Genomic DNA, 270,200 nt, shown 5'->3' with positions numbered 1-270,200 from the left:
GACCCACCGAGTCCGCACCTACCAACGATCACCAGTACACTGGTTCTGTTATCAAAGTTTTGCATCCTACGCACTCGAGGCAATTTACAGAAGCCAATTAACCTAAAACAATAGACAATAGACAATAGGTGCAGGAGTAGGCCATTCAGCCCTTCGAGCCAGCACCACCATTCAATGCGATCATGGCTGATCACTCTCAATCAGTACCCCATTCCTGCCTTCTCCCCATACCCCCTCACTCCGCTATCCTTAAGAGCTCTATCCAGCTCTCTCTTGAAAGCATCCAACGAACTGGCCTCCACTGCCTTCTGAGGCAGAGAATTCCACACCTTCACCACTCTCTGAATGAAAAAGTTCTTCCTCATCTCCGTTCTAAATGGCCTACCCCTTATTCTTAAACTGTGGCCCCTTGTTCTGGACTCCCCCAACATTGGGAACATGTTTCCTGCCTCTAATGTGTCCAATCCCCTAATTATCTTATATGTTTCAATAAGATCCCCCCTCATCCTTCTAAATTCCAGTGTATACAAGCCTAATTGCTCCAGCCTTTCAACATACGACAGTCCCGCCATTCCGGGAATTAACCTAGTGAACCTACGCTGCACGCCCTCAATAGCAAGAATATCCTTCCTCAAATTTGGAGACCAAAACTGCACACAGTACTCCAGGTGCGGTCTCACCAGGGCCCGGTACAACTGTAGAAGGACCTCTTTGCTCCTATACTCAACTCCTCTTGTTATGAAGGCCAACATTCCATTGGCTTTCTTCACTGCCTGCTGTACCTGCATGCTTCCTTTCAGTGACTGATGCACTAGGACACCCAGATCTCGTTGAACATCCCCTCTTCCTAACTTGACACCATTCAGATAATAATCTGCCTTTCTATTCTTACTTCCAAAGTGAATAACCTCACACTTATCTACATTAAACTGCATCTGCCATGTATCCGCCCACTCACACAACCTGTCCAAGTCACCCTGCAGCCTTATTGCATCTTCCTCACAATTCACACTACCCCCCAGCTTAGTATCATCTGCAAATTTGCTAATGGTACTTTTAATCCCTTCGTCTAAGTCATTAATGTATATCGTAAATAGCTGGGGTCCCAGCACCGAACCTTGCGGTACCCCACTGGTCACTGCCTGCCATTCCGAAAGGGACCCATTTATCCCCACTCTTTGCTTTCTGTCTGTCAACCAATTTTCTATCCATGTCAGCACCCTACCCCCAATACCATGTGCTCTAATTTTACCCACTAATCTCCTATGTGGGACCTTGTCGAAGGCTTTCTGAAAGTCGAGGTACACCACATCCACTGACTCTCCCCTGTCAATTTTCCTAGTTACATCCTCAAAAAATTCCAGTAGATTTGTCAATCCATGCTGACTCGGAATGATTCGGAAACCTGCACGTCTTTGGAATCTGAGAGGAAGCCGGAGCACCCGGAGAAAATCCTCATGGTCACAGGGAGAACATATAAACTCCGTAGACAGCACCCATAGTCAGGATCGAACCCGAATCTCTGGCACAGTAAGGCAGCAACTCTACGGCTGCATTACTGTGCCACCCTAAGTGTAAGTTAATTGGCCACTGTAACTCACCCAAGAACTCATCTGGGCACCATGTTATAGAAAATATGTCAAGAGTCAAGAGTATTTTATGTCCCAGATAGAATAATGAAATTCTTGCTTGCTGCGGCCCAACAGAATATGTACAGTATACTGTAAACAATATGATAAACTAAAGAAAAAAAATCAGTGTGTATATATACACATACTCACAAATACACACACACATATATATATATATATATATATATATATATATATATATATATATATATATATATATATGATATATACATGTACATACATATATACATATATATATATATATATATATATATATTAAAAAAAAAAAATATATATATATATATATATATATATATATATATATATATATAAGACCAAGTGGACCTGTTGGGCCCAAACCTTTCCTCCATTGGTGCAGCACCCTCTCCTACCCCCCTCCCTCCCCACTTCCCCTTCCCCCTCAACCCCCGTTATCCACCATCATCCCCCTCCCTCCCTCCCCCCCACCTCCCTCCCCCTCCCTCCCTCCCCCTCCCTCCCGAGGAGATAGATTTAAACTTTAAAATGTGAATAACTTTAAAAATATAACACCGATTTCAATAAAACTACTTGCTTTACCATTAAAGTGACAACGGTGAGTAAGGTGGGCCTAAAATTGTCACACTATCGTGTACCGTTTTGGCTGTAGTTCGATCACAAATAAACAAACAAATTAGAGTTTTAGTATATAGACTAGAAAAGAGGGCCCGTTGGGCCCGTCCCCACACCCCCCATTCTCTCCTCCCCCAGCCCCACTCTTACTCTCCAAGTGTGCCCGTTGGGGAGGGCCCGTTGGGCCCGTCCCCACACCCCCCATTCTCTCCTTCCCCAGCCCCACTCTTACTCTCCAAGTGTGCCCGTTTTTTTTTTTTTCCTAATCAGATGTTTTGTTTTTTTTTCCTAATCAGATGTGCAGTACTTTGGTCAACGTGGGTTGTTTTTAAATGTGGTATACAAATAAAAGTGACTTGACTTGACTTGACTTGACTTGCAATAACAAAAAAGACTTCTTGGAAGCTTTTCGAAACAATGTAGCCGTCACAAGCTGAAAACTAAATCCTTGCTGAAAACTAAATCCTTTTCTGGAAACTTTTGGAAACAAATGTAGCCCCTTGAAGAAAAGGGTTAGAAATGAAAATTTATCTCTCTAGCTTTAAAAAGGTAGCTTCAATTTGAACGAAAGTACTTACAATAGTTGCCCAGGTTAATTGTGAATACGGCGGTACAAAAATCGTAGCGCTTTGGTGTACCGTCTTGGAGGAGTAGGGTTTGTAAGTTAAACTTCCGTACATACACACATACATCCCTACATACGAACGCAGAGTTTTAGTATTATACTAGACCGAGTGGGCCCGTGTGCACTTGCCCCGGTGGCCCACGAGCATAGAGGCCCCATGTTGATCTGTGTATGTTAAGTGACTTGCAATAAAAAAGACTACTTGAAAACAGTGGTTTAAAGTGGTTTAAAGTGCTGTTTTTGCTACATTCGCGGTCATTTAGTGCTTCTCACGACCACGGTTATTTAGTGCTTCTCACTGCGATCTGTTAGTGGTGCTTTTCGAAACAATGTAGCACCCATCTCAAACAAGCATTGGGAGGATGGGAGGGAGGGAAGGGGAGGGAGGGAGGAGAGAGGTGTGGAGGGAGGAGGGGAGGGAGGGGGAAGGGGAGGGGGGAACGGGGGAAGGGGGAGGGAGAGGGGAGGGAGGGGGATGGGATGGGGGAAGGGGGGAGGGAGGGGGACCCTCCCCTTTTCCCAGTACCCCTCTTTCCCCGTTGGGCCCGTCCTCGTAGGGTTTCCATTGTAACCGGGAGGAGGGGAGGGAGGGAGGAGGGGAGGGGGGAGGGGAGGGGGGAAGGGGGAGGGAGAGGGTTAGGGGGGAGGGGGATAGGGGAGGGGGGAAGGGGAGGGGGGAAGGGGAGGGAGGGGGACCTCCCCTTTTCCCAGTACCCCTCTTTCCCCGTTGGGCCCGTCCCCGTAGGGTTTCCTTTGTAACCAGAAGGGGGGGAGGGAGGGTTGAAGGAGGGGGAGGGGGAGAGGGATGGAAGGGTGGAGGGAGGGGGGGAGGGATGGAGGGAAGGAGGGAGGGGGGGGAGTTAGGGGAGGAGGGGTGAGGGAGGTGGGGAGGGAGTTGGGGAGGAGGGGGGGAGGGAGTGGGGATGGAGGTGGGAAGGAGTGGGGAGGAAGGGGTTGAGGGGTGAAGGGGGGGGAGGGAGGGAATAGGGGCCCCATGCTGATCTGTGTATGTTAAGTGACTTGCACAACTTTAAAAAACTGGCAGTTGCCTTTCGCAACAATGTTGCAACAATCTCACACAAGCATTGTGACGTCACAAGCTGAAGATGTAAATTTAAAACCGAGCTGATCTCTGATTGGTGCACGGGTGCCATTGTGACATCACGCGCTGAAGCCCCTTCAAGAAAAGGGTTAGAAATGAAAATTTAAACTTTAATATCTCTCTAGCTTTAAAAAAGGTTGCTTCAATTTGAACGAAAGTACTTACAATAGTTGCCCACGTTAATGGTGAATATGGCGGTACAAAAATCGTAGCGCTTTGGTGTACCGTCAGGGAGGAGTAGGGTTTGTAAGTTATGGACAGAAACTCTTCGGAATCTTCCGTACATACACATATACATACATACATACGGAATGTTGGACCGCAGAGTTTTAGTAGTATACTAGACCGAGTGGGCCCGTTGGGCCCGTCCTCGTAGGGTTTCCATTGTAACCGGGAGGGGAGGAAAGGGGGAGGGTTGGGGGAGGGAAGGGGGGAGGGAGGAGGGAGGGGAGGGGGGGAGGGGGGAGGGAGAGGGGAGGGAGGGGGGTAGGGGGGAGGGAGGGGGGAATGGGAGGGGGAGGGGGGAAGGGAGGAGGGAAGGGGGGGAGGGAGAGGGGAGGGGGGAGGGAGGGAGGGGGACCTCCCCTTTTCCCAGTACCCCTCTTTCCCCGTTGGGCCCGTCCTCGTAGGGTTTCCATTGTAACCGGGAGGGGAGGGCGGGGAAGGGGGAGGGAGGGAGGAGGGAGGTGTGGAGGGAGGAGGGGAGGGGAGGGAGGGGGGAGGGGAGGGAGGGGGGTAGGGGGGAGGGGGAGGGAGAGGGGAGGGGGGAGGGGAGGGGGAAGGGGGGAGGGAGGGGACCTCCCCTTTTCCCAGTACTCCTCTTTCCCCGTTGGGCCCGTCCTCGTAGGGTTTCAATTGTAACCGGGAGGGGGGAGGGAGGGTGGAAGGAGGGGGGAGAGGGATGGAAGGGTGGAGGGAGGGGGGGAGGGATTGGGGAGGGAGGGAAGGAGGGAGGGGGGAGTTAGGGGGGAGGGGGAGGGAGTTGGGGAGGGAGGGGGAGGAGGGGGGGAGGGAGTGGGGATGGAGGTGGGAAGGAGGGGGGATGAAGGGGTTGAGGGGGAAGGGGGACCTCCCCTTTTCCCAGTACCCCTCTTTCCCCGTTGGGCCTGTCCTCATAGGGTTTCCATTGTAACCGGGAGGGGGGGGGGGAGGGAGGAGGGAGGTGTGAAGGGAGGAGGGGAGGGGGAGGGAGGGGGGAGGGGAGGGGGAAGGGGAGGGGGGAAGGGGGTAGGGGGAGGGGAGGGAGGGGGATCTCCCCTTTTCCCAGTACCCCTCTTTCCCCGTTGGGCTCGTCCCCGTAGGGTTTCCATTGTAACCGGGAGGGGGGGAGGGAGGGTGGAAGGAGGTGGGAGGGGGAGAGGGATGGAAGGGTGGAGGGAGGGGGCAGGGAGTGGGGGAGGGTGGGATGGAGGGAAGGAGGGAGGGGGGAGTTAGGGGCTGTGTGATGATGGAGGTTGGGATTGAGGGGGAGGGAGGGGGGGAGCGAGTGGGGATGGAGGTGGGAAGGAGGGGGAGGAAGGGGTTGAGGGGGGAAGTGGAACCTCCCCTTTTCCCAGTACCCCTCTTTCCCCCACCACCAAGCCCCCTCCGCAACGACCCCTGTTGTCCCCCTCCCCAGTCCCCATTCTCAGACCCCCCCCATTCTCTCTCTCCCCCAGACACACTCTCAGTGCTTTTTTCGAAACACTTGCCCCGGTGGCCCACGAGCATAGGGGCCCAATGCTGATTTCTGTATGTTAAGTGACTTGCAATAAAAAAAAATACTTTAAAAAAAGATAAGTGCTTTTTAAGTGCTTGGTTTTGAAACATTCGCGGTCACATAGTGCTTCTCACTGCGATCTGTTAGTGGTGCTTTTCGAAACAATGTAGCACCCATCTCAAACAAGCATTGGGAGGATGGGAGGGAGGGAAGGGGAGGGAGGGAGGAGAGAGGTGTGGAGGGAGGGGGGAAGGGGAGGGGGGGAACGGGGGAAGGGGGAGGGAGAGGGGAGGGAGGGGGGATGGGATGGGGGAAGGGGGAGGGAGGGGGGACCTCCCCTTTTCCCAGTACCCCTCTTTCCCCGTTGGGCCCGTCCTCGTAGGGTTTCCATTGTAACCGGGAGGAGGGGAGGGAGGGAGGAGGGAGGTGTGGAGGGAGGAGGGGAGGGGGGGAGGGGAGGGGGGAAGGGGGAGGGAGAGGGTTAGGGGGGAGGGGGAGGGGGGAAGGGGAGGGAGGGGGACCTCCCCTTTTCCCAGTACCCCTCTTTCCCCGTTGGGCCCGTCCCCGTAGGGTTTCCTTTGTAACCAGAAGGGGGGAGGGAGGGTGGAAGGAGGGGGGAGGGGGAGAGGGATGGAAGGGTGGAGGGAGGGGGGGGAGGATGGAGGGAAGGAGGGAGGGGGGGGAGTTAGGGGAGGAGGGGTGAGGGAGGTGGGGAGGGAGTTGGGGAGGAGGGGGGAGGAGTGGGGATGGAGGTGGGAAGGAGTGGGGAGGAAGGGGTTGAGGGGGGAAGGGGGGGAGGGAGGGAATAGGGGCCCCATGCTGACCTGTGTATGTTAAGTGACTTGCACAACTTTAAAAACTGGCAGTTGCTTTTCGCAACAATGTTGCAACAATCTCACACAAGCATTGTGACGTCACAAGCTGAAGATGTAAATTTAAAACCGAGCTGATCTCTCATTGGTGCACGGGTGCCATTGTGACATCACGCGCTGAAGCCCCTTCAAGAAAAGGGTTAGAAATGAAAATTTAAACTTTAATATCTCTCTAGCTTTAAAAAGGTAGCTTCAATTTGAACGAAAGTACTTACAATAGTTGCCCACGTTAATGGTGAATATGGCGGTACAAAAATCGTAGCGCTTTGGTGTAACTTCAGGGAGGAGTAGGGTTTGTAAGTTATGGACAGAAATTCTTCGGAATCTTCCGTACATACACATATACATACATACATACGGAATGTTGGACCGCAGAGTTTTAGTAGTATATAGATAGATAGACTAGACCGAGTGGGCCCGTTGGGGCCCGTCCTCGTAGGGTTTCCATTGTAACCGGGAGGGGAGGAAAGGGGGAGGGTTGGGGGAGGGGAGGGAGGAGGGGAGGGAGGGGGGGAGGGGAGGGGGAGGGAGAGGGGAGGGAGGGGGGTAGGGGGAGGGAGAGGGGGGGATGGGAGGGGGGAGGGGAGGGGGAGGGAGGAGGGAAGGGGGGGAGGGAGAGGGAGGTGGGTAGGGGGGAGGGAGGGAGGGGGACCTCCCCTTTTCCCAGTACCCCTCTTTCCCCGTTGGGCCCGTCCTCGTAGGGTTTCCATTGTAACCGGGAGGAGGGGAGGGCGGGAAGGGGGGAGGGAGGGAGGAGGGAGGTGTGGAGGGAGGAGGGGAGGGGAGGGAGGGGGGGAGGGGGGGAAGGGGAGGGGGGAAGGGGGAGGGAGAGGGAGAGGGGAGGGAGGGGGGATGGGATGGGGGAAGGGGGGAGGGAGGGGGACCTCCCCTTTTCCCAGTACTCCTCTTTCCCCGTTGGGCCCGTCCTCGTAGGGTTTCAATTGTAACCGGGAGGGGGGGAGGGAAGGTGGGAGAGGGATGGAAGGGTGGAGGGAGGGGGGGAGGGATTGGGGAGGGAGGGATGGAAGGAGGGGGGAGTTAGGGGGGAGGGGGGAGGGAGTTGGGGAGGGAGGGGGAGGAGGGGGGGAGGGAGTGGGGATGGAGGTGGGAAGGAGGGGGATGAAGGGGTTGAGGGGGGAAGGGGGACCTCCCTTTTCCCAGTACCCCTCTTTCCCCGTTGGGCCCGTCCCCGTAGGGTTTCTATTGTAACCGGGAGGGGGGAGGGAGGATGGAAGGAGGGGGGAGGGGGAGAGGGATGGAAGGGTGGATTGATTGGGGGAGGGAGGGATGGAGGGAAGGAGGGAGGGGGGGGAGATAGGGGGGAGATTTGAGGGAGGTGGGGAGGGGAGGGGGAGGGAGTTGGGGAGGGAGGGGGAGGAGGGGGGGAGGGAGTGGGGATGGAGGTGGGAAGGAAGGGGTTGAGGGGTGAAGGGGGACCTCCCATTTTCCCAGTACCCCTCTTTCCCCCACCACCAAGCCCCCTCCGCAACGACCCCTGTTGTCCCCCTCCCCAGTCCCCATTCTCAGACCCCCCCCCCATTCTCTCTCTCCCCCAGACACACTCCAAGTGCTGTTTCGCAACACTTGCCCCGGTGGCCCATGAGCATAGAGGCCCCATGTTGATCTGTGTATGTTAAGTGACTTGCAATACAAAAAGACTACTTGAAAACAGTGGTTTAAAGTGGTTTAAAGTGCTGTTTTTGCTACATTCGCGGTCATTTAGTGCTTCTCACGACCACGGTCATTTAGTGCTTCTCACTGCGATCTGTTAGTGGTGCTTTTCGAAACAATGTAGCACCCATCTCAAACAAGCATTGGGAGGATGGGAGGGAGGAAGGGGAGGGAGGGAGGAGAGAGGTGTGGAGGGAGGAGGGGAGGGAGGGGGAAGGGAGGGGGGAACGGGGGGAAGGGGGAGGGAGAGGGGAGGGAGGGGGGATGGGATGGGGGAAGGGGGGAGGGAGGGGGACCTCCCCTTTTCCCAGTACCCCTCTTTCCCCGTTGGGCCCGTCCTCGTAGGGTTTCCATTGTAACCGGGAGGAGGGGAGGGAGGAGGAGGGAGGTGTGGAGGGAGGAGGGGAGGGGGGGAGGGGAGGGGGGAAGGGGGAGGGAGAGGGTTAGGGGGGAGGGGGATGGGGAGGGGGTAAGGGGAGGGAGGGGGACCTCCCCTTTTCCCAGTACCCCTCTTTCCCCGTTGGGCCCGTCCCCGTAGGGTTTCCTTTGTAACCAGAAGGGGGGGAGGGAGGGTGGAAGGAGGGGGGAGGGGGAGAGGGATGGAAGGGTGGAGGGAGTGGGGGAGGGATGGAGGGAAGGAGGGAGGGGGGGGGGAGTTAGGGGAGGAGGGGTGAGGGAGGTGGGGAGGGAGTTGGGGAGGAGGGGGGGAGGGAGTGGGGATGGAGGTGGGAAGGAGTGGGGAGGAAGGGGTTGAGGGGGGAAGGGGGGGGGAGGGAGGGAATAGGGGCCCCATGCTGATCTGTGTATGTTAAGTGACTCGCACAACTTTAAAAAACTGGCAGTTGCTTTTTGCAACAATGTTGCAAACCATCTCACACAAGCATTGTGACGTCACAAGCTGAAGACCTTGAAAAAAAAGTCAGAAAAAAAAATTATGTAAATTTAAAACCGAGCTGATCTCTCATTGGTGCACGGGTGCCATTGTGACATCACGCGCTGAAGCCCCTTCAAGAAAAGGGTTAGAAATGAGAAATTTTAACTTTAATATCTCTCTAGCTTTAAAAAGGTAGCTTCAATTTGAACGAAAGTACTTACAATAGTTGCCCATTTTAATGGTGAATATGGCGGTACAAAAATCGTAGCGCTTTGGTGTACCGTCTGGGAGGAGTAGGGTTTGTAAGTTATGGACAGAAATCTTCGGAATCTTCCGTACAAACATACGGAATCTTCCGTATATACATACGGAATGTTGGACCGCAGAGTTTTAGTAGTATACTAGACCGAGTGGGCCCGTTGGGCCCGTCCTCGTAGGGTTTCCATTGTAACCGGGAGGGGAGGAAAGGGGGAGGGTTGGGGGAGGGAAGGGGGAGGGAGGAGGGGAGGGAGGGGGGGAGGGGAGGGGGAGGGAGAGGGGAGGGAGGGGGTTAGGGGGGAGGGAGGGGGGAGAGGGGGGGATGGGAGGGGGGAGGGGAGGGGGGGAGGGAGGAGGGAAGGGGGGAGGGAGAGGGGGGGAGGTGGGTAGGGGGGAGGGAGGGAGGGGGACCTCCCCTTTTCCCAGTACCCCTCTTTCCCCGTTGGGCCCGTCCTCGTAGGGTTTCCATTGTAACCGGGAGGAGGGGAGGGCGGGAAGGGGGAGGGAGGGAGGAGGGAGGTGTGGAGGGAGGAGGGGAGGGGAGGGAGGGGGGAGGGGGGGAAGGGGAGGGGGGAAGGCGGGAAGGGGGAGGGAGAGGGAGAGGGGAGGGAGGGGGGATGGGATGGGGGAAGGGGGGAGGGAGGGGGACCTCCCCTTTTCCCAGTACTCCTCTTTCCCCGTTGGGCCCGTCCTCGTAGGGTTTCAATTGTAACCGGGAGGGGGGGAGGGAGGGTGGAAGGAGGGGGGAGAGGGATGGAAGGGTGGAGGGAGGGGGGGAGGGATTGGGGAGGGAGGGATGGAGGGAGGGGGGAGTTAGGGGGGAGGGAGTTGGGGAGGGAGGGGGAGGAGGGGGGGAGGGAGTGGGGATGGAGGTGGGAAGGAGGGGGGATGAAGGTGTTGAGGGGGGAAGGGGGACCTCCCCTTTTCCCAGTACCCCTCTTTCCCCGTTGGGCCCGTCCTCATAGGGTTTCCATTGTAACCGGGAGGGGGGGAGGGAGGTGTGGAGGGAGGTGTGGAGGGAGGAGGGGAGGGGGAGGGAGGGGGGGAGGGGAGGGGGGAAGGGGAGGGGGAAGGGGGGAGGGGGTAGGGGGGAGGGGAGGGAGGGGGGACCTCCCCTTTTCCCAGTACCCCTCTTTCCCCGTTGGGCACGTCCCCGTAGGGTTTCTATTGTAACCGGGAGGGGGGAGGGAGGATGGAAGGAGGGGGGAGGGGGAGAGGGATGGAAGGGTGGATTGATTGGGGGAGGGAGGGATGGAGGGAAGGAGGGAGGGGGGGAGTTAGGGGGGAGGTTTGAGGGAGGTGGGGAGGGAGGGGGAGGGAGTTGGGGAGGGAGGGGGAGGAGGGGGGGAGGGAGTGGGGATGGAGGTGGGAAGGAAGGGGTTGAGGGGTGAAGGGGGACCTCCCATTTTCCCCAGTACCCCTCTTTCCCCCACCACCAAGCCCCCTCCGCAACGACCCCTGTTGTCCCCCTCCCCAGTCCCCATTCTCAGACCCCCCCCCCATTCTCTCTCTCCCCCAGACACACTCCAAGTGCTGTTTCGCAACACTTGCCCCGGTGGCCCACGAGCATAGAGGCCCCATGTTGATCTGTGTATGTTAAGTGACTTGCAATAAAAAAGACTACTTGAAAACAGTGGTTTAAAGTGGTTTAAAGTGCTGTTTTTGCTACATCGCGGTCATTTAGTGCTTCTCACGACCACGGTCATTTAGTGCTTCTCACTGCGATCTGTTAGTGGTGCTTTTCGAAACAATGTAGCACCCATCTCAAACAAGCATTGGGAGGATGGGAGGGAGGGAAGGGGAGGGAGGGAGGAGAGAGGTGTGGAGGGAGGAGGGGAGGGAGGGGGAAGGGGAGGGGGGAACGGGGGGAAGGGGGAGGGAGAGGGGAGGGAGAGGGGAGGGAGGGGGGATGGGATGGGGGAAGGGGGGAGGGAGGGGGACCTCCCCTTTTCCCAGTACCCCTCTTTCCCCGTTGGGCCCGTCCTCGTAGGGTTTCCATTGTAACCGGGAGGAGGGGAGGGAGGGAGGAGGGAGGTGTGGAGGGAGGAGGGGAGGGGGGGAGGGGAGGGGGGAAGGGGGAGGGAGAGGGTTAGGGGGGAGGGGGATGGGGGAGGGGGTAAGGGGAGGGAGGGGGACCTCCCCTTTTCCCAGTACCCCTCTTTCCCCGTTGGGCCCGTCCCCGTAGGGTTTCCTTTGTAACCAGAAGGGGGGGAGGGAGGGTGGAAGGAGGGGGGAGGGGGAGAGGGATGGAAGGGTGGAGGGAGGGGGGGAGGGATGGAGGGAAGGAGGGAGGGGGGGGAGTTAGGGGAGGAGGGGTGAGGGAGGTGGGGAGGGAGTTGGGGAGGAGGGGGGGAGGGAGTGGGGATGGAGGTGGGAAGGAGTGGGGAGGAAGGGGTTGAGGGGGGAAGGGGGGGGAGGGAGGGAATAGGGGCCCCATGCTGATCTGTGTATGTTAAGTGACTCGCACAACTTTAAAAAACTGGCAGTTGCTTTTCGCAACAATGTTGCAAACCATCTCACACAAGCATTGTGACGTCACAAGCTGAAGACCTTGAAAAAAAAGGTCAGAAAAAAAATTATGTAAATTTAAAACCGAGCTGATCTCTCATTGGTGCACGGGTGCCATTGTGACATCACGCGCTGAAGCCCCTTCAAGAAAAGGGTTAGAAATGAGAAATTTTAACTTTAATATCTCTCTAGCTTTAAAAAGGTAGCTTCAATTTGAACGAAAGTACTTACAATAGTTGCCCATGTTAATGGTGAATATGGCGGTACAAAAATCGTAGCGCTTTGGTGTACCGTCTGGGAGGAGTAGGGTTTGTAAGTTATGGACAGAAATCTTCGGAATCTTCCGTACAAACATACGGAATCTTCCGTATATACATACGGAATGTTGGACATCTGAGTTTTAGTAGTATACTAGACCGAGTGGGCCCGTTGGGCCCGTCCTCGTAGGGTTTCCATTGTAACCGGGAGGGGAGGAAAGGGGGAGGGTTGGGGGAGGGAAGGGGGAGGGAGGAGGGGAGGGGAGGGGGGGAGGGGAGGGGGGAGGGAGAGGGGAGGGAGGGGGTAGGGGGGAGGGAGGGGGAGAGGGGGGGATGGGAGGGGGAGGGGAGGGGGGAAGGGAGGAGGGAAAGGGGGGAGGGAGAGGGGAGGGAGGTGGGTAGGGGGGAGGGAGGGGGACCTCCCCTTTTCCCAGTACCCCTCTTTCCCCGTTGGGCACGTCCTCGTAGGGTTTCCATTGTAACCGGGAGGAGGGGAGGGCGGGAAGGGGGAGGGAGGGAGGAGGGAGGTGTGGAGGGAGGAGGGGAGGGGAGGGAGGGGGGAGGGGAGGGAGGGGGGTAGGGGGGAGGGGAAGGGGGGAGGGAGGGGGACCTCCCCTTTTCCCAGTACTCCTCTTTCCCCGTTGGGCCGGTCCTCGTAGGGTTTCAATTGTAACCGGGAGGGGGGGAGGGAGGGTGGAAGGAGGGGGGAGAGGGATGGAAGGGTGGAGGGAGGGGGGGAGGGATTGGGGAGGGAGGGAAGGAGGGAGGGGGGAGTTAGGGGGGAGGGGGGAGGGAGTTGGGGAGGGAGGGGGAGGAGGGGGGGAGGGAGTGGGGATGGAGGTGGGAAGGAGGGGGGATGAAGGGGTTGAGGGGGGAAGGGGGACCTCCCCTTTTCCCAGTACCCCTCTTTCCCCATTGGGCCCGTCCTCATAGGGTTTCCATTGTAACCGGGAGGGGGGAGGGAGGGAGGTGTGGAGGGAGGAGGGGAGGGGGAGGGAGGGGGGAGGGGAGGGGGGAAGGGGAGGGGGGAAGGGGGGAGGGAGTAGGGGGGAGGGGAGGGAGGGGGATCTCCCCTTTTCCCAGTACCCCTCTTTCCCCGTTGGGCCCGTCCCCGTAGGGTTTCCATTGTAACCGGGAAACACTTGCCCCGGTGGCCCACGAGCATAGGGGCCCAATGCTGATCTGTGTATGTTAAGTGACTTGCAATTAAAAAAAATACTTTAAAAAAAGATAAGTGCTTTTTAAGTGCTTGTTTTGAAACATTCGCGGTCACATAGTGCTTCTCACTGCGATCTGTTAGTGGTGCTTTTCGAAACAATGTAGCACCCATCTCAAACAAGCATTGGGAGGATGGGAGGGAGGGAAGGGGAGGGAGGGAGGAGAGAGGTGTGGAGGGATGGGGGAAGGGGAGGGGGGAACGGGGGGAAGGGGGAGGGAGAGGAGAGGGAGGGGGGATGGGATGGGGGAAGGGGGGAGGGAGGGGGACCTCCCCTTTTCCCAGTACCCCTCTTTCCCCGTTGGGCCCGTCCTCGTAGGGTTTCCATTGTAACCGGGAGGAGGGGAGGGAGGGAGGAGGGAGGTGTGGAGGGAGGAGGGGAGGGGGAAGGGGGAGGGAGAGGGTTAGGGGGGAGGGGGAGGGGAGGGGAGGGAGGGGGACCTCCCCTTTTCCCAGTACCCCTCTTTCCCCGTTGGGCCCGTCCCCGTAGGGTTTCCTTTGTAACCAGAAGGGGGGAGGGAGGGTGGAAGGAGGGGGGAGGGGGAGAGGGATGGAAGGGTGGAGGGAGGGGGGGAGGGATGGAGGGAAGGAGGGAGGGGGGGGAGTTAGGGGAGGAGGGGTGAGGGAGGTGGGGAGGGAGTTGGGGAGGAGGGGTGGAGGGAGTGGGGATGGAGGTGGGAAGGAGTGGGGAGGAAGGGGTTGAGGGGGGAAGGGGGGGGAGGGAGGGAATAGGGGCCCCATGCTGATCTGTGTATGTTAAGTGACTTGCACAACTTTAAAAAACTGGCAGTTGCCTTTCGCAACAATGTTGCAACAATCTCACACAAGCATTGTGACGTCACAAGCTGAAGATGTAAATTTAAAACCGAGCTGATCTCTCATTGGTGCACGGGTGCCATTGTGACATCACGCGCTGAAGCCCCTTCAAGAAAAGGGTTAGAAATGAAAATTAAACTTTAATATCTCTCTAGCTTTAAAAAGGTAGCTTCAATTTGAACGAAAGTACTTACAATAGTTGCCCATGTTAATGGTGAATATGGCGGTACAAAAATCGTAGCGCTTTGGTGTACCGTCAGGGAGGAGTAGGGTTTGTAAGTTATGGACAGAAACTCTTCGGAATCTTTGCGTACATACACATATACATACGGAATGTTGGACCGCAGAGTTTTAGTAGTATACTAGACCGAGTGGGCCCGTTGGGCCCGTCCTCGTAGGGTTTCCATTGTAACCGGGAGGGGAGGAAAGGGGGAGGGTTGGGGGAGGGAAGGGGGAGGGAGGAGGGAGGGGAGGGGGGGAGGGGGAGGGAGAGGGGAGGGAGGGGGGTAGGGGGGAGGGAGGGGGGAATGGGAGGGGGAGGGGGGAAGGGAGGAGGGAAGGGGGGGAGGGAGAGGGGAGGGGGGAGGGAGGGAGGGGGACCTCCCCTTTTCCCAGTACCCCTCTTTCCCCGTTGGGCCCGTCCTCGTAGGGTTTCCATTGTAACCGGGAGGGGAGGGCGGGAAGGGGGAGGGAGGGAGGAGGGAGGTGTGGAGGGAGGAGGGGAGGGGAGGGAGGGGGGAGGGGAGGGAGGGGGGTAGGGGGGAGGGGGAGGGAGAGGGGAGGGGGGAGGGGAGGGGGAAGGGGGGAGGGAGGGGACCTCCCCTTTTCCCAGTACTCCTCTTTCCCCGTTGGGCCCGTCCTCGTAGGGTTTCAATTGTAACCGGGAGGGGGGAGGGAGGGTGGAAGGAGGGGGGAGAGGGATGGAAGGGTGGAGGGAGGGGGGGAGGGATTGGGGAGGGAGGGAAGGAGGGAGGGGGGAGTTAGGGGGGAGGGGGGAGGGAGTTGGGGAGGGAGGGGGAGGAGGGGGGGAGGGAGTGGGGATGGAGGTGGGAAGGAGGGGGGATGAAGGGGTTGAGGGGGAAGGGGGACCTCCCCTTTTCCCAGTACCCCTCTTTCCCCGTTGGGCCTGTCCTCATAGGGTTTCCATTGTAACCGGGGAGGGGGGGGGAGGGAGGAGGGAGGTGTGAAGGGAGGAGGGGAGGGGGAGGGAGGGGGGAGGGGAGGGGGAAGGGGAGGGGGGAAGGGGGTAGGGGGAGGGGAGGGAGGGGGATCTCCCCTTTTCCCAGTACCCCTCTTTCCCCGTTGGGCTCGTCCCCGTAGGGTTTCCATTGTAACCGGGAGGGGGGGAGGGAGGGTGGAAGGAGGTGGGAGGGGGAGAGGGATGGAAGGGTGGAGGGAGGGGGCAGGGAGTGGGGGAGGGTGGGATGGAGGGAAGGAGGGAGGGGGGGAGTTAGGGGCTGTGTGATGATGGAGGTTGGGATTGAGGGGGGAGGGAGGGGGGGAGCGAGTGGGGATGGAGGTGGGAAGGAGGGGGGAGGAAGGGGTTGAGGGGGGAAGTGGAACCTCCCCTTTTCCCAGTACCCCTCTTTCCCCCACCACCAAGCCCCCTCCGCAACGACCCCTGTTGTCCCCCTCCCCAGTCCCCATTCTCAGACCCCCCCCATTCTCTCTCTCCCCCAGACACACTCTCAGTGCTTTTTTCGAAACACTTGCCCCGGTGGCCCACGAGCATAGGGGCCCAATGCTGATTTCTGTATGTTAAGTGACTTGCAATAAAAAAAAATACTTTAAAAAAAGATAAGTGCTTTTTAAGTGCTTGTTTTGAAACATTCGCGGTCACATAGTGCTTCTCACTGCGATCTGTTAGTGGTGCTTTTCGAAACAATGTAGCACCCATCTCAAACAAGCATTGGGAGGATGGGAGGGAGGGAAGGGGAGGGAGGGAGGAGAGAGGTGTGGAGGGAGGGGGGAAGGGGAGGGGGGAACGGGGGAAGGGGGAGGGAGAGGGGAGGGAGGGGGGATGGGATGGGGGAAGGGGGAGGGAGGGGGACCTCCCCTTTTCCCAGTACCCCTCTTTCCCCGTTGGGCCCGTCCTCGTAGGGTTTCCATTGTAACCGGGAGGAGGGGAGGGAGGGAGGAGGGAGGTGTGGAGGGAGGAGGGGAGGGGGGGAGGGGAGGGGGGAAGGGGGAGGGAGAGGGTTAGGGGGGAGGGGGAGGGGGGAAGGGGAGGGAGGGGGACCTCCCCTTTTCCCAGTACCCCTCTTTCCCCGTTGGGCCCGTCCCCGTAGGGTTTCCTTTGTAACCAGAAGGGGGGGAGGGAGGGTGGAAGGAGGGGGGAGGGGGAGAGGGATGGAAGGGTGGAGGGAGGGGGGGGAGGATGGAGGGAAGGAGGGAGGGGGGGGAGTTAGGGGAGGAGGGGTGAGGGAGGTGGGGAGGGAGTTGGGGAGGAGGGGGGAGGGAGTGGGGATGGAGGTGGGAAGGAGTGGGGAGGAAGGGGTTGAGGGGGGAAGGGGGGGAGGGAGGGAATAGGGGCCCCATGCTGACCTGTGTATGTTAAGTGACTTGCACAACTTTAAAAAACTGGCAGTTGCTTTTCGCAACAATGTTGCAACAATCTCACACAAGCATTGTGACGTCACAAGCTGAAGATGTAAATTTAAAACCGAGCTGATCTCTCATTGGTGCACGGGTGCCATTGTGACATCACGCGCTGAAGCCCCTTCAAGAAAAGGGTTAGAAATGAAAATTTAAACTTTAATATCTCTCTAGCTTTAAAAAGGTAGCTTCAATTTGAACGAAAGTACTTACAATAGTTGCCCACGTTAATGGTGAATATGGCGGTACAAAAATCGTAGCGCTTTGGTGTAACTTCAGGGAGGAGTAGGGTTTGTAAGTTATGGACAGAAATTCTTCGGAATCTTCCGTACATACACATATACATACATACATACGGAATGTTGGACCGCAGAGTTTTAGTAGTATACTAGAAAAGAGGGCCCGTTGGGCCCGTCCCCACACCCCCCATTCTCACTCCCCCAGCCCCACTCTTACTCTCCAAGTGTGCCCGTTGGGCCCGGAAAAGAGGGCCCGTTGGGCCCGTCCCCACACCCCCCATTCTCTCCTCCCCCAGCCCCACTCTTACTCTCCAAGTGTGCCCGTTGGGGAGGGCCCGTTGGGCCCGTCCCCACACCCCCCATTCTCTCCTCCCCCAGCCCCACTCTTACTCTGTCCTCCTGATCTGTGTATGTCAAGTGACCACTATAGCCTTCTTTTTTTTTTTTTTTTCCTAATCAGATGTTTTGGGTTTTTTTCCTAATCAGATGTGCAGTACTTTGGTCAACGTGGGTTGTTTTTAAATGTGCTATACAAATAAAAGTGACTTGACTTGACTTGACTTGACTTGCAATAACAAAAAAGACTTCTTGGAAGCTTTTCGAAACAATGTAGCCGTCACAAGCTGAAAACTAAATCCTTGCTGAAAACTAAATCCTTTTCTGGAAACTTTTGGAAACAAATGTAGCCCCTTGAAGAAAAGGGTTAGAAATGAAAAATTTAAACTTTAATATCTCTCTAGCTTTAAAAAGGTAGCTTCAATTTGAACGAAAGTACTTACAATAGTTGCCCAGGTTAATGGTGACACAAAATCGTAGCGCTTTGGTGTACCGTCTAGGAGGAGTAGGGTTTGTAAGTAATCTTCCGTACATACACATATACATACATACATACGGAATGTTGGACCGCAGAGTTTTAGTATTATATAGATAGATAGATAGATAGATAGATAGATAGATAGATATAGATAGATAGATAGATAGATATAGAAGATAGATATAGATAGATAGATATAGATATATAGATATATATATATATATATATACACACATGTACACAGACACATATTCTCAAAAAACAAACAATAGTAGTGCAATAATAATAATAATAATAATAATAATAATAATAATAATAATAATAATGATAATAATAATAATAATAATAATAATAATAATGTCTCTTGTAGTTCAGAGCTTATTTAAGCTTGTGGTCTTTAATAGCCTGATGGCTGTAAGGAAGAAGCTGTTCCTGAACCTGGACGTTACAGTTTTCAGGCTCCTGTACCTTCTTCCCGATGGCCGGGGTAAAATGAGTGTGTGGCCAGGATGGTGTGGCTCTCTGATGATGCTGGCTGTCTTTTTGAGGCAGCGACCGATAAATCCCTTCGATGGTGGGCAGATCAGAGCCGGTGATGAACTGGGCAGTGTTCACAACCTTTTGCAGTCTTTTCCGCTCCTGGACGTTCAAGTTGCCGAACCAGGCCATGATGCAACCAGTCAATATGCTCTCAACTTTACACCTGTAGAATTTCAAGAGAATCCTCTTAGACATACTGAATCTCCTCAGGAAGCAGAGGCGTTGATGTGCTTTATTCATAATTGCATCAGTGTGCTGGGTCCAGGAAAGATCTTCGGAAATGTGCACGCCCTAGAATATTTTGACCCTCTCCACCATGATTGTGGGGTCCTCATCCTTCCTCTTCCAAAGTCCACAATCTTGAGAGCCAGGTTGTTGTGCTGGCACCATTTGGTCAATCGGTCGATCTCACTTCTATACTCTGACTAATCACCATCTGTAATCCGTCCAACAACGGTGGTGTCGTCAGCAAACGTGAAGATGGAGTTTGCACTATGTCCGGCTACACTGTCATGAGTAGAGAGTTGTCAAGAATCTGAGATGTTGTCAAGCTGGAAAGGATACAGAGAAGATTTATAAGGATGTTGCCAGGGCTAAAGGTCTGAGCTATAGGGATAGGTCGAGTAGGCTGGGACTCTATTCCGTGGAGCACAGGATGATGAGGAGTGTTTTTATTGAGGTGCATAAAATCATGAGGAATAGATCGGGTAGATACACAGAGTCTCTTGTCCAGAGTAGGTCAATTGAGGACCAAAGGACATAGGTTTAAGGTGAAGGGGGAAAGATTTAATAGGAATCTGATGGGTAACTTTTTCACACAAAGCCTGGTGAGTGTATGCAACGAGCTGCCAAAGGAGGTAGTTAAGGCAGGGACTATCCCAACATTTAAGAAACAGTTAGACAGATACATGGGAGGACAGGTTTGGAGGGATATGGATCAAATGCAGGCAGGTGGGACTAGTGTAGCTGGGACATGTTAGCCGATGTGGGCAAGTTGGGCCGAATGGCCTGTTTCCACACAGTATCACTCTATGACTCTATGTCAATTTCTGCTGGGTGGATGACAGTGTTAACCTGGATGGGATGATTATGGGGTCAAAATCCAGGGAGACATTCCCTGAAAGAGTTGTTCACTATCTCAAATATCAACAGATAAACCAAGGTCCTGTGTACCTTCTGAGGTATTATTTTGATGAAGAATATGAGTTTTTCTCGGTATCCCTGAGCCAATATTCTTCAAATAATAACTAATATATGTAGACTCAAGGAACTGCAGATCATGGTTTACAAAAATAAAATCACAAAGTGCTGGAGCAACTCAGCGGGTCATAATATTTATGTGGCAATTTTAATACAGCAAAATATTCCCAAACCACATGACAAGAATGTTACTAACATAGATCATGTCCTTTATCTCCTCGCTTGAGGGAGCTGTTGTGGCATAGTTGGCTGCAGCATTTCCAAATTACAACAGTGATTACAATTCAAAATTAGTTACAAAGCCTGGGATATCCTGAGGCATTGTAAAAATGCAAGTCTCTTGGTTATTTTTACTGATTTCAGCTTCAGAATCTGAAGACTTGTAGGTGCTGCGATATTGAGGTCCACCTAAAATGACCACTCTCTTCAGTAACCACTTTTGACCCTATCTCTTCGGAATTGCAATGCGATACAAGTTTATAGCATTGAAGGAACTGAGGAGCAATTAAGGAAAAGCAATGCATAAGAGGAATGCATCCACTGTGAAGATATAGGCACCATCCAATTAATATGAGAGCATTTCTAAGCTGATTTCAAGCACTAATTGTTTGTCTCAGAACATTGAGCTTTAGTCAATCATAGTCTGCCATAACAGTGTAGTCACAACTGGTTGCATTCACAACAATTATCATTCCCTTGTTAATTTGCAATTTAAGCATGATTTTCAATGTAATCTGCAGCAATTGCTGGGTGTGTAACAATCCCATTGGTGAGTCAGGTTGGCACGTGCTCAAGGGCCATTTCATAGAACAGTATAGCACAAAAATAGGCCCTTCGGCCCACATTGGCTGTGCCAAACATGATGCCAAGACCAACTCTTATCTGTCTCCATATCCCTCCATTCCCTGAATATCCAGATGCCTATCCAAAAGTCTCTTAAATGCCACTATCATATCTGCCTTAACCACCCTTGGCAGCACATTCCAGGTACTTACCACCCTCTGTGTAAAAAACTTGCTCCACACATCTACTTGAAACTTTGCTTCTCTCACCTTAAAGCTACACCCTCTAGTATTTGAGTTTTTCACCCTGGGAAAATGTTCTGACTGTCCACTGTATCTCTGTTATAATCTTAGATACTCCCATCAGGTCTCCCCGCAACCTCCAGCATTCCAGAAATTAATCCAAGCATGTCCAACCTCTCCACGGAGCTCCCGGTACCCCATGATCAAGACTTAATTCCGGTAAAACTTCTCTGCACCATTTTCAAAGCGTCCACATTCTTCCTGCAACATGGCAACCAGAACTGGACGCAATACTCCAAATGCCGCCTAACCAAAGTCCTCTCAAGCTGCATCATGACATCCTGACTCTTATACTTAATGCCCCAACCTTTGAAAGTAAGCATACCATATGCCTTCTTTACCACTTAACTTGGGTCGCCACTTTCTGGGAGTAATGGATGGTCCCCAAGATCCCTCTGTACATCCGACGTTAAAGCCTGGGCAGCCGCAGCATAATACTGAGGATGTACTGCCCTGACAGAGGTGCCGTCTTTAGGATGAGATCTTAAACATTGGCCCCATCTACGATTTATGGATAGGATTTGACTGGATAGCATGCAACCAAAGTTTTTCACCTCACCTTGGTACAGATGCAAATAATAAACCAGTACTAATCTACCTTATGCAAGTGGTTCTGAGGGTCAATGGCACCACTCCAGTGAGAGTACGAGATTTTCTCTACACCATCTCCAAAGAACCTTTCTCAACCAAAGTGCCCACAAGCACCCTGGTGAGGCCGAATCAATGTCTTAAGTTAGGGCAACAAAAATACGAGGAGGAGAGAGATAGAGAGAGAGGGGAAGAGGGGAGAGAGAGGGGAAGAGGGGAGAGAGAGAGAGGGGAAGACAGAGAGAGAGGAGAGAGAAGAGAGGGAGAGAGAGGGGAAGGAAGAGAGAGGGGAAGAGAGAGAGAGAGGGGGGGAGAGAGAGGGGGGGGGGAAGAGAGAGAGAGAGAGAAAGAGAGAGAGAGAGAGAGAGAGAGAGAGGGGGAGAGGGAGAGGGAGAGGGAGAGGGAGAGGGAGAGGGAGAGGGAGAGGGAGAGGGAGAGGGAGAGGGAGAGGGAGAGGGAGAGGGAGAGGGAGAGGGAGAGGGAGAGGGAGAGGGAGAGGGAGAGGGAGAGGGAGAGGGAGAGGGAGAGGGAGAGGGAGAGGGAGAGGGAGAGGGAGAGGGAGAGGGAGAGGGAGAGGGAGAGGGAGAGGGAGAGGGAGAGGGAGAGGGAGAGGGAGAGGGAGAGGGAGAGGGAGAGGGAGAGGGAGAGGGAGAGGGAGAGGGAGAGGGAGAGGGAGAGGGAGAGGGAGAGGGAGAGGGAGAGGGAGAGGGAGAGGGAGAGGGAGAACAAAATACAAAATACAAAATTCATTATCAAGTCAATTTGAGTTTATTATAGTATGGTGAGGTACAAGTACAATGAAAAACATGCTTGCAGCATCACAGGCACATGGACTCCGACAATACAGAAAAATATGAATTATATATAAATGCACATAAATTCCAACAAATGCCAAAACAAAAGACTGCCAAATAAAAGATATCAGTGCAAAGATACATAATTAGAAAATAAGTCCATGACAGAGCGAGAGGTGGCCCATAGTGTCCTGTTGCCATGGTACGATTAGGGGTCAGTTCAACAACCTGATGGTTGTTGTTCAGGTCAGGAAAATAGCTGTTCCTGAACCTGGTGTTGTGGGACTTTGACCTTCTGTACCAGCTGCCGACGGTAGCAGTGCAGATAGCCTAAGGTGATCTTTTGGCATGATAAGGAAGCTAAAGTCTCCGGTTCACATTGCAAAGCGAATCTGACTCTGACAATTGGGCAGATCCAGACCATATCTAAGCTACAGAATGCTCTTAAACACAGCAGAAGCCCTCACTGTAAAAAAAGCTTGGGCTTTCACCAAGTCCACCCAGACCACTATGGTATTCCACTTTCTCATCCACTTCCTATTCACAAAGCGTGATTCCAGAGACCAATTAACATACAAACCTACACGTCTTTTGAGTGCGGGTCGATTCCGGAGAAGCCAGAAGAAACCCACGTGGTCACATGGAGAACGTGCAAACTCCACACTGACAGCATCAGAGGTCAGGTAGGAACCGCACTGCTGGTGCTGTGAGGGAGAGGCTCTATTACCTGCTTATTTTGCAGCAAAATAATTCACTCTACGTATCCATTATGAAGCATTGGGATCAGCTCTCAATGTTCAGAGTGGAGCAGTGGGATTAGGTCCCAGAGCTACCATGCAGATATTCCTGTATAAAGCAGCAGTTTCTATATCCCAATATATCACGGATAAAATTCATTCAGTCATCTGTGTCTTGATCTCTACCCACCAATATAGGCCTTATGTTCCTTACAATTAACAATAAGGAAGGATACACTTCCTTATCATTAGTTGTGTCTCAGCTGGTGACATTCGGTCCCACCGCTGTGAGGTCCAACTCCATACCAGAATCCGGAGCATTAAGATTTTCTACTGACAAACTAAGCATGGCTGAGTAGGTGCCACACCATCAGAGGTGCAGCTTTTTGGACACGATTTTAAGCTGAGGCCTAGTCCGAATCTCTGGTTGAATGTAAAAATCCAATGATACTGTTTTAATGGAGAGCAAGATCCCTCTTCCTGCGTTCTGGACAATATTTATCCTTCATATTATGTCAGTGGTGCAGCGGGTTTAATCCCGATTCTGGTGTTGTCCATGTGACGTTCGCACCTGTGACCAAGTGGGCTTCCCACGTGTGCTCCGGTTTCTACCCACACTCCAAAAATGTGCCTCTAGCGCTGGGGACTTCAAACTTTTCAGCATGAGGGCCACATATTTGGCACATTTTTGCGAACCGTAGGAAAAAATAAAGAAATGTCAATTACACTAGTAACACATGCAACACGTACGTTCTTACCTTGAAAAAAATGCCAAAATGGTCAATTTTTGTGCTGTAAAAAATGGGCAAATGCTGGAGGATCCGGCGGAGGAAAAGGAACTGGGAGAATGGCTGCAAAGTCCGCGGACGCATGAAGCAGCTGGGAAGACGTCTGGCCAGCCGACGGGAGAAGGGGAAACGCGGCCGGGAAGGAAGGCAGGAGAGCAAGGCCGAGAAGAAGAGCGCCGCCGACCGGCCGGTGGGGGGAGAAGAAGAGGAGGAGGAGGATAGGACCGGGTTGAGCGAGCTGGGAGAGGAGCAGCGGGAAGAACCTGAGCCGAGGGGCCTGGAGGGTCTGTAGGGGCAGAAGCAGCGAGCGCTGGAGGTCGGCAACCCACTGGGGCCTGAGGGCGAAGGACCCTGGGAGCCCTGCTCGAAGGCCGAGGAGGAGGAGACGGTGGAAGAGGAGGATGAACAGAGTGTCGAGCCCGAAGAGGGGGAGGAAGAGGAGCCGGGGAGAGGCCGATCGGCAGCGGAGGCCGAGCAGCAGCAAGACCTGGGCTGGGAGCCGAGGCAGACCAGGCCATGGTTCTGCTCGGCAGCCTCAGCCTCGAGGTGTTGAGCGCTGGCCAAGTTGAAACGGAGCCCGGCTGACGAGCGGGGAGAAGGGCTGGAGGGCGAGGGGCCAAAGAGCCACAGGAAGCGAGGCGCAGAGCAGGGGAACCGAGCCTGGAGGAGCGAGGAGCGCAGGAACAGGGAGAGGTGTCGGGACACTCGGAGCGCCTAGAGGGAGCCGGAAATGGCTGATGGGAGAAGACGGGGAAGCCGAGCTGCAGCAAAGTGCAGCCGCAACATTCAACTGCAACACCCTCTCAAATTAGGATTGACGAATTGTTCCACAACAGAAGTCATTCCAAACATAAAATAGAAGAAAAAGACTAAGCAAATATCCCAACTCTTCAATGGCAGCCATAGAAAGTGCTTACCTGAAGTTCATCGCTTGCACTCCAGAAGGCGTTGCATGGACGGGTCAGGGGTCGTGACCTCACCTGCCGTGCAATCCCCCTACAGCCCGCCACACGGAACGTGTTAAGAGCTTGCTGCGGGCCGGAGAAAATCTCGTGGCGGGCCGGATGTGGCTGCAGGCCATAGTTTAGAGACCCCCGTTCTAGTGTGAGGAGGAGTGATAGAATCTGTTGGGGAGTTGATGGGAATGTGGGGAGGAAAAAATAGGATTAGTCTAAAATGAGTGCAAGAATGGCACGGACTCGGTTGAGGAAAGTGCCTGTTTCTGTACTGTTTCTCTAGGATTTTCTACAGATATCATCTGTAGTGCCCACAATGTCAGATGGCACAGATGGACTGAATAGAAGTCCGAGGAGTAAACTGAGGCTTTTAGAAACTGTTATATAAACTGAATGCAGCTTCTCAGCTGGTCTTTGCTGAAATCTTTCCCTGCCTGCAGATATCAAAAATGCTTCCCAGCTGGTGGCTAATAAACTCACCCAGATGTAGGTATCATACATCAGTGATTGAGCTCCGGAGGACATGAGTCAGATGCTTTGTAGGAGACTTTCATTGCGTGTGCACTGTTATAGGGGAAATGTGAGGAAACAAGGCTGCCTGTTTCACCTGTCAGGTTTGATATTTCTTGGCTTCTGCAGCCACGAGATGTGCAGTTGAAACCAAGACAACAGGCAAGATGTGGCTACAATCTCATGAACTTAGCCCAAGGACGAGAGTTGATGTTGACATTTCTGCTCACTGGACCCCTTACCCTTGCCGCTCAAAGTTTATCTTCAGATCTGCTTTTTGCCAAAAGGTGGCAGCCTTTTAGCCTAGGGCTAAAAGCCCTAAATGCCTCAAACCAAACGTGGCTTAAATACATAACTGCTGGTGTAGTCATACTCTTCCAAAAATATGATAAAGGACTGTGCTGTTCTAACCCATGCTGGTCAAAGCAGTCAAATCCTCCCGAGATGCTTCACAGGTTGGTTTGGCGATAGTTCAAGATTCAAGATAGCTTTATTTGTCATCCAATATTGGACGAAATTCAGTCACCCACAGTCCAACAATAAACGCATTAAATAGGCATTAAAATTACACAACCCCAAAAACACACAAAAAAAGAAACATCCATCAAAGAAACATCCATCACAGTGAGTCTCCTCCAGTCCTCTCCTCACTGTGATGGAAGGCCACAATGTCTTTTCCCTTCTCCTGCCGTCCTCTCCTGCAGTCAGGTTGTTGTGGTTGCAGGCCGCGCCGGACGGTCCGCAGCGGCCCGAGCCTAAGGCGAGTCGCAGCCGCTCCCACAGCCTCCGAAGACGGCCGGCTCCGCCGATGATAAGTCCGATCCGGGGCGGACGAACACGCTGCCGCTGTTGCTGCACGTCGGGGCGGTCGTGGCTCCCGACATTGAAGCCCCCGCCCAGCAGAGAAAAATCCCGCGGCCTATCTTAGGCCGCGCCGGACGGTGAAATGTCCGCGACCCAAGCCCCGCGATCCGGGGCGGGCGAACCCGCTGCCGCTGCCGGAGCTCCCGATGTCGGCATCCACGCGGCCCGAGCCTAAGGCAGAGCCCTGGAGGCCGCCAGCTCCAGGAGTTGGGCCGATGGTAGGCCGCAGCAGGAACGGAGACAACACCCAGAAAACAAAGGTCGGGTCTCCGTTCGGAAGGGACACATATTTACAATTTTACAGTTCCCCCCTCCCCCCCACATACACACATAGTACACAAACACAAAAACACCACATCACAACTACAATTAAGACCAAAAAAACCAACAAAAACACAAAGACAAATGGACCGCAGGTAAGCCGCAGCTGCTATGGCAGCGCCGCCATTTTGGCTTAGGCAGCAAGAAATTTCAAAGAGTTGTGGCACAGCCAAGTCCATCGCACAAACCAACATCACCCCACCATTGACTTCATCTACACTTCACACTGCAGATTCTTCCATGCTGTTATCGGACTCTTAAATGGACCTCTCAGAAGTGAAGGATGTATTCTTGATGATAAGGCTTGAGTTAAAAGCATCTGCTGGAGGAAGTCAGCGGGACAGGCAGCATTTGTGTATAAAAATGGACAGGCAACGTTTTGGGTCAGGACCCTTCTTCAGATTGATGCAGTAGAGGGAAGACAGCTGGTAAAAAAAAAGATGAGGAAAAGGGGCAGGGGCAGGAACATGATAGGTGGATCTGGGGAAGGAGGGGTTGATTGACCGATGAGCCACGTGAGAGAGGCAGGAGTGGAGATAGTAGCCAAGTATGGAGGTGATAAGTAGAGAGGTCAAAAGGGAGCAGATGGTGGAATCTAATAAGAATGGAAGAGAGTGAAATGTGGAACCAGAGGGAGAGATGGTAGGTAGGAGGAAATTGGGGGGGAATGAGGAAGAAAAATGAGGTACCGAGAGTAGCTAAGTGTAGGAGATGAGCAGATGAAGGAGAGGAAACGAACTGGACGACTGGAATGGGTGGGATATGAATGACACAACAGTCTGAAGAAGGGTCCCAATACCAAACATCGCCTATCCATTTCCTCCAGAGATGCTGTCTGGGCTGAGTTATTCCAGCATTTTGTGTTTACCTTCAATGATGAGTGTGGTAGAGGCCGTGGACATGCTTCCAGGGGTGGTGGTAGCAGGTACAACAGTGATGTTTAAGAGGCATTTCGACCAGCGTGCAGGGAATGGAGGGGTATTGATCACACGCAGGTGATATGGGGAGGGGAGGGGGGTAGGGGGGTTAAAATGATAGGGCATCAGTCAACAAAGTCTGGAGACACAAGGAAATGCAGATCCTGGAGCCTTGCATAGAACAAATAGTAGTGGAGCAATTCTGTGGGTCAGGCAGCAGGTCTTCAGACTCCAAAGAAGGGTCCCGACCCAAAACATTGCCTATTCATGTCCTCCAGTAGACACAAAATGCTGCGGTAACTCAGCCAGTCAGGCAGCATCTCTGGAGAAGAATAGGTGGCATTTCGGGTTGGAACCCTTCTTCAGGCATGTCCAATGGTGCTGCCTAACCCTGCCTGGGTTACTCCAGCACTGTTGGGTTACTCCAGCGGCCTGTTACTGTGCTGTACAGTTTTATGGGGTAAAGAATGTCACTGAGATGAGATCAACCTTCACACAGAGGATGTTGAGGGTCAGGAACTCGCGGCTTGAAGGGGTGGGAAGGTTTAGTTTTGGTTTTAGTTAGGTTTGGTTCAGTTTAGTTAATTAGTTAATTGTCACGTATACCAAGGCGCAGTGAAAAGCTTTTTTGTTGTATGCCATCCAGTCAGCGGAAAGACTACACTTGATTACAATCAGACTGTCCACAGTGATCAGATACAGGATAAAGAGAATAACGTTTAGTGCAGGATATAATTATGAAAAGTCCGATTAAAGATAGTCCGAGGATCTCCAATGAGGTTAAAAGTCATCTTAACATTTAAACAGCATTTGGATGTGACATGTGACAATGAAACACTCTTGACACTGGACTCTCATGACCTGCAGGGCAACAGGCCCAGGCAGTGCTGTGAGTTGCATTAGGCTGGACAGCTCATTTTTCTACTAGCACGGACAAGATGGGCCGAACGACCGCGTTCCCAGACGGACCTTTTCAACAATTAATTTGTTATCCCAGCCATTGATAGCAAAGTCTAAAAATGAATTTTAAAAATCAATGAGCAATCTCACCGTCCGCAGCCTCCAGGCGCGAACGGTCGAGGACAAGGACTGGTGCGCGCTCCCGCCGCCGTCTCGGTGCGCGCTCCCGCAGCCGGCCCAGGGCACGAGCCCGGCGCGGACGGGGCCGCGGACGCGTGTTGGACGCCATGGCGGGCCTGGAGCTGCTCTACCACTCGGTGTCCCGCGACCTGGTCTCTCCTCAGGACGCGCTGGTCTGTTTCGTGCACTGGGAGCTCGTCAGGGCCGGCTTCAAGTGCCTGGGGACCGGGGACCAGGTGAGGGGAGAGGCTGAGGCTGAGGCCTGGCGGCGGGTCTAGGCCCCGGGCCGCCGTTACCTGGGAGATGGGAGGCGAGAGGGGAAACGAAAACGAAAGTGCTGCGCTGGCGTCTTCCCTCTCCCTGCCCTTCAGCTGCAACCGGACCCTCTTCCCCCTCCCTAACCCCGACAGGTGTGTGACCCTCACCAGGGCCGAACAGGTGCATCAGGCCCCTCCCCCTAGGCACAGAACTGCCCGAGGGGGTCAAATGGCAGAGGGTGAGGGGTCTGTGTGTCAAGAGAGTTTCTTGTCAATTGGCCTCTGGGTTAAGGGTGGTCACCCCCCCAGCCCTGGGAGTCTTCAAACTGCCTTTGGGGATCAGAAGTGTGTAGGAAGGAACTGCAGATGCTGGCTTACACCAAAAATAGATACAAAATGTTGGAGTAACTCAATGGGGTCAGGCAGCATCTTTGGAGACGCTGGGATCACGGGATCAGAATGTCTGCCCCAGACTGAGGCTCTGCACCTTTGGTATTCTCAACCAAGGTGAGCATTGATCCCAGGTTGGTGTTGAACAGCAGCCCCTGGATCATAGAGCTGCTTGGTGCAGTGGGACCAGGTAACTTAGCTCTGTGGGTGAGGGGGTCAGTGTGGTGCAGTGGTCTCTGGATTGACGGGACTATAACTGGCCCAGGGGTCTTCAAGCTGCTTTGGGAATCACAAGGTCTGCCATTGGAATTCTCATCCTCCCTAGGTAGATGTTAAACCACTCCCTCTTCTCCCCTTTCCCATCAAGCAAGAGGTACAAAAGTTTGAAAACACATGCATCCAGATTCAGGACCAGTTTCTTCCCAGCTGTTATCAGGCAACTGAACTATACTCTCACCAACTAGAGAGTGGTCCTGACCACCATCTACTTCATTGAGACCTTCAAACTATCTTTAATTGGACTTTACTGCACTTTATCTTGCACTCAATGTTATATCCTGTATCTGTACACTGTGGACGGCTTCATTTTAATCATGTATATTTTTTTGGTGACTGCATAGCACATAACAAAATGCTTTTTGCTGTACCTTGGTACATGAGACTCTAATAAATTAAACTAATACTTACCTGGGGAAGTTGGCAGTATGCTCTGGGAATTGTTGAATTGCTGGGGATCAGAAGTCTGTTCCAGGGATTGAAAATCTGTTCCCAAGTTATTTTTAATCCTAAATAAATTAAAGCATCTGCATTGTTTTATACTTACTTTAAATTATACCTGTTGAGACAGTGCCCTGTACATAACTTTCGAAGTGTCGCTAATACTTTCCATCAGATATGACTTGCCATTTTGAATACCTTTTATACAGTACATCCAGGCAGCTGTTAAACCAGTTTAACATTTATCTGGGCATATCCTGGGTATTGCTGAGCTGCTGGGAATCAGAACTCTGTCCCAGGGATTGAGGATCTGCTTGCAAGCTGCCCGGTATACTCAAGCACTTCAGATAGGTGCAAAACCAGGTCGATGCCCAACAAGGTGGGTTGAATGCCTATCTAGGGAGGTAGCATTGTGCCCTGGGTATTGCCAAGCTGCCTTAGGTGATCTTCCCTGCTGGTTGTCAAGCTGACCTCAAGATTGGCGGTCTCCCTGGGTCATAAGAGCTCCACTCTGGGTGTCGTCACGCAAAACTGTTGAAAAATATACTTTAATGCTCCCATCTGCACTAGAATGATGGTCATACAGCACGGAAACCGGACCTTCATCTCAACTTGTACATGCCGACCAAGATCCCCCATCTTAGCACGTTTACCTGTATGTGGCCCATATCCATTCCTATCCATGTACTTTAAATGCTGTTCTTGTACCTGCCTCAACCACTTGCTCTGGCAGCTCGTCACTTATATCCACCACCCTGTGTGTGGGGGCAGGGGTACTCACGATGCCATCCACCTTGGCGCTATCAGCAAATTTCATCCCATCATTTTATGTCTTTTAATAAATATTCTGAACAGTTGCATTTCCAGCACAAATTCTTGCTGAACACCAATGATCACATCCTCTAATTTTTCTTTATTTCTACCTCTGATCACTGATCCAATTTCCCTGCCAAGTCAATAACCTGCCTTCCAATCTTCAAGCTGCAATTCCAGCTGCCTTTTTTATGACGTGCTTTTCTATTAAATACCAAGCTTAAAAGGTGCTTCCTGAGGACTTTATTGTGGAGCAACAAATGCAATTTTCATATCATATCTAATATTTCCCAAGTCAAAATAATTTTGGAAGATTATAGTTAAAGCATCTGCAATGTATTCACCAACTTCCTTTAAATAACACCTGTTGAGACAATCCCCTGAGACATTGCTCTACTTTCAAAGTGTGGAAATATCTGTGTTTCCATCAGATTTGACTTGCCTTTTTAAATCCATTTTACACGGCACACTCTGCATCTGCTGATGGAGGAGGGAATGAATGTTTAATGGGATACCAATGAAGATGTCTGTTTTTTCCTAGGATGTTGTCAGACTTCTTGAGTGTTTTTATATCAAAAAATACTTTATTCAAGTAATAAATATCATTTACAAAACATATTTTTTAAACAAACCGAGTGTTGTTGACTCAAATGGCAAATGGGCAATATACCATCATACTTGTGACTTTTGCTTCATAGATTATGGAAAGTCCTTAGGCCTTTCAGCCCACTGAGTCCACATTGACCATCGATCACTGGTTCCCACTCGTTCTATATTATCCCACCTTCTCATCCATTTTTTACATCCCATTTACAAAGATCGATTATCCTACAAACCTGCACGTCTTTGCAATGTTCTGTTCCATTTTCTTATCCATTGAAATCTGAAGTGCAAACAAAAGTGCAACGGTTAGTTATCACTTCCTAGCCTACATGTCAAAATCTCAACATTTGCTGAGGAGTTATGAATGGAATTAACATTGCACACCCATCAGTAAACATCTTCAGTGTGACTTTGTGGTGGAAGTAAGGTAATTGATGTAGAACTACAAACTGCCTTGATTGCACTAAGGACTTTAGGCTGTCTTGTTTTTGCACTATACAGTGTTTTTATATTAACTTAACTTTTTTAAATTTCTTTATTATATTGTCTATTGAGTACTGTGTTCATAAACCTGTTATGATGTTGCAATAAAGAATTTTGTTGTTCTGTTTTGGTAATATGACAATAAAACACTCGACTTGGTTGGGTCCAGGACATTGCCCTGAGGAACTCCTGTAGTGATGTAGGAGAACTGTGCTGATTTATGTTCAACATCAAATTATTGCTATAGGATCTGCAAAATTCTAATGCTTAATAAAACTATGTCAAGTCAACTCACAACACTCCATGGTGTCATAGCTGAAACACTGACCATTCATCCCAATAAATCTATTCCATTCCTTTACTACTTCTCATCCTTGCCCATGCACCATTTTGTTTATTTCTCCATCTTAAATATATGTTCATAAGTCATAGGAGCAGAATTAGGCCATTTGGCCCATCGAATGTAGTCCTCCATTCAATCATGGCTTCTCATATCTTTCTCAACCCCATTCTCCTGCCTTCTATAATATTTGACACCTTTACTAATCAAGAATCTGTCAATCTGCTTTAAAAATACCCAATGACAGCCTCTACAGCTGTCTGGCAATGAATTCAACAGATTCACTACCCTCTGACTAAATAAATTCTTCCTCATCTTTCTAAAGATACGTTCTTTTATTCTGAGAAAACGGTGCAGACACACAATTAAAAGCAATCTTTTAATGGGAGAATGTTTTGCAGTAGGATGTGGATGACTTGTCATCATTACGTGTGGCACTCCTCTGCAGGGCTCGACTGATGAGAAGAAGAAGGAGCTGTTACCAAATGGCTGGAATGCCAATCAAGAGCTGTACACGTTACGTTATCGTTCAGACAACGATCAGAAAGAAATTCTGCTGAAGGCAATCTCTGTTGATGCCAGTGTGATCATTAATGTTATGGTATGTATATAATTAATCCAGTAACTGATTGGAACCTTATTTCACAACATGCAAATAACTTAGCAGGGTGATCAGGGTGGTAGAGCTGCTCTCCCACAGTGCCAAAGACCCTGGTTCGATCCTGACTGCGAATTCTCCCTGTGACTGTGGGTTATTTCTGGGTGCTCTTCTGGGTGCTTTCTTCCCACACTCCAAAGATGTACAGGTTTGTAGAGTTGGCTTCTGTAAATGGTCCCTAATGTGTAGGAGGTTGCTAGTGTATGGGGTGATCACTGGTCGGCACGGACCCAGTGGGCTGAAGAAGCAGAGTTGGATTTTGTCTGATATTCCTCCTATGTAACATTAATTTTAGGTAATTAACCTACAAATAAACCCCCACCCCCCATTGGCTTCACCTTTCACACCTCTTCATTCCTTATCTCAGTAATTTTGTCTTTTCATCTCTGGCCTTTGTTCACCCATCTCTCGATCAAAACACCCCTCACGCTTTGTCCTGTCCCCACCTGTCTTCCAGCTTCTCCCCTACCACAATCAGTCTGAAGAAGGGTCTTGATCAAAAATGTTGCATATCCATGTTCTCTAGCGATGCTGCCTGACCCCCATGACTTACTCTAGCACATTATGTGTTTTTGGTAGCCCCTTAGCATGTTTTGCTATGTTAACGGCAATTACAGAAATGCAAGTTATTGTTGTGTCAAGTGCCCAATTTATGAAGAAAGATATGAGTTTTTCATCTTTCTGCTTGAGGTGGGGTTTAAATTGCAGATATAAAATGATCAATTCAAACAACACTAAATTGGTGTGGTGGTCAAGGTAGCCCAGAACAAATTTAAAGGATCAAATAAAAACATTTAGCATGGATGTCAGTAAATTCTTCACAGGAGGAGTGATGAATACTTATCTTGAAGATCCGCTGATGTAATGAAGATGGTTAGATGTGTTTGGAGGCTGTATGAATGAATAGGAATAGATCAAACGGTCTTTCTCACATGTATGTAATGGTCTCATGATCTATTCATTTTATTGCTAATTTTTTTTCTCGCTTTACAGAATTGCCAATCTGAACAGGTTGTAGATTTAACCGTGAATTTAAATGACTATATCAACTTAGAACACCTGCAGCAATATGACAGGTAAATATATAAGAAGAGCTTGGTTCTGATGTAAATGTAACACATGGAATATTGATGTGTTGAATAGTCAATGAAAACCAGGCTCTTCAAACAAGTGCTGTGATCAGTTTTACTCAAAATCTACTGTTCTTTGCTGCTCTAAATTCCAATTATCTGAGACCTTCCAATTGTAATATTTAAGTTGAGTTCTAACCCTAATGTAAAATGTGAGACTACTAATGTGGCTGGAGACCACTTTTTAATAAATGAAATTCACTTTGATCAAAAATACACAAGGTTTAGTTAGTAAACAGGAGCATAGTTAGCAAAGGTAGTGCAAGGTGTGCAAACCCATGCAGAGCTGCAGTGATGGTTTAATTCTCAATCCGTTCTTTGAAGGTTGATCAACGGTAGGCTGACATTTAGAAGTCTGAAATCTACATATTCCCTTTTCTCAGGAACCTGACCCTTGCACAGAAATTATGCGCAGATATTAAGATTGGCTGCTGACGTAGGTTTGCTCATCCAAAACGGATTATAAACAGTCAACATTCTTCAGAGGGGATGGTGATAATTTGGAAAAGGGATCTGACAAAACATTTTATGTAGGTACAAGGAACTGCAGATGCTTCTGTAGAACAAAGTGCTGGAGTAACTTAGTGGGTCAGGCAGCATCTCTGGAGGATATTGATAGACATTTTGGGTCTGGACACTTCTTCAAACTCGGGTGAGATTTTGGGTCTGGGCTCATTGAGCCAAAGGGCCTGATACCATGTTGTATCTCTAAACTAAGAAACTGCCTCACCTGGTGAATGTTTTCCATATTATTTATCTCTATTCTGAGGTAAATCAGCTTTTATAAAATGTTGCTATTTTGTTCTGCATTGTAAGAGGTATGTAAAATCCAGGAGAAACAAAATATTCGATAACCTGCTCTGGGAAAGTGGAGCCCAGGGGTTACCATAGCTTCTGAGAAATGCAGATTGGATGACAAAATTGTGTTCTCAGCAAATCTCCTCATCTATTTTGTGTAACTGTGCTTGGCTGATTGTGTTAGTCATTCAATGCTGATGGTGAGAACAATTCCACTCCCAATGCAGACTTTCTAGCTCTCACACTGCCATTACAGCTCAGGTTACTAAACAGGCTCAGAACACTGCATTTCTCAGGAAGAATCAATATTGTGCTGACTCTGACATCAGTTCAGTGACTGGGCAAAATGCTTTGACTTTCATCGAACAAGAATAAGATCACATAGTCATGATCAGCACTGAAGAACAGATCAATAAATTTCAGTGTTGGGGAAGGGAGGGGTGGGGGGGCAGGATTAAACAAAATGTTTCATAGCCAGTCCTCTTGTAGTCACTATTTTTCGATGTTAACCTTTAGAGGTACAGGAAACAAGCCCTTCGGCCCAGTGAATCCGCGCCGAAAAGCGATCATCCCATACACTAGAACAATCTTACATACTAAGGACAATTTACATTTTTTACCAAAGACAATTAACCTACAAACTTATACGTCTTTGGAGTGTTGGAGGAAACCTGAGCACCCGGAGAAAACCCATGTGGTCACAGGGAGAATGTACAAACTCTATAGATCAGCACCGGTAGTCAGGATCGATCCCAGGTCACTGGAGCAGTAAGGCAGCAGCAACTCTACCGTTGTGCCACTGTGCTGCCCATTTCTATGGAGTAAATCCAAGGTTTTAATGTAATAAACATTGCCTTCAAACTAAGGCATAGTCTCATCAGTCTGAAGAAGGGTCCCGACTTGAAACATTGTCTTTCCATGTTCTCCAGAGATATAGCTTGACCCGCTGAGTTATGCCAGCACTTTGTCTTTTTTTTATAAGGCATAGTATAAATTCACAAACTACAGTGAGGTGAAAATTGGCCAGGATAACTGAGAGAACTATCTTGCTTCAAATAATGCAACAGTTTTTTACATTCACATGAGAGAACAGATGGTGCCTCAGCCTAACATCTTATTTAAAATATAGCAACTTCAAGAAAGCAGCAGTACCTTGGTCTCCAACGTGGGGCCTGATTCTGATATGACAGTGTTGAGTAGCAGCTGGTACCTTTTTGGCATAGTTATCACACTTTTCACTGCTTCAAAAGGATGGTACACAACAGGTCCTCAAACTCAGCGAGCAGCAGTTCCTCGAGTCGCACACCTCCACGTCCTCCCTCTCTGGTTCCTCATCCCAAACAGCTGCAAATCTAGACTGTAGATCAATCCGTTTTATTGACCTCTGAAAGCACCAGATTGAAACCCAGTCCACTGCTCACCATGTGGTGCTCATCTTCTCTTTCTGGCAGGTGCGACAGGGGTCCCAAGCATTTCTCCTCATCCTTCCTTAGTTCAGGAGTTTCAAAGCTTGTTTTGATCTCAGCACCGCCCACGTGGCCAAGAATGATCAATATGCGGTTAGGTTTCTTGTGCACTTCACCTCTCACAACATGGTTTTCTAAAAGCCCTGGATCATAGTCGTATGAACAATATTAAAAATAGTTGGTAAAGGCAGTAACAGGTAGAGCTGCTGGCTCACAGTGCCAGAGACTTGGATTTGATCCTGACTACAGGTGCTGTCTGTACAGCGTTTGTACATTCTTCCTGAGACCTGTGCGGGTTTTATCCAGGTGCTCCGGTTTCCTCCCACATTCCAAAGACATACACACGTAGGTTAGTGCACGGGATGATCGCTGGTCGGACTAGGTGGGCCAAAGGGCCTGTGTCTGCGCTGTATCCCTGAAGTCTAAAGACTAAACTGTCAGAATAACAAATATCCTATTTGAATTGATCTCAAATTCTGGATTTTGATTATATTGCTAAGAACTGTTTAAGAATCGATTAATGAACTACATTTGCTAAATTAGCAGAAAAAAACATCCTCTAGTGGCCAAGTAACTCGATAAACGACATGTAGAATAAATAGGTGAGGGTGCAAAAGGACAAAGAAATATGTCTCTATTGAACAGACAAGAAATGGATCCATATTCCAAAAGCTTAGAAAGAGTTCAAACATTTGAGGAATCGTGCAACTTGACTAGTCCCTTGAGTTCCTCAAGTGCATCAAAGATTGTGAGCTCAGCGAATAGTTTGCATCTTTTAGTATTGACAAGAACTTGCAATTCATCTTTCAGGGTATTGGGCTTGAGACTGCAGAGAATTTAGAATTAATTTGGAGCTCCTGCACTCCCTGACATGTATAAAAGTGTGTGTGAGCGGTTAGCATCATAATACAGCAGACTATTTGGCCCATTAAGCTTGTACAAGCACGCCACAACCGACCTTGCCTCCTATTTTTACCACATATCTCTCAGAATATTTCCTTTTGAAGTACAGACCTTATTTCCTTTTGAAAGCTGATATTGAGTTTTCTTCCACTGTCCTTTCAGGCCGCTCATTCCAGGTTGTGGCAATCTGCAGTATAAGGAAAATGCTTTCCTCGGGTTGCCTCTGGGCCTAAATTTGCAGTTGATATCAAACTATTGGGTGAATTGTCACTGCCGAGCATTGGATTACATGAACACATCAATAGATTTACCAAATGATTGCATAAATGGCAAATGAAGTTCGATATAAATAAATGCGAAATATCACATTTTTATCGAAAGAATGCCTGGAAGATGCAAGTCTGAGAATGGTTCAGGGAGCTCAGACCACAAAGTGAAAGAGCCCCTTCATTCCAATTTGCCCTTGCAGATCAAGGTGCCCATCTGCATTAGTCCCACCTGTCTGTATTTAACCCCTATCCCTCTAAACCTTTCCTATCCATGTATCAGTCTAAATTGTTTTAAATGGTGTTTTAGGTTCTGCCTCAACTACCTACCTCCTTTGGCAGCTCATTCCATATACCAACCATCCTCTGAGTGATAAAGACCGCAGTCTAAAAAAGTGTCCCGACCCAAAACGTCGCTTATTCATATTCTCCAGAGATGTTGTCTGACCCGTTGAGTTACTCCAGCACTTTGTGTCTTTTTTTCCATCTGAGCAAAGGTTGAACACGCAGGGTCTATTTCCTCTTGAGAAAACATAAAAATCATAATATTAATAAGTTAAAAAGGTTATTAAAAAGGCATATGGAATCCTCAGTGTTATAAGCTGAGGCATAGAGTACAAAAGCAAGGATTGAGCTACAGATAGAACAATGTGTCCAGTGCTGGTGATCACTCTTCACAAAGGATGGAGAGGGCACTGGGGAATGCAGTGCTTCTGTAATGTGTAGGGACTGGAGAAGCTGGGATCTTTCCCCATAAAGCAAAGATGATATGGGGTGAGTTCTGAACAGAATTTGCAATTGTGAAGTATTTTGATGTGATAGATAGGGAAGAACTTTATCCACCGATAGAAGGTTCGGTTTCCATCGAACACAGGTTTGAGGGAATCAGAGAGGCAAACAGGGATTTTTTAATGAATGTTAGTTGATTTGATTTGTAACGTGCTTCCTGAAAGCAAGGTAAATACCTTAAGGGGGAAAGAGGAGGAGACTGAAACTAGAGTAGAAACTAGGAACTGCAGATGCTGATGTAAATTGCGAGAGGAACAGCAGGTCAGGCAGCATCCCTGGAGAACATGGATAAATGATATTTTCGGTCGGGATTGGAACTATTTGGGTAACTGTACAAATAACGTACACAGGGTCAGTGGTCTGAGACCCACATCCATTACACGTTTTCATGGATTTAGGAGGATATTCACTTTTATCATTTATCCAGAGTTTTTACAAATTCTAATGTGTGCATTTTCTGACCTTCCGTCCCCAGAGTTTTCAAGAAGAAAGATGAGTTACGGCATCGTGTTGAATCGGTGATTATTTCTCCTTTGGTCGGAACGAAACAGAGGAAGGAAGGAGGATTTCTGAGAGAAAATAAGGCAGTTCGGCCTCCTCCTGGTGCTCAACCACACACAGACCCCAGCCCACTCTACATACCTCCCAGTCACCCACAGAGGCAGTCTCCCTGGTGAGTGACGAGTCCGTAATTCAATTTAAAAGGCTGCTCGCTTTGACTTAACCCTTTACCCTGGCTGAGTACGTTGGGGAGGTGGGGTTGGGGGATAAGGCTAATACAGTATCAGTCTGAGGAGTGACCCAAGCCAAAATGTCATCTACCCATGTTCTCCAGAGATGCTACCTGACTCGCTGAGATACTCCAGCACTTTGTGTCCTTTTTTGTAAACCAGCATCTGCAATTCCGTTCTGTACTAATACAGTGCTTTCCCTGAACTCCGATGAGCAAAATACACCTTACAGACCTTGAAGTATCTTTGCAGAGCAGTCTCTATTGTAATGTAGGAGAACATGTAGGAGTGGTCTAGTGATCCATGAGGAACAACTACCCTGCATCATCAAATCTTTTTTACCCAGATGGGCAAGTTCCACCTGTCTGCATGTGATCCCTATCCCTCTCAACCTTTCCTATCCATTTCATTGTGTCTTACAGCATGGAAACAGGACCTTCGGTCCAACTTGCCCACACCAGCCAACATGTCTCATCTACACTCGACCTACCTGCCTGCGTTTGACTCATATCCATCTAAACCTGTCCTATCCATGTACCTGTCTAAATGTTTCTTAAACATTGTGATGGAACCTGCCTCAACTACCTCCTCTGGCAGCTTGTTCCATACACCTACCACCCATTTAAGCCTCAATCAGATTCCTCAAAAAACTCAATCAGATTTGTGAGGCACGACCTCCCACCTACAAAACCTTGTTGACTTGGATGAAGGGATTAAAAGTACCATTAGCAAATTTGCAGATGATACAAAGCTGGGTGGTAGTGTGAACTGTGAGGAAGATGTTATGAGGTTGTAGGGTGACTTGGACAGGTTGTGTGAGTGGGCGGATGCATGGCAGATGCAGTTTAATGTGGATAAGTGTGAGGTTATCCACTTTGGTGGTAAGAATAGGAAGGCAGAGTATTATCTGAATGGTGTCAAGTTAGGAACAGGGGACGTACAACGAGATCTGGGTGTCCTAGTGCATCAGTCACTGAAAGGAAGCATGCAGGTACAGCAGGCAGTGAAGAAAGCCAATGGAATGTTGGCCTTCATAACAAGAGGAGTTGAGTATAGGAGCAAAGAGGTCCTTCTGCAGTTGTACAGGGCCCTAGTGAGACCGCACCTGGAATACTGTGTGCAGTTTTGGTTTCCAAATTTGAGGAAGGATATTCTTGCTATTGAGGGCGTGCAGCGTAAGTTTACTAGGTTAATTCCCGGAATGGCGGGACTTTCATATGTTGAAAGACTGGAGCGACTAGGCTTGTATACACTGGAATTTAGAAGGATGAGAGGAGATCTTATCGAAACGTATAAGATTATTAAAGGGTTGGACACGTTAGAGGCAGGAAACATGTTCCCAATGTTGGGGGAGTCCTGAACCAGGGGCCACAGTTTAAGAATAAGGGGTAGGCCATTTAGAACTGAGATGAGGAAAAACTTTTTCAGTCAGAGAGTTGTGAATCTGTGGAATTCTCTGCCTCAGAAGGCAGTGGAGGCCAATTCTCTGAATGCATTCAAGAGAGAGCTGGATAGAGCTCTTAAGGATAGCGGAGTCAGGGGGTATGGGGACAAGGCAGGAACGGGATACTGATTGAGAATGATTAGCCATGATCACATTGAATGGCGGTGCTGGCTCGAAGGGCCGAATGGCCTCCTCCTGCACCTATTGTCTATTGTCTATCCCTAATCAACCCTTGTCCATCTAAGTGCATGAAAATCCTATCCCTCAGAGTACTCTCTAGTAACATTCTGATTGACTTCGGAAGTTGTAAAATTTTCCTTTGTGCGTAGGAAAGTATTAGTGTATGGGGTGATCGCTGGTTTATGCAGACTTGGTGGGCCAAAGGGCTTGTTGCTGCACTGTATCACTAAAGTCATTTATGTAGGCAAACATGGTCTTGGATTATAATATGATTAGAAAGATTGGCTCTGCCGTGTAGCATCATCCTAGAATTTGTGCTCAAGTTGCTGGACTGAGACATAATGTCTTGCCCTTCTGACAGAAATGAGAACACTATAAGCACAGTTGAACAATGAAAGGAGATGCATTCGTACAGTGTCTTTTGCAAGAAGTTCAGTGAAGCATGATACCCACTGGGACCATCCATCTCTGGAGTCTGATTAAAAATAAGACAATGCTGGAAGCAATACATAGTTTGTAACCATACATCATAGTCCATGGCACTTGATTGATTGATTGAAAGATACAGCATGGAAACAGGCCCTCAGTCCACCGAGTCCACGCTAACCTTCGATCACCCGTTCACATAGTTCCATGTTATTCCACTTTCTCATCCACTCTCTACAAACATGGGGCAATTTACAGAGACCAATTAGCCTACAAACCCGCACATCTTTGGAATGTGGGGGAACCCGGAGCACCAGGAGAAAATCCACGTGGTCACAGGGAGAACATGCAAACTCCACACAGACAGCATCCGACATCAGGATCGAACCCAAGTGTCAGGCAGCAGCTCTACCAACTATCACAATATTGAGAAGGGGAGAAATGTCCACAGAGTTGATATTCAGGATATGTAGGAAAATAACTGCAGATGCTGGTTCAAATCGAAGGTAGACACAAAATTCTGGAGTAACTCAGCGGGTCAGGCAGCATCTCAGAAGAGAAGGAATGGGTGACGTTCTTCAGGCTGATGTCAGGGGAGGGAGCGGGATAAAGAGAGGATGTAGTAGGAGACAGGAAGACAGTGGGAGAATGAATGAATGAATGTTTATTGGCCATGTATGTGCATATACAAGTAATGTGCCTTGGTGCTCTGCTCACAAATGACAACGCAAACATACAGTTAACAATTAGGAATAAAGCATAAACACATCAAAACAATAAGGATACAACATTATGGTCTAAACATGTGGGTGAAAATAAACCCGAGCAAAAAAGAGACTACAGACTTTGGTTATTGAGTAGAAGTACTACTCGTGGAAAAAAAGCTGTTTTTATGTCTGGCTGTGGCTGCTTTGACAATCCGGAGTTGCCTTCCAGAGGGAAGTGCTTCAAAGAGTTTGTGGCCAGGGTGAGAGGGGTCAGAGATGATCTTGCCCGCTCGCTTCCTGGCCCTTGCAGTCGACAGTTCGTCAATGGGAGGAAGGTTGCAGCCGACAACCTTCTCAGCTGATCGAACGATCCGTTGCAGCCTCCGGATGTCATGCTTGGTGGCTGAGCCAAACCAGACCATGATGGCGAAGGTGAGGATGGACTCAATGATAGCAGTATAGAATTGGACCATCATTGCCTATGGCAGATTGTGTTTCTTCAGTTGCCGCAGGAAGTACATCCTATGTTGGGCCTTTTTGACTGGAGTCGATAGTGGCCCCCCCATTTAAAGTCCCTGGAGATGATGGTTCCAAGGAACTTAAATGACTCCACAGATGTTACTGTGATGTTGTTGATGGTGAGTGGGGGGAGGGGAGGGGGAGCTTTTCGAAAGTCTACAATTCGTTTCACTGTCTTGGGAGCATTGAGCTCCAGGTTGTTGCGATGGGACCAGGACACCAGCTGTGTCACTTCCCGTCTGTAGGTAGATTCCTCCCCATCCTGGATCAGTCCAATCAGGGTTGTATCATCCGCAAACTTGAGGAGCTTGACAGAGGATACAGTTGGTGTAGAGAGAATAAAGGAGAGGGGAGAGTACGCAGGCTTGCGGTGCTCCTATGCTGAGGGTCTGCGGCTCTGAGATGTGCTTTCCCAGCTTTCCCGCTGTTCCAGAACTGGGCAGGGGGAGGGGAAAGAGAGGGACAGAGGAACTATCTGCAGTTAGAGAAGTCAATGTTCATACCGCTGGGGTGTAAACTGCCCAAGCAAAATATGAGATGCTGTTCCTCCAATTTGCGCTTTCCCCTGCAACTACAGGAGATGCAACACCTGTCCCTTTACCTCCCCCCTCGACTCCATCCAAGGACCCAAACAGTCTTTCCAGGTGGCAGAGGTTCACCTGCACCTCCTCCAATCTCATCTATTGTATCCGCTGTTCCAGATGTCAACTTCTCTACATCGGTGAGACCAAACGCAGGCTCGGCGATCGTCCCACTCAACACCTTCGCTCAGTCTGCCTTAACCAACCTGATCTCCCGGTGGCTCAGCACTTCAACTCCCCCTCCCACTCCCAGTCTGACCTTTCTGTCATGGGCCTCCTCCATTGTCATAGTGAGGCCCAGCGCAAATTGGAGGAACAGCATCTCATATTTCGCTTAGGCAGTTTACACCCCAGCGGTATGAACATTGACTTCTCTAACTTCAGATAGTTCCTCTGTCCCTCTCTTTCCCCTCCCCCTTCCCAGTTCTCCCACTGTTTTCCTGTCTCCTATTACATCCTATCTTTGTCCCGCCCCTTCCCCTGACATCAGTCTGAAGAAGGGTCTCAATAGACAATAGGTGCAGGAGTAAGCCATTCGGCCCATTCAATGTGATCATGGCTGATCATTCTCAATCAGTACCCCGTTCCTGCCTTCTCCCCATACCCCCTGACTCCGCTATCCTTAAGAGTATCTAGCTCTCTCTTGAATGCATTCAGAGAATTGGCCTCCACTGCCTTCTGAGGCAGAGAATTCCACAGATTCACAACTCTCTGACTGAAAAAGTTTTTCCTCATCTCCATTCTAAATGGCCTACCCCTTATTCTTAAACTGTAGCCCCTGGTTCTGGACTCCCCCAACTTTGGGAACATGTTTCCTGCCTCTAACGTGTCCAACCCCTTAATAATCTTATACGTTTCGATAAGATCCCCTCTCGACCCGAAACGTCAACCATTCCTTCTCTCCTGAGATGCTGCCTGACTTGCTGAGTTACTCCAGCATTTTGTGTCTACCTTCGAGTTGATATTCATGTCTACGCTGCATACATCCACTGCTGCCAACAAAAGGTTCATTATCTTTTGTTGGGTTCTTCGTGGACTGACAGCTTTGCTGAAAATTTGGTGCCTAGTGACATTAATGAGACAAAAGTGTGACTGAGGAGAGCCTCAGTAAGTGGAACAACTTGACTGCAGGCAAAGGAAGGACTGGCAGGGGGTGTGATACTGTTTTAGTAAGTGATGCAAAATCGAATTAGGTGGGTGAGAATGTGCAGGTTGCTTACAATAAACCCAAGGACATTAATGACAAAACTGAGAGAGCCTCGAGCACAATTTGAAATGAGCAGCAGCTAGATAAGGGATATAACTGAGTACCAGAGCAAGCAGCCAATCCTGGGTGAGTTAGTCTGTAGAAAAGTTCCGGATTCATTCTTGGGAGTTAACTGGAAGAGTACAGAAGGAAGGAGTCTAAGCGACAATAACTGGATACACTTGGAGAAGAAACGTTAATGATAGACAACTGGCGTTTCCTGGCACTGCTAATGATGACCTTCTGCTGATCACTGTGTGAGCTGTTACTCCACATCATCACAACTCTTTTCCTACTTTAACCCCTAAGCACCAAAGCTGTGACTTTAATGTTTTTTTATCCTTATCCTTATAATCAAATTCCACCCTCTCTTACCTCTTTACCATACCTCTTTAAACTTCCTGCACCGTACACACCTCTGAAATCTCTGCTCTCCTCTGATTCTTGTCTTTTAAGAATTTCTGAAAGTTACCCAGGTTCTGAACTCTAGAATTGCCAACCTAAACCTTTATCTGCCCCACCTTTCCCAACATCTTCGGCAAGACCTTTGCAAAAAGTGACCTCTGACTAAGTTTTCTCTAATATTCTTTTGGGCTGCTCGGTATGGTATTTATAAAACTGTCTGAGAAACTAACCTACGGAAACTGGATCTCGCCCTGAAACATCACCTCTCTATGTTCTCCACAAATGCTGCTTGACCTGCTGAGTTGCTCCAGCAATTGTGCCTTTTTTTGTAAACCAGCATCCAAAGTTACTCGTGTCTACGGTTACAGGTCATTTTACAATGCTGACATTGTTAATGTAAAATACAAGTTGGGTTGTATGGATTGAATGTAGGAAATGTTGTTGAGGGAAGTGTGGAATGGAGCCATAAGTCATAGTGTCATACAGTTCAAAAACAGGATCTTGGGTCATCCCAACCATTGTACTTGGCTAATCAAGTCAGGTTTCTTGCTATGGTGAGGTACAGGTACAATGAAAATCATGCTTGCAGCAGCATCACAAGCACATAGACTGCAACAAAACACAAAACATGAATTACACTTAATTATACAAGATTGAACAGAAAAAAAGACTGTAATAAAACATTGTATTAATAACACATCCAATTTGCCCACATTGAGTATAAAGAACAAACATCCTTGGTCCTTAAAATTCTATTGCGGATATGATTTATGATGGGCCTTTTCAAAGCACTAGCTGCCAGGTGACAGATACCTGAATAGAAATAACATGAGCAAACCACAAAGTGCTGGAGTAACTCAGCAGGTCAGGCAGCATCTGTGGAGAGAATGGGTAGGCAATGTTGTGGATCGTGACCCTTCATCAGACTGTCTGACCCTGCAACGTCACCTATGCATTCCTTCCACAGATGCTGCCTGACCCGTTGAGTTACTCCAGCACTTACTCATGATTCCAGCATCTGCAATTTCTCATTTCGTTTGATTGTGTCTCGAGAGATAACATGAACTTTGCAGCCAGTTTAATAATTGCACTGGTGCGCAACATCGAGTATTTTTTAAAATTTAAGCTGATTAACTACTGCACTTGTATAATTAATTAATCTCCCTCTTTGCTTTCGTTCATCTTCACCTGGAGACAGACGTAATGTCACCACCTGCCCACTGCAGTAAATCATTGTCTGTGCATCGAGGCCTGCATAGTTGACAGTCTGTATGCTGGTTGTAATGCTCTGTTTTTGCCACAGGGTGGGGCTGCCTTTGGTGGGTCCAAATCTTGCACAATTTAAAACATTTCCAGCAAAAAACACCAATACATGCAGAAACTAAATCAGAGCCAGACACAAAAAAAGGACTTTGCAAACCATTTTTCCAGCCAATATGATATTGTGCAAAGCTAAGCAGCTGAAATGTGGACAATAAGCCCCCATGTATATCAGTCAAATAACTGGCCTTGGGAGCAGAGATCTATTTATATGTATGTACACTTAAACCTGTCCCCCCTATGACTAGTCTGAGCATGACTGAGGTTTGAGGTCTTGCAAGTTACACAGACCAGACTCCCTGCCATCTGCATTTTACCCTGCCTTTGCAAAGCAGCCAACATAATCAAAGGCCTTTCCCACCCCAGTCATTCCTCCTTCTGTCCTCTCCTGTCCAGCAGAAGGTATAGAAGCTTGAAAACTTTTTAACCTATTTAAACAACAAGAAAGCATGTGAAGTTATGACCATTAAGGTGCAGTTTGTTTACAGTATTTTAATGCGGCTTATGTCTGGGCAGAGATGCATTTTGTGGGAGTAATAGTGAAAGCCTGTCCTCTTGACCTGACCTGCAATAACCATAGACCTGTGACCAAGTTGTCTTCTCCAATCTACTGTTTGCATTGTGCCTTCAACTTCCCTAAGATCAATAGGCAGAGGGGAAGGCAGCAAATAAGGATGGATAGGGGCAGAGATTCTAATTTAGAGCCATCTAGGGAAGAACAATTAAATGCTTGCTTAGCCTGTGAACCCACATCCCTTGAATGAATGTTTAAAAAAAGGATGAGGATAATAAAATTGAACAGATCAATAGAAACGATTCGAAACTGGAACTGCAGATACAATTTTACAAAAAAGACCAAGTGCTGGAGTAACTCAGTGGGTCAGACAGCATCTTTGGAAGACATGGATATGTGATGTTTCAGGTCAAGACCTTCTAAACACCCAACGTAGGAGGTAGAACCAGGAGAATTGAACCACGGGTCTAGAAAAAGGAAGTTGACAAGGGATTGAATCTCAAGGTGAATCGGAAGGGACATAAGGAATTGCAGATGCTGGTTTACAAAAAAAAGGCACAAAGTGCTGGAGTAACTCAGTGGGTCAGGCAGCATCTCTGGAGAACATGGATAGGTGATGTTTTGAGTCGAGACCCTTCTTTAGACCATTCTTCAAATACAATTTTCTTTTAATTCATTCCTTTCCTAAATTGGCACTTATTGAGTTTAACTGTGATTGTTCCGTAACATCTTTCCCTACACATGTATGTTTTCCTCACCTAATGTGAAGAACAGCAAATACCTGATGTGATGTGAGTGAAAGTGCTTTAAATAGGTTGCCAAAGATGAGACATTTGTGACTGTACACACTGTTATGGAACTTGTTTCATTTAAATCTTTTATTTAAAGATGCTGCTCCCTCCAAGCGGTGTCAAACTTTTTCATCTGTTCAAATAACTTTGCGTTACAGAGGATTTGTGAAGAATCATTTTCACAGTGTAAATTGTGATCTAGCATGTACTGGTGGAAAGCTGGAGCTAGATTCAGATTTTACTGTCATTTTTCTGTGATGAAATGGAAAGTAAAACTGTTCAGGAAACATCAGCTTTGGGGAGTTAGTTTGTTATTGGGGGAAGTAAGAGGAATTTTCCAACTCTTTAAAAAGGCATCACTGCATCATTGAACCAAATGCTTCCTATTTGTTGTAAGATTTAATGTTGCATTGGACTAAAGTCTGAAATTTGCAAAAGCAAATCCTCACCCTCCCATCTTGGGTCTTTGTTGAAGGACATTAAACAAAGCAGAATTTGTTACAGGAATATTGGGCGGCACAGTGGACCATCTGGTAGAGCTGCTGCCTCACAGCACCGCAGACCTGGGATAGATTCTGACCTCTTGCACATTCTCCATGTGACCGTATGGGTTTCCTCCGGGTGCTGCAGTTTCCTCCTACATCCCAAAGATGTGCGGGTTCGTAGGTTAATTGGCCTCTGTAAAATTGCCCCTAGTGTGTAGGGAGTGGTTGAGAAAGTGGGGTAACATTGAACTGGTGACCGATGGTCGACGTGGACTCGGTGGGCCAAAGAGCCTGTTTCTATGCTGTTTTTCTAAACTAACATAAATCAAGGATTTGATCTTTTTCTGGGTTTCAAAAAATGAGGTTTGTCCGCTTAGTGAGGGGGTGTTACAATAAGGGATGAGATAGGAAAGGTTTAGAGGGTTATGGGCCAAATGCAGGTAGGTGGGAGTAGTGTAGATGGGGCATCTGCAAGTTGACATGTGCAAGTTGGGCCAAAGGGCCTGTTTCCATGTTGTATAACTCTACAACTCTATGTTAGGTTGTCCTGCCACCTTTTCAGATGGACGCAGTTTAGAGCCCATGGCTCTATGCATGTGATGTATCAGAGCCCTTAACCACTCATAGTAAAAGTCAACAACTGAGTGAGGGAATGTGCAGAAACTACTCTAATAAACATTCTCACTATCATGGCTCTTGATGCGTACCATCACTCAACTTCTACCTTATTTACTACTGGCAGCTTAGTGCCTGATCTGATCTTAGACTAAGTGAGTCTTCTGCAGATAGCTAATGATAGTGCGTAACTCTTGTGGACAGTAGCAAATTGTATTTTTCGTAGTATTTAAATCACACCTATGAAGATTAAACAAACCAGTTTTCGTTTTTATTGGAATTGATGCGATTTAAATTCAATGGACCGTGCTTCAGAGAATTGATTTCTTTTTAATAGCCTTCTGCGACATTTCTTGGGCAATACAGCCTCTGCTGTTTAATAAAGGTAAGTTTATGTATAGTCCTAATTAATTAGATTCATTGGATAAGCTCAAATATGTTTAGTGCTTGGCCTTTGGTGTGATGAATTGTACACCACAGCTGGCCTTGGGCTGCTACTTGAACATTATCGCCTGCATCCTTATTTAAATTTATTTTGCAGAGCGTTCTTTTAAACTCTGCATTCTTTAATTGTTCTAATACCTCATTTTCAATTCAGTGCTTTGACTTATACCTGAAGCTGTCTCCAAAGATTCTTTCTGAACAAGCTTCATAAATTCTCTGAATGGAAGCCGAAAGGCAGGTGACTGATTAGTTGCCACTGTAGTTTAGTGGTTAGCATGCTGAGGTGCTGTGTTGCAGTGTGTGCAGTCTACAAAATATACTCTGCTTTCTTTGGAGACCAAGGAAATTCGGCACTTTTCCAATGGTCACGGGTACTTTATTGTCACATGTGTATGCACAGTGAAATGTTTTTAAAAAATACAGTTCAGTCAAATATTGCCATACCCAAGTACAATCCCCAGTTAGCAAAATGTACAGAAATGGTGCACTGAGACTGCATGCGAGAGGTGCCAGGTTTTGGAGCCATTCCGGTCCGTTCTCTAGGTCTTATGGAGCGGAGCCGATGCAGACGAGCCCAGGCCGCTATGGGCCTCCAGCCGTCTCCTTCGTCCGGTTCGTCCAGCGATCCAACGTCCCTCTCCTCGCCCGTCCACCTTTGTGCCCCGGGGGCACCTCTCGCAGCTGACCTTGAGTGCATGGAAGGCCAGATCCGGGTTCATACTCCTATCAGCCTGGCTCCTCGCAACCACCATCGTTAGCTCTCACTTCTCCGGTCTCTGGTCTTTGGGGGAGGAGCAGGGGCGGTTTGGTTTGGTTTGGAAGACTGCAAGAAATTGAAAAAAGTTGTAGATGTAGCCCAGTTTATCACACAGACCAGTGACTCCATTTACTTTTCATGCTGCCTCGGAAAGGCAACCGACACAATCAAAGACTCCTCCCCGCTCCCAACTGGCAGAAGGTACAAAAGCTTGAAACTACACACCAGATTCAGGAACAGCTTCCTCACTGTTATCAAGTTTCTGAACAGTTCTTCCATAAGCTAGGATTCTGTCCAATTCACCTCTACCCCATTGCAGACATTGGACTTTGTCCATGGAACTGGTGCAATTACATTGCTGAAAACTATATTCTGTATCCTCCCCTTTGCTCTACCAATTGTACTTGAGTTAGATGTGATTGTATTTGTGCACAGTAATATCTGATCTGATTGGATTGCATGCACAACAAAGTTTTTCACTGTATCTCAGTACACAAAAATGGACCTAAACCATCCTTACTGCAGTTACTCACTCTGGCAATTCTGACCGCACCTCACATACCTGCAACCAGCAGGACATTAAAGAGGCAGCCGGGAAGTGGAACCCAACATGGTCCCCTGCAAGTCGGCTCCACCCAGACTTGGAAATATGGCAATTTCTTCATCACTGCTGGATCTAAATCCTGGAACACTCTACACAACAGCTGGGTTACTGATTGGAGTACTGATTGAGAATAATCAGCCATGATCGCATTGAATGGCGGTGCTGGCACGAAGGGCCGAATGGCCTACTCCTGCACCTATTGTCTAACCCCATCAGAATGATTGTAGTCATTCAAAAAAGAGGTTCCGGTAATAAATTTCATGCTCCTAACAAAGTCCAGATCAAAATGTGTAAATTACAATTTTTAAATGCTCGTGAGGAAGTAGAGAGGCAGTAATTATGTAAGGATAATCTCTTGAAGGATTGTTCCTTTTGTGTTCTCTGCTCTCCAGAGTGTGCCTGAGGGAATATTTTGCAAAGAGGCAGTTATTACCTTGACTAAAATGCTGCTCTGTAGAAGCTGGATTCAGTAACATGTATAATTGGTTTGAGGTATCACTGCAATTTTTTGGGCTGTTTATCAATTTAATAGTTTGTGTTCTAGAGATCGGAGTGTTAGATTTATTAGCAACTATTACCGATGGTCGACCAATGTCATTGTGCATCAAGATACACAGTCTTATACACTGCGCGAGTCTTCCATGCCCCACACACAGTCTACTCCAAACACAAGACAACACCCTCTCCCATCAGGCAAAGAGGTACAGAAGTTTGAAAACGTATATCTCCATATTCAGGGACAGCTCCTTCCCAGTTGTTATCAGGCGACTGAACCGTCCTCTTATCAGCGTGAGTGCAGCCTGACTTCCCATCTCCCACATTGGAGACCTATGAACTATCTTTAATTGGACTTTATCTGACCTTAATGTTATAACTTGCACTAAATATTGTACCCTTAATCCTTTAGGGCTGTGGACGGCTTGATTTTATTCATGTATTGTCTTTTCTGTGACTCGATAGCACACAAACAAAAGCTTTTCACTGTACTTCGGTACATGTGACAACATAAACTAAACTGGATACTCCAATGCAGAATTAACACTGTGCATCAATGTTTTTTAAATGAGATATTAAACTGAGGGCTCATCTGCTCTCACAGGTTAGTATCACCAAATCATATAGCATTGATTGATGAAGCTGCTGGAGCCTTCTCCAGAATCCTGACCATCTTTTTCATTAAATCGTCACTGAATGTGTGACTTTGCTGTGTACAAAACAGGTAATTTACAAGGTCAACTGCACTTCCAAAATTAATTAATTGGCAGTAAAGCACATTAATAAATCCGGGGATTGAAATTTAAGAACACAGAACAGTACAGCACAGGAACAGGCCCTTCAGCCCACAATGTCTACCACACATGATGCCAAGACTAATATTTATCTTTAGTTTAGTTTCGTTTAGAGATAGAGGGGCAACAGTGGCCCAGCGAGTCCGCGTCGACCAACGATCACCCCATGCACTAGTTCTATCCTACACACTAGGGACAATTTACAGAAGCCAATTAACCTACAAACCTGGATGTCTTTGGAATGTGGGAGGAAGCGAGCATCCAGAGAAAACATACACGGTCACAGGGAGAACATAAAAACGCTATACAGACAGCACCCGTAGTCAGGATTGAACATAGGCTCTGGCACTACAAGACAGCAACTCTACCATTGCACCACTTTGCTGCCCTGCCTGCACATAATCCATATCATGTATTGCATGATAGTAGATCCTTCTCTGGGAAGAGCATGCAAAGAGTTGCCACACTCCGGCGCCATCTCTCAGCTCCAGCAAAGGCGGAATAGGCGACCTATACCTTTTCCTCATTATTTAGCAATATTGGGATAAGTTTTATCTTGGATTGGTAAAGTTTGTCCTTTATTTATTGTTCAGTGTTTGGCCCGATTATAAAGCACATTCTAAAATATTCACCATGCCTTTATGGAGATACAAGGAACTGCAGATGCTGGCATCTTGAGCCTTTAGCCTTCCATAACTGTTATTATAGTTAATTAGTCTTACCCAATCAAGGCATCTGCAATTTCTAAATGTCCCAGTGTTTAGTATAGAGTGGGATGTTCATGAAAACAATATTTCAGACCCGTAACATTGCCTATCCATGTTTTCCAGAGATGCTGTCTGACCCACTGAGTTAGTCTAGCATCTTATGCCTAACTTTAATGCCTTGTTGCCTAATCTGGATATTTACTTTTTCACCTTGTTGATGGTAACCCAAGAAAATACTCCGAGGGACTTCACGTCGAGCAGCAGTTAGCTTCATGTCTTTGTAATCATATAAAACCAAGAATATGCTAGGCTTCTCTCCATTAGTGACTTATTTAACTTGGTTTAAATGCATGTTTGGAGTTGAGTATGAGTTTGAAAGCTACCGAATGCACGTGATATCCACCACGTGGTCAGTGCATAGGAAAATTCAACATGAAGTATAACAGGCAGCTGATGTACTGCCCATTTTTGTCTTCTGATGATTTCTAATGTACTTTATCTCCAACCTTTTTTACTTTTTAAATGAAAACCTGTGAAATCATATTTATTAAATCCTCATTCTCCTTGCAGTCTGTCTTTGAAAAAAAGCCTAATTATTTCCCTTGGCAAACAGACTGGAGTAAAAGAGCTTTTTACACAATAGCTGTGAAATATTCTGTAATTTCCCCAGAGAGCTTAAAGGCAGCTTACTGTTCAAATTCTCGGAAAATAACTACTTTATAACATATGAGGTTTTATCTACTTGCATTCTTTTAAACTTTAGGAAAGTTTTTTCCCCAAGAAATAACTTTCTTTATTTCATCCATTCAGAATATGTCAGTAAATTGTGTACCTGTAACTATTTAAATATTAGTTTGTTTTGATTCACTTTCATATTGCAATTCACATTTTCCTATGACATAGAAGATGGCTATTTTGCCCAGTGCATCTACACTAGTTCTCAGAATAATCCTATCAATCCCATTCTCCCTGTCTATTTCCTTTCATTGCCTCCATCAGTACTAACTTCTCACTAAATTTTTGAAGATAATCGTACATAACTTGCTCCCCTTCTGTGGAGTCTAAAGAAGGGTGCCACCCCGAAAGTCACCTGCCCATTCACTCCACAGATGTTGCCTGACTCGCTGAGTTTTAATTTAGTTAGAGATACTGAGGCAAACAGGCCCTTCGGCCCACACGGCCACGCCAACCATCAATCACCCGTTCACACAAGTTCTATGTTATCCTCTTTTCCATCCACTCCCTACACACTAGGAGCAATTTACAAAGGCCAATTAACCTATAAATGCACAGAATGTGGGATGAAACCAGAGCACCCGGAGGAAACCCAAGCTGTCACCAGGAGAACATGCAATTCTACACAGACAGGTCAGGATTGAATCCAGATCTCTGGCACCGTGAGATAACAACTCTACCAGCTGCACCACTGTGCCTTTCCTTCAGCACTTTATGTTATGCCCTACGTAAGTTAACACAGATAGAAAATAGACCGCCTACGTTTTCATCCAAGTCATTTGCAATTGCCAATTAACCTTTGGAACATGGAAAAGACTAGGGCACCTGGGGGGAAACCTGCACGGTTACAAGAAGAACATGAAAGTATCACAAAGGCAGCTCTGGATGTAGAGATCAAACCCAGATCATTGAAGCTGTGAGGCAGAAGCACAACCTACTTTACCACTTATCTGTACCTATTTATCTCATTGCCCTGGATTTACAATCCTGTAAATTTACCCAATCACCTTTCAAAAGCTTCACCATACCATCAGAGAGTATATTCCTGTGATAATAACAATGTTGATTAAATTAAACCACCTCATTTCCCCAGGCAGTCATCTAAATTCTGGTTGCTATCTCTCCTGCCAAATGAAACAGCTTCTCATTTCTCACCTCATCAAAGCATCTCAAAATATTTTGAATTCATAAGAATACTTTTTTTAACTGTTCCTTTCTTTTAAAAAAATGATATTATAATTAGAGGCTTCGGAGAGAAGAAGCAACATTAATTAATGTGTTGAAATTGCCATTTTTACAGATTGTAAATCTTGTCTTATACCCATGCTGTGCTCATCAATGATAGCTTTTAGCATCTAATTTGGCTAGCATTTAAAATCATTATGCTTTGAATCTGTAAAGATGTTTGCCTTTGAGCAGGCAGCAAATGTCAGATGCGAATAATGTTCTCCGTAGATTATTATCTTGCTGTCATTGAAAATGAAACAGGCGATGACTCTCCTGCATTAACTGCATGGTGGACAAGTGTTTGGTAGAGAATAGCTTAAGGACGTGCACTGGGTGAGAGTCAATCTGATTTATTCTATTCACTTTTTTGAGCAACCCTTACAAGTACAGTTACCCTGGAAAATAATCTTTTAAAACCGATGTTGTCAGAAATGTTTCTCTCTGACCATACACAGCCTCCACCAAAGAATAATCTGCGTGTAATCATAGAACGATACAGCACAAAAATAGGCCATCGGTCTTTCGTGTGTTTCCAAGCTTCTTGAAAGCTCTCCAATTAGTCCCACCTTTTATCCTGTCCTCAGCCTTGCAATTTTTTCCCCTTCAAATCCAATTCCTCTTTGGAAACCCTGATTGAAACAGCTTTCCTCACCCTCTCAGGCAGCAGCTCACTGAATAACTACAGCAACCGCCTTAAAGAAAAATCAGGTCTCCTCCCTTCTGTTTTTGGTTACTGACCTTTTTGCCACTGAAAGCAGTCTTTCCATACCAAAACCTTTCATGAATATGAAAAATTAAAAATCTCCCCATGGGTATTTTTGCTGAGGGGGAAGAATCTCAGATTCTGCCGCCAGTGAAATATTTCTCTGGTGTGCAAACCGACACTCAATCGCCTTGTTAGATTCTGCTACTGAGCAGCAATCTACTGAAGGGTGGGTATAGAGTTTCAGCATGTGTGTGGATGCAAGTGGGTGAATAGGCACTAATGCTGCTGTCAATTTGAGGCAAGTGTATGATGGGCAACTCCGATTCGAGTGTTAGAGTGTTAGCAGTCATTCCGTGTGTGAAGGCTGATGAAATAATAATGAAACACTTTTTAGTAAAAAGAATGAAAATCTTTCAAATAGTGTCATTGATTGAAAGATACAGCATGGAAACAGGCAATTCAGCTCACCAAGTCCTCGCCGACCATTGATCGATCACCTGTTTATAAGTTCTATGTTATCCCAGTTTCTCATCTAATCCCGACAGACTAGGGGGAAATTTACAGAAGCCAATTGACCTCCAAACCCGCACATCTTTGGGATATGGGAAGAAACCGGAGCACCCGGAGGAAACCCATGCGGTCACAGATGGAACGTGCAAACACCACACAGACAGCATCCAACATCAGGATCAAACCCGGATCTCTGGGGCAGAATCAGAGAGGGATGCAGTGCAGGAACAGGCCCTTCCTCACACTGAGTACATGCTGACCATCAGCCACCCAGCTATTCTAATCCTACAATAATCACATTTTCATTCTCCCCGCATTCTTATCAACTCAACCCAGATTACCTACTCACTAGGAGCAATTTACAATCGCCAATTAAAAAACCATCCTGACCATACAGAAGCTTGAAAGCGTGCACACCCGACTCAGGAACAGCCTCTTCCTCTCTGTTATCTGGCTTTCTGGGTTTCACTGGTCTGAATCCGTGTCTACACGTCCAGAGGTGGTAGGATACAGGATTTTGCCCAGCGAGCAAAGTGGATCCAGACCAGCCAAACCCACAAACCCAGTTTGTACGTTCTCTCTGTGACTACGTGTGTTTTCTCTGGATGCTTGGGTTTCCTCCCATATTCCAAAAGACATGTAGATTGTGGGTTAATTGGTTTCTGTAAATTGTCCCTAATGTGCAGGATAAAACTAGTGTGCAGGTGATCATTGATCAATATGGATTTGGTGGGCTGAAGGGCCTGTTTCCATGCTGTATATATTAAAAACAAAGAAAAACTATTCTGCAACATATTCCATTAACCCAGCAAGTAAACTGACACAAGTCAATCTCGGTCATATTTCAATATACAGGAGCTTGCACTTCCATGAACCTGTTTGCTCGTGGATTAAAGATTCCATGCATTGTGTGTGTTGGGGAGTGGCAGGAGACAATTTGAACAACTGGTGCATTTGGGAGAATGTTTATAGGCTGTTTCATTACTTGAAAAGTTTGCCACAGTTGACACTATGTTGTTTGGGATTTAGTTTAGTTCGGATTAGAGATACAGCATGGAAACAGTATATTCTGCCCACCGACTTTACACCCACCATTGATCACCTATTCACGCAGGTTCTACGATATCCCACTCTCATATCCACTCTCATATCCACTCTCATATCCACACATTAGGGGCAATTTACAGAGGCTGATTAGCCTACAGACCTGAACGTCTTTTGGATGTGAGATGAAACCACAGCACCCGGAGTAAACTCACACAGTCACAGGGAGAACATACAAACTCTGCACAGACAGCACCCGAAATCAAGGTCGACCTCAGGTCTCTGGCACTGTGAGGCAGCAGCTCTACTAGCTGCTCCACTGTGTCACCCCGGATGTTGAAGCTTTGTGTCGTTTGTGCAGCTAACAATTGTCTTTTTCTCTCCACCACTCCCAACCTCTAGGTCTGGCCCTATGGCACCGTTTGCAACGGGGGGAGATGATCTTGACCCATTTAGGTAGGTGTTTATATCATGTTGTTTCTCCTTTGAATGTTGAAAATAGGAAAATTTGTGCACTTGCATTTTCTACACTGGTTTCTCGACCCAAATATAGGATAAAAATTTACGAATCTCATTCGTAAATCAAAGTTATTGAATTCACCTTTGAACCTACGTTAGATGTGTTTGAGTTCGACCAGCCTGTAACATTGGGTACCTGACGTAACATTGAAGGTTATACAAGGTTTGTGAAATTGTCATCCTTATTTTCAGATCCTGCCTTGGCTTTGGCACTCCCTCCCTTTCTAGTCATTGCATGGAAGCAGGCCCTTTGGTCCAACTGTTCCTGTGTTGTACAGTTCTATGTTCTGTTTTTGCTGCTAGTTTTGATACGTAGCATCTACCTTTTGTTTTCTTTACCAAAGAGTAGTTTGCCCTGTACAGTACCTTTAATATGGTAAAATATCCTGAGGTGTTTTACGGATGCCTCGAATTTAACAAGAATTATCTGTACAACAATTTGTCGGGAAACCTGTGACCTTGGATATTAGTGATTCTGTTGGAGGGTTTTACAGTTCCTGCTTGAGTTTTCAGTTACAATTGCCCTGAATATTCCAAATCAGAGTAAATTCCCTCTGAAGAAGCTTCCCGACACAAAACATCACCAAGCCATGTTCTCTGGAGATGCTGCCTGACCTGCGGAGTTACTCCAGCACTTTGCGTTTTTAGATGCCCTGTCTTGTTCCTCTCCATCATCTTCATGCTTATTATGCCACATGCTCCAAAACAAAAAGAAAAATCTGTACGTAATGCGTTCCTGGACTGAAATATTTAAGGTTGTGTTTATTATATCTGAAAGCCTCATATGAGCTGCACTGTTCCCTCCATGGGGGATGGATAGGTAAGGTTTTGTTTTGATCTCTCTAAAACTGCTTTCATAGTCCATTTGGTTTAAGTGTATTCCTGGCTGTTCCTTGTGTAAGCTCTTATCTTGTGTCTGTCAGCCCCACTTTCCCATCGGTAAGGACTTTTCCACGGTGCTTTTCTGAACATCATGTTTTATGTCCAAGTTGCTCTGAAAAATATCACAGTGATGATACAGTAAATTTGACAGCTAATGTCCATGCAAACTGCACTGTGATAATGACCAGATAAATTTGAAAGACATGTATTGAACAAGACATCAGGGATATCTCCAATATCGCTGCACGTCTAAGGAGCTGTCAGAGTGACTAGAGTGACCCTTGTTTTGTCCCATCTGAAAGACAGCAACTCTGACAGTGTTGCACTCCTTGCTAATTGCTGGATATTTTACTTGCTTTAAAATTCCATCTTTTAAAACCTATACGTTTGACTGTGCAGTTCGGGCTTGCATATATCATTTCACAGGCCTTGCTTAATTAGCCAGTGCAGGTCAGAACAACTGTATAAAATGTATTGAACAGCTCTGTATTAGCGATTTTGATGAAATTAGATATAAACATCTCCCTGAATTATCCTATCCAACTGTACCATTAAAGTAACAGTTTAAAATGGCTGTCACAAGCCTTTGTCTCTACTCTTGGCAGTTTACCATTTTGTGTTAAAGTTGAAATGTCTCCTGTGTTCTTTCTGGTTGCACATGTTAAACCACAATTTAGCATCAGTGACCAGTTTGTTGGATGAACAGCATTTCCTAATGGAATGCACACCACAAGATAGAAACTGCAATTCCTCACTTTCAGTCGTTCTGCTGTACAGCAGCAAGGCCTGGTATATTCCTGAGACTCCATTATTGTCAGTAATTTAAGAAAGTCAAGAGCAATAAATCACCTCCCCTTTTCATCAAGACCATTGCAGCTGCAGTCTTTAACTGTGCACTGCCAAAAATTATTTTCCATTTTTTCTGGACAGTAAACACCAGCATTGATTGTGACTTGCACATCCCGCAGATAAAAAAACATTCAGAAAAATTAAGTAGTGATTATTTTTAGCAGCTGGATTAATGCATCAGTATATGTTTATTATCTTTGCATTTTTGCATAAAATTATACTTTCACCTGCGTTTCTTCAAAACTAGCAGTACTCTAACTCATTAATTCCTTCACTTCCTCGAGGTTGTGTTGCATAAAATGTCTGCTGACAATAGTTATCCTTGGATTTTCACCATGCATTTCATACTCATTTGTGTCAAAGCATGTAATACGATGCATTACTGATCTAAAGTGCATGGGGCAGTTGCAACCGGTCACAGCGATAGATCAGTACAATGTTTAGACTTCAGAGATACATCGTTGAAACTAGCCTCTACGGCCCACCGAGTCCGCGCCAACCATACACTAGCACTATCCTGCACACCAAAGACAATTTACAGAAGTCAACTAACCTGCTCTCCTCCTTATGTTGCTCTTGCCATCACTATGATATAAGTTAATCTTCATCTCATCTGTTCACAAGACCTTTTTCCAGAACTGTAGTTGATCTTTTAAGTATTTCTTGGAAAACTAACATGGCCATCCTATTTTTGCAGCTAACCAGTGGTTTGCATCTTGCAGCATAGCCTCTGTATTTCTGTTCATGAAGTCATCTGCGGACAGTGGTCAATGACAAATCTACTCCTGAAGAGTGTTTCTGGTCTGTCGGACAGGTGTTTGGGGATTTTTCTTTATTAGAGCGAGAATTCTTCTGTCATCAGCTGTGGAGGTCTTCCTTGGCCTGCCAGTCCCTTTGCGATTAGTAAGCTCACCAGTGCTCTCTTTCTTCTTAATGATGTTCCAAACAATTGATTTTGGTAAGCCTAAGGTTTGGCTGATGTCGCTAATAGTTTTATTCTTGTTCCTCAGTTTCATAATGGCTTCTTTGACTTTCATTGGCACATTGGTCCTCATGTTGATAAACATCAATAAAAGTTTCCAAAGGTGATGGAAAGACTGAAGGAAAGACTAGGTGCTAAGCGCTCTCTTATACCTGCATCAAGGGGGCAATTAAACACACCTGAGCAATTACAAACACCTGTGAAGCCATGTGTCCCAAACAATTTGGTGCCCTGAAATGGGGGACTATGTGTAAACACAGCTGTAATTTCTACATGGTGAAACCAAAATGTATAAAAAGGTCCTTTAATAAAATCTGACAATGTGCACTTTAACCACATGTGATTTTTTTTCTATTACAAATCTCAAATTGTGGAGTACAGAGGTAAATAAATAAATGATGGGTCTTTGTCCCAAACATCATGGAGGGCACTATATCAATGCTCTCCAGCTTCTGCCTGCCCTGTTCAATTACTCCAGCACTTTGTGCTTTGTTAAAAAATTAACCTAATTCTCAGTAATGGCACCAATCGATTAGTTGAAAAGCAAATGAATTAGAAATTGCCTCAAAATCTTTGATCAGGTTTCTAATTAGAGCAGTGTGATTGGATCACACTTTGTGTTTTCCCCATCCCACTCACTTCTGCTTGATGGCATGTTCATTCTGAGAGGTGTAAGCAAAGGAAAATTGCCAGTTACATTTCTAGGTTTTGTTTAGGTTTATTATTATCATGTGTGCCAAGGTACAGTGAAAAGCCTTATCTTGCATGCTATCTAAACAGATCAAATATGCTGTACATAAATACAATCAAGTCCAATTCAAGTAAAATAAGTAGACCAAAGGGGAAGATACATAGTGCAGAATATAGTTCTCAGCTGCGTAGCGCATCAGCTCCATCGAATGTCTAACGTCCGTATTGGGGTAGAGGTGAATCAGACAGTACCCTGGCTTTTGAGAGGACTATTCAGAAGGGAACAGAGGGGAAGACATATTTTCAGAGTCTGGTGGTGCACGCGTTCAAGCTACTGTACCTTCTGCCAGACAGGAGCAGTGAGATGAAGGAATGACCGGTGTGGGGCAGTGTGAAGTATAGATGGAGTCAATGGTGGGAAGTCTGGTCTGGGATGCACTTGGCTGCATCTACAACTTTTGGCAATTTCTTGCAGTCTTGGCCAGAACTGTTCCCAAACCAAGCTATGACCCAACCTGCCAGTGTGCTTTCTAGGCAGCATCTTTCAATAAGATTTGTGAGATTAATTGGAGATATGCTGAATTTCCCCGAGTCTCCTGAGGAAGTAGATGCGTTAGTGTGCCTTCTTGGCTGTCGCATCGGTGTGGGCAATTATTGGACCAGTCTCCATGTGACTTCAATTAGGAAACACACTAAATTATGTTTTTGAGGTTTTTGAACACTGTTACTAATGTGCTTCTCTGTTTCTTCTTTGCTCACTAGTGATCGAAGAGGTGGAATGATTGTAGATCCATTAAGGTCTGGAGTACCGATCTCTGGCTTTGACCCGTCATCGGGAATACCAGGACAACTTCCCCCAGGAGCCGTGCCGCCCGGGGCCAGGTTTGATCCATTCGGACCAATTGGACGTGGCCGTTCTGAGTACGTGTGCAGTTTTTATCTCAATACATATTCAGCAAAACCTTTACAGATACAACACCAATTGTCCAATTGTAGGTGTGTCTGTACACTAGTAGAACACTCATTTCTGAATCAGTATTCGTCAGTGTGGAATATTCTTCTGCATTCGCAATTCAAAATCGTTTTTGCCACGATCAGATACACAACTTAAAATGTTCTTTTCAGACACAGAATAAATTATAGGACAATTTTCCAAAGGTCCTTGATAAATTACCCAAAATAGACAAATAGATAAGGTCAGGGAATCAATGGTCAGAGACAATTCGTAGAATTTACTGTTGCAAGACAGAAAGCAGAGAATGGAAGTGATTCGCATTGGGGAAATACTGATGGTGATATTTCAAAAGGATCGAAGCCTGGACCTCTGCTGTTGGTAATTAACATTAAGAATGTTAACTCTAGAATCGGGACCACACTGTCTAAATTCGCAGAGTTCACCAATCTGTGTGTGGGAGAAAGGGATTGTCATTATTGAAGATTCCCCTTCCCTCCGCCCCCCCCCCCCCCCCAAAAATGATACGAATAAACTTGCAGAAGAAATAAATAGACAAAGTTTAACATGGATCAATTCAAAGCGATGTATTCTGGTGGGAAGAATAGAGGTCGTTCATTAAATGGAAAGTGCAAATCTGGCTGAGTTAGAGGAATTTCAAAGTACAAATACATCAATCATTAAAGGTTATGTCACAAATTAGCAAAACTTTTTTTTAAAAACTAAGCACTATCATTTATGTCAAAAGGGACAAAATAAATTATGCTAAGCCCATATGAATTTTGGTTAGACCAATTTGAAACTGTGCATAGCTCGACACTAAGTGTAGAAGGAACAAAGCGGGTCAGGCAGCATCTGGAGGGAATGGATGGACAATGTTTTGGGTCGGGACCATTCTTCAGTCTCTGACCCATCTGAACAAAGGTCCTGACACGAAACATCGTCCATTCCCTCCAAAGATGCTGCCTGACCCGCTGAGTTCCTCCAGCTCTTTGTGTTTTGCTCAAGATTCTAGTATCTTCAGTTTCTTATGTCTTTAGTTTAGTTTAGAGATACAGCATGAAAACAGGCCCTTCAGCCCACCGAGTTCACGCCGACCAATAATCATCCCATACACTAGTTCTATCCTACACCCTAGGGGCAATTTACAGAAGCCAATAAACCAACAAACCTGCATGTCTTTGGAATGTGGGAGGAAACCGGAACACCCGGAGAAAATCCACGTGGTCACAGGGTGAACGTACAAACTCCATTCAGACACCACCCGTAGTCGGGATCGAACTCCGGTCTCTGGCACTACAAGGCAGCACTCTACCATTGCTTCACTGTGCTGCCTGCCAGTGCAGGTTTATTAATTGTACAGTTCTGTATTATTTGCAGTGTGAAGAAGGGTTCCAACGCAAAATATCACCCATCATTCCAGAGAAGCTGCCTGTCCCGCTGAGTTATTTCTGCACTTTGTGTCTATCTTGGGTATAATTCTGGTTGCTTTACTATAAAGGAAGTAAATAAGTCAGGAGAGAAGTCCTTGACAAGGTTAACAAACATGATAACAAAACGTCTTTCTCTTTCAGCCCTGATCCAGATCACCTCCCTCCCCCTGGATACGACGACTTATTCATGTGATCCCCCACCTTGCCACTCAGACGTTTGGTTTCAAGAAACCTCGATCATCAATCACAGTTTGTGGAGTATTGTGGCCTTTCCTACCTTTGATTAAATGGATATCATACAACTGCTACCTGCTCTTGTGTATCTCTTTCTGAAGACTAACAGCTCCAGCTGAACCACTATGGTTGATGAACTCGACGAGTAAAACTCTTAAGCACAGCCAACTACTTGGTCAGGTACGTGGCATGTGGCCCAAGTGTTGACTTGCTGCTGTTCACTTGAGCAGTTGTCACTGTGATTTTCTTTCGGAAGGCAGGTGATGTTAAATGCATAAATATTTGGGTTTTGGTGACCCTGTTAAACTTAATAAACTGATGGAGAAACAAGAGAGTAGTTTGATTCCTAGTCTTTTGTGTTGATGTACTTGATTCTTATTTTGTACAGAGCCGTACAGTACAGTACGACCATGCAGCCTGGCGGCCTGTTTGATGCAGCTTTCCAACTCATCCCAATTTCTTATTCCTTTCCTGTCACTTTTTTAAATTCTCTTTCGGGCATTCAATCATTACCATTCAAAGATCCAAAGGTTCAACAATTACCAATTAGGGTGGCACAATGGTGCAGCAGTAGAGTTGTTGCCTTACAGTCCCCGAGACCCAGGTTCGATCCTGACCTCGGAGTGTGGACATTTTCCCTGTGTTTTCTCCGGGTGCTCTGGTTTCCACCCACATCCCAAAAACGTGTGGGTTTGTAGGTTAATTGGCTTCAGTAAAAAAATTGTAAATTGTCCCTAGTGTGTAGATAGTGCTAGTGTACGGGATGATCACCGGTCGGCTCGGTGCGACACTTCGGCTTGGTGGGCTGAAGTGCCTGTTTCTACGTTGTATCTCTAAAGTCTAAAGCAATTGGCGGCACAGTGGTGCAGCTGCTGGACCTGCTGCCTCACAGTGCCGGAGACTCGGGTTCGATCTTGACCTTGTGTACTGTCTGTGTGGAGTTTGCACGTTCTCCTTGCGATGTGCCTGTGCTGTTTTAATCTGACTCCAAGAGCACTTTCCCCATCAAAATTCTGCTCATCTTCTCATATCGTTTGCAAACTGCTTGGAACCTGTGTCCTCTGGTAGTTGACCCTTCTGCCACTGAAATACAGTGTCTCGTTGCTTCATGTGTCAAATCCACTAATGAATCAATTGACCTCCTGTGTCAAAGGCCCTGGGTGATGATGTTTATCTGCTATTCAGGGAAGTGAGTTTTTTCAATTTAATTTTCTGCAATAAAATATATTTTAATACTTCATTATTTATTGTGATGCTTTTCGGAAAAGACAGATTAAGGCTTTGAGTAAGAAATTATCGATAAGTACAACATTCTGGATATAACTGCAAGCTTAATTGGATTTAAAATCTGAATGCTCCATAATTTCAGTAATGTACCCATTAATAGTAAATTCTCACAGTTCCTCTGGATTTCCACTGACATGCAGCTAACTAAAAACAACCGGGAAATTGCTTTTGTAAAAATGATTGGTTACAAGCAAAATGTTTTGCAAATCTTCTGTCACATTTCTGGGATAATTGTATTAGTGTTCAGAGAATGGTTCCTTAGAAAACAAAACTAAAATAATTTTAACCAGCGGCAAGGTTATGAGCAAAGTGAACTTGAGAAATGTCGGATCAGTATAGCACAAGAACAGGCCCTTCGGCCCACAATGACTATGCCGAACATAATCCCAAGACCAATTTTTATTTGCCTACACATAAGCCATACCCTCCATTCCCTGCATAATCTTGTGCCATCCTGCTGTTGGTAATATTGTTGCTTTTCACATTTTTATGTCTTTTAGATCTCTTTTTATTTCATTATCATCCTTTCTTGCTTTGGACAATTCTTCTTGTCACTAACTTTCAACTGGCTTCTGCTCTTGTTATTTCCTCCGCTCTAACTTTCCCTGCCTTTACACTTGCTTAAAACCTGTAAGGTCTCCAATCTTTTCTCCTGTTTTGAAACAAAGTAATTGTCTTGAAATGTAAACACATTTCCTGTCTGCACAGCTACTGCCAGAGATGCTGAGTATTCATAGTATTCTTTATATTTATTTGTCCTATGAGAGTAATCGCTAAGACATCCTAAGGTTATTATAGTTATTAAAACATGAGCATAGTTCTCTTGGGATTATATCTCCATGGTGATTGTAGCTTGATGGCTGATTCTACAGATGTTTGATTTGATGGGTAACGTCCATAACCAGCTGCCATTAACGCAAGTAGGAGACTTTGAAACAATGTATATTGGGACATCACGATCCATAGTTGTAATTAGAATTTCAGATCCAATTTATTATTGGGGTGGGAGGTCTGCACCTAACATTCTCTAACTATGCATTTTAATTCATGTATAATTTAAGACCATCCTCAATTGCAAAGAAGTAAATCCCAATATTCTTTAATGAATACACTATTTTAAAGTCAGTATTTCTTCATTCGTTTTTCAGTTCACATAATGGGTAACGAGCATAATTGACATTAAAGTTTTAATGTTTATGAATTCCACACACGCATGGACAACAGAGTAATGACCCTTAGCTGGTTCTGATCATTTATAGGCCACGCACTGCTCATTTAAATGTATTTAACATTGCCGATAAGACAGTGCAGATATTTTTATAGTTATATATCTTGGCAGTGGCAACATTGTTACATTTGTACATTAAAAACAATGTTTTACCAGAAAAAATTGTTTGTATGGATAGGTATATTCTCGGATTAAACTGTTCAATTGGCCCTGTGTTCGTAACTTTGCCTGTGAGATAGAGGGAGGTGAGTTAGTTTAGTTTATTATCACATGAGCCAAAGTACAGTGTAAAGCTTTTTATTGCGTGCTAACCAGTCGGTGGAAAGTTCTAGTTTGGGTTAAAGCCCATTTCATAGAGATGGAACGCATAATTGAGGTTAGGACGTAATGTAATACCAAGGGAGACCCGAGAGAGGTGCTGCTTGGGTTAAACTGCTCCCTCCATCAAATAGATGCAAACAATCCCAAAGGGTGAAAGGGATTGGGGGGGGGTTTAGATGGATGTGGTCAAAATGCAGGCAAATGGGACTAGCCCAGAATGCCAACTTGGTCAGCATGGACAGGGTGTGTCGAAGGGCCTGTTTCCAGCTATGTCTCTTCCATAGTCCCTACTTTTAACATTTAATTCAACTCTCCTTTCAAAAATGTCTCCCTGCAGCATTCCACCCAACTACTCTCCACGATAAAAGGTTCCAGGCTGCAAAGCAATCCTCTGTGTGTAACACACACTCTTTGCATTTGTGACATTTTGAATGAATGCGGACCCAGCCTTTGGCTGCTAATCCACTGATGCAATGGCAGTTGTCTGGATTTAAGAATATGTTGCCTTTTGACTTGTTCCTTCAACAATGAATTTAAAATTTACTGCTTTGACCTTATTAAATATACATAATTTTAATGCCTTCATAAGCCACTAGAACTGAAGCAGGCTCCCTCAATGAGATATGTATCGACACAGCTCAAGGAGGTGAGAGACTGCATTACGATTTTTAATCTTTCACACGTGGTTATGTTTTAAAATTCAATGACGATTGGTGTAGTGACTTTTTAATTAGGATTCAGGTAGGAAAAGATTTGGGTCAATCATATCCTATTGGAGTTATGGGTCAATTAGAGTGGGTTGAAATGATTCTGCATTTGCTCCCGGGTAATAATTATTCAGCAGCTGTCGATGCAACAGAAGTGTTCACCGCTACAGACTGTAAGCTTGGCCTAACCCCCACTCGGCCTTAACTATCAAGCCCTGGGGTCGAGCCCAGTGCAGGGAAAAGGGCAGAAGAGCTGTGCCACGATGGTTCCCCTGCTGGATGACTGAGGGCAGAAATTATCTGAGGGGCATCTGAGGATGGTGGGTATATGGAACAAGCTGCTGAAGGAGATAGTAGAGGCAGGTACTATTACAACATTTATAAGACATTTATGTCCATATCAGTCTGAAGAAGGGTCTCGACCCGAAACATCACCCATTCCTTCTCTCCAGAGATGCTGCCTGACCCGCTGAGTTACTCCAACATTTTGTGATACCTTCGATTTGTACCAGCATCTACAGTTATTTTCCTGCTTTAAAAGACATTTGGACATGTACATGGATAGGAAATGTTTAGAGGAATATGGGCCAAACATGGGCAGGTAGGATCAATGTAGAAGGAGCATCTTGATTGGTATGGGCAAGTTGGGCTGAAGGGCCTCTTTACATGCTTTATTACAATGACTATGATAAAAAATAAAATTCTCCAAGCAAATCATGACCCCCAAGCCAGATCATGTCTTTACCCTCTCTATCTGCTAATATACAGTATATTGCTCCTTCCAATCTCACACAACCCCTATGGTTAAACTCCACCAATGCCTACAATGCATCCTCAGGATCTGTGTAGTACAACACAGAAGGAGACCATTCAGCCCATCAAGCTGCATGTGCGTAACTGATATTTCCACCGATTATGTTTTAATGTTCAAGAACAACAATAATGACAATTAATATTTATCCTACAAGGTTGACAGCCAATCTCCTTCTGTGACAAGGGAATCTGAACACCTACCCTTGACAATCCAAAGCAATATTCTCTACCATCAATATTGGGGTTTAGGAGGGGTTACTGAGGGTTCGATCGTGACTACGGTATGGAGTTTGTACATTCTCCCCGTGACCTGCATGGGTATTCTCCGGTTTCCTCCCACACTCCAAAGATTCATAGGGTTATAGGTTCATTGGCTTTGGTAAAATTGTAACTTGTCCTTAGTGTGCAGGATAGTGCTAATGCAGGGGGTGATCGCTGATGGGCGTGGACTCGGTGGGCCGAAAGGCCTGTTTACGTGCTATATCTCAAAATACTAAAAGTCTACAAATAAGGGGGGCTATGGAATCTCTTCCGTTGGCTGTAGAAGTCCAGTCCCAAATACCCACTAGAAACTCAACATCATCCACACAAGGAATCCAGTTTGACTGGCATTCCATCCACCACTGTTACCATTCACCCCCTCTACCAGTGAACCTACAGGAAAAGTTGAGGGGGGAAAGATTTAATAGGAACCCGAGGGGATTTTATTTTTATACAAGGGGTGGTGGGTATATGGAACGTGCTGCCAGAGGAAGTAGTTGAGGCAGGTTCTATCATAACATTTAAGAGACAATTGGACAGGTACAAGGATAGGACAGGTTTAGAGGGTTACTGACTAAGCGCGGGGTAGGTGGGATTCGTGTATATGTGACATGTTGGTCGGCGTGGGCAAGTTGAGCCAAAGGGCCTGTTTCCTATATGACTCTAATGATTATGACTATGAAAAGATTAAGAAAGTAGTTATGAAGGCAAACACAATCGAGGCAACGACTCTAAAAGCAGGGAAACCTTGCTGAGTATTGATCCGTTCTCAGCTGGAGTATTGTGTTGAATTCTGGTTTCATCCTCGGGCAGTTGTGAAAGGATTACAGAGAGTCCAGGAAAGACATGAGAATGGTTCCTGGTATGAGGGATTACAGCTAGAATAGGTCAGCAAGGTTGGTCTGCTCCATTTGAAGAAGAGAAGGCTGAGGGAAGATTGATGGAAGTGTATAAAATGACGAGGGGTCTGGACTGAGTGAGTGGTGGGAAGATTTTCCTGTTGGTGCAGGGAGCAAGGACTCGAGTCCAGAGAGGGAGAACAAAGATGACGAGAATTCGCAGACGTGATGAACATTTTCCTGACCAGGTGGTTGCATGCTTTGCTGCAAGAGTCACTGCTTTGCTGAATACATTGTTACATGCATTGATGAATACATTCTTGCAAGTATTGCTGAATGTATTGTTCAATGCATTGCTGAATACATTGTCGCATGTATTGCTGAAAACATTCTTGCATACATGAATGCATGCAACAATGCATTGTACATTCTGAATACATTGTAGCTGAATCCATTCTTGCATGCCGGAGAATGCGGTTGAGAGGAAAAAATAAATCAGCCATGATTGAATGGTGGAGTAGGCTTGATGGGCCCAATGGCCTAATTCTGCTCTGATACGTCTGAACTTATGAAATTCAGGGTCGCAGAAATGAAAAACGTCGTTTAATTTGGTTTAGAGTTCAGAGATACGATATGGCAACAGGTCATTCGATCAACCGGGTCCACGCCGACCATCCATCATCCATTCACACTATTCAATGTTATCCCACTTCCGCATCTGCTCCCTGCACACAAGGGGCAATTTACAGAGGGCCAATTAATCTACAAACCCACACATCTTTTGGAATTGCAGGATGTCATTAGAAAAGACTATCCCCGCAAAGGCATTTACAAAAACAAACAAGCACTGAGAATAACATGAACAATGAGGAACAGTCAGCCTGTGTTTGGTTTCTGGTTTAGTTTTACAGGTAGAGTGAAAAGACAAAGTGTTGGAGTTACTCATCAGGTCATGCAGCATCTATGGACAACATAGAACAGGTGACGTTTTGTATCGGCATCCTTCAGACTGAAAAGCTTTCTTTTGCATGCAATCCAATCAAATCAGATAATACCATTCATAAGCCTTTTGCAACATTGCAAATAACTTGCTCTTCTAATGATATCTGATAATATTTTAGAAATAATTCAGAAATATTTTAGCAGGTTTACAATCAATCACCTTATTCATAACTAAATAAAACACAAAGTGCGGGAGTAACTAGCAGCTCAGAGAACATCGATGGGTGACGTTTCGGATCAGGAGCCTTCAGATGAGGGGAGTGATTGGCAGATTTCATTGGTGTGTGTGTTTGTGTCCCATCCTACTTAACTCCACCCCCAAATGTCGAAGGCTTCTTTAAGTGTCTACACTCTTGTTAAGTGTGGGCGACACTGGTGCAGCAGTAGAGTTGCTGCCATACAGCACCAGAGACCCGTGTTCGATCCTCACTACGGGTTTTGTCTGTACGGAGTTTGTACGTTCTCCCTGTGGCTGCGTGGGTTTTCTCAGATTGATCCTGTTTCCACCCATACTCCAAATACGTACATGTTTCTAAGTTAATTGGCTTCCGTCAGTGCGGACTCAGTGGGCAGAAGGGCCTATTTCCTCACTGTATCTCTAAAGTCTAAAGTCTACTGAACATAGGACATAGAACAAACAGCACAGAAACAAGCTCTTCAGCCCACAATGATGCTAAATTAAGTGAAACTTCTCTGCCTGCGCCTGATCCATATCTGTTCGCTATGGATATCCATGTGCCCTTCTAAAAGCCTCCTAAATGTACCTCCACCACCACCCTCGGCAATGCCTTTCAGGTACCCACCATCCTCTGTGCCCTGCACATCTGCCTTAAACTTTGCCCCTCTCACCTGAAAGCAATGCCCTCTAGCCTTCTGAGAAACTGCAGAAGTCCATCAGTATTTTAAGCCACTGTAGAGAAGGCTGAGGGGCAAATCAATAGAAAATTTCAAAATTATTTTGATAGAGGGAAAATTAAAATTAATTTTTTTATAATCTGGAGAGAGGCTGGGATCAGTAACACGGACGATTAAACAGAAGAGACACAAAATGCTGGTGTAATTCAACGGGTCAGGCAGCATCTCTGGAGAAAACGAATAGGTGATGTTACCGGGTCGGAACCCTTCTTTAGACTGCAGTAGAAGTGGGGGAGGGAGGGAATGTAGGAGTTACTGGAAATTAGAGAAATCAACATTCATATTGCTGGGCTGACAATTAAGCAGTCAGATTGTCTCCCATTCTCTAGTTGGGGTGGGGTGAGTTGGGACGTTTCAGTTTACACAGGGCAGGGATGGTGGACTCTCACCTTCACTCCATGCAATGGATCACTCTCAGTTACTGCAGTCTTGAGTGAGAGGCCACTCACTCTCAATTGCCATTCACCTTCAGAAATACTGAAAAGGAGGTTAACTGGAATGACACCTGGATTAGAGAGTAATAGCTTCAGGGAGAGGTTGGACAGACTTGGATTTAAGGGCGGCACAGCGATGCAGCTGGTAGAGCTGCTGCTTCACAGCGCCAGAGACCCAGGTTCGATCCTGACCTCGGGTACTGTCTGTGTGGAGTTTGCATGTTCTCCCTGTGACCTCTGGGCGCTCTCGTTTCTTCCCATGGCCCGAAGACTTGTGGATTTGTAGATTAATTGGCCTCTGTAAATTGCTCCTAGTGCACAGGAAGTGGATGAGAAAGTGGGATAACATAGAACTAGTGTGAATGGGTGATTGATGGCCGATGTGGACTCGGCGGGCCGAAGGGCTGATTTCCATGTTGTATCTCTCAACTAACCTAAATATGTATAGTTTTCAATGGACCGCCGGAAGTTGAGTGGAGGCCTGTCGGAAGTATATAAAATTATGAGGCATTTCAAAGATGAAAGGGGCAACGTTCAAAGGAGATGCGCGGGGCAAGTTTTAACGTAGAAGGTGCTAGGTGCCTGGAATGTGCTGCCAGGGGTGGTGGTGGAGGCAGATATAATAGTGTCGTTTGAGAGATTTTTGGATAAGCACATAGACATGCAGGGAATGGAAGGATCTGGATTTTGTGCAGACAGATAAGAGTTGGTCTTGGCATCATGTTCGGCACAGACATTGTGGGCCGAAAGGCCTGTTCCTGTACTGTACAGTTCTATGTTGTACAAGAAAATAACTGCAGATGCTGGTACAAATCGAAGGTATTTATTCACAAAATGCTGGAGTAACTCAGCAGTCAGGCAGCATCTCAGGAGAGAAGGAATGGGTGATGTTTCGGGTCGAGACCCTTATCATATCATATCATATATATACAGCCGGAAACAGGCCTTTTCGGCCCTCCAAGTCCGTGCCGCCCAGCGATCCCCGTACATTAACACTATCCTACACCCACTAGGGACAATTTTTTTACATTTACCCAGCCAATTAACCTACATACCTGTACGTCTTTGGAGTGTGGGAGAAAACCGAAGATCTCGGAGAAAACCCACGCAGGTCACGGGGAGAACGTACAAACTCCTTACAGTGCAGCACCCGTAGTCAGGATCGAACCTGAGTCTCCGGCGCTGCATTCGCTGTAAAGCAGCAACTCTACCGCTGCGCTACCGTGCCGCCCAACAGTTCTTCAGACTGATGTCAGGGGGGCGGGACAAAGGAAGGATATAGGTGGAGACAGGAAGATAGAGGGAGATCTGGGAAGGGGGAGGGGAAGAGGGGGACAGAGGAACTATCTAAAGTTGGAGAAGTCGATGTTCATACCACTGGGCTGCAAGCTGCCCAGGTGAAATATGAGGTGCTGATCCTCCAATTTCCGGTGGGCCTCACTATGGCACTGGAGGAGGCCCATGACAGAAAGGTCAGACTGGGAATGGGAGGGGGAGTTGAAGTGCTCAGCCACCGGGTGATCAGTTTGGCCAACGCGGACCGAGCGCAGGTGTTGAGCGAAGCGATCGCCGAGCCTGCGTTTGGTTTCGCCGATGTAAATAAGTTGACATCTAGAGCAGCAGATACAATAGATGAGGTTGGAGGAGGTGCAGGTGAACCCGTTCTATGTTGTATGTTCAGTCAGAGGCGCTGTGCATGTGCAAGGTAAATCGTTTTTACAGACAGGTTGTCCTGTTGTTTGCAGAATCTAAAGCTTGGATAAACCTTGCTTAAGTGGAACCATTTAGAGTCAGAGTAATAGAGTCATACAGCGTGGAAACATGCCCATTGGCCCAGCTTGCCCACACACGACCAACATGTCCCATCTACACTAGTCTCACTTGCCTGTGTTTGGCCCATATCCCTGTAAACCTGTCCTATCCATGTACCTGTCTAAATATTTCTTAAATATTGTGATAGTACCTGCCTCAACTACCTCCTCCGGCAGCTCGTTCCATATGCCCACCATCCTTTGTGTAAATTTGTTCAGATTCAACTCATTCTATTGCAATGCCTCGCAGCTAACTGCAGAACACACGAGTGGTTATAAAATCCACAAATATTACTTTAATGCACTTGATTTATCTGTGAGAAATAGGAGCCTGGTAAATGGCAATGCTTAAACTGTAAAGAATTGGCTTACATTTTACAGTTACTCATGCCAACTAGAGTATAACTAAAAGAGGCAGTTTGACTGACTGAAGTAACTGAGACAAATTCACTGCATGGGGCTAAAATCAACTCGCTCCACCTGTCAGGGTGTATTACAGTCGTCTTTCAATAAGCTGATGGGGTAGAACATAGAACTGTACAGCCCAGAAACAGGCCCTTCAGCCCACAATGCCTGTGCTGAACATGATGCCAAATTAAACTAATCTCCTCTGCCTGCACATACTGTAATCCATATCCCCCCCTTCCCTGCATATCCATGTCCTAATGTGTAGGAAAAGAGGTTTACCAGGATGTTGCCTGGATTGGAAGGTATTAGCAATAAAGATAATTGTTTTCTCTCAATCACCAGAGGCTGAGGTGTGAGCTGTTAGAAGTATATAAAATTATGAGAGACAGTGATAGGTAGACAGTCAAAACCTTTTTCCCAGGGTGTAAATAACCAATACTAGAAGGTATAGGTTTAAGGTCAAAAGATGGGAATTTTAATAGAGATTCGAGGCATATTTTTTAAAGCAGAGAGTTGTATGTGCCTGCAATAGGCTGAAAGAAACAAAAGAAACCCTTCTCCGTTATGTCTAGTTTTGTTTAGTTTAGAGATACAGCATAGGAACGGGCCCTTCGGCCCATCAAGTCCACGCTGACCATCAATCACCCGTTCACACTAATTCTATTTTATCCCACTTTCTCATCCACTCTCTACACATGAAAGATTATTTACAGAGGGCCATTTAATCAACAAACCTGCAAGTCTGTGAGAGGAAACAGGAACATCTGGAGGAAACTCATGTGGTCACAGGGAGAACGGGCAAACTCCACATCCAAGGTCAGTATCGAACCAGGGTCTCTGGCGCGATGGGGCAGCAGCTCTACCAGCTCTACCAGCTGTGCCACTGTGCCATGCATATGCATTTACAATTCTAAATCCTACCGCAGTCAGGCGAATATCCAATGTGTATTCTGGACCATATTAAATACAAATTATTGTGTGGGGGTTGAGTTGGGAATATTTAAAGTCCTATTTTATGGTAAAATATTCTGAACATTTCTGAAAAATAAATGAATGAGAGGGACTGGGTTTGTTTCACTGTTGAGTAGCACTGTTGATTCTGCACTGACAGAAATAGCCATTAATCTGCCAGCTCGACTGAATCAGATCTAATCATTCGTCGTGTGATAATGTGGTAATCTCATGCATTGCAGCCAGTGCAACTCGTCCTGGCCAAATAGACTATTATTGATTACAAGTCCATCTGTGGAGAGAGATATTTGTAACACTGATAATCAGTGCAAGTATCTGAATCCCGGAAATGTCACTCTGATGGGGAGATAAGATGGATTTTAACTAATTCACCCTTGACTACTGCGAGAGACTGGGAAGTGAACCTAACTTACTCTTATTGCCTCAACACCTGAGTTCATAATTTAGCTGATAACTCAGTTGAAGTTAGTGGTTGTTCTCATTTTTTCCCATTTGTCTCATTTTAACCTATCACTATTTCATTCTATCTACCTCTTCTTCTCTCATGTATTCTGGATTTCTGAAAAAGAGTCCCGACCCGAAACACCATCTGTCCATTCTGTCCACGGATGATGCCTGACCCACTGAATTCCTCCAGCACTTTGTGTTTTGCTCTGGATTTATTAGTCACTTTTTTTGCACTAAAGAGGCATCAGAATCCCACATTCCCCTCATTTATAGCCACATAAAATTTCCACTTTAATTTGAATGGTCCAAAATCATGTTCAGAATACTGGATCAACAAACAATTGATTGATTGAAAGATACAGCATGGAAACAGGCCCTTCGGCCCACCAAGTCCATGCCGACCATCGATCACCCGTTCTCATTAGTTTTATGTTAACCCATTTACACACCCACTCTCTATACACTAGAGGTAATTATTTGAGGTCTAATTATCCTATAATCCCACACAACTTTGGAATGTGGGAGGAAACCATGATCACATTGAATGGTGGTGCTGGCTCGAAGGGCCGAATGGCCTACTCCTGCACCTATTGTCTATTGAAACCGGAGCACCAGGAGGAAACCCACACGGACTCAGGGAGAATGCACAAACTCCACATAAACAGCACTCAAGGTCTCTGGCCTCTGTCCAACCATCTGCCTATCAAAAGCCTCCTCACCTGTATCACTTACCAGGCTTTGTAGCGCCCTCTTTTACATGGCTTACCTCTCTTCTAGCTTTCTCCCCCCACTACAATCTCCATCTGAAGAAGGATCCCGAAATTAAAGCGCGCCTATCCATATTTCCCTGAAATGCTACGTGATCCACTGCTTTCCTCTAGCACTTTGTGTCTTGTTTTGTGTAGCAGCATCTGCAGTTCCTTGTTCAAAGGATTTGTTTGGCTCAGCATTCTGCAATTATTATTGTTCTTATCTTCATCTAAATTACTTTCAGCCCCTTCTCCACTCTGATAACGTGTGTTTGGCTGTTAAGATAATCCAACCGATCCCACTATTTATAATGAGATTTTCTTACAGCTGGGTGGTGTACAGCTGGCTGTGATATTCATCTCAGACTTGGCACTGCAGCTCAGAAATAGATCTCTCACTCACGTAATAATTGTGTTAAAGTTAAGAAGCCATTCCACTTAGTTGGTAATTTGATTAATATTTTGACACATGAGCCTTTCACCCCGGTCAGGGGAAAGGTGAATAAAGCTTGTATTCTGGTCTTGGTTCAGTTTCAATAACATCAATTTCAAAGATGCCTCATGCCGGCCATTCCATTTTCTCCCAGCTCCCATCTGGCAGAAGGTACGGAGGCTTGAAAGCACGCACCACCAGACTCAGGAACAGCTTCTTCCCCTCTCTTTCATAAGCTATGGTACTGTCCGATTCCTCCCAAACCCATTGCGGACATTGGACTTTGTGTGTGGAACTGATGCTCTATAATGCTGAGAACCATATTATGCACTCTGTTATCTTCCCCTATGCTCTACTTATTGTCTATTTAAAACACTTGGACAGGTACATGGATAGGAAATATATAGAGAGATGTATGTTTGGTCCATAGAGGGATATGGGGCTAGTGTAGATGGGGCACCTTGGTTAGCATGGGCAAGGTAGGCCAAATGGTCTATTTGCATGCTGTATGATTCTATGGTTTCAGTTTCAGAGATACAGTGCGGAATCAGACCCTTCAGCCCATCGAGTCCACACCGACCAGTGATCCCCGCACACTAACAATATCCTATGCACAATAGGGAGAATTTTACATTTATACCAAGCCAATTAAGCTACAAACCTTTACGTCTTTGGAGTGTGGGGAAAAAAACGGAGATCACGGAGAAAACCCACACAGTCACGGGGAGAACGTACAAACTCCGTACAGACAGTACTCGTTGTCGGGATCGAACCAGGGTCTCTGGTGCTGTAAGCGCTTTAAGGCAGCAACTCTACCGCTGCAGCCTCTATGAATCTATGACTATGAGTTTGACTTGATTATATTTATGTATAGTATATCTGATCTGTTTGGATAACATGCAAAACAAAGCTTTTCAGTGTAACTCGGTTCACAACAGTTCATTAAACTACATGCTAATGTGTCAGTGAACTTTGCCACCTCATCCTCAATCAATTTAAGAGTGCAATGCAGCAAGTTGTTGCAGTCCTTTGCTAATCGACTTGCTGCCTCATGCCAGATGCTAAGGGAGCCTTTCTGAATTGCCACAACTTGCCTTGAAAGGATATGAAGGCACGATATCTACAGATAATCCCAGCACTGCAATCACAACTGTCAGGAAAGCCTGTTTAAACTATCTTTTCAAAATAGTGTTGTTTAAGAGATTTTAGGATAGCCATATGGATATGCGGGAAGTGGAGAGATATGAGTTACATGCAGGCAGATAAGAGTAAGCCTCGACATCATGTTCAGCACAGACATTATGAGCCAAATGGCCTGTTCCTATGCTGTACTGTTCGATGTTCTATGTCAAAGTACCAAGAAAGAGAATGCTCAATGCAACTTATATATCGATCTTCAAAATGATGAAGATTGGTTGAATTGATTGATTGAAAGATACAGGCCCACAGAGTCCATGGTTACTCCCACAGAGTAGGTTAATTGTCCCACTGTAAATTGCCCCATGTGTGTAGGGAGTGTATGAGAAAGTGGGACAACAGAACTAGTGTGAACAGGTGTAGGAAAATAACTGCAGATGCTGGTACAAATCGACGGTATCACAAAATGCTGGAGTAACTCAGCCGGTCAGGCAGCATCTAGGAGAGAAGGAATGGGTGACGTTTCAGGTCGAGACCCTTCTTCAGACCTTCTAGGAGAGAAGGAATGGGTGACGTTTCGGGTCGAGACCCTTCTTCAGACTGAAGAAGGGTCCGAAGAAGGGTCTCGACCCGAAACGTCACCCATTCCTTCTCTCCTAGATGCTGCCTGACCTGCTGAGTTACTCAGCATTTTGTGATACTTAGTGTGAACAGGTGATCGATGGTTAGCATGGACTCAGTGGGCTGAAGGGCCTGTTTCCATGCTGTATCTCGAAACAAAAATAAACGAACAACAAAGAGCCATAGAAAGCCAAAATTTGGGAGAAATGTCCTATCCAGAAAGTGACCACACCTGGAGCACTGTGTGCAGTTTTGGTCTCCTAATTTGAGGAAGGACATTCTTGCTATTGAGGGTGTGCAGCGTAGGTTCACGAGGTTAATTCCCGGGATGGCAGGACCGTGGTATGATGAAAGAATGGAGCAACTGGGCTTGTATTCACTGGAATTTAGGATGAGAGGGGATCTTATAGAAACATATAAAATTCTTAAGGGATTGGACACATTAGATGCAGGAAACATGTTCCCGATGTTGGGGGAGTCCAGAACCAGGAACCACAGTTTAAGAATAAGGGGTAGGCCATTTAGAACTGAGATGAGGAATAACTTTTTCACACAGAGAGTTGTGAATTTGTGGAATTCTCTGCCTCAGGAAGGAGTGGAGGCCAATTCACTGGATGCATTCAAAAGAGAGTTAGATAGAGCTCTTAGGGCTAGCGGAATGAAGGGGTATGGGGAGAAGGCAGGAACGGGGTACTGATTGTGGATGATCAGCCATGATCACAGTGAATGGCAGTGCTGGCTCAAAGCGCCGAATGGCCTACTCCTGCACCTGTTGTCTACGTATCTATGTATCTAAATGGAACTGATCTTTTCCATGTTCTATGCAAGAGAAAGAAAAGGAAGTTGCTTCAAAGTACTCTTTCATTCATATTTTTATTATGTCTGATATTTATGGGCATAACAGAACAGTGATTATATTATGATTTTAAAAAATGCTTAAAAAAAGATTACACTGAGAAATGTCACAAACTTATGAATACATTTTAAAACATCCTATTAATTTCCCGAGCTTCATAGTGAAACCCGCAGATCAGGGGCTGTAGTGTTTTATTAAAATCTTTACTGTCTCTTACGAGAAAACAACACATTCCCAGTCAGCAAAATGTGCGTGAGAAATTAATTTACACATTTGAAATATTGCGCCATTAAAAAAGTTTTTTAAAAACTCAGTTTCCTACCTGCTAACAGTCAGTTTTATATAATAGTAAATGTAATGGATTGTAGAATACAGCAATATGATTTGGTACAACGTCAATGTATTGTCAAGTATACAGTGAAATTCATCACATCAAGGGGGCCTCAGACTCATTGCATAATTTTGAGACAATATATCCTGACCCAAAAATTAATGAACATATTAAAACTAATATGTGCACAGGGCATCTTTTGAAATATTTTGAACTTGTGAGTATTTGTATATTTTATTAAATTGGGACAAGACACAGTTGGGTGAATATTGCAAATGCCGCCCACTATCTATGTGAAATAACCAATCTTATCCACACATGTTTGAATATTCCAATGTTTTTTTTTCCTTCTGCAAACCTCTGCCTGTCTAACAAAGTATTTCATCACGAGCTTCCTCAGGTGGACATGAAAGGATATGCAATAGCCTAATGCAATAATCAAGTTATCTACGGTACTAGCAGTTGGGTACAGGGGCTACACCTTCGGTCAGAGACAATTGATTGAAAGATACAGCATGGAAACAGGACCTTCGGCCCACTGAGTCCATGGTGACCATTGATCACCCATTCACACGAGTTGTATGTTTTCCCACTTTTTCATTCACTCCCTACACACAAGGGACAATTTACAGAGAGCCAATTAACTTACAAATCTGCACGTCTGGAATGTAGGAAGAAACTGGAGCACCTAGATGAAACACACAGGGTCACAGGGAGAACGTACAAATTCCACACACAGACAGCACCTGAGATCAGGATCAAACCCAGTTCCCTGGTGCTGTGAGGCAGTGGCTCTACCCGCTGTACCACTGTGCCGACAATGATTGTTGGCTTGAGATCATCACTGTCTTTTCAGGCAATGGGGGTAGTAATTGGATGTTCCTCTCTTACCCAAGAACAAACAAACCATTTTAAGGCCTTCTACAAGGAAGAGGCATCCTTAAGTCTGTCTTCTAAGCCAGGAGATGCCTGAAACATGGCCTTGTAAAAAGTAGAGCAAAGGTAAATTAAGCATCATAATGCAAGCATAGTGATCAGTTATAACTAGCAAACTCCACACAAGCTGCTTCATTAATACATTAAATGAATTCCATGTTTAATGACAGAGACAAAATATTTAGCATTGTTTAATTAATTGATGGATTTCCAGTTAGACATATGGAATTGCAACTGCTGGTTTACAAACAAAAAACACAAGGTGTCGGAACAACTTGATTTGAACACTGCAGTGAATAGTTCATGGGATATGAATTTTCCGGTTGATGATTGGAGGGCTGTAGGGATTTTGCAGTTCATTGTTAGTGCAACATAGAACATAGGAGCACAGAGCAGTACAGCACAAGAATAGGCCTCTTGGCCAACAATGTCTGCGCCAAACATGATGCCAAGACCAATCTTATCTGCCTCCATATCCCTCCATGTCTTACATATCCATGTACCTATACAAAAGTCTCTTAAACTGCGCTATCATATTTGCCTCCATCACCACCCCAGGCAGTGTGTTCCAGCTCTCACCATGCTCTGTGTAAAAAACCTGCCCCGCATATCTCCTTTAAACTTTGCCTCTCTCACCTTAAAGGTTAGAGTGGTAAAGAAGGCAAATGATAGAAGGAACGGACTCGACCCAAAATGTCACCCATTCCTTCTCTCCAGAGATGCTGCCTGTCCCACTGAGTTTCTCCAGCATTTTATCTATCAATGGCATATTTCCTTTCTTAGGTTAAATAATGTTAAATAAAAAGTTAAAAAAGGAAATTCTTCTGGAATTTTTGAGGATGTGACATTTTTTGTGGATGAAGGCGAGCCAGTGGATGTACTGTATCTGGACTTTCAGAAAGCCTTTGATAAGGTCCCATGCAGGAGATTAGTGGGCAAAATTAGAGCAAATGGTATTGGGGGTAGGTTATTGACATGGATAGAGAATTGGTTGGCAGACAGGAAACAATGAGTAGGAATAAACGGGTCCCTGTCAGAATGGCAGGCAGTGACAAGTGGAGTGCAACAAGGCTCGGTGCTGGGGACGCAACTATTTACAATATATATTAATGATTTAAATGATGGGATTAAAAGTAACAATAGCAAATTTGCAGATGACACAAAGCTGGGTGGCAGTGCAAACTTCGAAGAGGATGCTAGGAGGCTGCAGGGTGACTCGGACAGGTTGAGCGAGTGGGCAGATGTATAGCAGATGCTGTATAATGTAGATAAATGTGAGGTTATCCACTTTGGAGGCAAGAACAAGGAGGCAGATTATTATCTCAATGGTGTCAGATTAGGAAAAGGGGAAGTGCAGCAAGACCTAGGCGTCCTTGTACACCAGTCACTGCAAGTAAACATGCAAGTACAGCAGGCAGTGAAGAAAGCTAATGGCATGTTGCCCTTCATAACGCGAGGATTTGAGTATAGGTCCTTCTGTAGTTGTACAGGGCCCTGGTGAGACCACACCTGGAGTATTGTGTGCAGTTTTGGTCTCCTAATTTGAGGAAGGACATCCTTGCTGTTGAGGCAGTGCAGCTTAGGTTCATGAGGTTAATCCCTGGGATGGCAGGACTGTCACTGAGGAAAGATTGGAAAGACTGGGCTTGTATTCACTGGAATTTAGAAGGGTGAGAGGGGATCTTATAGAAACATATAACATTATAAAAGGACTGGATAAGCTAGATGCAGGAAAAATGTTCCCAATGTTGGGGGAGTCCAGAACTAGGGGCCACAGTCTAAGAATAAAGGAGAGGCAAAACTGAGATGAGAAAAAAACTTTTTCACCCAGAGTGTTGTGAATTTGTGGAATTCTCTGCCACAGAAGGCAGGAGAGGCCAATTCACTGGATGAATTTAAAAGAGATTTAGTTAGAGTTCTAGGGGCTAGCAGAATCAAGGGATATGGGGAGAAGGCAGGCACAGGTTAATGATTGTGGATGATCAGCCATGATCACAATGAATGGTGGTGCTGGCTCGAAGGGCCAAATGGCCTCCTCCTGCACCTATTTTCTATGTTTCTATGTTTCTAATAAGTCATGATGCAGCTTTGTAAGACTTTAGTTTGGCCATATTTGGAGTATTTCATGCAGTTTTGGTCACCCCATTACAAGAAAGATGTGGAGGCATTGAAGAGGTTGCAGAGGAGGTTTACCAGAATGATGTCTGGATTAGGGAGTATTAGCTACAGAGGAAGGTTGGACAGACTTGGGTAAGTCTCTCAGGAACACCGGGGGTTGCAGGGATCTGCTGGAAGTATGTAAAATTTTGAGGGACATGGATAGGGTAGACAGTTAGAATCTTTCTCCCAGGATGGAAAAATCAAATACTAGAGTATATAGCAAGGTGAGAGGGGCGAAATTTAAGGAGATGTGCAAGGCATGTTTTTTACACAGAGGATGGTGGTTGCCTGGAATACACTGCCATGGTTGAAGCAGATATCTTAGTGGCATTTAAAAGACTTTTGCATAGGCACATGGATATGCAGGGAATAAAGAGATATGGGTTTTGTGCAGGTAGTTCAGTGATGGTCTTGGCATCATGTTTGGCACAGACATTATGGGCCAAAGGGCCTGTTTTTGTCCTGTACTGTTCTATGTTCTATGTCCTCTACTGTTTGATTTTTGACTATAGATTTTCCATTTGGTGGTTTGTGGACTGCAAGGATTTTCCAGGGAGATATACAAAGATGTATCAAATGACCATCATTGTTCCTTTTTTATTGCTTTTCTAAAATTCTTCCAACCGTGCAGCAACATGGGAGCACCTTCCTCCTGCAAACCTCTGGCTGTATAAGGAGGCATTTCACCATGAGCTTCCTCAAGGGCAAATAGGGACAATAAAACACTGAAATTGCCAAGAAAATACTAATCCAGCGCACCATTGAATTATTTTCACTCTAGCAACAGAGAGGCTGGAAATCAAACCTGATCGGAATGACTGAGTAGACATGAATTTCCTTGGAAGTTCTCCCGCTCTTCACTGCAACTTTGGCAGGGGACCAACATAATCCCTAGAAATACACCATTAGTGCCTTTAATGCACTGTTCCTTGGGTCTCTGTGACTCTTCTGCCAGTCATGCAGGACTAACAAGTAAACTCCTGAAGAAATCCACCTCTGTTATATCACTGGAGTTTATTTTGAACCACATTGCTGTTGGAAAGGCTGTCCTTAATAATACTGTAAAATGATATGTAATATTGTTGTACTGTAAAAGTTACATGTAACATACTTTGTAAAAGCCGTTGTACTAGTCCACATTAAAAAATCTGCTGAGCTGGGGTTAGAATGCAGATTATTTAGCTTTTAAATGTAGGTATCAGATAATGGATTTGTGCTGCAATGTAACGTAATACACCCTGCCATATTCGCATTTGGGCCACCAACAATACTGTGCTGAAGCCTCAGGAAGGGATGACTGACTGGGTGTGGTATTCAATTTCTTTAGCCAGAGGGCAGTGAATCTGTGGAATTCACTGCCCAGTCATTAGGTATTTTTAAAGCAGAGATTGATAGGTTTGCATTAGTAAGGGTGTCAAAGGTTATGAGGGAAAGGCAGGAGAATGGGCTTGAGAGGGGAAAATAGATCAGCCACGATTGAATGGTAGAGTGGACTCAATGGGCTGAATGGCCAATTCTGCTCCAATGACTCACAAACCTATGAACTCTAGCGCTGTGAGGCAGTGGCTGCCCACTGTGGGTCAAATAGTGTAAGGCTTGGGGAGAGTGGATGTGGAGAGGATGTTTCCAGTAATAGGAGAGTCTAGGACCAGAGGGCACAGTCTCAAAATAAAGGGCTGCATCTTTACAATGGAGATGAGGAGGAATTTCTTTAGCCAAAGGGGAGTGAATCTAGTAGAATCCATTGCCACAGACGTCTGTGGAGGCCATGTCATTAAGTATTTTTAAAGTGGAGATTGATAGGTTCTTGATTAGTAAAGGCATCAAAGGTTATGGGGAGAAGGCAGGAGAATGGGGTTCAGAGGGAATAATAGATCGACCTTGATTAAATAGCAGAACAAACTCGATGGGCTGAATGGCCTAATTCTGCCCCAATATCTTATTGCAGGTATTGAAGGGAACTATGGGAAGCTCTGCCTCAAAAAGGCAGCTAATATCATTAAAGACCCAGACCACCATAGCCACACTCTCATTAAACTTAACTTGACTTGAATTTATTTTATATTACTGTTTTTTTGTTTGCTTTTTAGTGTTGTTGCAAAAATGTGCCTGTAAAGCTGCATCCTATGCCTCATGTACTCATGTATTAAGTCCTGATGATGTTGGATCCTGTTTGTTGGAAAAGTTGCTGTAGAAACAATTAGCACAGAATGCCACTGCTGTAGAGTCCATTCTGTGTGAAATCTGGATTGTATGGGATGTAGCTGGAATGTATGGGATTGTATGGGATGAAGATATTGTTGGTCAATGCATGGTGCATGGGCAAGTTGTGACCCACTCCAGAAACTTGAGCACAAACCAAAGGGATGCAGTGGGGAACTGACGGACTGTCAAAATGTTTGAGGTGCCCTTTATGGCTAAGGTGAGGCTCATTCTTATCTCAGTCTCAAGAACAGCAAGGGAGTGATTTCTGGTGACCTGGACAATTAGAATAGAGTAATTATTATAACATTGTCATTTGTGGGAGCATAATTTGTGTACAAGATGCCGATGTGCTATAATGGTCACTAGAGTTCAGTGACGTTCTTGGTTATGTTACAGAACAACTCAAATCCATTATTAGATATCCATATTTAAAAGTTAAATAATCAGCATTCCAACCTCAGTGAAATTCTCCGAGACATCCTAAGGTCGCCAAAGGAACTACAGAAACATTTGTGTTTAGAAAGGAGATGAGGGGGGATTTCTTTAGTCAGAGAGCGGTGAATCAGTGGAATACATTGCCACAGATAGCTGTGGAGGCCAAGTCAATGGACATTTTTAAGGCAGAGATTGATAGATTCTTGATTAGTAAGGATGTCAGGGGTCATGGGGCGAAGGCAGGAGAATGGGTTTGAGAGGGAAAGATAAATCAGCCATGATTGAATGGCGGACTAGACCTGATGGCCAAATGGCCTACTTCTGCTCCTATAACTTATGAACATGAACTTATTTACCTGGAGCGATCTGCATGTGCTCCAGGATCTGGAGATCAATCTGTATGCGTTCAATTTAGTGTAGGACCAAATCTTCCTGGTAACTGTCTTTAGACATTGTTGGCTTAATCTTACTGCCTCTTGTGCGCTGACAATTCGGTGAATATGTGTGGGACCCAACAGATGAAGCAATATGTGGCAATGTATTACATTATTTAGACAGCAGACCCATTGACAACTGCACACAATGACTCCAATTTAAAGGGTGGTTCCCACCCAACGACCTATCCGTCTCCCACTCCCTCCCCATCTACCGTCCTCCTTAAATTCCACGGAGGTAACCCCAATCTCCCCCTGACCAAAGTTTGGATCCGTGGGATTGAAATGGCATCTATGGTTCAGCTGACTTGCCACGAGGTTTAAAGGGTAGGTTCCGAGTATGTTGTATGGCATTGCCTCACCAAAAGAAACTGTATAATAAATACATGCATTTAAATACTCTCTTCATGAGGGAACTCCCACGGATGAAGGAACTAGACGAAGACTAGAGGGAGCGGCAGTTTTCCCTCAGGATCCGGTCTGGCCGAGATTCTCGCATATCTGTACCACCTCCGACTCTACCAAGGATTGATGCCCTTCGCCGTCTAACGGCTTCATTCTCAGATTGATGGACCCGTAGGTCTTCCTGGCCCTGCCAGTCACCATGAAGTTTCTCCTGGCATATAGGTCACCCTTGCAGATGGAGACCATGAGCAGCAAGGAGAGCAGCATACCTCCCAAAGTCAGCAGGCCAAGGCCGGCGATGATGCACTTGTCCAGGTGCGAGCCCAAGAGAGCGTAGTGTAACTCCAACCTCTCCATCTCCCGGGCCGTCACCGTGTCCGGATCCACCCTGGACTTTCTCGGGATGGCATAAGCTATAACGACCAAGGAGATGCCGGCCACCAGAAATACCAGCGCCACCATGAACCCATAGTCAACCGACTGCCCATTGGCCTCGGGTTCAGGCTCCTCCTCGGAGCGAGGTGACGATTCCTGGGGCTTGTCCCGGTTGCAATGGGAGGACACGACCTCTGCCCGGCCCAGACTCCCGCGGATGGTGGACAGACCAGACGGCTCAGAGTGAGAAGTGAAGGAAGTCTCCTGCACTTGTTCCGGAGCAGGCGGCGCTATCCTTGGTGCTGAAAGCTGGCGCTTGCAGGGAGCGCCGTTCACCGCCAGCTGAGGTCGGGAGCCGAGGCCGCTAAGTTCTAGGTCTTGGTCGCTCACTTCTAGTGGGTGGTAACATTCCGCACACGCCATTGGTGATGGTTTGCTCTGCACATCCCAGCGATGCTTGGCAAGAACCCTGCAAAACCGGAGACAAGAACAGAAAGGGTGAATGCAGAGTTTTGTTCAGTTTTGTTAAGAGATACAACAGGCCCTTCAACCCGCCGAGTCCACGCCGACCATCCATCACCCGTTCACACTAGTTATATGTTATCCCATATTCCCATCCACTCCCCACACTTTAGGAGCAATTTGGAGATGATATCTAATCTACAAACCTGGGTATCTGACCTGGGTAACCGGAGCTCCCGGGGAAACCAACGCGGTCACAGGGAGAACGTGCAAACTCCAGACAAACAGCACCCTAGGCGAGCTAATGAGTCCCCGGAGTCTTTTTTCCCCCAGGGTAGGGAAATCAAAAATCAAAGAACATAGGTTTAAGGTGAGGGGGGGGGGGGGGATCATAGAAATCCGAGAGGCAACTTTTTCACTGAGGGTGGTGTGCATATGAAACGGGCTTTACACGTCCTTCACATGTGAAGCTTTAAAAAGCCCAGATCCACCCGAGAACCCCCCACCATTAGAAAGGAAATATACAACTCATGCAGAGTTGGGTCCCATCAACTGAACAAGCTCCTCGGTAAAGTTCAGTGTTGAAGATGCTGTGTTCCCAACTGGTTGAGCGGCGCCGCGATTCGCTCCCCTTGGACGTGCAGTCAGCACTGACTTGTCTACAAGGAGCGAACAGAGCTTTGCTAACTTGCCTCCTTAACTCTTTGATCCGCAAACCGTTTTCCTTTCACAATGACACCGCTCCACTTTGCAGTAAAGCGCTGCCGCGCTCCTCCCACCCATCCTCTCTTTCGTTTTAATTTTAAATCTTATATCCTCATTTGGGAGCAGTTTTTTTTTGGCATCAGATCGCCCGAATCAACTCCGAGACGATGCAACAAAAGGGGACAAAGGCAGAGGTGAAATATTTTAACCCTCGGCGCCCTTCATGAGTTAAAGACTGAACCACGGGCAAGATCAGTTCAGGGGCTGCGGGAGAGGGCGGGTGCTAATAACAAGTCATCCCCGGTCACACCCGTTTCTCTTTGTTCTCCTCGTTCTCCTAAATGCACTAAGTTTCATTCCCTCCGTTATTCCATCAACTGCAGAAATATATTGGCGAGATCCGATGAGTACCGACTGTGACAGCTGAATAATGGGAATCCTGTCCGATTTTCTACCGGTTCCAATTGAACGCTCGGGGTTTCGGGGCGCGTCGTCCAGGCATTGAGAGAGAGGACGGAGGTTGTACAATGGCGTCTTATCACCAGCAGTGAGACAGGGTTCGTCTGGAACCGAGCCATGAATCTGTTCACAGGGCGGTGTCGCCTGCATCCATCGCCCTCGGGCCCCGGAGTCGCCGCCGCTTTAAAGGTCTCACTCCCCCGGCTCTTTATCCCAACCCATGCAGTCGCAGCCTCGGGTGTGCGGGATGTGAAATATCCACAGCAACTTCATTCGCACCTCTAATTTACCTCTAAATACGATGGCTCGCCCTTTAATCTGTCATCGCTGCAGGGTAACTCGCCGGCGCTGCCTGCCCGCGATCTAAGTCACATTTAGCAGTAGTCTGCTGACTCTTGCTCCAAGAGTCCTTCTCCTCCCCGATTATCCTTTAAACTCCTTCGCTCTCCGGATTACATCTTCCGACCGGGAACTGAATCGCCATCCACCTGCCGAGACTAAGGCTGGGAATGAGGGTGGAAGAAACGGCGTGAGATCCCTGGGGATTGTCCTGAACATTTCACGTTCTCTGCAGCTCCCGCCTCCCAGCCAGCCTGCCCGGAGTTTGCGTGCCATGTACCGCCGATTTGTTCGGCGTCTGGTTTTCCCCTCCCCGAGCTTCCCGCGGTCAGTGTGAATTTGGGGTCATACGTTCTGACGTTGAACAAAACATCGGCGAGGCAGCAGTTGGAGTACTGTGCTGTGCTCAGTTTTGGTCACCCTGCAATAGGAAGGATGTCATTAAGCTGGAAAGAGTGCGGAGAAGATTCTGGCATCTATAAGGAGAAGTTGGGCAGGATAGGATTTTATTCCTTGGAGTGCAGGCGGTTGAGGGGTAATCTTCCAGAGGTGTATAAAATTATGAGGGGAATGGATAAGGTGAATGCACAGAATCTTTTACCCAGAGTAGGGGAATCAAGAGCCAGGGGCATAGGTTTAAGGTGAGCTGGGAAGGATTTAATAGGAACCTGAGGGGCATTCTTTTCATGCAGAGGGCGATGGGTATGTGGAATCATCTGCCAGAGGAAGTAGTTGAAGCAAGACACAAAATGCTGCAGTTACTCAGCGGGACAGGCAGCATCTCTAGAGAGAAGGAATGGGTGACGTTTCGGGTTAAGACTGAAATGTTACCCATCCCTTCTCTCCAGAGATGCTGCCTGGCCCGCTGAGTTACTCCAGCATTTTGTGTCTATCTTTGGTGTAAACCAGCATCTGCAGTTCCTTCCTATAGAAGTTGTTGAGGCAGGTACTATAAGAACATTTAAAAGACAATTGGACAGGTACATGGATAGAAAAGTTTTAGGGAGATAAGGGCCAAGCCCCAGCAAATGGGGCTATCTTAGATAGTGGTTAGTAATGGGGTTAGGAGGGAGAGATAGATCAGCCATGATTGCATGGGGAAGACTTCATGGGCTATTGTCTAATTCTGCTCCTATCACTTATGACCTCATGGTGGGTATTTTGGTCGGCATGGACGTTGGGCCAAAGGGCCCGTTTCCGAGGTGTATGATTCTGTGACTATGACTTAATGATGTTCCTCTGAGTTCTTTATTCATAGTCACTGGCAGGACGTTGGGATAGTTGGGATGACTGGTGCTCGCAGAGATGCCTCCCTGCAAAGAGACTCTGACCACCCTCACACACACACTGTAGACACATCACCCCAACGCCAGTGTTTAATCCAAATGAAGCTCAATGAAAGATAACTCCTGCAATTCTGCAAGTAGCAAACAAACTGTGCAGAAATGTCCCCTCGCTACAGGAGACACTGTTACTAAAATATTTCTTTTTGCCAATAGACTTCGTCTCCCTTTACAGAGCTCACTCCTACAGGAAGGGCATTCCTTAAACTTTATATATAAAGCGCAGAAACAGCCTCCTCGGCCCACTGAATCCGTGCCGACCAGCGATCACCCTGAACACTAGCACTATCCTACACACTGGGGACAATTTACAATTTACAGAAGTCAATTAACCTACAAACTTACTCGTCTTTGGGGTGAAGGAGGAAACCCGGGGAAAGCCCATGTGGGCACAAGGAGAACGTACAAACTCCACCCGTAGTCAGGATCGAACCCGGGTCTGTGGAGCTGTGAAGCAGCAGCTCTATCCGCTGCGCCACTGTGCGACTCGCGGGGCCAGAGAATGGATGGGGAACGAGGGCTGGAGATCCGCTCTGGGGCCTGTGGGGAGAGCGGGGGTGGGGTGGGAGGCAAGTGGGAGGGGTAGCGAGGATGCCCGGGACCCCCGCCCCGAAGAGGTGAGCTGTTGCTGTGGTACACTGTCTCGGAGCCCCACACCGAAGCCGAGAGCCTGGGGCTGTTCTGGCCGAATGTCCAGTCTGGAGACCGAGGGTGAAGTAACGCAAGCCGCCACATCCCAGCAGCTGCCGTCAGTCAGATTGCAAGGGCTGCAATCGATAGAATGAATGATTCAATGACTCAATTACACTTGATTGGCACTTGTAGTGAGATGCTTGGTTTCGCAAACAATCATGCAGCTTACCTCACCGAGGCAGTACACGTGTCGCCACGTTTTGGAGCCGATAAAGTTGTGACGGGTTATCTACTGCCTGCCGCTGCACATGGCAACATGCCCCCCCCTTCCCCCCCCCCGCCGGTTGTCCCCCCCCCCCCCCCCCACCGGTTGTCTCCCCCCACCGGTTGTCCCCCCACCGGTTGTCCCCCCTGTTCTCGGCGACCCCAATGCACCCTCCCCACCGCCGGGTCCCCCTTCGTTCTCGGCAACCCCACCGGGTCCCCCATCGTGGCGTAACGTAGATGTCCTTTATCCTATCTTTTTCATTGAACACCACAAACAAGTAAGTCTTGCCTTCGGTACAAAAGCGTCTAAGAAGTCACACAGTGAGTAAGTGTCCAGATCACCTCTGACAGCGGTTTACAATCCACGGGCTACAGCAATTATTGCAATATAGTTGTAGCACTTAATCTATATGTGATGTACAAAAAACCATTGTAGGAATGTCCATCTTATATTCTGATTTTTCATACAAGATCTTACATTTACAGGTTGCCTATTTAGTGTCCATCTTTGGTATAAAGCAACATCTGCAGTTCCTTCCTACACATCTAACATTTATATATGCCTCTCGTAGTTTTATAAATCTATGCCTCACAATGTTATTTAAAATGATGAGAAGCATAGATTGGGTAGTCAGCCAGATCCATTATCCCAGGGTGAAAATGTCAAATACTAGATTTAAGGTGAAAGGGGCAAAGGATTAAAGGATATGTGCAATGCAAGTTTTTTTACACAGAGGGCGGTGGGTGCCCGGAACGCGTTGCCATGGGTATTGGTGGAGGTAGATACGATAGTGGCATTTAAGAGGCCTCTGGATAGGCACACAGATATGTTGGGAATGGAGGAATGTGGATTACAAGCAGGCAAATGAAATTAGTTTAACTTGGCATCATGTTGGGCACAGACATTATGGTCCGAAGGGCCTGTTCCTGTGCTGTACTGCGCAATGTTCTATGTTGAATGTTCTTAACATGTACATTATGAGTACATTTGCTTAAAATATAATGGTAGTTAACCAGGAATATAAAAGTCTTCTTTTGCATTGTAAATAATAAGTGTATTGTAAGACCGGTGTACTAATTAGGCAGTGGACACCACTAGAATGCTGAATGTGCAATTTGTATTAGTTTTCACCATGGAAGAGGTCATTGTTGAAATTTCAGTGAATGGGGCAACGGCAAAGATGAGGGATGAGGTGGGAATTGATTGGGAGATGATACAACAAACCTGGTTACATTTAAACCGGTCTGGATGGGCTGTATTCTTGGTTGTTGAGGGAAACGAGTGTAAGGATTGTAGGACATAGCAAACAGGAAAAGAAATCTATGAGAAAGACTCAAAGTACTGGAGTAACTCAGAGGGTCAGGCAGCATCTCTGAAGAAAAAAAATAGGTGATGTTTTGGGTCGGAATTCTTCTTCAAAGTCTGAAGAAGGGTTCCGACCTGAAACATTATCTATTATTTTTCTCCAGAGATGTTGCCTGACCTGCTGAGTTACTCCAAAATGTTGTGTCTATCTCCAGCATAAACCAGCATCTGCAGTCCTTTCCTGCACATAAATCTTGGAGTGCAGGTACACAGTTCCCTGAAAGTGGGTTTACAGGTAGAAATGGTGGTCAAGAAAACTTTTGGTCATCAGCCAGAATATTGAGTATGGAGATTCGGAGGTCATGTTACAGTTGTACAAGACATTGGTGAGCTCACATTTGGAGTATTGTGTTCAGTTTTGGCCACCCTGCTATAGGAAATATGTTGTCAAGCTGGAAAGGATGCAGAGAAGATTTACGAGGATGTTGCCAGTACATGAGGGTCTGAGCTATAGGGAATGGTTGGGCAAACTAAGACTTCATTTCACGGAGCGCAGGAGGATGAGGGTGATTTAATAGAGGTGTATAAAATTATGCGGGGGATTGTTGGGGTGAATGCAGTCTTTTACTCAGAGTAGGGGAATCAAGGATTAAAGGGCATAGATTTGTCCTGTCCCTCCTTGCTTCCAGCTTTTTACCCGCACACCCCCCCCCCCAATCAGCCTGAAGAAGGGTCCCTACCTGAAAGACCACCTATCCATGTTCTCCAGAGATTTTGCCTGACCCGCTGAGTTACTCCAGTGCTTTGCGTCTTTTTTTTGTAACAAGATCATTGAAATAGATTAGACCACAGATGGTGCACAGAACACCGTGTAGCAAAAATAATTCTACGTGTTGCTCTTTTCTCACTTATGTGCACTAAACTATTAGACAGCACTCAAACTTTAGGATGTAACATTCAACATATCATTCCCATATTAAGGTAGACACACATTACTGTGGTGCTCATGATATCCCAGACCACTTACAGCGAATTAATTATTTTTGAAGCGTCTTAGTGTAAAATATATGCTTAAGAGCCATTAACAATAGAACCATTGAAACAATATATCCAGAAAATTGAGGTTATAAATGAAAAGTTATCGAGTCAAGGAAGTATGGTCCAGAAAACAAAATTCAAGGATTACTTATTTTTAAAAGTGGATTTAGGTATATAAATTGAAGATTTAATCTAATGGCGATTAATGTTTCCTGAAGTTTGCTGTTAATGTGAAGTGGAGAGTAGAGAGGAAGCAAAAAAAGCAAGTAGAATATTCACAAATAAAGAGATATTTATGCAAATAAATCTGTCAAAAGATCTCAGTTCAATTTAGCAGGAGCTAACAACTATTATGACAAGTTCATCCAGGAGCATATGTTCTTGAAATACAAAGTAACAGTTAAATAGAACAGAGCAGACACTAATGAAACTGGAATGAAAGGCAACTGCAAAATACTACTGAAAACATAAGCTTTATGTCACCGGGAACATTGTATGCAGAGCGAGAGACAGACAAAGAGAGAGGAGGGGACCAAGTCACCAAAGAGCAAGATTATATGGTGCAGCTATTTCTGATTACAAAGGCCATAGATAATAACTGTGTTGATAATATCTAGTTAAATACAAATTCTACCAATTTTGTCGATACAAGCACTATAAAATATAACATTTAGTGCAATCGTTTAAACTGAGAGCTGTACTGAATGAAAATGAACTAAGCCACAGCTGTATTGTTCCACTGAATTGGAATGTATCCGACTGAGCACAGTTAATGCAACACTACTGTGTCGCAACACACCATTATTACATTACCTGTGACAATTACCTTGACAATCACCATCTTTTCAGGCGCTGCCGATAAAAATAAAAAAAAGCAGTGTAGAAGTAGAGTTATTAAGTCATAGAATCATACTGTGTGGAACAGGCCTTTCGGCCCATAGCCCACACTGACCAACATTTGAGTTTAGTTTATTGACATGTGTACCAAGATACAGTGAAAAGCTTTTGTTGTGTGCTAACCAGTCAGCAGAAAGACAATATATGATTACAATCGAGCCATCCACAGTGTCAATAGAGCCATCCACAATGTCCCATCTACACCAGTCCCACCTGCCTGCGTTTGACCCATATCCCTCTAAATCGGGTCCTATTCATGTACCTGTCAAAATGTTTTTAGTTGTAGATTTAAGGAACATCTAAAAGGAGAAAGAGGGGAGGACATGCAGAGGGGTTTGCACAGAGCTGACGGTCTAAGCCACTAAAGGCACAGCCACCTATGCCTGGGCTAAGGGAATTAGAGATGCACAAAAAGCCTGGACTTGGAGGATCACAGTTTCTTAAGGATCAAATGGTAGGCAGAGGGTATGGTATTATCAGCCAAGGCATTTGAGAGACTTGAAGAACACACATTATCCCAAAATGGTGCAACACCATTTCCTCCACACCCCAGGCAGGCCTCCCGATTCTTTGCACTTTCTTTGCAAGCGCGCCATTTAGCTAATATTGACCTTCCTCAAACTTTGCACCAATATTAATTACTTCACATTTGTCTCTATTTCATTGCATTTAATTTAGTTTAGTTTTATTATTATTACGTGTACCAAGGAACAGTGAAAAACTTTTGTTCGCATGCTATCCAGTCAAAGCAAATAACATATAAGATTACAATCAAGCCATACACAGTGCACAGAAAAACCATAAAGGGTACAAGATTTAGTGTAAGATATCTTGGCATTTGAGGCTGATATCCATGACATTGGCCTTGTATCTACCTATTTCAGTTATCTGTCTACCGGAACCTTGTTTGTATTCCTCTTCATGTTCTGTTCATTTCTGGGTTGAAGAGATTGGTCTACAAACCTTCAACTCTTGACTGTTTAAATCAATGAAAATGCAGCTTAAAGCTACAGGTTAACACAGATTACAAGCACACCTTCAATTTTAAGTAACCAAAAACACTCTTGTCTCAGATGCCATCATGTTCTGTGACGTCTTTGAGGTTCTGTGATAGTTAATGTTCTAAACGTGATATTTAAAAATCTATCACATGTGATAATTTAGTACATCAAGGATAAAACATAGAATAGTACAAATGAGGATTAGGCCCTTCAGTCCACAAATGTCTGTGGTGAACATAATGTCAAAATAAATTAATCTCATCTGCCTGCACATGATCCATAGCCCTCCATTCCCTGCATATCTATGTGTCTATCTAAACACCTCTTAGATGACACTATCACATCTGCCTTCACCACTACACCCCTCAGCGTGTTCCAGGCACCCACAGCCGTCTGTCCCTTGTACCAGCTGCACCACTGTGCAATGGATTTCAGCTGCTTGACCATAACCATGATTATGTATATTTGTCTTTAATATGGGATTAAACATCTCAACACAATGGCGTAACGGTAGAGCAGCTGCCTCACAGTGCCAGGACCCGGGTTTGATCCTGACCTTGGCTGCGTCTGTGTGGAGTTTGCACGTTCTCCCTGTGAACACGTAGGTTTTTGCTGGGTGCTCCGGTTACCTCCCATATCCTAAAGACGTGCAGGTTTGTAGGTGAATTGGTTTCTGTTCATTGCCCTTAGTGTGTAGGATGCGAAGGTGGGATAACATAGAGCTAGTGTACGGGGTGATCAATGGTGGGCAAAGGGCCTGTTCCCACACTGTATCTCTGAACTAAACTAAACAGTCACCAGTCATGGTGGTAACACCAGTTGCTACAAGACGAATTGACTAAATAAATATATGGAAACCATGAATAGTTATTAATTTCCATCTGTGGGTTACTATCATAAAAGGAGAGATAGGGAGTGCAAATCCATAGAAGCAAGATGACGGAACATTTTAACAGAGAAACTGATGTCATTGTCGAGCTATGATCTAGATTATACAAAGCTTTTTCCCTTCTCATGGCACACTTAAAAGGATTTAAAATATCCTACATTATCAGAACCTACCACAGAGGGTAACATCTTACTTACAACAAACAATCCTTTGTTTAGATTTTTCCAGGAGCTTGCCAAACATTTCCTGAGCATATAAGGAGTGAGGAATGAATCTCAGACAGAAGTCGAGTAAGTTTAGAAGATATTATGAATCATGTGAGTGTTCTGGGTGCAATCCAGATTCAGGAGTTAAAGGAAAAAAACACAAAGTGCTGAAAAAATGCAGTGGGTCAGGGAGCTGCCCTGGAGAACATGGATAGATCAGTTCAGTTTAGTTTATCATCACGTGTACAGAAGGACAGTGAAAAGCTTTTGTTGCGTGCTAACCAGTCAGCAGAAAGACAAAACATGATTACAATTGAGCCATGTACAGTTTTTAGATACACGATAAGGGAATAATATTTGGTGCAAGGTAAAGCCAGCAATGTCTGATCAAGGATAGTCCGAGGGTCACCAATGAGGTAGATAGTAGTTCAGCTTGTGTTAGGATGATTCAGTGGCCTGATAACAGCAGGGAAGAAACTGTCCCTGAATCTGGTAGTGTGCATTTTCATACTTCAAAGCCTTTTGCCTGATGGGAGATGGGAGAAGAGGGAGTACCCAGGGTGCAACTCATCCTTGATTATGCTGGTGGCTTTGCCTGAGGTATAAACGGAGTCAATAGAAGGGAGGTTGGTTTGTGTGATAGTCTGGGCTGTGTCCATAATTCGCTACAATTTCTTGCAGTTTTGGATGGAGCTGTTCCCAAACCAAGCTGTGATGCATCCTGATAAAATGCTTTCTATGGCGCATCTGTAGAAGTTGCTGAGAGTTGTTGGGGACATGCCAAACTTCCTAAGCCTTCTAAGGATATATAGGTTTCCTCCAAGTGCTCTGGTTTCCTCCCACATCCCAAAGATGCCAAACTTCCTAAGCCTTCTAAGGATATATAGGTGTTGGTGTGCTTTCTTGGCCATTGCTTCAATATTGGTGGTTTAGGGGCAAATTGGGGTATGTGTGGCACTTTGTTTCCTGAAGTCAATCACTAAGTCTTACTGACATTGAGAGAAATGTTGTTGTCTCGACACCAGGACACAAGGTTCTCAATCTCCTTCCTGTACTCCGTCTCATCATTATTTGATATCTGGCCCGATGGTGTCATCTGCAAATTTGAAAATTGAATTAGATTTGTACATGGCTGCACAGTCATGGATGTACAAGGAGTAAAGAAGGGGTCTGAGAACGCATAATTGCAGAGCACCAGTGTTGAGGATTATCGAAGAAGATGATTTGTCTTCTAACCTCACTGATTGGGGTCTGTTGGTCAGGAAAACGAGGATCCAGTTGTAGAGATGAGTGCTGACACTAAGTCCCGTGAGTTTGGTGATAAGCTTAGATGGTAGAACTATAGTCTATGAATACGAGTCTGACATAGATGTCTCTCTTATCCAGGTGTTTCAGGGATGATTGGAGGGCTAGGGCGATGGCATCGTCCGTGCACTTGTTGGAGTGGTAGGCAAACTGCAGTGAGTCAACACCGCTGGGTAGACTAGATTTAATGCATTACACACGTCACGTTTCGGGTCAGGTCAGGTCCCTTCCTCAGGCAAAGAAGTTAAAGATATCTGCCTATTTGTTTAATGCAAATAGATTTAGTTTAGTTTCGAGATACAGCATCAAGTCCATTGGAACAATTGTTCACCTAGTTCTATGTTATCCCACTTTCTCATCCACACCCTACACACTAAGGACAATTTAGAGGGCCAATTAACCTACAAACCCGCACGTCTTTGGGATGTGGGAGGAAACCAGAGCACTTGGAGGAAACCACGTGGTCACAGGGAGAACATGCAAACTCCACACACGGACAGCACCCGAGGTCAGGATCGAACCCGGGTCTCTGGGGCTATGTGGCAGCAGCTCCAGAACTGTGCCATTGTGATCTAGAACTACTGTCATAAGAATTACTGTCCATAAGACCACGAGAAGTAGGAATTGGAGCAGGCCATTCAGCGCATTATACTTGCTTCATCATTCAATAGGATCGTGGTTGATCCAACATTTCTCAAGATCACTTTGCCCATAACCTTGATTCCTTGATTAAAACTCCATCGACCTCAGCTTGAATATACTCAAGGGCTCTGTTCCTAGTCCCTGCTCTCTGTGGCAAAGTTTTAAAGACTCACAACCTTTTGAGCAGAAATTATTCCTGACTTCAGTATTAAATAAGTGTCTCTTTATTAGAACATAGAACAGTGCAGCAGTGGAACGGGCCCTTCGGTGAGAGGAATGAGATTTTTGAAGGGAATCTTAGAGGTACCATTCAGGGCAGTTGATATCCAGAATAAGCGGCCAAAGAAGGTGGTGGAATCAGAAACAACTACTGGGTTTAAGTTATTTCGATAGACATGTAACCAGGCAAGGCATAGGATGATCCATTCACATTGAGTGCAAATGGAATAACTGTAGATGGACAAAAAGGTTTGCATGGATGGAAAAGCCCATGTCTTTGCTGTACAATTCTAAAATTATGTGAAATAAAAACATTAAATTCCAGAAGATGTAGTTGAGGCGGGTTGTAGAACGCAAAGTGCTGGGGTAATTCAGTGGGTCAGACAGCACCTGTGGAGGGAATGAACATGTGATGTTTTGGGTTTCACCCATAGTTAAGATTGAACCTGGGTCTCTGGCTCTGTAAGATAGCAACTCTACCGCTGCAGCACTATGCTGCCTCAGTTGCACATGCTGGTTTACATAAAAAGACACTAAGTGCTGGAGTAACTCAGCAGGCCAGGCAGCATCAATGGAGAACATGGATAGGTGACCTTCAGGTCAGGATACTTCTTCAGACTGATTGTAGTTGCGGGTGGGGGAGAAAGTTGGAAGAGGGATGGGGTTGGGGAATGCAGTTGGATCGGCAGATGGTTGGACAAATACCAGAGATGAAATGACAGAAGTTGTGAGATAAGGATAGAGGTTTTTGAATAAGAATACGACCCGAAATGTTGCCTATCCATGTTCTCCACAGATGCTGCCTGACCCGCTGTTATTCCAGCACTGTGGGGGGTTTTTTGCGAATTGTGAAGCCAGAGGATGGAATATTGGTGGAAGGGGATAGGGAGTTTAAACCAGCATCTGCAGTTTCTTCCTACACAGGGAGGGGAGAAATAGGTGCGAGGCCAGGCGGGGCACAGGGAAAAGAGGGGAGGGGGATATAGCGAGGGGAGGGGGATATAGCGAGGGGAGGGTTTGTCGGTTAGTTATGGAAAGGTAGTGATGCAGCGCTCTCTCTGCGGTTTACACGGGGTTCCTGCGCATGGTCTGGAAGTACTCGATGCTCTGGCGCTGACAGCGATGGATTTGGCAGTGAGACAGGGAGCAGCGCCTTGCTGACAGAACCGTTCCTACCTCCGTCTCTCTGTCCGTCTCTACCCGTGAGCCGCTGGCGGGGCGCTGGCGGGGGAACGGCAGGACTTTGCCCCGGCACCGCCGGAGCAGAATGGCTCCGACATGGAACTGGTGCTGAGCAAGCTGAAGGATTTCTCCTCCAAATCCACCCGCTTCGCCAGTCGAGCCGGGACTGACAGTCCGCCCGGGCTGTGTCAACGGTGGAGGTGTTCTTTCATCGATTGGGACCCGCAAAGCAAAAAGCAGAGGGTAGATCTGGAAAAGGCCCTAAACCAGCTGAAAGCAGAATTGGTGAGCGACGGACTGAGTCTGGGATAGATAACTATGTGGGTTGTAAGGGAACGGGTGGAGCGGAAGGGGGGGGGGGGGGGGATACTGGGCTCAACCAAGAGTGGGGTTTGGGTTAGAGGTAAGTGACTTGCTATGCCTGGCCCATCACTTTGTGTTCTGCTGAGGATTCCACCACCTGCAATTCCTTCACCCTCGATACCACAGAGACACAATGAACTACAGGCCGGCACAGTGGCGCAGTGCTAGAGTTGCTGCCTCACAGCGCCAGAGACCCGGGTTCGATCCTGACTATGGTGCTGTCTGTACGGACTTAGTAAGTTCTCCCTGGAACCGCGTGGGTTTTCTCTGTGTCCTCCAATTTCCTCCCACACTCCAACGTTTGTAGGTTAATTGGCTTCAGTAAAAATAGTAAAAATTGTCGCGTACTAGCCAAATACCTGTGGATGAACAGCCAAAATACCACGCCGTATCCATAAACTAAAACAGAAATCAAGTGCTGGAGTAACTCAGCGGTTAGGCAGCAACTATGGAATCCACGGATGGGTGGAGTTTGGGGTTGACATTCTTCTTCAAAAAAACGATGGTATCCATCAGCAATAATTGGTGAGAGAAGACATAGAATAGCACATCACAAGAATAGGCCCTTCGGACCATAGTGTCCCTGCCGAACATGATGCTCAGTTAAACTAATCTTGTCTACCTTCATGATGGCAAGTTTAGCGAATCTCCTTTGTCTGCACGTGATTCATATCCATTCCCTACATATCCATATGCCTCTCTAAAAGCCTCTTAAACACCTGCCTTCACCATTACCCCTGACAGCGCGTTCCAGGAATCCATAACTTTTAATAACTTGCCCTGCACATCTCTAAATTTGCTCCCTTCACCTGAACACTTTGCTCTGTAATCTTTGACATTTCCACCTTGGGGAAAAAGGTTCTGACTGTTTACCCTATCTATGCCTCATAATATTTTAAAATTTTATCCGGTTACCCCTTGGCCTCTGCAGCTCCAGAGAAACAATCCAAACTTGTCATCAAGTTCCATAGGGTCATTGTGGGCCAAAAGGCCTCTACAGTGCTGTACTGTTCTATATTTTATGTTTCAGGTTTGTCCAACCTCTACTAATACTAATACCTTCTAATCCAGGCAGCATCCTGGTAAACCTCTTCTGCACCCTCTCCAAATCCTCCACATCCTTTGTGTAATGGGCCGATCAGACTGCACGCAATATTCCAAATGCAGCAAAGTTCTATAAAGCTGCAACAAGAGTTCCTGACTGTAACACTCAATGCTCCGTCCGATGAAGGCAAGCAAAACATACATCTATATACCACTCTTTTCACAGATACTCCTTGAGCCATTGAATATTTCCAAGACTTTAGTTGTTAATATTAATTTCTCACAGTTTAGTCGCTGGTATCATAGAAAGCTTTGAGATTCTTTGTGTCAGTGAAATATTCTTCCAATCTTTAGGAGTTTTTGTAGACCTTCTTCAGTTAATTTATGAATGTTATGCACTATTGAAGCGACACTGTTAAGCTCCTTAATATTTAACTGTGGAGGAAGTAATTTTGCCCATAACTTGAAACAGTTGTCAGGAAGAAAAAGAAAAAAAATACATTGTTAATATCTCTTTAGGTAAGAACTTTGTTGTTCTAAGCCAGTCTGATTCTTGTTCCACTTTCATATCAACTTAGCTACTCTCTGAAGTTTCCCAGCAAACTACTCAATTGAACATAAATATTCAGTTCTTCTCACATTTTTAGGGATTCCTGAATTGTTCAATAGCCAATGAAATATTTTAAAATCAAACTCACTGTGACCTAAGAAACACAACAGATAATTTATAGAAATACAAGGAATTGCAGATGCTGGATCATCAGCAAAACACATAGTACTGGAGGAACTCAGCGGGTCAAGCAGCATCTGTAGAGGGAATGGATATATGACGTTTCGTGTTGGGACCTTTCTTCAGACTAATTGTAGTAGTGGGAGAAAGCTGAAAGAGAGGTAGGGGTGGAACAAACCCTGGCAAGTGATAGGTGGATACAGGTGGGGGGAGGGGGTTGATTGACAAATGGGTTTTGTAAGTGACAGATGGCGGTGAAAAGGAGACAAAAGGATGTCAGATAAGGGTGGGAGTGAAATATAAAGCCAGAGGGAGGGATATAAGTGGAAGGAGATGAGTTTGCGCATTGAGTTGATGAAAAGAATTAATGGCATTGAAAATGAATACTTAGAGTGGCACAGCAGTAGAGCTGCCAGAGACCCAGGTTCGATCCTGACCATGGGTGCTGTCATGGGTGCAGAGTTTGTACATTCTCCCTGTGACCATGTGGGTTTCCTCCGGGTGCTCCGGTTTCCTCCCACATTCCAAAGTCGTGCTGGTTTGTAGGTTAAATGGCGCCTGTATAAATTGCCCCTATTGTGTAAGACATAGAACTAGTGTATGATCAATGGGCGGCATGGACTCGGTGAGCTGAAGGGCCTGTTTCCACGCTATATCCCTAAACTTAAACTTAAAACTAAACTTAAGAGCAGGTTGGAGCCAAACTACCTAGCTCTGTTTTAGTTTTTTTTTAATTCTTTGATAATGTGAGGCTGTGGCGCCTAAGTTCTTTGAGTGCAGTTGTCTCTGCTAAAATAATCCCTAATCTGCCCTTCACAACTGACAGGTGGAAATGCGCTGCCAGAATCAGTCCTTGGTGCAACAACTGATGGAGCTTCACAAGGGGATAAAGGATCTGAAGCTGGAGTGTGAGAGTGACAGAGAGGCGGACGGCTCAGAGAATGACAGCAATCATTCTGAAGACGACAGCTGGCTTAACCATTCATGCCCAAGACTCAGCTTACAAGTGGAAACCTCCCAGAAACAGAAACGCAGGAACTCACTACCCTAGTGTCGGTTGCAGGAGGGATGGGATAATGCAGAGATGGAAAGTTTAATACATGATTGCAACAAAGTCACTGCAAGGCTGATAAGTGCCGCATGGCCACTTCAAAACTGTCTGGAATACTGCATATTTTGCACAGCCCTGTGCATTGAAGATGCAAAGAACTGCAGATGCTGGTTTAAAAAACAAAAGCACATAGTGCTGGTGTAACTGCGGGTCAGGCAGCATCTCTGGAGAACATGGATAGGTGGCGTTTCAGTTCGAAAACCTTCTTCAGCTTTTTCAAACCCAGTCTCAAGAAAGGTCCTCCAAAGATGCTGCCTGACCCATAGAGTTACTCCAGCACTTTGTGTTTGTTTTATGCATTGTTTAACGTATAAAGGAATCATTCAGCACACCATGAGTGAATATAACAACAAGCTGTTAGTTTTGGCAAAATTAAAAATAGCATAATAGACCATTCATTCCTATTTAGCTTGATTCTTGGTTACTATGACCATGGGCGGCACAGTGGCGCAGTGGTAGAGTTGCTGCCTTACAACGCTAGAGACTCAGGTTTGATCCTGACTATGGGTGCTGTTTGTACAGAGTTTGTACGTTCTTCTGTGACCCATATTCCAAAGACTTGTAGGTTTGTAGGTTAATTGGCTTATCTAAATTGTCCCTATTGGGCAGGAATGATCGCCGGTCGGTGGGATCATGGTGGGCCGAAGGGACTGTTTCCATGCTATGTCTCTAAACTAAACTAAACTCTTAAAAGTGAATGAAAGAGCACCAGTGAATATACCACTACTTGTTAAAGTTATTAATTGCGAGATGTAATTTTCTGAGGATGCATATTAATTTTACTGCGGGTTAGTGTAGTTGATCATCTGCAACCTCTAGTTGGGGTCTTCTAATCTACCACTAGTGTCAAAGCCTGCCAGAGTGTTTCCAGAGTTTCCATTGATATTACGGCAACCAATTGGGGACCCATGTGTTAGTAAGTTCAACATTTCACAGTATCACCAAAGCAATTATAGTAGTGAAGAGTACAAATGAGTGGTGGAAGTTGATTTAACATTACCTTTTTGAAAAGAAAATATAAATATTTGCAAAAGAAAAACATTTGAGGGGCCTAAAAGAGTGGGAATGGAAATTGAAAAATTGCAGATTTGAAATAAAATCAGGAAATGTTTGAAACACTCAGCATGTCAGGTAGCAATTAGAGTCATACAACATGGAACCAGGCTCTTCGGCCCAACTCCCCCATGTCGACCAAGTTGTTCCATTTCCAGTTGCTCTGCGTTTGGCACAAATCCCTCCAAGCTTTTATATCCACGGCTTTTAGATTTTTTTTTGTGGAAAGATATAATGTTTGCTAACATTGATGATCAACGATCCATTAAAATTGGGAAAGGGAACAACCAAGTTAGCTCAAAGAGGTGAAGAAGGGATGCATAGGGAACATCTTTGATAGGTTTGGATCAGGTTTGCCATGGTGATAAACTGTTGATGAAGCTTTATAGACAAATGAGAAGCAGTTAGAAAGAGAGAATAAAAATATGTGTAAAAACTGTGCAATGCTTAAATGGAGGAGTTAACTACCAGATCAGGCAGAGTCAAGAGAGAAAAAATGTGTAAATATTACAGAGTGATGAGCTGCCAATTCTGATAGAGTTCTAAGGTCACATGAATTCTCCAATTTTAGGTAACTAACCTAGTGGGTGCCACAGTGGCTCAGCAACAGAATTGCTGCCTTACAGTTCCAGAGACCCAGGTTCGATCCTGACTATGGGTGCTGTCTGGACGGAGTTTGTCCATTCTCCCCATGACCACGTGCTCTGGTTTAATTCCACACTTCAAAGACGTACAGGTTTGTGCATTAAGTGGCTTCGGTAAAATAGTAAATTGTTCCTAGTGTGCAGGATAGTGGAAGTGTATGGGGTGATCGCTGGTTGGCGCAGATTCGATGGGTCGAATGGCCTGTTTCTGCACTGTATCTCTAAAGTCTAAACCTACAAATACCTGTTCCTTCCCCCCCCCCCTTCCTTGTTCCCCACCCATTTCTCATTTTTCCTTTCCCCCCCTTTCCCATCCCCTTCCACCAAAATACCTTCCCCAGGCTTCTCAATTTGTGCATCTTTTATCTTTATCTCCTTATCTCACACTTTTCGTCTTTTCATCTCTGGCCTTTGTCCACCCATCTGCCAATCATAAATCCCCCTCACTTGCATCCACCTATTACTTGCCAAACTTTGTCACGCTCCCGCCTCCCTTCAGCTTTCTCACCCCAACTACAATCAGTCTGAAGAAGCATCCCGACTGAAACGTCACCTATCCATGTTCCCCAGAGATGCTGCCTAACCCACTGAGTTACTCCAGCACTCTGTGATGGGAGACTTGATAGTAGGATATAAAGCTATGATGAGCATAGATGGGGTAGATAGACATTCTCAGCATGGAGGCATTTAACAGGCTTTTAGATAGGCACATGAATGTGCAGAGAATGTAAGGATATGGATCATGTGCAGGCAGAGGAGATTAATTTAACTTGGCATCATGTTCGGCACCAACATTGTGGGCAACACCCGTTCTTGCGCTTTATTGTTCTACTAGACCAAGTGGACCCGTTGGGCCCAACCCTCTCCTGCATTGGTGCAGCACCCTCTCCTCCCCCCCCATCCCCCCTCCCCTTCCCTCCCCCTCCCTCCACCCCTCCCCCCCTCCCTCCATCCCCCTCCCCCCACTCCATCCCCCTCAACCCCCCTTATCCTCCCCCCATTCCTCCCTAGGAGATTAAACTTTAAAATGTGAATAACTTTAAAAATATAACACCGATTTCAATGAAACTTCTTCCATTAGCACCAAAGGGACGACGGTGAGTAAGGTGGGCCTAAAATTGTCGCGCTATCGTGTACTGTTTTGGCTGTAGTTCAGGAACAAACAAACAAACAAACGAAAGTTTTAGTATATAGATGTTAGGAAAGCCAGCATCTCCTCAGGTACTATAAGATGCACCATTATACTTTACACAACTACTTTAAAAAAATATTAATTTTTCATAATGGTTTTGAATAAATTTATCACAAACTCAGCTTGTTTCTTAATATTTATTTTCCATTAATGCCTTTGTATTTACTATTATAATACTTAATATAAAGATAAACATTGTCCATTATAACTGGAATGAAATGTTAAGTGAGATGAGGCTTAATCGTTGACACCAAAACCAATTTTATTAAATAAGCTGGGATCTCGGTTTAGTAAATTTTATAAATCTACCTGAGCTCATGTTTCTAAAATGTTGCTGAAGAATCTCAGCGGTAGGTCATTATTTTAAGGTGCTGCAAAAACACTTGTCAAGTCAAGTCAAGTCAATTTATTTGTATAGCACAATTAAAAACAACCCACGTTGACCAAAGTGCTGCACATCTGACTAGGAAAAAAAAGAAACATACAGTGGCAGGCAGCCAAACACAACGGCGCGGCCATCTTGAACAAAATGTTAATTCAATCACCCACAGTCCAACAATAAAAGCACTAAACAGGCACCCAAATTACCCAACCCCAAAAACCCCCCAAAACACAGTCCAACAATAGAAGCATTAAATAGGCATTCAAATCACACACCCTAAAACCCTGTCTGTTCAAAAAAAATGTTTAAACAGAGACTGAAAGCAGGACAAAAAAAGTAGTCAGTTCTCTGTGGGATCCAGACTGTTTTGCTATGGAACAATTCTGATGTTGCAACTTACGCAGCAGGTCAATTACTGAAAGTGAAATAATGCTCCATGTTTTAACTGTGATCCTGTACTTGCTGTGTTGTGTTTCAGATTCTGAAACTGAAATGATTTTGGATCATTAATCGTATGTTTTCTCTCCAGTAATTTTGATGATTTTCAAAGGTTTTTCTAGGATTAAGAAATGATTTATCAGACACCTTATCCGTCAATTCTATTGATTGTCACTTAATCCATCAGTTATATAAAGAATGATGTCATCATTCTTTTGGGAACGGGGGTTCCCCTCTTCCATCATAGATGAGGCTCTCACTAGCGTCTCCTCGATATCCCGCAGCTCCACTGTTGCTCACTCTCCCCCCAGACCAACAGGGACAGTCCCCCCCTAGTTCTCACCTTCCACATCATCAGCGGTCGCATACAGCACATAATCCTCTAACATTTTTGCCGCCTCCAACGGGATCCCACTCCTAGCCACATCTTCCCATCTCCACCCCTTTTCGCAGAGACCGTTCCCTCCGCAACTCACTGGTCAACTCGAGCCTTCCCACCCAAACCACCCCTTCCCCAGATATTTTCCCCTGCAACCGCAGGAGATGCAACACCTTCCCCCTTGACTCCGTCCAAGAACCCCGACAGTCTTTTCAGATGAGGCAGAGGTTCACTTGCACCTCCTCCAACATCATCTACTGTATCCGCTGTTCCAGGTGTGGACTCCTACATATCGGCGAGACCAACCGCATGCTTGGCGATCGTTTTGCTGAACACCTCCACTTAGTCTGCCTAAACCTACCTGATCTCCCAGTTGCTAAACACTTTAACTCCTCCTCCCATTCCTACACTGACCTTTCTGTCTTGGGCCTCCTCCATTGTCAGAGTAAGGCCCAGCGCAAATTGGAGGAACAGCACCTCATATTTCGCTTGGGCGGCTTACACCCCAGCGGTATGAACATTGACATCTCCAAGTAAACCTTGCTTTCCCTCTCTCTCCATCCCTCCCCCTTCCCCTTCCCAGTTCTTCGACCAGTCGGACTATCTCCGACTACATTTTATCTCTGTTTGCTTTGTTGCTACCTTTTTGCAGCAAACAATGATCTTTGCTACATTTTCAGTGATCTCCAGCCCCGTTGTCCTGTTTTCACACCTTACACTTCTTTATCTATGTATCTCCCTGAAGAAGGGTCTCAATCCGAAACATCACCCATTCCTTCTCACCAGAGATGCTGCCTGTCCCGATGAGTTACTCCAGCATTTTGTGTCTATCTTCAGTTCTATTTATTAAACTGAGTAGTCTAATATTTTAAATCTTGACATGTACCAGGTGATTGATGATGCCAGAGGTTTTTTCTTGGCAAAGCTGAAAAGTATTTTGAATAATCCTGAAATATTTTGAAAGTATCAGTAATTGTAAAAAAAAAATGCACGAAGCAAGATCCTGCACCAGTCAGTAAAAATTCTACATGCTTTTAGATAATAATGTGCAATCCTTACCATCTGAGTAGCAATTCTGACAGATAATTTACGATTAACCTTTCTTTTCTATATCATGAAAATTACATTTCTCCAACTCACCATAAGTGAATTACAATCACGTTAATTTGTGTTCAGATGATGTTAAAAGCACACAAGACAAATAAACAATTCCCAACATTCTTCCACTTCATAATTAAAAACTTGGGGTTATCTTTCGATTAATAAAAAGATGTACCTTTAGAATGGAGATGAGGAGGAATTTCTTTAGCCAGAGTGTGGTGAATCTGTGGAATTTATTGCCACAGCCAGCTGTGGAGGACGTCATTGGGTATTTTTAAAGCAGAGATTGATAGAATCTTGATTAGCAAAGGTATCAAAGGTTATAGGGAAGGCATGAGTATGGAGTTGAGAGGGAAAAATAGATCAGCCACGATGGAATGCTGGAGCCAATTCGATGGGCGGAATAGCCTAATTCCGCTTCTATATCTTATGAACATGCGAAATGAACAAAGGTGAGCTGAATAGCCTGCTGCATCCTTATTAATCCAGCCACAAGGAACTTCAGATGCTGGTTTGCAAAAAAAGACATAAAGTGCTGGAGTAACTCAGCAGGTCAGGCAGCATCTCTTGAGAACATGGATAAGTGACATTTCGTGTCGGGACCCTTCAGACTGATTGTGATTCTATATTTTCAGCAAGGTAACCTACAGATACTCCCCTCCCCCCCCAACCCCCCCACCCCCCACTCTTCCATGTGCCCCACCTGAATTTGAACCCATTTCTGCCTCCCCCCTTCCACCTATATTCCTTCCTCTGGGTTCACAAATTTCACTTCTTCCATCCTTATCTCGCACTTTTTGTCTTATCATCTCTGGCCTCTGCCTAACCATCTGCCTACAATCCCCCACCCCCACCTCACCTGCATCCTATCATCACCACATTTCCTCCAGATTTCTCCCCATGCCTTTCCCACCACAATCAGTCAGAAGAAGAGTCCTAACCCAAAACATCACCTATCCATGTTTTCCAAAGATGCTGCCTGTCTCGCTGAGTTATTCCAGCACTTTGTCTTTTTCTCCTCATCAATCCAGTATTTGGAACCACTTTAGGAAAGCAAATGTTATTTATATTTGTTCCATTTCCAGACATGAAGGTAACAGATCTGATATCATTGCACTCATTTTTTATTCGGCATGTGAATGAGTGATATGCTGCTATAATGGTCCATTAGCATTGTCATCCAGTTGCTCTGTAAATCAATTTCAAACACTTTTTTTCATGCATGCCATGTATAACTCTGTTATGGAAAATAAAACTGCAAAGCATTCATCTACCTTTGCTACTGAATGTGTCATGTTCAAGATATTTCCTTTAAAAACGGAAAACATATTTTGTACAGAGGAAGTGAAGCTGCATGGCATTTGCAGTGCGCATTTTTAATCAAAAACTAGATTTGGCTGAATTTCTGCATTATTAATAAGGAAAACAAATAAACGTTATTCTGGGAATAATATTATATTTCCACTGTTTATACATTATTATATGTTGCAATGATGAATGTGATTTTCTGACAATGACATGCATCGCTGAATTGGAAAACATATATTTCTGGGGAGAGCAATTATCTATCAGAGGAAATGGAACCTTGCACTGTTAGACCATAGAATATAGAACAATGCAGCACAGGAACATGCCTTTTGGCCCACAATGTCTGTGCCAAACAAGATGCCAAGACCAACTCTTATCTGCCTACACATAATCCATTTCCCTCCAATTCCATGTGCCTATCCAAATGTCTCTTAAATGCCCCTATAGCATCCGCCTCCACCAACACCCCTGGCCGTGTGTTCCAGGCACTCATCACTCTGTGTAAAAAAACTTGTCCTGAGCATTTCTCTTAAACGTTGTCTCTCTCACCCTAAAGCTAAGTCCTCTGGTATTTGATATTTTTATCCTGGAAAAAGTTCTGATTGTCTGCCCTATCCATGCTTCTCATAATATTATATACTTTTATCAGGTCTCCCCTCAACCTTTGGCATTCCAGAGAAAACAATTCAAGTTTGTCCAACCTCTCCCTGTATGCTAATACCCTCTAGTCTATGCATAATTTTGGCAAACCTCATCAGCACCCTCTCAAAGCCTCCAAATCCTTCCTGTGTTGGGGTGACTAGAACTGCAAGCAATACTCCGAATGTGGCCTGAACAAAACCCTATAAAGCTGCATCATGACTTATACTCAATGCCCTGACCAATGAAAGCAAGCATACCAAATGCCTACCTTACCACTCTATCTACTTGTGTTGCCACTTCCCATGTTCTATAATACCCATTATACAAGTATACCTGCTGAAAATTTGACTATTGTTCCCAGAATTCAGAACTCCTACTGAGATTAGATAGTAGTGGCATCAGTGTCAAGTTTCTCTGTTATTATTTTATGTGGAATCTTATTATTTGCGTAAATATTTTCTCACTGAAAATAGCACTGAAAATATGTTTTAATGCTCTCTCTTTTGGCATTTCTATTTCTCAAAATAAATGTAATAAAGCAGAACACATCAGAGTTCTTATAAAACAAGTAAAAATTGACATTATTTTCCAATTCTATTCTCAGCACAGCCATAAAATTAAAACAAATACTGACAGAGCAATAAACTGTCAGGAGTTGAAGGGTTTAGTGGTCATTTGTACTGAGACCAGGACAGTGAAATTTTTACTTGCTGCAGCTATACACATTAATATGACAACACATTAATATGACAACACAACAAAAATATAAAAACATAGCACAAAAAGTAAGGAAATTTGTGTTTGGTAGATTATTTCTTTGTTGTAACAATACTTCTTGGCAATAAATCTTATACCGTTGGAAAGCCTGTTTATTTCCCTTTTAAATGGTGCCACATTTGTAAGGAACATGCATTTGTGGGATGAGCAGCAGAGCTGAGTATATGGGTTGCGCCCATGAAAAATTTGCCAAATCTTCTCTGCCAATGCCAAACAGCTTATTCTGCTGTTGCTATTGACTCTTGTTTTGAGCTTCTGGTACCCCCAGGTGCTGACAAGAATGGGATGCCATCCCACAACAGTGTGTGACCAAGCTGGTGACCAGCATGAGGAGGAGGTGCCAGGCTGTTATGGCTGTGTATGGTTCTTCCACACGCTACTGTGGCTCCTGTTTATTAAATGAATAAATTGTTAAATTGCCAATATGTCTTGTTTCTTCAGACTTCAATCATCCAATCCACCAAACAACACCGAACAAGAGTCAATGGCAGAATAAGCTGTTTGGCATTGGCAGAGAAGATTTGGCAAATTTTTCATGGGCGCAACCCATATACTCAGCTCTGCTGCTCATCCCACAAATGCATGTTCCTTACAAATGTGGCACCATTTAAAAGGGAAATAAACAGGCTTTCCAACGGTATAAGATTTATTGCCAAGAAGCATTGTTACAACAAAGAAATAATCTACCAAACACAAATTTCCTTACTTTTTGTGCTATGTTTATATAATAAACAATAATACAATAAATTCAAGTCAAGTTGAGTTTACCGTCATATGCAGATAAGAGCGTGGTGAGGGTGGTCTGGGTCTTTGATGATATTAGCTGTTGAGGCAACACTTTCCAGAGATCCCTTCAATACCTATAAGACATAGGAGCAGAATTACGCCATTAGACCCATCGAATTTGCTCCACCAAGATCATGGCTAATCTATTTTTCCTTCTCAATCTGATTCTTTTGCCTTCTCCCCATAATCTTGGACACCCTTACTAATCAAGAACCTATCGACATCCGCTTTAAAAATACCCAATGACTTGGCCTCCATTGCCGTCTGTGGCAATGAATCACATAGATACAGCATCCTCTGGCTAAAGAAATTCTACCTCATCTCCATTGTAAAGGTACGACCTTTTATTTTGAGGCTGTGCCCTCTGGTCCTAAACTCTCCCACTAGTGGAAACAACCTCTCCACATCCACTCTATCTTGGCTTTTCCTCATCCACTCTATTCTATTATTCAATGAGATTTCCCTCATCCTTCAAAACTCCAGCGAGTATATGCCCAGAGCCTTCAAACAATCCTCATATGTTAACCCAATCATTCCCAGGGTCATTCTCGTAAACCTACTCTGGGCCCTCTCCAACACCAGCACATCCCTCCTCAGATATGGGACCCCAAGCTACTCACAATATTCCAAATGTGGCCTGACCAGCGCCTTATAAAGCCTCGGGTGATGGACCAGGCAATGTCCCACACTTTCTTTCCCAACAAGAAACAAGACCACATATTGAATGTTATTAGCATTTGCAGATCATTAGTAATATCTTTAGGGATGATATTAATTAGCATCACTTGGCTGAATACTAATTGACCTGTTATCACAGCATGGATTCCTTGATCACAACTGTAGTACTGTTTCAAGATGACACTGGTCGAACACAGGAGCAAATTAGATTCGATGTCCAAAATTTTGGATTGTGTCCAATCCTACAAATCAGACTTACATGTTCTCAATAAACCTCAACAAGCTACATGGCAACTTTAAGATTGTGACTACCGCAGAAGCCAACAAATAGAAGCAGAAAACGACTACAGGGGCTAATAGCCTTTCTAATAAGAGGATTTGATTATAGGAGTAAGGAAGTCTGATTGCAAATGTACAGGGTCTAGGTGGGACCACATTTGTGATATTGTGTATAGTTTTGATCTTATCTGGAAAAGGACATACTTGCCTTAAAGGAAGTGGAGTGAATTGACGCATTCCAGGGATTGCAATCTGGCCACATGAGGGAAAGATTGAGTAGACTAGGATTCTATAGAGTTTGGAAGAATCAGAGATCTCATTGACACTTACAAAGTTGCTCACTGGCCTTCAGGCTAGATGCATGTTGGAGGAATCCATGACCAGTGGGTCTTGTTTAACAATGAGAATAAGCTATTTAGGACTTACCTGTATGGGAGGATTTGAAAATAATGTCTGAACTTTAAGAATGACTGTTGTTTAGGCACGAACTGAAGCAGGAACAAACAACCTGAACTAATGTTTATGTCAGTCAAAGTTTTAAAGATGGAAATAAGTGGACTTTACTGATGATATTGGTATGTGATCAGAAGTTCAGCTCAGTATTTAATATTACAGAGCAGATGAGATTAATCTGAATCAATTTCAAACATTTGCAAAGAAGAGGGATGTAGTCGGAAGCTAGAATTTATGTTGGAGTCAATGACTAATGGCTTGGCCTTCTCCAAATGAGTTGGACAAAATCTTTGCTCTTGCTGGAGGGAAAGGCAGGAAGGGACTCTGTCAATTTTTAGGTTTAGGTTTACTATTGTCACGTGCACCAAGGTACAGAAGAAAGCTTTGCAAACACAAGGAAGTGCAGATGCTGGTTTTCCAAACATGAAGATGTGTTATTTTGAGTTGGGACCTTTCTTCAGACTGAACCAAAACATAACCTATCCATGATTTCTAGAGATGCTATCTGACCGGTTGAGTTGCTCCAGCAATTTATGTCTTTTACAGTAAATAGCTTTGTTTTGCATGCTATCCAACCAAATAAGATAATACTTAACATAAATACAATCAAGCCAACTCAAGTACAATAGGTAGTGCGAAGAAAAAGATACAGAGTACTGAAGGAGCCACAGGAGGTGGTGAGGTACAAATACATCTTTATAAAAATTACTTTAAACTGATTTGATCTCTAAATACTTCCTGCACTTGTCAGAAATATATCCCTTGTACATTGAGATTATTGTCTTTCTTGTAACCTTGGTATAATAATAATAATAATAATAATAATAATACATTACATTTATATAGCGCTTTTCTAACACTCAAAGACGCTTTACAAGGTTTACTAAGACATAAAAGAAAATAAGTAGATAAATGAGTTAACGAAGAGAAAAGGAAAAAGAAGGAGAGGGTAACGGTCAGTGATTGAAGGCAGTGCTGAACAGATGAGACTTCAGTGATGTTTTGAATGTGGTGAGTGAGGAGGAGTCTCTGACGGTTTGGGGTAGTGAGTTCCAGAGGGTGGGAGCAGCGATGGAGAAAGCCCTGTCCCCCCAGGATATACCGACTGCTCTCACCACTTCACCAGCTCATAGAACATAGAACAGTATAGCACAGGATCAGGTCCTTCAACCCACAATGCCCGTGCCGAACATGATGCCAAGATAAACTAATCTCCCCTGCCTACACATGATCCATATCCCTCAATTTTCTGCAAATCCGCCTATCTAAAACCCTTGCAGTTTTTTTAACTATCCAAGTTCTTTCATGCCTTCCACTATTGCAAGACCTAAAAATGTCTGCCAATTAATTTTGAGTGAGCCAATCCATTGTCATTACAGGCTGCAACGATGGACTACTGACTATATTCTAAAACCCACATTCTGCCTTCTGGGATAATTTTTGCCTTGTGCGATGGTGTGAAATAGATCATAATGACTTAACAGCCACTATATCTCTCTCCTGATTTTTATTCCAAGGATGTTAGAAATGTCAAGAAATGTAAAACACTCTGCTGATTTTACATCATCACATAAAGTCAAAATTATCTGTCGTCTCTTGCTAAGCAATAAACGTCAAAGTTTAAAAATTAAAAGCTTATGTACTTTAATGCCTACATAGCTTACTCGTGGAATTTTAGCAAACTCATAAGGTATTACACTTTCTGCCACGGGCGACACTGTTCCCTACTTTCTTGTTTTCAAAGTCAATTTCTACGCCTTTGGCTAATCACAATCTGACTATTACAAATTAGCACGGTAATTTTAGTAAAGCTAGCTACATGTTTTATAACTATTTATTCAAGAAAAGTCATTTAGAACCATACAGCACAGACAAAGGCCCTTCAGCCCAATTTGCCCATGCCGACCAAGATGCCCTATTAGATTAACAGGATGGAAACAGGCCCTTTGGCCCACCGAGTCCACACTGGCCATTGATCACCTATTCACACGTTCTATATTATCCCATTTTCTCATCCAATCCCTACACATTAGGGGCAATTTACTTTTGCTAACACAAATGCAAAGCTCTTACACCAACGGAGCGTTGTTATGGAACTTGTAGTTGGAGTTTTAAGAAAACACATTTATGTTGCAACTTTATTGGTCGTCCCAAAGCACTTCACCTCAATTAATTACATGTGGGATGTGCTTATTGGTTGTAGATTATGAATTTGCATAGTGCCAAGGTTTCACAACAATCAATGATCTATCAAATTGTTTAGGTGGAGGGATATCTAGGATACCTGCATTCTTGCATTAGTAAAATACTGCAGTGCATTAAGTGTGTACTGTTCTGTGTTCTATGTTCTATTTTCTGTTGATATGGGTTCTTAGGCATCCACCATCAATGGCAGACAAATTCTTGTTTATATCCATTCCCTCCACAGATGCTGCCTGACAGTGAGTTTTTCCAGCGTTTTGTGTTTTGCTCAAGACTCCAGCACAGCAGTTCCTTGTATACCAATATAAACGGTCGCCAATGATGCCTCAGATCATTTCCATGCCCTTTCCTTGCTCCAATATTTCAGATGGTGGAGTGTCTTGGCTGCGTCAAGTAACACTCCTGCAAATATTTTCTCCCGCTACACTTTTTTTACTAATATCGTACTCAATGGATGTTCAATCATAAGAGCATACCAGATGGATCTTAGAGACACAAGGAACTGCAGATGCTAAAATCTTGCAAGGAGCACAATGTGCTGGAGTAAAATCAGTGGGTCGGGCAACATCTCCAAAGGACATGGATAGGTGACGTTTTGGGTCAGGAATCCTCTTCATACTGATGTATTAATGGGGAAGAAAGAAATGAGGACTGGACAAAACCTGGCAAGTGATAGGTGGGGAAAAGTGTTAGTGCAATATAGCACAGAAACAACCCCTTTGGCCCAACTTGCCCATGCCGACCAAGATACCATATTAGAGGACAATGGGCCTTTAAGGCCAAGATACTACAGTGCATTCAGAAAGTATTCAGACCCCTTAACTTTTTCTACATTTTGGTACGTTTCAGCCATATTTTAAAATGGATGAAATATTTTTTTTATCATCAATCTACACACAATACCCCAGAATGAAGAAGCGAAAACAGGTGTTTAGAAATTTTTGTAAAGTAATTAAAAAGAAATAACTGAAATATCACATATACATAAATCTTCAGACCCTTTGTGTGTTGGTGGCACGAACCACAGGGTGTTCCATTTGTCTAGTGCCCTGGTATAAATCCAGATGCCACTGGCTAGCAAAGTTTGCGAAAAAAGGAGCCGAGTGCGTAAACTTCCTTCTGCCAATAAATAACCTCTGCATCATCAAGACTCTCGCAATGCCTCCTCGTGGCAACACATGGTAACTGGTGCCATCTTCAGTCCCAGGCTAAATTACGCCTGCCCCCAGAGATGCGACTTGCAACACCACCGGCGTGTGGACACGTCCTGACATCCATCAACCAGGTCCCAACTGTGGGTTAAATAGCACCCTGCTGCCTTGTGGGTATGGCTCAGGAGAGCCAAAGGCACTGGAGCTGGAGTCCCTAGAGACGGTCGGCTGATCCCTCGTGCGTCCACCTTCTGGCAACTCCTGCAACCGAGTAGGCCCCAGATGTAGCAGCCACGCCGTTCCTCTGGAATTAGCCTATTAGGTCGAGAGGGGAATGTAGTTGCTGGGCAAGTTTGTATTCCCATTTACCTGCCCAGGCTCAGCGGCCAAATCAAATGGAGAGGACACTGAAAAATCCCCCTCTCCAAGCAGGACAAAGCCATGCCGCACCATCATCACCTGTAGACGGGCGGATGCCAGAAACTCAGACCCTTTGATATGACACTCACAATTGAGCTTATGTTCATCCTGTTTCCATTGATTATCCTTGAGATGTTTCTACAACTTGATTGGAGTCCACCAGTAGTAAATTAAATTGGTTGGACATAATTTAGAAAGGCACACACCTGTCTATATAAGCTCCCACAGTTGACAGCGCGTCAGAGCAAAAACCAAGTCTTGAAGATGAAGGAATTGTCTGTAGACCTCCGAGACAGGATTGTGTCGAGACACAGATATGGGGAAGGGTATAAAACAATTTCTGCAGCATTGCATGTCCCGAAGAACACAGTGGCCTCCATCATTCCTAAATGGAAGAACTTTGGAACCACCAGGACTCTTCATAGAGCTGGTCGCCCGGCCAAACTGAGGAATCGGGGGAGAAGGGCCTTGGTCAGGGAGTTGACCAAGAACCCGATGGTCACTCTGACAGAGCGCCAGAGTTTCTCTGTGAAGATGGGAGAACCTTCCAGAAGAACAACTATATCTGCAGCATTCCACCAATCAGGCCTTTATGGCTAGACGGAAGCCACTCCTCAGTAAAAGGCACATGACAGCCTACTTGGAGATTGCCAAAAGGCACCTAAAGGACTCTCAGGCCATGAGAAACACGATTCTCTGGTCTGATGAAACCAAGATTGAACTCTTTGGCCTGAATGCCAAGTGGCACCGCTCATCACCTGGCCAATACCATACCTACGGTGAAGCATGGTGGTGGCAGCATCATGCTGTGAGGATGTTATTTCAGCGGCAGGAACTGGGAGACTAGTCAGGATCGAGGGAAAGATGAACGGAGCAAAGTACAGTGAGATCCTTGATGAAAACCTGCTCCAGAACGTTCTGGACCTCAGACTGGGGTGGAGGTTCGCCTTCCAACAGGACAATGACCCTAAGCACAGCCAAGACAACGCAGGAGTGACTTCGTGACAAGTCTGTGAATGTCCTTGAGTGGCCCAGACAGAGCCCGGACCTGAACTCGATCGAACGTCTCTGGAGGGACCTGAAAATAGCTGTGCATCGATGCTCCCCATCCAACCTGACAGAGCTTGAGAGAATCTGCAGAGAAGAATGGGAGAAATTCCCCAAATACAGGTGTGCCAAGCTTGTAGCGTCATACCCAAGAAGACTTTAGGCTGTAATCGCTGCCAAAGGTGCCTCAACATAGCACTGAGTAAAGGGTCTGAATACTTATGTAAATGTGACATTTCAGTTATTTCCTTTTAATTACTTTGCAAAAATTTCCAAACACCCGTTTTCGCTTTTTTATTATGGGGTATTGTGTGTAGATTGACGATTAAAAAAAAGAATTTAATCCATTTTAAAATAAGGCTGTAACGTAACAAAATGTAGAAAAAGTGAAGGGGTCTGAATACTTTCTGGATGCACTTTATGTACAATTAAGAACTTTGAAACTTGAAGGGCATAAGTTGGCACCAGAAACGTGGTGACTCTTTGTGTACTGTCCCGGTGACCTCTACTATTCTTACACTACAATTGTTGCACTTTTGTACTTATCCATGATTGTACTTATCTATAGTGTGAAACAAAGACTTTCACTGTATTTCACTGTACAATTTCACTGTACCTAGGTACATGTGACAATAAAGTATCAGTGAATCATTGAATCATTGAATGGGTCTTATTTGCTTTGAGTCTTTTATATTTCCATCATTCGTGTTTTTCTCCCATAAGCAGGTTGTGCTGATGAAAACTATAAATCATCTACTTCTTCATGTGTTTACTCACCAAGATATAGGCTCTGAAGTATTCTGATTCCTAATAGTAAAAATGAGTAACAGCCAAAATATTGAACATTTTCCCGCATATTTTGATTAACTAATAATTCTATTCCTCTGGTGTATGTCTACATGCTTGGATAGTTTAAATATATCTGCAACAAATTCTAGTTATACATAAACATGTCACTATAGTAACATGTCACTATAGTAACCTTTTCTTTGTGAGTCAACATTGTCTATTAAGATGCCAGAGGAGCAAACTCAGCCACAAGCACTGTATCGTACAGCTGTTGCCACAACAAATGATCAAATGCTGCCTGTTATCTGAACAGGCTTTTATTACATGTGTTGGTATTGGCATTGTTAACCGATTTTTATGGATTGGCACAAAAATTAAGATATCTTAGAAGATAGAACAGGAATGAGCTCTTCAGCTCACAATGTCCGTGTCAAATGTGATGCCAAATTAAACTCAATTCAATTAAATTAAATTCAGTCCGAAGAAGGGTCTCGACCCGAACCATTACCCATTCCTTCTCTCCTGAGATGCTGCCTGACCTGCTGAGTTACTCCAGCATTTTGTGAATAAATACCTTCGATTTGTACCAGCATCTGCAGTTATTTTCTTACACTGCCAAATTAAACTAATCTCCTCGGGCTGCACATGATCCATATCCCTCCATTCCCTACATATACATATGTCTATCTAAAAGCTTCTTAAGCAGCCCTACCGTATCTGCCTCCACCACCATCTGCCAGCGCATTCCAGGCATCCACCACTCATGTATAAAAAATTTGATCCTTTAAAGTTTGGCCCTCTCTCCTTAAAGCTATGCCCTCTAGTCTGACATTTCCATCCTGGTTCTGACCTATCTACCCTATTGATGCTTCTTATAATTTCACATAATGCCCCCTAGTCTTTAACAAACTAAGGTTTTTATTACCGGTGTGGTGTAGGCATTGCCAACAGTTTTATATGGGTTAGCACAAAAATTAAAGTATCTTGTTCTTTTTCATTAATAATGAATTATACAGCATTAGAATTTATGGTACAGGATACTATCATTTGACCTATTGTATCTGTGCCAGTCAATGGAGTGGTTGCCAACATGATCCTGAGGGAACGTATTTTTTAAAAGAAGATTTTGGGTTCTGTCACCGCCAACATTTTAGGGAATGAGCTCCCGATATTCATTACATAGATCGTAAGACAGTACAACACAGGAACAGGCCCTTCAGCCCAAATTGTCCATGCAGAACATGATGCAAGTTAAACTCATCCCCTCAGCCTGTACGGAATACATATTGCTCCATTCCCTGCATATCTATGTACCTATCCAAAAGCCTCTTAAATGCCACTATTGTATATGCCCTCTGTCATGGCCCTCTGTCATGGCACTCTGTGTCAAAAGAAATCATGAAATCATCAACAACCACTGTAATCTTTCTGCAGTACTTTAAATCTTCACTTTTTGCAAATACATTTTATTTTTAAGCTGGAGATTGATAGATTCTTGATTAGTTCAGGTGTCAAGGGTTATGGGAAGAAGCCAGGAGAATGGGGTTGAGAGGGAAAGATGGATCAGCCATGATTGAATGGCAGAGAAGACCATGGGCCGAATGGCCTAATTCTGCTCCTATAACTTAAAGATCCTTTCTTTTATTTTGTCTAGCCCCACTTGCCCTCAGTGTGCCAAGGCCTTCCGGATCTTCCGGTTGCTAACCATTTTAACTCCCTTACCATTCCCAGAGCTACCTTTCTGTCCTGGGCCTCCTCCATTGCCAGAGTAAGGTTAGGGGAAAAATGGAGAAACAACACCTCATATTCTTCTTGGGTACCTTACATCCCAACAGTATGAACATTGGAACACCTTTCTGCTTCTACCCATCCCCTTCCACCTTCATCTGTCCCTTTGGCTTGACATTACACTCCACTTCTCTCCTTATCTGAATCCCTTTTGTCTTCTTTTCATCTCTAGCCTTTGTCCACCCATCTGCCAATCACCCCCAACCCCCCACCTATCACTTACCAGGCTTTGCCAGCCCCATCTCTTTTTTCCAGCTTTCCCCCTACAATCTGTTTGAAGAAGGGTCCCAACCCGAATTTTCACCTGTCCAGTTCTCCAGAGATGTAGTCTGATCCACTGAGTTCCTCTGGCGCTTCTTTTTTTGGTAAACAAGCATCCGCAGTTCTTTGTGCCTCCCTCATAATTATCCTCGCTCCATTAAATCTCCAAAAACAACGAGCAGGTACAGAATATCTGAAATAAATCAAAGTGCTCAAAGTCAGCATACGCAACAAAATAGGATTAAAAGTTAGGATACATGATTAAAAGTTAGGATACATGATTAATTCAAACTGAAACGTCCAAGTCTGTTTCTCAACAAACCTTGCTCAATATTTACAGCATCTTTTTGTGTTGTTTTAATTTTGATGTAATCTCTTCTCAGCTGTCTGTATTCTGTACTAAACAAGCCCAGTGCACACAATCTTCCTTTATAGCTACAATACTCTTGTCCTGGTAATATCCTCATAAATATCTGTTGCATCGTTTTGGTTGTAACACGTTCTTAATGTAATGTGGTGACCAGAAATGGACACACTGTATATCTAACGCTGTTTAGCATAAAATCTTGTGAAGAAATAACATTGATGTTCAGTCAGCTGAACCAAACATTAGGTGCACCTAATGATTTATTAATACTCCTTCCTCCACTTAAGCCACTGCCAAATGATTGTACATTGTTAATGCATTAATTTATCTTCCCAATCCATCACACAGAGCAGACTCCCCACCACTGACTCCGCCACATCATGCTGCCAAAGCAGCAAAAAGCAGCCAACATAACGACACCGGTCATTCCTTCTGCTCCCTGCTCGTCCTGCAGAAGGTACAGAAGCTTGAAAGCATGCATCGCCACAGACTCAAGAACAGCTTCTTCCCTTTTGTTATCAGGCTTCTGAACAGTCCTTCCATAAGATAGGGTACTGTCCAATTTACCTCTAGTCCATTGCACTTCGTCTATGGAACTGATGCGCTGCAATGCTGAAAACTATATTCTGCACTCTATATCTTTCGCTTTGGTCTATCTATTGTACTTGTGTATGAGCTGGTTGTGTGTATGTATGGTATATCTGACTTGTTTGGGTAGGGTTTTCACTGTATCTCAGTTCATGTGACAATAATAAACCTAAAGCTAGTTCTATAGAACTGTTACATAGACTGATGGGGACCAACTATTTGTCCAATAAGCTTAATCTATGATTTATGCACGCTCCATAAGAACTTTCTACCACTGTTTTCATCTAAAACTAAAAGTATGATCTTCTAATTCTTCCAAAAATCATCCATTGCTATTTCCCTCCATTACTTCTTGTAAAGATGTGTTCCACTGCCTCGGAGTATTTATTCTGGAATTATTCATTTTGCGGTCACTGGATTTTGACTTTCGCATTGCAAGCAAAACAATTTTCTCTATCCTCACTTCACATCCCACCCTGGTAGCACACAATTCTCCCAAGATCTCTCTCCTTTCTTTTCCTCCGTAGGTTCATCGCCCATCCCCAAGTCACTTATTTCCCTTTTATTCCCCCCCTCCGTCCCCTTCCACCCGTATCCCTCCAGCATTACATTTTCACTCCCTATCTTCTCTCCTTATCTGCCACTCCTTTTCATCTCTCGTCTTTCTCACTTCATCATCTGCCAATCAATCCCCCCCCCCCCCAACTCATCTGTATCCATCTATTATTGCCAGGCCTGTTCTAGACCAAAGATTAAACTAACCACCTCCAGCACATTTAGCCTCCTGACCCAGCTGTCTTCCTTATCGTGTCCACACATGCTAGATATTGTGTTTCAGCCAAAACTGAACACAACTCTTAGCAATATCATTGTTTTCTGCGAGGCCCTCAGCTTTGCATTCGTGCTCCAAAAGAGGACATCTCAATAGGTGCTCCATAGTTTGCGGTTTAGTGCCACATATGCAGATGACGTCTTCAGTGTCTATATAACCCCACTTCTTGAGAGTCGCTTTACAACGACCAGTACCAGCTCTCAGTCTGTTGAGGCATTTCTATGCAGCTCAGCTTGATTTGGCACAAGGAGGAAGTTCTTCTTTGGCACTTATGGACATGGATGTTGTTGATGGGAGATTGGCTAGTCTCTCTTCCCATAATGCAACTCTAGTACCTTCAGTTTCAGCATTTGGTTCAACTTCGTTGAGGAAGCTTTTCCTGGACTTTAGCCGAATCTTTGCGGGTTCATGGCCGAATAAGGGAAGTCGTACATCTGTGGTCTGGCGATGGCATTCTCTACTGCTTGCTGCACTGTGACGAATCTCTGGTGGCTCTATACCAGACAATATGTATAGGCTGTCAGTTGATGTCTAAAACATCCAGTGATAAGGCGGCAGGTTGTATTGATGGCTGGATCAATCTTCTTAGCATGGGCTGATCTTTCCCAGACTGGGCATGCATACTCTGCTGTTGAGTAGCAAAGGGCCAAGGCAGGTGATCGTAGAGTGTCAGGAATTGCGCCCCATCTTGTTCCAGTAAGTTTGCTGACAATGTTGTTTCTAGCACAGACTTTAGCTTTTGTCTTCTCAACATGGGTCTTGAAGGAGAGCAAATACCGATTGAATATCACCTGCTCTGGTACCCCTCTTGAAAATTGCGATCACCCAGTATATCTAGGAGTCACCTTAGATCATTGCTTCTCGGTTGCGCAAATGGAATGCACACACCTGTGTCTTTGATGGATTTGCACGGAGGTGGTTCTCTTCGGAATAAGGTGTTCGTTTTTTGAGGGCATTTAAGTCGTTCTTCAACAGCACTGAATTCACTGTCTTGGGCAGCTACACCAAGGTCGTCTGCATAGATAAAGCGACATGTACCTTCACTTCTAAGTTGGTCGTTAGTGTAGATGTTGAAGAGTATTGGTGCAAGCACACTTTCCTGTGGTAGTCTGTTCTTGAGTTTCTGCCATCTGCTCTTCTTACTACCCAGTTCGACAAAGAAGTACCTGTTCTTGAGCATCCTTTCAATCAATTCTGTTAGACGGATGTCCTTGGTAAACTTCAGGATCTTGTGGAGAAGGCATCTATGGTTAAGTGTCTTAAGCAGCTGAGAGATCGACAAACACAGCACTGGTTATTTTCCCTTCCTCGAAACCATCTTCAATGTGCTGAGTGAGGTTGAATACTTGGCTCGTCGTAGACTTGCCGGGCGGAAACCAACTTGCTCTGGGATGAGGAAATCATCAACAGGTCCACCTCTGTCAAGTACCAGGCATTCAGAGCTTGTATGTATGACTCAGAAGTGAGATTGGCCTATAACTCTTAGGAATTGATGGATCTTTCCTGGGTTTCAGGAGTGCCAGTACATGTGCTTTCTTCCAGATCTTAGGAAGCTTGTGGGTAGACAAGCAGTGGTTGTACAGCTGTAACAGCCATTTCTTAGCAACAGGTCCAAAGTTCTTAATCTGCTCTGTTGAGATTTTATCCCAGCCAATTGCTTTTCCTGGTTTCAGTGAAGAGAAGTCCTTTTCCAGCTCTTCCATAGTCATGGGTCGAGTGTGACCAGAGTCTTTGCTGTACTTCTTGCGGTCGTTTGATCCTGTTCTTCATCGTTCCACTTTTGCCGACTGTAGTCGGTTATAGACTCAAACAGCATGGAAACAGATCTTTGGCCCAACTCGTCCATCTCGAACACGATGTTCCATCAAAGGTAATCCTATTTGCATATATGTGGCCCATATTTCCCTAAATCTTTTCTATCTATGTATCTGTTCAAATGTCTTTTAAATGTTGTTATGGTACATGCCTCAACTACCTCTTTGGCAGCTCGTTCCATATACCCACCGCCCTCTGTGAGAAAAGGTTGCCCGATAGGTTCTTAATAAATATTTCCTTTCACCTTAAACATTAAAGGTTGATTTTTGGATGAAAGGAGATCTGGTTTGTACTGGGATGGTGCTTGCAGAAGATAGGGATCTCGATTGGAGGACTAGTTTTGGCAGGAGGGATAGATCTGGTTTGGAGGACTGGTTTGGGGGGTAAGAGTTGATTTTGGCAGGAACCTGGGGCAATTGTGATGTGAGAGGCTGTATTGGTGGGAGTGGTGTTTTTAACAGGAGGGACTGTTTGGTGCGAAGAAGGGATGTTTTTGGGAGAGGGGGTTCAATTTTGACGGGGGTTGTGGTTTTGGCAGGGGGGACGACCAGTTTTGACGGGAGGGATGTTTTTTGGCGAGAGGAGGCCGTTTTGACGGGAGTGGTTTTGACGGGAGTGGTGGGTTTGGTGAGAAGGACGACCAGTTGTAAGGGAAGGAGGGATGGCTTGGGCGGGATTGAGCAGTTTTGGCGGGAAGCGCCTCGCGCCGTCTCTCCAACCGTCACCTCGCGTGCTCGCCCCGCGCCCCCCCCCCCCCTCGCGACCAGGCCGACGTTGGCGCGCGCTGCGGCGGGCGTTGCCTCAGGGTGGAGGGAGCGCCAGCGAGTAAGTGATCGGCTGCTGTCATCGCTCGATGCGGCCGGCCATCGCATCGCTCTGGCATCGTGTGCGCGGGCGGGCGGGTGTGCATCCGAGAGCGCGGCGTCTCCTCCTTCCTCCCTCCTCCCTTCACCGGGCACCGATATCCCGGTAACGGACGCTACGCGTCAATCAATGCTACTGGGTGGATATGCATTGTGTTCAATGCACCCGGGCGCCTGTGTATCGCGTTAAATGCAACGGGTGTGAACACCCGAGTGAACCTCCATGAGCCGTCAAACGTGGCGCAGGGAGCCCGCAGGCTGGGTGCAATCTTTCACTTCGGCCGTTTTGTCTCATGTATTTTCAGGGAAAGCTCGTATCAGTTCCCTTGTTCTCTTTCCTGCAAAGATGCACGTTTGCTGCCGCTTTTTGCATTCCGGCTGACGATGTAAAATGAATCTGCCCCCACCCCGATCTCGGGGGTGGGCTCCCACCAGATGCAAATGCGAAAAAAAAATCCAAACCCCAAATATTTTGCGTTGTAAACCATTGCAAATAAATATAAGTGTACCATGCATGCTGCAAAAGTGATGCTCCACGCACTGCTTCATTATGTTCAATAGGAGGCAAATAACAAATGGCCTATTATCTCGGCATCAGCAGACACAAAAACTCTCAGAGCTTTGGACCAAGAATTATTTTGGAAATGCACCACTTAGGCAAATAGACAATTGTGCACCAACCACACTTGATGTGTATTGCGCACCAACCACACTTGATGTCAATGTATCCAGTAATGTAGGTTGGTGCTTTTAACTGGTACAGGATGGAGCTGTACAGCACAGAAACAAGCCTTTCCCACACCTCGTTCAAGGCATAGGAAAATAGGTGCAAGAGTAGGCCATTCGGCCCTTCGAGTCATTCAATATATGATCATGGCTGATCATCTAAAATCAGTACCCCGTTCCTGCTTTTTCCCCTGATTCCTTTCGCCTTAAGAGCTAAATCTAACTCACTTGAAAACATCCAGTGAATTGGCCTCCACTGCCTTCTGTGGCAGAGAATTTCACAGATTCACAACTCTGGGTGAATTTTTTTTTCCTCATCTCAATCCTAAATGGCCTACCCCTTATTCTTAAACTGTGACCCCTGGTTCTAGACTCCCCCAACATCGGGAACATTTTTCTTGCATTTAGCCAGTCCAATCCCTTAAGATTCTTTAAAGTTTCTATAAGATCCTCTCTCATCCATCTAAATTCCAGGGAATAGAAGCCCAGTCGACCCATTCTTTCATCATATGTCAGACCCGCCATTGTGGGAATTAACCTGGTGAACCTACGCTGCAATCCCTCAAATAGTAATAATGTCCGTCCTCAAATTAGGAGACCAAAATTGCACACAATACTCCAGGTGCAGTCTCACCAGGGCCCTGTCCAACTGCAGTTGGACTTCCTTGCTTCTAAACTCAAATCCTCTCGCAATGAAAGCCAACAAGCCATTAGCTTTCTTCACTGCCTGCTGTACCTGCATGCTTACTTTCAGTGACTGATGTACAAGCACACCAGGTCTCGTTGCACCTCCCCTTTTCCTAATCTGACACCATTCAGATAATAATCTGCCTTCTTGTTCTTACCATCAAAGTGGATAACCTCACATTTATCCACATTATACTGCATCTGCCTTGCACCTGCCCACTGACCCAACCTATCCAAGTCACCCTGCAGCCTCATAGCATCCTCGCCGCAGCTCATACTGCCACCCAGCTTTGTGTCATCCGCAAACTTGGAGATGTCACATTTAATTCCCTTGTCTAAATCGTTAATATATATTGTAAATAATTGGGATCCCAGCACCGAGCCTTGCGGCACCCCATTAGTCACTGCCTGCCATTCTGAAAAGGACCTGTTAATTCCTATTCTTTGCTTCCTGTCTGCCAACCAGTTCTCTATCCATGTCAATACCCTACCCCCAATACCATGTGCTCTAATTTTGCACACTAATCTCTTGTGTGAGACCTTGTCAAAGGCTTTTTGACAGTCCAGACACACCACATCCACTGGCTCACTCATATCCATTCTACTTGTTACATCCTCAAAATATTCCGGAAGATTGGTCAAGCATGATTTCCCCTTAATAAATCCATGCTAAATTTGTCCGATCCTGTCACTGGTTTCCAAATGCACTGCTATAACATCTTTAACAATCGACTCAAGCATCTTCCCCACTACCGATGTAAGGCTAACTAGTCTATAATTCCCCCATTTCTCTCTCCCTCCTTTCTTAAAAAGTGGAGTTACATTGGCTACCCTCTAGTCCACAGGAACTGATCCAGAGTCGAGAGAACATTGGAAAATGATCACCAATGCATCCATGATTTCTGGGGCCACTTCCTTGAGTACTCTGGGATGCACCACCATCAGGCCCTGAGAATTTATCTGCCTTCAGACCCAACAGTTTACCTAACACCATTTCCTGACTAATGTGGATTTCTTTCAGTTCCTCCCTCCCACTAAATCCTCAGACCCCTAGTATTTCTGGGAGATTGTTTGTGTCTTCCTTAGTGAAGACAGAACCAAAGTACTCATTTAACTGTTCTGCCATTTCCTTGTTTCCCATTATAAATTCACCTTTCTCTGATTGTAAGAGGCCTATATTTGTCTTCCAGGCATTCTAAGCTGGTCCCGTTTGGCCCAAATCCCTTTAAATCCTCCGATCCATATATATGTCCAAATTATAATTGTATCCCCTACTATAGCTTCCTCTGGCAACTTGTTCCAGATATAGGTGACCGGAAAAGTTGCCCCTGAGGTCCTTCTTAAATCAACTTTCACCTTTAAGGGCTCTTTCATTTGCTCTGAGATTTTAGTCTAACGTTGGCATAGAAAGACAGTTACAATGAGTCTGATAACCTACAATCCCATGTTGGATTATCATCATCTGCTGCTTCCTACAGTTGCTGGTACCCTTCTTGCTCCCTCTGATTAACTAGACCCAGTACCCTTCCATCCTTGATATAAATGTATCCTGCTCCCTCCAATACATCAGGTCCGCTGTTCTCTTTATCTGACCCAGTGGGTCCTGGTACCTCACTGGCTCTGGCACATATGTGCCACAGTTGTTTTGCTGCCTCTGACATACTGGAAACCCTATTCCCATGCTCTCTCTGTCAAAATCTTTATAACTTTGGGAACAAGGGTACCAGGGCTCAGTGTATCGAGATTTCAGCACCTTCTCAGGACATTCACGTCTTCTGTAATCTCGTGATCAAACTGAATGCAGTACTCAAACTGGAGTCCCACTGACATCACGCATGTTTCTCACATTAGTTCCCCTCATATATACCATGCCTCAGCAAAGTAAAGATCCCATATACCTTTGCAACCATCAATTTTTTTTTGCTAACCTTAACAATCTATGGGCATACACAGCAAGTCTACTTGTTCCTTAGTGCTCCCCATATATCTTAATTTGTTGTGTTTTCTCTTGTCTTTATACCTTCCCAAGAGCAATTTTAGAGTTATACAGCACAGAAACAGACCTTTCAGCCCATCCTGTCCATGCCGATCATACCTATCTAAACAAATCCCATTGAGTATCCTTCCATGCATTAGCATTTCATATACACATCTTAATACTTTTTAAATGTGAGAATCATTGCCTTTACACCCTCTCAGACAGTGCATTTTAAATTCCAAGCACATTGCATGTAAAAGAAATTCTGAAATCTGCTCCATATTCCTTACCTTAAATCTATGGCCTCTGGTTATTGGTGCTTCTGGATTACATTCCGCTTGCCCTATTTCTGTCTGAATGACCAGGAGGGGAGATGCAACGAGACCTGGGTGTCGTGGTACACCAGTCATTGAAAGTAGGCATGCAGGTGCAGCAGGCAGTGAAGAAAGCGAATGGTATGTTGGCATTCATAGCGAGGGGATTTGAGTATAGGAGCAGGGAGGTTCTGCTGCAGTTGTACAGGGCATTGGTGAGACCACACCTGGAGTATTGCGTACAGTTTTGGTCTCCTAATCTGAGGAAAGACATTCTTGCCATAGAGGGAGTACAGAGAAGGTTCACCAGATTGATTCCTGGGATGGCAGGACTTTCATATGAAGAAAGACTGGATAGACTCGGTTTGTACTCGCTGGAATTTAGAAGATTGAGGGGGGATCTTATAGAAACTTACAAAATTCTTAAGGGGTTGGACAGGCTAGATGCAGGAAGATTGTTCCCGATGTTGGGGAAGTCCAGAACAAGGGGTCACAGTTTAAGGATAAGGGGGAAGTCTTTTAGGACCGAGATGAGAACGTTTTTTTTCAATAGACAATAGACAATAGGTGCAGGAGTAGGCCATTCAGCCCTTCGAGCCAGCACCGCCATTCAATGCGATCATGGCTGATCACTCTCAATCAGTACCCCGTTCCTGCCTTCTCCCCATACCCCCTCACTCCGCTATCCTTAAGAGCTCTATCCAGCTCTCTCTTGAAAGCATCCAACGAACTGGCCTCCACTGCCTTCTGAGGCAGAGAATTCCACACCTTCACCACTCTCTGACTGAAAAAGTTCTTCCTCATCTCCGTTCTAAATGGCCTACCCCTTATTCTTAAACTGTGGCCCCTTGTTCTGGACTCCCCCAACACCCCGCTATCCTTAAGAGCTCTATCCAGCTCTCTTCACACAGAGAGCGGTGAATCTGTGGAATTCTCTGCCACAGAAGGTAGTTGAGGCCAGTTCATTGGCTATATTTAAGAGGGAGTTAGATGTGGCCCTTGTGGCTAAAGGGATCAGGGGGTATGGAGAGAAAGCAGGTACAGGATACTGAGTTGGATGATCAGCCATGATCATATTGAATGGCGGTGCAGGCTCGAAGGGCCGAATGGCCTACTCCTGCACCTATTTTCTATGTCTATGTTTCTAAATCCCGCAGTCTATTAGCTTTCATCCTTGCTGTTAACTATATAACCATTTTTTCAGACAGAATTTTTCAGGAATAACATTTTACTCAGAGGCTTATTTATGCCATGGAATATCAACACCTAGGAAAAGTTTAAGCAACTTTTAAACTCTAAGCAAGGATACATTTCTAAACATTGCAAACAATTTGGGATTTGAATTGTTTCTGAGTTTATATAGCATGCATGCCAATGGTTAAAAAAAAATTAAGGAGCTAAACTTACGATATGATATGACTGTTTGCCAACACGTTTGCACCTTGCTATCTTGTTACAAATGTGATCCATTATTCTTCAATGGTTGATTCTAATTTTTCTTCTTCAGCAACATTTTCTCTTGCTCGTGATCCTTGTAGCTGCAGCAATGTTCTATGCCACCTTATTTCTGAGCAAGCGTGGGCCACTGGCAAAAATTTGGCTGGCTGCCCATTGGGATAAAAAGCTAACAAAAGCTCATGTTTTTGAGTGCAACCTGGAGGCTACTGTTGAAAGCATTATTTCGCCCAAGGTAAAGCAACTAAATATTTATTTAACAAGATGGTTCTAATATTTGTACAACACAACAAATCAGTACAAATTACTTATTATTTTGAATGTAATTATAATTGAACATTACTTTTAACAAAGCACAATGTAATAAATATGTGATCTGCAGTACTTTGTAGATTACAATTCACACTTGACTTTTCAAAATCATTGCACCTTGGACAGATCATATCTGAATGAAAAATTGGAAATGCTCATACTTGGTGGTTTAATCTTCACATCTAAATTGGAATATTTCTATTCATAATTGAATGAAATATTTAAAGAATAAATTGCTTTGACCATCTACACTAATTATTCAGAGGCACACAGCATCGATCCATAGTTTAGATTAGAGATACAGCGCAGAAACAGGCCCTTCGGCCCACCACGTCCGCACCGACCAGTGATCCCCGCACATTAACACATAGTCTAAGCTCATCTGATATATCAATGAGGCTCATTGCATTAAAGTAAATGCGGTTGAACCTGCCAGCCCTGCTATGCTCCCTAACCTGCCTCTGTCGGCTCCGTCCGCTGAACTTGCTTGATTTAGCCTCGACCTTCAGGTGCTGACTTGGATGAAGGGATTAAAAGTAACATTAGCAAATTTGCAGATGATACAAAGCTGGGTGGTAGTGTGAGCTGTGAGGAAGATGCTATGAGGTTGCAGGGTGACTTGGACAGGTTGTGTGAGTGGGCGGATGCATGGCAGATGCAGTTTAATATGGATAAGTGTGAGGTTATCCACTTTGATGGTAAGAATAGGAAGGCAGAGTATTATCTGAATGGTGTCAAGTTAGGAAAAGGGGACGTACAACGAGATCTGGGTGTCCTAGTGCACCGGTCACTGAAAGGAAGCATGCAGGTGCAGCAGGCAGTGAAGAAAGCCAATGGAATGTTGACCTTCATAACAAGAGGAGTTGAGTATAGGAGCAAAGAGGTCCTTCTGCAGTTGTACAGGGCCCTAATGAGACCGCACCTGGAGTACTGTGTGCAGTTTTGTTCTCCAAATTTGAGGAAGGATATTCTTGCTATTGAGGGCGTGCAGCGTAGGTTTACTAGGTTAATTCCCGGAATGGCGGGACTGTCATATGTTGAATGACTGGAGCGACTAGACTTGTATACACTGGAATTTAGAAGGATGAGAGGGGATCTTATCGAAACGTATAAGATTATTAAGTGGTTGAACACGTTAGAGGCAGGAAACATGTTCCCAATGTTGGGGGAGTCCAGAACAAGGGGCCACAGTTTAAGAATAAGGAGTAGGCCATTTAGAACGGAGATGAGGAAAAAAAAATTCAGTCAGAGAGTTGTGAATCTGTGGAATTCTCTGCCTCAGAAGGCAGTGGAGGCCAATTCTCTGAATGCATTCAAGAGAGAGCTAGATAGAGCTCTTAAGGATAGCGGAGTCAGGGGGTATGGGGTGAAGGCAGGAACGGGGTACTGATTGAGAATGATCAGCCATGATCACATTGAATGGCGGTGCTGGCTGGAAGGGCCGAATGGCCTCCTCCTGCACCTATTGTCTATTGCTGCTGTTTCGCACCCACATGCTAAAACCCCTCCTAGTTTCACAAGCAAACCCCCCTGAATATTGATATTGATTCATTATTGTCTTGGGTACTGAAATACAATCAAAAACTTTGTTTTGCATAATATGCAATTAAAACATACCATACATGAGAACAATCAAGTCACACATAAGGAAACGTAAGAGGAAAACATCAGCAGAATATAGTGTTACAGCTGCAGATAAAAATGTGCATGACACAAAACGAGGTAGATTTGGAGACGGAGAATACATCCTAAGCTTATGAGAGGCTCATTCAAGAGTCTGATAACAGCGGGGAAAGGAGTTGTTCCTAAATCTGGCGGTACGTGCTTACAAACCTTTATATCTTTTGCCCAATGGGGAGGAAAGAAGAGGAAATGATTGGGGAGTGAGTGGTCATTGTTTATGTTGGTTGCTTTCCCGAGGCACTGAGGTGCAGAGTCGATGGGCGAGGGGCTGGTTTGCATAATGGACTGGACTGCATCCACATCTTTCTGCATTTTCTTGTGGTCTGGATACAATAGTTGCTAAACCAAGTTGTGATGCATCCTGATAGGATGCTTTCTATGATGCACCTGTAGAAATTAATGTAATTGGAGACATTACAAATTTCCTTAGTCTTCTGAGGAAGAGATAAACATTGCTGTGCTTTCTTGACTAGCTTCAATGTGGATGGATCAAGACAAATTGCTTTGATATTTACACCATGGAATGTGAAGCTCTTGGCCATCTCCACTTTAGCACAATTGATGCTGACTGGGATGTGCACACCACCCCTTTCTACTAAAGGTGATGCCTAGCTCCTTTGATATTCTGACATTGAGGGAGAGATTGTTGACTTGACATCGTCCCCTTTCTATTTAGATCTAACCCAGCCTTCTTCTACAGGTTCCTGCCTTCCCCAAACGCAATACCAATGATCCAAGTACCAAAAGCCCTCCCTTATGCACCAGTACTTTGGCCACAGATTAATCTATGCTTTACCTTATTGTCCTCTGCAGCCCACCCCAAATACACGGTTCAATGCCCTTCCACTGTCTGCACTTAGAGAAAATTATGGAGGAAAGATCTTTATGTGTGCTAAAGCCATTCTAATCCACATTGTACCTTATTCTACATGGTGGAATATTGAAACTTCAGGTTTTCACATGTTGGAAGAAATGCTTAGTTACTCATGGGAAAAACATATACAAAAATCCCTTTTCACTTGCTAACACCAAGTTTGTACTGCAACATGATGAAATTTTGGAAGGTGTAAATCATGCTTGTATTTAATTGACTGAATTCAGTAAGACTGAATTTTAACTTGCACAATGATCAAGTTTTTGTCTTGTCAGAGATTATATGGAAAATATCTGAAACAGGAATTTAATCTGGTCCCAACAAAAATGAGCTGAGGATCAAGGAGCTCATCCACTTGCAGGAGTTTAGTGTTTTATATATTAGTAGTTTTTAATCTACTTTATGCCAAGTCCCCACTGACTATCATGCACCCATTTACACATCCTATTTTTATTCATCCCACTTTCATATCAACTCCCCATAAATTCTACAGCTCACCTAACTGCTAGGGGCAATTTATAATGGACAACGCACCTGCGCATTTTTATTGTGGGTAGAAACGGGAGCCCCTGGTGGAAATCCATACAGTGGCAGAAAGGACATGCAAATTTCATGCAGACAACACTGGAGGTCAGGACTGAACCTGGGTCACAAAAGATGTGAACCAGCAGCTCCACTAGCTGTGCTATTGTGTCACAGCTAGTTAAAATTCTACTGTGAGAAGTCTTTTTGGAGAGGAGCTATGCTAAAAGATTAGACAAATCATTTGATTTTGTTTATCATCAGGGGAGTTGATGGACCATAAAGATAAGTTAGGTCTCAATTATATTCTGAAATGATTTATCACAGTTAGGTTTAATGATAGGGACTCTACCATAGGCATCAATTCCCTTGGTATTGAATGGACCATTTAAAAGAAAATATTGTTAATATTTAGTACACTTTTATTTGGACACAAAGAGGACTAACGTTTCTTTAAACATTGATGGAGACTTACTTTGTGCCATTACTAGCTAATATATATATATATGAAGCCATTGGCCCACTAGGCTAATTCTAGTTACAAGGTGAGCGATATTTTAGTTTCAATACTCTCTTTATTTTCCTGTACACCAGCAACATTCTCTTCCGCACATGCCCACCAACTCCCCCTTCATTACCGTTTGCCATTAACCTACACAAAGCCAACATTTACAGTCTTCAAATTACCACCATGTGTTTGGAATGAGGGGGCATATCAGAGATAACCCATGCAGTTAGAAAAAACTAATCTTTGTAAAGCTGGCACCTAGGATCAGGACTGAACCCGGATCCCTTGAGCTATTGAGGCAGCAGCACAAACTAGATCAAAATTACTCTCAAATATGGAAAGACATTTATGATACATGAGTCCAGGTAGGATAATAATTTAGAACTTTATTCACGACACAGGACAACAAGTTTCATATTTATGCTCCCTCTTAGGTTAAAATTGCATTGAGAACTTCAGGCCACCTGCTTCTAGGAGTGGTGCGGATTTACAATCGAAAGGCTAAGTATCTCCTGGCAGACTGCAATGAGGCATTCACAAAAATTAGGATTACTTTTCGTCCAGGTATAGTACAGTCACTGGAACTTTGGACAAATGTTTTGATTCATATAAATTACTTATCTTTTGATTATTGCAAGATTTCATGGATACAGATATGGCCACAGGACGTTATCTATCTTTCACAGTTATATTCCTTATCCTTGTTTTGGGTCATCCTTGTAATATCTTTATAGATTTAGTTATCATTTAAACTAAGAAGTTTTCATAATTCCCTTCGACCATTAATTTATTCTGTTGGGCATTGTGTCAATGTCACTGATCTTTAGAACATACCAAAATGTTTGCGTACTTGGAGAGTTTTTTTATTACAATTTTTCTAACTATGATTAATTCAGTTATTGCAGTAGTTTTTTTTCCATTCTGTTTTCATTGCCATAAGTTGTCATGCCATTATCTTTTTGTTATCTAGGTTACATACTTGTGTAATTTAATTTTACCGGATAAATTTGGAAATAATGTAGAATTGCAGTGGATCAAGGGTATCTGGGAGGATGTTGATGTGCACCATGACCAGCCTCTCAAAGCATTTCACGATGGTGGATACCAGAGTCACTGGAAGGCACACTACCTTGTTTTTCTTTGGCACTGGTTTTCAAAGTAGGTGAGAACCTCAGGTTGGAGTAAGAGGAGGTTGAAGATGTCCACAAATACTTCAGCTGCCTAGTCCACAGGTTTTGAGCACACGGAGGGGGCTCCATCTGGGTCAGTCATTTTCCACGGGTTCACACTCAGGAAGGCCGATCAGATGTCTGCGATGGTGGCCATGGATACAGGCACATCTGATGCTGTAAGGGCAGTTGATGTCATTCCACCAACCTTTGCTTTGTTGCCAGTAATAGCATGAAGGCCTTTCCACAATCAACAGGTGTCCATGTAGTTAATATGGGACAATAACTTGGTCTGGAATTGTCTCTTGGTAGCTCTGAAGGCTCTGCAAGGGTTGTATGCAGATTTCCTGAACAGGTCATGATCACCTATGTAGAACACCTCAGACTTCACTAGGAAGTGGATCTCGTGGTTCATTCAGTGAAAACCCTCAGATTGACTTCTTTGGCATGCAATTCTCTTCACAATTACTGGTGACGTCTGTGACAGCAGTGTCATACTCACTTAGGTTGGCCTATAAATCCTCGAATATGGATCAGTCCACCAACTTGAAGCAGTATGGCATTGGGGATTAAAAGGAAAATTACCATTCTGCATAAATCATGAAGTGCCAATACAACTTTCCTGTGAGTGCTGGATACAGGTAGTTCTGCTCGAAACCATGTTTCCATAACATGAATTGGGTATAAAGCGAGTGATGGATGTCTACAACATCAGTAGGTCGACAACTGTAGAACTCTCGTACTGCGTAAACCCTTATTTTATGAAATAATGACTGATGTGTCTTGTAAAGGATTCTGTGCCAGAAGCAGCCAGTCATTTCTGAAGGTTCTGTATGTTTATATGTGTCTTAGTCTCAATTAAATGAAACCACTCCTTGCTTTGGACAGAACCCGTCCTGTCCATACACCAGCAATTATTGTTGGAATTTGAGCTATTCCAGGACTAGTTCCATTGGTTCTGATTGGCGAAAGCTCCCATCCTTGAGACTATGGTCAAGTCAAGTCAAGTCAAGTCAAATTTATTTGTCACATACACATACACGATGTGCAGTGAAATGAAAGTGGCAATGCCTGCGGGTTGTGCACAAAAAAGAATTACAGTTACAGCATATAAATAAGTTAATAAGTTATCCAAGATTCATATCCATCTCTTCTGTTAAGAGTATGCAAAAGGTTGAACATAATACAGGCTTCGGATTGAAAGCCGTGAGGAGGGGGTAAGAAGATCTTATAGAAGCAGTGTAATATTACAAATAGAAACAGATTCCATCGGTGGAAAGTTCAAGAGCATCAGGGTGATAGTTAATAGGACCAACTGTGCCATGAAGAGAAAGTTATTTTGTAAACAAAGGTTTGGATCTGGAATGCACTTTGACTGATAATAATGAAGATAGATTCACTTAAATCATTCAAAGAGGATGCATTTGCAGGGCAAGGGAGGATGGGCAGGGGAGAAGCACCGGCCAGATTACTCTTGCATTTAAGCAGTCAATGGGTTTAATGCTCTCCTGTGCAGTAGTCATTTTCTCTTTCTGCTAATAATCTTGGGAAAAATACAATCCCAGATTGATATTCTGAAGCAGTAAAATCACTATAACTAATAGAATTTTTCAATTTGCAGTCACCATTGATGGTGAGGAATCAAATTGCTGTTTTTGTTGCTGTAATTTTCTTGATCATTGTTTGGAATTGAGGTAAAGTAAATAACATTAACCTATAAGCTCTGTAACATCGTAAAATAGTAATTGGTTGTGATTTCGTTGTTGCAGATATTGTGGATCTTGCTGAAGAAAACCTTGAAGCCACATATAATGCCATTACTTTGCCTGAGGAGTTTCATGATTTTTCTATTCAGCTGCCAGATGTGGAGTGAGTCCCTGAACTTTGTACATTGATGGGCAAAATTGTGTTTCCGCTCTGCTTACATGCTGCTCTTCTGCTCATCTAAATACGTGCCCCTAATGGGCTTGGTTTTTGGTTATAAACATTGTTTTAACAAAGTAACAATTTGTTACAGCTTCTGACAATGTGTTTCACAGTTGTGTTTGCAATACAAGAAAATATTTGAAGTTTAACTATTTTGTTATTTAAATCATGTTTGTAACATTCAGTTTTACAAAATAATAACGTGCATAGGGAAGCGAAGAAGCATGTTACTTTTCTCTTGTTACAATAGAATGTCTTGATCTGATTCTTTATTGAAGTCTTGGAATAATTCCTGGCCCTTTTTATCTTATTGATAATATTTTTGCCACCATGCAGCTCAATTAAGATTAAAACCATTTCTAACCCCTTTAAAATTATTCAGCAACCTGCCTCTAGTGCTGTGAATATTTTTCTACTTGTTAGGTGAACTTTCTACATTGAAGAAATTGTCTGCTTGTTTCTTTATTTATTCTCATTAAGTTCTTAAGGTGAAATGCTGCCAATATTGTCGGCCATTGTTTGATTGTTTTACCTTTGCTGTTTGGTACCCAACATGCTTATCTCATTTCATTACTTAATTTAATTATCTGCATATATTGTGTTATATAGTTGTATACCAGGGAAACAGGCCCTTTGGAACAACTTGTCCTTGCCAACCAAGATCCCCATCCAGGCTGGTTCCATTTGCACTTTCCTATTCATGTACAGTACATGTCCAAATGTCTTTAAAAGTCATTAAAGTATCTGCCTTTGTCTTCCTCTGGCATACACATATTTCCCTCCCTTTGTGTAGAAATAGCTGCCCCTCATGTTTGTTTTAAATCTTCCCCCTCTCACATAAAACCTATGCCCACGTTTTTGATTCCCCAACCCTAGGAAAAAGGGTGTGTACATTCACCCTATGATTTTATACACTTTTAGAATTTCACCACTCAGTCTCTGATAACCCAAGGAACAAAGTCTCAGCCTGCCCTCACCCTACAATTCAGACATGAAAATGTTCAAAGCTAACAATATTTTAGCAGTGATATTACAAGCTTTCTTTAACATTTTAAATATAATTGCAATTGAGATATTTTTACTGTCAAAGTTGGCACTAAAACATTTTTCAATCTCTCAACCTCTTACTGAAACCCTGATCTGTGCTTGCTCTGACCTCATCTAGCTGATCCATTTTCATCCAATCACAAGGAGGTTGACCATCTCGCTTAATCAAAAGTGATTTATTTCTTCCCTGACTCTTCCCCTCCAAAGGAAAAAAAGCTGTTCTGGAGCACTGTTGACTCCAATAAGTACCTGATTCAAGGGTCTCATTGACCCCCCAACTGCCACATGTCATTGTTGGATCTCTGGCTCACCATCAGAGCCCACCATTAGGGAAGATGGCAACTATGCAAGAGGTGATAGGACAACAACCAAAATATTCATTGCCTACTTCAGGGGTATCAAACTACCGGCCTGCGGGCCACATCGGGCCCGCGAAGGGGTCCAATCCGGCCCGCGGGATGATTTGGGGAAAAGCCAGCGCTGTTAGATTATACACAGAAAGTGAGCTACATGACCGCTTAAACTCGCAGGAAATATGAATTTTGTGCAGTAGGAAAATGCAAGTCCGATCTGCAGCTGTCACCTCCACACTCCCCGGCTCCGGGGGGTGAGTAGAAGCTACGCCCATATCCAGCCATGCAGTACCGTGGGTGGGAAGGGGCCGGCGCTGGGGAAGGTGAGGAGACTCAGCGTTGTTGTGGACACCGGGAAGTGCCTGGGCTGCCACCACAGAGACCGCCACCAAGTATCTGAGACCCAGGTGAGTGCATGGATAAAGGCAGTCGCACTGTGAATGGGGCCGCAGACAGCGATCCAAAATCTATTCCCCAGGGTGGGGGCTCTGTGTTTGGGGTGTAAGGTTAGGTGCAATGTGAAGGTGTGCTGGTAGTTATGGTGGAATAGGGAAGCGAAGGGAGAGAAGGTGGTGGTAAAGGAAGGGGAGGGGGAGCAGATGAGGAAAGGGAGTGATTTGAGGGATGAGTAAGGGAAGAGAGGGTGTCGAGGGAGGGGAGAGGGAGAGGGGGTGAGGAAGGGAGCAGATGAAAGAAAGACATGAGAGGTGAGGGGAGAAGGTGTGAGGGGAAGGAAGAAAGACATAAGGAGAAGGATGGGGAGCGGGGCCTTCAGGTGAGATAATGGACAGACCATCTTTCACCATGCCAGAGAGCTGCTGTTTGGCTGTTCACCACCCAGTCAGCCCATTGTGGGCAAAACATAAACATTGTAGGAAGACTATAAGACAGGGGAACAGAATTAGGCCATTTAGCCCATCAAGTCTATTTTGCCATTCAACCATGGCTGATTTATTTTCTCCCTCGACCACATTCTATTGCCTTTCCCCCTGTAACCTAATCAAGACCTATCAATTTCTGCCTAAAAAATACCTAATATCTTGGCCTCCACCACAATCTGTAGCAATGAATTCCACAGATTTACCACCTGTTCCTCCTCATCTCCATTTTGAATGTATGTCCTTTTATTGTGATGCTGTGACCTCTGGTCCCAGACTCTCTTATTACTGGAAACATTATTTCTACATCCACTCTATCTAGGGCCTATATACCAATCATAAAAGTAATGCTTGCTAGGCAATCTTATTCATAAGAAATGAAATTCATAAAGTGAAACACTTTGTAGTTATAGCAGAGACTGAGACACATGAGAGCAGGTTGAGAAAACAAAGGCAACGAAAGCTGTGGGAGCAAGCGCGGGTGTGTTCGCGCGTGCACAACTGATCCGGCCCGCATGAAGTCGCATTTTGCCCATTCTGGCCCGTGATCTAAAATGAGTTTGACATCCCTGACCTGCCTCATCTGTGCTATTCAAGTGCGCCTCCAGGGAAATATTGGAATTTCTGGCTATGGGACATTAACTTTTTCTGCTGAAAAAGTAGCAATATGCTCAGAACTGCAAGGATGACTGAGTCATTGTATTACCCTTCTGAATGAAGAGTGATTGATTCTCAGGCATCGATGCAGGACACACATTCAGCATTTTTCTGTGAAATGAAAATTATGCAAATAGCATCTATAATATTACTAAAAGGGAATGAGTCTGTTTACTGCAGTCCCTTTGATGCCTTCCTTCAGTGATCTGGTTCAGATAGGGAGCTCATTGTGTGTGGAAATCTTAGGTACAAATCCACAGCCCAAGGCTGAAGTTTCATCCTTCTTATTACTTCTGCTGAAGCTGATTCCATCCAATTTATTTCTTAATTATGATGCTATCGCACATGGGATAAATGTAAAAGAAAATAATGAATTTTAGTAAAGAATTACTAGGTTAGCTTTGGTTCTACAAACAACATGACTCAAGTGACTTAAAAGAAAGAAAATATATATGTATTCATTTTGAATAACGATTGTACATTTATGTATTAGAGCATGGAAACAGTGATTATTAATCATTTAATTAAATTTAACTTTGTCTCTAGTGCAATTGACGTTGCTGAGCACTTTACACTGAACCAGAGTACATCTGAGGCCATCACACTTAAAGAAGATATGTGCAGTATTCTCCAGGATGATGGATTTGGTGAGAAGAAAGCTCTTTATAGTCATTACTTGATAAATCCATAATGTTTTCAAATACACAGGATGTGATGTTAAAATCCAAAGTGCCACCTCTTAACTTGCTCCCGGTGGTGATGGAAGGCTTAAGCACTCACCTATGCTCCTCCGATGTTGAGAAAGGCTGGGCAGACACGTCATTGGGGTTATCAAGGAGGCTCCTACTTTCATCAACATTTCTCTGACTGGGCCCACGACGTCTCCAGTAGGCTCAGCGGTGCGTTCTGGCGTCCCAGAACCATCCCCCTCTGCATCTGCCTAGCCGGCTTATGTGGGAGACCAGATGGGGTCTTTCCTCTTCAGCCAGAGCCACTGGCTACTCCTCTCTGCCATCCCTGATGTTTCCTTGATGGCCTGGCATAGAGCTTATCCGCTGATCTCCAGGTCCTTCATCAGTGTTACAGTTGATGTTGCCACGAAGCCCCGACATCCAACTTCTACTGGGTAGATCTTTGCTCTCCAGCCCCGCTGTTGTGCCTCCACTGCAAACTCATAATATACTGTCATGGCTCAAAATTCCTTGCTGCATTACATGTGATTCAGTAACAACCCATAGTATAAGAAATTATTTATAACCATTGGAGACAGACATATACAGGAGATAGCTGGTAGACGAGAAAAGGAGTATCAACGAGATTTTATGAGTATATTAAGGAAAAAAGGGAAGGCAGAAAAGAAAGGGCCCTCAGCAACCAAAGTGGTCCTCTGTGTGGAGCCGCAGGACTTGGGCAAGGTCTTCAATAAATATTTTTCCTCTGTGTTTACTGCAGAGAGAGACATGAAGACTGGGAACTTATGAAAGTTAATGGTGATATCTTAAGGACAGTCCTTATTACACTCAGGGAGATGCTGGACGACCTAAAATGTATGAAGTTGGATAAATCTCCAGGGCCTTATCAGGTATATCCTGTGAGAAGCTAGAGAAGAAATTGCACAAGCCCTTGCTGCAATATATGAATCATTGTTAGGTGCCTGAAAACTGGAGGGTGACTAATATATGCCTCTACTTAAGAAGGCTGCAAAAAAAAGTAACCATACACCAGTAAGCCTTACAAATGTGATCAAAGGTTTGATTAAAGAGAAAAGGGATGGATAATTGACTTCTTCCTGCGTTGGTGGCTCTGATTCAAAATCTTTAATAGTCATTCCTTTTGAAGGAGATCTCATAATTGAGGAGAGTGATATTTCTTGTTCCATTTAACACCATTTAAATTATGCTGTTAGCCCTTGCAAATTGAATGGTAATGCTCTGGATATTGGCACTGTTAATGCCCTGGCAGGCTTACTTTGTATCTTGGATGTCCTTGAATGAAGCTTTGCTCACCTAATTGCTCTCGAGCTGCCCTGCAGCCATCATAGCCATTTGGAATTGATTAGACTCTATTGTTGGAACTGAGGTGTCCCAACAAAGTGGAAACCACAAGTTTGTGTTCTTGAAACAATCCTTAGTCTGTTTTATAAAGACCTTTGAAAATTGAATTAAATTCATCTTATTTCTTACGGGGTAGATTTTCATCACTCTTGCAAATAAGCAGGCACTAGGGATTTCCCATCCATTTTAGAATACATTTGATTTCCAATGTCATTAATTTCAATGTGACATTAATGGGATATGTACTGTCCACATAGTGGAATAAAAATGTACCTATGCATCATAGTATAGACATTAAGTCTTTGTTGGTGCATCTTTCATTTCTGTGTTAATATTTCTTGGATCCCATCGCCATAACAGTAGTGGTCTCAGGCTAAGTAGCTAGTTAAATAGATCATAATGGCATGGATGATTTGAGACCTTATCCCTAAAGTCCTGTTCACGTTTTCTATGCTTCACACTCTGTGGTCATTGGGAACAGGCTCTTGGCCACAATAATTCATTCCCTGGACCTCAAACAAAATAGGTACCTTGGGGATATATTGCCACGCTGATGCAGTCATCTGGCTTAAAAAATTAAATGTAAATTTATAGTGGCAACCACATAACTACACCAAGTTTACGAAAGAATAAATATGCCATATGTTGGAAGAAACTTTTTAGAAAGATTAATCTCGTCTCATATTTCTAGTAAGGTGTTAACAAAATAACAGCAACATGGTAATATGACCTGCTTTGTTGCTGGGCAACGAGAATTTTTTTTTAAGAATCATTCCGCTTAGTCTTCCACCTCAGGGCACACTAGAGAGGATCTGAAAATCTGCCTTTGCACATTAATTTATTCTGTGTTTGCATACATAATAGTCCGGAGATTCTTGTTTATGTGAAATACCTCAGCTGCTTTGAGCATTAAGCTTTGCCTGCAAAAAATGCTTTTCTTTGAACTCAACCCTGTATGATCAGCCCTTTGAAATGATTGTAATTGGCAAAATATTAAACAAGCAGCCAAGGAGCTACTTGCTCCAAAAAAAAGTTGTTTTTTTGTGCCTCCCTTTTAGATGTATTAAGAACATATACAATAGAAGAGGAGCAGGCCATTTGGCCTCTTGTGCCTGTTCACTATTCAGTAAGATTATGATGATCTACCTCAGCTCTACTTCCCTATCTAAACTCCATGCTCTTGATTCCCTTCATATATAAAAACATACTGATTCTGTATTGAATATACTCAGTTAATGAGGTTCCACAGGCCTCTTGGGTGGAGGATTCAAAAGATTTGCCATCTTCTGGGTGCAGACATTTTTTCTCGTCTCTGTCCTGAAAAGACTGATCTCTGGTTCTATGTACCATAGCCAGAACTCAATGTCTATTGTGTATTATCTGCCATGTCAGAAATATATGTTTCAACCAAATCATATCCTTTTCTTCTGAACTCAAGAAAACATAGGCCCTATCTGCTTAATGTTTCCCAAGGGAACAGCCCCCTCATAATAGTGGTAGAATTGGTGAAGATGTGACCAATGATGGAATCTTGTTAAAGGTGGTGGAAATTGTGAAAGCCAGTCCATTGAATACGGAAGTTGGTGGGGGAGAAAAGTGTGTAAGGGTATCCTATCCTTGTTCTGGCATGGAGGAGAGTGGGTGAGAACAGAAGTATGAGAAATAGGTGAGACACGATCCAGGGCTCTGTCGGTTATGACAGAGGGGAATGCACTATCTTGGAAAATGGAATGAATTCTTTCCAGGAAGCAGGATGGAGGGAAGTTATTGAGAGAGTTGGTGGTGTCGGTGAGCTTCTAATGGAAAGTAATCACAAACCTATCTCCTGAGATGGGAACAAAGAAATACAGAAAGGGAAAAGTAAGAGATGGACCGTATAAAAGTGAGTGTAGGATACGGACACACAGCAAAAGTACAGTGCATGATTATTTATCCAGTAGTCATACCATCAGAATTGTCATGCAACTGGCAAAAAAAAAATAATCTGAAAATTTGTTCAAACAGTGAATTTTATTTAAGTGCTTTGCTAATTAGCTGCAATATCCTCTGAAGATTTGGCACCCGAGGTGATGGTAAGTACAGTAATTCATCTGATTTATTTTTGCTTCATTAATACTTTGCTCTAAAATATATCAGTGTAAATGTTACTTAAAAGTTAAGGAGATGACATATAGTTTGTCAAGTTGTTTAAAAATTTATGCATGGTACATGGGTGTGTGATAAAAAGTATTTTTTTTAATCAGTTCTCATGCAAGTGGCATAATCTTGCCACTGGCAGCCCCTATTCTCCCTGGATGCTGGATGGTTGAGATTTCTCAAACTGCCACTTATTTTGAAGGTAATTAGCAATCAGTAATAAAAGGTTGCTCAGTCAGTAATATCTCCATTCAGTAAAAAGAAATTGGGAGCAGAAAACTGCAAGATAGAAAACACCATGGTATCAACCATATAATTTGTTGCATGATGATGGTGGAAAAATTAATATTGACCAAAACATATTGAGATATCTTTTCTTTAAAATTCTGCCCCCAAATAATTTGTATCTACCTGAGATGCCAGATGTTGCCTTGATTTGTGTATTATTTGAAAGACTGCACCCTGAATAATGCACGTTCTTTCATCGATGAACTACTGCTCCATTATCTGCTCAAGATGTGATGTACAACTTTAACCTCACAGGACATTCATGAAGAAGGGTCCCAACACGAAATGTCACCTATCCCTTTTTTCCAGAGGTGCTGTTTGACCCGCTGAGTTACTCCAGCATTTTGTACATATCTTTGGTATAAACCAGCCTCTGCACTTAAATTTTATTACAGGAATTTCATCTTTTATATCCTTAAAAATTCAAGTTGTGCTGTGCTGATCTTTGCTATCTTGCATAAATAGATACTTTATATTCAGGGTAAAATGTTGGGCTGAGACTAGCTATTATTTAAGGATTGCTGTGACATGTGTGATGGTGAAAAAGAAACCTGTCAGAAAAAAATGTGTAACATTTTCCTGATGTCCATAAATAAATTGTAAATATCTACATTTGATTGTGAATGTCTATCCAGCTGTCTATTTTACTATGAATTCCTTGCCTTCATCATTAAACCACCCACTTGTTCACTTGTGCCTAGTCAAATAAAGAAAATCTCCATGTTCTCCTCAGAATTGACAGTGGTTTCACTGTGATATGGCTGGACAATTTTTTGTGCAAAAATAACTTTGTGTGTACTTACTTTCTTTGGCAGGTCATGGTTATAAGATATTAGGGAATAGTAGTATCCTGGATGATAATCTAATGAGCACAAGTGAGTCGTTACTTCCTCAAACACCAATAAATAATTCTAGTACTACCTTGAGAGAAGGATTCACATTAAGCTATCATAAAAATAGCTTTCAGAACGATGGATTTGGAGATGAGGGAGCAGCCTGTATGTTCGGTATGCTTCATGTAATTTTAGACATTTTTTACTAGACAATGTCTTACTACTTTCATCTGTTTCCTAGTTAGCACTTTGATATAATTTCTGAAACAAATGCAAAGAGGTAATGTGCTAATGACCAATGTAAAACATGGGTAATTGGGGTTATTACTTCATTATCTTGCTAAAATATGAGTGAAAACAAACCAGCAGCCTATTATATGTCTCATCTACATTTTCCTTATTTAAGAAAAAATATTACTGGAAACAAATCTAGCCTTGATTATTCAGAAGGTTTATTTGTAGTCTCCATGGCTAGCCAGCTATATGGCAGCCTGTTGTAAGCATTGGAATTAGATGTTCAGAAATCATTTCTACAAGAAAACACTTGAATGATTTGTAATTCATTTGTGAGTATGTATTTGACACCTAAGCAACTGGTGAAGAAATCATTGAATTATAGGTTGTATAACAAGAATTGGCCTATTTGCAAATTGCTAAGCTGTGTATTGGTCATTTGTTCAATTACTACAGTGCAGATTCATAACTTATATATAAGCAAGTCAAAAATGTACATTGAGAACCCAGCAAGCAAATGTTATTTCGATTTCCATGGCTATAAGCAATCTGCTGGAGGAATTCAGTTGGTCGAGCAGCATCTGTGAATGGAAAGCGTTTAGATTTCTCCAGAGCACCTACACATTTTAAACAGTCATTTATATGAAATATACGGGATAAATGCAGCCCCCTCCCCACACAACTTTGCACTGCATTGCCCAAGCAATGTATAATACATTCACATAAATCAAAGGCTATGTGAATATAAGATCCATATTAGGAAAGTATGTACACCAATAGTTGTAATCCTTTTTTTCAATAAAGGCTTGGAAGTGTATCCCTGGTTAGTATAGCTAAATGGCTTTCCAAAAGCAACAGAATAAAAATTGGAGGCAGAGTATAATGACTATATACACTTATTAGCATTGTTGACTGTTGTTGAATGTGAAGCCAAGAGATAATTGTGTTTCAAATTAAGGACGAGTATATGTGCAGTTCATTTTGGATGGATGTATTGCATAAATCCAATAAATTTAGCACCTATTGTAGACAAAGTGGAGGCTGGCTATTCTCTTGTTCCAGTTCAAAAAGCTACTTCTAATCGATTGTAATCTAGTAAATGGAGACTCCACCAATATTATTTATGTTTTAATAATAAGCTTAATAAGTGGTTTCCACAAGAAACCAAAAAAGTTACTTGAAGAAGGCAGGCAACTGAAAAGAGTTGGATAAAAGAACAGCAAGATAGATGGAAAATGTACTGATAGATTTTTATCAGTAAATCAAATTTGTAGAATTAACATACAATACCACTATCTGGTTCACAGTTTCCTTGTCACATTCTATTGTTAAATATAGCAAGAGTTGAAACATGGAAGGGTTTAACCTCTATTAAAGAAGCAGAGTTTTGATTAGTCACCTATACCTGTGGTCTTTATCTTACATTTTGTCTGATTTGAACCATAATTTGGGAAGCTGAGGTGTACAAATAACCCCATAAGTAAGTTTATAAATTATAAAGGTTCTTTGTATTTTCAGAGGAGCTTCTCAGTGGCGAAGCTGAAGATGCTTTTGTGGATTTTAAAGATATTAATAATGACAGTAATAAAGACATACCAAATCAGAAGCTACAGACAGTTCAGGCTGGTATGGTTGTCTTATGCATTTGTGTTCTCTGTTTCTTTTTCTGTTACTTTGAAATCTAAGTACCAACCCAATCACTGCTATCAATGAAATCTTTTCACAAGTTCGATGAAATCTTTCTTTATCGGAACGAGGAGACCATTCAGCTGCTTGAGCTGTTCTGTTCACTTAGATCTTTGATGATCTGTTCCTCAATTCCATTAACTCTGTTAATACATTTTGCCTATTAATAATTCCATAAATCAATTTTTATTTAATGCATGAAATTGTAGATTTTAAACAGAGGCCAAGAAATTTTTATATTCTATATACCTCACCCATGAATTGTATTTTTGAGCCAGTTGTTGAAATCTTCCATACTACGGGAAACACATTGGACTGAATACCCGCTATGTCAAACATTGTAATTTCTTCTCCATTATCTGTATTTATTTAGATTAATTGTTAGGGAATCATGAGAATTGGACCTTTGATTTTTCTATTATGTTCCCATTGGCAGCTTTGAACTTATTAAATATGGAGAAGTAATGCTGGGAATAACTGGCTATATAGCTATAACACTATATAGCTATCTGCTGGAGTTCTTGTCATTAGTGTATTTAAACAAAACTTTCTATTTAGTTCATTGCCATGTTTTGTTGTTTATATTATAAGGTCATAAGTAATAGGAGCAGAATTAGGCCATTCGGCCCATGAAGTCTACTCTGCATTCAATCTTGGCTAATCAGCCTATCCCTCCTAATCCCATTCTCCTGCCCTCTCCCCATACGTTTCAATGAGGTCCCCCCTCATTCTTCTAAACTCCAGCGAGTACAGGTCCAGTGCCGTCAAACGCTCATCATCAGTTAACCCACTCATTCCTAGGATCATTCTTGTAAACCTCCTCTAGACCCTCTCCAGGGCCAGCACATCCTTCCTCAGATATAGTGCCCACAATTGCTCACAATACTCAAAATGTGGTCTGACCAGCGCCTTACAGAGCCTCTGCACTACATTCCTGTTTTTGAATTCTATCCCTGTTGAAATAAAGGGTAGCACTGCATTTGCCTTCTTTGCTACCTATTTGACTTGCAGATGAACTTTTTGGGAATCCTGCACCAGCACTTCCAAGTTCCTTTGCACCTCTGATTTCTGGATCTCTCCCCATTTTGAAAATAGTCTACGCCTTTATTCCTACTACCAAAATGCATGACGTCACACTTTGCTACACTATATTCCATCTGTCACTTCTCTGCCCATTCTCCCAACCTGTCCAGGTCCTTCCGCTGAGTCCCTGCTTTCTCTGCACTACCTGCCCTTCCACCTATTTTCAGATCATCCGCAAACTTGGCCACAAAGCCTTCAAACCCTCATCCAAATCATTAATATACAACGGAAAGAGTAGTGGCCCCAGCACCGACCCCTGCGAAACTCAACTAGTCTCCCTTTATTGCCACTCTTTGCCTTATGCTGACACTTTCCAAATGATGCATCTTTTTTTGTTTGGATGGATAAAGAAAGGACAAAGAATGGTGGGTGGCATTGAGAAAGGACAGGTAACACCTGCTGCTAATCTCCAGGTTTAAGTAGACTAACTTGAATTTGTCCGTGGAATTCTATCTTGGCATACTGAAATTTTATGATAGAAACAGTTAGTGAATTGTATAATGTTGAAATCAAACCTTCAGCCAAACATTCACACGCGCAGGATTGCTAGTCATCAACAATGCCTGAGATGTAACAATAACCATGCCTATGTTTTAAGACATTCGTCCTATTTGCCAGCAGCTCAGGTGAAAAACTTACATGCAACATTGGCTTCTTGTGGAGACCTAAAGATCTTTTTGGGTCAGGGTTATACAATCTGATTTAAACATCAAAATAAGACTTATATAATAGCTTCTGAGCACAGATGCAGGGAGTTCCATGCAACTATCCTAATCCTCATTAACTAATCCATTACTCTTTTTTTCAAGGGCACATCTGCTGAAAGCTAAGCGGAATTTAAAGATGTGTTAAAATTATTTTCACATTTGATCATTTTAATAGATAATTCAGATGTTCCTGGTCCATTACTTCAGGCAGAGAGTGCTATAGATGATCAAACAACTCTTCTATCCAATGAAGAGGAATGCTTTGCCTTGCAGCCAGTTGATGCTACTGGTTAGTTATATACCTCTCTATAAATTTCTTTACTGTTACAACTAATGTTATTCCTGTTATAAACCTAATTATATTGTGTCAGGATTATTGATAAATACAGTAGTCACCTTCCTATATTTTGAATAAATTCCATGGACTCTGTAATCCCTTTCTAATTTTTAAAGAAACTTCAATGATAACTTATTGTCAAGTGTACCTAAGTACAGTGATTTTTTTTTTGCATACAGTTCGGTGACAATCCTACTGGATAGGCACAAACATACTAAACACAAGGGTAGTCTAGTCCAAGAAGAAACCAATTATTTTTCCTTTTTTGATTTTAAATACTCAAAATTTACAAACATTGGTGGCAGAATTTCTCCCACCATAGTTGATTTTTTAGTACAGAATCTAAGTGCATGTCTTGCATTCATGATTACAGGTAATTGATGTGAAATTGCCTCTTGGATTAAGATTTGATGAGTTGAATTGTATAATGCATGTCTTTAATATTCATAAATAGTGACCCGGATAATTTCAATAGCATCCTAACCTTGCAGCTTCATGGTAGATGAATAGTTTTGCTTATAGTTTCTCAGTACAACTGAATGATAAGTTATCTTTAGGTGAATAGGCTAAACTGCGAATAAACAGAAAGATGGCAATTTTTCAGTGTTGAGCCTTTAATAAATCTTTTTGTTTTTCTTGGTTTGGGTAAAAATACACTAATAATTGATAACTAGTTGTGGCCAACACAACCTTTCAAAGAAGCTTAGATTTTGTAGGATTTTAAAACAAAGTCTTACATATATTCATCAAATCCTTTTGCACATTGACTTTTGTATTCAAAATCCACTGTAGCTGGTGCTGGGAAATTGAAGTTTACACCACATCTGACATAGTGAGAATAAAGATACAGCTGAGCCTTGATGCAAATCAGTGGTTCAGCCCCGTTATTCAGACTGCTACCAAATATTGGTTTTCATTTAATAATAATAAATTGGTTATGTAAATCATCACAACTCATTGCTAAATCTAAATGGAGTGTAAGGTATGCAATATTTTTTAGTGAATTCTGGTTTGAAATGACTTGCTTTGTGCAAAGTCTTGACATGACCTTAATTCTACTAAAGCACCTCAAAGACATGTTTATCTGAAAATTCAGCACGATAAGTGGTTGCATGCAGCAAAAACACTTGGAGTCGAGTCTGCTCAGCATACCAAACTTGAGACTTCTACCAAATTAGTCACCTGTGTTCTAAAGATTACTTAAACAGAGATATTAGGGCATGATTGTAATTTTCAATGAATTGTGACATTGGATGTGTTTAATGAATTATTCCATATTGTGAAGCATTGCTATCAAATGTAAAGGATTTTATAAGTCTCAGGTAATCTATTATCAAAATAAAGAGTCACACATTGGTGAAGGTAGAAAATTTATTCTATGAGGATTGTGAATCTTTGAAATTCTTTATCCCAGAGAGCTGTGGAGGCTGAAGCCTTGAATGCATCAGTGCTGAGAAAGAATATTTTTTGGTCTATAAAATAATTATGGTTTGGAGGCAATTGGAGGGACTTTGAACTAAGCCAGGATCAGATCAGCTTGATCTTACAGGAACATATGGCTTATCCCATTTGCTTGCACCTGACCCATATTTCTCCACTCCTTTCGCATCCATGTGCCTGTGCAAATATCTTTTAAAAGTTGTAAATGTCTCTGGCAGTTCATTACATATACACACCATCCTCAGTGTGAAATTCCTGCCTCTCAGATTTGCTTTAGGTTTCTTCCCTCTCTAATTCTTTGCTCTCTAGTTTTAGTTTTGGTCCTGTGAGAATAAACCCAGCCTATCTCTCCTAATAAGTAACACCATTTCTGGCAACATTCTGGTGAATCTCTTCTGCACTCTTTCTCACGCTAGCACATCCTTCCTGTAATGGGAGGTCTAATGTGGGTGGCATAGTGGTGCAGCGGTAGAGTTGCTGTCTTACAACAATTGAGACCCGGGTTTGACCATGCCTATGGGTGCTGACTGTATGGAGTTTGTACATTCTCCCTGGGGTTTTCTCTGGGTTTCCTCCCACATTCCAAACTGGCTTATCCCATTTGCTTTGTAGGTTAATTGGCTTGTGTAAATTGTCCCTAGTGTGTAGGATAGAACAAGTGTACAGGCTATTGGTGGTCGACATGGACTCAGTGGGCCGAAGGGCCTGCTTCCACACTGTATCTCTAAAGTAAACTGTACACAACCTTCCAAATGTGACCTGACCTATGTTTTGTACAGCTGCAACATGACTTCCAAATTGCTAGACATAATGTCTTGGCATCTGAAATCAAGGATATTGAATGCTTTCTTCATTACCTATCCACTCGGTCAATGAACTATGAACTTGAACCCTAAAGTCCCTCTGTACATTAATACCCCTGAGGTTCCTGCCATTTATTGTATATGGCCTACTGGAGAATCTCAGCACTCCTGGAGAACATGGATAGGTGATGTTTCAGGTCAGGAATTTGGGTCATTTTTTTACCTTCAGTGCTTTCACTAAAACCAAGACAAATAACTGATGCAAACTGCAAAGTAACTATTATTTATATTGCTTCTGAGCATAGTAAGCATCTCTTTTTATATTTTAAAAGAACATTTAAGAATGATAATCTCATAGTGAGAATGTGATTTTAGTCTGTGTCCTTTCAATGGTAGTTGTTTTTACGGCATGGTGTCAAAAGGGTTGTAAGTGAAAATCATACTCATTAAAGTATGTTAAAGGTAAATTGTTAAATTGTAGATTGTTAAAGGTAAATCACTTTGTAATGCTGAAACTTGAGTAAGGTTCCAAGTTAAAAAAAATTGTTAATATTCTTGTTAGTATTTTCAGAAAGAAAACGAGGTAAAAGGAGGAGGAAGCTTATTGTGGATTGTGTTAAGGAACTTGATAGTAAAACAATTCGTGATCAGATTGAGGATGTTTCAGATATAATCACAACAATAGAACTGGCTCCACCAACCAAGAAGTTAATGAAATGGAAAGAGACAGGTGGAGTTGAAAAACTCAACTCGCTGCCTGCCCAACACCTAATAAATTACAGATTGTTAAAGGTAAATCACTTTGTAATGCTGAAACTTGAGTAAGGTTCCAAGTTTAAAAAAATTGTTTCACGTTTCCTTTTTAATCAAAACCTTTTTTATCAAAATGTAAGCATTTCACCTCTCTAAAAACAAATTCTGAATATTGTATGTCCAAATACTGCGGATCAGAAAAATATTGAAATGATTTAGCTTTATTAAAGTTCCATATTTGATTTGCAGTATAATAAGTTGAAAATCTAGCAAAATAATGCAATAACTACCATATGGTCTAAGAAATGGATGGTGCCAGAGCTTCCTGATAATATAGAACCATAGAAAATAGGTGCAGGAGGAGGCCATTTGGCCCTTTGAGCCAGCACCACCATTCATTGTGATCATGGCTGATCATCCACAATCATTAACCCATGCCTGCCTTCTCCCTATATCCCTTGATTCTGCTAGCCCCTAGACAATAGACAATAGGTGCAGGAGTAGGCAATTCGGCCCTTCAAGCCAGCACGCCATTCACCGCGATCATGGCTGATCATGCACAATCAGTACCCCGTTCCTGCTTTCTCCCCAAATCCCCTGACTCTGCTATCATTAATAATAATAATAATAATAATTCATTTATTTTATATAGCGCCTTATCGCATGCTCAAAGCGCTTTACAAAAACAATTAACATAGAAACAAACAGACAAACTATCCTGACGGAAAAGCGGCGAATACTCAACGCCAGCGTCCTCTCACGTCAGGGTCCGGCAGTAGACATTAAAAAGCACAAGACACACAGATATATTTTTTACACAAACAGCCATCACAGTGATTGCTCTAGGCATACCCTCACTATGATGGAAGGCAAAGTCTTATCTCCTCCTCGTTCTTCTCCCGTGGTGCCACGAGGTGATCGAGGCTCCCAACTTTTTGAAGCCCCCACCGGGCGATGGAAAGTCCCAGGGCCGAGCCGAGCAGGCCGATGAAAGTCCTGAGCCCCCACCGGGCGATGGAAAGTCCCAGGGCCGAGCCGAGCAGGCCGATGAAAGTCCTGAGCCCCCACTGGGCGATGGAAAGTCCCAGGGCCGGGCCGAGCCAAGCAGGCCGATGAAAGTCCTGAGCCCCCACCGGGCGATGGAAAGTGCTGCGGCCGAGCCACGCAGGGCGATGAAGGGCCTGCGGGCGGGTCGATCGTACCTTGCGCTTCGGGGCGGTCGAAGCTGCTACGGCTGGAGCTCCCAAAAGCCGGTCGCCAGCCAGGGACCTGCGAACTCCCGATGTTGCGGTCTGCAGGGCCCACGGCCAAAGCCTCCGAGATGGTAAGTCCAGGCCATGCGACCGGAGTCTTTGAGGTCGATCCCAGCTGGAGGCCGCCGACTCCACGATGTTAGGCCGTAGCGCGAACGGAGATACGACACGGTAAAGGTCGCATCTCCGTTGAGGAGGAGATTTGAAAAAAGGTTTCCCCCAACCCCCCCACCACCCCCCCCACATACACAGAGTTAAAAATAAAACAAAACGTACATTTAACGACGACAATGACAAAAAACAACAAAAAAACCAGAGAGACTGCCGGTGAGCCGCAGCTGCAGAACACAGCCACGCCCCCAATTAAGAGCTCTATCTAACTCTCTTGAAAGCATCCAGTGAATTGGCCATTACTGCCTTCTGTGGCAGAGAATTCCACAGCTTCACAACTCTCTGAGTGAAAAAGTTCTTCCTCATCTCCGTTCTAAATGGCCTACCCCTTATTCTTAAACTGTGGCCCCTGGTTCTGGACTCTCCCAACATTGGGAACATTTTTCCTGCATCTAGCGTGTCCAATCCCTTAATAATCTTAAATGTTTCAATAAGATCCCCTCTCATCCTTCTAAATTCCAGTGAATACAAGCCCAGTCTTTCCAATCTTTCCTCATATGACAGTCCCGCTATTCCGGGGATTAACTTTGTGAACCTACGCTGCACTGCCTCAATAGCAAGGATGTCCTTCCTCAAATTAGGGTGGCATTCATTTATTTGACCAGTGACAGTATTTTTTTGAATACAGGCAAACCCCTATCAGGGATCGGGACCGTTCCTAGAAAACAGTCCACAATGCAGAGCCACATCTGCATGTGTGTCCAGAAAAGCGAGTAGAAAATAATGGTATTTAAGTTTGTTCATATAACTTCCATGGGAGCAAGTTTCTCAAAATTTCATAATGATTTATAAATTTGATGGGTGAATTTGGGCTATCTGAAAGACAGTAACACGCAGGTTGCTTATAATATTCACCTGAATGGACAGGGACTACAAAGATGTTAAATGATTTGTCCACAGATTTAAAAAATAGATTTAGAAATGCTTGTACATCCAAATGGCTGCATTACATGCTTGTAGTGGTATTGTGCTGCAGGCAGTTGTAGTTTTTAGACCTACCACTTCAAATTTCAGTGCAACTTAGGAGCACACCTGGAATAGCCTGGTGAAATTTCCAGAGTGAAAGGAAATGTCAGGATAATGGTTATCACTGTATTTCACTCCAAAAAAAATCGATTTCCAATCAAGTAGTACTGAAGGAAAAGCATAATGCATTTGAATTTCCAGGCAGCTGTTCATTCTCATGGCCACGAGATACAGACTTTATTTTGCAGCATCATTGTAATTCAATTAATTCTATAAATTAGGAGCAAAAAACAAACTCGTTATTTGCTCCAAATTCCAGCATCTGCAGTTTTGTGTATCTGTAAATTAGGAATTCCATCAGTATAAATTGATAACGGCGAGAGCAGGAGTCAAATTTTCTAGTGTTTATTACTATCGTAACTTAATAACAAACCTTGTTAGGATTGGGCACACTGATGTCAATTTTTACAGTACTTTACAAAGAAAAATGTGAATCTAAATCTAACAGATAAATAAATAGCAACAAAATCAACAATGAAGAAACATCCAAAATCTACCTAAGAATAAAATACAATGTAATCTAATGTAAGGTAATCTAATATGATTAGCATTCAGGGTAGATAGTTTTTTTTCCAGAGTAGAGTGAAATAAAAGGCATAGCTTTGAGGTTAGAGGGGCAAAGTTTAGAGGAGAGGCAGGTTTTACACAGAGAATGGTAGGTGCCTGTAACGCACAACTGGGGAGATCATAGAAGCAGATAATATAGTAATGTTTAAAAGGCATTTCGCCAGACATGAACATGCAGGGAATGGTATGATATGGGTCATGTGCAGGCAGATGGGGGTAATTTTAATAAATATGGTCGGTGTAGACATCGTGGGCAAAAGGGCCAATTCCTGTGCTGTTTACTGTTCTATTTTGTAAAATGGTTCACAGCAGGAAACAATTATTCCAGTTAGTACAATCGAGTTCTCTCCACATTGAGAGAAGGTTTTGCCAATTCGCCTCAAGTAGCAAAACAATGTCTTGAGGTAAGAAACCTCAGTTGGAGAGCTCAGCCACCATCATATTTTTGCGAAGTTCTAGATCTGCAATATGATGGAAAGAAAGGTCAGTATGGGAAGAAGAGTTAAAACCAGATGATCCAGCAGGCATTGGCAGACTTGGATAGGCCTTGCCGAACACTTGCGCTCGCTTCATCAAGGTCTACTGGATCTCCCGTTTGCTAACCATTTTAGCTCGTCTTCCCATTCCCATACGAGCCTTTTTGTCTTGGAAGTGCCAGAGTGAAGCCACACTCAAACTGCAGGAAAAGCACCTCATATTCTGCTTGGCTAGCTTACAGTCCAACGGTATGAACATTGAATTTTCCAATTTTAGGTAAGTAACCAAACGCTCTCCCGTGAGCCCCACCTGGACTCATATGCATTTCTCCCATTTCATCTACATTCCTTCCTCTGACTTCACAATTCACAACTCTTCTATCCTAATCTCACACCTTTTGCCGTTTCATCTCTGGCATATGTCTAACTGTTTGCTTATCAACCCCACCCCACCCCCCCCTCACCTGTGTCCACCTATCACTTGCTTTGTCCTGACCTCTCCTCTCTTCTAACTTTCTTCCTCAACCTCGCCCCTCTCCGCCACAATCAGTCTGAAGAAGGGCCCAACCCGAAATGTCTCTTATCTATGTTCTCCAATTATACTGCCTGACCTGAGTTATTCCAGACTGTGTCTTTTTTTAAGGAAAACCATATTGTTGCATCTTCATTTTGGGCAATTCCTCCCAGAAATACATCAAAGTACTCAGATAGTCACAACTCTGAGCTGTTTTTATGTTAGAATTGGAGAGTATGCCAACAATTAATTAGTTTTGCAAACTAAACTACTTCAGATTGGCTTTTCTTTAGTAAATCTATGCATGAGATAATATGCAACTCTATAAAGCCCAGCAGAACTCCTTCCAATGTACCAGCAAATTACCTCTCTCTGCTGATCATGTTCCTTGTGTCCATTTTCTCCAGTATCATTTAAACATTATCGAGTTATTTTCTCATTATGTTATGGCTGTGATATTTCTTTCATTACAATAATGACAACCACTGCAAAGTACTTCAGAAGTCATGGAAGCTGCTTGGGAAGTGAATGCCTGCTTTTTGTTAAAATTGAAAGGCAGAATTGGCCTCAGAAAAATCAACAAAGCACCTATCAAGTCACTTTTGGTTTCCCTCGGTTAAAGGGTAGTATAATTCCGATTTTCTTGCTTTTGTAATGTCAGACCTTTCAGAAATTGTTGCTTCTTCCCAACAATGTTTGAACACTACAAACACCAACTAAACCACAAACTGTCTTGATTGCACTAGGGACTTAGGGCTTCTGTTTTGCACTGGTATTGTTTTGTTTTAATTTATTGAATTTAGTATTGTGTTATCTATGAGTACTGTTTTTACTGATTTGTTATGCTGTCGCAAGTAAGAATATCATTGTTTCGTTTTTGGTATACATGACAATTAAACACTTTTGACTTGAATATCGCCGGGTTTAAAATTGTCTTGTTGGAAAGCAGTTTGTGCAACAACCAATGCTTCCATTGCAAACTTTATTGCATACTTAATTACAAATTATTGTGTTCATCAGTTGTTCAGACATTGTCTTAGAAAAGGTCTACCTTGGGAGAAAAATAATGAGAGTGATGCTCTGGAGAGAAGAAGTGATTTTGAACAAATGAGAAGTGAGGGACATAATGTAATTGGTGAGTAATTGAAAATTTTATTTGGCAGATTACAAGTAGATTTGTTTTCTAATAGTTCATTGTTGAGAACTGAAGAATGTGCAGGAAATATTACTTAATCTTTAACTTGAGGTGGGATATGCTTTATATTTACATGAGTCCCATGGAAGGAATGAACAGACAACATTTTGGGTCAGGATCCTTGTACTTTCCTCAGACTAATTGTAGTAAGGGGGGGGGGGGGGGGGCAGGGGGCAGGGGTGGGTGGAGAAAATTGGAAAAGAGGTGGGGCCAGTACAAAGCCTGGAGAGGAAATGGGGGGTCTGCATGAGTCATTTTGTTGTAAGGCGTTTATCTTTTGAATATATACTGGGAAAAATACAGATTTTCTACCTTTATAATAAAATCTCTTCTCTGGCAGATGCAGACTTGACAGGTGCAGTTTAATCAAATGTTGTTCTAATCAAGAATTATATTTCACATAGTACAAGCAATCTGATTATATGGAAACCAAGAAGGAATACCACTAAAAAAGGAACAAAACGCTGGAGTAACTCAGTGGGTCAGGCAGCATCCCTGGAGAACATGGATAGGTGACGTTTGGGGCCAGGACCTTCTTTAAGAAAGAGAAAAAGACCCGGAACTGAGGAAGAGTCCAAGCGGGAGAGCCTCCCTTTGTAAATCACATGATTAGTGTTGACACCAGTGGGAATTTTACCACATCAAACTGAGGAAGCATATATTCTGCTTAAAACCTTCTTGCAAATCCTACCGAGAGACACACCCTTCAAGCCAGCAGCAGTCTTTTTTAGAACCATTAATAGCATTTAAAATCTTATCTACTGTAAAATCATAGATAATAATATTATTATTAGCTAAGTTGGCATGATGGGTTTTTAATCTGAACTTTTAGCTTAATATGTACTTCCAGCTATGCAGTTTATTAACAAAACCATTAACCCCCGCCCCCCCATGGCTCTCGATAATGTTATGATATAACAGCATAAAAGAAGATTTTTCAGTTGAGTGGTGCAACGGTAGAGTTGTTGCCTTGCAAAGCCAGAGACCTGGGTTCGATCCTGACTACAGGTCATAACTGTACGGAATTTATACATTCTCCCTGTGTCCTGCGTGGGTTTTCTCCGGGTGCTCCGTTTCTTCCCACACTCCAAAGACATACAGGTTTGTAGGCTAATCGGCTTGGTAAAATTGTAAATTGTCCCCAGTGTGTGTTGGATTGTGTTAGTGCGCGAGGAATGCTGGTTGGTATGGACTTGGTGGGCTGAAGGGCCAGTTTTTGTGCTGTATCTCTAAACTAAACTAAATGCATGATGTTGTAAAATTTTGAATTGATTAATATATTCCAAAATATATATGGTCTGTCGAAGCAAGTTCTGTTTTAAAACATCCTGTGTCTAACATACTTTTATGGGGTTTTTTCTTTCTCTTTTGGTGGGGTGTGATAAAGATTTGCCTATTATAGAGGAACTTTGTGTTATGCAAGAATCTATAAATGAATCCAGAAGGAGCAGCATTGAACATGGACCAATATCTGTACAGAAAATATACCAAGGCCAGGACAGTGCATCTGAAAAAAAAATCCATGAATTGGTAAGTGTCTGTAATGGCGGTTATTCCATTCCGTCAATTGTGCCATTCCACTTAATATTAGAGATCTTTTATTACTTCAAAAAGGGAGAACCTCTTAATGTTTTTATTATGGAGGTGTCATAATGTTCCAGCACAGTAACTGAAAGGAAACAAGTTGAGACAGTAGGTTAAAAATTTGGAAGTATTGAGTTGCTTGCAAAAGACTAGTGCAGAGGGATTTGAATTATAGCTTTTTCGAAAAACAATGCTTAAAAATCGTGATTCAGAAATTCTTTGTTGTTCTCAGTTACCTATTTTAAGATGTGCTCAAAACATTCTTTAAACATATTTCTGCCACAATTTGTGCAAATTGGTCAATGCACGAAAACCAACTGTGAGGAGTTTCCTAGAACCTAGTTTGCAGAAAGATTAAGAGTGGCGTGTTTGGATTGAGTAACATTAACCTTAAGAGGTATGAGATCAGCATTTCCCCATGCAAATCTTGAAATCGTAGTGTGAAAATCTCAGTCTTTCCTCCTTTTAAAGAAATATCACTGCAAGCATAGTCATGCCCAACTCATGTAATCTCTAAAGATTGTCAAAAGTAGTTTTCTGCTCAGCCCTGAACGTCAAGAAGTGCTTTCTCATCGTTTTGAAATCTCTCAGTTCTTGGGATGTGGTTCGCATTGATAATTGCCCATCACTGTGTGACTTCAAAAGGGAATTATGAAACTGTTTTAAGACTAGGGTGTGAGTATTTTATTATATTCAGTTGTTACAGATTCTCAAAGGTGTCCAATGCTGAGATTCTGACAGATTTTGCCAAAAGGTTACTATCTGATGTTTGATCTGATCTTCAGATAAATTTGGGACTTAAGTTAATTTTTTTAGGATGCCCTACGAAGTAAACCACATTCAACTCTGTTAAATAAGACTTTTTCTTCTGTAAATGGATGTTTTAGCAGAATGTTTTAGCAGACTAGGTTACTTGTGATGTATTGTGGAGGTGCTTATGCAATCCCCCACACAGTGAACCCAGTCTCGAACCGACCTCTTAGAATTTAATGAAGTAATCACTGAAGCATTTAGAAGCATATCTTTTGGATAACATGGAAAATTTTAACAGATGTTTTTTATTTTACTTTTAAACAGGAAAAATCAGATTCTGACTTAATGCAAGTGGATCTTCCTCTTGAGGAGTCATTAATTGTTCACCTTTCTGCCGGAGAAGAGAGAGGAAGTGAAGAAACTGAAATCGCAGAAGTGAGGAAAATGGAAATACATAAATAACAATAAAGAACCAATGTTTAAATTAGAAGGAAAATACGTAAATATTTAGAAAATACTCGTAGTTAAATGAAAATGCATGAAAGGAGAGCAGATACTTCAGATGGAAAGGACATTAGTTAGAAAGTACAAAGAAAGTCCAAATGTTGAAACATATTCAGGTTGGCAAGGTATTGCAAATGGTCTCCTTGAGACATTGGCAATGGAATCAGTCTGCATAAGAGTGATTTGAGAAAGAATGGAGAAATACTAAATTTGTAAATGATATTTAACCTGGAATTTTAAAAACACATTCAATAAAATTTGGGCAATGGCACAATGTGCACATGTAGTCTTTTGCCTAAGTCTCCAATGTGCATTCATCAAAATTGATTTATACAACCAAAGCATAGTTGTGCCAATGTAATCTTTAGTGAATTACACAGAATTAAAAATTACGCAAAAAAAGGTAAATGGGAAAAAGTTTTTCAGAGAATTGTTTTACCCAGAAAATGGGTGGAACCTGCAATGCAATGAAGGGTTAGTAGAGTCAGAGACTCTCACAACATTTCAGATGTATTATGTTCAGGCGGCAGGAATCAGATTAATTTAGCATCATGGACCAAAAACCTGATACTGTTCTGTATTGTTCTCTGCATCTAGATGTATCTTGAATCGCAAGGCATAGAAAGCTCTGGACCAAGTGCTCGTAAAGTTAGTAGTAGTTAGTGGTAAAGCTGATTAGCATGGACATGATGGGCCAAACGGACTGCTTCTTTGTGTATGACTCGATGATTCTAGAACATTATTCTTCAAGGATTTGATCCTGCAATGGGAAGGGCATGAATTTGTTGAATCTTCCTTATCTGTAATTGTTCTTTTAAATTAACTCAATAGATGTTGACAAGTTTGTCATTTAAAGCCCATCCCCATTTGCGTCAACAATATGTTGGGGGGCTTTTTTTAAAATTGTACATGGTTATTTTGACATAAAGTAGTAGCTTCCTTAGATGGTTGCGATGTAGGGCCAGACCTCATAAGGAAGGCAATATTATTAAAACATGTCTTGTAACATTCTAACATTTTAACAATTACATTCCATAATAAACCAAAAACCTATTTTTAATTCCAGAATACTGAATATGTTCCGGCTGCCGATAACTTGTTCTACATACGCCAGTAGATTAGTCAGTGGCCTTGCAATGATGGGTAGTGAAATTAGAGAAGGTGGTGAATTACAATGCTGCTGTTGGTGCTGAGGGCTCATAACATTTCATGGATGTCTAATTATTAACAACTGGATATGTTCTGAAATTATCCCACTTAGCATGACCATAGTCCCTCACAGTACAAGGAAGACAATCTCGGCGAGAAGACCTACAAGAAATATGTGATGGTCACTCCTACCAATACTCATCTGGAATGGATACATTGAGTGAAATCAAATATATGTAACCTTCCTATTGGTTCTCTTACCTCTAATCTTTCATTTGTTACCTTCTGGACTTAGCCACTAATGGTCTTATGGAGTCAATCTTGATAATAGACTTCGAATTTGCCCATCCAGAGCTCTTATTGTGGCTTCACTGCTCTTAATTTTTCTTCAAAAAACCTTAGTAAATGAGAGTGGGGGAAACAATATTTGGCTTGATGCCATGAGACTTACTGGAATCCAGTCTTTGTTTTACTGGAGTCCAGTCTTTGTTAAGGTTACTGCCTTCTAAATATATCACAACCCAGCTCCTTTGGTGCATTTGTCCTGCCATTGGGAAGGATATATTTGAGATCATGACAGAAGAATCGGGGATATTGGCTGAAATGTGTAATTTAATGAGGCTAGTTTGTGAGACATCAGTCCCAGATGTTAGTGAATAAGATGTTGGGCGTATTAACTACAAGGAGAGGTTGGACAGACATGGATTGTTTTCTCTGGAGCACCAGAGGTTGAGGAGAGAGATCTGATAGAAGTATATATGGGTAGAAATGTCAAAGACTGGAGGGTATAATTTTGAGATGATAGGGACAAAGTTTAAAGGAGGTCTGTGAGGCAAGTTTATTTTACACAGAGGTTGGTGAGTGCCTGGAACTCACCGGTGGTGGTGGTGGAAGCAGATACGACAGTGGTATTTAAGAGGCTTTTAGATAGGCGCATAGATATACAGCGAATGGAAGGATATGGATCATGTGCAGGCAGATGAGATTAGTTTACTTTGGCATCATGTTCGGCACAAACATTGTGGACCAGCAGGCCTGTTTCTGTGCAGTTCTGTTCTATACTCTAATTCTGCACACTCAAATGGACTGTGCCAACTTTGACAATTGACACTGCCAAATTATTTGTATTTGTTATAATGAATTGTGATTAATGGATTAAAATGTTAACGTTTTCTTTGATTTATTAAGCAGAAACAAAGTGGAGGAAGAGATCATGATTTTGAAGAGACTCGTAGCAACCAAAGAACCCAGCATCTTTGGCACAGCCTGCAGGTATATATTTATAGATAAAGTAATCTATCTTCTACTCTACATAATTAATTGAAACAATCCTGCTTTTCATGAGTGCTTTGTGACACTGACAGTAGTGAGGGAGTGAAGGAAAGTGTGTGATAAATATCCTATTTAGTGCAAATCCGGGAATGTCCTGCCCTGCAGAATCGATTGACATAAACTCCATTTTAAAATGGATCGTAAGACTTGCAACACCAAATTTGCAGATGACACAAAACTTGGCAGCATTGTGAACTGTGAAGTGGATAGTGATAAAATTACAACAGGATATAAAAAAAGGCTGATACAATAACCAAATGCATGGCAGATGAATTCAGTGCAGAAAAAAATGTAATGTTGGCCATTTTGGTAGGATGAATGAGAAGAAACAATATAGAATAAAGGATAGGCACAAAGTGCTGCAGTATCTAGTGGGTCGGGCAGCATCACTGGAGAGAAAGAATAGATGACATTTCAGGGTCGGAGCACTTCTTCAGACTGAAAGTAAGTAGTGGGGGGGAGGAAGAACTGGAGACGCAGAAAGACCAGGACATATCAGGGCCGGTAACAGATGACCTCAGGCAGGGTGATTCCCTGTCAGGCCAATTGCTGGAAAATTAATTGTCAACAAATCAACTGGACCAGCCACATAAAGCTGTGGCAAAAGAACAGGGCAGAAGCTGGATATTCTGTGCTGAGTGACTCAACTCCTAAAACCTCAAGAACCTGATGATTCTCACCATCTGCAAGGTACAATTCAAGAGTGCAATGAAATATTCTCCATCTGCCTGGATTAATTCAGCAACAACTTTCAAGAAACTCAACAGATCTAAATATATTGAATGTTCCTAAGGCCAGATATCAAGGCTTCCAGATGTCATCCTTAAGAATTTCTAGAGCACTCCTGCACATTTTTTTAAGTCCTATTTATCTGTTCCATGACAAACATAGACCTTATCCCCCTTTCAATCAGCCCCCGAACCGGCTTATGCATCATTTGTACCTTGTTACTTTTCATAATTTCACCATACTGGAAATTCAATTTAAATAGGTACTGATGCCTTTTGGAGCTTTTAATTTTAGACCATAAAAAGTTAGAGATATAAGTGAAGGAACAAGTATAAGTGTAATTTAGACTGATGAAGCCTGGTATGGGAAATAGTTTTAAGAAGCTTTGAGCAAAAAGAAATCAAAGTAGACCAACGTTCATTAAAATAAATATGAAGAATAAAAAACTGAAGGGGTCTGAAAAAATATTAGGAAAAACAAAGTGAAACAATTCTTAGAGATAAATTTGTATTGCCATTTTCCATCAAGAAGAAAACACAGGAATGGGTTTTGTATTGTTGACGTGATACATGGAATATTACGTATGTGGTAACAACACAGTAAGTCATGGTCCAAAATTTCCGTTTTTTGAAACAGAAAAAAAATAGCTTTGTTCAAACTATGTTTATGTTTATACTCTTCCAGACATAAGAAATATTCAGAATGGCGTTACAGGTTAGTAAGCTGGAATATTACATTGTCATTTATACTTATTCTCAGCTTCTACTTTTTTCATATTTGAAGAACGAGTTTTTGAAATTAAGACCATCAATCTGCGTTGACCCAGTTGTTCATTTTGATCCTATGACAGAATTGCCTGTTCCTGCACTTGTGAATTTACAGTGCTGTTCCAATTCCTGCAACTGGGCAAGGGAGGAGTGACACATGCTGGGTTCACTGAGAACACAGCCATTCAGTAGTGTAAGAAAATAACTGCAGATGCTGGTACAAATCGATTTATTCACAAAATGCTGGAGTAACTCAGCAGGTCGGGCAGCATCTCGGGAGAGAAGGAATGGGTGACGTTTCGGGTCAAGACCCTTCTTCAGACTGACATTCAGTAGTGTGACATTGCCACCAGCAGGAAACGTAATAACACTGCAGTTATTGTGATATTTGATGTGATTGGATATGTTGTAATTCTGTGATCCTTTTTGATCTATCAGATCAACAAAAAGCGTACTCATAAACTCAAAATTCACACAAAATCTCAGGCATTTACATAGTATTACGTTACAACAGTATACTCACTAAAATTTATTTTATATACTTTATCTTATCTATGGATAACATGCTGTCCTAACAACCTCACATTTAATCTTTGACTATTTCTAACCAGGTAATAGTTCTGAATAACAGAGGCCATCTGGCATCCTCCTGTGAAATTAAAAAATTTGAAGACCAAGTTTATTCCATGACAAGATGGAGGCAGACACACTCGGGGATGGTTGATGCATTGTCAGGCCCGCCTATCCATTTAGGGAGTGGAAACTTTTTCCATTGATGGAAAGGTGTGAGTTAATAATTAGAACCATCTTGCATACATGATTGCAGTGGCTCCGGGGAGATAAACAATAGTGCCAAATGTCAGTGATGGAGATGTCACTTTTCCATCAATGGAATCAAACTGGAACCAACTAAGTATTTCCATAATTTTCTGTTTTTATTTCAGTTTGACTAGGAGCAATTCTGTACTAGTGCACCCTAACTTCTTATGTTGCAGGGTTATTTCTAAAAGTGATTTTTAAGATACTTAGTTTCCAACAAAGTTAACAGATTCCAAGTTATAGTGTGTTGCACTTAAACAGCAGGAATCTGCAAATCCTCTTGGCATCCAACCTGTACTAAAGTCGCTTCAGTTTTCTGTGTCACAGCCTCAGGACAATCTGTTCTCCCCTTCTTTATTTCTTCCTCTGACAACCTTTAGGCAATTAAAATTCAACATATATTGTCACATCTTGAATTATGTTTGCAACCTGCTTCATTGCTGCATCCCTGGCCATTTGGGATGCAGCAATGGGATGTCAAATGGGATAGGCAAGGATGGAGTTAAAGGGAAAGAGAGTATAGGAAAAGTTAAGAAAGACTACAGAAATAACGGGACAGAAAGCTCACGAAGGGATAGGAGAGTATGGCCAAGTGTAATCGGTATCGATGTGAAAGGTGAGATGAGTAATGGATTAAAAGTATTACATATGAATGCGCGAAGTATAAGAAGTAAAGTGGATGAACTTGAGGCTCAGTTAGAGATTGGTAGATATGACATTGTGGGGATTACAGAGATGTGGCTGCATGAGGATCGGGACTGGGAACTGAACGTTCAGGGTTATAGGTCCTATAGCTCAGGGGTGACCGCGCTTTTGCGGTTGCAGCTCCTAGACTGTGGAACAGCATCCCTCTCCCCATCAGAACTGCCCCCTCCATCGACTCCTTTAAGTCCAGGCTCAAAACCTATATCTACTCCCTAGCGTTTGAGGCTCATTGAGGAGGCGTGCATCAACTGTTTGCGTGCTACTGTATGTTTCATTTTTTTCCTTAGTACCTAATCAGATGTACAGCACTTTGGTCAACGTGGGTTGTTTTTAAATGTGCTATACAAATAAAATTGACTTGACTTGACTTGACTATAGAAAGGACAGGCAGGTGGGCAGAGGAGGTGGGGTAGCGCTGTTGGAGAGGGATGAAATTCAGTCCCTTGCAAGGGGTGACATAGGGATTGATGATGTAGAGTCACTGTGGATAGCGTTGAAGAATTGTAAAGATAAGAAGACACTAATGGGAGTTATCTACCGGCCCCCAAACAGTAGCCCGGAAATAGGGTGTAAGTTGCAGCAAGAGTTAAAACTGGCATGTAACAAAGGTAATGCCACTATGGTTATGGGGGATTTCAATATGCAGGTAGACTGGGAAAATCAGGTTGGTTCTGGACCCCAAGAAAGGCAGTCTGTAGAGTGCCTACGAGATGGATTCTTAGAGCAGCTTGCACTGGAGCCTACCAGAGAGAAGGCAATTCTGGATTTAGTGTTGTACAATGAACCAGATTTAATAACTGATGGTCTGCATCCCAGGGTACTCAAGGAGGTGGCTCTAGAAATCGTGGACGGATTGGTGATCATTTTCTAATGTTCAATAGATTCAGGATCAATTCCTGTGGATTGGAGGGTAGCTAATGTTATCCCACGTTTCAAGAAAGGAGCGAGAGAGAAAACGGGGAATTACGGACCAGTTAGCCTGACATTTGTGGTGGGGAAGATGCTGGAATCAATTATTAAAGAGGTAGCAACGGCGCATTTGGATAGCAGTAAAAGGATTGGTCCAAGTCAGCATGGATTTATGAAGGGGAAATCCTGCTTGACTAATCTTCTGGAATTTTTTGAGGATGTGATAAGTAAAATGGATGAAAGAGAGCTAGTGGATGTAGTGTATCTAGACTTTCAGAAAGCCTTTGATAAGGTCCCACACGGGAGATTGGTGAGCAAAATTAGAGCACATGGTATTGGGGGTAGGGTATTCAACCCTTCCGAATTTGGCGGAAAGTTTCCCCTTATTTCATTTCTGCCATTCTGATTTCGCCTCACATTTTTCCGCAAAACAATCGGTAATTGCAATTTGTCAATTCGGCTGCTAGAGATCACTAGGGGTTCTGCGAGAAATCCCCCCACTCTGGAAGTCTCCCCGAAAATGTGGCACCTAGGCTGTGCAAGGCAGCCAATCTCGAACTCATCGGGACTTCCACGGCCGATCGGTGGGTTGAATTTGCAACCTGCGGCCGGGGTTCTGGAACTCCAGCCCAACTGGAGCCAGCACATCTTTCCCCATAGCCGAGTTCCTTGGCTGGCTGGATAAACCAGCAAAGCTCTGGAAATATTAAATTTAAGTGCAAGATTATATAACTAAATTAGTTAAAATAATAAAAATGTTATTAGTATACAGTGACATATTCACATTATTTTGTAATGTTCGTTTTTACTTTGAAATGCACTAAAAGAGGCTTGAAACGGGTAATGTTCCAATTTTTTGACCCCCCGCTGTACGCATCGCGCAAGTGCTCGGCTCTTTTCCTCTTTTTTTTACCTCACTCACATGCCTGAAAAGTATACTAATCATAGGGAATATATTTAGCGACGTCTATATGGCGCCAGTGTGAAACGGCCTTTAGTGGTCAGTGGAGAGGAGCTGTAAATGACAAATTTTTATGTAGGGGTTGCCTGAGACATGAAAATTATTTCAAGGGTTCCGCAAGGTTAAAAAGGTTGAGAAACGCTGTGCCAGATGGTATAGGAGTGATTGAAATTACCGACTGTTTTCGGATGGTCATTATCGATGCATTGTATTGCGATCCTTGTTAGCACGGTTACAGACTCGCCCTATGAAATCCTTCAAGTCGCATATATCAACTCTTTCTTCATAACTTAGTCATACATTTCATGACCATTGTTCTTTTATTCGATACCAAGAGAATTGGGATGTGTAAGGAAAAAGCAACATAGAAAAGACAAAACAAAACAATTTTTTCTTTGTGTTGCAGAAAGTATCCCTTTTCAATAATCTTTCTAAAAAAAGCAGAATATACTCATGATAGGCCTGACATTGTACATGTAGTCCAAGAACTACAGATTGTTGGAAATAATAGTCATTTTTCACACATGAATGGGTGCAATGCGTATGCTGAAAAGTTGCATTACACACGCCATATTATGAATTTTGAAGTGAAATTGTGAATTTTGGACATCAAAATTATGAATTTGTAAAATCAGATGTTGGGAGGTCTGGGTATTGACATGGATAGAGAATTGGTTGGCAGACAGGAAGCAAAGAGTAGAAATTAACGGGTCATTTTCAGAATGGCAGGCAGTGGCAGGTTGAGTGCCGCAAGGCTCAGTGCTGGGGCTGCAACTATTTACAATATATATTAATGATTTGGATGATGGAATTAGAAGTAACACTTAACAAGTTTGCAGATGACACAAAGCTGGGTGGCAGTGTGAACTGCGAAGAGGATGTTAGGAGGTTGCAGGATGACTTGGACAAGTTGAGTGAGTGGGCAGATGCATGGCAGATGCAGTATAATGTAGATAAATGTGAGGTTATCCACTTTGGCGGCAAAAACAAGGAGGCAGATTATTATCTCAATGGTGTCAGATTAGGTAAAGGGGAAGTGCAACGAAACCTGGGTGTCCTTGTACACCAGTCACTGAAAGTAAGCGTGCAGGTACAGCAAGCAGTGAAGAAAGCTAATGGCTTGTTGGCCTTCATAACGAGAGGATTTGCGTTTCGGAGCAAAGAGGGCCTTCTGCCGTTTTATAGGGCCCTAGTGAGACCACATCTGGAGTATTGTGTGCAGTTTTGGTCTCCTAATTTGAGGAAGGACATCCTTGCTATTGAGGCAGTGTAGCGAGGTTAATCCCTGGGATGGCGGGACGGTCATATGAGGAAAGATTGGAAAGACTGGGCTTGTATTCACTGGAGTTTAGAAGGATGAGAGAGGATCTTATAGAGATGTATAAAATTATAAAAGGACTGGACAAGCTAGATGCAGGAAAAATGTTCCCAATGTTGGGGGAGTCCAGAATCAGGGGCCACAGTCTAAGAATAATGGGGAGGCCATTTAAAACTGAGGCGAGAAGAAACATTTTCACCCAGAGAGTTGTGAATTTGTGGAATTCTCTGCCACAGAAGGCAGTGGAGGCCAATTCACTGGATGAATTTAAAAGAGAGTTAGGTAGAGCTCTATGGGCTAGTGGGATCAAGGGATATGGGGAGAAGACAGGCACAGGTTACTAATTGTGGATGATCAGCCACGATCATAATGAATGGTGGTGCTGGCTCAAAGGGCCAAATAGGCTCCTCCTGCACCGATTTTCTATGTTTCTCTGTTTCTATTTCCGTTTGGGTGTCTACATAAAAAGGTTGCAATCTGGCTTGTGTGGGTGGAATCATAATTCTCCACACACCATTTCAGATGCTATTCCAATACCACAAAATCCTTCAATGTATCAGTGTAACCTGAAGCTGATAGAATGTTGTTTGCTGGCAGATTCCCAACAATATGTGTGCTGCGTGAGAATTAGTCACACCTTATTAGGTTTACTTTGTCCTATATTGCAGTAGGAGTCATTTTGAGTGCACTAGCTGCTTACAGTTGTAATATATGAATAGTTGGCTGTTTAAATTAAACTGAGCCACATTTCTGACTTATTTTGCTTTCTTCTTCATTTGTTAGCCATTAGCTCATTATGGTAAGCCTAGAACTGAGGGATACTAATGCCATTTTCTGAAACCAATATACTATGCCCTATTTGTTGTAATGTGAGAATAACCTGCTACACATCAAGGCATTTCCATATCTACATTTGTCAGCCTTTCTTTGGTCATGGCTTGATGAACATTCTCAGATATAAAATCAATAAAGTTCAACTACGACAGGAAGCTGATAGGATGCCAGATTCACAAACTCACCACAGTGAAACAGAAATGGCCAAAAATGTTACTAAGTATACAGTAATAATTGCATTTAATGTAAACTTAAACAGAAAAATATCCCAAAAGGTAGTTTATACAAGTGTTATCCATATAAAATTTGGCACCAAATTACATATTGAGAATATTACAATGGATTGTCAAAAAGATAATTGAGGAGCATCTTAAAAGAGGAAGAAGAGGTTCAGGGAAGGAAAGAGCTCAAAACCTCAGCAGCTGAAGACAATGGTGGAACAATATAATTTGAGGGCGCAGGGCAGAATTGGCGCACCAGGATCTGAGTATTAGAGGGCTAAAGATGTTACAGAAAAAGGGGGAGATGAGCCCATGGGGGAAGAATTTAAAAATGGGTATAGTTCAGCCATTGTATATTAGCTAGTACATGTGTGTTTGGTGACTGAGACTGCAAGTTAAAGTGTAGGCATATGAATTTTAGGTGAACTGAAATTGAGAGAATAAAGATGGGATCTTGGTCAGGACAACAATGCAAGTACACTTCATTCTAGTTGACTTGTTCCACAAAACCCTTGTGTCATAATGTTACACTCTTGTACAGTCATAGCGATACAGTATGGAAACAAGCCCTTGGTTCAATTTGTCCATGCCGACCAAGATGCCCCATCTAAGGTAGTGCTATTTGCTTGTGTTGGACCATCTCCCTCCAAATCTTTCCGATCCATGTATCTGTCCAAGTGTCTTTTAAATGCTGTTCTAGTACCTGCCTCAAATACCTCTTCCGACAGCTAATTCCATATACCCACCCATCTAAGTGAATAAGTTGCCACTCAGATTTCTATTAAATCTTGCCCCTCTCATCTTAAACCTAGGTCCTCTGGTTTTTGATTCTGTTACCCTGGGTAAAAGACTCCTATTATTCCTTTAATTTTGTACACCTCTATAGGTTCTCAGCCTTCTGTGCTCCAACGAATAAAGTCCTAGCCTGCCCAACCTCTCCCTAAAGCTCAAGCCCTCGTGTCCAAGCAGCATCCTTGTAAATCCTCTCAGCCCCCTCCCTTTTGATTGTATCTTGCACTTTTAGTGTTACCCCTTTACTTATGATTTCAGAGCTGTCATTAACAAATTGTTTTTCTTGTTTGTAGCGGATCCATCTCAGAACAGGTGAAAGGACCTTCAGTATTCTGGAGCTGTGTCGGAATAACAATCGTAAACAGGCTGCTACAAAATTCTATAGCCTCTTGATGCTCAAGAAGCAGCTAGTGCTTAAACTCACCCAAAGTGAACCCTTCAGTGACATCATTGCAACCACTGGAGAATTGTTTAACCTCTGATTACTCAATAATACTTCTTTCTCTTCTAAAATATTCTTAATTGCAAGTATTTTTTTACCTTCCAATGCTGAATAATTAATGTTGAATAATTACAGTATATCATTTATCCACATCCCCAGTCAAATGTTGTACAATAAATTATTTTTTATATTTCTCATATCAGACACTTCAGTAATCTTCTTGAGGGCTCCTTCCAGGACTAAAGGAAAGTTTAACATTGCTACAAGGAAAATTTAAACAATCCACATAATTGTTTAAAAACACGTTTAAATTTTCATTGAATTCTGCTGACATGCAAAAGATTCCATGTTCATTCACTGGTTCAGTAATTCATTAGCAACATTCACTTTTAATTACCTAAATGTAGCTTAACATGAGAAATTAATTTACAAGTTGGGCTTTGAAATCAGATCAGCCTGAAACATAAGAGTGCCCCCTGGGTTAGTGGCAATGATGTTAGCAATTAAACAAAATGGGTATTTTGATCCAGGAATGTCCTGTTTGCTTCATTTGACCATCTTCATCAAGTCATCTCTACGACTGTTGGAACAGAATTGGCCTGCGCCAATTCAAGAAAATTAGGCCAAGTGTGCAGACACAATTCAGTCTTCCCTGTTTACCTGTGACCCAGTAATCCCAAAGCAAGATTTAGTTGATCCACCTACTTTGTTGGCTGCAGAAAATGCTAGAAATGGAAACAGGATAAAGCCTTATGACCTTTCAACTACTGTATGTTCCACCACTGAATAAAAATGGCCAAACTTGTACCTCAGCCTGAGTATTCAACCCAATCTTACATCCCTTGATTTCCTGAATGGCTAAAAGTCTAAACAATTTCCATTTTAAATAAAGGCAATGATAAGATGGAGCCTTAAGGGATAGAGAATTCCAGTTTCACAACAGTTTAAGTACATTTAAATTCATCTTATTCTTAAATGGCTGATCCACTCATACAGCTTGATACATGGTAAATGATTAATTTCAACCACAAACATTATAAAGGTTTGTTTTAAAGTTTTATATCTCGACTGCATTTTTTTTCTAAACTATAGTGGTTGTATTTTTTACAAGAGGTTAATTTACTACACATTGTTTTTCTGCTTGTCACAATCAATTATTTTGACTGGGTTCTCTTTGAAAGAACATCATTATCTTTTGGCAAGAAATACTACAAATGTATCTGTATTTGCTTCTATTGTTGAATGGTGAGCAATTGTTTCAAGCTCTTTGGAGCTGTGTTTTTTGCTGTACTAATTTAGCCTTTTCATGTAAATAAACACATTTGAAGACATTTGAAAACCGTGGGCTGGCAAGCATTGCATTATGCAGCTGTCTTAATTGGAGTAATTACTTTTTTGACAAGCCAAGAAATGTGCTTTGATTCAGAAAACATAGTAATAGTTAGACTCGCAGAGAATGTTGGAACTGGACAGCAAGTCAGGCCATATCAGCAGGGAGAGAACCAGAGTTGATGCTGTGGAGCAAGGACTTCACCAGAACTAGAAAAATGAGAAAAGCATGGTTCAAGTTGCAGAGGAGGAGGTGGAGAAGATATATCTGTGAAGGTGCAGACCCAAGTTGTCAAGGTGACAATTACTTTTAACAATTGGAACAAAATAGTCCAGAAACACATTGAAACAAAGATACAGCCATATCTGGGGAAATAAATGGGTTTATGTGACATGGTTAAATTCATTATTAAGTTCTTGAGGGTTGTAATGTGCCAAGTCAGAAGATGAGACGGTTTCCAGAGTTTACACTGGACTTCATTGAAGTAATATAGGAGGCTGGAGATGCGTCTGCGAGGGATTGAGAATTAAAGTGACAGGTGACTGGATTCTTGGACGCCCCTGAGAGTTGTATGGAAGTGTTCTGCAAATAGGTAATTCCATCTGCACTTGGTTTCTGAAATGTAAAGGAGACCCTACTGTGAGCACTAAACGCATTAAACTAAATTTGAGGAATTACTGAGAGATAAAAGGGCAAGTGGTGCTTTACCCTTGGTTGCATAGGACTTAATACTGAGTTAAAAAATGCATCTACAGTAAAAAAAAATTTTTAAAGATAGACAAAGTACGGAGCAACTCAGCGGATCAGGCAGCATCTCTGGAGAAAAAGGATGGGATCCTTCTTCAGACTGAGTTTTTTTTTACAGATATGACAGCATCTTTGATTCAATATCTTATGCTTCAATTTGTTACGGCATTATTTGTTCCAATTGCCATTTTTTAAAGTGTGACCTTGACATCAATGGTCTGTAGCCTAGCACAGACATCTCTGTTCTCTCTCCCTCCCTCTGCAACTCAGCCCACTTGGCTTATCACTTATCCACCTCTGATGAAGCATCGGCAAACCTGAGTCATTGTCTCTGTTTCTCTGCATGGATGTTCCAAGAGTCCTTCAGAATTCTCTGCTTTTAATTTAGATTTTCAGTCTACAAGTTTTTTCCTGGTTCTGGAAAAAATGCACATGCACAATTTTGTCAAACACTAATTTTATTTCCTGCTATAAAAAAATTAAACAGTTGAAATATTTTTATATTCAGTATCAGAATCTAAACATATTGAACGGTATAGAAACTATAGCTACTGTGCATCAGCAGAGGAGGACATGAAATTTTGGGTGATTGATGGAGTGGCAGTTAATTGAGCTACTTTGCCCTGGAAGGGTATGAGAATTCTTAGTTTTGCATTTATCCAGGGAAGTAGAGAATATTCCACTGCATTCTTGATTTGTGCCTTGCAAATGATGGAAAGATATTGAGGTGACTGGGGGCTAATCACTTGTCAACAGAGTACCTAGCCTCTAACCTGATTTTGACATCACAGTATTTAGGTGGCTGGTCTATTTAAATTTCTAATCAATGGTGACCCCATGGATATTGATGGGAGGTTGTTGGAGATGAAAATATAAACGGTAGATGGTTAGATTCTCTCATAATGGGAATGGCTGCAAAGTTTAACTAACTTGTTCCAACTCAAAGCATTTCCAATAGCTTTGTCCCCCCATGGAATCCTGATTCTCATTGTGGGGCGATTATTTGAGGAAATATTGAACTTTGCACATTCTAGAATGAGTGAAAATAGTGCAGATTTCTTGATCTCTCCATATCAATGAAAAATACTTGCTAACATCATATCTGACAGTTCCAATGCATCAGAATAATAGATCAGCACAATAGAAAGGATATGTTATTTAAGTTTGACTTTTTCACCTACACCTTTTCCAGACCTGATATGTGGGAGCTAAGCATATTATCAACACACTGCCGTTGGCAAAGAAGCTATTACTCTCACATATCTGACTGAAACTCAGAGAGGAGACATGTTCCATGCAACAATTTGATTATCTACTGTTCACCCAAGTTTAGATGTTGCCTTCCCCTAAAGTACTTTGATGAGATATAATAGGATTAAATTTAGAAACGGCTCTCAAAATTGCAGAACTAATAATTGGACTTTAACCCCGACAGGTCTGGCATCACTAATAGGGATTTTCTCAATATGGACTAGTCACTAAATAAATCACAGTAGGCTCTGTTAGTGGCAATTAAAGGTTATTAATATATTTATTCTATATGCTCATTTTGATAATCAGGAGTAATAGAAATGAAGTGAAACAAAAATCAAATTCTGCCATACATGCTTGAACGGCATCATGCTGCCTCACATTTTTATCTTTGTAATTATCAATATACTTAAGATCATTGGAGATCAATTATCAATATACTTAAGATCATCAAGAGACTTAAGATGCTAAAATCTTGAACAAAAAACAAACTGCAGGAGGAACTCAGTGGGTCTGATAGCATCTGTGGAGGGAAATAGACAATGTAGCAATGTATCTTGAGACTGATGTAGCATAGAGGAGATAGCTGGTAGAAAAATGGGAAGCGGAATTGAAGTGGCTTACAACCAGGCAATGCAGTTGCTATTGTGGACAGTGCAAGTCTGCACTTGGTTTCACCAATGTGGAGGAGGCCACATCAGGAGCACCAAATGCAATGCACAAGGTTGGAGGTGGTGCTCTGTCTCACCTGTAAAGACTGTTTGGGTTACTAAATGAAAGTGAGAGAGGAGGTGCAAGGACTGTTGTTGCATCTCCTGCAGTTGCAGGGGGAAGTGCCTGGAGAGAAGGAGGGATGGTGGGTGATGTGGAATAAGTGAACCAAAGAATCAAACTGGATGCTGCAGAAGGAGATGGAGAACGGTGGTGGGATCACATTGAAGCTGACAGATATGTCGGTGAATGACGTGTTTGATGCGGAGGCTGATTAAGTGACCAGGGGAAAGACAGGGAACTATATCCGTCCCATCTGGGTGTAGGGGGGAGCTCCTTCCCTTGTCTAGTCCATTCCCACCAACCTCCAAGACCACCACACACACACTGAACCACTTCAATAATTTACAATTCCTTGGCCACCACCACCTCATCTTTGCCATGGACGCCCAGTCCCTTTTTACTTCCATTCCCAGACCAGGAAGGCATCAGGGTTCTCCACTTCTACCTAGAACAGTTCCAATGAGTTCCCCTCCACTGACACTCTCTTCTTCTGGCAGAACATCCACACCCACAAAACCTTTTTTTTGATTCATGTAAATTTCAAGTCAAAGGTGTAGCCAAGGCTATCTCTTTGTTGAATGGTAAACTGACACTGGTAAAAGATCAGCCATGAATGGTGAAGCAGGGATGAAAGCCCTACTGGTCATGTCATAGAGTGTGGAAACAGGCCCTTCGGCCCACCTTGCCCACACGAACCAACCTTTCCCATCTACACTAGTCCCACCTGCCTGCGTTTGGCCCTTATCCCTCTAAACCTGTTCAATCCATGTATCTGTCTAAATGTTTCTTAAACGTGAAAGTACCTGCCACAACAACCTCCTCCGGCAGCTCGTTACATACACCCGTCACCCTTTGTGTGAAAACATACCCCTCAGGTTCCTATTAAATCTTTCCTTCCTCACCTTGAACCTATGTCCTCTGGTTCTCGATTCCCCTACTCTAGAAATCTGGTCTACCCTTGATTTCAGTTTTTTAAATATTCTTAAGATAGATTGGTGTGTCATTCGAAAGGAAATCTGCAGCTTCCTTTAAAGTGGCTATCAAATTTGGCAAGCAATTCTTGAAGGCAGACACTGAACTGGTAAGAGGGTTACTGGTGCTCTCTACAATTGTATAAGAGAATGACTTAACTGGTTACAAATTACACTTTAAACAGACATGTTGTTATAAAACATTCATGATCTCAATGAATAGCAGAACAAGTTCAAGGTACAAAACCTACCTTGGTACAAGTGACAATAATAAACCTAAACCTAAAATGGTCTACTCCTGCTTATGTATAACAGTCAATCCAGTTGCAAGTTACTGCAGCCAAATTCTATTGAACAACCTATCTGATGAAGAGTTGTTGCCCAGAAACATTACCAGTTTCTTCCTCCACAGACTTGCTGAGTGTTTCCAGCATTCTCTGCTGTTTCTAACATACAAACTTCACATCCAGTAGCACTAAAACATGCTTCCTCTCACTAAATGTGACTGCACCTGTTTGGCAAGCCAGCCATGGCTTCCCAGTGATAACGTCTGTGTTCCACTTTAAAAGTGCTTTGGTAATGAAGTCCACCTCCAGAACACCTCATAGCTGAATACAAACTTTCAGCAATAATGTTGACTTTGAAACTGCACAACAAACTATTCAGTTTTAAGAACTGCTGAAGGAATACTTTCACCACAAGGCTCAGGGAAGTGGTTTGCTTTGAATTGAACAGCTTTGAATTTCTAAACAAGTTTCCATCCCTCCCTTGCCATTCCTAACTTGTAAATGAAATAAGAAGAGTAGTTGTTAATTCAACCTCTTGAGCGTGATCTGCCATTAAATGAGATCATGGCTGATGTATATTCTAACTCCATTAATCTGCCTTGGCTCAATGCCCCTAATGTGGTACTTAGTGGAACTACTAATGTCATTTAAAATGATGAATTATGATTAATATTTTAACATGTATGTGCTATTTCTTTTAATGGTAAAGAACTCATTCAACTCCCACCCTGGTTGGATGAAATGTTTTCTAACATGTCTCTTGAGTCACCTCCTCTGAGGATGAAACTCACAGTGCTTGACCGACCCCCCTCTCCTCGCCATCTGACAAAGCTGCCAATCAACCCCTTCAACTGGATTCACCTTTCATTTGCCAGCTCTTGCCCTATTTCTTTCCTTCACCTCTCCTCACTCTACATATTCTCCCCTCAACTCCATCAGTTCGAAGAAATAGCTTCTTAAATGTCACTATCGTATCTGCCTCCACCACCACCCCTGCCACAGACGGCTGTGGAGACCGTCAATGGATATTTTTAAGGCCGAGATTGACAGATTCTTGATTACTAAGTGGCTTCAGGAGTTATGGGGAGAAGGCAGGAGAATGGGGTTGAGAGGGAAAGATAGTTCAGCCATGATTGAATGGCGGAGTTGACTTGATGGGCCAAATGGCCAAATTCTGCTCCTAGAACCTATGAACCACTCCTGGCAGTGTATTCCAGGCACCCACCACTCTGTGTAAAAAACTTGTCCCGCATATCTCCTTTAAGCTTTGCCCCTCTCACCTTAAAACTATGCACTCTAGTCTTTGACATTTCCAACCTGGGACATAAAGGTTCTGACTGTCTAGCCGATCTATGTCTACCTGAATTGACATCTGCCTATTTCCTTCCATAGATGTTGCCTGACCCACCGAGTTCTTCCAGCACTTTGTTTTGCTCCAGATTTCAGCATCTGCAGTTTCTGCAGTGCTTTGTCACTTTTGTCCTCAACATGCTTTGTTAACCACATTATCCTTCTCTAAATCTTCAGTTGATTCTCCAACCAAATAGAGATTGCTCAATTGCTTCCTCTCTTGTTTATCAGATCACTTTGGCAATGGCTTCTGCCCCTCTCCTGAATGTTCAGATGACTCACTCACCTATGTGCTGTATTTTATCAGTATTATCTACAGGCTTAATTCTAGGGGCTGGTGTAACACGTTTCCACTGGCCCCGGAGTCCGCAACTCTGTGTGTGCTTTTAGAAACCTGTCTACGAGATCTCTAATAAACTAACAGGTAAAGTCTGTGCCGTCTCTGATTATTGTCAACCAACTGACCGCGAACGTGAACTCGACACGTACATGCCATCTATCACCCTATCTTCGCATTATCTCCCTCAATCTTTTTTGTTGGAAAATTTGGAAAATATCCTGTCATGGTTGACCCACGGTTTCTTCAAACGTTTGATATTGGGATGCCAATATTCTCAGCCACTCCCACGCTTTCCCTCCACATCAGTTCCGCCATGTTCTTCAACTAATAATCCCTGACTGAAGCAAACTCATAACATAAAACAGTGCAGCACAAGAATAGGCTCTTTGGCCTACAATGTCCACATTGAACATGATGCCAATTTAAATCTCCTCTGCCTGCATGCGATTAATATCCCTTCATTCCATGCTATCCATGTGTCAATCTAATAGCCTCTTCAATGCTACTATCGTATTTTCCTCCATCACCACCTCTGGAGTGTGTTCCAGGCACCCGCCACTCTCAGTGTGAAAAGAAACGCCCTTTAAACTTTGCTGCTCTCACCTTAAAGCTATGCCCTCTAGTCTGATATTTCCACCCAGCGGGAAAAAATCACGTTCTACCCTATCTATGTCTCTGTCTACCTATCTATGCTCGTGACTGCTATGGTCCTTTTAGTTAATACAAACAGAGTTGGGGGGTGGACAAAGCCTATCTTCCCCCTTCACTCTACCTATTGTTTTGAGTGTGACCTGATTGTATTGGTATACTATTATAAAATTTGATTGGATAGTATACAAATAAAGTTTGTTACTGTAACTCAGTACACATGAAAAAATAAACTGAAAGTGATGTGGATGGAGGTGAGGGGGTTGAATGGCAGATGGGTGAAGTAAATGACAAAGGCTAACAGTGAAAAGGGGACAGAAGGGTGTCAGATAATGAGAGAAGAGTTAGAGTGAAATGTAACGATGGAGGGAGGGAGGGATATGGGTGCAAGGGGCCAAAATGTGGGATGAAAGGGATTTGGGGGAAGAGTAGGAAGTAGAGGAAAGGAGCAAGTGAAATGTTCAAGAAATCTAGTCTGTGGAAACAGAAACTCCAGATGCTGGTTTACAAAAAAAAAAAAAATTGTTGGAGTAACTCAGCGGGTCAGGCAACATCTCTGGAGAACGTGGATAGGTGATGTTCCGGGTTAGGACCTTTTTTCAGACTAATCTGGTTTATAGATTAGAACTCAACAGAGGAGGACATATGAGTTAATTAAGGGGGGGGGGGAGAATGAAAGAAAGCTTGCGGGGAATATAAAAACTGACTGCAAAAGTTTCTTTAGGTATGTAAAAAGGAAAAGATTAGTGAAGCCGAATGTAGGTCCCTTATAGTCAGAGACAGGTGAATTTATAATGGGAAACTGGGAAATGGCAGAACAGTTAAACGAGTACTTTGGTTCTGTCTTCACTAAGGAAGACACAAACAATCTTCCGGAAATACTAGGGGACCGAGGATCTAGTGGGAGGGAGGAACTGAAAGGAATCCACATTAGTTAGAAAATGGTGTTAGGTAAACTGTTGGGGCTGAAGGCAGATAAATCCCCAGGGCCTGATGGTCTGCATCCCAGAGTACTCAAGGAGGTGGCCCTAGAAATCATGGATGCATTGGTGATCATTTTACAATGTTCGCTCGACTCTGGGTCAGTTCCTGTGGACTGGAGTGTCGCCAATGTAACTCCACTTTTTAAGAAAGGAGGGAGAGAGAAAACGGGGAATTATAGACCAGTTAGCCTTGCATCGGGAATGGGGAAGATGCTGGAGTCAATTATTAAAGATGTTATAGCAGTGCATTTGGAAAGCAGTGACTGGATCGGTCAAAGTCAGCATGGATTTATGCTTGACTAATCTTGACTAATCTTCTGGAATTTTTTGAGGATGTAACAGGTAGAATGGATGTGGATGTGGTGTACCTGTGGACTTTCAAAAAGCCTTTGACAAGGTCCCACACAAGAGATCAGTGTGCAAAATTAGAGCACATGGTATTGGGGGTAGGGTATTGACATGGATAGAGAACTGGTTGGCAGACAGGAAGCAAGGAGTAGGGATTAACGGGTCCCTTTCAGAAAGGCAGGCAGTGACTAGTGGGATGCCGCAAGGCTCGGTGCTGGTACCCCAGTTGTTTACAATATATATTAACAATTTAGATGAGGGAATTAAATGTAACATCTCTAAGTTTGCAGATGACACAAAGCTGAGCTGTGAGGAGGATGCTATGAGGTTGCAGAGTGACGTGGATAGGTTGGGTTAGTGGGCAGATGCATGGCAGGTGCAGCATAATGTGGGTAAATGTAAGGTTATCCACTTTGATGGCAAGAACAGGAAGGCAGATTATTATCTGAATGGTGTCAGATTAGGAGAAGGGGAGGTGCAACAAGACCTGGTGTGCTTGTACATCAGTCACTGAAAGTAAGCATGCAGGTACAGGAGGCAGTGAAGAAAGCTAATGGCATGTTGGCTTTCATTGCGAGAGGATTTGAGTTTGGGAGCAAGGAGGTCCTACTGCAGTTGTACAGGGCCCTGGTGAGACTGCATCTGGAGTATTGTGTACAATTATTGTCTCCTAATTTGAGGAAGGACATTATTGCTATTGAGTGAGTGCAACGAAGGTTCACAAGGTTAATTCCTGGGATAACGGGACTAGGATTGCCCACTGTCCCGTATTAGCTTGGACATCCCGTATATTGGGCTAAATTAGTTTGTCCCGTACAGGACCGCCCTTGTCCCGTGGTAGTAGGGTTGCCAAATTCCTCACTCCCAAATAACGGACAATGGGTGACGTCACCACCCCACGCCCCACGTGACCTCACCCAGCCAGTGGCCACGTGCTCCACCAATGGCGGCCACCCGAGCTGGGAGGCAGGATGCTATGCAACCTCCATAAGGCGGCGCCCGGGCCTCCTTACCTAGACTGTCCAGAGCTAAAATGTCGGAAACCTAGAGTGTCGGGACCTACTGCGTTGCGGCCCACAGTGTCGGGGCCGACAGTGTCCGGGCCTACACGCCCCCTGTGCTTAATACGGTATTATGCCGCTGGCTGGGTGAGGTCACGTGGGACGCAGCTGGGTGAGATCACGTGGGGGGGGGGGGGGTGGGCAGTGACGTCACCTTGTCCCGTATTTGGGAGTGAGGAAGTTGGCAACCCTAGGTGGGATTGACATATGATGAAAGAAAGGGTTGACAGGGCTTGTATTCGCTAGAACTTAAAAGGGTGAGAGGGGATTTTGTAGAAACATTTAAAATTCTTAAAGGATTGGACAGGGTAGATGCAGGAAAAATGTTCCTGATGTTGGGGAGTCCAGAACCAGGGGTCACAGTTTAAGAATAAGGGGTAGGCCATTTAGGACTGAGATGAGGAAAAACATTTTCACCCAGAGAGTTGTGAATCTGTGGAATTCTCTGCCACATAAGGCAGTGGGGTCCAATTCACTGAATGTTTTCAATAGAGAGTTAGAGTTAGCTCTTAGGGCTAAGGGAATTGAGGGATATGGGGAAAAGAGCCGGAACGGGGTACTGATTTTGGATGATCAGCCATGATCATGTTGAATGGCGGTGCTGGCTCGAAGGGCCGAATGGCCTACTCCTGCCCCTATTTTCTATGTTTCTATTTTTCTAATCAGTCCCGAATAGAGTTACCAGCCCAGTCCCCACCCACCATTGTCTCATCTTGAATTTCTCCTCTCAGTTCTCTTCTCCCATCCCCCCTCCTGTCCCTAATCTCCCCCTCCCCTTCTAATTTACTTCCCACGCTTTGACCATCCCTCACAGCACCCCTCCTCCCTCTCTCCTACCCTCACAGGGCCAAGGCTGGTGGTGACTCTCCGGTTGTGTACTGACGGGGTCTCTCTCACTCTCACTCTCTCTCTCCCCCTTTTTATATCTGTGCCTCCCTCCCACCGGCGGCAGCGCACGCAGAGGCGGCGAGACGCACCTCCCCGGCTCCATACTGGGGTTATTGGTGGTGGAAGAGGAGAGGAGTCGTTCCGACCAGAGCAAAGCCCATCGAAGCGGGGCTCCCCCCCAGCACCGTCCTCAGACCAGTCGGTAAGTGACCTACCGCGGTGAAAGGTGGAGTTACACTGACCCACACACTCACCCCAGAGACAGAATGCTAATGGTTTGGGGCGGGGACGATGAACGAGGTCTCACCTGCTACAGAAATATTAAATGCATTTAAATGCTAGCGGCAGCGATGATCGAGGTGGGTTGGGAGTTGCAGAGAGTGCATGTGGGCTGAAGGGAGCTTCCCTGAGGTTATCTAGGGTGAGGAACAGCAACCAGCTAGCGTTCAACCAGCTTCCGATACCGCAGTGCCTCTGCACCACTCCATTCGCTTGTTGAAACCTGCAGTTTCGCTCTAAAACCCAGGCCCAGAGCACTCGACAACATCACATCTGCCGCTGCCACTCTCTCTCCCCCTCTCCCTCTCCCTCCCTCTCTCCTCCAACAGCCTGCATTTAATTATACAATACTATTTGTCCGGTCTTCGATACACCTTTTTGTAAATTCTTAAACTTCCCCTTGCATTATTTGAACTGGCAGATATATAAATCCCTCCAGCAAATTTTCCAGACACTTATCAAATTGCTGCTTGTGGTACCTTGTGTGGGAATTGATTGCTATATATTCTAGCATTGACTGCACTCAGAGGTTGTTCATTGGCTGTTAAACCCCTTGGGATGTCTGGAGGTTACGGTATTCACAGGAGATTTGTTTTTCCCTGCTGTAAACGCTGGACCTGCGTAAAGGATCCCTCGGACGTATCTTCAGTGGACTGTATTTGGTTGCACTACAGACCTTGTTTTGATTCACACTATTGTTGTTATCTAGTATTGTCTGAAGAAGGGTTCTGACCTGAAATGTCACCTATTCTTTTTCTCCAGAGATTGATCTTCTGTCTGTCTTTGGTGTAAACCAGCCTCTGCAGTTCCTTCCTGCACAATAATTTAATAAAATATATTATTATATTTTAATTTGGTTCAGAGATACAGCATGGAAACAGGCACTTTAGCCCACAGTCCATGCTAACCATCGATCACCCGTTCACATTAGTTCTGTGTTATTCCACTTTCTCATTCACTCCGTACCCGCTGGGGGCAATTTCACAGGGGCCAATTGGACTCTACAGACCCGCATGCCATTTGAACCTGCACGCCATTTTGTGAGGAAACTGGAGCGCCCTGAGGAAACCCACACAGTCATAGGGAGAACGTGCAAACTCCACACAGACAGGATCGATCAGTGATCTCTGGCGTTGTGAGGCAGCAACTCTACCAGCTGCAACTCGACGCTGCCCTCATTATTACTAACCAGAAAGGAGTTTAGTTCAGTTTAGCGATACAGCGCGGAAACAGGCCCTTCGGCCCACCGGGTCCGCACCGACCAGCGATCCTTGCATATTAACATTATCCTACACACACTAGGGACAATTTTTACATTTACCAAGCCAATTAACCTACAAACCTGTACGTCTTTGGAGTGTGGGAGGAAACCGATCTCCAGAATTATGCTGGAGAAGGTAGTTGAGGCAGGTACAGTAACAATATTTAAAAGACATTTGGTCAGGTACATGAATGGGAAAGGTTTAAAGGGAAATGGACCAAATGCAGGCAAATGGGACTAGTGTAGTTGGGGCATCTTGGTCAGCATTATTGAGTTGGGCCGAAGGGTCTTCTTCCCTGCTGTATGATCCGATAACTATTTGTCTGTCTGTTATTGCATTTAGGAGCCTGTGTCGGTACATATGACAATTAAACACTCTGGACTCTCACTATAGAATAAAAGCCCAAGCCCACCTGAGTCAAACTGGACCCAGGCCCAAAGATTTAGGGGCAGCACAGTGGCCCAGTAGTAGAGTTGCTGCCTTATGGCACCAGAGACCTGGGGTCGAGCCTGACTACAGGTGCTGGCTGTACAGAGATTGTATGTTCTCCCTTTGACCCCATGGGCTTTCTCTGGGTGCTCCGGTTTCCTCCCACACTCCAAAGACATAAAGGCTTGTCTATTAATTGGCTATGGTAACATTGTAAATTGTCCTTGGTGTGCAGGATAATGCTAGTGTACGGGGTGATCGCTGGTCGGTGTGGACTTAGTGGGTCGAAGGGCCTGTTTCTGCGCTCTATCTCTAAAGCAAAGCATTTGAGCTCACAGCCTGATGAGAAAGACCCTCTGGTGTTACCTGAGGAAGTATAAAGGAAGGATTGCATCCTGAAACATCTATCCACTCCCTCCACAGATGCTGCTTACTCTGCAAAGTTCCTCCATCACTTTGTGTTTTGCACCTGGTTGTTTATCTCTCAAACAATGGTGAGAAAAAAAAGATTATCTGTTAATTTCTCTTATTGCTGTTTATAGTTAATTACAGTCCCACGTTACATTGGCCACTCATCAAACATGCAGTGAGGTGTTTAGGAATGGTCTAAGGTCACAAAAGGTTCTACATCAACTCTCATGAATGCTGCATTTGTCTGATACCCTGGTGCATTCCAGTCCATTGTCTGTGGCAACGCACAAACTGCTGTGCTCTGTAACTGCAGCCATGAGCGTCGGCTTTGAACAGGAGGCTGCATTCTCTCCTTTGAGAGACATTTATGTTGCTTGGCTTATCTGCAACAGCTATATTAGTCGTGAAACCAAAACCTTCTCAGTCTTAGCTCTTTGCTGATCTATGCCTCAAACAGGGAGCCAGTATCATCAAGGACTCACACCATCCTGGCCACGCTCTCATTTCACTCTTGCTATTGGGATGATGTTCCAGGAGTCTGAAAACGGTGACCACATTTTCTAAAATACCTTCTTCCCAGCGGCTGTCAGGCTCTTGAAGACTATGAACAATGGACTGTCTTTAGTTGCACTAAGGACTTCAGACTCTTGCACTAGTTTACTTTAGTTTAGTTCAGAAATAGAGCATGGAAATAGATCCTTCAGCCCACCAAGCCCTAGCTGACCATCGATCACCTGCTCACACCAGTTCTATGTTATCCCACTTTCTCATCCACTCCCTTCACACTAGGGGCAATTTATAGAGTGCCAATTAACCTACAAACCTTCACGTTTTCGGGATGTGGAAGGAAACCCAAGCGATATTAAGGGGTTGGACACATTAGAGGCAGGAAACATGTTCCCAATGTTGGGGTAGTCCAGAACCAGGGGCCACAGTTTAAGAATAAGGGGTAGGCCATTTAGAATGGAGATGAGGAAAAACGTTTTCAGTCAGAGAGTTGTGAATCTGTGGAATTCTCTGCCTCAGAAGGCAGTGGAGGCCAATTCTCTGAATGCATTCAAGAGAGAGCTAGATAGGGCTCTTAAGGATAGCAGAGTCAGGGGTTATGGGGAGAAGGCAGGAACGGGTACTGATTGAGAATGATCAGCCATGATCACATTGAATGGCGGTGCTGGCTCGAAGGGCCGAATAGCCTACTCCTGCACCTATTGTCTATTGTCTATCACAGGGAGAACATGCAAACTCCACACAGACAGTACCCGAGGTCAGGATTGAACCCGTGTCTCTGGTGCTGTGAGTCAGCAGCTGCACGACTGTATTAATATTGGGGGGGTTTTAGTTGATTGAATTATTTTTTTGTTTTGTTATCTGCGGTACTGTTTTTGCAAACTGTTATGCTACTGCAAGTAAGAATTTAATTGGTCTTTTTTGTACATGTGACAATTAAACACTCTTTGACTCTTGTTAGTGTTGTCAGCACTGTATATCTGCAACGACTGTATTCTGACGCATTTGCTCCATTTTCTGCATGTCCTTTCCGAGACCTCTTATGTGCGGACATAAACATAGCATTGGAGCACAGTGACTGACGCTTTGTGTGCTGGTCCCAGAAGAAGATGGAATATCATTCAATACAATTGTTCCCCTTTTCTAAATCTCTATCCACTATCTGTTGTGCTTGTGCATGACTTGTCAAAAGCTTTTCTCTGGATGTCAGTACCCGTGACAATAATAAGCCAATACCAATTCCAATTGTGACACTGAAGCAGGCTTTTGATCCAGCTATTGGTCTATGCTATTGTTTATGCTCCTGCTTCCCCCACATCAACAGTAGACTTTAGACAAGCAAAATCATTTCAGCTATAACAATGTAAATAATTAGTGAACTTAAAAGTAGTGGTCACAGATTAGTCTAAAGGTCTGGCAATTTAAACTGAGAGGAGCAGCTTCTTGCAGAAACAAGGAACTGCAGATGCTGGTTTACAAAAAAAAAGTGCTAGAGTAACTCGGTGGATCTGGCAGCATCTCTGGAGGAATGAACAGGTGACATTTTGGGCCAAGACCCTTATTCATTGGAGTGTCTTCACTGCTGTGAATGTTCATGGATGTGGACAGATGTCTACACTTGAGTTAATTGAATAGATTTTTGGATGCTAAGGTGATCAGGGATGTGTGGTGCGACGAGAAAAGGGAATTAAGGTAAAAGCTATTATGTGATTAAATGGTGAAGAAGGGTCACCATCACATGAATATCCATCTCTGGAGTGTCGGAGGTTGAGGGGTGACCTGATAGAAATTTAGAAGTTTATAAAATTATGAGAGACATAGATAGGGTAGACAATCAGAACTTTTTTTTCTGGGGTGGAAATGTCAAAGACTAGAGGGCATAGCTTTAAGGTGAGAGGGGCAAAGTTTAAAGAAGATGTGCGGGGTTGTTTTTTTACACAGAGGGTGGTGAGTGACTGGAACATGCTGCCATGGGTGGTGGTGGAGGCAGATACGATACTGGCATTTAAGAGGCCTGTGGATAGGCACATGGATATGCAGGGAATGGAAGAATATGGATGACATTGGTCATGGTGTGCGGTTCTGGTCTCCAAACTTGAAGAAGAACATTCTTGCTATTGAAGCAGTGCCGCGTAGGTTCACAAGGTTAATTCCCGGAATGGCGGGACTGTCGTACGTTGAAAGACTGGAGCGACTGGGCTTGTATACTCTGGAATTTAGGATGGGAGGGGATCTTATTGAAACATATAAGATTATTAAGGGATTGGACACGCTAGAGGCAGGAAACATTTTCCCGATGTTGGGGGAGTCCCGAACCTGTGGCCACAGTTTAAGAATAAGGGGTAGGCCATTTAGAACGGAGATGTGGACGAACTTTTTCACTCAGAGTTGTGAAGCTGTGGAATCTCTGCCTCAGAAGGCAGTGGAGCCCAGTTCTCTGGATGCTTTCATGAGAAAGTTAGATAGAGCTCTTAATGATAGCGGAGTCAGGGGATATGGGGAGAAGGCAGGAACGGGGTACTGATTGTGCATGATCAGCCATGATCACGATGAATGGCGGTGCTGGCTCGAAGGGCCGAATGGCCTACTCCTGCACCTATTGTCTATTGTCTATTGACATGCAAACAGAGGAGATTAGTTTATTTGGCACAGATATTGTGAGCCGCAATGCATTTTCCCCAGCTTTACTGTTTAGTTTAGTTCAGAGATACAGCACGGAAACAGGCCCTTCGACCCACCAAGTCCTCGCCGACCAGCGATCCCTGCACATTAACACTTTCCTACACACTAGGATTTACAAAACCTGTACATCTTTGGAGTGTGGGAGGAAACCGGAGCTCCTGGAGAAAACCCATGCAGGTCATGGGGAAAACGTACAAATTCTGTACAGATAGCCCCCGTAGTCAGGATGGAACCTGAGTCTCTCGCACTGTAAGGCAGCAACTCTACCACTGTGCCGCCCTCTGTTCTATGATCTAATTATTGTGTGTTCTAATTCCTACACATCGTAATTGTTCGGTTTCTGGGAATCAAACACTTTCTTCGTTGAAAGGGCTTTGGGTTTTTGAATATTTGAATGCTGAAGGTGGAGATTAATTTCCCCTGTTGCTCAGTTGCTGTGAACTACCTAAATGATTAGCTCTAAACTATGCCACTCTTTGAGAAAATAGACGTTTAGAACAAGGTGAAGGAAGCCAAACTGCATTATAGGTTGAATCTGGGTCAACCTGAAAGACTGATTTTTGCATCACTGCATTTTTCATTCTTTCTCTAAATTGTATCAAAGCTTATTTCCTGCAGCTTCTATTATTCATCTCTTTCAAATTCTATTCATTTTTAGAATAATCTTTGTTCTATCTTTTCCCCTACTCTGGGTAATTGAGAGTCCGAAGACATGTTTAAGGTGAGGGGGGGGGGGAAGATTTCATGGGAACCTAAGGGGCAACATTTTTACACAAAGGGTGGTGAGTGTATGGAACGAGCTGCCGGAGGTGGTCGTTGAGGCAGGTACCATCAAAACGTTTAAGAAACATTTAGACAGGTACATGGATAGGATAGGCTTCGAGGGATATGGGCCAAACACAGGCAGGTGGGACTAGTGTAAAGGGGGCATGTTGGTTGGCGAGGGCCAGATGGGCTGAAGGGCCTGTTTTCACGCTGTATGACTCTATGACACTATAACAATGCAATGAAGACGAGTATTCCAATTGGCTTTGTGCTGGACCTGCACGCTAACTTTATGTTTCACCTGCTTGGAATAACTCCCCATTTTTGTATCTCTTTTTATTTAGTCGTAGAGTTATGCAGTATGGAAACAAGCCCTTCGGACCAAGTTGCCCAACCTGACCAAGATCCCCCATGCACGCTAGCCTCGCCTGTCGGTGTCTGGCTCATATCCCTCTAAACCTTTCCTATCCTTGTACCTGTCCAAATGTCTTTTAAATGGTGTTATAATACCTGGGCTCAACTATCTCTTCTGGCAACTCATTCCATTTACTCACCACCTTATGTGTGGAAAAAGTTGCCCCTCAGGTTCCTATTAAATCTTTCTACTGTTACTTTAAACAATATATGTTCTGTTATTGATTCCCCTACTCGGGGTAAAAGACTGTATGATCATCTTGTCTGTTCCCCTCGTGATTTTATACACCTCTAGAAGATCACCCCTCTGCTTCCTGCACTCCAAGGAATAAAGTCCTAGCCTGCCCAACCTCTCCCTATAGCTCAGACCCTCGAGTTCATCGCTTTTAATGTTTCCATTTATTCTCAGGGTTGGGAGTCTGATTATATTGGGAGTTTGGTTATATGTCTGATATGTCTCACTGACCTACGCATTTCTTTTGAGTCGTTTATTGGTATTACTAATAATTGGATTGTTCGCCTAGTAAAATAAAAACTACAGAACATTATTCAGGCCATAACTCAATTGATTTGTATTTTCTCAAATCCTTTATGTACGTACACATCATTGATGGTCTGCAAAGGTTTCTCTCTAAGATGGTCTCGACTGCCAGTCCTGTCTGACGACTAACCCAGGTTAGCTCTATGCCAACTTGTTTAACTAAGTCTCATTTCACACCGCTTTGAAATTAACTGGCAAAGACCCAGTGACCATTAAACTCTTGAAGCACCATGCACAACCCTAACTATAAGCTATAGAGTACTGTCCATAAGCTAGGGTACTGTCTGATTCATCTCTACCCCATTGAAGACATTGGACTTTGTCTCTGGAACTGATTTGCTACAATGCTGAAAACTATTCTCTATCTTCCTCTTTCTCTTACCTATTGTACTTGAGTTTTACTTTTGAAGATGCAGTATGGAAACAGGCCCTTCGGCCCACTGAGTCCATGTTGACCGTTAATCACCCATTCACATTAGTTCTATATTGTCCCACTTTGTCACCCACTCCCTACGCACAAGGCAATGTACAGAAGCCAATCAACCTACGAACCTGCATGCCTTGTGGGAGGAAACCAGAGCACCCAGAGGAAACCCTAGTGGTCACGGGTAGAACATGCAAACTCCACGCAGGCAGGACTCGAGATCAGGATCGAACCTGGCTCTCTGGCGCTGTGGGGCAGTGGCTCTACCAGCTACGCCGCTGTGCCGCCCAAACTAATTGATTGTATCTTTTGTATGGTGTATCTGATCTGATTGAATCTAACCCTAACCCTATGTTAATATGCATGAAACATAAAACTAAACCACAACCCTATCTATGCTTTGAACATCCATGGGTTTTGAGCTATGAGGGTTACTCTATGTATTTTGGCTTGTACTATCATGGTCTGGTTCACCTGGAGTAATTGATAATTAATTGTATATTTATTTGTTGTAACGTGCATGTAAAGCTGCAGCAAGTATGAATTTATTGTTCCGGTCCAGCTACATAGGACAATTAAACATTCTTGACTCTTGACATTGTTTAGAGGCATTTTGATACATCTGTGTCATTCAATATATTCAATATAGCTTAGTCAAGTCAAGTCAAGTCAAGTCAATTTATTTGTATAGCACATTTAAAAACAACCCACGTTGACCAAAGTGCTGCACATCTGACTAGGGAAAAAAAAAGAAACATACAGTGGCAGGCAGCCAAACACAACGGCGCGGCCATCTTGAACAAAATGTTAATTCAATCACCCACAGTCCAACAATAAAAGCACTAAACAGGCACCCAAATTACCCAACCCCAAAAACCCCCCAAAACACAGTCCAACAATAAAAGCATTAAATAGGCATTCAAATCACACACCCCAAAAACCCCCAAAAACACAGTCCAACAATAAAAGCATTAAATAGGCACTCAAACCACCCAACATTATTAACAAAGGGGCAGGGAATAAAGACATTTCATAACAATTTTTTTTTAAAGTCGATGAGAAAAAAATGTGATAAGTCCACGCGGAAATTTTTTTTTTGAATCGTCCAATGATGATAATTTTCAAATCTAGCCTGGCTATGCCAACGTTAAGAGTGTTTTATTGTCATACTAGACCAAGTGGACCCGATGGGCCCAAACCTCTCTTGCATTGGTGCAGCACCCTCTCCTCGCCCCCTCCCCACTCCCCCATCCCCCCTCCCCCTCCCCCTCCCCCTCCCCCCCACTCCATCCCCCTAATCCTCCCTCCACCACCCTCCCTCCCGAGGAGTTAGATTTAAACTTAAAAATATGAATAACGTAAAAAATATAACACCGATCTCAATGAAACTTCGTCCATTAGCGCCAAAGGGACGATGGTGAGTAAGGTGGACCTAAAATTTGATGCGCTATCGTGTATTGTTTTGGCTGTAGTTCAGGAACAAACAAACAAACGAGAGTTTTAGTATATAGATGTCCCAAACAGAACAATTAAGTTCTTTCTTGCAGCAGCACAACAGAATATTTAAACAAAGTACTCTGTAAATAATAAAATAAGTGAGAAAAGTTTTTATATATATATACACAATCCAAGCAGTCCCTCACCATCCTTTCTCCATAGAAACTCAACAGTAACTGCAAAGACCAGAGACTGGTCTTACCTTGTCCTACGCCATTTGAAAGCCAAGCTTGGCACCCTCCATTGAAAGACACAAGTAAAATGTTGGCTTTCACCAGTGGTGGGACACTATAATGGAATATCCCTTTTTTCCCCTAAAATAAGTGAAATAATGTCAAACTACCGTGTTTCGATTTGGCGATTTTGGTTGATAATCCAGGCAAATCGATGATGTATTCAGTTACACATTGCCACAGGCTGTTATCTTTGCTCTGAACCTCCCCCTTGTAAATCACTCTTATAAATGTAGGCATCTTTCTATTGCATTTCCTTTATTAATGGCTGTTATTTATAGATAAGTATTTTATTAGGCTGATCTTGCTTCTGGGAGCTCCCAAGTTAGCTTCTCTTTCTCCAAATTCGTCTATGGCACCTTGCCAGCAACTGCAAAGTGACCTCCTTATCCTTCAGGGATGTGAGATGTTCATGTATCTTCTGCCAATTCCAATAGTATGCTTCTCTTAATCTACTTCTTTATGTATCACGTTGGGATGTTACGTTACAGTTGTACAAGACCTTGGTAAGGCCACATTTGGAGTGTTATGTTCAGTTTTGGTCAACGTGCTGTAGGAAAGATGTTGTTAAGCAGGAAAGAGTGCAGAAAAGATTTACGCGGATGTTGGCAAGAAAGTGATGTTTAAGAGGCCCTCGCGTCCTGATCGAGGTCCTGAGCTATAGGGAGAGGTTGGGCAGGCTAGGGCAACAAAAAAGCTTGAAATGAAGCTGAACTAAACTGGGGAAATTACAAGAGATGATGTACGGCCCAATGGCAGTGACTAACTGAGCAAACAGGTTTTTTGTTGTTTCCAAGTGTAATCTCTCCTTCTCTCCTTCTCTCCACAACCCAGGATGTCCATTTTGGCTGCTGAGACCCCCGTTTCAAATTAATCACCATGATGGGATGAGTGAAGTTCATTATTCTGTGCCCCACAGCCAGTGACTTGGGGACAGAGGAAAGCAGCACCACATTCTCCAGTACAAGGTCAGAGACATCCTATTCCCACTCTCTCAGTGCAAGCTCAGGAGTCATTGAGTTGGGAAAGAGTGAAGACTGGGGTTTACGAGGATGTTGCCAGGACTCTAGGGCCTGAGCTACAAGGAGTGGTTGGGCAGGCTAGGACTTTATCCCTTGGAGCGCAGGAGGCTGAGGGGTGATCTTACAGAGGTGTATAAAATCATGTTCAGTTTGGTTTATTGTCATGTGTTCCGAGGTAGTCAAAAGCTTTTGTTGCGTGCTAACCAGTCAGCGGAAAGACAATCCATAATTTCAATCGAGCCATTCACAGTGTGCAGATATGTAAGGGAATAAAGTTCAGTGCGAGATAAAGCCAGTAAAGTCTGATCAAAGATAGTCCGAGAGTCACCGATGGGGTAGATAGTAGTTCAGGACTGCGGTTGGTGATGGCATGGTTCAGTTGCTTGATAACAGCTGGGAAGAAACAGTCCCTGAATTTGGAGGTGTGTGTTTTCACACTTCATTCAGTACCTAGTGCCTGATGGGGGGGGGGGGGGGGGGGGGTGGAAGAGGGAAGAGGGGGAACACCTCTGTGACTAAACCTAAATGGGCCCTGGTGGTGATTGTAAGATGTTAATAATCAGACCAGTGCAGAGCTTGCACTCTGTAAATGTATGAGGCGCTCGCTGTGAGTTTTAGGATGCTAACTCGACAAGTACGAAGCTGTACCAAGTGTGCTAAGAGAGTTCAATTACATTAAGATTTTAAATTTACAACTTTAAATACTAGAACTGGAGAGTGGTGGGTGGTGTGTTAATATTTAATTGTGGTCCTGAGTCACAGATAACAGAGCAAACCATTTCCAATGTGGCACAGTGGCTGGTCGAGCCGCTGACTCGCATCGCCAGAGACCCAGGTTCGATCCTGATCTCAGGTGCTGTCCGTGTGGAGTTTGCAAGTTCTCCCTGTGACCGCATTGGTTTCCTCTGGGATACTCCAATTTTCCCCACATCCCATATGTTTAGTGAGTGGATGTGAAAGTGGGAAAACATAAAACTAGTGTGAATGGGTGATCGATGGTTGGCATGGACTCGGTGGGCCGAAGGGCCTGTTTCCATGTTGCTTCTTTCAATCAATTCAATCATGGAGTGTCTAAAATACATCTGTGATTGTGATTAATTTGAATCCTGAGACATTGCACCACGATCAGGATGTGTGGATTGAAGACTGCAATACTTATCACTCTGCTAGTTCTCTTAAGTTCATAAGTTATAGAAGCATAATTATGCCATTCGAGTCAACTCTGCCATTCATTCACAGCTGATTTGTATTTCCCTCTCATCTCAATTCGACTGCCTTCTCCCCATAACCCTTGACACCCTTGCTAATCAAGTACCTGTCAATCTCCGCCTTAAAAATACCAATGACTTGGCTTCCACCACTGTCTGTGACAATGAATTCCACAGATTCACCACCCTTTGGCTACAGAAATTCCTTCTCATATCCTTTCAAAATGTTCGTCCTTTTATTCTGAGTCTATGCCCTCTGGTTCTAGACTCTCCCACTAGTGGAAATATTCTCTACATCCACACACTTCAGGTCTAATAGAAGGGACCCCCTCTTTCCAACATCATACAAATCACCCAGGGAGCAAACACAGCACTGAATCAACATGCTCAATCTTTTCATCTCCCATGGGTGCTGAAAGCAGACAACTCCATCTCAGCTGAGGCCTGTTTTAACATGTACATTACTATTGGGTATGTCTGGTAGCAGCCAACTTCCTGAGGGACTGTGGTTATATTTCCTTAACAGGAGGGCCGTTTTAGAACTCCGGGCTGCAATCGGCGACCGGACAACATGAGGACGATGGATTGTCTTTGTCAGCCCAACACCAGGGGCTAAAGTCGGGAGAAAAGCACGAGCCTTGGTAAGGTGAATTAACATGGCAGCGCTCAGCAGCAAATGGTTGACAGATATGACCAGGTGCAGTTCCTTCTCGTCTAATGATACAGCTTAGAGGAAGGCCATTCAGCCCATTGAACCTCTGCCAGCTGCATGAAAAAGTGACCCAATAGCATCAACACCCTCCATTGAGCCAGAAAAAATCATATCCAAGTTTGTCCAACCTTATAACTAGTAATCGCTAATCTAGGCAGCATCCTAGCGAACCTCTTCTGCATCCTCTCAAAAGCCTCCACATCCTTCCTGTAATGGGATGACCAAGCATTTCAGACTTTTGGATATTGCAGGAAATGGAGGGATATAGATTATATGTAGGCGATAAGGATTAGTCTTTGCATCATGTATAGGAAGCAAGTGCAGATGCTAGTTTATACCAAAGTTAGACACAAAATGCTGGAGTAACTCAGCAGGTCGAGCAGCATCTCTGGAGAAAAGGGCGGCACGGTAGCGCAGCGGTAGAGTTGCTGCTTTACAGCGAATGCAGCGCCGGAGACACAGGTTCGATCCTGACTACGGGTGCTGCACTGTAAGGAGTTTGTACGTTCTCCCCGTGACCTGCGTGGGTTTTCTCCGAGATCTTCGGTTTCCTCCCACACTCCAAAGACGTACAGGTATGTAGGTTAATTGGCTGGGTAAATGTAAAAATTGTCCCTAGTGGGTGTAGGATAGTGTTAAAATGTACGGGGATCACTGGGCGGCACGGACTTGGAGGGCCGAAAAGGCCTGTTTCCGGCTGTAGATATATGATGATATGATGATGAATAGGCGATGTTTCGGGTCTGAAGAAGGGCTCCGACCCGAAACATCGCCTATTCCATTTCTCCAGAGATGCTGCCTGACTCGCTGAGGTACTCCAGCATTTTGTGTTTATACGGTCTTGGCATTATGTTCAGAACTGACGTTGTGGGCTGATGGGGCTGTTCCTGAGCTGTACTGTTCTATGTTTTAGCTGAAAACAGTACTCCAAATGCAGCCTAACCAGAGTCCAGTAAAGCTGCAACATGACTTCCTGACTATTATACTCAAAGCTCTGATTGATGAAGACAGGCATAGTACCTGCCTTTTTGCCATCCTATCTACTTGTGTCACCACGTTCGGGAAATATATAAAATTATGAGAGGCTTGCAGGGTAGGAAGCTAGAGTCCTTTCCCCAGGATGGATATATCAAATACAAGCGGGCATATCTTTAAGGTGAGAGGGGCAACGTTTAAAGGAGACGTGTGGGACAGGTTTTTTTTACACTGAGGGAGGTGAGTGCCTGCAATGCACTGCCAGGGGCAAATACGATAATGGAATTTAAGAGGCTTTTGGTTGGGCACATGGATATGCAAGGAATGGTGGGTTATGGGTCATGTACAGGCAATGTACCAGATGAGGTTAGTTTAACTTGGCATAATGTTCGGCACAAACGTTGTGGCCCGAGGGGCTTGTTGCTATGCTGTACTGTTCTATGTTGTAAGAGAAAGTGATAGGGTCGAGGAGAGAATATCTGGTAACACAAGAAGGTATTTATTCACAAAATGCTGGAGTAATTCAGCAGGTCTGGCAGCATCTTAGGAGAGAAGGAATGGGTGACGTTTCGGGTCGAGACCCTTCTTCAGACTGATGTCAGGGGGGCGGGACAAAGGAAGGATATAGGTGGAGACAGGAAAAACAGAGGGAGATCTGGGAAGGGGGAGGGGAAGAGAGGGACAGAGGAACTATCTAAAGTTGGAGAAGTCGATGTTCATACCACTGGGCTGCAAGCTGCCCAGGCGAAATATGAGGTGCTGTTCCTCCAATTTCCGGTGGGCCTCACTATGGCATTGGAGGAGGCCCATGACAGAAAGGTCAGACTGGGAGTGGGAAGACTCTCAAGCAAGGGCAATAACTGAGCTGAATGCAAATTGTCTAATCTTTTTGCTGCATGTCAAAGGATTTTTAAAAATGTAGAACACAAAGTGCAGGAGTAACTCAGCGGGTCAGGCAACATTTGTGGAAGATGTGGATATGCGACATTTTGGGTCGGGATCCTTCTTCTGGCACATAGTTATTTTATATTTTCAAGGGCGGCACAGTGGCACAGCTGATAGAGCTGCTGCCTCACAGTGACAGAGACCTGGGTTTGATTCTGCCTATGGATGCTGTCTGCGTGGAGTTTGTATATTTTCCATTACCACGTGGGTTTCCTCCTGGCACTCCAATTTCCTCCTACATCCCAAAGACAAGCGGGTTTGTAGTTTAAATAGCTTCTGTAAATTGCCCCTCGTGTGTAGGAAGCGGCTGAGAAAGTTGGATAACATAGAACTAGAGTGAACAGTTGATCGATGGTCGGTGTAGGCCGAAGGGCCTGTTTCCATGCTGTATCTTTAAACTAAACTACATTTTCACAATTGGGATCTGTTGTCATTATTAGTGCCAACATTGTTTGAGAGGGATACCTCTAGTTTCCCCCTCCCATGACTCTCGGTCTGAAGTTAGATCTCAACCCGAAATGTTACCTATTCCGTTTGTCCAAAGATACTGCCTGACCCACTGAGTTGCTCTAGCAGTTTGTGTCTATCTTCGGTGTAAACCAGCATCTGCAGTTCCTTCCTACACACTTGACTGTCCATTCACAGTTACCCCAGAGTATGGTTAGTGGCTTCCTGTCCTATAATATTTATTCTGCAAAGGAATTTATTGCAAAGTGGACTGATGTGTAAGGATGTGATGTTGGTAAGCCAAATGCAGGCAGGTGGGACTAGTGTAGATGGGAACATGTTGGTCGGTATGGTAAAGTTGGGCCACTGGGGTACTGATTGAGAGTGATCAGCCATGATCGCATTGAATGGCGGTGCTGGCTCGAAGGGCTGAATGGCCTACTCCTGCACCTATTGTCTATTGTCTATTGTCTATTGTCTAAAGGGCCTGTTTCCATGCTGTGTGACGCTATGATTATCTTACTGAACCAGACTCTGCATTATTCTGGACCACTTTAACTCGATCTGGCCTAAAGGGAGAAGGGAAAGAGATTTATCGCTGCAGGAATTATGTGTTCTGGCTTGGGTGATTCTGGTCTGAGTGATTGGGTGTTTCTGTTGCCTGGAAACAAGAGGCTGTTGACTGTGTTTTTACCTCCTGCCAGTCACTCAGCACTGGGGTAGATGTTTGGAATTCTAAAGGGGAGTTGGCTGCGTTCCTGCTGCTTTTCCACTTGCACTAAAGCGATTGCAGTCGGTTCAATTCAGAACGGTGTCAAACCTTTGTAGATATGTAACTTCTTTTAAACATTGGAAATAAATACATTCCAAAGCAGCTGAATTGTAAATGGACACTGAGCTTGGAACTGCTGAATCATTGAAGCTTCCAGCTCGGGAGAAGGTGATGTGGTCTCTGGTTTACTTTAGAGATACAGAACGGAATCAGGCCCCTCAGCCCACCGAGTCCACACTGACCGGCGATCATCCCGTACACTAGCACTATCCCGCACACTAGGGACAAGTTACAATTTTACAGAAGCCAATTAACCTACAAACCTGTATGTCTTTGGAATGTGGGAGCACTCGGAGATTGTGGTCTATGGGTGAAGTCTTTTCAACGTGGATCTTCTGCTTTTCCAGGTTGCCTGGAGGTTCCCAGCAGTGAGCCCCATGTCAGGATCAGGAAGAAGACCACCAGCTCGGAGGTACGCCACTCCATCACGACTGCTCATCACCCATGCCTCAATGAAGTGGGCAGTCCAGGGCTGACTTGATGGAGATCATGAAAGAATTTGGCAGAGTAGATGTTGAGACAACATGTTTAATTGCAAGAGATGCCAGGCGGAACAGTGATGCAGTGGGTAGTGCTACTGTCCAACTGCCCCAGAGACCCGGGTTCAATCCTGACCTTGGGTGTAGGCTTTAGACTTTACAGCGATACAGCGTGAAAACGCCCACCCGAGTCTGCGCCAACCAGCGATGGCCAGCGGACATTAGCACTATCCTACACACTTGGTACAATGTACAGAAGCGGATTAACCCACAAACCTGCAGGTCTTCGGAGTGTGGGAGGAAACCAAAGCACCCGGAGAAAACACATGCGGTCACAGGGAGAACGTACAAATTCTGTACAGACAGCACCCATGGTCATGATTGAACCAGGGTCTCTGGCGCTGAAAAGGCAGCAACTTTACCGCTGCGCTACTGTGCCACCCTGAATGATACTTTATCATATCGGAGTTCAATGGTACTTTATTGTCACGTGTACCAAGGTACACTGAAATATCTTTTTTGCATACAATTCAGTAAAAATGTAGACGATCTGATCAGTGAGTTTGCAGATGACATGAACGTTGGCAGGATTGTAGATGGCGAGAAGTATGTGAAAGGGATATAGATCAGTTACAGATATTGGCAGAGAATCGGCAGATGGAGTTTAATCCAATCAAGTTTGAGGTGTCGGGTGGGGACATGACAGATGCGTGTCGAGTGATCCCATGAACAGTCACTTGTCAGTGTGGATGGGAAAAGATTGTGGTGGTAGCTTCAAGAGTCAAGTGTTTAATTGTCATTCGTACCAAAATAAAATAAATAAAGTGTTACTTGCTGCAGCACGACAGGTAAGTAAACATAGAACTCAGTAGATAACATTAAAACAACAAAAATTAAAAATTAAAAAAATTAGTGCAAAGACAAAAACAAAGCCTGAAGTCTTTAGCTTCTTGGGGTGAAATAGCTATTTGAACAAGGAACTAACTGCACATGCTGGAATCTTAAGCAAAATACAAAGTGCTGGCCGAACAGCGGGTCAGGCAGCATCTGTGCAGGGAATGATCAGATGATTTATCTTCAATTTGAAGTGGAGTCCCGACCTGAAATGTTGACTGTCCATTTCCCTCCAGAGATGCTGCCTGACCCACAGTTGCTGAAGGAACTCGGCGGGTCAGGCAGCATCTGTGGAGGGAAATGTAGAAGGAACTTGCTCTCGAATAGCTACAGCTTGAAATTCCACCCAACCTCCCTACATCCAGGAGACACAAGAGATTGCAGATGCTGGAATCGTGACTCGGCCTACCGAGTCTAGGCCGACTATTGATCACCTGTTCACACTAGTTCTATGTTGCCCCACTTTCTCATCCGCTCCTACAAATCAAGTGCAATTTACAGAGGGCTAATTAAACTGCAAACCCGCACGTTTTTGGGATGTAGAATGAAACTGGAGCACCCAGGGGGAGAATGTGCAAACTCCACATGGACAGCAGCTGAGGTGAGGACCTAGACTGGAGTGTAGGTTGGGTTTGGTGTCCGTGCAGAAACCGGATGATCTGTGTGGACGGCGAGCGGTTTTGACAGTTTCTGACGCCTTCTCTTCCCTGAATGCAGTCGGGGCGTCCATGGAAGGACTGGCTTCTCCTCCCTGTTCAAGTCGGCGCTGAGCCCGAGCGCGGGGCGGCAGGAGATGCAGCCGCTGCTGATGCGGCCCAGACGGACCTCCCCGCCGGTCGGACGGCTTGATGCCTGCGCCAACTCCTCGCTCAGCAGCAGCAGCAACTCTGGCTCCTACAAGGGGAGTGACAGCAGCCCCACGCCCAGGTAACCCAGGGAGATGACAGCCCGCCCACCCATCCATCCACCCATCCGACCACCTAGCCCAGCCACCCACCCACCCATCGCTTGGCCAGGTGGAATGGTTGATGGAATTTAATTCAGAGAAATGCGAGGTGTTGCATTTTTGGGAATCTAATATGAGCATGACCTACACAGTGAATGGTAGGGCTCTGAGAAGTGGTGTAGAGCAAAGGGATCTAGGAGTGCAGGTACATATTTCCTTGAAAGTTGTGTCACAGGTAGATAGGGTGATCAAAATGGCTTTTGGCACTTTGGCCTTCATCGGTCAGAGTATTGAGTTGGGATGTTATGTTGCAGTTGTACAACATGTTGGTGAGACTGCACTTGGAATATTGTGTTTAGATTTGGTAACACTGCTAATGGAAGGATGTTCTTAAGATGGAAAGAGTGCAGAGAAGATTTCCGTGGATGTTGCCAGGACTTGAGGGCCTGAGCTACAGGGAGAGGTTGAGCAGGCTAGGACTTTATTCCTTGGAGAGCAGAGGTTGAGGGAGATCATGAGGAGAGTAAATAGGGTGAATGCACAGAGTCTTTTACCCAGGGTAGGGGAATCGCAAACCAAAGGAAATGGGTTTGCAAGAGGCGGGAAGATTTAACCTGAGGGGCAACCTTTTTCACACATCATAGGTATATGGAATGAGCTGCCAGAGGAGGTAGTTGAAGCAGGTACTATAACAGCATTTAAAAGAAATTTGAACTGGTGGATGGAAAGAAAAGGTTTAGAAAAATATGGGCCATAAGCAGACAAATGGGATGAGCTTAGATGGGGCATTTTGGTTAACATGGATGAGTTGGGGTGAAGTGCCTGTTTCCATGTTGTATGATTCTATGACTATTTTACTCTCAAACAACCTCAACGAAAAATAATCTATCCGGCCCTTACTCTGTTAACCTTAATAGAATCTTTCAGGGCATGGATAAGGCTTCCATTCAGAAGTACTTCTGTGGCTGTGAAGTATTTAGTCACAGTGGCACTGCCACACAGCTCCAACGCTGCAGGTTCACGCCTGACCCCGGATGCTGACTGTGCAGAGTTTGCACATTCTCCCTGTGACTGCAAGGATTTCTTCTAGGTGCTTCGGTTTCCTCCCACGTCCCGAAGACATGAGGATATAGGATAATTGGCTGCTGTAAGTTGCCCCCAGTGTTTTGGTGAGGGGGAGTCGATGGGAATGTGGAGAGAATGGGTGAGAGGGAAAATTAGGGCCAGGGAGATAGCATTGACTTGTTTGTCCAAAATTACTTCCTTCTCTGCTTGAGATAGAGAAGCGATCTGCGGAAATGGTAGACATTCAGAACTTTCATCCCAGGCTGGAAATGTCAAATACTAGCTGTATGGTGAGAGGGGCAAAGTTGTGTGCGGGCAAGTTTTTTACACAGAGGTGCTGGTGCCTGGAATGCACTGTCGGCTGGTGGTGGAGGTAGACAAAATAGTGGCATTTAAGAGGCTTTTGAATAGGCACAAGGATATGCAGGGAATGGAGGGAGATGGGTCACGTGCAGGCATTGTGTGCCGAAGGGCCTATACCTGTGCTGTGCTGTTGTGTGTGTTATGCATGACTTCTCCATTCTGCCTTCCGTCCTCTAAGGCGTTTGGTTGTGAATCCCCTCTGCAGACGTTCCAGCAAGTATTCCTCGTGCAGCGAGAACCATGGCATCAAGCCCCCGACCCCTGAGCAGTACCTGACCCCACTGCAGCAGAAGGAGGTATGCATCCGACACCTGAGGGCAAAGCTGAAGGAGACAGAGGAGAGGCTGGACGAGAGGTAGGGTTGTGTGTGGGAGGAGAGAGATGGGTGGTACAGGGGACAGCCAAGGGCTGGTCATTACTTACTCATGGTTGGTCAATTTAGGTTTAGGTTTATTATTGTCACATGTACCGAGTTACAAGGAAAAGCTTTGTTTGCATGCTGTCCAAACAGATCAGATAATACTATCCATACCACTTCCTATAACTCGAGCCCATGAGCCTTGGTAATATTCTGGTGAATCTCTTTTGCACCCTTTCCAGCTTAATAACATCCTCCATATAGTGGAGCGACCAGAACTACACTCGGTACTCCAAGTGTGGTCTAATCTACGACTTGTACAGCTGCATCATGACTTCCCAACTTTTGTACTCGAGTGCCAGACACTCGGGCTGGATCCTGACTGTGTGTGCTGTCAGTCCAGAGTTTGTACGTTCTCTCTGTGAACCATGGGTTTTCTCTGGGTGCTCCAGTTTCCTCCCACATTCCAAAAACGTACAGGTTTGTAGGTTAATTTGCTTTGGTAAAAATTATAAATTGCTCCTAGTCATAAGGTCAGAAGTGATAGAAGCAGAATTAGGTCATTTATGGCCCATCAAATTTACTGTTATTCAATCATGGCTGATCTATCTCCCCCTCCTAACCCCATTCTCCTGCCTTCTCCCTATAAACCCTGACACCCATACTAATCAAGAATCTGTCTATCTCTGCCTTAAAAATATCCATTGACTTGGCCTCCATAGCATTCTGTGGCAAAGAATTCCACAGATTCACCACTCTCTGCCTAAAGAAACTCCTCCTCATCTCCTTCCTAAAGGAACATCCTTTCATTCTGAGGCTACGACCTCTAGTCCTAGACTCTCCCACTAGTGGAAACATTCTCTCCACATCCACTCTTTATCAGTGTGTAGGATAGAGCTAGTGTACGGGGATCACTGGTCAGCATAGACTTGGTGGGCCGAAGGGCCTATTTCCGCATTGTATCTCTAAACTAAAAAATAAAACATCCTAATGAAGCTCGGCATGCCAATTGACTTCTTCATGTTCATAAATCATAGGTGCAGAAGCAGGCCATTTGGCCCATCGAGTCTACTCCGCCATTCAATAATGGCTGATCGACCTTTCCCTCTCAACCTCATTCTCCTGCCTTCTCCCCGTAATCCTTGACTCTTACTAATCTAGAATGTGTCAATCTAGAATGTGCTGTAAAAATACCGAATGATTTTGCCTCCACAGCCGTCTCTGGCAATGAATCCCAATCAATTGGAGCCCAAGCACCAATGAATTCCACAGATTCACCACCCTCTGACTAAAGAAATTCTTCCGTATCTCCTTTCTAAAGGTGTGTCCTTTTATTCTGAGACTGTGCTCTCTGTCCTAGATTCTCCCACTAGTGGAAATATCCTCCCCACGTCCATTCTATCCAGGCCTTTCACTATTCGGTGTTTCAATGAGGTCCCCCCCTCTTCCCTCTAAACTCCAATGAGTGCATGCTCAGTGCCGTCTAACAGTCAACATATGTTAACCCAATCATCCCCAGGCTTATTCTCCATAACCTCCTCTGGAACCTTCTCCAATGCCAGCATATCCTTCCTCAGATATGGGGCCCAAATCTGCTCACAATACTCCAAATGCGGCCTGAAGAGTGCCTTATAAAACCTTGGAATTACATCCCTGTTTTTATATCCGAGTCCTCTCGAAATAAATGCTAACATAGCATTTGCCTTCCTTAATACCGGACGGTAAGGAGGCGCAGCGGGAAAGCTGCTGCCTTACAGTGCCAGAGACCTGGGTTCGATCCTGACCTCGGGTGTTGTCTTTATGGGGTGTGTACGTTCTCCCATGACCTGCATGGGTTTTCTCCTAAGACGTACAGGTTTGTAGGTTAATTGACTTCTGTAAATTGTAACTCAAATTTCACTGTACCTTAATTGGTACATGCGACAATAATCTACCTTGACCTTGGAACCTTGAAATTGTCCCTAGTGTATAGGGTCGTGTCGGTGTGTGGGGATCGCTGGTCGGCGGGGACAAGCCGTTGAAGGGCTCCGACCCAAAACATCACCTATTCCTTTTCTGCAGAGAAGCTGCCTGATGTGCTGAGTTACTCCAGCATTTTGTGTCTATCTTCGCTGCATACCAGCATCTGCAGTTCCTTCTTGCAAATGAACCTATTGGGGATTCTGTTTGCACAGGGCGACTGAGGTGGAGGACCTGAAACTACAGCTGTCCAGGATGCAGGAGGACTGGATTGAGGAGGAATGCCACCGGGTGGAGGCTCAGCTCTCACTGAAAGAGGCCAGGAAGGAGATCAAGCAGCTGAAGCAGGTGATCGACACGGTAAAGAACAACCTGGTGGAGAAGGACAAGGGCATCCAGAAGTACTTCATCGACATCAACGGCCAGAACCGTAAGCTGGAGACCTTGCTGCAGAGCATGGAGTTGGCTCAGGATGGGACGTCGCGGTCCGCCTCTGCCTCCCCGGCCAGGTCGCTTACCCGAAGCTCCACCTACACCAAGCTGAGCGACCCTGCGGCCATCTTGCAGGGCGCCCAGGGGAGTCCCGTCCCCCACCACAGCTCCCTCGCGTCCGGGATTGACCGGGCCATCGAGGGACCCAGCTTCACCGCAAGGCCAAGGCCGTTGCTGGGCCTCAAGGCCGAGGGGGGGGGTTCCCAAGCTGGGACCCCCAAGGCCAACATTCAGGACCAGAGCGTTCAGACGGACCACCCTCCCCACAGTCCAAAGCCAGAAACCGCGGCGGAGAAGGCATTGGGATCTGGTGCTTGCAGCCCCAGTGGTGTCGGACCAGAAGGGGAGCCGCCATGGTCATTTCTCGACCTACAGACTTGCTCAATGCTCAGCAGCGACCCAAATGAGGGGAGCACCGATGGCCGGTCAGTTGCGGAGATGTTGTTCGAGACCGCCAGTCAGGGAGAGGTGGAGGAAGCCCCAGACCAGTTGAGTCACTGGAGCCGTTACTACATGGTGGACCTGCTGGCAGTGATAGTGCCAGCTTTGCCCACCCTGGCCTGGATCATCCACACCCAGCGAGGCCGCTCACAGCCCCTCTACAACCTGGGCGTGCTGCTGCGCAGTTGCTGCGTCATCGCCCTGCATTCCCTGCGCCGGCTGAACACCAATGCATCTTCGCCGCACTCTCCCGATCTCCCATCCTAGCCTCCACTCCATCTCCATCCAAACATTGTCCATCTCAGTCGCTTAACACATCCCTCATATCCCCACTGCATCGTAGGGCGTTCACCCATTCCATCCATCCCATGATCGATGGGCTGAATTGCCTAATTCTGCTTCTATGTCTTATGGTCCCCATCCCTACCCTCTTCCCATTGTTCATCGTTGATACCAAACTCACCCTTTGCGTTCATTCTCCATCATAGACCACCAACCTATTCCATCACATCCCCTCCTTTCCACCCATCCCTACCTTCTTCCTCCAGTGTCCATCTCAGATCCTCGTGTCCCTTCTCCCACATAGACTGCCCACCATTCCATCCTGGCCCAAACCCACCCCACCCTTCATCCAACATTCACCATCCTACCTTCTCCACCAACCTTTGTCCAAGTCCCTCGATGATCCACCACAATCCTGGACCCAAGCCCAATCCAAAAACTCATCCTTGCCTCCATCCACCACCAACATGAACCCCCCTCCCCAACACCATCCTGCCCTCTCCCACTCTCCCTTCAATTATCTCCCAGTAAGATGCAAAGTCGTATCATTCTCGCCCATTGATCAGGCGCTTTGTATCAATGTCAACAAATCATCGATACACCTAAATATATAATATATATAAATAAATATATATATATATAAATTATAGACAGAGATTAATAAATAATCTAAGTGAATGTTTAAAAGCCAGGACTTTATAAATGCATTGCATGCCTGTGCAGTGCGTCAGAAGACTCTGTCGATCATTTCCATCACAGTTCAAAGACTTTATATTTGTGTTATTATTTAAAGACAAAGTATTGCAGCGAGTTTTATTGTACTCTGGTCAGTAGCAGCTAGGAAGCACAGCCTTCACTCCATTGATGCAGTTCATCATTTGCTGTTCTGGTTCACACTCAGCTAGTACAGATCTTCAACAGTCGCTTGTAACCATGGCCCTGATTGATATATAATTGCAGTAAGAAGTCTACTAGCATGTCCACCTCCCTCCTCTTTATGCGGTGATAGCCTTATTTATTGTATTCAAGTCAAGTCAAGTCAAGTCAAATTTATTTGTCACATACACATACACGATGTGCAGTGAAATGAAAGTGGCAATGCCTGCGGGTTGTGCACAAAAAGAATTACAGTTACAGCATATAAATAAAGTTAATAAGTTACTATTAGTGTCGACAAAAATTTAGTCTCTGGGGTTATAAAAGTTGACAGTCCTGATGGCCTGTGGGAAGAAGCTCCGTCTCATCCTCTCCGTTTTCACAGCGTGACAGCGGAGGCGTTTGCCTGATCGTAGCATCTGGAACAGTCCGTTACTGGGGTGGCAGGGGTCCCTCATGATCTTGCTTGCTCCTGCAGGGGGACGAGTGTAGTTCCCATGGTGCGTTCTGCCGAACGCACTACTCTCTGCAGGGCCATCCTGTCCTGGGCAGAGCTGTTCCGAAACCAGACTGTAATGTTGCCGGACAGGATGCTCTCTACAGCCCCAGAGTAGAAGCAATGAAGGATCCTCAGAGACACTCTGAATTTCCTCAGTTGTCTAAGGTGGTAAAGGCGCTGCTTAGCCTTACCCACCAGTGCGGCAATGTGCGTTGCCCACGTCAGATCCTCTGCGATGCGGACTCCCAAGTATTTAAAACTGCTCACCCTATCCACAATAGACCCATTTATCTCCAGTGGCGTGTACGTCCTTGGATGTTTAGCCCTTCTGAAGTCCACAATCAGCTCCTTTGTTTTAGTGACATTCAAGAGGAGGCTATTGTCCTGACACCAGAGTGCCAGATCAGCCACCTCCTCCCGGTAGGCCTTCTCATCGTTGTTGGAGATCCGGCCCACCACCACAGTGTCATCAGCAAACTTGATGATGGAGTTTGAGCTGAACATGGCCCCACAGTCGTGTGTGTACAGGGAGTACAGTAGGGGGCTAAGGACGCAGCCCTGGGGGGATCCTATGTTCAGGGTGAGGGAGCTAGATGAGTGTTCCCCCATCCTGACCACTTGGGGCCTGGCAGTGAGAAAGTCCAGGACCCAGGCACACAGAGGGGTGCTAAGCCCCAGTTCCAGCAGCTTCTCAACCAGTCTGCTGGGGACTATTGTGTTGAATGCTGAACTAAAGTCAATGAACAGCATCCTCACATAGCTCCCCTGGCTGTCCAGATGAGAGAGAGCGGTGTGTAGAACCTGGGAGACCGCATCATCCGTGGACCTGTTCGGACGGTATGCGAACTGTAGTGGGTCCATGTTGCGAGGAAGGAGGGCGCAGATGTGCTTCTTGACTAGCCTCTCAAAGCATTTCATGACAACCGAGGTGAGGGCCACCGGTCGGTAGTCATTTAAACACGCTGGAGAGGCATTCTTTGGCACCGGTACAATGATGGATCTTTTGAAGCATGCAGGGACCACGGACTTTGCCAAGGAGAGGTTGAATATTGTGGTGAGCACTGGAGCAAGCTGAGTAGCACAAGACTTTAGTACTCGCCCAGATATACCATCTGGGCCTCCAGCTTTCCTCGTGTTCACAAGCGTCAGAGCCCATCTCACCTCACGCTCGGACACCGATAATGTGTGCACATCCCCGGCGGTGGATCCCCCTCCAGCCTCGCTAGCCAGCGCCCCTTCGGTGCTGTTTTTAGACGGCGAGCTGGTGGTGTTACCCGTCTCAAACCGTGCATAAAAAGAGTTCAGGTCATCAGCTAAGGAGGAGCCGGCACTTCCGGTTGAGGGGGTGCTGGACCTGTAGCTAGTTATAGTCCATAGCCCCTGCCAAAGGCGCCTGGTGTCCTGCTGCTCCATCTGTGACTCCATCTTATCCCGGTACCTCCTTTTTGCATCCTTCACTGCCCTTCGCAGTCGGTAGGACTCTCCCTTGTAGTCGTCCATGTTGCCGGATGCCAGACCGGAGTTGTAAGCAGCGGTGCGAGCATTCAAGGCCATGCGAATAGACCTGTCCACCCAGGGTTTTTGGTTAGGGAAGATACCGACCCTTACCGTGGGGATGATGGTATCGGCAATGAAGTCCATAACCGCTTCCGCAAACTCATTTACGTCTCTGGAACTTGCTTGGAACATGTTCCAGTCGACTTCGCTCAGTGCATCCTGCAGCATGGCCTCTGAATGGTCAGCCCACCGCTTTACATCCCTCGTCACTGTCGCTTCCCGTACTATCCGTTGTTTGTACTCCGGCAGCAGGAAAATGGCAGCATGGTCAGATTTCCTAAAAGGAGGGAGAGAAACGGCCTTGTAGCCTTTCCTGAACGGCGTGTAGCAGTGGTCCAAAGTTCTTTCCCCCCTGGTGACACACGTGATGTGTTGGTAGAAGTTGGGCATGACCTTTTTGAGATTTCCCCTATTGAAGTCTCCAGCCACCAGCACAGCCGCATCAGGGTTCTTGTTTTGGTGTTGACACAACACATCGTGTAGGGTGGACAGTGCCACGTCGGTGTCCGCATGCGGTGGGATATAGACGGCTGTGATGATCACCGAGCTGAACTCCCGGGGTAGGTAGAATGGTCGGCATGAGATAGTTAGATGTTCCAGGTCCGGCGAGCAGGAACGAGAAAGCGTCTTAATATTTCCAGGATTACACCAGTTATTATTGGTCAAGAAGCAGACTCCTCCGCCCTTGGATTTCCCGGATTCTTCCATTCTGTCCGCCCGGAAAACAGTGAAGGACTTGGATGGGCAGATCACCTGGTCAGGCACCCCTTATCTATTTATCTATTTATTCATCTATTTATTTATCTATTTATTTATTTATTTACTCATCCACCGACCCACCCATCTGTTTATTTGTCTGTCTGTCTGTCTGTCTGATTAATTCCAGGTCTGTTTTTTAACCATTACCTATGAGATACGATTGCACTGATCAAAGCTTGCTGTTTCATTTCTTGAAAACGGAAATGGAGGTTATTGCTCCCAGATTAGTATAGTTTAGAGATACAGTCCGGAAATGGGCCCTTCGGCCCACCAAGGCTGTGCTGACCAGTGATCCCCGTACATTAGCACTATCCTCATCAAAAGACGGGCAAAAAAATAATAAATAGTCAGGACAGTGAATGAATTTTAAGTAGATTCAGGGTGTCTTCACCAAAGGATTCAGGGTTCAGGGAAGGAAAAATATTTCAAATATACAAGAACATATACTGTTTTTACAGTGACTTGTTTGTGCAGTGAGTCCTCTTATTTAGGTATAGAAATTTCCAAAATGTTCTTTATAAATGATCAGAGAGAAATCAATGCACTACGGTTTAAAATTTGTGCATTTTCTACATTTTAACGACTACAGGGTCACGTTTTTAATACTTCCTGGAGGATGTGTGCACCTTGTTGGGGGGGGATGGGTGGACTCCAAGGTGCCCCTGGCTGGTGGTAATGATAATGGACCACTCTGGTCCATTGGCAGTCCAAGTGGCAAAGTTGCCAACTGATTGGGTGTTGACCTAGGTCATCGTGATGGAGCATTGGTACACGTCCAGCTCGGGGGCAAGTGGATGGGAGTGGACGACCGGGTCCATCGATGTTTAATGTTTCCTTCTAGAGGAATCTCGTGACTTGTCTCCTGTGGGACCTCTTCCCAAGTGCGTACTTTGCTAGGACCTCCCTTCAACTTTGTGTCAGATTTACTCTGTGTTCATGCACAGAGTACAGGCCAGAAAAGAACAGTGGTTATCTCACTCAATTATGTCTTTGTTCTGTGTGGCTGTTTGGGTTTTGTGTGGTGTGTGCGTGTGCCTGCGTGTTTCTATGTCTGTGCACACAAAGCACAGGTAACACTGAGCACCTTGCTCCATGACTGGTGGTTGAGGGGCTTTGGCACTGTTTTGGTTTATCACTTGTACCACTCACTCTGTAGCACTGAACTGTTCATGAAATAAACACATGAAACCTCTGGCCACATGTCTAAATGAAAAATCACTAGAACATGTGAAACGTTGTCAGCAAAGATTAGAATCATCAGTTCATAAGTTGTAGGAGCAGAATTAGGCTATTCAAGCCATCAAGTCTACTCTGCCATTCAATCATGGCTGATCTATCTTCCCTTCTCAACCCCATTCTCCTGCCTTCCCCCCGTAACCCTGACACCTGTACTAATGAAGACTCTATCAATCTCCACCTTAAAAATATCCATTGACTTGCCTCCACAGCTGTCTTTGGCAATGAATTCCACATTTTCACCACCCTCTAACTAGAGTGGTCAGGATGAACCTGGATCTCTGGCGCTGTAAAGCAGCAACTCTACCGCTACGCCACTCTGCTTGCATGTGATCCATACCCCTCCTTTCCCTGCAGAGAATCAGTTAATCCTTGTTAACTAATAATGGACTCACTATTAGGATAAAAAATGACAGCCAATTTACACATAGCTCCCACAAATAACTGTTTTGTTGATGTTGGTGGAGTGATTAGCCCCTGGAGAAGCTTGCTGGCTTTGCAGAATAGGCATGGAACTATCAGCCAGATATGGGAGATTCATTTAACCTCCTCAGAGCTGCTACCTTGACAGAATCAGCTGAGATCAGTTCGAGATGAGTGTAATTTCCAAGATAGACAAAAAATGCTGGAGTAACAGGCCGCATCTCTGGAGACAAGGAATGGGTGAGGTTTTGGGTTGAGACCCTTCTTCAGCCTGATGTCAGGGGCGTGGGTGGTACAGGGACAGTAAGACTGGGGGGTAAGCCACCCAAGTGAAATATGAGGTGCTGTTCCTCCAATTTGCACTGGGCCTCACTCTGACAATGGAGAAGGCCCAGGACAGAAAAGTCAGTATGGTAAAGGGAGGGGTGGTTAAAGTGTTGGTCAGTGTGGGAATGGGAGGGGGAGTTAAATTGTTGGATCAGTAAATCCCCTTGCTTGTGTCCACCTATTAACTAATGTAATAAAAAGGAACTACAGATGTCGGTTTATGCCAAAGATATATTGCTGGAGTAACTCAAAGGGTCAGGCAGCATCTCTGGAGAATGTGGAAAGGTGATGTTTCAGATGGGGAAATCTGAAGGGTCCCGACCTGAAATGTCACCTATCCATTTTCTCCAAAGATGCTGCCTGAGCCACTCCAGCATTTTGTGTCTATCCATCTATTACCTGCTCGGCTTTGTCCTGCCTTTCCTCTCTCCCAGCTTTCTTCCTCCCCCCAACCCCCCCCCCCCCCCCCCCCGCCCACATCAGTCTGAAGAAGGGTCCAGACCCAAAACATCATCTATCCATGTTCGCCTGCGATGCTGCCTAACCTGTTGAGTTACTCTAACACTTTGTGTTCTTTCCAAATCTCATCTATCTCAGCTTGACCAGTGTGTCAATAGGTGTGTCATCTGCTTCCCACAGACCCACAAAGGTGGTGGATCAAAGGAAAGGCAAATTGTTGCAGCACTTTTCTCTACAGCAGCTTATAGTTTGACCCTGGATCACCATGCTGAAAATAATGATGCAACCACCTCGGGGTTTGTAGGACGTAAGGTAATTTTTATGGTTAACATTCGTGCTTTTATTAGTTACATTTCAAAAGATGGTGACAAGAAAATGGAAGCAGTATTTCACACATTGAGAACCTTTGTCCAGAGCAGGAAAGGATCAGGAACCATGGGCAGGTGGTGGACAATGCTACTGCTCAGTTGGTGCTGGATGAGGTGAGCAATTTCACCCTGACTTGATGCGATCACAGGCAAATTTATAACTTGGTTAGATCCCTCTCCAGTGATCCCAACATTTGAATATTAGGGAGCATCTCTTAGATTACCAGGTGGGAATCCCAAAAAATCACTTTAATTTTAGATTAGATTAGAGATACAATGTGGACACAGGCCCTACAGCCACCGCATCTGCACCAACCAACAATCACCCGTACACTAAGTTCTATCCTACACACTAGGGACAATTCACATAAGCCAATTAACCAACAAACCTGCATGTCTTTGGATTGTGGGAGGAAACCAAAGCACCCGGAGGAACCCCACCTGATCACCGGAAGAACGTACAAACTCCATACAGACAGCACCAAAGGTCAGGATCAAACCTGGGTCTCTAGCGTTGTGAGGCAGCAGTTCCTTTGCTGAGCCACTGTGCTCCCATAATTGGCCAATTGCTTGGCTCCAACTACTGGGCAGTTTGAGTGACTAATTGTCATGCAATGTCCTATTTAAGCTAATGTTGAGGGTCTTTGGTTTACAATGTGCTGCATTGCACTTTCACTGCACACAATTCCAATTGCTAATGATTATTATTGTTTATTGATCCACAATTATGCTTTTAAACACCTGCTCCTGATTTTAGGTTTAGCTTTATTATTGTTACATGTACCAAGGTACAGTGAAAAGCTTTGTTTTTGCATGCTATTCAAACAGATCAGATATACTATACATAGATACAATCACCTCAAACTCAAGTACAATAGATAGGACAAAGGGGAAGCTACAGAGTGCAGAATATAGTTCTCAACATTGTAGCGCATCAGTTCCATATACAAAGTCCAATGTCCACAATGGGGTAGAGGTGAATTGGACACTACCATAGCTAATGGAAGGACTGTTCAGGCCTGATAAGAGGGGAAGAAGCTGTTCCTGAGTCTGGTGGTGCGCACTTTCAGGGTTCTGTACTTTGCCAGATGGGAGCAGAGAAGATGGTAAAGTTTATCCTTGATTACATTAGCTAATACAACGCATTGGAAGTGCTACCGTGAATTCAATGATTGATTTCAAAGATGCAGCATAGAAACCAGCCCTTCAGCCCACTGAGTGCACAACGACTATTGATCACCCATTCACTAGTTTTGTGTTATCCCACTTTCACATCCACTCCCTACACGTCAGGGGCAATTTACAGAGGCCAATTAATCTACAAACCCGCACATCTTTGGGATGTGGGAGGAAACCGGAGCACCTGGAGGAAACCCACGTGGTCACAGTGGTTTAACCACAAATGGTTAAAAGTGACAAGAGATTTACGGGAGAGAAGGCGAGGCCAGCATGAAGCACGGATTGCTGCAAACCCTCGTCACTTCTAAACAACATACAGATGAGAAGAGAGTTGAGGAGAGGTCAGGTGACAGAAGATGAGTCCACACTCGATCGTCACTGAAGAAGAACCGGAGTGAGTCCAAAGCCAAGCAGCCTTATACCTCTGGGGTAGAGTGATCCATCTGAGAGACAAGACCAAAGGACATCCTGGAAGAAAAACAACACACCGTTATTTGAACAACATCCCAAAAGTCGTACATTCCAAAAAGCACGAATATCCTGGAGCAGAGAAGACTGAGGGAGACACAAGAGACTGCAGATGCTGTAATTGTGAGCAAAACACAAAGTGCTAGGTTATGAAAGTGTGGGTTGTGAAAGACAAGACTACAAAGGGTTTGGATGAGAGGCAGGCGGATTAGTGGGGGATCTTTGGGGGACATGGCTGTCACAGAGATGGAATTGCTTGGAGTGGTGAAAGTGACGATATGCTCATGATACTGAAGCAGCACATAGACATTACTCAAATCAAGGCATAGTGTACACACCCAATGTTGGTAAATCAAATTAGCGGTTAGGTACAAAAGGGGTAGCAGGGACATGGTGGGCTAAAGGGCCAGTTTTTGTGCTACGTGAACCTATGAAAATAATTGAAACTTATTCATAGGACCAAAAATCAAAAATTAACAGAGAGCACATAAAAATAGAGGGATTGACCAAAACGATGTTGCTTTCAGTTAGTTAGTTTAGATTATTGTCATGTGCACAGAGGTACAGTGAAAAGCTTTTTGTTGCATGCTAACCAGTCAGCAGAAAGACTATACATAATTACAATCGAGCTGTCCACAGATACAGGACGTTTAGTGCGAGGTAAAGTCCATTATAGATAGTCCGACGGTCTCCAAAGACATAGATGGTAGGTGAGGATCACTCTCCATTTGGTAATAGGATGGTTCAGTAACAACTGGAAAGAAACTGTCCCTGAATCTGAAGGTATAGTCTTAAAAAGAAGGCGAGGGACAATAAGGTTGGCATCGACAAGGTGGGCTGAATGGCCTCTTTCTATGTTGCATAACTCTGTAGATACAAGGAACTGAAGATGCTAGTTTATACCAAAGAACACAAAGTGTTGTAATAACTCAGCGGGTCAGGCAGCATCTCTGGAGAACGTGGATAGTTGATGTTTTGGGTCGGGACCATTCTTCAGATTTTTTTGTAAACCCGCAACCAGTTGCTTGGTTGCTTGTTTCTACAAGAAGGTGAGGAAGCTGGAGAGATCTACAGTTAAAGTATCAGAGTGGAAGACCCAGTCAGAACTCTGATTGTGTGGTCTCACCAACCACTTGTACAGCTGCATCGTGATGTTCCTGCTGGGCGTACTCACCGTTTAACCATGTGCTCATAGACAACTTTTGGCATGACCGTGAGAGTAACCGTGGCCCCCGCCGTGGCTAAAATGTCCGTGATCTGAGGGTCCTGAGAAACAGATAACTAATGTGAATATCCTGCAGATATAACATAAGCAGCAACTTCACTGTGGGCACAGCAGTAGCACAGCAGTAGAGTTGCTGCCTCACAGTGACAGAGACCTGGGTTTGATCCTGACTAAGGGTGCTGTCTGTACAGAATTTATATGTTCTCCCTGTGGCAGCACCTCCATGAAGGGATGTGAAAGAGATGGATGGTTTAGGAGTTGGATAGCAGTGGAGAGGAAGTCATGGCTAATTGGTCTTTTGCTTTCAACAACATTCTCCTGCCTTCTCCCCATAACCTTTGAAACCTTTACTAATCAAGAACCTTTCAATCTCCGCTTTAAAAATACCCAATGACTTGGCGTCCACCACCGTCTGTGGCAATGAATTCCATATTCTAAAGCTACACTCTTTTATTCTGAGGCTGCACCCTCTGGTCCTAAACTCTCCCACTAATGGAAATATCCTCTCCACGTCCATTCTATCCAGGCCATTCATTATTCGGTAGGTTTCAATGAGGTCCGCCTTCATCCTTCTAAAGCTCAGTGTGTACAGGCCCAGAGCCATCAAACACATAATGCTGCAGATTATGTGCAAATGCAATCATAAACTCTGATCTGCCACTATTCCAAACACTGCATTATAATTACTAGGGATACCAGGCAGCACAGTGGCACAGTGGTAGCTTTGTTGCCTTACAGCGCCAGAGACCTGGGTTTGATCCTGACTACAGAGGGGCTGTTTGTACAGAGTTTGTACATTCTCCCTGTGACCGTGTGGGTTCTCTCCAGTGCTCCAGTTCCTCCCGCATTCCACAGATGCACAGGTTTGTAGATTAATTGGCTTTGGTAAAAAATTATAAATTCTCCCTAGTGTGCAGGATAGAGCTAGTCTAAGGGTAAGCACTGGTCGGCACAGACTTGGTAGGCTGAAGGGCCTGTTTCCATGCTGCATCTCAAAAAGTCTAAGACAATACTGCAAATATAAAGCACAATTTCCGATTGATGCCTTCACTGGGGATCACAGGCCTACTTAGTGACAGACACACAAATTGCAGCTTCATACCTAACAGCAGACACTGCAAACATGGAGGTTGGAGGAGGTGCGCATGAACATCTGTATCACCTGGAAGGGCAACTGGCATCCCTGGATGGATGTGAGGAAGGAGGTGTAGGGGCAGCTGCTACATTTCTTACAGCTGCAGGTGAAATATCCATCCACCATTGATTTTCCGGAAGCTGGTGGTCCGGCAACTGCTTTAATCCGGACAAAATTATGAGAAATCCCACCCAGGAAGTCCCCCTGAAAATGTGGCATCTAGGTCTGGTGAGGCGGCTGACCTCGACCTCATAGGTACTTCCACGGCTGATCAGCGGGTCGAATCTGCCCCCTGTGGCCAGGGCTCTGGAACTCTGGCCCGGCCAGAGCTGGCAAATCCATTCCCATGGACGACTTCTGATGCTGAATTTGCTGGCTGGTATCTCGGCTCCTCGGCGGCCTAGGTGGACCGTTCCAATACCGTTGGACTCCTCTTGGAGACCCTGACCTCTATTGGTCTGACAAAACAGATAATCCAGAAAGGCTCTGGAATCAAGGGAGCTGGTAAAAATAAAACAGTGGTGGTCCTGTACCTGGGGCGGAGGTAGTTTGGGTGGGAAGGGATAAGAGAACCAAGGAGTTGCAGAGAGTGCGGTCTCTACAGACGGTGGAAAGGGGCGTCCACTGGCAGTGCACACTAACTAGCTTGGCCAAAAACTTGAAGACACAAACTGCTGCGATAACAGACTGCAACAATCACAATACAACTGGATATCTGAACATTTTAGAAAGAACTGAGACAGATTACAAAGACTTTGTGGAAATTCACTCCGTGAATGTAAAGCACAAAGTGCTGGAGTAACTCAGTGGGTTAGGCAGCATCTGTGGAAGGAATGGACAGACAATGTTTCGGGTTGGGATCCTTCTTGCATGCAGTTCTGGTCGCCCCATTACAGGAAGGACGTGGAGGCTTTGGACAGGATACAGAGAAGGTTTACCGTAACGATGCCTGGATTAGGGGGTATTAGCTACTGGGCGAGGCTGAACAGACTCGGATTGTTTTCCCTGAAATGCTGGATGTTGCGGGGAGACCTGATAGAAGTGTATAAAATTATGAGAGGCATGGATAGGGTAGACAGTCAGAACCTTTTTCCCAGGATGGAAAAAATCAAATAGTCGAGGGAATAGCTGTAAGTTTAAATGAGGTGTGCGGGGTTTTAGACAATGGTGAGTATCTGGGTGGCTTTGACAGGGGCGGAGACAGATATGATGGTGGTGTTTAAGGGACCTTTGGATAGGCACATGGATATGGAGGGATATGGGTTATGTGCAGGCAGATAAGAGGTAGTCTTGGCATTGTGTTCAGCACAGGCATTGTGGACCAAAGGGCCTGTTCCTGTGCTGTACTGTTCTATGTTCTATACTCAGACCAATTGCGAGGAGAGGTTACTGACCAGGAATATTGGCGATTGCTCCACTCTCCGCAGATGCTGCCTGACCTGGAATAGATCAGGTAGACAAACAGAGTATCTTGCCCAGAGTAGGGGAATCAAAAACCAGAGGACATAGGTTTAAGGTGAGGCGGGGAAAGATTTAATAGGAACACGAGAGGTAACTTTTTCGACGTGCTAGTCAGAGTAGGAATAGGAGGATATTTCATACGAATACGTGGCTTGAAAAATGGTGCAAGGGGGAGGGATTCAAATTTTTAGGACATTGGAACTAGTTCTGGGAGAGGTGGGACCAGTACAAACAGGACGGTCTGCACCTGAGCTGGAATGGAACCAATGTCCTAGGGGGAGTGTTTGCTAGTGCTGTCGGGGAGGATTTAAACTAATGTGGCAGGGGGATGGGAGCTGGAGCAGAGAGACAGAGGGGTGTAAAATGAGGGTAGAAGCAACAGGTAGCAAGGTGAAAAGTAAAAGTGGCAGGCAGACAAATCCAGGGCAAAAATCAAAAAGGGCCACTTTTCAACATAATCGTACAAGGGGTAAGAGAGTTGTAAAAACAAGCCTGAAGGCTTTGTGTCTCAATGCAAGGAGTATACGTAATAAGGTGGATGAATTAAATGTGGAGATAGTTATTAATGATTATGATATAGTTGGGATTACGGAGACATGGCTCCAGGGTGACCAAGGCTGGGAGCTCAACATCCAGGGATATTCTATATTCAGGCGGGATAGACAGAAAGGAAAAGGAGGTGGGGTAGCGTTACTGGTTAGAGAGGAGATTAAAGCAGTGGAAAGGAAGGACATTAGCTTGGAGGAAGTGGAATCGATATGGGTAGAGCTACGAAACACTAAGGGGCAGAAAACGCTAGTGGGAGTTGTGTACAGGCCACCTAACAGCAGTAGGGAGGTTGGGGATGGCATCAAGCAGGAAATTAGAAATGCATGCACTAAAGGCGCAGCAGTTATAATGGGTGACTTTAATCTACATATAGATTGGGTGAACCAAACTGGCAGGGGTGCTGAGGAAGAGGATTTCTTGGAATGTTTGAGAGATGGTTTTCTAAACCAACATGTCGAGGAACCAACGAGAGAACAGGTCATTCTAGACTGGGTATTGAGTAATGAGGAAGGGTTAGTTAGCAGTCTTGTTGTGCGAGGCCCCTTGGGCAAGAGTGATCATAATATGGTAGAGTTCTTCATTAGGATGGAGAGTGACAAAGTCGATACTGAAACAAGTGTTCTGAACTTAAAGAAAGGTAACTTTGAGGGTATGAGGCGTGAATTGTCCAAGATAGACTGGCGATTGATGCTGAAAGGGTTGACGGTGGACATGCAATGGAAGGCATTTAAAGGTCGCATGGATGAACTACAACAAGTGTTCATCCCACTTTGGCAAAAGAACAAACCAGAAAAGGTAGTGCATACCTGGCTAACAAGGGAAATCAAGGATAGTATTAAAACAAAAGATGAAGCATACAGATTAGCCAGAAAAAGTAGCATACCAGAGGACTGGGAGAAATTCAGAGTCCAGCAGAGGAGGACAAAGAGCTTAATTAGGAAAGGGAAAATAGATTATGAGGGAAAACTGGCAAGGAACATAAAAACAGACTGCAAAAGCTTTTATAGATATGTCAAGAGAAAAAGATTAGTTAAGGCAAATGTAGGTCCCTTGCAGTCGGAAACAGGTGAATTGATCATAGGGAACAAGGAGATGGCAGACCAATTGAACAAATACTTTGGTTCTGTCTTCACTAAGGAAGACATAAACCGTCTGCCGGAAATAGCGGGGGACCGGAGGTCTAAAGAGATGGAGGAACTGAGGGAAATACAGGTTAGTCGGGAAGTGGTGTTAGGTAAATTAAATGGATTAAAGGCAGATAAATCCCCAGGGCCAGATAGGCTGCATCCCAGAGTGCTTAAGGAAGTAGCCTCAGAAATAGTGGATGCATTAGTGATAATTTTTCAAAACTCTTTAGATTCTGGAGTAGTTCCTGAGGACTGGAGGGTAGCTAATGTAACCCCACTTTTTAAAAAGGGAGGGAGAGAGAAAACGGGGAATTATAGACCAGTTAGCCTAACATCGGTAGTGGGGAAAATGCTAGAGTCAGTTATTAAAGATGTGATAGCATTACATTTGGAAAGTGGTGAAATCATCGGACAAAGTCAGCATGGATTTACCAAAGGCAAATCATGTCTGACGAATCTTATAGAATTTTTCGAGGATGTAACTAGTAGAGTGGATAAGGGAGAACCAGTCGATGTGTTATATCTGGACTTTCAGAAGACCTTCGACAAGGTCCCACATAGGAGATTGGTGTACAAACTTAAAGCACACGGTATTGGGGGTTCAGTGTTGAGGTGGATAGAGAATTGGTTGGCGGACAGGAAGCAAAGAGTAGGAATAAACGGGTCCTTTTCGGAATGGCAGGCAGTGACTAGTGGGGTACCGCAAGGCTCAGTGCTGGGACCCCAGTTATTTACAGTGTATATTAATGATTTGGACGAGGGAATTGAATGCAACATCTCTAAGTTTGCGGATGACACGAAGCTGGGTGGCAGTGTTAGCTGCGAGGAGGATGCTAGGAGGCTGCAGAGTGACTTGGATAGATTAGGCGAGTGGGCAAATGCATGGCAGATGCAATATAATGTGGATAAATGTGAGGTTATCCACTTTGGCGGCAAGAACAGGAAAGCAGAGTATTACCTGAATGGTGACCGATTGGGAGAAGGGGAGATGCAACGTGACCTGGGTGTCATGGTGCACCAGTCATTGAAAGCAAACGTGCAGGTGCAGCAGGCAGTGAAGAAAGCGAATGGTATGTTGGCATTCATAGCAAGAGGATTTGAGTTTAGGAGCAGGGAGGTTCTGCTGCAGTTGTACAGGGCCTTGGTGAGACCGCACCTGGAGTATTGTGTGCAGTTTTGGTCTCCTAACCTGAGGAAAGACGTTCTTGCCTTAGAGGGAGTACAGAGAAGGTTCACCAGATTGATCCCTGGGATGGCGGGACTTACATATGAGGAAAGACTAGATAGACTGGGCTTGTACTCGCTGGAATTTAGAAGACTGAGGGGGGATCTTATAGAAACATATTAAATTCTTAAGGGGTTGGAGAGGCTAGATGCGGGAAGATTGTCTGGGGGAGTCCAGAACCAGGGGTCACAGCTTAAGGATAAGGGGGAAGTCTTTTAGGACCGAGATGAGAAAACATTTCTTCACACAGAGAGTGGTGAGTCTGTGGAATTCTCTGCCACAGAAGGTAGTTGAGGCCAGTTCATTGGCTATATTTAAGAGGGAGTTAGATGTGGCCCTTTTTGCTAAAGGGATCAGGGGGTATGGAGAGAAGGCAGGTACAGGTTACTGAGCTGAATGATCAGCCATGATCATATTGAATGGCGGTGCAGGCTCGAAGGGCCGAATGGCCTACTCCTGCACCTATTTTCTATGTTTCTGTGTTTCTATGTTTCACACAAAGAGTGGTGGGTATATAGACCGAGCTGCTGGAGGAGGTAGTTGAGGCAGGTACTGTCAGAACATTTAAGAAACATTTCGACAGGTGCTTGGATAGGACAGGTTTAGAGGGATAAAGGCCAAACGCAGGCAGGTGGGACTAGTGTAGATGGGGCATGTTAGCTAGTGTGGGCAAGTTGTGCCAAAGGCCTTGTTGCCACGCTGTATGACTATGATGGGCCAAGTATTTCCAGCATTGTAGTTTCTGGTTTCCAGCATCTGCTACATTTTTGCCTGTGGATCATTGAAGCTTTGTGGATCACTCCTCACCTTCAGTCCAATGATATTCTGGCCGTTCACCTCACAGATGTTGTGACCGGTCAGAAGCCCATTCCTGGCGGCCGAACTATCCTTCACAATGGAGGTGATCTTCCCACGTTTCTGGATGAAGCCAATGTGCCCGTTGCTATTCTTGTGCATCGTGATCGTTCTCTGGAATGGCCTTGAGAGAGAGAAATCATGAGAACGATAAGTTTGATCTGGGACTGCAACACAAGTCATTCCCAAAGATAAAGACCAATGTCGGCAATGGGGTGGAGTTGAATGGATAGTACCCTAACTTATGTAAGGACTGTTCAGAGGCCTGATAACAGAGGGGAAGTAGTTCTATGGTCTAATGCGTAGAATGGATGGGCTGTCTCATGTGGACTGGCTAAGCCTGTACCTGCTGGTGTGTAGAAGGGAAAAAGGGGTCTTTATGGGGACAAGAATCTGGGGGGTATCGACAGGGAGGATGTTTCCTCTTGTGGGAAAATCTAGAACTAGGGTTCATTGTTTAACAGTACACTTCACCCACTTCACCAATGAGGTGAATTTGTTTTCCCCTGAGATTTTAGACTCTAGATACAGCCCTTCAGCGCACAGTGTCCAGCGATCACCTCATGCATTAGCACTATCCTACATACTAGGAATAATTAACAGTTTCTAACTGAAGCCAATTAACCTACAAAACTGGAGGAAGGAACTGCAGATGCTGATTTACACTGAAGATAGACACAAAATGCTGGAGTATCTCGGCAGGACAGGCAGCATCTCTGGAAAGAAGGAATGGGTGACGTTTTGGGTCGAGATCCTTCTCGATCCAAAACGCTACCCATTCCTTCTCTCCAGAGGTGCAGCCTGTCCCGCTGAATTACTCCACATTTTGTGTCAACCTACAAACCTGTACATCATTGGAGTGTGGGAGGAAACCGGAGCACCAAGAGAAAACCCACACAGTCACAGGGAGGACGTGCAAACTCTGGACAGACACCATCCCGAGGTCAGGATCAAACCTGGGTATCTGGCAGTGTAAGGCAGCAACTCTATCGCTGTGCCACTGCCTCCCACAGATCTTTGCAACTCTTTTCCTTAAAAGAGTGTTGGACATGGAGTCTTTGAGCATTAGCAGGACAGGAACATTGTTGAAGAGCAGTGGGGTGAAAGGCTACCACAGGCAGATGGGAACAGATCTGTCATGTTCACATTGAACAACAGAGCAGGCACGAGGGGCTGAGGGAGTATACCTGCTTGATATCAAGAGTTATGAAGCAGGTATCTCGAGCCAAACACAAAGTGCTGGAGGAACTCAGTGGGTCAGGCAGCATCTGTGGAGGGAATTAACAGGTGATGTTTTGAGTCGGTTCCAACAAATAAAGAAATTCAACGGCTTGTAGTCCAATGAAGTGTCCCAACTCAAACCATCTTCTGTCTGTTCCCTCCACAGATGCTGCCTGGCCCGCTGAGTTACACCAGCACTTTACGTTCTACCTCAGTTTTGGTTAGTTTAGAGATACAGCATGAAAACAGGCCCCTCTGCCCATGCCGACCATCAATCACCCGTTTGCACCAGTTCTATGTTGTCCCACTTTCTCATCCACTCCATACATACTAGGGGCAATTTAGAGGCAAATTAACCTACAAATCTGCACGATTTGTGGGAGGAACGTGGGAGGAAACCAGAGCACCCAGAGGAGATCCACGTGGTCAAAGGGAGAATGCGCAAACTCCACACAGACAGCACCCAACGTCAGGTTAGAACCTGGGTCTCTGGTTCTGAGATAGCGGCTCTACACGCTGTACTCATTATTTAGCTTTCAGAAGTCTCCAGTACAGTCAGAGAGTTGTTTCTTAGAGATTTATGAGGATGAGGGGTGATCTTATAGATGTGCATTTGCCCTGAGTAGAGGAGTGAAGAACCAAAGGACCTAGTTGAGGGGGGGGGGGGGGGGGACTTAATAGAAACCTGAATGAAAACATTATTTTACACAAAGGGTGGTGGATATATAGATCGAGCTGCCAGAGGAGGTTGGAGAGGCAGGTACTATCATAACACATAAAAAAACGTTTGCTCAGGTACATGGATAGGACAGGTTGAGAGGGATATGGGCCAAAAGCAGGCAGGTGGGACTAGTGTAGATGGAGCATGTTGGTTGGCGTGGACATGATGGGCCAAATGGCTGATTCCACGCTGTATGACGCTATGATTATGGGGGCTTTGTAGGGGGATGCCCCTCATGTACACAGTGGATGGCTTGATTGTAATCATGCACAGTTGGGACTCATCTTCTCACCGGTCTCGGACAATAAGCAAGATCTTGTCCTCTGGTGCCTGTTTCAGCGCCTTGTGAGCTTTGTCGGTGCTCCAGCCTGTGCATATCTTCCCATCCAGCTGCAAGATCTGGTCCCCGAATCTCAGGCCAACAAGAGAAGCAGGAGAATTGGCCTGCACCAGCTGGACAAAGATTCCCTGAAATAAACAGAGAGAGTTGACCATGGTTAAAAGAATCCCTTTTCTTTAGTACAACATGGAGTCATACAGCAGGAACACAACTTGTCCATGCCGACCAACATGTTTACTTTAGATATGTTATTGTCATGTGGTACAGTGAAAAGCTTTTTGTTGCGTGCTATCCGGTCAGCTAAAAGACACATCATGAATGACTGCTCACTGAGGCATTTCCCTGGTGGCATCAAGGCCATCCACCCAGCAACTGATGCTGCCCTGGCCTGGATGTCTACCCTTGACCTTCATCTTTAGGCTGTGCACGCCATACGCAAGAAGAAGAGGAAGCTAAAGGACTGCACATGATTACAATCAAGCCATCCACTGTGTACAGATACAGAATAAAGGGAATAACGTTTAGTGCAAGATAAAGTCTAATAAAGTCCAATTAAAGATATTCAAAGATCTTCAATGAGGTAGATGGTAGGATGCCGCATCTAAGCTAGTTCCAGTTGCCTGCGTTTGGCCCATATCCCTCTAAATCTTTCTTATCCATATACCTGTTCAAATGCCGTTTAAATGTTGTTGTAGTACTTCCTATAGCAACTACTTCCTCTGGCAGCTCGTTCTAGATACCCTCTACCCTCTGAGGGAAAATTTTATCACTTTATACAGTATTTGAGTCATAGTTACATTTCATGGAAACAGGCCCTTCAGCTCAACTCAGTCAAGCGATTCGAATGCAGAAAGTGTGGCAGTAATTTAGTCCCAAACCAGCTTACTGAAGAGGAAATTTGGCATGTCCCCAAATTACTTTTTACCAGTTTCTACAGATGCACCATTGAAAGCACCCTATCGGGAGGCATCACAGCTTTGTATGGCAACTGCTCTGCCCAAAACCACAAGAAATTGGGTGGCACTGTTGCTGTGGAGTAGCTGCCTTACAGCACCCGAGGCCTGGGTTTGGTCCCGACTATGGATGCTGTCTCTCTGGTGTTTGCACTTTCTCCCTGTGACGCATGGGTTTTCTCTTGGTGCTCCCACACTCCAAAGACATACAGGCTTGTATGTTAATAGGTTTCGGAAAAAATTGTAAATTGTTCCTAATGTGCAGGATAGTGCTAGTGTGCGGGGTGATCGCTGATCGGTACGGAGATACAGCTCCGGGTGGGAAAGAGGCCCACCCAGTCAGTGCCGACCAGCGATCACCCCGTACACTAGCAGTATCCTACACACTAGACACAATTAACAATTTTCTTTTACCAAAGCCAATTAATCTACAAACCTGTGCATCATTGGAGTGTGCGAAAAAACCGGAGCACCCGGAGGAAACCCATGTGGTCACAGGGAGAAAGTACAAACTCTGTTCATACAGCACCAGTAGTCAGGATCGAATCTGGGTCTCTGGCACTGTAAGGCAGCAACTCTACTGCTGCACCACTCTGTCACCCTGAACTGTAATGAAATGTGCATGCTGGAATCCTGAGCAAAATCAAAGTGCTGGAGGAACTCAGCAGGTCAGGCAACAACTGTGGAAGGAAGGGGCTGGCGAGGAAAATTGTGTATTGTTGCCCCTACGTGACCTCAGATTCACCCCTTGTGGGTCTCGACTGCCCCCTGAGATTACCTGACAAGCCTCTGAATTACAGGCAACTTACTTCCTCTTTCCGGTCAATTAGGGATGGGCACTAAAGACTGGTTCTGCTAGAAACACCCAGATCCTCAAAACAAACACAGAATTTTTAAAAACGCAGATAAACTGGTTCCCAGAGGTGTTCTCTAACCAATCAACGAAACTAGGTATTGCAGGCAGTTCTGGTTGCCACGTTATAGGAAGGATGTGGATGCTCTGGAAGGATCACCAGAATGCTGCCTGGATTAGAGGGTATTAGCTATCAGGAGTTGGACTGACTTGGATTGTTTTCTCTGGAACGCCAGAGGTTGGGGGGAGACCTGATGAAGGTTAATAAAATTATGGGAGGCATAGATAGTGTAGACAGTCAAAGGTAGAGAGCAAACCTTTTAGGTGAGAGGGCAAAGTTCAAAGGAGATGTGCGGGGCAGGTATTTGTTTGTGCACAGAAGGTGGTGGGTGCCTGGAACGCACTGCTGCGGATGGTGTGAAGTGGGGTGCAAGAGGTTTTTAGATAGGCACATGGATATGCAGGGAATGGAGGAATATGGATAACGTGCAGGCAGAGGAGATTAGTTCCGCTTGGCAACATATCCAGCATAGACATTGTGGGACGAAGGGTCTGTTCCTGTGCTATACTGTTCTACGTTCAAAAGAAGTCTTGGATGACGCAATGAGGGACCAAATGAGTTCTGGTAACCTTGGGGGCATTGAGGGTGGCACACTCTTGCAGCTGAGAGAGTTGCTGCCTCACAGCACCAGAGATCCGGGTTCAATCCTGACCCCGGGTGCTGTCTGCGAGTGTGGTGTTTGCACGTTTTCCCTGCAATGGCGTGGGTTACCACTGGGTGTTGCAGTTTCTTCCCATATCGCAAAGATCTGGGTTTGTTGGTTAATTGGTCCTCTGTAAATTGTTCTAAGTCTGAAGGGAGTGGATGAGTAAGTGGGATAATATAGAACTAGTGTGAATGGGTGATCGATGGTCGGCGTGGACTCGATAGGCTGAAGGGCCTGTTTCCATGCTGTATCTCTCTCTAAACTCTCACCTCACCTCAGCACAGCTGGTATCTGAGGAGCAGGAGACAGGGTCAAGTCACTGGGTGTAAAGAAAACAGATACTGGCAGAATCTGGTGCCAGGCATGAAGGGGTTAACGAGAGGGGGGGAAATCTTACATCTCCTTCAAAGAACTAGCAAAAGCACAAATGGTGAAACTGGGTGGGGAATGTTAAGGGGAGTTATTAGAACTGTGTAAAATCAAAAATGGTTTTGTCAGTGAAAGGAAAAAAATAACAGTCAGTGACAAAATGACATGGACTTAAGAGAAGTAAGGACAGGTAAGGAGATGGTTTAGGTTTATTATCGTCGTTGTGAAAAGCTTTGTTCTGCACGCTATGCAATCAGATAATACTATACGCAGAATCAATCAAGTCAAACTCGTACAGTAGATAGAGCGAAGGGGAAGATACAGAGTGCAGAATATAGTTCTCAGCATTGTAGCATACCAGTTTCATGGACAATGTCCAATGTCTGAAATGGGGTAGAGGTGAATCGAACAGTACCCCGCCTTCTGCAAGGACCGTTCAGAAGTCTGATAACAGAGGGGCTGAAGCTGTTTCTGAGTCTGGTGATGGGCACTTTCAAACTTCTGTATCTTATGTTGGATGGGAGCAGGGAGGAGGAATGGCCGGCCTGGGATTATGTTGATTAGACGGCCGCTTTTCCAAGGCAGCAGGATGTATAGATGGACTCGTTGGTCGGCAGGCCAGCAAAAGATACAGGCATGCAACATGATGGGAAGAGTGGAAGCGCTGGCGAGCCTGTGGTTCAGCACAAGGTTGTACGGTGGGACATTGGGTCCATGTGCATGGGGGGGGGGGCACTTACTTTGTCGATGGAGCGCAGGCGGAGTCCAACCTTTCCGTCCTGGTCCTTGCAGAGGGTCACCTCGCGGACACCGGCTTTAATCTCTGCCCGGTGGAAGCCCATGTTGTTTCCAGTCACCGGGGCCAGCATGTTACCCAGGGTAGATTGACCGCCGGCAACCTGCTGCAGATCAAAACAACATTGAAGAAATTGTAGTCGAGGGAGTGACGATCAAACCGGATGCAAATCCCCCACAACCCCAACGGAATCGCCCAAAACCGCTGGCGCCAAATAAACGACCAAGACATTTGGTGAAAGTCACAAAGTGCTGGAGTAACTCAGCGGGTCAGGCAGCATCTCTGGAGAAAAAGGATGTGTGGAGTTTCACGTCAGGACCCTTCTTCAGGTGGTGGGTATATGGAATAAGCAGCCAATGTAATCAAATATACTGCAATCAGCAGTTCCTTTCTACACAAGACATTTGGTGTGCTTTGTGACTCCTGGAGGAAGTCCAGAGGGGGGTCCATTTCAGGAGCGTGTTTCTTAAGCAGAAAACACAGTGCCGGAAGAACCCAGCAGGGCAGGCAGCATCCATAGAGGGAAGAGGATAGAAGTAGATTCAGATCTGGGCCTTTCTTAGCATTGGCTGACTCTAACTCTGAAATTCGGTTAGTTGAAGGGGAAGTAAAATTTAACACAGAAATATCATTCGACCTTGAATCATTCACATGCATGTGAACACTGTGAATATACTAGCTAATTAACAACATCTGGTACCCTGACACTGGGGGGAATAGACAGGATGGACGCACAGAGTCTTTAACCACCCAGAGTAGGGTAGTCGAGGACATAGGTTTAAGGTGAGAAGGGAAAGATTTAATAGGAACCCAAGGGGCAACCTTTTCACGCAGAGGGTGGTAGGTATATGAAACGAGCTGCCATAGGAGGTAATTGAAGAAGGTACTATAACAAAATTTAAAAGACATTTGAACAGGTACATGGATAGGATAGGTCTAGGATATGGGCCAAATGCAGGCAGGTGGGGCGAGCACGGATGGGGCATCTTGGTCAGCATCGACAAGTTGGGCTGAAGAGCCTGTTTCCGTGCTATATGACTCTATTGGGTTAGAATGCTGCTTTGGAAAGTGTGGGATCTCGAGTTGGGAAACTTCCTTCACATTTTTCTCACTTACTTTGTTAACTAACTAACTAGATTCATAGAGCCATCCAGTACAGTAACAGGCACCAGCCAAACCTAGCTATGCCGACCAAGAAGCCCCATCTAACACTAGTCTCACCTGCCAGCATTTGGCCCATATCACTCTAAACCTTTCCTACCTATGTACCTGTCCAAATGTCTTTTAAATGTTGTTTTAGTATTTAGCGAGAAGGAAAATGGAAATAAAACAGGGAACATTTATCACCCTCACCCTCTGACCAGCGCAGGTCTCTGCACAAGGCCAGGAACAGTGGCAGTGTTGGGGTGATGGAGCAGCTGGAGCAAGCTACGTTGGGCAAATTCATTGCATTCACCTGTCCCCATCGGATGCTTACCCCAGAGTCAGTGACGGGCACCAGAGACATGTCTTCCTGTAGCTTCTCGCTGTTCAGGTCCAGACCCATGTAGTCACCCAGCTCCTGCAGATCTGGGTATAGAGCTTACACAAAATGGAAAAGCCATCAGTCAGAAAGCCTGAGTGCATGGCCACCCCAAATATAACCGCATTAGAACATAGAACAGAACAGCACAGGAACGGGTTCCCTGGCCCAGAATATTTGTGCCGAACATCATGCCAAGTTAAACTGATCTCATTTGTCTGCACGATCCATATCCCTCCATTCCCTGCACTTCCAGTTGCCTATCTAGAAGCATCTTAAACGCCACTATTGTATCTGCCTCCACCACCACCTCTGGCAATGCATTCCTGGCCCCCACTACTCTCTGTGTAAAAAAACATGCCCCTCACATCTCCATTAAACATTCTCTCACCTAATGGCTGTGCCCTCTAGTGTTGGACATTTTCACCCCGGAAATAAGATTCGGATTCTCTACCCTATGCCTCTCAAAATTTTATATACTTTCAACATCTACCCTCAACCTCTGATGTTCCGGAGAAAACAATCCAGGTCTGTCCAACCTCTCCCTATAGCTGAAACCCTCTAATCCAGGCGGCATCCTGGTAAACCTCCTCAGCACCCTGTCCATATCTTTCCCATAATGGGGTGAACAGAACTGCCCGCAGAGTCACAGAGACATGGTAAGGTGCCATCAATGGTGAAGATAAAGACACAAGAGACCAAACCAGGATCCGGTTCACGAACTAGAAGTAGAATCTAGAAGAAGAGGGAAATGCAGACATCCATAGAGAGAGCGTATAGACACTCTGCTGCAACTCACCATTTTCAGCATCCACTGGCTTGGTTTCAATGGCCACTGTGGCCTGTTTGGCTGCAATTGTGGACTGAGCCTGAGGAAAAGACACATTGAGGTCAATGGATGCACAAGGAACTGCAGATGCTGGTTTCCAATAAAAATGCACAAAGTGCCAGAGTAACTCAACAGGCCAGGCAGCATCCCTGGAGAACATGGATATTCATGTTCTCCAGAGATGCTGCCTAACCTATTGAGTTATTCCAGCACTTTGTGTCTTTGTGTCTTTTTTTAACATTGAAGTCAACGATGGACGTACAATAACGTACATCAAGTTGGCGTTGGAATAGACAGTGAATGCACAGGTTTCTGAGTGGTCTAATAAGCTAGAATACTGTCCGATTCACCTCTACCCCATTTCGGACATTGGACTTTGTCTATGGAACTGTTGCACCACAATGCCAAGAATTATATTCTGCATTCTGTATCTTCCCCTTTACTCTACCTATTGTACTTGAGTTTGGATTAATTATATTTATGTATAGTATGAACTGCTTTGATTGGATAGCATGCAAAACATGAATGAGATCAATTATTTATGAAATATTCTGAGCTAGGAATCAGCTTACAATTGACCATGCACTAGTTAATACAGTGCTGGCCAAGAAAATAATCCATGTTAACTGAGTGTTAATCTTCACCATCATTTGACCTGACTTAAACAACTTCTAAGCTATGCACATTTTGTCAGAAAGTACCTCAATTACTCTGGAGACATGAAGGTCCTCTAGTGACGGATACAGAGCCATCTTTCAGTTCAACCTGTAGGTAGAAATGGACAGAATCAGCTGTTATTGATCCATATTAAAGATATTGAAATCGCACCAGATATTGAATGAGCCCAATTGACATCAGTTCCATCAGGTGCCTCGAGGCTCTCAGCATGGGGTCAGGATGTGGTTGGTCAGGATGCGGGACAGTCTACTGCCCCGACTGACCTGACCACCTTCTGCCTGGAGTTATGAATAGTTATTGTTCTGCGGTCGGTATTTAAGACATTTAAACACTCTCGATTCCCTTGCCCCTTGAGCCAGATACAGAGGGCCAACTGCACCCAAGACTGTATCAAGGTGTTGGGGTTTGAGGCAGCTCACTCAGCATTCCAGTTCAGATAGAGTCATAGACATAGATAGATAGTCATAGATAAATATAACATGGAAACAGGCCCTTTTGTTCATGCTAATATCCTAATATCCTTTGAAAGTTGTAATCATGACAGCTATTATAGGTAAGCACCAATGGGCACTAAATCAAATCCAGATTGATTTTTCTTTCAGTTTAACAAAACCCACCCCTGTACCTCTCTCCTCTTCCTATTATCTGCCAATGTTATATTGGTGATTGAAAAACTGCTTGAAAATATCTTCCAAGTAAAATCTTACAGAAGGTCTCGTTCATGTTTCAGCTTGTTTGAATAACTCCACACTGTGGAAGAACATCCAGGCGCACTGATCAGGTCTGATTTTTGTAACAACTTCTGAATGTCCATCTCATCATCAATAACAAGTACAAGGGTTGCAAGTGCTTTGGGAGGTCGAATGTAAAGGGAAAATACACAATTAATGGCAAGACCCTTCACAACATTGATGTAAAGAGGGATCTTGCTGTTCAAGTCCATAAATCCCTGAAAATGGAAACTTGAGTTCACTTTAGCCCTTTACACTTTAGAAATACAGGCCCTTCGTCCCACCGTCCGTGCCGACCAATGATCACCCCGTACACCAGCACTATCCCACACTAGGGACTGGCCACCCCATTACAGGAAGGATGTGGAGCAGAAAAGCTTTACCAGAATGATGATGCCTGTATTTTGGCTACAGGAAGAGGTTGGACAGACTTAGATTGTTTTCTCTGGATTGCCGGAGGTTGAGGAGAGACCTGAAAGAACTGTATCAAATTATGAAAGACAGAGATAGTTTTTTTTTTCCCCAGATGGAATTATCAAAGACAAGAGGTCATAGATTTAAGGTGAGAGGTGTAATGTTTAAAGGAGATGTGCTGGCAATTTTTTTTTCAAAGGTGGCGGTAGAGGCAGAGGTGATAGCATTTTAGAGACTTTTAGATCAGCACATGGATATGCAGGGTGTGGATTATGTGCAGGCAGATTAAACATTTGTCTTGGCTTCATGTTTGGCAAAGACATTGTGGGCCAAACCTATGTAGGGAAGGTAAGGAAATGGATTTGAGTCATTAATGGATGGTGGTTTAGGCTCTCTGGTTCCTCTTGTCATCCCACAGCTGTTGAACACAAATGGTTTGGTGGAATTTTTTTTATTTAAATTTCCTCTTTAAATGCAATCTCCCCTCCCTGAAGTAGACATGCATCCGAGCCAGTTTCAGTCATGCAAATGGCACACAGATATAATCAAGTCTGAATGTATTTTAACCCTTCCTGTTTCTTCACACCCGTGACTCCAGTCTCCCTCAGTGCACTAATGCAGGGAAAGACACAAGGAACTTTTCAACCTGACGGTGTGAGGGTAATGGTTATATGGAATGAGCTGCGAGAGGAGGTAGTTGAGATACAATAACAACAGTTGAAAGACACTTGGATTAAAACAGTTAAAAGTACATGGATAGAAAAGGTTTAGAAGGATATGGACTAAAGGCAGGCAGGTAGAACATGTGTAGATGGGGCATCTTGGTCGGCATGGACAAGTTGGCCCGAAGGTCCTGTATGACTCAATGTCTCTGTAACTGCAGATGCTGGAATCTTGAGCAAAACACAAAGTCCTGGAAGAACTCAACCGGTCAGGCAGCATCCGTGGAGGTAATGGACTGACAATGTTTTGGCCTGGGACACTTCCTTTGGCATGGTGAGCCAAACCTATAGCACTCAATGGATCACAGTAACACAACCTTCTTCCCCACTATCCATTTAAATGTGTTTAAAATCTGTTATTGATTGTGAATCAATAATCAAATGAAAGCTGGCACTTCACCAGGGGAATGGTGTTTGCCTGCCCTCCTGTATTGCAGCAACAAATAAACTGCAACAGTAACGTATCACATCAGAAAATCTTTGCTATGTCACAGCCTATTTGTTTATACTATCCTAATCCTATTAATCCCTACCAGGTTCAGGCACTGCATGACTGAATGGCCATTGTTCATTATTTGTAATAGGAATATTTCTAAACCTCTAGTTTTTAGAGACACAGCATGGAAACAGGCCCTGCGGCCCACTGGCTCTGCGCCGACCAGCGATCACCCATATACTAGTTATATCCTACACACTAGGGACAATTTACAGAAGCCAATTAACCTACAAGTCTGGATTGTGGGAGGAAACCGGAGCACCCAGAGAAAACCCATGCGGTCACAGGGAAAATGTACAAACTCCGTACAGATAGCACAGCACTGGTAGTCAGGATTGAATCATGGTCTCTGGCACTGTAAGAGGCAACAACTCTGCCGCTTCGCCTCTGTGCCGCCCTCTATATTGGGCAATTCAGTGCTGTTCCCATGATGTATGACTCCTCGACTGAAGTTGCTTAAGGGGCAGGTCAGACGTATGCAAAGCCTGCGGGCTGGGGGAGTGGAGTGGGAGGTGGTGGTGTTTGGGAAGGAGAAGTGCTGAGGTGTTGGGATGGATGTAAGTAGTTGGTTACTTCTGCTAAACCAAGGACATTATGATCAGGACATCCAGTCTGAAGAAGGTTCCAACCCAAAAACATTGTCTATCCATTCCCTCCTCTGCTGAGTTCCTCCAGCACTGCGTTTTGCTCAAGATTCCAGCATCTGCAGTTCCTTATGCCTATTTTGTTTACATCCACAAGGAGGCAGTTGTTCAGGGTAGTGATGTTGAACTGTAAATAATGGGTTTACGGCAGAAATAGTTTTACGCCCTTAACAAATATTTATAAATGAATCATTCCAATTAAACACTTAAAAACATCAAGACACAAGAATCTGTGACATTTTGGGTCAGGACCCTTCTTCAGATTGGTGGAATGGGGAGAAAGATGGAATAGAGTGGGGGCAGGGCAGGGCAAGGCCTGGCAAATGATAGGTGGATACAGGTGAGGGGAGCAATTGGGTGAAGATCGTGACAAAGGGTAGAGCTGATGGGACAAGAAGCTGTCAGTTAATGAAAGAAGAGTGAGATTTAAAGCTGGAGGGAGGGATATGGTTGAGAGGGAAGGTGACAGGCGGGTGTGAGGGAAAGGTGAGCAGGTGGATATGGTGGAAAGGTGAGCAGGTGGATATGGTGGGAATGAGGAAGAGGGTGGGTCAGGGGGCTATTGCTTGAAATTGGAGAAATCAACATTCATGCCATTAGGTTGTAGGTGACCGAAGTGTAATATGGGATGCTGTTTTTCGAAAAACAACCGTAAAATCGTGAATCTTAGCTGGTTTACACCCAGATTCTTTAGAACGAATGACTTTTATTTTACAACTTAACCTGTTTACTAAATGTATTCATAGTTTAACTATTCCTTCCCATTTTAAAACAAACATTTATTTGACAGGCTTGGAATGGGCATTTCCAAATAAATTATTTCAAAGGGAATGTAACAACTCCCAAAGAAGACATAGACAAAAGGAACTACAGATGTTTCCTCCCACACTCCAAAGACGTACAGGTATGTAGGTTAATTGGCTGGGTAAATGTAAAAATTGTCCCTAGTGGGTGTAGGATAGTGTTAATGTACGGGGATCACTGGGCGGCACGGACTTGGTGGGCCGAAAAGGCCTGTTTCCGGCTGTATATATATGATATGATGTTGATTTTCAAAAAAGATACAATGTGCTGGAGTAACTCAGCGGATCAGGTAGCACCTGTGAAGAATATGGATAGGTGACGTTTCGGGTCGGAACCCTTCTTCAGACTGGGGAGTGGAGGGGACTGGATAAAACCAGGCGAGTGGATACAGGCGGAGACGGGGAAAGGGTTGTTTCTGTTTACAGCGCCAGAGACTCGAGTTCGATCCTCACTTCGGGCGCTGTCTGTACAGAGTTTGGTAAAACCCCGTGTGGGTTTCTTCCCCACACCCCAAAGACGTACAGGTTTGTAGGTTAAGAAAATAACTGCAGATGCTGGTACAAATCGATTTATTCACAAAATGCTGGAGTAACTCAGCAGGTCAGGCAGCATCTCGGGAGAGAAGGAATGGGTGACGTTTCGGGTCGAGACCCTTCTTCAGGTTAATTGGCTGCTGTGAGTTGTAAATAGTCCCTAGTGTGTAGGATAGTGCTCGGAGTTTCCACGCTGTATCCCTAAAGGGAGGAAAGATTGGACTTACCTGTGAGGGCAGCCGCGCTGACTGTCCGGCCCGACCTGATGCACAAACACACTTGACCGCTCCTGCTGTGAAGCTGCAGGTCACTGACTGACTGCGAAGGAGGAAGCAGGAAGAAATCGACGGGGGCAGGTCCTAGAGTGAGATGGGGTGGCTCCCGCGATCATTTATTCACGCTAATGTACTCCACCCGAATCGTCATGTTTTGACTCAGACTGGGCGGGGGTTGTTCAGTCGCCAATTCCCCCAGGAGTAAAAAAGGACACAAAGTGCTGGAGTAACTTACGAGTCAAGAGTGTTTTATTGTTGTACTAGACCAAATGGACCCAAACCCACTCCTGCATCGGTGCAGCCGGGGAGAGTAAGGGGGATGGGGGAGCAGAGGGCAGGTCCAGCGCCAGGCCTCGGCCTCCACCAATGTCCAGCCTCACCGCAGCTGCTGCCGCCTTTCCCCCTTGGCCCACCTCAGGAACAAGCGAACAAATGAGAGAGATGTCAGAAATAGAGCAATGAAATTCTTACTTGCAGCAGCACATAGAAAATAGGTGCAGGAGTAGGCCATTCGGCCCTTCGAGCCTGCACCGCCATTCAATATGATCATGGCTGATCATCCAGCTCAGTAGCCTGTACCTGCCTTCTCTCCATACCCCCTGATCCCTTTAGCCACAAGGGCCACATCTAACTCCCTCTTAAATATAGCCAATGAACTGGCCTCAACTACCTTCTGTGGCAGAGAATTCCACAGACTCACCACTCTCTGTGTGAAGAAATGTTTTCTCATCTCGGTCCTAAAAGACTTCCCCTTATCCTTAAGCTGTGACCCCTGGTTCTGGACTCCCCCAACATCGGGAACAATCTTCCCGCATCTAGCCTCTCCAACCCCTTAAGAATTTAATATGTTTCTATAAGATCCCCCCTCAGTCTTCTAAATTCCAGCGAGTACAAGCCTAGTCTATCCAGTCTTTCTTCATAGGAAAGTCCTGCCATCCCAGGGATCAATCTAGTGAACCTTCTCTGTACTCCCTCTAAGGCAAGAACGTCTTTCCTCAGGTTAGGAGACCAAAACTGCACACAATACTCCAGGTGCGGTCTCACCAAGGCCCTGTACAACTGCAGTAGAACCTCCCTGCTCCTAAACTCAAATCCTCTTGCTATGAATGCCAACATACCATTCGCTTTCTTCACTGCCTGCTGCACCTGCACGCTTGCTTTCAATGACTGGTGCACCATGACACCCAGGTCACGTTGCATCTCCCCTTCTCCTAATCGTTCACCATTCAGGTAATACTCTGCTTTCCTGTTCTTGCTGCCAAAGTGGATAACCTCACATTTATCCACATTATATTGCATCTGCCATGCATTTGCCCACTCGCCTAATCTATCCAAGTCACTCTGCAGCCTCCTAGCATCCTCCTCGCAGCTAACACTGCCACCCAGCTTCGTGTCATCCGCAAACTTAGAGATGTTGCATTCAATTCCCTCTTCTGAAGAAGGGTCTCAACCCGAAACGTCACCCATTCCTTCTCCCGAGATGCTGCCTGACCTGCTGAGTTACTCCAGCATTTTGTGAATAAATACCTTCGATTTGTACCAGCATCTGCAGTTATTTTCTTATACATATATACATATACATATATATATATATATACACATATCTATACATATACAATATACGTATACATAAAACAAACAAACAATTTGCCAAGTGTGTATAAACTTTTTGTTGCTGTTATGGTGTTTACAGAGTACTATGTTTACATTTCTGTTGTGCTGCTGCAAGTACAAATTTAATTGTTCTGTTATGGGACATATGACAACCTCAACGCCAGTCAATCGAGTTTGTCTACATTACATGAAAACTCCTTTAAGAGTGAAGACACAAGAGAGTGCAGATTGTGGACTCGGAGCAACAAACAAACTGCTGGAGGAAACTGGCGGGATGGGCAGCATCTGTGGAGCGAAAGGAATGGTCAACATTTGTTGATAACAGAACAGTACTGCTCAGGAAGAGGCTCTGGCCCACAGTGTCCATGCCAAACATGATGCCTAGACCAACTAATCTCGTCTGTGCGCATGTGATCCATATTCCTCCATTCCTTGCATATCTATGTGCCTATCCAAAAAAACTCTTAAATGTCACTATGGTACCTGCCTCCACGATCACCCCCGGCAGTGCGTTGCAGGCACCCACCACCCTTTGTGTGGAAAAAAAATTGCCCTGCCCATCCCCTTTAAACATTCCCCTCTAACCTTGAAGCAATAATCTCTAGTCTTTGACATTTACATCCTGGGGAAAAGGTTCTGACTGCCTACCCTATCTATGACTAATTTGATATATTTTTTGTCAGGTCTCCCCTCGGCCTCCAACGCTCCAGAGAAAACAATCCAAGTTTGTCCAACCTTTCCATAGAGCTAATACTCCCTAATCCAGGTGGCATTCCGGCAAACATCCTCTGCACCCTCTCCAAAGCTTACACTACCTCCTTGTAATGGGGCGACCAGAGGGATTGAAATCCACTATTAGTCCACAGATGCTGCTCGACCCACTGAGTTCCTCCAGCAGATTGATTTTTGCTTAAATTAAGGGTGAAGCATGATTAATGGAATGCCAACTTGTTGGTGGGTCTGCGCTCGCTGTCTGCATGGTTTGTGACTGATTGGGTCACCAGTTGGTCAAACAGAGGGTGTAGTCAAGTAAATGCACATAACTGTGACCCAGTAATCTTGATTTCACTGCTCTTTTGGCCCATTCACAAATAGTTGTTAAGATTGCTGTGCTACTGCCTGGAATACAGGGCTGTGGTGTTGGTGGCTGCAGGAGGTCCTACAGCAGCTGGGTGAGTGAGTGGATTGAGCGCAACCTACGGCAGTTGCATGGAACGGCGGTGGAAGGAAGCGACGGCATCTTGCTGGGTCAGCTCGACCCCTATTTCATCGATCCAGTCCCACCAGGACACCAGGCCTTAAAGTGAGAAAATAAGAAATGAACACGGTCCTTGGGCCACGGTCAGACTTTTCATAGATTTGGAAGTTGCAAGATGGCACAGGAACTGAATGACTTTCTGCGCTCTGTTCCAGAAGATCTATTGTTTTCATATATTGTATATCAAGATGAGAGAAACAAGATTTAATAGGAACCTGAGGACAACCTTTTCACTAGAGGATGATAGGTATGTGGAACAAGCTGCCAGAGGTGGTATTTGAGGCAGGTGCTATAACAGAATTAAAAAAACACTTGCACAAGTTCCTGAATAGGAGAGATTGAGGGACATGGGCCAAACGCTGGCAAATGGGATTAGCTTAGCTGGGGTACCTTGGTACAGGTTGGGCCGAAGGCTCTGTTTCTGTCATGTATGACTCCACTTGGCTGGATAGCATGCAGAATAAACTTCTCACTGCATCGTTGTACACGTGACAATATATAAACTAAACTAAAATTTAGACTGTGATCAACTCTGCTATATCATTTCAGGAAGTTGTGTATATATACAGCTGTGGTATTTACTATCAAGTATGGAAATATTAAGCTTCTGCTGTCAGCAGAAACTACAAAAGCTTGAAAGAACTTACGACCAGATTCAAGATCAGGTTCTTCCCTGCCATTATTGGACTTTTGAATACTCAAGTACGAAGGATGCATTTCTGATCTCCCAATATACTTCATTGTTGCTCTTGCCAATTTTGTTATTTGCTCTTTCTCTATAACTGTAACACTATATTTTGCATTGTTTCCTTTCTCTTTTTGCAGTACCTATTGTACTACCACACGTAGTACTACCACAATGTACAGTATCATTCTTCAGCTCGCCTAGGCTCTCCGGACGCGGTGGGGGCATAGCCACTGTGTTTAAGAAGCATTTCAACTGCCGCCTCCTGAACGCTGATCATTTCTCCAGTTTCGAGGTGCAACTAATTAAAGTAGGCCTAGCCTATCCCCTCTTAATCGTTCTTGTGTATCGCCCACCAAAAATGCATAAGGACTTCATCACCCAATTTGCTGATCTGATTTCTAGCATTTTGCCCAAATTTGACCAGGTCATGATTCTTGGTGACTTTAATATTCATGTTTGCTGTCCCACTAAGCCTCTTGTGAGTGAATTTATGCACCTGGTTGAGTCCTTCAATCTGACTCTTCACACCACGGGACCCACTCACAAGTTAGACCATACTCTCGACCTAGTGTTATCGTCCGGATTCCCAATCTACAACATTGAAACTACTGAGGCCTGTCTATCGGACCACAGCGCTATCATTTTTGACGCATCTCTGCCTTTATCTCCCGCAAAATCTCATCTCCCTGTTCGTTACTCCCGCGACATAAATTCATTGACTGCCAGTAAATTCTCCGAGGCTCTCACAGCTGCCCCCAACATCTGCACTATTGAGGCTTCTCCCCCCCATCTGAGCACTGAGGATCTCACCTCTTTATTTAATATCACTTGCTCTTCCATCCTGGATTCTATCGCTCCCCTTAAAATGAAAAAGCCTAAGCCCAAAGGTCGGCCTTGGCTCAATGTCACCACCAAAGCCCTAAGAAGGGAGTGCAGAAAATCAAAACGGAGGTGGAAATGTGACAAGCTTCAAATTTCCTTCGAAATTCTGAGAAACAATCTTCTCAAATACCAGGAAGCAGTAAAGTCTGCTAGAGCACAATACTTCTCCGACCTTATCTCCAAAAACTCTCATAACTCCAAGGTCCTATTTAGCACAATTACCTCTGTCATATGTCCCGCCCCCAGTACCAGCGTAGTTGGGTCCCCTGCTAAGTGCGAAGAATTCGCTAAATTTTTCACCAGCAAAGTTGAGAACATTAGAATGAACATTTCCCCTCCCACCCGTGACCTAGCTGTCTCACTAGTCTGTTCATCTAAATTGGACTGTTTCCAACCCGTCACTCTATCCTCCCTTGCAAAGCTTGTTTCCGCTATGAAACCTGCAACCTGCCCCCTTGATCCTGCCCCCACTGCCCTTCTGAAGGATGTCATTGCAATAGCCGGTCCCAGCATCCTCTCTAGTATCAACAGTTCTCTGGCCACTGGCACTGTTCCAACCTGTTTCAAGCACGCGGTGGTCCAGCCCCTACTGAAAAAACCTAACCTAGACCCCACCTTGCCTAGCAACAACAGACCCATTTCCAAACTGCCATTCCTGTCAAAAGTCCTTGAAAAGGCAATTCTAAACCAATTAGTGCCCTACCTACACCAAAACACCATCCTGGAAAGTTTCCAGTCAGGTTTCAGAGCCCACCACAGCACAGAGTCTGCCTTGTTGAAGGTACACAACGACCTGCTTCGCGCCATCGACACCGGCGACTGTGCAATCCTGCTCCTTCTCGACCTCAGCGCAGCATTCGATACAGTGGACCACACCATCCTTATTGACCGTCTCCGGTACGCGGTTGGCATTGATGGCACTGCCCTGAGCTGGTTCGTTTCCTACCTCAAAGATAGGAGTTTCGCCATCAACATAGGCAGTTATTCCTCTTCTCCAGCTAGCCTCTCCTGCGGAGTTCCACAAGGCTCCATCCTAGGCCCCATTCTCTTCTCTCTATACATGCTCCCCCTTGGCCAAATCATTCAAAGGCATTTCTTTCCACTGCTATGCCGATGACACTCAGCTTTACCTCCCCCTGAAACCCAACAACCAGTCAAATTTAAACAGCCTCTTACACTGCCTTGAGGACATAAAATGTTGGATGGCACAGAACTTCCTCCAATTAAACGAGAGCAAGTCTGAGGTCATCCTATTCGGCCCCCCCGACTCCATCAAATCGATAACAGGCAGTCTTGGAAGCCTATCCTGCCTAGTCAAACCGCATGTCAAAAACCTCGGCGTGATATTTGACTCTGCATTAAAATTTGACAAGCAAGTCAACGCTGTGGTAAAAGCCAGCTTCTTCCAACTTCGTACCATAGCTAAAATCAAACCTTTCCTCCAATTCGACGACACTGAAAAAATCATTCACGCTTTCATTTCCTCCCGCCTAGACTACTGCAACTCCCTATACACTGGGATCAGCCAATCATCCCTGTCCCGCCTGCAACTGGTCCAAAACGCCGCATCGAGACTCCTGATGGGTACCCTTAAAAGGGACCACATCACGCCGATTCTGGCCTCTCTCCACTGGCTCCCTGTACGGTACAGAATCAACTTCAAGCTCCTCCTATTCACATATAAAGCCCTAAATGGACATTCCCCCTCCTACATCAAAAATCTTCTAACCCACCTCTCTAACTCCAGGTCCCTCAGGTCGGCCGACTTGGGGCTACTCACTATCCCGCGGTCTAGGCTTAAGCTCAGGGGTGACCGCGCTTTTGCGGTTGCAGCTCCTAGACTGTGGAACAGCATCCCTCTCCCCATCAGAACTGCCCCCTCCATCGACTCCTTTAAGTCCAGGCTCAAAACCTATTTCTACTCCCTAGCGTTTGAGGCTCATTGAGGAGGCGCTGTGAACTGTTTTGTATGTGCTGTTATGTTTGTGTGCTACTGTATGTTTCATTTTTTCCTTAGTACCTAATCAGATGTACAGCACTTTGGTCAACGTGGGTTGTTTTTAAATGTGCTATACAAATAAAATTGACTTGACTTGACTCATGTATGGCATGATTTGCCTGGAGAGCACACAAAACAAAGTTTTCCATTGTATCTCGGTACACGTGACAATAATAAACCAACACCATATAGCCGAAGAGAGGCAAAGGAGTAAACTCATAGGCAAATTTGTGAAAAGTGCAAAGTCTCCAGGATAAATAGTGGACGATTTCAATTACTCTACTAACTAGGCCGCAGTCAATGTAAAAAGTTAAGCAGGCAATGAATTCTTAAATTGAATCGAGATGAACCTTGTTAGCTGATTTGTAGCAAGCCCTTAAAGAGTGGGTAATTCTGGATTTAGCTTCAGGGAGTGAAGCTGCCAGTGGGAGAGCATATTTGTGGTAGTGATTGTACTTGGATGGAGAATGGAAGATAATATTTCATTTCTGTGCTTTACAACAATGTCTTTGAATGCAGACCAGTATATGGTAGATTTGCACTGGGCATTTCTTCCTAGCCTTCAGAAGTTGATATCCCATGTTAAGACAATAAATCTCTCTTCTAGTCATAGTCATACAGCATGGAAACAGGCCCTTCGGCCTAACTTGCCCACACTGACCAACATGCCCCACCCATCTTCACTAGTCCCACCTGCCTGCTTTTGGCTCGTATCCCTTTAAACTTACCCTATCCATGTTTCTTAAACATTACAATAGTATATGCCTTAACTATCTCCTCTGGCAGCTTGTTCCATACACTCACCACCTTTTCAATAAAAAAGTTACCGCTCAGGTTCCCATTAAATCTTTCCCCCCACATCTTAATCCTATGTCCTCTGGTTCTCGATTCTACTTCTAGGAGTATCTGAGGAGGGTTGTGCTGGCGTTGCAGAGGGTCTAGAGGTTAACAAGGACAATCCCAGGGATGGTTGGGTTAACATATGATGAGCATTTGATGGCACTGAACCTGTACTCAGTGGAGTATAGAAGGATGAGGGGGGATATCATTGAAACTTACCGAATGGTGAAAGGCCTGCATAGTGGATGCGGAGATGTTTCCACTAGTGGGCAGAGGGCACAGCTTCAGTATAAATGGATGTACCGTTAGAAAGGAGATGAGGAATTTCTTTAGCCAGAGGGTGGTGAATCTGTGGAATTCATTGCAGTCAGCTGTGGAGGCTAAGTAGTATTTTTAAAGTGGAGATTGACAGGTTCTTGATTAGTAAGGGAGTCAAAGGTTAGAGGGAGAAGACAGGAGAATGGGATTGTGAGGGAACAATAGATCAGTCATGATTAAATGGCAGAGTAGACTCAATGGGCTGAGAAAGGCCTAATTCTGTATGACTTATGAATGTCTGATACAGAAGCTTGAAAGCTCTGACGCCAGGTTTAAGTAGTTTTCTTGCCACTGCTATCTGCCTCCTAAACTATCCTCATTTACACCTCCTTCCTGAAGATACTGCCACTCTTAACTCTACCTCACTTGTTTTTTTGCATTGTTCTTTAATATGTTTGTTGCACCAATTTGGATTGCACTACAATTTTCACTATTCTGGTGTTTTGTATTCACGATTGTATTTATTATTACTGTATGTATACTGTTTATTCTGTGAGCTTCATGCGAACAAGGAATTGCATTGCATCCTGGTATATATGGCAATAAACGAATCTGAATCTCTTTTTGCATTTGGATGTGTAGTTGGAAAATCTGGGACCCCACCCCCCCTTCCTCAAAATATTCCCCTGCATGGGAAGGTGAGATTAGCCAAGGTAGTTCACTTTTCATATATCATATCATATATATAGCCGGAAACAGGCCTTTTCGGCCCACCAAGTCCGTGCCGCCCAGCGATCCCCGCACACTAACACTATCCTACACCTACTAGGGACAATTTTTACATTTGCCCAGCCAATTAACCTACATACCTGTACGTCTTTGGAGATGTCTTTTCTGCTGGTGTTTGCACGATGGATCAAATGATTCCCCCTGTGCAGTGTTTTGCATGAATATTTTATATTTGTGGGATCACTTGCAGCAGTAATTGATCAGATCATCATTTTCTTTTACCTAGTTGCGTAGGAAAGAACTGCAGGTGCTGGTTTATACCGAAGATAGACACAAAATGCCGGAGTAACTTAGCAGGTCAGGCAGCATCTCTGGAGAAAAATAGTGTGTGTTGGTTCTGAAGTAGGGTTAAAAACATGGGTGCAGGAGGCCATTCAGCCTGTCGAGCCAGCACCGCCATTCAATATGATCATGGCTGATCATCCAAAATCAGTACCCCATTCCTGCTTTCTCCCCATGTCCATTGGTTCCGACCTGAAACGTCACCTATCGTTTTTTGTGGTATTGCTTGAGGGATACACACAGGGGTCATTCCCTGAGTTTTTAAATGTTGCATTATACCACTTTTGCTCTAATAAATTAATTTGACCATGGTATGAAAAAAAATGCAACATATGTGCACATTTAAAAATGCAAGGGGTTTTGATATATGCTTTTGTTTAATGTATCAGCATTTAGCCTTCTATATCCAATCTGAGATTTTCAGAACTTAGTTTTTTCCTGTTCCCTTGTTTTAAAAATTGTTTTTGTTGCCAGCCAGTATGATGTCATCTTGGTTATAGTACAGCAGGGATTAAATTAAAATCACACATGACAAAATATCCAACATGGACAAGTTTTCACTCAAAAATAATTTCTCCATGATGACCTTGAATTGAACTCAGTCCAAATGGCTAAACAACAGGAAGAAAAGCTGTGATCTGGGATATCCTGTACGGAAGGGTGGCAGTTGCAAATACAATAGTAGTTACAGATGGGAATTGGATAATCACTCAAGGGGAAAATCATTCAAGAGTTGAGGAAGGGTAATTCAACAGGACAGGCAGTGCCTGTCGAGAACATGGATAAGTGACGTTTCGGGTCGGGACCCTTCCTGCAAAAAAGATGCAAATGCTAGAGTAACTCAGCAAGACAGGCAGCTTCTCCGAAGAACATGGATAGGTAAAGTTTTGGGATGGGATTCTTCAAACAAGCATCTGCGGTTCCTTGTGCCTACAATTTCTTACTCAATGTTATGTTGCAGTTAGTGTTGGGAAATAGGTAAAACCAGCATTATGACGTCTGTAGATCTAAACTTTACATGTCACAGAAATTTGATTCTGCTGAATGGAGCAGATAGTGCAACCTACTCAGGCAATTGAAGCATCCCATCAACAACTAGAGAGAGGTCCTGAGTTACCATCTACCTCGTTGGAGACCATAGGACTATCTTTAATTGGACTTTACCGTACACTAAATGTTATTCCCTTTATCCTCTATCTGTATATTGTGGATAGCTCGATTACAATCATGCATAGTATTTCTGCTGACTGGATAGCACGCAACAAAAAGCTTTTCACTGTACCTCGAATATTTCCAGCACAGTATGGAAGTTGGAATATGGCCGTTTAGGTTCAAATAATTCAAATGCAGTTCAAAGCCCCATTGCAGGGCCTATCCTGGACTACATTACAGCACAGGAACAGGTCCATTATGCCCAGTCAAACAAATTAATCTGTCCGTTCTCCACTTCATCTGACACCGGGGTGATGTGCAGATTTGTGTGTCTGAAAATGGTGAATAATTAATTTTACTGCAATTTCTTTAAAAAGTTCACATCAGAAACAGTTGAAAATGGTTGAAGCATTTTATTGTAACAGCATCTTGGATTTCATTGAATTGATCAGAGTGCTACAGTGCAATGAAATGATCACAAGCCACACTGAAATGGAGTAGGCAACAGTAATGACCAGCTTGCCTTGCTTACAAATATGTTACTAACATCTATTTAACTTGTTATAAAGAGGCACACTGCTTATTCCATCAAAGGGAAAAGTGTAGTAATAGAGATACAGCAGGACAACAGGCCATTCAGCCCATTGTGCTGACCATGACCTCCCACTTACAATAATTATACATTAATACCTTTTATTATTGTTCCCCAAATTTACAAGGACTCCTGCTGGATTCTCACTCACCTGCGCACTAGGGGCAATTTATAGTGGTAGAATAACACAAATATCCAGGTATTTGGAATGTTGGTGGAAACCCATGTGGTCAGAGGGAGCAAGTACAAACTCCACATAGATGGCATCCAAGGTCAGAATTGAAACTGGGTCTTCAGTGGCTCCACCACTGTGAGGCAAGGTGAACTTCCAGGAATAGTCATCATCTCAAGCAGAGTGTGGTATTATAGGTCCACCACTGATCACCTAGTAAATGGCAGTTCTGCTCCCCCCTGAACCCCCCCCCCCCCCGAAAATGTAGTGCTGGGGGGGAGGGGGTGAGGTGGCCGATCTCAACCTCATTGGGACTTGCATGCCAATTAGCGGCTTGAATATGCCCCCTGCGATCAGGGCTTTGGAGTTCTGGCCCTACCGGAGCCGGCAGATCCGTTCCCATAGCCGACTTTGCAGGTTAGTATTGTGACTCCCTCCAAGGCCGTGACCTCTTAAGTGGTACACCGCCTATATTAGCGATTAATCATTTTTGCAAATGTACAAATGATGATCTACCATTCTGCCCCATAATAATCTTTCCATTGGTGAAGAACAGCAGATCCTGAAGTGGATACAGTTGCAGGTAAACCAGTATTGTTGAAATGACACCAATCAAGATAAATGTGGTTTGAAGATTGTAACCGTGAATTGGCAGACAAAAGTAGTGGAATAAAAAATTCATGCAATTGGGTGGGTAAAACTGATTTCCTTCCGAACCTGGTCATAAAATATCCCACATTTCAAATTTATTCACAAATCTTTTCTTTTTGCTAATTCGGGATAAAGCCCCAATAATGAATGTTACAGTGAACGCAAGCTCAGACAACATATGGACGCCTCAATGAATTTTCTCTATTCAAAGATATGTTTAAAAAGACAGGAGTCCACATGGCCATCTTGTCACTGGTTTTTAATCAGTTTGTGGCTCTTCAATGCATCAATTCAAAATGACTATCTTATGGTTGAACATTAAGTGGTAACCCAACAATGGTTTGCTCTTTCTACTTTTAGGCTCCTTAATAATAATGCTTGATGATGTGAAATTCAAGCTAAGCATGCTAAAACTAAAAAAATGTTCAAGATTAAAATAATCAGATTTTACTTTACAGCCCAAAAGATAAACAAAGTGACAAGCAGGCTTGTTGCTGACATAATGTACATTGTAGATCATCAAGAGTGCAGTCCTGACCTCCCATCATCCACTTTAGACATTTAAACTATCTTTAATCGGATTTCAATGTTATATCTTGCACTAAATGCTGTACCTTCATCTATCTGTGCACTGTGGACGGCTTGATTGCATTCAGGTCTCGTCTTTTCTTTGACGGGTAGCACACAAACAAAAGCTTTTCAGTGTACCTTGGTGCAATGAACTAAACTAAAACATGGAAATGGTAAATGTAGTGATTTTAGCTGGTTCCTGCATTTTCAATGCACAATCTTCAAGCTCCTCCTTACTTATGTGCCAAAAGCAGGATATAAATCTGTTAAAACATGAAGAAAAAAAACACTGATTGTTCCATTTATCTGCACTAAAGACAGCAGTATCCGACCTTACTCTCGCCCACGTAGAAAATCCCCTTACCAAGATGCTTTCACTCAAGTCTCAAGAGCTCTACGTCAAATGTCAAAGTTGCATGAGGTGGAATGACACCAGGATGGCCAGGAGCTCCATATGCATAGTCAGGGGTGCAGGTCAGCTTGGCTCTCTGCCCAACACTCATCTAAAACAAAAATCAAAAATCAAGTTCATAAGTTTATGCACACCCTTCTGCATCATCTAGCTAGGTATACCCAAACCCAGGACCCACAAATCTGAACTATTTTGTAAAAGAATATTGACTCTCCATTGTAATGCTGAAAATGACTTGTTAAGTCTAGGAAGTAGTCTATACTCAGATGTGAACACTCATGGTGTTAAAGAGGAGCAGTTTCTCTGATTTGTTACTAAACATTGCAAAAATAAATCATCGGGTTATTACACTGCTGTTTGTGGGTTGGGTGTGTGCAAATCGAAGGCGGGTGAAGCACTTTAGCTATAAAGTGCTTCAGATTGTACCGAAATCATGAAAACCGCAAGACTTTAACTTATATGACTTTGTTGGTGTGTTAGTTAATTCCTTAACGCAGGGAGTGATAGGTGCCTGGCACACACTGCCTGGGGAAATGGTGGAAGGAAAACTAATAGCAAAGTTTAAGAGGGACATGGGGAACGGCATGGAATGGAGGGATATTACTCAAAAGCAGGCAGATGCGAGGTTCAAATTGGCATAATTGTTAGCACAGATATTGTGGACCGAAGGTCTTATTCCACGTTCTAATCACACAGCATGGAAACAGGCCCAATGTCAACACAGACCAATGGACACACTTCCCTATTAATCCCATCTCTTAAGAACTTGGTCCATAACCTTATAAATCTGGCTGATTCAAGTGATTATCTAGTCACTTCTTAAACGTTATCAGCGACTCTGCTTCCACCACTCCCCAGGAAGTGCATCCCAGGTACTCACCACTCCCTCGGTAGAAAATGCCTTCCTCAGATCTCCTCCAAATTACTTCCCCTAAACCTATGTTCTCTAGTTTTATATACTTTTATAGGCTAAAGACAGTGCACATGACAATAAACTAAAAGTTGGGATTGAATTTAGTTTGCCGGAACTGTGAAGTCGCATCCCTACTTGCTGGGTTACTGTGCCACCTGTTATAATGTATTTAAATGGGAGGTGTATGCAACTGAAGTGTACCCAGATCTGTAACTCATGATTACTTCAGGAGTCCCAGTAGACACAAAACTCGTCAAAGACTTTATACAGAAGTACAGCGATGTGATACAGTGAAGGAGTGTGAAGTTCTGATCAGATTTCTCTATTCAAAAACTCATGCCAATTAAGCAATTCCCACAGGAATGGAGTTACTTTAATAGTAAACTTTAACTCATTTGTTTTAGTTTTTGAGATACAGCGTGGAAACAGGACCTTCAGTCCATTAAGTCTGCATCGATTAAAGATCACACTAGTTCTATTCAACACACTAGGGACAATTTACAGAAGCCAATTAACCTACAAACTTCCATGTCTTTGGAATGTGGTAGTTTAGTTTAGTTTGGAGATACAGTGCCCAAACAGGCCCTTTAGTCCACCGAGTCCAAGGCGACCAGTGATCACCTCATTGACACTATCCTACACATGAACTAGGGATTACAATTTTACCAAGCCAATTAACCTACAAATCTTTGGAGTGTGGGAGGAAACTGGAGCACCCAGAGAAAACCCACTCGGTCACAGGGAGAACATACAAACTCCGCATAGACAGCACCCGCAGTCAGGACCGAACCCGGGTCTTTGGCGTTGTGAGACAGCAACTCTTACTGCTGTGTCACCCTGGTGCCTACGGCATAATTAATTTTTGAAAGGAGAATTAAAGTCTTTTTATATTACTTTTCACATAAAACCAATTCTTGTCTATCTTGGGTATCATAAATTTCCTCAGTAAATTGGGAAGCAGCTCAAGGTCCCACAGGAAGAGCAGACTTCTGCTTGAAATCATTAACCAGTCACACCCACTGAAAAAAACATGTACACAGCCAATGAGAACCCGAGAGGAATGTGGAATAACATTCCACACAAATAATCTGTTGGCATTTAATGTAAACTGTCACTTGAATTAATTTCACTTGAGCAAGTCAGGAAAAATATATGGTACAAGAACTGATGACTTCAGAAAGGGTGCATAAAAAAACCAATTCAATAAATGTTTTTAAAACCTGAGTTAATCCTTCATCCCATCCTTTGATGACCTCATTTTGACCAATTTTAAATTTAAATGGCTTATCTCGGTCCCGGGAGGAATCAAACTTTTTCCCATCCATCAGTGAACCTGTTAGTAACGACAGCAGCAAAACGTTAGCAAGATCAAAACGAAAACACACGATAATTTTATACTCTGCGTTGACCAATGAAATCAAGCATGCTGCACGCTTCTTTACCATCCTATCCACTTTCAGGAGTGATGGACATGGACCCCTAAGCTCCCTCTGTACATCAATCCTCCTGCCCATTCACTGCATATACTGAATATTTTCTTCTTGCATTTGACTTCCCAATACACATCACCTCACACTTATACATGTTAAACCTCATCTGCCATTTCTCCGCCCAAATTTCCAACTGATCCATATCTGTTGACAATCTGCTTCACTATCCACCACTCCACTGATCTGCGTCAACTACAAATTTACTAACCATCTACGTTTTCATGCAAGTCATTTATTAATATTAACAGATATACCATCACTGATCCTTGCAGACCACCGGTCACAACCTGCAGTTAGAACTGTACCCAACTGGGACCTTCGTCAGAAATAGGTTCACCTCTACCTTGGAATCTACATGCATCCAAGACAATTTAGAATAAGTTATATTTATTGCTTATTTCCTGCCGATGTGTTTTGCATCAATTATATCTGATCTATCATGGTCCAATTTACTTAGAATAAGTTATCTTTTATTGAAAAATTTACTAATGTTGTGTTTGTGAAGCTAATGTCTTTGCATTATCATGGTCTAATTTACTTAGCATAAGTGTTCATATATTGTACAGTTTGTCTTTTTGCATTTAATGTGCCTGCAAAGCTGCAGCAAGTAATACTTTCAATGTTCTGGTTCCCATGCCAAATAAACACTCTTGATCTCGAACTCCAACAAAACTTCAAACTTTCTTAGTTGCACTAGGAACTTTGGGCTATGTTTTGTCCTGTGCTATAGGGGGATTGCATAGAAGGCCATAAGGTCAAAGGGCGTGACGCACGGAGTCGCTCAAGCCACCTGGACTACATGGCAGCTTCCGGCATACACTAGTAACACGTGCAACACGTATGTTCTTACCTTGGAAAAAAACGCCAAAATGGTCAATTTTTGTGCTGTACAAAATTGTGGAAATAGGGGTAACCGTGAGAGATATTTATCGTACTTCAGAATTCCAAAGGTGAGGAAAAATGATGGTAGAGAGAAGCGAGAGCTGAAGGGACAACAACAGCTAAAGTGCTTGGCGAACATTGGCCGTGCAGAGGTGGTGGGAAATGGGTGTTTGAGGCGAGCGGCGGTTGGAGATGTCGGGCTGAGAAGCGGTCGCCGGCAACGAGGATGGAGATGCAGAGGGGAAAATGGGGAAGAAGCTGGAGGATCCGGCGGAGGAACCGGGAGAAGGGCTGCAAAGCCTGCGGACGCAAGAAGCAGCTGGGAAGAAGTCTGGCCAGCTGACGGGAGATGGGGAAATGCGGCCGGGAAAGGAGGCAGGAGAGCAAGGCCAAGAAGCAGGGGGCCGCCGACTGGCCGGGGGAAGAGGAACTGGGGAGAGGCCGATCGGCAGCGGAGGCCGAGTAGTAGCGAGAGGTGGGTCGGGCGCTGGGAGCCGATGCGGAGGACCAGGGCACGGCTCGTCTTGGCGGCCCCAGCCTCGAGGTGTTGAGCGCCGGCCAAGTGGAAATGGAGCCCGGCAGACGGAAAGGGTGAGCGGGGAGAAGGGCCAGCAGGAGCAGCGAGGGGCCAAAGAGCCACTAGAAGCGAGGCGTGGAACAGGGGCGCCGAGCCTGGAGAAGCGAGGAGCGCAGGAACTCGGAGAGGCAGCGGGACACTTGGAGCGCCGGGAAGGAGCCGGAGACGCACTGATGGGAGAAAACCAACCAGAGGGTTCGGGGGAAGCCAAGCTGCAACAAAGTGCAGCCACAACATTCAACTGCAACACCCTCTCAAATTAGGAACGACGAATCGTTCCACAACAGAAATCGTTCCAAACATAAAATAGAAGAAAAAGACTAAGCAAATATCCCAACTCTTCAATCCATAATTTGTTCTTGAATTATTATTTGACAAAATATACATTTTAATTTTTCTTCTTTAATGCCTACTCACAATTATTTACATTCAATTATTTATTTATGTCCATGGAATTCAGTTCTGGCAGTTGGGAAATGTCACGGGATTTCTCAGCTTCAGGCACTAAGTAAGGGTCAATACCAATCAAGGAGACTTTTTGGACATATTAAGTGCTTACCCGAAGTTCACCGCTTGCACTTCAGAAGGTGTTGCTTGGCAACAGTACGGGTCAGGGGTCGCGACCTCACCTGCCGTGCAATACCCTATACCAGGATCACATCCCCAAGATCCACTCCCTGCCCACCCCTGGATTGGTATGCATCACTCCCTGGGGGGGCTGGCATGCACAATCGCAGACTCTACACACATTACCCGCTGCACTCACCCACATAGTGCACCACACAGACTTGGCCCGTCTTGGGAAAGGTCCGCCCTGAAAGAGAAAAACAACCACGGGTTACATCGACAGCGCCCCAGGCTGTGGGCCTCGCATCACCAGGAGTGAGATAAGAAGCAGCCGTCGCCACAGCCGCTAGTGCGATGGGCCTGAAGCAAAGATAAGAGTGGAGCGAGATAGACCACTCGACCCTAAAAACCGCAGTAGGTCATGGGTAAATTTCAGTGCCGTTTTAGTAAGCAGATTCTGTGAGCTAGATTGAGCAGTGTTCACAACTCTCTGCGATTTCTTCGTATATAAAATGTTTGCAAACAATTATTTCTGTTCAACTTCTTGGATAAGTTGAGTTATAACTATTTCTTGAAGAGTTGCTGCTTCGTGATCTTTAAACTTTGGATGTTACTGATTGAATATTTGCACTAGAGATCCTGTCTGTATCAGGTCAATCGATTTATCGATTCCTGCATCTCCAATTGCAAGAAGCAAAAAGACATTTAACTTTATACTTCGAGCCAAGAAAATTTGAATTGATAAATTGATTAGTTAAAAACCATTGACAGCCACTAAAATGACCAATGCTGCCTGACGTGGTACAGAAGCACGAATCCAATTCAAATAGACATGTGGTGGAGTAAATCACCGGATTAGGCAGCATCTCTGGAGAAAAAGAATGGGTGATGTTTCAGGTTGGGACCCTTCTTCAGACAAGGGGGGGGGGGGGGGGGGGAAGGTGAAGCGTTGGTATAAATCACGACCTGATCTTTTCGTTGGTTAGCTGTTATGCAAAACAGCGCAACCTTGTATGCCTCGCACACAAAATTATGTAAATCTTACCATGAATGACAGAAATATAAAGTGTTATCCTGGTTTATGAAGTTCAATTTTGAATGATTTAAATTGAGGGGGTTGGTGCAATATACTACTAACCCACAAATGTGTCGATATGAGATATTCACATTTGAAAAATCCATAAATCACAAAAAAACAAGGTGCCTATGTTATTTGACCAATTTATTTACAACAGTTAAAAATTTAAATATGATTTTTTTACAGATTGGCGGGTAGTGGGCAAGGATCATGTTAATACATGTAACTCATTTTTCACAAAAGTGAGGGTTAGCAATATATTGCACCAACCCCCTCAATTATATGTTAAATTCAAAACTAAACTATGGTAGCAATGTACATTTTTCATGTCTAAAACTAGCACTTCTGTATCAGTGTAGGTATGTATGCATTACATTTTATTACATTAGTATAGAATAAAAAAATATCTTGACATGTCTTCATAGGGGGAAGGGGAGAGGAGGGAGAGAGAGAGAGAGGGGGAAAGGGGGAGAGGGGAAGGCGGAGAGGGGAAGGCGGAGAGGGGGGAAGGGGGAGGGGGAAGGGGAGAGGGGAAGGGGGAGAGGGGGAGAGGGGGAGAGGGGAAGGGGGAGAGAGGAAGGGGGAGAGGGGAAGGGGGAGAGGGGAAGGGGGAGAGGGGAAGGGGGAGAGGGGAAGGGGGAGAGGGGAAGGGGGAGAGGGGAAGGGGGAGAGGGGAAGGGGGAGAGGGGAAGGGGGAGAGGGTGCTGGTTTGGGCCCAACGCAACGGGTCCAACGGGTCCAGTTGACTGCACAAAAGGGGGCTGGGGAGGAAGGATAGGAGGGTAATGGGCTGAATCAGTAAGAAAAAATAAAATCCGAGGGATTAAGCAGGGGGGAAAACATTTACAAAGAAAAATAACAAAAATCTGTGAATTGATAGATGGGATATATTCTACATTTGTATGGTATCATCACACATACTGTTCCCTCACAACACTGATTACACTGCGAGAGGTATAACAGACGGCGGGCTTGCTTACTAAAATGGCGGACTTTCCGCTCCGTTGCGTACTACACTTCAGTATAGGTGATTTCGACGGAGTGGTCCATCTTGCTCCGCTCTATTATCTTTGGCCTGAAACTTACCGTCTCCCGGGGTAATGGTCTCCAGCTCGATGCCCATGGTCCGCCACCGCTCTCTCCGTGCTCCCACCACAACACCGGAAACCGGCGAGTGGGCCTTAGCGCTGCCCACCAATGGGAGCCGCCGCCCGGCTGCCGAGCTGTCAATCAGGGGTCGTCAGTTGACCGCGCGCTGATGGGGCGGGACATCGGGCTGGCGCCAAGCTGCGCGGCGCGGCTCCCCCCCCTCCCTAATGAAGCAAAGAACCTTCTGGAAGCCGCGGCCTGAGGTAAATGGTGTCCGGTCGCCCACCGCGGATAAACTTGAATTCGCCAGCAGCCCCACTGCCGATACGTTAGGTTTTATATTAAAAATAGGACGTTAGGTTAGGAAGGGAACTAATGGGCGTTTAGTGAGAGTTAGAGAGGCTGAATGGACTCTGGATGTCGTTGCACGAATTGCCCCTCCTGCGGGTAAGGCGTTATCCAGACGTCGTGTGGGGAATGGACAACAGGGTGCGCAGTACACAAGAACACATGTCGGAGACGCTTCCAGTGGTGTTGTAAAGACCTGGGGAGAATTCGCCTTCTCGTAATTAATAAAATGATCTGCCTCCAATGGGAATAAAAACAATTGTAGATATTCATTCCCTCCGAAAGAGGGCGCAGAGATCCAGCAGGGGCGTGCACCCACAAAAAGGCGCAGAATAATAACAACATCCCACTTTCTGCTTTGTTTTAATAACCTGGGGAGAATTTGCCTACTTGTATTTTTTTTTATTAAATAAAAAATTGATTCACCTCGAAGGAAAATAAAAACAATCACAGGTACGGTGAATATGAAGGCGGAAATGCTGGAAACACGCAGATGGTCGGGCAGCCTCTGTGGACACAGGAGAGACTGAAGATGCTGGAATCTGGAACAAATAAACTGCTGGAGGAACTCAGCCAGTCCAGTGCATTTGTAAACTGCAGGTGCTGGTTTACAAAATCAGACACAAAAGTGCTAGAGTAACGCAACATGTCACACAGCATCTTTGGAGAACGTGATTAGGTGACATTTTGGATGGGGAACCGTCTTTAGACTGTTAGGGGAGGGAGGAAAACTGGAAGAGAGGAGGTGTGGGACAAAGCCTAGCAAGTAATGGGTAGATATAGGTGAGAGGGTTTTGATAGGTAGATGGACAAAGGCAAGAGTAGAAAAGAAAAAGGAAGAGACAAAAGGATTAAAGAGTTGCAAATTGTGAAGTTAGAGGAATGAAAGTGGAAGAATGGAAAATAAATAGGTGAGTCGGGGGGGAGTTTAATGATCTAAAATTGGAGAATTTGGTGTTCATACCATTGGGTTGTAGTTGACCCTTGTCCAAGTGGAAACATGCTATTCCTTGAGTTGTATAAGAAGATAACTGCAGATGCTGGTACAAATCGAAGGTATTTATTCACAAAATGCTGGAGTAACTCAGCAGGTCAGGCAGCATCTCGGGAGAGAAGGAATAGGTGACGTTTCGGGTCGAGACCCTTCTGAATTCCTTGAGTTAGTGCATGGCCTCACTCTGGCAATGAAGCAGGCCTATAATGGAAAACCTCATCTTGTGAGTAGATGCAGTAGAGAAGGAGAAATTGGGAGTAGGGGATAGCATCATTGCAAGAGGCAGGATGAGAAGAAGTGTGGTCCAGATAATTGTGGGTCAATGGGTTTATACTAGATGCCAGTCGATAGTCTGTCCCCTGTGATGGAGACAGATCAAAAAAGGTGAGAAGTGTCTGAGATAGTCCAAATGCATTTGAGGGTATTCTTCAGACTGAAGGGTCCCAACCTGAAAATTTCCACAAGGAGCTGATTGTTGGCTTCAGGAAGGGAAAGCTGAGGATCCATGAAACTGTCTTCATCAACAGGACAACATTTGAGAGTAAATTGGTTCAGGTTTCAGGGTATTTCTCTGACCTTGTCCTAACGCATGGAAATAATTGCAAAGAAAGCCTATTAAGTAGTTACTGATGCCTGAAAGCCATGACCTCCATGTTCAAGAATGGCTTCTTCCCAGCATCCGTCAGGTTCTTCCAACTCTGCACACCCCTTATCACAGCCTTGCCTCAGCCCCAATCTTGTTTTGTTTTGGTTGCATTACAATCTGGTTTTGTGTTACTTTGGTCTGATTACCCAATTTTAAGGACTATTAATTTATTGTATTGATTATTGTATATTGTGTATTTTCTATTTATGGACCTGTAAAGTTGCAGCACATAAGAATTTCATTGTGCAAGATGACAATTAAACACTTTGCACTGTTGATTGCCTTCTTCACTGTCCACTTATCCATCAATTTTTGTGCCATTTGTAAATTTACAAACCAACACATCCACATTCTTATCCAAGTCCTTTGTATATAGTCACAAGCAACATAACACAGATCCTTGCAGAACACCACTCGTTCTCCAGCCAGTAAAACACCCGCCCACTACCCTCCATCTCTGGGTAAGCTAGTTCTGAAACCAAATTACTGCAGTTACTTGCCTGAGTTACTCCATGAGCACCTCCCAAGATGCTGTTTGGCAGGCACAATGGCACTGGTGTACTCTAATGGCCATAGGATCAGCAGACTGACTTAGTCCATGAATGTGATGCTTGTGCTGGATCTCAAGTTCATGAACTGATATTAAAATAACGCCTTTCACACAGGATTTTCTAAATAACTTTACAAATGATTTTTAAAATTTGTATTTGGTAGGTGGCAAAGCAAGCATTTCCTGTCCATTCCTCATTCCCTCTAAATCATAGGCTGTAGCACAGAAGGATGCCATACACAATATACAATAATCAATACAATAAATTAATAGTCATTAAAATTGGGTAATCAGACCAAAATAACACAAAACCAGATTGTAATGCAACCAAAACAAAACTTTTTTAGTCAGAGAGCTGTGAATCTGTGGAATTCTCTGCCTCAGAGGGCAGTGGAGGCCATTTCTTTGAATACATTCAAGAGAGAGCTAGATAAAGCTCTTAAGGATAGCGGAGTCAGGGGGTATGGGGAGAAAGCAGGAACGGGGTACTGAATGAGAATGATCAGCCATGATCACATTGAATGGCGGTGCTGGCTCGAAGGGCCGAATGGCCTACTCCTGCACCTATTGTCTATTGACTGAACATGTCTGCCAGCTCCCTACTAAAGAAACTCACTAATTCCTTCTCTTTAACCCCATCACCCTCACCTTCCCCCCTTTTCAGTTTTCCATAGTCTTGCCATTTTTTCCCTCTTGAAGACTACCATGGAACTCACCTCCAGCGCATCTGCAGCCAGATTCCAACAAAATGCTTATTGTAACAAAGATTTCTCCTTGTGTTGTCTTATTTCTCTTCCACTTTATTCTACATCTGTGACCTCTAGACCTCAACCCCTTCAACGAATTTAATAGCTTGATTATTCACTATTTTATATATTTCTATTAGATCTCTACCAGCCTTCTCTTTAAATAAATCAGTTCCAGCACCTCTAATCTATCCTTTTAACTGTAATCTCCAACCCAGGAACCATTGTAAATCTTTTCTGGACCCTCTGTAATAATCGTTACACCCTATAAATGAGTTGACCAGACTAAAAATAGTAGTCCAGTTGAAATCAGGCATCACAGAGGGGGAGCAATGGGAGAGGGTCTCACAGAACTCCCGTTGGAGAGAGGAGGAAAACTTCTTCAAAAAAGGCATACCATGAAAGATTTAGCAGTGGAGCAAATTGTGTCCTTTTGTGTATTAACCAGCTTCTTCAGGTCTTAGTTTCTACATTTAGACTGCTTCACTATGACATTTCCTCATGGTATGTCTACTTTGAAGAATTCCTCTCCAGGAGTTATGAGACACTCATTGCAGAGAGACAGAGGGGTATAAAATGAGGGTAGAAACAATAGGTAACAAGGTGAAAAGTATAAATGGCAGGCAGACAAATCCAGGGCAAAAATCAAAAAGGACCACTTTGCAACATAATTATAAAAGGGGCAAGAGTGTTATAAAAACAAGCCTGAAGGTTTTGTGTCTCAATGCAAGGAGTATACGTAATAAGGTGGATGAATTAAATGTGGAGATAGTTGTTAATGATTATGATGTAGTTGGGAATACGGAGACGTGGCTCCAGGGTGACCAAGGCTGGGAGCTCAACATCCAGGGATATTCTATATTCAGGCGGGATAGACAGAAAGGAAAAGGAGGTGGGGTAGCGTTGCTGGTTAGAGAGGAGATTAACGCAGTGGAAAGGAAGGACATTAGCTCGGTGGATGTGGAATCGATATGGGTAGAGCTGCGAAACACTCAGGGGCAGAAAACGCTAGTGGGAGTTGTGTACAGGCCACTAACAGCAGTAGTGAAGTTGGGGATGGCATCAAACAGGAAATTAGAAATGCGTGCACTAAAGGTGCAGCAGTTATAATGGGTGACTTCAATCTACATATAGATTGGGTGAACCAAATTGGCAGGGGTGCTGAGGAAGAGGATTTCTTGGAATGTTTGCGAGATGGTTTTCTAAACCAACATGTCGAGGAACCAACGAGAGAGCAGGCCATTCTAGACTGGGTATTGAGTAATGAGGAAGGGTTAGTTAGCAGTCTTGTTGTGCGAGGCCCCTTGGGCAAAAATGACCTTAATATGGTGGAGTTCTTCATTAGGACGGAGAGTGACAAAGTCAATACAGAAACAAGTGTTCTGAACTTAAAGAAAGGTAACTTTGAGGGTATGAGACGTGAATTGTCCAAGATAGACTGGCAATTTATACTTAAAGGGTTGACGGTGGACATGCAATGGAAGGCATTTAAAGATTGCATGGATGAACTACAACAATTGTTCATCCCAGTTTGGCAAAAGAACAAACCAGGAAAGGTAGTGCATCCGTGGCTATCAAGGGAAATCAAGGATAGTATTAAAACAAAAGATGAAGCATATAAATTAGCCACAAAAAGTATCATACCAGAGGACTGGGAGTAATTCAGAGTCCAGCAGAGGAGGACAAAGGGCTTAATTAGGAAAGGGAAAATAGATTATGAGAGAAAACCGGCAGGGAACATAAAAACTGACTGCAAAAGCTTTTATAGATATGTGAAGAGAAAAAGACTAGTTAAGACAAATGTAGGTCCCTTGCAGTCGGAAAAAGGTGAATTGATCATAGGGAACAAGGAGATGGCAGACCAATTGAACAACTACTTTGGTTCTGTATTCACTAGGGAAGACATAAACAATCTGCCGGAAATAGCAGGGGACCGGGGGTCTAACGAGATGGAGGAACTGAGGGTAATCCAGGTTAGTCGGGAAGTGGTGTTAGGTAAATTAAATGGATTAAAGGCCGATAAATCCCCAGGGCCAGATAGGCTGCATCCCAGAGTGCTTAAGGAAGTAGCCCCAGAAATAGTGGATGCATTAGTGATAATTTTTCAAAACTCTTTAGATTCTGGAGTAGTTCCTGAGGATTGGAGGGTAGCTAATGTAACCCCACTTTTTAAAAAGGGAGGGAGAGAGAAAACGGGGAATTATAGACCAGTTAGCCTAACATCGGTAGTGGGGAAAATGCTAGAGTCAGCTATTAAAGATGTGATAGCATCACATTTGGAAAGTAGTGAAATCATCGGACAAAGTCAGCATGGATTTATGAAAGGCAAATCATGCCTGACGAATCTTATAGAATTTTTCGAGGATGTAACTATTAGAGTGGATAAGGGAGAACCAGTCGATGTGTTATATCTGGACTTTCAGAAGGCCTTCGACAAGGTCCCACATAGGAGATTGGGGTACAAACTTAAAGCACACGGTATTGGGGGTTCAGTGTTGAGGTGGATAGAGAATTGGTTGGCGGACAGGAAGCAAAGAGTAGGAATAAACGGGTCCTTTTCGGAATGGCAGGCAGTGACTAGTGGGGTACCGCAAGGCTCAGTGCTGGGACCCCAGTTATTTACAATATATATTAATGATTTGGACGAGGGAATTGAATGCAACATCTCTTAAGTTTGCGGATGACACGAAGCTGGGTGGCAGTGTTAGCTGCGAGGAGGATGCTAGGAGGCTGCAGAGTGACTTGGATAGATTAGGAGAGTGGGCAAATGCATGGCAGATGCAATATAATGTGGATAAATGTGAGGTTATCCACTTTGGCGGCAAGAACAGGAAAGCAGAGTATTACCTGAATGGTGGCCAATTAGGAAAAGAGGAGATGCAATGTGACCTGGGTGTCATGGTGCACCAGTCATTGAAAGCAAACGTGCAGGTGCAGCAGGCAGTGAAGAAAGTGAATGGTATGTTAGCATTCATAGCAAGAGGATTTGAGTATAGGAGCAGGTAGGTTCTGCTGCAGTTGTACAGGGCCTTGGTGAGACCGCACCTGGAGTATTGTGTACAGTTTTGGTCTCCTAATCTGAGGAAAGACATTCTAGCCTTAGAGGGAGTACAGAGAAAGTTCACCAGATTGATCCCTGGGATGGCAGGACTTTCATATGAAGAAAGACTGGATAGACTAGGCTTATACTCGCTGGAATTTAGAAGACTGAGGGGGGATCTTAATGAAACATATAAAATTCGTAAGGGGTTGGAGAGGCTAGATGAGGGAAGATTGTTCCCGATGTTGGGGAAGTCCAGAACCAGGGGTCACAGCTTAAGGATAAGGGGGAAGTCTTTTAGGACCGAGATGAGAAAACATTTCTTCACACAGAGAGTGGTGAGTCTGTGGAATTCTCTGCCACAGAAGGTAGTTGAGGCCAGTTCATTGGCTATATTTATGAGGGAGTTAGATGTGGCCCTTATGGCTAAAGGGATCAGGGGGTATGGAGAGAAGGCAGGTACAGGTTACTGAGCTGGATGATCAGCCATGATCATATTGAATGGTGGTGCAGGCTCGAAGGGCCGAATGGCCTACTCCTGCACCTATTTTCTATGTTTCTATGCTCCCCCTCTGTGATTTCTGCTATTGCCTGCCACACTTTGTCCTGTCTCTCCCCTTTTCCAACTTTCTTCTCCCCCCACACCCTCTGCAAACAGTCTGAAGAAGGGTCTCGACCCGAAACATCACCTATCGCATGTTTTCCATGCTGTCTCATAGAAACATAGAATATAGGCGCAGGGGGAGGCCATTTGGCCCTTCAAGCCAGCACCGCCATTCATTGTGATCATGGCTGATCATCCACAATCAGTAACCTGTGCCTGCCTTCTCCCCATATCCCTTGATTCCACTAGCCCCTGGAGCTCCATCTAACTCTTTTAAATTCATCCAGTGAATTGCCTCCACTGCCTTCTGTGGCAGAGAATTCCACAAATTCACAACTCCCTGGGTGAAAAAGTTTCTTCTCACCTGTTTTAAATGGTCTCCCCTTTATTCTTAGACTGTGGTCCCTGGTTCTGGACGCCCCCAACATTGGGAACCTTCTGCTGTGTTACTCCAGGAATTTGTGTCCTTTTGTATATTAATCAGCATCTGCAATTCTTTGTTTGCAATACTTTTGTGGTTCCTGATATCAGCCTTTTATTCCAAATTTACATTGTTATTTGAAATTCCTCAGCCGCTGTAGTGGAATTCAAGCTTGTGCCTTTTGATCAATAGTCTAGGTATTTCAATGATTAACCATTGTAAATTTACAAAAATTGCAGACAATTTCCTCACAGCATGCTACCATATTGTAGCATTTAGAAAAATGCCCAAATTATTGTCTTTTGGATGTTTTTGGAGATATTGTATCCTGTGTCAGAACTTAATATCTGCTATTTTAATTGGTTAAAGCAGTATATTAGATCCTGTTTTAAAATATAAAGTCAATTTGTTAAATATTACAAATCGAGATTCAGGTGTCATATTTACAGGAAAGGCACATTTGAAAGGCACATTTCATTTGAAATGAAATGTGATGTCACAAAAATAATTGAATTATTTTAATGGTAGGGATACTTTTTGGTGAGGATTCATTATGCATTCGCTTGTCTATTTTCACTAACTCACTGAAGAGATCCAACTGAAGAAATCTAGTTTGAATTGGTGTAATTACAACTAGAGACAATTGGTTTTAACAGAAACAGCACATTGTACAGTGCATTTGTTGTAACCAGGTTTATTTGAAAACATTTTTTTGTTAAACTTGCATTTGTTATTAAAATCTCTCAGGAATTGATTTTCACTCCTTCCATACCGGGTAGCGTAATGCAAGTTAGATTTTGTTACTGGATTATCAGAAACTAGAATTAGAAAATTGCAGATACAGAAAATTTAGAATAAAAGGAGAAAACAATGGATCTATATGGATGGACATTCCCAACAATAACTGCAGTAGTCAACAATCAGAAGTATAAAAAACACTGAGGGCTAGAAACTTGTATGCACACATCCCTGTTCTCTGTTTGTTTCCTGTAACGGTAATATGGAAAATTAATGTTTCTTCCCTGAGGTGTGATATCAATAATATTCAGTTCAAATTAATCAACTTCAGAAATTCCATTAGGCACTTAGGTTTACAACCATGCTTGTGACTTGATACATTTTGCATATTGGACATTATCTAATGCATCATTCATGCAGTATATGATGAGTGATTAGAATATAGAACAGTATAGAATAGGGCTTTCAGCCTGTGATGTCAGGCTGAATTATTAACATTAATCTCTCCTTGCATGTCATCCCTCCATTCCCTGCATAGCCATGTGCCTATCTAATAGCCTCTTAAATGCCGCTATCATACATGCTTTCCCCTCCACACCTGAAAGCACACTTTGTCAGTAACTTACATTTTATGTCTAGTCGAAGGAACAGATGGAGGGTGGGCAGGAGGATCATCAGCAATTTCGTGATTGCCATAACGTGTGGGTTCTTCAATGAAGACCTATTAATGGGTAGGTGATCAATCAAAACTCAAATTATGTATACCTCAGTAGTATGCAGATGATGCTTGTGTTTCTGCAAGCGCAGAGGTCTAACGCCATCATTCTGAAGGATAAAAGAGAGTGGGCCTTTCAACATTCACAGGACAAAGATACTCTACTAATCTGCCCCTTCTACACCACACTGCTTTATGATAACATTTCTCTGCAAGACCCAAGATGATGTAAACCATTTTTGGTGTTTTGGAGTGAAGGCAGGTAAATAAAACAATTCAGCACTGCCAGCAGAACCTTTGGTCAATTGGGGAAATGGGTATATGATGATCAGAATGTCAGCTCTGGCATGAAATTCATGATTCACTGGGCAGCATTGACCTGCTCTAGGCATCTGAGACTTGACTACCTATGGCAAGATTGTAAGGCATAGGAAAAATACTAATAACGCTGTTCCTTCAAAATCCACCAAATTCATTGGAATGATAGGTGAACTCATTTCAGTATTCTCTCCCAGATAACAATTCCTCAAGTAAAGACCCTGATTACACTCATTAATGTTGGGTAGGCCACATTATTCACCTGTCTGATACCAGCCATCCTAAACAGGCTTTATGCTAAGCTCTTTTATGTTAAGAGATAATCAGGCAGAAAGAAGTAAAGGTTCAAGGATATGCTGCTAATCTTGAAGAAATGCAACATCCCTGAAATCTCTGGCCCACAAGCAATTAAAGTGGAGAACATATGGACTGATTGAGAACCATGAGGCAAAGGATCGGGAAGGAGCACACCATCTCACAAAGTACTCGCCTGCCTTCATCTGTGGAAGAATCTGTGGTTCCAGTTTTGGCTTCATTAGCCACCCCAGAACCCATAAAATTGATGTGTTAGTAAAGTCATCCTTGATCTGAGGAATGCTTAAGAAGAAGAAAAAGATGAATATCTTCCGAAAATCTATTGAGTTTCAAAATAAGAATTAAACAAATAAAAATCAAGGCCTAAAAAAAAATCAATAAATCTCTCTTTATTTCAATGCAATGGCACTTCTGATATGAAAAATTAAGCTCGATGACCTGCATTGGTTCCATATAGATGCATAGAGACATGCAACTTAGAAATGGGCCTCTTATATCCATCTCATCCATGCCCATGCCTACTCTACTCTCCTCATTCTTATACTGACCTTGATGTTTCCTCCATTGCCAGTGAGGCCACGTAAAATGGAACAGCAAGTAATATCCCCCTACAACCCCTCTTGATCCTCACATCCTGAATTGCACACATTTTTCCCACTACCAGCCCCCTAGTCACACCTCCAGACCCCTAGTCACACTGCTCCTTTCCACTCCACCTTTTGCTTATCTAACATCCCTGAGTTCCATATTTCTCATTTATTTCCCCTTCTCCGTCCCCTTCCATTGATATCCTTCATTTCATTCCTCTCTTTATTTAACACCCTTTTGTCCGATTTTCACCTCTAACCTTCACTTCACGTATCTGCCAATCATTCCCCCTCACCCATGTCCACTTATCACTTGCCAGGTTTGTCCCACGCACCTCTCTTTTTCAGTTTTCTCCCCGTCAACTTCATAAGCCTGAAGAAGGGTTCCAACCCAACCCAATCCTGTCTATTCTCTCCATGGATGATGACCCGCAGAATTCCTGTCGGTTTTGTTTTTTGCTTCTATTTGCCTGAATTAGCATCTTTTGCTTCTAAATCTTTCCAGACCAAATATGTCTCCAAATGCTTTTAAAATATTGTTATTGTATCTGCCTGCACCATCTTCTGGCATTTTCTTGCAGATATTAAATGGTCTCAGTGTGAAAAACATACCCCTTTAAATTTCTCCCTCATCTTAAATCTGCACCCATAAATTGTAGCCTCTCCAGGAAAACGATTCTGACTATTATATCTATGATACTTTTAATTTTTAAAGCATCTGTAAGGTAACTCCTCAATCTATGTTCCAGTGAAAATAAACTCAAGCTATCTAATCTCTCCTTGTAAGTAAAGCCCTTCATTCCAGGCAACATCTGATGAATCACTTCTGTACTCTATTGCTACCATATCCTTCCTGTATTGTGGCAGGAACTGTAGTGTCATAGAACTATACACAGTCGTCTAAATTCAGTCTGGTCAATGTTTTGTACAACTGGAACATAACGTTCCAACTCTAATACTCAAGGGGTGACATAGAATCAGGAGATGTTGAATCAGTATGGATAGAAATGAGGAATTGTAAGGGTAAAAAGACCCTAATGGGAGTTATCTATAGGCCCCCAAACAGTAGCCTCGACATAGGGTGCAAGTTGAATCAGGAGATAAAATTGGCGTGTCACAAATGTAATGTTATGGGAGATTTCAACATGCAGGTAGACTTGGAAAATCAGGTTGGAAATGGACCCCAGGAAAGAGAGTTTGTAGAGTGCCTTCGAGATGGATTCTTAGAACAGCTTGTACTGGAGCCTACCAGGGAGAAGGCAATTCTGGATTTAGTGTTGTGTAATGATCCTGATCTGATAAGGGGACTAGAGGTAAAAGAGCCATTAGGAGGCAGTGATCACAACATGATAAGTTTTACTCTGCAAATGGAAAGGCAGAAGGGAAAATCGGAAGTGTCGGTATTACAGTATAGCAAAGGGGATTACAGAGGCATGAGGCAGGAGCTGGCCAAAATTGACTGGAAGGAGGCCCTAGCAGGGAAGACGGTAGAACAGCAATGGCAGGTATTCCTGGGAATAATGCAGAGGTTGCAGGATCAATTTATCCCAAAGAGGCGGAAAGACTCTAAGGGGAGTAAGAGACACCTGTGGCTGACGAGGGAAGTCAAGGACAGCATAAAAATTAAGGAGAGGAAGTATAACATAGCAAAGAAGAGTGGGAAGACAGAGGATTGGGACTCTTTTAAAGAGCAACAAAAGTTAACTAAAAAGGCAATACGGGGAGAAAAGATGAGGTACGAGGGTAAACTAGCCAATAATATAAAGGAGGATAGCAAAAGTTTTTTTAGGTACGTGAAGAGGAAAAAAATAGTCAAGGCAAATGTGGGTCCCTTGAAGACAATAGCAGGGGAATTTATTATGGGGAACAAGGAAATGGCAGACGAGTTAAACCGTTACTTTGGATCTGTGTTTACTGAGGAGGATACACACAATCTCCCAAATGTTCTAGGGGCCGGAGAACCTAGGGTGATGGAGGAACTGAAGGAAATCCACATTAGGCAGGAAATGGTTTTGGGTAGACTGATGGGACTGAAGGCTGATAAATCCCCAGGGCCTGATGGTCTGCATCCCAGGGTACTTAAGGAGGTGGCTCTAGAAATAGCGGAAGCATTGGAGATCATTTTTCAATGTTCTATAGATTCAGGATCAGTTCCTGTGGATTGGAGGATAGCAAATGTTATCCCACTTTTTAAGAAAGGAGGGAGAGAGAAAACGGGTAATTATAGACCAGTTAGTCTGACATCAGTGGTGGGGAAGATGCTGGAGTCAATTATAAAAGACGAAATTGCTGAGCATTTGGATAGCAGTAACAGGATCATTCAGAGTCAGCATGGATTTACGAAGGGGAAATCATGCTTGACAAATCTACTGGAATTTTTTGAGGATGTAACTAGGAAAATTGACAGGGGAGAGTCAGTGGATGTGGTGTACCTCAACTTTCAGAAAGCCTTCGACAAGGTCCCACATAGGAGATTAGTGGGCAAAATTAGAGCACATGGTATTGGGGGTAGGGTACTGACATGGATAGAAAATTGGTTGACAGACAGAAAGCAAAGAGTGGGAATAAATGGGTCCCTTTCGGAATGGCAGGCAGTGACCAGTGGGGTACTGCAAGGTTCGGTGCTGGGACCCCAGCTATTTACGATATACATTAATGACTTGGATGAAGGGTTTAAAAGTACCATTAGCAAATTTGCAGATGATACTAAGCTGGGGGGTAGTGTGAATTGTGAGGAAGATGCAATAAGGCTGCAGGGTGACTTGGACAGGTTGTGTGAGTGGGCGGATACATGGCAGATGCAGTTTAATGTAGATAAGTGTGAGGTTATTCACTTTGGAAGTAAGAATAGAAAGGCAGATTATTATCTGAATGGTGTCAAGTTAGGAAGAGGGGATGTTCAACGAGATCTGGGTGTCCTAGTGCATCAGTCACTGAAAGGAAGCATGCAGGTACAGCAGGCAGTGAAGAAAGCCAATGGAATGTTGGCCTTCGTAACAAGAGGAGTTGAGTATAGGAGCAAAGAGGTCCTTCTACAGTTGTACCGGGCCCTGGTGAGCCCGCACCTGGAGTACTGTGTGCAGTTTTGGTCTCCAAATTTGAGGAAGGATATTCTTGCTATTGAGGGCGTGCAGCGTAGGTTCACTAGGTTGATTCCCGGAATGGCGGGACTGTCGTATGTTGAAAGGCTGGAGCAATTAGGCTTGTATACACTGTAATTTAGAAGGATGAGGGGGGATCTTATTGAAACATATAAGATAATTAGGGGATTGGACACATTAGAGGCAGGAAACATGTTCCCAATGTTGGGGGAGTCCAGAACAAGGGGCCACAGTTTAAGAATAAGGGGTAGGCCATTTAGAACGGAGATGAGGAAGAACTTTTTCAGTCAGAGAGTGGTGAAGGTGTGGAATTCTCTGCCTCAGAAGGCAGTGGAGGCCAGTTCGTTGGATGCTTTCAAGAAAGAGCTGGATAGAGCTCTTAAGGATAGCGGAGTGAGGGGGTATGGGGAGAAGGCAGGAACGGGGTACTGATTGAGAGTGATCAGCCATGATCGCATTGAATGGCGGTGCTGGCTCGAAGGGTTGAATGGCCTACTCCTGCACCTATTGTCTATTGTCTATTGTCTATTGATGAAGGCAGGCATACCAAATGCCTTTTTTCACAACTTTGTCTGCCTGCGCCACAAACTTCATGGAGCTATGGACATGTGGCCCAAGGTCTCTCTACATCAACACATCTAAGGCCCCTGCTGTTTACCTTATTTGTCCCACCAGAATATGACTTCCTAAAGTACATTAGCTCACGTTGATTAGGATTAAATTTCATTTGCCACTCTTCTACCCAACTTTCCAACTGATTCTGTTCCACTCTATTGAAATTCGGTAAAAGCATGATTGTAATGTCCTTTACAGAATATAAAACAGTACAACACAGGAACAGCCCTGTTGACCTACAATGTCTGTGCTGAGCATGATGCTAAGACTAACTCTTAGCGGCCTGCACATAATACATTCCCTCCATTTCTTGCATATCCATGTGCCCATCCAAATGTTTGTAGCTAAGCAAAGATAATTGCAATTTAGGCTTCATTCTGGAGAATGTAAACAGTTGCATTTTAAAGGGGATATAAAGTGTAGAACTATTTTATTGCACATCTACCTTCAAGTGAGGAGAATTGGATGAGAGAGCTTTGTAGTTGTGACTTTTTAATGCTCAGGTATGACTTTTGCCTGTAGCTACTGCAGATTGACACCAGGTGGTGCACCTGAACTGCAAATGCCCTATCTGTCAATTTATCTGAGGCTCAGGCAGAAAATCAAACAGAAAAATACAACTTGATATTATTGCATGATATTGGACAAATTTTAACGAGCAAAACCCCACAATGTTAATCAGACTTTTGTGCAGTTCAATTTGTTTGGTTAGCTCGGTGTAGAATTGTTAAAGCATCCTTGAGAGACTCAAGATGGCTGAGAGCAGGTACATGGTATTGAAGTAAAGGATCAGTCAAGTTGTCATTGACAGATCAGTCAATTGCCATGGAAAGAGTTGGCTCGAAGAGGCAATTGGTATCTTGTACCTATGTTTTGTGTTTCAATGAGAAGGAAGTTTACTGCTTTATTTTAGGTACCGAGGTCTGAACATCTATGGTGTTGTCATGTGGTTATCTTGCTTTCCAGTTGTTGAAGGGGGAATTGATGGAACCCCAAGGGAAGGAGTGTAAATGGAGGCTTCTTTGATTTTCTCCTTTAGTAAGGCCCCCTCACCCCTCACCTCAAGCATTTCCAGGCATGGATTTTAAACCCCAAAATCTCAGATTACTTATGACATTATTTGATTATCTTAAATTTTGTACCTTGAAGGCTGGTAATGAAATAGTCCAGGCAGTCTCAGTCCAGTTTGAAGAGTCTGAAGACCCAAAATGTCGCCTGTCTATGCCCTCTGCGGTTCATCCAGCACTTTGTGTTTTGCTCAAGATTCCAGGATCCTCAATTCTTCTTATCCCAAACCCTTTTCTCATGGGCTTCTTTAAGAATTCCCATTTACTTGACTTTCTCGCTCATCATTTGAGAAATTATGTAAAATGTTAAGTTAAGTTAGTGCGTTATGGAATAAGAGTTTAAAGCATATTTTGTATGCAGAATAGAGAGCTGGCAGATGGCATTAAAAATGTATTAAGTGTAGCATCCTTACTGCAAACACCCCTCTCGATAAGCATTTCTAGATCAACACCATATCATTAAAGCAAATTGCTATTGCCCAACTAGGGATGGCTGGTAGAGCCGCTGCCTCACAGCACCACAGACCTGGGTTCTATCCTCACTATGTGGATGCAGTCTATGTGGAGTTTGTATGTTCTCTCTGTGACTGTGGGTTTCCTCCGGGTGCTTCGGTTTCATCCCACATCACAACGACCTGCAGGTTGGTAGGATAATTGGCCTCTGTAAATTGCCCCCATTGTGTAGGGAGTGGATGAGAAAGTGGGATAACAGAACTAGTGTGATAGGTGATGGATGGGTGGCATAGACTTGGTGGACTAATGTGGCTGATTCCGTGCTGTACCTTTCAATCTATGAATTAATCAGTCAGTCCAGAAGGCATAGGATGCATTTAGAAGATCATATAGCAAGGGCACCATAGTGATACTATTTACTGTGGTAAACCACTTAATCAGGGGACATTAACACCAATATGGTTGCCCCGATAATCCTGGTGTTAATGTCCCCGTTTTGTGTAAGGTATTCCGGTTAACAATTTTTTGTTGAAATCCAAGCATTTACAAAAAAGGACAGGTGATTGACATTCGTTCACATTTTTTTTACTCTTGTCTTCTTCAGAAAGGGACACAAAAACATTGAATAATATGATGATTTTTTGGGATCTCTTTTAATGCTGACTTCAATAAATTTGTGTTTTAAAGCTTCCTTTCATTGATTTATTTTATCTGTTAAACAAATAAAAGCTGTGATGTTTTATAGGTTGTGTGATGTTTGCAAATGGATACCTTGAGCTTCCTGGGCAACAATTAACAGTGGATCAGGCAGCATCTTTGGAGAACATGGATTGGTGATGTTTTGTGATGGGATCCTTCTTCAGACTGATGAAAGGAACCGATGCAAAACGTTACCTATCCATGTTCTCTAGAGATGCTGCCTGACCTGGTGAGTTACTCCAGCACTTTGTGTTCTTTTGTGTCAACTAGCATCTGCAGTTCCTTTTTCTGCAAGAGATCAAATAGGTTAGGACAGATTTCCCCAGAGTGAAGGGGCCAAAGGGTGACCTTATTGATGTTAATAATATTATGAGGGGCATACATATAATAGATAGTCACAGTCTTTTTCCCAGGGTAGGAGATTCCAAAGCAAGAGGTTGAAGGTGAGAGGGGAAAAATTCAAAGGGGTTCAGAGGGGCAAGTTTATCATACTTGTGGTGGTGGGTATATGGAATGAGCTGCAAGTGAAGGTGGTAGAGGCAGGTACAATAATAACATTTAAAATACATTTTACAGGTACATGGATAGGAAAGTTTAGAAGGGTACGAATGGGCCAAACACAGGCAAATGAGATTTGTGTAGATAGCATCTTGGTTGGCATGGATCGTGCCATATAGCTCAATGAATATGTTGACCCTCAACATGTTTCTGGAATGCTTCACTTCTCACAGCTTGCTAATTATTGTTATCATTCTTAACAGCCCCATTCTGCATGACAATGCAGTCATTTGACAGTAATAGTCATTTCATAGTATAGTTTGCAATTTAAAGTTGTTGCTTCTCTGATGGAAATTACAGGTATTTTCTAAAAATAAATGTGGAGGTGTAAGGTGGTGGGGGATGCTTCTTAATATAACCCCTAAACCCTAATGGGAAGCAGCTGGAGCAACTCAGTGCATCAGGCAGCATATTTGGAGGGAAATGAACAATTTATATTTTAATTTGAGACCCTTAATCGAGACTGAAGGAGTAGAGAGGACATAGCTGGTAGGACAATTAGGGATGGGACGTGAATGCGGTTCTTGACAGCACCGTCCAGATCTTGAAAATGAATATTAAAATGAATGATGGAAATTTGGAACTCCGCATCACAAATGGCAATTCATGTTACGTCAAATTATTTTTGATAACTTTGAGACAAGTAGAGTTTATTAATTAAAAGTATTAAGGGGAAAACTATGGTAAGTAGAAGACCAATAATCTCATGTCATGCTGGAATAGGTTTGAAGGACTAAATAGTCTATTCCTATTTATGTTCTCCACCTGTTTCCGCAATCAAATTTTCACTCTATTATATCCTGTCTGTTGAGCAGTGATTGTTATCTCATTAGTCCCTTGTTTGCCAAAGAGCCTTATCAAAAAAAGTAAATATTGTCTGACACAATTTGCGTTTAATAAATTCAATTTGGCCACTGTTTTATTAACCCATTCTTCCAAGCAACAATTGGTATGACTTTGATAATGAACTATGGATGTCCCCACTTCTGATAACTGGTAGGTGAGTTTTAACCACACGTGTCTGTGTAATGTTTAATAAGTTTGTTACTAATCAAAAGCTATCCTGTTCAATTTAGATGAGTTGTACAACCATATTATCTTGCTAACTCAATGTAAAAATCCTTAACATTAATGCCCAAGCCAATATTAAGTCTTCTATTATGTATCCCACATCTCAATGCCTACAAAACTAATTTCAGAAAGATTTTGCAGTAATGTTACTATCTCATTTTCTAGTGTTTGACATGTGGGTGTCGGTTAAAGATCAGCTGAGCAGAGTTCAGGACCAGCATGTTCCAGTAAGGAGGCAGTGCAAGGATGGCAAGGTAAGGGAACTTTGAATAATGATAGAAGTTGTAAATTTGCTCAAAAAGTAAAAGGAAACATATTTAAGTTCAGGAAGATGAAATCAGTTAGGGGCTTTGAGGAATATTAAGGATGCAGGAAATAACTTGCATAAGGCACTAGGAGGACCGAAAATGACCATGAAATGTCCTTGGCAAGTAGGATTAAATAGAATCACAAAGTATTGTACTAGGGAGAGGTAAAGACCATTCAAGAATAAATGAGGGAATTTATGTTTGAGGTTGGAGGATGCTAGTGAGGTGCTAAATGGCTAACGCATTGGTATTCACCAAGGAGAAGACATGGAGGACAGTGAGATCATTGTGGAGTATACCATATTCTACAGCATTTTAATATCGAGGTAGTGTTAGGTCTCTTGAAGTGCTTTAAGAAGGGCCTAATGGGCTCTGTCCCAGGTTATTGAGAGAGGCAAGAGTAGAGATTGTTGGGCCATTGATGAAGAGCTTTATATCCTCTCTGGCAATAGGCAAGGCAATAAACACCATATTGCACATGTTAGATTGTAATAATTTACTGAACTATTAGTGAGTTCATTAATTTAGGGGCATGAATCACCTTAGCTTATCTGATAAAATAGAAATTGCAGATGCTGGAATCTTGAGCAAAACACAAAGTGCCTACAGATCCGCTGAGTTACTCCAGCACTTTGTGTTCAGCTTATCTGATGTTTGCCCAGCCTTAGTCATGCAACTGATGCATCATCTGGTGTGCAACA

The 270,200-nt window shown here is 44.2% G+C and overlaps 6 protein-coding genes across 16 annotated transcripts; 3 read left to right on the top strand and 3 right to left on the bottom strand.

The window, feature by feature from the left end:
* Positions 1 to 28,218: 28,218 nt before the first annotated feature.
* On the top strand, positions 28,219 to 62,378 carry psmf1 (proteasome inhibitor subunit 1). The gene is made up of 7 exons (XM_078418878.1): positions 28,219 to 28,405; positions 32,221 to 32,373; positions 33,424 to 33,506; positions 38,258 to 38,455; positions 56,172 to 56,225; positions 60,454 to 60,612; positions 62,218 to 62,378. Exons 1-7 carry the CDS (start codon positions 28,277 to 28,279, stop codon positions 62,267 to 62,269), a joined length of 828 nt encoding a protein of 275 aa, XP_078275004.1. The 5' UTR covers positions 28,219 to 28,276; the 3' UTR covers positions 62,270 to 62,378.
* A 15,276-nt stretch (positions 62,379 to 77,654) lies between these two features.
* tmem74b (transmembrane protein 74B) lies at positions 77,655 to 87,046 on the bottom strand. Of its 2 annotated transcripts, none has more exons than XM_078418875.1 (2): positions 86,749 to 87,046; positions 77,655 to 85,301 (listed from the first exon to the last, which is right to left on the bottom strand). In XM_078418875.1, the coding sequence occupies exon 2, from the start codon at positions 85,253 to 85,255 to the stop codon at positions 84,521 to 84,523; it is 735 nt and encodes a 244-aa protein (XP_078275001.1). In that variant the 5' UTR covers positions 85,256 to 85,301; positions 86,749 to 87,046; the 3' UTR covers positions 77,655 to 84,520. The 2 variants fall into 2 exon arrangements, with proteins under 2 accessions (XP_078275001.1, XP_078275002.1); XM_078418876.1 differs by lacking the exon at positions 86,749 to 87,046 and adding an exon at positions 85,501 to 85,608.
* A 10,571-nt stretch (positions 87,047 to 97,617) lies between these two features.
* On the top strand, positions 97,618 to 170,735 carry LOC144604445 (double-strand-break repair protein rad21 homolog). Its single transcript, XM_078418874.1, has 14 exons — positions 97,618 to 98,010; positions 128,421 to 128,603; positions 132,702 to 132,831; positions 135,206 to 135,305; positions 138,844 to 138,944; positions 143,591 to 143,782; positions 145,361 to 145,468; positions 147,494 to 147,607; positions 150,461 to 150,690; positions 155,679 to 155,793; positions 157,241 to 157,383; positions 158,515 to 158,625; positions 161,032 to 161,115; positions 169,524 to 170,735. The coding sequence occupies exons 1-14, from the start codon at positions 97,822 to 97,824 to the stop codon at positions 169,710 to 169,712; spliced, it is 1,989 nt and encodes a 662-aa protein (XP_078275000.1). The 5' UTR covers positions 97,618 to 97,821; the 3' UTR covers positions 169,713 to 170,735.
* Positions 170,736 to 180,691: 9,956 nt separating this feature from the next.
* Positions 180,692 to 208,393, top strand: LOC144604444 (syntaphilin-like). Of its 9 annotated transcripts, XM_078418866.1 has the most exons (9): positions 180,692 to 180,852; positions 183,044 to 183,114; positions 188,023 to 188,074; positions 190,929 to 191,062; positions 192,851 to 192,965; positions 196,583 to 196,647; positions 198,326 to 198,535; positions 200,188 to 200,337; positions 202,515 to 208,393. In XM_078418866.1, the coding sequence occupies exons 6-9, from the start codon at positions 196,613 to 196,615 to the stop codon at positions 203,497 to 203,499; spliced, it is 1,380 nt and encodes a 459-aa protein (XP_078274992.1). In that variant the 5' UTR covers positions 180,692 to 180,852; positions 183,044 to 183,114; positions 188,023 to 188,074; positions 190,929 to 191,062; positions 192,851 to 192,965; positions 196,583 to 196,612; the 3' UTR covers positions 203,500 to 208,393. The 9 variants fall into 9 exon arrangements, with proteins under 9 accessions (XP_078274992.1, XP_078274995.1, XP_078274991.1 ...); XM_078418869.1 differs by lacking the exon at positions 183,044 to 183,114; XM_078418865.1 differs by lacking the exon at positions 188,023 to 188,074.
* A 1,564-nt stretch (positions 208,394 to 209,957) lies between these two features.
* Positions 209,958 to 232,936, bottom strand: LOC144604441 (syntenin-1-like). 2 transcript variants are annotated; one of them, XM_078418862.1, is made up of 9 exons: positions 232,803 to 232,936; positions 228,255 to 228,318; positions 227,524 to 227,593; positions 226,680 to 226,783; positions 225,147 to 225,308; positions 221,477 to 221,652; positions 219,195 to 219,366; positions 212,840 to 212,931; positions 209,958 to 211,665 (listed from the first exon to the last, which is right to left on the bottom strand). In XM_078418862.1, exons 2-9 carry the CDS (start codon positions 228,303 to 228,305, stop codon positions 211,614 to 211,616), a joined length of 879 nt encoding a protein of 292 aa, XP_078274988.1. In that variant the 5' UTR covers positions 228,306 to 228,318; positions 232,803 to 232,936; the 3' UTR covers positions 209,958 to 211,613. The 2 variants fall into 2 exon arrangements, with proteins under 2 accessions (XP_078274988.1, XP_078274989.1); XM_078418863.1 differs by lacking the exon at positions 212,840 to 212,931.
* A 10,069-nt stretch (positions 232,937 to 243,005) lies between these two features.
* Positions 243,006 to 252,086, bottom strand: LOC144604440 (peptidyl-prolyl cis-trans isomerase FKBP1A-like). The gene is made up of 5 exons (XM_078418861.1): positions 251,603 to 252,086; positions 249,638 to 249,685; positions 247,143 to 247,255; positions 244,962 to 245,100; positions 243,006 to 244,860 (listed from the first exon to the last, which is right to left on the bottom strand). The coding sequence occupies exons 1-4, from the start codon at positions 251,637 to 251,639 to the stop codon at positions 244,972 to 244,974; spliced, it is 327 nt and encodes a 108-aa protein (XP_078274987.1). The 5' UTR covers positions 251,640 to 252,086; the 3' UTR covers positions 243,006 to 244,860; positions 244,962 to 244,971.
* Positions 252,087 to 270,200: the final 18,114 nt, after the last annotated feature.

The sequence above is a fragment of the Rhinoraja longicauda genome, chromosome 22 (assembly GCF_053455715.1).
Source record: "Rhinoraja longicauda isolate Sanriku21f chromosome 22, sRhiLon1.1, whole genome shotgun sequence".
NCBI classification, from domain to species: domain Eukaryota; kingdom Metazoa; phylum Chordata; class Chondrichthyes; order Rajiformes; family Arhynchobatidae; genus Rhinoraja; species Rhinoraja longicauda.
Note: the sequence above shows the minus strand (reverse complement) of the source record. Positions and strands in the feature narration are given on the sequence as shown.

Bases quoted from the DNA above. Each gene is read 5' to 3' on its own strand.
- psmf1 (XM_078418878.1), top strand. From the start codon at position 28,277: ATGGCGGGCCTGGAGCTGCTCTACCACTCGGTGTCCCGCGACCTGGTC. The intron at 38,456-56,171 runs GTGAGTGACGAG...CCCAACCTCTAG, and splicing joins CCACAGAGGCAGTCTCCCTG to GTCTGGCCCTATGGCACCGT. The intron at 56,226-60,453 runs GTAGGTGTTTAT...TTTGCTCACTAG, and splicing joins GATGATCTTGACCCATTTAG to TGATCGAAGAGGTGGAATGA.
- tmem74b (XM_078418875.1), bottom strand. From the start codon at position 85,255: ATGGCGTGTGCGGAATGTTACCACCCACTAGAAGTGAGCGACCAAGAC.
- LOC144604445 (XM_078418874.1), top strand. From the start codon at position 97,822: ATGGAACTGGTGCTGAGCAAGCTGAAGGATTTCTCCTCCAAATCCACC. The intron at 138,945-143,590 runs GTGAGAAGAAAG...TTTCTTTGGCAG, and splicing joins TCTCCAGGATGATGGATTTG to GTCATGGTTATAAGATATTA. The intron at 145,469-147,493 runs GTATGGTTGTCT...TCATTTTAATAG, and splicing joins GCTACAGACAGTTCAGGCTG to ATAATTCAGATGTTCCTGGT.
- LOC144604444 (XM_078418864.1), top strand. From the start codon at position 196,613: ATGTCAGGATCAGGAAGAAGACCACCAGCTCGGAG. The intron at 198,536-200,187 runs GTAACCCAGGGA...TCCCCTCTGCAG, and splicing joins GACAGCAGCCCCACGCCCAG to ACGTTCCAGCAAGTATTCCT. The intron at 200,338-202,514 runs GTAGGGTTGTGT...CTGTTTGCACAG, and splicing joins GAGGAGAGGCTGGACGAGAG to GGCGACTGAGGTGGAGGACC.
- LOC144604441 (XM_078418862.1), bottom strand. From the start codon at position 228,305: ATGGCTCTGTATCCGTCACTAGAGGACCTTCATGTCTCCAGAGTAATT. The intron at 219,367-221,476 runs GTGAGAAGATGA...CTCTCTCTCAAG, and splicing joins TTGCTTATTGTCCGAGACCG to GCCATTCCAGAGAACGATCA. The intron at 212,932-219,194 runs GTGAGGAGTGAT...TCTGTTTCTCAG, and splicing joins AGAATATCATTGGACTGAAG to GACCCTCAGATCACGGACAT.
- LOC144604440 (XM_078418861.1), bottom strand. From the start codon at position 251,639: ATGGGCATCGAGCTGGAGACCATTACCCCGGGAGACG. The intron at 249,686-251,602 runs GTAAGTTTCAGG...TTTCTCTTTCAG, and splicing joins GACCATTACCCCGGGAGACG to GGCGGACCTTTCCCAAGACG. The intron at 247,256-249,637 runs GTGAGTGCAGCG...CGTTACTAACAG, and splicing joins CTGTGTGGTGCACTATGTGG to GTTCACTGATGGATGGGAAA.